Genomic DNA, 288,358 nt, shown 5'->3' with positions numbered 1-288,358 from the left:
AGTTTAAATAACAAAAAGTCTCCTGTTTTAACCTAATGACCTAATTACCGTAAGAATTCTAAAGGGGTTTGCTGCATCTGTGTTCATAGTCTAAGGTTTTATTGATTGTGAGTAAGTTTTATTCTTATTTCTTTTACCTAAGGTTTTACTTTAGGCAAAATACTGTACAACCGATTAAAATATTATGATTATAGTATGCTATATTCAGCAGCATTGTATTTATTTACTCTGTAAGCTATTGGTTAATTAATTCTCCCTAAAATCCAGCTATTATACCAAATGATTTCTTTTCCGCAATCGAAAATAATCAATAAATATTTTGGTCGTTTTTAATATAGTTCACTGTTGAAAATTAAATATTAATTTCAAGATTTGCTTTTTTACGAATCATTCCCTGTATAATATGCAGCTGTTTTCTATATGCATTAGTTTTCTTATTCTACTTAAACATTATTCTAGGTAGGTATTTTTCATTACTCCCTTTTTGGTCCTTATTAACCTGATGAGCAGTGCTCTTATTTTATCAATATTTCTTGTTGAGTGACTGTTCTATTTTAATGATGATATAGACAACGTCTTATTAACTTTCCCATTACAAAATGTGCATGGGTCATGATATATTCTTAAGGAAATTCGAAGAAATGTTTGTTGGGAATTAGCACTCCACTGCAGATGTTTGTATATATGCATAAAAATAAAAACTAAATACTTTAAAATTAAATATGCATCCACTTTAGTTTTGTTTATAATATAAAATAGATATTACTGTTTATATATTACTTCCCTTATTTCTCAAAAGGATCTTCCCCTCTTTTGTTTGTGATTCCATGATCATCAGTGTGTTTTTACCTTGTTTCGATTCAAAGTTATTTATATCTCATATAGTTCATAAAAAACTTTCTTTTTTCTCTATTTATATTCACTCTACACATTACCTTTGGAAAAAAGGTTATTCTGATACTAAAAAGTATCTATAGTAACAAATATATAATACTTGGTCCACCAAGCTACCATTACTTTGATGGTCAATATTCAATGGTCAAGCGACGCTTCACTACCCCAAATTTGACAGAACGCAATTGTTTCTTTATAGTTTTATTGCTAGTGGTGCCTTCTTATGGTACCTTATTCTAATTTCTACTTACCTACAACTCAAAATCTTCTATAAGTGTGGAACATAGAATTTGTATGCCGTATGGCGAACAATGAGAAAGGCGGAAGCAACAACGAACACATGAAGCGAATTCGCCAGGCTCTCTAATCACAAGCACAGTGTATTTAGCATTACTGTGGTCTAAAATATCACATTCATGTCTTAGCTTAAGATGCTATGGTAACGGCTCGGCTCTGCACTTTTGGGATGCCCTAAGTGAAGCAAAATATCAAATCGAGTCAGTTCTTAGTTTCGCTGGATCTGTGTTTAGCAAGAAATTCCATTGAATTATAAATCAATGTTAATTAAATTTTATTGGAGAGTTCTAAACATATTATTAATATAGCTAATATTAATATAATAATTATGATTAATATTATATTAAGATTAAACTTAATTTTTTCATTAGAAGCAATTCTAGTTATATAAATAAAAAATAATTAGTATTCCTCCAACTACAATTAAGAATAGAATATAAGAAAATTAATAATTATAATTGATTATTCCTGTAATGATTTATCTAAAAATTGTTTGTATTACGAGGGCCATTCGTAAAATAAGGTTCCCATAAATTTTAAAAATAAACAGCTTTATTTTTGTTCTTAGTGTTGTACATCATTTTATAACTTAAAACTTACGCTATTTTTCTAAATAATCGTCGTTTCTGTCCAAACACTTTTGCATACGATGCTCCAAGTTTTAAATCCCCATGTTACAGAATCTGCCTCCAATCCTTTCAGGAATCGGGTAACTCTTCCTTGACTTCATCATCATTACTAAAGCGTAAGCCACCCAAGTGTTCCTTTAATTTTGAGAATAAGTGATAATCACTTGGTGCTAGGTCCGGACTGTAGGGGGTGGGGCACAACAGTCCAGCCAAAATCTCTCAGCAGTTGTTCAGTTTGATGTGATACATGAAGTCAAGCGTACCCACCGCTCACACAATTTGTGATAGCCTAATTTTTCTGTTAATATCTTATGACTTATAGTGTGACAAATCTTATGTTAATGGTAGGGCGGACGTAATTTCGGCCGGAAAAAGAGCAGGTACTAAAAGCCGGTAGGTAAATTCGGCCGGAGGTTTTAAGTTGCTTCCTTATCTCATAGGTATTTTCGGCCGCAAATCAAATAAAATAACAGAATGCTTTATATTAAAATATTTCTTTATTTCAATAAAATTATTACATCAACTTATTTCTATAAATTAAGTAAACTATAAATTTTTAAAAAACGTTTTGATGTGATACAGATTTAACGAAATTAATTCTAGAAATATTGTCAGATCGAAGCATATTTACCATGTTTTCGATAAATTTTAGTTTGTTTTTTACTTGTTTGTCTTTAATTTTTGCTGGAATATTTAAATTTTTTATTTTTAAATATGCATCGATCTGACAATCTTTTAATTTTTCTATAAAAATAAATATAGAAGGGTGACTTGAATAAAAACTAGAATTAAAGTGCGAATGGAATGATTCGCAGGCATTTGTGGTTCTTTTAATTGATGGGTTTTCATATGCCCATATATTTGGTGGAAAATGAGATTCTGGCGCTATGTAGTTTTCTAATAAATAGTCTGCGTATTTATCTATAAGTTTATGGTCCGGTTTGTATGACATGAGATCAAATATGAAACAATCTTCAACTTCAGAGGGGTCTAAATAAGTTAGCCCAAAAGTATGAGTAAGCCATTTGCTTTCCTCGCAGTTTTTATCTTTATACATTTGGGTTAACCCTAATGATTGTATTTTCCTATACCACGCCTGGTGCAAGTGGAATCTACAACCATTTAGTTTGGTTTTGGGAAAGACAACTTTTAATGCGTTATGAATTGCGATTTCAAAATCCACAAATACCTCCTTCGGTTCAAAAACAATATTATAAAGTTCAAAAATTTTAGATTTTACCAACAGAAAAAGTCTCATATATGTGTCACTGGTCTTATTGGGCAACAGACAATACAAAAGAGGAACATAATGCCCATTTTCCAGTCCATGGATGGTAAATAACTGATAAAAATATTTTGTACAATAAGAAAATGTGCCATCCATGTAAAAATCTTTCATTTTACATAAACTTATTATATTTGTATGGCAAGAAAAAACAATGATATTATCAGCTGTGCTGTTAATAAACAAAAAATTTTCACCTGTTGTGGTTTTCGGTCCATAACTATCGAGTACAGAATGTACATCGTGAATATCCTTAGGCAGGGCTGGTAAGAGCTTACGGCGGCTGTTGTACAAATTTCTTCTTATTAGACTGACATCTATCGATGACAAATTCTCTGGCAAATGATTTGAAAGAACGCTTTTAATAATTTTTGAAGGTTTCTCCGATATGTCTTCCTCAGCTTTGCGCTTGCATGAAGTCGTCACTATTTTTCTCTCCAACGTAGTTTCATCGGACTCGTGGTTGTGGATTAATTCACTTCTAGTAACTGTGTATTCCGCACCAACAGTGTACAGTTTGGCTAAACATCTTAAATTTTTCTTTATACACCTCCAACGTACTTCACCACTTTTTAATACGTCCTGTTTACAAAACTGAAACTTTTCTACAACTAGTAAGTCACAACCGCGTGAACTCTTAATTACTGAAACAGATGCCATCGTATACAAATAATATATTTTATGCTTTCTATCGACTAGTAGCTTCAAGATAAGTTATAATACTGACTAGCTATAATAATTTTATACCTGTTATTTGTGAATTTTATACATTTAAAGGAATAATCTTAAGTAGGTACAACATAGTTATTAGAATAAAGAGATAAGTAAATTAAAGGTATTTCCGACAGGTACACAGGATTAGGTATTTCCAAATAAATACACAATTAATATTTGACAGAAACTATGAAGCGTAATTACCAATATTTTAATCTCATCGTAAACATCAACCCCTCGGCCGAAATTACCCCTGTCATAAATGGTACCCCTTGATTTATGCAGGTAGGCCAAGGGATTACCGGCCGAAATTACGCCCGCCGTAATGGTAAACCTCCGATCTTCAGGCAATATTTTTTTAACTTTTTTGACAATTTCATATTTATCTTTATCGCGAATTTCTGAATCACTGAATTCTCTACACCATTGGCGAACATATTAAAAAATGTGCACTTTTCCCTATAAACTTCGATTAACTGACGAGGAATGTCAATAGATAAAATTCGTTTTGCGTTTAAAAACTTAAGCACGAATTTCGAATCTGGAGGTAACAGCGATAGGTAGCTCCATCTTCGAAGGCAGCTAGGCCGACACACAAGCGTCTATTCATACCTTGTTACAATTCGTCTTCGATGCTCGCGCATCCATGTAATGTCAAATATTTTATTAGGTTATACTTACCAGATTTGATTTGTTAATATTTTAAAATTACAGGCTACTTAATGATTTCATTCGTTTAAATCAGAGTTAGAACGATAATGATAGAAAATATGCGATTAAAAATATTGCCTAGATTTTACTAGAAAAGTTCAATTGCGATTTCCGCAATTTTTGATATTACATTTTTACGTTGTTTTTTTTTTTATGAACGTTTCCTATGGTTTGTGTTCGATTTTTTTATCGCCGACTTGGGAAATCATGAAAATAAAATCGCAATTGTTCTAACATGAACTCGGCTTATTGTGCCCTCTGTACGGTGCAAATATTTAAAATTTAAATTAAGACTGACTACTACTATATTCTATCCCTTTGGTTAAAATTTTAAACTGAAATTCTAAACTAAATTCTTAACTTTACTATAACAATAAAGTTTATTAGAATTAAACTTTAACAATAAATTTTAATTACAATAATTACAAAACACAAAAACGAATTAAATCATATATCAGAACCTTATCTAGAATAAATCCTATGAACAACAAACCTCTGAGTCTCTGACAGGCATAACCTAATAAAATATTTGACATTACATGGATGCGCGAGCATCGAAGACGAATTGTAATAAGGTATGAATAGACGCTTGTGGCCGACACTGAACTGAGCAATGCAGTAACATGATGCAGTAACATGGTACAAATTATGGTCAAAAAATGATCTAACTTTTTTTTAAATGTTTTGTTTTGGTTATAATTGAATAAAAAATATATTTTCAGTAGCGTAAAACCTTTACTTTTCCTAGGGATTCAGGCGAAATATTTATTTTTGTTTTCATACATATTTATACTAATAATATAAGTACTCTTTTTGTATGCAAATCCGTTGAAATTTAAAAATTTTCTGCAGAGGAAATACTGTGAATAGGTAAATAGTAGTAGATTTGCTTATTCTGATTCACTGTCACTCACTTCCAAGCAGTTTTACTGAAATAAAAACAAAATAGATTACAATAAAGAAAAATCTGTTTTATAATTCAATATGGTATTTTAGATGAGTTATAAATGAAATTTAGTAAAATAAAAAATATACACATTACTAGAACCTACCGATTATTATAAGCAAAATTTACTTATCAAACAATATAATAATATGAAAATAAGACACAAATTAGTTCAAACGCATAACAAAATAAATATCGACTTCAGACGACTTTACACCGGCAAGACAGAAAGCTTGTATAAAAACAAAAGTTCAACAATAATATCAGTTATCAATGGTGACTATTGCAAATTGCAAGTTATGAGATAATAAATATATTTTAAAGTAACTCAATACTGACTGAGTCATCTATTTTATAATAGAAAAATAATTTAGATATGTGTCTTTATACATAAATGTCCACTTCGCAAGGGCTTAAAAAATTTGATGAGTAAAATTTAACCGGCGGCCGTATCCCAGACCCAAAATTACCAGTAAGGCGCGCCTGTGTCTGAGACTTGTGTGAACTTGTGGTGTTTAGTTACTGTTTATTTATACTGTATAGTATTTTTTTGTAAAACTGAAAGTTTTTATTTGCCATTGTATATCTGGTTTTGTAAACTGTATCTGGTAAATATTTTAAACTGAAGATTACCAAAGAAATCTACAACAGGAACTTTTAAATTACGTTTCTAAAAAGGGTCTAAAACTCAAACCTGAGGCAGTATCTATTCTTTATTTGCCTAAATCAAAATCGGCTACCCTTTTAACCAACCAAAAGAAAGCGTACAAAGAGCCGAACACAGAGAGTCCAAAAAGTATGTTGAGCAGCTTCTTACTACTTCTAGGTCAACGACGTAAGTCTAAATCTTTATTTTTATTAATTATTAGTCATGAAACTTTAAATGGTTCTTTCATATCGATTTGTTAAGTAAGAAACTAGCCTCAGCCTGCTATGCAATTTACAATAAGAACTGTTTCGGAGGAAATCAATTTAGCATCTTCCAAAATAACATATTTTTCTTTGTTAAATCATGTTATTATTAAAATATATAATGTTATCATTATTATAAACAATACCAAGATAATTTTATGTGTGAATATTACAAAAGATGTCATTTAAAATGTTGTGCAATATTGTGTAACCTCACTACACTCATATTCGATGACCAGCTAGCTCATTCGATATAAATAAAGTTGACTTTATCATTATTTATTTTGATTTTGTGTTTAGTTCAGTAGGTATATACGTAAAAATTTTGTGTTCATTACCACTTTTTTGTATCTTTTTAAACATCCGAAATATCGAACTCTGGAGTATAAGTTAATTAACCTGTACCTGCGTGTAATAAAAGATAATTAAAACTTGTTTTATAAAGGATATCTATGTTAACAAAATAACTGTACCAAAAATCAATAAACTTAAATTAACTTCAAAATTTTATTTATGAATAAATATTATAATAACATAATTTTATCATCTCTTTACAATTACTATAATTAAATTAGGCAAATTATATAAAAAAAAAACTTAAAATTAAAAGTCTTTCCTATACAACTACATTCAAATGTTGCGGGAATAAGCGTTCTTGACTACGTCATGCGCGAAAGCAAACCGATTTTGGAACATTATGTATCATACCTTGTGTATTCATCGTACCATGATGCAGTAATGTGTAAGTGATGAGGTGAGAGAGAGGGAGAGTTGATGTGTAATGCAGTGTTGCCAGATTTCTCCTAGCACGTCGTATTCGTTCTCAGCAGCATGGGGAACCATTTTCCCCATTAGAGAAGTGGGAAAGATCTGCAGACGCTCTTCTTCTTCAGCCTGTATTCGTCCACTGCTGGACATAGGCCTCTTCAATTTGCTTCCATTGATTTCTACTCTTGGCAATTCTCATCCACTGCTTGCCCACGACTTGTTTGATATCATCTGCCCACCTCTTCTGTGGTCTGCCTACTCCTCGTCTGTTCTCTCTTGATCTCCAGTTTGTTAATCTCTGCGTCCATTTTTCGGGATTATCTCGGGCAACATGTGCGACCCATTGTCACTTGAGCCTTGCTAAACGTTCTGCGACATCAGTAATCTTTGTTCTTTCACGAATGTCGATATTTTGAATCCTGTCTCTCAAACTACTTTTCTTGTTTACTTGTTTTCAAGTAAACATATATTTGTCTCTCCTGAAGCTGTCCACATTTTCCCAAGAATATCTTCTGGTCCAACTGCTTTATCTTTATTTATTTTTAAAATTGCTTGAGCAACTCCTCGTTTGATATTTTGGTGACAATTTCTGTTACTAAGTACACTAGGAAATTTTTAAAGTACTAATAAATATCTATATATGGAATATATAAACAATAAAAGCTTTTAAATAAAGTTATAAATAACGTTAATAACGTGATAAATGTAATTTTTATAAAATGTTTGTATATATAAAACCATATTATTAAAGTAGTATTCATTCATTCATAAATTAAGTGGGATTTTCAGAACGGTAGTAAAATCCTTGATCTTTGAAATACATATGTAAATATATTAATTGCAACCGGTTTATAACACGTCATTAATGTATTCATTAATGTCTTCCATTTCACTGTTTCCATACGCTCACGCTCATCCAAAGCTGTTCTATTTATTCTATTATTATTGACTAATTTATTATTATGTTTGGAATATAAAATATAAAAGTGAATGGAATACTCGTAAATTAAATAAAAGAAATAATTTCTAGTTGGGTAGATATATTTAAGTATTGGCAATGACCTGTAGATAATACAACTATATATTATAAGAGAATTATAAGAAGCTTACAGATTTTATGTGAAAGTTTAATGAGTTCAGGGCTAATAATATCATAAATATTTTCATTAGTGTGAATCAACTACTAACACAGAAGTTGCAGTTAAATCGTTGTTGAGTTGTTATTTCGAAAGTAATTAGTAATAGTAAAGGAAACTAGTAAGGAATATTGGAAGTGAACATGCTTCTAAAAAACAAAATAAAATAAATAGATACATTTTTCCCTGGGCTCGTCTGATCAAAAAGATCTTCGTTATCACTGAACTGAAGCTTATTGTGTTTCTCCTCATTGTTGTTTCCTACACCCAGTCTAGAATTTTTGTACCCTTTAGAAGTTTGTAAAGGTCTTCTGCTAGGTGTGTCCTAAATATACCAGGGTCTCCTCTTGGTTGCCAATACAGTTTTTGTCTTTAACGGTACAGCGCCTCGCAATCACATAATACATTTCTCTCAATGGAGTCTGCAGTTAAACACTCCATTGTAAATGCCTATTTTATTCAAGAATTCTATTCTGAACCTGGTAAATGCCCGGTCAACAATCCTGTTACTGTTCTCAGTTTGTTCCTATCCGTATAAAGCAGGTCCTATGTTCCTTTTCTACATGGTCCACCAATGAAGATTTTTCCATGTGTTTCTTTTGGTATTCTCTCCCAATATTGCTCATGGCTCCCTCTGATCCAGTCCTCTACAGCCCTACGAACTGTAGCCTTTGATATTCCCAGAGTTACAGCCGGTTCGTTTGATTTATTAGATCCTCTTTTTGCAAGTTGTTCTGCTTTTTCGTTGTCTTCGATGCCTTGATGTCCTGGTACAGAGACAAGCTCAATCTTGTTCCGCTCTCCCAGTTCATTCAGTTCTTTGATGAAGTCCCACACCAACCTAGACGTCACTTTTTGACACGCCAGTGCCTTCAGTGCCGCTTGACTGTCAGATAATATATCGATCTGCTCTTTTTCAAGAGCTCTCTCATTATTTCCTTTTGCACCTTGCAGTATCACATAAATCTCCTCTTGACCACTTCTCTGTAGTTTTGTATTCATCTGTATACCAAATCTTACCCTGTTGGTAATGGTACTCCCTGTTTCCCCATACATTCCTGACTGGAATAGACACCGTATATGAATACTTAAAATTGTATTTTTTTGTTATGTGATCTGGTTTCCCATTAAAAGTACCCTTCGCCACAGCCCTTGTGATACTCATATGGCCTGTCTCTTCATTGCAAAGTTTCAGACATTGTTTTATTCTTGTTTCTTGCTTTCTTGCATTATCACATTCAAGGGAGGTAGACCTAGTAGAGCTTGCATAGCTGCTGTTGGAGTAGTAAGCATGTCACCAGTTATCCCCATATATCCAAGTCTTTGCGCCTTGCTGTGTTTGGCTTTTGAAGCTCTTTGAAGTATCTTAGTTTACCACATCGTCGCGTCATAGGTCATTGAGGGTTTGAACACCATGGTGTACACCTAGTGCACCATGTCCAGTTTTAATCCCCATTTCTTCTCATATATACTCCTGACCCTCATAAGTGTTGTAAATGCACTGCTTGTTATTTTTTCTAATTGCGGGTTCCAGGTTAGTTTCCAGTCTAGTATAACCCCGAGATACTTCATCTCTCCCTTTGTGTAAATTACTTGTCTCTGTAGCTTTAGAGAATCTAATCACTCCATTTTCCGTCTGCGTGTGAAGGCGACTATGGTGGATTTGTAGACTTAGCGCCTCTCTTTCCAGTCCATTGTAATTATATCACTAGTTATCGAGTCTCCTTCATACGATCTCTAACTACCTTATTGTACCTTTCTTGCGAGACGATTGATGATTACCAACTCATCCAAATATCCAATTGTTTTATGGCCATTTGCCTTTAAAGTTCCTATTGGTCCGTCCATCACCAGATTCTACAGCAGAGGTGACAGAACTCCCCCTGTGGACATCCCTTGTCGATCTAGACCAACACGATCTCTCCAAGGATAATGGTACTTACCTCTATATTCCTGAGCATAGATTTGATCCAGTTCAAACATATGTCCTCAACTCCTTTGCATTTTAGGATATTGGTTATAGATGTTATCGAAGTGTTGTCGAAAGCCCCCTCTCTATCCAAAAAGGCATCCAGCATCACCTGTTTATTTTCAATTGTGTTTTTTACTTTTTCTACAGGTCTATGAAGCGCTGTCTCGGTTAAATTCTCTGCTATAAATAGACATGTTGTTCTTAATATATTGGAGTGTGTACCAATGTTTCATCCCTAATATACCTGTCGAGTAGTTTCTCTAATGTCTTATGTACGAATGACATTAGATTCATTGGTCTTAGGGACTGCCTTTTTTCGTCCTCTTGTCCGTCGGTTGGGGATGAAAGTTATTCTAATATATCTCGATGCTTTAGGTATGTACCCAAAGGCTACGTTGTATATTCTGCTATACAAAAATTCCGGTCCCTTTTGTAATAACACCTATAACATGTATACCATCCATTCCTGGTGACTTATAGGGCTCGCATGACTTTATTGCTCATGCTACTTTTTCAAAGTTTACAATCTTTTTGACTATCTGCTAGTTAGTTCATAAGGACCTCTGTAGAGCCTTGTTGCCTACTGATTCCCAGTCAATTGGTGATTTAACTATTTGTGATCAAGAGAAGTGCACTCTGAAGAGCTCTTTAATCGTGTTTCTTCCTGTATTGGCATACTTGCCCTTGTCATTTGGGAGTGAGTTAATTGGTTGTGTTTTCTCCTTCGAAAGCACCTTTTGAAGTCTAGCACAAGCATGAGTGCTTTCAATTTCCTCACAGTGCTTCCTTCATGTATCTTTCCTAGCTCGTCTTAAAGCTCTATAGTATTCCGTCCATGTGGTTCTATATTCTCCCACTTTCCGGTTATTTTGGCTCTGTTGAGTAGCTTCCTCTTCCTGTTTCTTAACACAGACAGTTCTTTATTCCACCATGGCGTATCCCTGGTGGAACTCCTGTCCGTTAGAGGGCAGATTTCTTGGAATGCTGAAATGACACCTTTAGTTAAAAATAAAAAATTAATGTGAAAATCGTTTAAAAAAAACATACAGAAGTTAAAACACTTCACCATTGTATTTAGGTATATAAAAACATATAGTTAAAACTTTTACAAGTGTCGTCAAAATTTATACAGTAGCAGCATAACGTTTTCAATCTAATCAGATCATCTTCAGTGCCTTATGTACTGGAAGCTAACAATGAATTTGTGGCTATGACATCCATATATGGGTTTACATCTTTCCAAAATTAAATTATATGTTGACTCTAGGTCGATGACAATGGATAAAATTTAATACTTGTTTCATATTGATACCTTATTTTCATTTGCTCCTTATCAGTTATCACTTATCTTACTGAGAATTACCTTCCTCGCACAGCAGGTCAATTACCATAAGATTTTAATTAATATTAATCGTGTAGGATGTTTATTGATTAATTAATATTCACGGTATCACTTTCACTTTATATAGCTGATAAATTATTCAGTTTTGGCTAGGTGAAAAACCTGTCACCTATTGTTCTTCCTTCGCTTTGCTGAATTGCCATTTTTCACAGAATTCGCACTGTGAAAGCAAAATCGAATATTTAAATATTCATATCACGACAAAAATTCAAAGACGCCAATACGTACCTCATCTACCAGGTACTGAGGATATGTACTTTAAAAGTAGTAGATTTCTATTTTTCTCCTAGCATCAATAAAATGTTTAAATCATCTCATTAAGAGAAATTGATGTTGTGGTGTGAACGATTGCATTAAGATAAAGCATTTATTTCAAATCAATGTGTTGCCTTAAAATAACAATCATATGTTTACCATTAACATGTACAACAAAAATAAGAAAACCATATTAATACAAATACCATTTAATTTTATTAAATTACGACAATCATATACATATAAGAACTATGTAAGTCCTTACATATTTGAAGATATTACCTATATTTAAAAATTTGCCCGTCGGCAAAAAAGTTTTTGATAGATACTCTCTCCACACTTTGAGTACCGCTTCATTGGGCCGAGGCTGACACGGTTTCCCTATGCCAAAACCGAAATCCTACACCGAACAATGCAGGCCAGCATCATGCGCTCTATTCCCATCCCTCTATCTCCAGTGACTTTTTTGTTTTGTATTTTGGTTTTTTGTAGATTTTTTTGAGGGCTGTCTAAAACATATAAAATCAACATTAGTAAATACACTGCCATGCCAAAGGTGAGCGCGTTGTCTTCTTTTGATAGAGCTACGATTATCTAGACTTTATTATATGTTTGCCAATTTTTACTGTTTGGGTCATCTGTGCTTCCATCTATGATACACTAATATCTCTCGCAGGATCCGTTTTAGATGGTTTTCTAACTCGGCGAATTTTGTTCCTCGGGGTTATCTCTTCTCTGTTTGAAGATAACCTCTTGAGTCTTTTCTGGATTTATTGCTATTTTCCATTGGATGCTCCATTCTTCTCTATGGCCTTCTCTATCTCAGGTTCCTATGTTTGGCCGAGATTGTGTCGTCTGCATAAAGGCTGATTAGTGTTCCGGGTGTTCTTGGAATGTCTGCTGCCTATATGCTATACAGGAGGTGTGATAAGACAGTGCCTGTGGTACTTCAGTTTCCGGAATTCCGTGTTCAGATAGAACTGGTCCTATTTAGACCCTGAATCTCCGGTTGCTTAGATACGAGGAGATGAGTTTCGTCATGGCCCCACTGTATCCATAATCTCGAATTTTGTCCTTCATTCCACACTCTGTCGCTTACATCTAGGCAGGCTGCTCTTGTATATTGCTTATCGTTGAATCCAGCTGCTATGTATTTTGTAAGTCTGAGTACCTGTAGTTCGCTGGAATGTTGAGCTCTGAATTCGTATTATGCTTCTGGAATTAACCCTAGCCTGTCTGTCTCTGATTGGAGTCTGGTTTCAATGACTTGCTCTACTATCTTAATGAGTGCTGGAAGTAAGCTAATCGGCCTGTAATTTTGCGGAAATATGTGGTTCTTTCCTGGTTTTGGTATGATTACATTTGCTTCTTTCTATCTGTTTGGGAAGAGCCTGTATCTTAGCATTTGTTATGTTTGTCAGATATACAGAAAGTACGTGGAAAGTGATGAAAGTACCAAGTTCCTTGACGCAACTACTGAAATACTTGATAATTTTGTAGCTGACCATTGGGAAGCTGTAAGTCATTTAACATTAAAATACGATCTCAAAATCGCAAACATTCAATTAGACGCTTCAAAACGTATTATCAGAGAGCTTGAACGAACGATTAGTAATCAGGATTATATTATAAATTTGCTACAAAACCCAGCAAATTTGGAGGTTAAACCACCGAACAACCATTAAACATATGCCAAATACAAACAAACAAAGCGGTGTTGCCGGTCTTTCTCCAAATTCCCTCGCTAAAAATGATGGAAAGAAAATCAAAGATATACAAGAGACACGTGAAAATATAACAATTACAAATCAGCAATACTCAAGCGCATTAACGCAGGCACAACAAAGTTTGAAAATTAATGATATCAACAGTCTTACTCAAAATGTCAACCAACCTCCTCGGTCAGATGTAAAAGTTGGTAGCTTGTGCCGGTTTTTGTTAATAGTTTTTTGTTTAGTGACCGAAGCCGTCTTTTCTGTTTTTTGTATCTTTTTTTTTGTAGGATTTCCTGAAAGAAAAACCGTATTAGTAGCCTACAGAGTGATTGTGACTGTCTGCATTGATGGAGCTACGAACTATCCTCTGTTTTCCTTTTTGTCTGTTTTTTCTCTCGCAGTATGGGACTTGGGTGGTTCTCCAGCTCCGCAAATTTTGTTCTGACTTTTTCTGTCATCACATCGGTCACCCTGACTTGTTGCAGTTCGCAAAATAGAAAACGTTCAGCGACGCGACGTATCTCGGTACGTTGACTTCTACTCTTAGGCTACTGTTGTGAGCCGCTTGAATTTTTCTCTTAGTTATTTTACAGACGTGTCCCCATGCGAGAAATCCGTATGTTAGTATCAGTAATATGATGCTAGTTATTAATCTCATCTTTGTTTTCGTTCTTAGTTTGCTTCTTCTGTCTGAGAGTCCCCTTATTGACGCTTTTGTCATGTTTGCTTTTATATTGTGGCGTCTACGTGTTGTTTGAAGGTTAATCCTTTATTACTCCCAGGTATTTAGTTTCACTTTTCTATTCGATGGGATTATTTTGCACTGTCAATTATTCCTCTGGCTGTTGATGTCGCTTTTTAAAGAGCACCGTTTGTGTGTTTCGGAGTTTCGCCGCGTCGTCAGCATAAAGACTGAGTAGAGTTCTAGGTGATCTTGGAACATCGAAGGTGTACATTGTATATAGTAGTAGTGACAGAACTGCTCCTTGTGGTACTCCAGCCTCCAGGTTTCAAACAGAACATGTGCTATTCGAACTCTGAAGCTCCAATTGCCCAAGTATGAAGACATCAGTCTCGTCATTACCCCGCTGTATCCATATCCTCTTATTTTGTAAATTAGGGCTTTATTCCAGACTCTATCGAAGGCTTTACTTACATCCAGGAAGGCTGCTCCTGTGTATTGTTTGTCGTTAAAGCCGTCTCTCTGTTAGTGTGAGTACCTGTGGCTCGTTAGAGTGTTCTGATCGGAATCCAAACTCTGCTCCTGGAATTATTCCTAGCCTGTCTGTTTCTGCTTCGTGCTAGTTTTGAGCTGACCGTTGAATGGCGGCCGAAGAGGACATCCAAGCACTCTAAAGTAACTCAGATCCTCGCAGCAAGACGGTTCCGCGGAAGGCCAAGACACGGGACCGAACTCGGATCCATGAAACCCAACTCGTAAGAATTAGGCTCACTTCACCTCGCCCAGGCGCGGCACGTCAGCCGTGACCCGCTTCCTCGCCACGCCCGACACGACCCGATCCTCAGAGCCTAAGGATGACTCTTTTCACAATCTTACTGATTGCTGGAGGTAGGCTTATAGACATGTAGTTTTGAGGGAACTTGCTGTCCTTTTCTGGCTTTGGAATCATGATAATATGGGCTTCCTTCCATCGATTTGGGATTTGGAAAGAGCCTATATCTTAGAATCGCATTTACTATGTTAGTTAAAAATATTATGGCTCTCGCCGGTAAGCATTTCAGAGTCCTATTTGTTATTTGATCTGGTCCAGCTTTGCTTTCTTTGGTGAACTGTTTTTAATTAGTTCGTTTATCCGGTGATATTGGATGATCTCGTTTGGATCCTCGGGGGTTTCTTGTTGCTCTTTAACTTCTTATATAAAGTCTATATCTTCGTCTGGGTGATAATTTAGTGTGCACTCTCTCTTGAGGATCATCTTTATCACCTCGGCTTTTTCCTCAATGGAGTAGACAATTCCATTCTCGCCGTGTATTGGGGGGCGGGTTTTCTGTCATTTTTTAATATTTTTTGTATCGTATACTTGGGCTTGCTCCTCCTAATCTTAGACTGTTTCGTAAAATATACGAGGTATTTATATGAATCAAAGATAACTGGAGGGGCTGACCTGGGCGTGAATGCGTTATGTGTGAGCTATTTGCATTTTTTTTTAAGTAATTTACTATTTATACTCCGCTCCTGGTATAAAACTACATATTGGAGGATAAGCAATTCAGAGGAAATGCAAAGAACAACACGAGATACATTTTTAATGAAGATTGTAATTATATGAACTATCTATATCGACAGAAAATAATCTCAGACACGCCAGAAACACTTGAGGAGACAAATACAGAGACAATAGGAATTGTTGAACGTGTAAATGAAATGCGCAATGAATTTTTAATAAATGCATTTGAATCATCTAAAATACCTCCATAATTAAAATGAAAAAATTGCAAACACTATTGAGTCGCATAAGTGACATGGAATTTATTTCTGTAAGAATTATAAGAATGCCCATTTCAAAAGAGTTATGAAGCATATTTTCCAAATATATATTACTCAGTGTTATTTCTGTTACTCCACTGAATAAGCGGTAAAGTCAATTTTGCATAGTTTTTAGGAGACGACTTCAAAAATCGATTTTATATGATAGAATGCTAAAACTTTACAAAAATTAAGATAGAATATAAACGTATTATTGGTCTCATTTTTTAACTACTAAGTGATTAGGATAATGAGATATAAGACTTGACCATTTATTCACCGCCGACTTACCCAGATATTTACCTCAGTATGCTAATGAAAATAAGTCAATCTATGTAATTTATTTTTGAGCGCGTATAGAAGTTATACTTCTATACGCGCGTTCGACGATGGAAATTTGTACGGGAGTGAATCGGCAAAATCATTACATATGTAAGATATAGGTAACAGAGAGACAGAAGATATATTTTCCCTCTCTTTCTCTCTCGAGATTAAAAATGTTCCTTTTGTAAATATATTTAATATTTATTTTTATTATTATTATTTTTCCATTCTGTTCAGATTTGTCTTGAGCCTCGTTAGGCATATAAAATTATGAATTAAAACTTGTAAATATCTCAAGAAAGTTTAAATGTGTACTTATATAGACAACAAACAACAATTAAATTTTGTATCTAGTTGTATCACGAAATATATTTTTATTTTATTAATATTATTATCATGGTAAATTAAACATTATATTGTCATTTTTAAATACTTATAAATATTGCATTTTAATTTGTATTGTATTATTATATTGAATTATGTTGCAGTGTATTGTATTGTATTTTTGTATTAATAACAAAATAAACAATGAATTTTACTGCAGAGTATGTGTAAAAATTTTTTTTGCATTCAACTCCTCTCATACATATATGAAAATAAAAATATACATTTTCATCAAAATATTGATTTAATCCTTCATTTACTATACTCCTATTACAGGTCAAATTTGTTTATATACAGCAAACGATGCACCATATACCTATGTACCTAATTCTGTTTCTCTTTCTTACTGCTCTCTCTTACCTATAGCATTACATATGTAATGATTGTGCAGATTAACTCTTATAAAAATTTGTAATGGCGAACACGTGTATAGAAGTATAACTTCTACCGGCAGTCCCACTGGACTGCCACATCCGTTTTTTTGGTTTAAGGACTTAGACATAAAAAAAAGAATATTTATTTATTTAAAATTTAACAAAAACAGTTTTACAGTTTATAAAAACATTCATTCTGAATTAGGTTGTGTATCTTGGTCAGGGTCTAATTCCTCCAGGTCAGGCTTATTGGCGACATCGTTTTTCCTTTTTAACTCTTGATAAAATTCTTGGAATGAAGGATATATTAAAGGCTATAAAGATTATAAGTATTTTTTCTTTTCTGTTGCTATTGGCACTGATTCCTTGTTAATGTTAGGTTAACTCAATAATACTGGACGTCCTCAACGAGCAAAATTTATTATTTTGAAACGGTTTTCTTGTTTTAATGAGCATTTAAATAAAATTTGGCCACCGTTTTGACCATATTGAAGCCATTGGACAGGTTTTCTGTCGAAGATTTCAATCGAAGAAATTCTCTTTCAACATCATCACAATTTCAAAGGGATTTTTCTGTTTAGCAATTCTGATTAACTGTGCCCAGTCGTTAGAATGATTTATTTTCAAATTGGTTTTTTTTCTTGGCTTTTTCAGATACGGAGTGTTCAGTAATATACTCTCTTTGCGTATGACCACTAACCAAAAATTTGTGATTGATCGTCAAGTTTGCTTTTTGATTAATAAAATTAGGAAACATAATGCAACGACATTATTTTTATTTTGACCACCACACGTATCGGAATAAAATGTTACTTTCGTTTTTTCAGAGGGCAGGTGTGTTAAAAAATGATTAAAGCATAAGGTGATTTCATTGGCTCCCCTGCCAGAAATGGTTTCATGCCACAAGTAGCAAGTTGCTTTGTCTGTTACCATGTCATGCACTATGAGGTTAAAGCTCCGAAGCTGCCTCTTGTAGAATCAAACTGAGGTTGTAAGGTAATGGGTAGGCAGGCACTGTTGTAAGTCAAATGTATTAACTCCTTTCCATTGATTTTTTTTAGCAATTGCCTTAGCAATTCCCAGCAAGTGGAAAAAGCACTCTGCCGAAATAGCTGTAGTGGTAAGATATTATAATAAATTTTGTGGAAGTTTTCAGTGTTTTATTGTTATATAAAATGAATTTCCATGAAGGAAAGGTCGAATCCATCACTTATTGAAATATTATGTGTATACGAGATTAAACCTCAACCTTTTCTTCGAGTCTATTAGTATCTTACACCAATCCATATCTTACTTAATGGCTTCTTAAGTTTCGTTTTAATTATTTGCAGTGTGTCCTAGTCTTCATCATTATCCATCATGTAGTATTTTTGTAAAACTGGTATATCGAGTGTTGTAACTCTCTGGTTTGGTCTTTGAAGTTTTTGTATTGCGTTTTAATGCAAGCAAATTTTAATTAGCTTATGATCGGAACCACATATCCCACCCAGTCGAGCACATGTGTTGGTAACTGATTTTTGACAGCGCTTTCTAGTTAGCGTATAATCTATCTGGTTTTCGCATAGGCCTGATGGTGATATTCATGTTAATATATGACGATGGTAACGTTTGTAGACTGTATTTGTGATAGTAATTTGATTGTCTATGCAAAGTTAAACGAGTCGTTCACAACGAGAACAATACGTATCTGGTCATAATTTTCGGTGTTTCTTATCTAAGCTTTAAAGTCTTTAGAACTTTAAAAGGTAAGGATAAATAATGTCTAAAAAGGTTGCCATTTTATTTAAAATCTAATAACTTTGAGCATTTCTAAGTACTAAATTTAAGAGTGGATTTTGACCAACAACGACAATTTTGCGTATTCACGTTGACATTGATACAATCATTTGTTTCATTGGAAAATAATATATTCAATTCAAATCCATTATCTGGATTACATAATTCTTCTAACTTCTCATAAAACACGTATTTGCCGAAAACACAATGTACATAATTTGGTATTTTTCAGAATTTATGAACAGCACCGTGACAGATTATTTCATTACCAGATAAAATCGTAATGGGGATTTTCGGAATCAATTTAACTCGCACGGCGAATGACACAGGCTTAGCAGTAAAAGTCTCATTAAATGTATGCACCATTTCTGTATTAATTTTGCATTAAATACTTCCACCATAGTTCTTTTAGAATATTTCTAATCTAAGATCATTCTATTTCCATTTGAAGTTTTTCTGACAGTGCCATTGTAATTTCAAGACGTGTTAGAAATACACTCTTCAGAGATCATATTATAAACTTGTAAATGGATATACTACGATATAAATTAATGTATAATGTGATGCTACTAAGAACTTATTAAGAGGGCAATCTTAACACATTATGTCCAAAACTATGTACAATCTCCTTTACTATAAATATTTTTGATTTTTCATTCCTTTTTGCTCATTGTAGTAATTCCGACTTGAAAGGATATTGAGGAAACGAAATATGTATATATATATATATATATATATATATATATATATATATATATATATATATATATATATATATATATATATATATATATATACCTTTTAGGAATAATTACAGAAGTATACAGGGATAACACTACTTACCTAAAAATCGGAAATAGACTATCAGAGCCAATAAAAGTAACTAAAGGACTAAGACACGGATGCAGTATGTCACCCTTATTGTTTAATTTATATATTGAGGCAGCCCTCCAAAATTGGAAAAACCACTGCAAGGAAATGGGAATCCCCCATAGGAAATGACGTACTGTTCGCCCTGAACTTTGCGGAGGACCAAGTCGTCCTAGCTCAAGATTCTTATGATCTAGAATTTATGATAAAGCGTCTATACAGAGAATATGCAAAATGGGGGTTACAAGTCAGCATGAAGAATATTTATTTATCAATTCAGATGCAAGGTTTAAAGTGTTGATAGACGAGGACGTGGAAATCAAACAAGTGGAAAAATTTAAATATTTAGGTGCACTCATTGATAAGAACGGCTTGGGAGAAACCGAAATTAAACACCGAATTAATCAGGGACTTAAAATTGTAGGATGTCTGAACTCCTTATGATGGGATCGCAACATTTCCAAAAGGAACAAAAAAATATTAGGGCAAACCATGGTTGAATCAGTTCTTTGTTATGGATGTGAAGTATGGACAATTAATGCAGACCTGAAGAGAAGATTGTTGGCAATTGAAATGGATTATTTGAGAAGAAGTGCTAGAACATCAAGGCTGGAAAGGAAGACCAACGAATCTATAAGAAATAACATGAATGCTTTAGAAACGGTCATTGACAGAATAGAAAGAAGAGGTTTAAAATGGTTTGGACACCTATTGAGAATGCCTGACGAACGTTGGCCCCAATAACTTAACATAAAGCGTGTTTATTTTTAAAATTAATAATTTTTTAAAAACTCGATTCTCTTGTTAACGACATCAGCTCTTTTACACAAGAATTTTCTAACCTACTTAAAAGATTTTTCTCCTCACACAAAACAAAGAAGGATTGATAAATGAAACAAAAAAGCTTTTTGTTTCATTTATCAATCTTTCTCAGGCAATTATGCCTTTAGGTAAGATTTCGATGAGCCACTCTGTATAATAATAGGATAAAAGTATGCACAGTGCACATTTTTCTTTTATTTATAAAACTTTTAAATTTCTTGGAACAATAAATTAAATATTTTTCTAATTGTAATTATTTAAATGATAACCTATAACTTTGTTTATTCTTTATGTCATCAATAAACCGTATTTATAAACATATGTATATAATAGCGAAACATTTATTCCGTTAACAATATTAATTGCTTATTATACTAGAAAGAAAATGTTTTAATGTTTCTTGCTAAATGCTTAACTGACAATAATAAACAATAAAAATAGTTTTATTTTATTTAAGAATTGATACGGTTTCAATGTTTTCTAGACAAATCAATGACTTCTTAAGTTTAAAACTGACAATAAGTATATGTATCTAGTTGGATATTTGCCCAAATTCAAAAATAGTTCACAAAAAAGATTAAATAGAAATAATAATTGCACATGAATATTAAACGAATAAAAAAAATTTATTCTCCGTTCACAAATTGTTGATAGCACGAAATGTGCCTCAAACTCATAAAACGGTCGTAAATCATAGACGTTCCTATGGTGTTTATTCATTAAATAATAATATAATACAATACAAATATAATACAAGAAACAAATTCGTTAAGGATTTCTGCTTAGTTGATAGACATGTCGTGGAATGCAAATTTTAGATTCCCCATGTCTCTATTAACATCTTTATCAACATCTGTTATACCTTGCATTTTTAGAAGGTTCAGATTAAAGCAGAAATCTGAATTTGTTTCGAAACTATCTTACCGAATCATATAATGTTTTAATACTGTTATATATAATATTAATAATATTTTAATACTAATATATTTAGCAAAAACTTTCACGGCTAATGTTGGTTATTATATTATTTTAATAACAATAAGAATTTAACCATTAACAGTTTTGTAAATAAGAATACCTTATTTCTTTGGATATTTCAATACTAATCTTCGCGTTTCATTTTACTAGAAAACCTGGAATTCATATCCGAAGGTACGATTCGTTGCAAGATAATTAGGATGGAATTCCCCAGATTTTTAATAATATAATGGGTATAAAGATGTCGGTTTTGGCCACGTGCCTCGTCTGTTCAGTTTATATTCGAAACTTAACTTGAAAGGGTGAAGTTATTTCGAACGAAAACAATTTTTTTGTTTAGTACGTTTTTGATCGCATGTAATTTATGGCTCGTCGGTGTTTCCGCGTCTACGGCAGTAATTAGCGTCTCGAATATTTCTTTTGCGAATTATATGCAGTGCGTGAGTGATTTTTTATTCCATATACCTACGAACATATACGTACCTTTCGCTCATGCTCGTTTTGTTGGATTGTTTGTGATGGCTTCATCATCAACATCATCAAGTTTTACACCGGTACTGTTGCGTACAGTCAGTAAGTCTGTCTATTCACCAAGAGAGAAGACTATTGTCCTGAATGTTCACGATGCTCTGGTATCTCAGAATTCCACAAACACTGTTCGCAACATAATCGAAAGTTGTGCCAACATGACTGGAGTAGGAGAGTCAACTATATATTGGTTCCTCTCAGAAAGAAAAAAACATGGTATAGCTAACCCAAAAACAAAAGAACACTTAAAGAGAGGGAAAAAGCCTATTGAAATTATTGAATTTGCCAAAAATGGTATTTGTGTATGTATCCATTTTTTTTTTCAAATCCTGAGAAAACTACAAAGCATTTTTGAAAAATTTAAAGGCAGAATTAAATATTTATTAGAATAAATAAAAAGTTTCTTTTGCATGCAATATTTATTGCAATTTATTTATTATTATTATTTATTTATGCAATTAAAAATTATACTATATTGTCTCTTTTATTTTCACCCCTGTTACATAACATATCAAAATAAACATTGTAGAAGTTTTCAGGGACTTTCTGCCCTCAGTAATAATGTAATCTTTCATTCTGCGTTTAAATTTTTCAAAAATATTTATTAGTTTTCTCCGGATTCGAAAATAATGGATACATTTAAAACACATTGGAAATTTTGCCAGGCAACATTTGGCGCCTTTCCCCTTAATTAAATAAATGTATCTTTAACAAATGGCAAGAAACTTTTTATTTTTGAATAAAATAAATAAGTTTTATTAAAAAATACAATTTACATAAGTACAATTTAAAAAATATATTTATTTAGTTCAAATAAATGTTTCAATCCTATACTCTACGACACTGGTCGGTCATCTCTAACCATTCAAAATACCCTCGTAATAGGATTATAAGGTATTGTATTCCTTCAGATACAAGGTGGGTTAATCGAAAACATCTTAAACCGTCAGTTTCAGGTTGGTTTTTACTATTATATCGTATTACCTATCCTCTCTGTATTTCAGTTCTCTAATTAGGGTTAAACTTGTAGTGAGCTATCGACAAATTGTGAACCGATTATAGGAGACTTTTTGTGCCGTCTTCTAGCGAAAGTTGGCGATCACTTCTTCAAACGCTTCCCTATCTTTTTCAACGTGATATACTGAGGTTACTCCAATCTCTGATATTACTCATCCAAGATTTCCTTTTTCTTCCCACGCCCTGTCTTCCATGTATTTTTCCTTATATAGTTGTGTGTAAGAGTAAGTATTTACCATTTTGAAGTATGTGCCCCATATACGATATTTTTTTTTATTTTAACTGTCTTCAGAATTTTTCTATCGTATTCAATGCATCTTAATACTTCTTCATTTGTGATTTTGATTTTCAGATCATAGGGCTTTATTGTTGAAGACAAGACAAGAAAGAACTAATAATAATCGTAATAGTAAATACCAACTTCCACAGTTAATTCGACAAGGCAAGATTAAGGGCTGGATGTAGATATATATCTTGGTATATCCAATGTCACCTGATCTATTTTGAGCTGTTGTGAATAGAATAAGGTGGGTCAATGTAGTCGCCATCATCAGTAGAAGATAGCACCTTTAGAAGAAGAAAAAAAAAACAATATCAACTGGAAATCAACATCAACAAAACAAAATACAAGATAATGGAAAATACAAAGCAAAAAAAATGGTAGATATCTAGAAAGACACGAACGAAGAATGTTCAATGGAATTCGTCATCTATATTCGTCAAGGGCACTCCTGGGATAAGGAGAACCTGAAATCAGCAATGCTATCTGTTCGGATTATAAACAAAAGTATTAATTCAGCTTCAAAAGAATATGGTATTCCTGAACGTACCTTGCGAAAATATAAAGAGAGGTAGAAATTAAAGCAATTTTAAGTTGTGTACATATTTTATAATATTTTTTTTTTATTGTTTTTAGATTTTTACCTCTAACGCTAGACATTTCAAAACTTTTTTTGAAGACCAACCAAACAGCTTATTTTAATACATTGTAAGCATAGTTAAAAATTCATTTGGCCTAACCAAAGATCAGTTTGCTAGAGATATATATGATTATTTCGAAAATCAAACAGTTCCACACATATTTAACCCGGGAGCTGTGTTGTGGGATGAAAATCACCCACGTCGTTCATTAGCGCTTGTAAAAACAGTGGCAACATCGCCAAATTCGTCTGGCGTCACGACACGAGTACCTTCCCATAATATAACAGACCTTGTATTTCATCATAAATTTCAGTATATAAATAAGATTTGAATGAGTGGTGTCGCGTTCTTTGGACTTGTGGGTGATTTTGACCCCATCATACAGTTGAAGTTGAGTAATATTTAGTTTTTGGTAATTTTCACCCCACAATACCGGTTCATTTTAAACAGCTAAGTACTTATACTACCACAATCTATTTTGATTTTTTTAACAGAAAGATAATTGAATTGGTAGAAATATTTAAAATTAATTATGTGTTATTGATTTCGGACATATAGAAATATGTGTAGTTGGGAGAAAGAACAAAAAGCCCTCTTGAAGCTTTGGTAGGATGAATGAACTGGATCAGAGTTAGCATCAGAAAGTGAATCTAAAAATGAAAGTCAGCAGGTTAGCCTTCATCCCAGTGAGGATGTTTTAGAAAACCAACTTCAATAAGTGGAAAATTGTCAGCCTGGAACTTCTAACCAGGAAAGTCAATCATCGTCGGAAGAATCTTCTCAAGACAACAATACGTTTGAAGATGATAGAGTAAGACAACCTAAGTTTTTTATCGGACGGGATGGGAAAATAAAATGGACAAAGAACTGTCCTAATAAATCGGTTGGAAAACGACAATAAAATTTAATTAATCTACTTCCCAGTGTTCGAAATAATGCAAAATATTGCAAGTTGTCCATTTCTTGCTGGGAATTACTCATTCTTGCTGGGCATTGTTCAATGCACTAATAAAAAAATCAGTTTAGTCACTTAGAATTATAATCACCAACATAAGTCTATCACCAAGCCTACGGATGCAGAAGAAATTCGTGCAGTTTTCAGATTATTATATCCATCGGGCGTTTATAAAGCAAATAGGTTAAATCTGGAACAGGAACTGACATTTTCAGGGTACCAATGTCCCTGCAAAGTGCCTACGATTGGATAATATCGAAAATAGAGAAGAACGAAAAAGATTAGATAAATTGGCAGCTGTACGAGATATTTCTGATCGATTTGTATCCAATTGTCAACAATATTTTATTCCTAGTCGATACTTGATGATCGACGAAAAATTAGAATCTTTTCGGGGACGTTGTTCCTTTCGGAAATATATCCCCAACAAGCAGTCCAAATATGGCATTAAAATATTTGCCTTAGTGGATGCCAAAACATTCTACATTTTAAATTTAGAGGTATATGTTGGCTCACAGCCTGAAGGATCTTTTTAATTCAGTAATCGACCGTTTCATGTAGTAAACAGGCTTGTAAATCCAATACGTGGTACTAACCGCAATATTACATTCGACAACTGGTTTACCAGCATACCGCTAATGGAACATTTGCTTAGTGAACATTGGTTAACATCTGTTGGAACTATTCGTAAAAACAAGAGAGAAATACCGAACATTTTTTTGAATTTTTGATTTAAAAGAGACATTTCTTTGGTGTAATTTGTCCCAAAGAAAAATAAAATAGTGTTAGTAGCTTCTTCACTTCATTATGATACAGAGTTTGACTACAAATCAAATAAACCTGAGATTATAGACTTTTATAATCACGCAAAAGTTGGAGGATATGGTTGACGAAATGTCTGTCAACGAACAAATCCAGATGTGGAGTGTGTCCCCGTGGAAAGGACAGAAAGTGTCAATTGTGTATATTTTTGTTCTAAATATGCAACAAATTATTAATTATGCTATTTAAACAAAAGTTTAAAGTCCCCGTGGAAAGGACAGAAAGTGTCAATTGTGTATATTTTTGTTCTAAATATGCAACAAATTATTAATTATGCTATTTAAACAAAAGTTCTTGATTACTTTTTATAAATTTTGTATTTTTTTATTCTATATCTCCAACAAAAATGTTGATTAATACATTAAATATTAGTATCTTTTTAAATCATTAAATTTTTAAACGGAAATTTTTAAAATGATATAAATTTTACAAAGGATATACAACAATATAACCATGAATTAAAATCTTAAGGTTGCTTGTAAAAATAAAATATTTTCCCAATTTTATAAATAAAAAAAATGGGGTGATAATTACCCCAACACACAGCTACTGTCAGAAAATGTCACCACATAGTCGCCGGGTTAATGCCAATAAAAAAGAGCTGGTAAATATTTTGTAGAATGTTTTATGCACAAACATAATTTGTCACTTAGATGTATTGAGACTACCTCTGTCGCAAGCTTGATGCTATTTAACCGAGAAAATGTAAATAAATTTCTTGGAGCGCTTAGCGAACTAAAGGGGAAGTACTATCTCAAACCCCACCAAATCTATAATTTGGATGAGACAGGTTTTTCGACAGTAGCCAGGAAAACTCCAAAAATAATAATTCCTAAAGGAAAGCGTAGTATGGTAAAACTCTCATCGGCTGAAAGAGGTACCAATGTTACTGCTGTTGCAATGAAAATTAGTCGTTTGTTTCACTCTTTGTAATATTTCCCAGAGTTAGAATGCAATTTACCGGATTTGTTGGTGTTGCATATGATAGTGGCTGGATGACTGGCAACTACTTTATAAGTTATCTGGAGCATATTATTCAGCTTGTGAGATTTAACAAGCAAACCTCTCTTTTTACTTTTAATGGATAACAATACAAGTCATGTCATATTAGAAACAGTCAATCTACGCCATAAAAACCGTATAATTTTACTTGGATTACCTGCTTATAAAAGTCACCGTATGCAGCCATTTGACATGTCGTTATATGGTCCATTAAAAAGCGCATACAGCAGAAACCATGCGAGGACTTTTAAGCAGCAACTCTGGACGAGTTATTACTTTATATGATATTGCTTCACTATTTGGTTAAGCTTATTTAAAAGTAGCTACTGCATCAAATGCTATTAGTGATTTAAAACCACGGAAATAGAACCATTTCTCAGATGTTTCGGATGATGATTTTGAAGCTTCTGCCACCAAAGGTAGAGATATTACTACAAAAAAAGTAGAAATCAATACAGCAAACACAAACATACCACTAGAAAAAGAAGTCCTAAAGAAATTGAATATAAAGCAGCCATTAACCTCAACAGTTATCTCAAAAGATTTAGAGCCACCAAAAACGCCCAACAAAGGAGATGAAAAACGTCTAAGTAATAAAGTAGTATGGGCTTCCCTCATTACAAAAACAGAACGAAAAGATAGATGCCCTACAAAAATACCTCCATCGCTCATTATTTCTAGTACTCCGGTTAAAAAAGCTCTCGAAGAAAAAAAAATTTAAAACTTTAAAAAAGAACAGAAAAACGTGATCAAGGATTACAAAAACAAAAGAATAGAAAATAAATAAGATAGATGGGAAAGTAAAGAAGGCAAAAATGATAATTAAAGTCTATTTCGCAAATCTTCAAATAGAGGTTAACGGTTACCGTCAGTCATGTACAGCCAATGGATGGCCTTACGAACAAGCATAATAATTTATTTGATTATTTTAATAAAATCTAATTTGTATAAAATATACATAATTAATAAATAATAAAATTACTTTGTTCAATTTTAAAAATAGGATTTAAATTTTAAAAATACAGAAAACAGTATGAAGCTTCGCGCTAATCTACTATGCCGCCTACGGTATAGTTTATTTCACGAAAAATGGTTGAGTGCTTAATGATTGCAATAAAACCCGACCGCAAGTACCCCAGCTTAGTCAACATTAGTTGAGCAGGTAAGTATTCAGGTAAAATTGAAGCTACTGTGGAGTGTCGTTATCTTGTTTGCATAATAAATTCCTGGTAATATAAAAACGATTAAAAAATCGTATAAAATTATAAAAACGATTAGAATACATTTTATTTTATAAAGTTGTAAACATTTTAACAGTGAGTTTCACTATCAATGGTTGATCTTTTAATGACCACAATAAATTTGTTGATCGTTAAGTATTTCCTGGAATACTTATACAGGTTCACTCTATTCTGTATAATCTGTAAAAGTATATAAAACCGATGAGAAATTTTTAAATATACATTTTGTTTCATTTAGTTGAAAGTGTTACAAGTGTTACCAGTGTTATACCTATTTATACCTATAAAACAGCATTATGTGGCGTCCGTGGAAAAACATTGATGGTGCTTCTTCCAGTGTTCCAGCAAAGAAAAAACATTTATCTGCTGACGCTAGAGAAATCGTAAAAACAATATATAGTTCTTTACTTACAAGAGGACTTACTGCTAATACTGCTGCCAGTGAAATATCTGATTTAACGAAAATACCTCTAACCACAGTGAAAAGAATTACATCAAATCCCATTAAGTCAAGAAGGAAGCGTAAGGATGCCGGTTCTACCAAATGTATTGACGAAAGTGATAAGGACTTAATAAGACGAAAAATTTACACAATGTACGAAGAGCAACGGATACCTACATTAGATGCTTTAAAACAACGGCTTACTAATGATGATACACAAATAAACTGTAGCCGCATTAGTCTTTAGAGGATTTTGTCTAAAATGGGCTTCAGATATCGTACAATTGACAAAAGGCAAGTGCTTATGGAGTCCCATCGTTTACAAAAGTGGCGTACTGAATATATAACTTCCATAAGAAAGTACCGTACAGAAGATCGACCAATAATTTATCTGGACGAGACATGGTTTGACACTCATGAAACACCATCCAAAGGATGGTCCGATTCTTCCAACAGGTGTCAAACAAAAGCTCCATCAAACAAAGGGAAAAGAATTTTACGTACAGGATCAGAAAATGGTTGGGTCCCAAATGCCTTATAGCTTTCTGCAAAGAACATTAAAGACTCCTGCGTGGACTACCATGAGGATACAACGGCAGAGCTTTTTGAGCAATAGTTTAAGAATTGTCTTATACCTAACCTTCCTCAAAATAGTGTGATAGTAATGGACAATGCAAGTTACCACAGTCGTCAATTACATAAGTCTCCAAGTGCAAATAACACGAAAATTGAAATTCAAAACTACCTGTTAGAAAACGATATATATTTTGAAGAAAGTTATTTAAAAAATGAACTGTTAGAAGTGTTAAAATCATTTTCTATTAAAAAAGTATATGTTTGTGACGCATTGGCCGAGGACATGGGACATACAGTGTTACGGCTTCAGCCCTACTATTGTTTATTTAATCCCATAAAGCATATGTGGCACCAACTAAAGTCAAATGTTAGGTCACAAAATGTTTCTCCGACTTTAAGTGGTAGTGTAGTCGAATTAATAAGGAAATGTGTTGATGATATCTCCCCAGAAAGTTGGAAAAATTCAGTACGCCATGTAATGAACGTAGAAAATTCATATGTTACTTTGAATCACATAATTAAACCAATTGTTATTAATCTTGAAGATGATAGCGACAGAAAAACAGAATTAGGTATTTAGGAATTCTTAAATAATATATTTTGGTTATTTTGGGTATTTTTTTTTTAAATATTAACTTGTATATATTTTTCTATATTTTTTTTTTCAAATCATCTATTTTTTGTACATTATGTATTCGTTTGTATGTATATACTGTAAATAGAACTATTATTACTATACATTTTTAACGATATCCGATTAGGAAGAGCAAAAACTTTTAAAAACGCCAGTTTTTTGCTGACAGTTCTAAGCCTGTAAAAAGTGTGAAGGAAAGTACCTTTCTGAATTCAAATCCATATACTACAATTATTCACGTAGAACAAAAAAACTACTTTCTTCATGTTAAAAATTGTTCAATTATCAAGTATATTCACTTGAACAACCTGAAAATACCATATGAAATAATTTAATAAATTTTTATAATCATGTATTACACAGCTACCAATAAAATATATTAAATAATAAACTTTCTGAAGTGCGACCCTGTGTACTTCGGTAGTTTATTAAGAGACTCTTATATATACAATAGGATCAACTCAGGTAACCATTAAGCACTCAACCATTTTTCGTGAAACAAACTATACCATCTTTTTTTTTGTATATTCTCTCTAAAATCTCATGCTTCAAATAATATATATTGGCACTTAAAGACCATTTAAATAAAAGTGCATTCACAAGGAAAACATTTCTGTCGCCATTTGTGGGTCGTGAGAAAGCAACTAAAAAGACACAAATCGACTACAGATATTCGTCATACAAATACAATACGATATTGGCGTAATTAAAGACGTTGAGCTTTTAAGAACAATGTCGATTTGATTTCCAGGTATCGGTAGTCGTTAATGTTGCGTTTGATGGTAATTATCGTTGAATACGGTATTTAATTACTCTTGCCTCATTTTGTCATATTGCTTAAATAGTTTTAAATGGAATGACTCAAGGTAAATGCCCATACTAGTCTTAACACCTGCTACTGTGGACACCTACATATTCACATAATAAAAAAGGCTTTTACGACATCTTAAACTATTTAGAGCAGTCTCCAGTATTATCTCTCAAATATACGTACAATAAATGAAATATATACATAATTATAAAGGTTTTAATATGCTACTTTGAGGTACCATTTGAATAATACCGTTTACTTTGAAACTTGCCAGTGAACATATTATGTTGACTATGTAATAGTAATTATTTCTTTCTGACAGCTCATCTGCAAATACACTGCAGATATTTTTATCAAAGGCAATGTGGCAACAGTCCTAAATGTTTATCGGTCCCTTTCAGTTTTCAAAAACTTAAATGTTTATTTCGTTTATACTACATGATTGAATATTTCTGTAAAGTGAATCTAAGAAATTTTGAGCATTTGCACACACATAACAAAGTAAATCCCAGCTCCAGGGGACATGAGATTCCCGGAGTAAGGTATGCTCGTGTCCGAAGATCAATGAGGTAACGCCTCGTGGAGACGGTACCTCAGTGGCTCTCAACCACGTCTCATCAATAGCAGACGTAAAGTTGGAGGTAGCTTTAATTATTTTTGATCTTGGATGCTCTGGGAAATGGGGAATCCAAGGGACTTTTCTGCGACAATGCCACTTTAGTGGAGGTGGTGTTATGCATCTTTCTACCTGGGGTAATTGTAATTGCCAACTTAAATGTTCTTCTTCGATGCGAGCCAAAATGTTCGCGAACTGCTCGCGAGCTGTTCGCGAACAGTTCGTTGAAATAGTATATTACTTTATGAGGCGGAGAAGCATGACTTTTCTTGACGCGCCCGATATTACGCGCCGAACGAAGTGAGCCGCGTAATAGAGGGCAAGTCAAGAAAAGTCGCTTCTTTGCCGAATAAAGTATACTATTTTTTCTTCAAACGTAGCAACTTTCAACCATAAATAGTACAATTCATACGCTATTTTTACTCGAAATTAACTGTGACAACTATCAAAGTCGTCTAGATGTTAGAAATTAAAATAATTAAGTCGTCGGTGGGATTTGCGTCTCCCTGGTTACAGTTGTTTGACAGTTGTTTGCAATTATTAAAGACAGCTTATTGTTATTGCAACCGCAAGCGCAAATTTAGTGCGAAAATGGAAAACCTAAACGAAATTGTGTCCGCGGCTAATGATGCAGTAGCACGTTTGGGACCCTCCAAGTCCGATGAGAACGATAATTCTCAAAAAATTTTAAACCCTCATGATTCGCCAACATCGGGAATGATTGCTGAAAGTTGTTCTCGATCATCAGTATCATCAACAATTACCAATGCGTATCAAGAGTCGGGAACATTTTTGCACGGTTTCAATTTTGAAAATGCCTCATTAACTAATTGTACTTTTAATATTACTATAAATAAAAATGATGTTTAATTGTTGTTAATGAATTTGTATTGTTGCTTTGTGACATGTTTCATATTGTTGTCATGACAACATGTTTCCCTCCGCCGTAAAGAAATGGGAAAAAAAACTGCTGCCGGCGGAGACATCAAACTTTGACAGGATCAAGTTAGATAAGTAATGTCATCATTATTTGACGTTTGAAGAAAAATATGTTTACAGCGAACTCATCGCGATCCATGGAAAGCGATGAACCAACTTGTGCGAAGTAACAGATTTGTTTGTGTAGAAATGAATATAATTATTTTATTTATTTTTAATGAACACAATTTGGTGAAATATAATTTATGCCTTCAGAGTTTCTGTTTTATTCAACTCACCCTTTTCTATTTCACCGGTCCCTGTGGAGACCTTTTTCTTTTCGCGCCTAAACGATGCCGATAGGGTTATCATTTTCGGCTTACAATCTTCTGGCGGCATGTCCATTCTTACCTATTTCGCGCCATGCATCATCTTTTAAGTTTTTTGGAAAATGGTCACGGTCTTTAAGATCCCAGAATAAGCGGATTCTTATTCTGATATAAGTCAATAAGTTAAATACATTTATTCTCGGACCACTGTGCAAAAATACGCACTAAATTCAAACTAGGAACAAGTCATACAATCTCGATTCGACGACGGCATGAACAGACAATATCGCTGCGAACACCATTTAAATTTAACTGAGAACATTCTTTGTGTTCGTCCCAAAAACCGACAGGCCATGGTTCCTGCCGAGCAACGAACGAACAGCTCGCAAGCGGTTCGTCCCGTCGTACAAATTATACGAATATAGCGTTCACAAACGGTTCGCGAACAGTTCTGCTCGCATATGTGTACCCACCTTAAGGCGAAAGAAAAGTTTCTGTTTTGTTGACTACGATATCCGAGGAAGTTTACATTATTTTAAAAAATATGTGTCACTGAGACAAGCCTAGTTCAAAAAGTTTTAAATATGTGACCTATTAATTAGCCAAACAATTTAAGCCCAAAGTGTCAGTATACACTGACAGTGTCAGAATATCTATGTCCTCAGTTAAGAAGTGGTAACTACTAATGAATGGTTTAGGATGATAAAAGAAGACATCATCAACATTTGAGTTTGAGCAAATTTGAGGTTAGACTAAAACAGGACCCTGGACAAGATCGACTTTCTGATAAAAGTCCATCAAGGGTTCTAAAAGAAACAGACACTTAACTTGTAACGGGTCAAAAATCTAGTTGCTATATTTTGCCTAATCTTCGTTGATCTTATTAAACTTTCCTAAAAACATCCAGTACATGATTTTAATTTCTTAAAAGTTCCCAAAAAATTATTTTAGGTTGATAATACTTCCTAATAAAACAACCGTTAAATATGTTTAGCTACCTCCGACAAACCTTTCAAAAATTACCGATTGGTTGCTATAATATAATTTTTTCCACTTTGTTCCATCTATTTTCGACTACCCATCTGTAAATATTTCTCTATATAAGGGAATATAGTTTCGATATAATTTCATTTATCCGTTGTACAAGATGAAGTGAAGTTGGACTAGTGTATTTTCGGAGACCCCCGTCAAAGGGTAAGATATTTTTGATACATTTCATATTTCTTTATATTATTAGCTTTGGTTTTCTTCGCCTATTTTTACTGTGTTCTTTTCTCATTTAATTTGGGTTCTAAGTAGCACCAGAGTTAACTCCTAACTAAGTCCTAAGTCAGTTCAAAGATTGTCCAAAATTAATTTCAAACGTGGTCCAACGTCAATCCAACGTTAGCCCAAGGTTAATTACAAACGTAAATCCAACGTTACTCCAACGATAATCTCAAGTTAGCTCAAACGTAGTCCCGAGTTAATCCAAATATAAGTTTCTTGTCGGCTAAGTATGGAGTTCCCTATTTATTTAAGAGTTGACTACGCAGAAAGTTAACGTCCAGTTGATCTGCTTTACAGCTCAAAGTTACTGTCGCAAAGGTTACCAATCACGACAAAGATTGTTGCTCTGGCCGGTCAATCACAGCGCTCGTTATTAACTACGCTGTCATTGGCCTCTCGGCAGAGAAATTCTCAAACAATAAGTGTATAAAAGAGCAGCACATCTTCCGATCATCCGATCGGGATCCAGTTGTCATATACTACTAGCCGCTAGACCTTGTTGACTTGGTGTGCTACCACGCTACTTTGAGTTTTATTATTTATCCGATAACCTGATATCCTCGAAGACGTCGAATACAAGAAGACTTCATCCAATTTAGAAGTTAAATCTACAGAGCACGAGTACCGGCGTGTCGACTACGAACGCTCCCTGGCAGTAGAACACGACTTTTTGAAATAGAAAAGACATTGGTCTTATAACTATTTTATATTGTGTTGAACTGACCCCAGCGTTCTTTGGGACCTGTCACGGTAAAGAGCGAATAAAAGCCCCGACGGGGACTTGTAATTGCTTTTCCGATCAGGGTCGAGCTGCGATAGCGCTTCGTCGGCAACGGGCAGTAGGAAGAGTCGACACGGCCGGCATTCTTGTACCTCCCTCGAGTAGAGGGAACGCGGCTACGCCGAAGTGAGGAGGCCGTCATCTCTGTGGAACTTGAGACATATACCACACATCAGAATTCTAACGCACATATTAAGTCATTGTAAGAATACTGTCTGTAAGAAAGCTCGAACTGTTAAAGAAATCTGATTGCCGGTGTCCCCTCACCTGCCACAGGGGCTCGGCGAAGCTTCTTACATGTAGAGGTCGGAATCCCGATTAACTCCACGAAAACGAGGATGGACTCTCGAAACTTGAGATCCTCTTCGAGAGCGGCGGTCGTAGAGCGTCCAGAGACTCCAGAAAACCAGGAGGACGCTACGACCGTACGACATTACTGTGAGTTCTTTTCCTTATATGCGTTTTCAACCAATTTATGTGAAGTTATTTTAAGTTAAGAAAGTTACACAATAATACGAGAGACTAGATATAGACGTAAATTTTCCTATATTCTTTATTTGTTTTCTTCTTCTTTCCTATTTCTTCATTATTAATGTTAATGGATCTGCAAAACAAATCGACCCATGAGAGACACAAAATGGAGGCTGACAAATCCTGGAAGAAATTAAACACCAAAACTGGGCTTCAGGTTATCCTGGATTAAAACTATATGATTCTTCAAAACTCAGATGCTTATTTTTCACTTAAAATCACGTAGGCTTACTTAGCTCCCAGAAACGCTGTTATCAAATCGCTTGACACGGAATACAGCAATAAACCGGTGATTATCTCACTTTACAAAGACTGCCACATAGCATTTTGAGCTTAAATTACCTTCTTTTCACCAAAACTCAGGAAATTAAGCGAAACTGCCGGTTTTCGAAACTCTACGAGAACGATGTTTCTCAGTTCAGACCCTGAATTGTTCTCCTCTCCTCTACCGCCACGCCAACCGCTCGTTGTCAAATTCGTATCTCCTCGTACTAGTTTTTTTACTCACAGCCAATCGGATCTCTCTTTAACTACGCTTTGTATTCGATAATCTTAGCCCCCTTTCAGACGAGGATACTGTATCCGAGATACGCGTATCCGAGACGCAGATATTACATAGACTCAAATGGAGCTTTTCACACGAGACGAGCGAGAGATACAGTATGCGAGATACCGAATTCAGTATCTCGGACTTTCCTGTCGCCGACGACTGAATGCGTATCCCAGATAGAGAAGAAACATTACGTTAAATGAACGCTTTCAGACACGAATACTTTTGCACCACATTCCATAGACGCGCGATTTTCTGTCGAATAATTAAGAATGAGCAACGAAAGAAAGACGGTGTTTTCTGAATATAGTTAAATAATGGAGCGTACTGTATTTGATAGTGACAAATTTATTTGTTTGGTACAATCAAATCACTGTCTATGGGATACAGCATCGCCAGATTACTGCAATAGAAATAAAAAGCAGCAGTGCTGGGTCGAAAATTCTAAGCGACAATTTTGAGGCCATGACTGCAGTACAGCAAAATGAATATGGTAAGAAATAAACATGTTTTTATTATAAATACATAGTAGAATAGTTTAATATTTTGTTTCATGCGTATACAGTTTAGTTTTAAAAGTTTGCTAATTGGAATTTTGATTATTTAACGAATATCAAACTACATTATTGTGAAAGGAATACGGTCATTTTTTATTTATGGCGAGGTAAACAATTTACAAATTGGAGATAAGTACACATATTTATTTTAAATTTAAGTCATAGACTTTAACTTTAAAAAGTCATAGGAAGCCGTTCTTTTGATGAAATAATTCTACGCATAGTTGTGTCTTTTTTACTCAATTGAATTTCCAAAATTTTGTGAAGTTCTTCAAACGACTTCACAGACATTCGAAAATAATTAAAAAACTTGGGATCTGGGAACCTGGGAACGATGGATCTTGCAATAAATCTTGATACAGCAAACTATACGTTCCCTTGGTTTCTCTTAATTCTACAATAGGATGAACCCACAAATTACGTCGTCTCAGTTTCTTTTTATTTAATATGTACCACAGCATAACACACTCTTCTACATCCATAACCCAAAAATATAACCGCACTGCACTGCTACTATTTTCATACTGACGAGCATGCCCGTGAATCCGATACAGCCGCCATCGAAAATTCTGTATCTCGCATACAGTATCTCGGATACAGTATCCTCGTCTGAAAGGGGGCTGTGCAGGGTCTTCAAATTTTTGTAGCAAATAGCTTTTGTAGTATTAAGCCACCTTTCAGACGAGGATACTGTATCCGAGATACGCGTATCCGAGACGCAGATATTACATAGACTCAAATGGAGCTTTTCACACTAGACGCGCGTGAGATACAGTATGCGAGATACCGAATTCAGTATCTCGAACCTTCCTGTCGCCGACGACTGAATGCGTATGCGAGATACAGAAGAACCATTACGTTAAATGAACGCTTTCAGACACGAATACTTTAGCACCACATTCCATAGACGCGCGATTTTCTGTCGAATAATAATTGTGAATGAGCAACGAAAGAAAGAAGGTGTTTTCTGAATATAGTTAAATAATGGAGCGTGCTGTATTTGATAATACAGCACGATTTGACAAATTTATTTGTTTGGTACAATCAAATCCCTGTCCATGGGATACAGCATCGCCAGATTACTGCAATAGAAATAAAAAGCAGCAGTGCTGGGTCGAAAATTCTAAGCGAAAATTTTGAGGCCATGACTGCAGTACAGCAAAATGAATATGGTAAGAAATATACTCCATTCCACGAATATACGACTGTTTTAAATTCGGTTTAAGGTATCGATTTAACTGGTCCAATGTGCTGAATTGTACAATAGTAAATTCTCCCCATTTTTAAAATACTGTTATGACAGATATAAACCTTAGATTTAAATATGAAGTCATGATATAAATATAGATTCGATAGTTTATAGAACAGTAGTTGTACTTCTGATTTTGAAGTATATAATTACTATCATTAAGTTTAGTATGGTATACAAGTTGGTTTTTAAATTAAATGATTTAAACTAAGTGTAACAATACTTAATTAGTATTAAAAACACCAAAAAACTTACTTATTCTCTAATTTTCTTTCTTTTCGCGCATTTTATATATTGTCTCACGGATTTCAAATTTGCAACGTTCGGGAAGAACTATAGTCTTTGGTTGTAGGCGAGATTTATATTGTGCGACATTTTATCCACTTTTTTTTTTTTGCTTTTTTGTTTACCTAAACCGGTAAAAAACTAAAACCGACTAAAACTTCGGCTAAAACCGACTTTAGTTTTGTTTCACTAATACAAAGTGCATCACACACACGTTTAAGTACGGACTGAACTGGTCGCAAAGGGCCCCCGTTGGTTTTCTCAGCAGTAAAATAAGAAAGTACATTAAATATAAAGTTGTCTACATCTAAAACACGTCTCGGCATTTTTGGCTTTAATAAACAAATACACTACACTAAACTTTTTCTTAACGGACACCTCTATACGGACGGTTTTTAAAACTAAAGTCAGTCGGCGATATATGAAACTGTATGTAAATTTTCGTTACTTTTTAATATCTGTAACGACTCGGTACTTTAACTATCAATAGCCGGTATGTTATACCCGTTACTTTCGGAACTTTTAAGAGTACATCCACTCAAAGCAAACAAATATTTAAAACTAACAAAGTGAAATATTAGATTCTTTTTCTTTCTGCCAATTTCTTTTCATTTATATTAAAAATAGTATATTTCTTTTTATTACAGTTGTAGTACCTAATAAAGTAATAAAATAGTGTTATATCAAAGAAACCCGGCACACGCCTCTTTGGTGTTTACATTTCACCGAAAACCAACCCAAATGTCTGATGAACACATTTGGCTTCATAGACGTCATTGTAAATCATTCTATTTATTTGTAGGAGCGTTTGCATAAAAATTTTTGTTATTTTCATTTCACAATAAATTTTGTGTCTATCTGAACATCTATTAACTGAAATAATTTTAATTTATATGTCATACTAATAGTAGATCCTTTTTATTGGAATAATAATTAGACCAATTTACTTTCTACTTCTACTTCCACAGTAAAATATTCGTTATCGCAATAATCCAAAACAGTCGTATATTCGTGGAATAACCTATAAACATGTTTTTATAATAAATATATAGGTACTTTGTTTCATACGTATACAGTTTAGTTTTAAAAGTTTGCTAATTCGAATTTTGATTATTTAACGAATATCAAACTATTATACATTATTGTGAAAGGAATACGGTCATTTTTTATTTAGGGCGAGGTAAACAATTTACAAATTGGAGATAAGTACACAGATTTATTTTAAATTTAAGTCATAGACTTTAACTTTAACTTAAAGTCATAGAAAGCCGTTCTTTTGATGAAATACTTTTACGCATAGTTGTGTCTTTTTTACTCAATTGAATTTCCAAAATTTTATGAAGTTCTTCAAACGACTTCACAGACGTTCGAAAATAGTTAAAAAACTTTCCATGGATCTTGCAATAAATCTTGATACAGCAAATTATACGTTCCCTTGGTTTCTCTTAATTCTACAATAGGATGAACCCACAAATTACATCATCTTTTGAGATTCTTTTTCTTTTTATTTAATATGTACCACAGCATAACACACCCTTCTACATCCATAATCCAAAAATATAACCGCACTGCACTGCTACTAGTTTCATAATCACGAGCATGCCCGAGCATTATCGAAAATTCTGTATCTCGCATACAGTATCTCGCATACAGTATCCTCGTCTGAAAACCCTCTAAGGAGAAGTCGAACTTGACAATTGCGCAGTTAGTTTTTTCCCCAGATGACTCAGTAAAAAAAATTGGTTAAAAAAGCTTCACGTCGCTGGTCACATATCAGTCAGAGGCGTTTAAGCAAACAACTTCAGATTGCTGTTAAGTATCAGCCAGGAGCGTATCAAATAAATTCTTTGTATATATTTAAATATTCGATAATTAAAGAAAAAAATCCTGCTACAATAGTATATCCCTATCCTCTTCAGCTAGAATGGCTTGGTCGTCAGCGAAGTGTATCGTGTACAATATCTCGTCTTCGATTGGGATACCCATATTGCAATAATTTTTCTCCACACTGAAAGCGCCCCATTTAGTTATATTTGGAAAAGCACAGGTGCTACGCAGCAGCCTTGCTTCAGACCCTTACTAATAGGAATTTTTCTAGTTAATTTGTTTCCAATTTTAATGTTTACCGTCAAATTTTTGTAAAGCTGTTGTACTGCTTTTATTTTTTTTTATTTATACCTTGTTTTTCCATTGCTATCCAGAGCATTAAAAGTGATACATTATCCTATGCCTTTATCAGATCTATAAAGACTACTTGAGTTGAAAGGTTGTGCACTAATCTTTTCTCAATAACCTGCTTTAAAGAAAATATAGAGATAAAACGAGAATCATGATAATTGACAGAGCTAACAACAATCAAAATCATCTGGTCATGATAAACAATATCGCTGTTGTAGATAAATTTGTGTACCTGGGCTCATTAATAACCAACAAAGGAGGCTGTACTGAAGAAATAAAGCGGCGGTCAGCAATCGCAAAAAGCGCTATGGCAAAATTAACAAAAATTTGGAAAAGCCATGAAATAACTACCGATACAAAAATGAGACTAGTAAGAAGTCTAGTTTTTCCAGTTTTTACTTATGCATCGGAATGCTGGACCCTTACTGAGAAAGACAAAAAGAACACAGATGTATTTGAGATGTACTGCTGGAGACGAATGCTGAGAATACCATGGGTGGCCCGAAGAACAAATGAATCCATACTGGACCAGCTAAACATAAAGAAAAGACTAAGAACACAAATATCAGAACAAATAATAAGCTATTTTGGACATGTCCTTCGAAGAAATGGTCTTGAAAAACTTACCATCCAGGGAAAAGTAGAAGGCAAAAGAAATAGAGGTAGATCTCCCACACGATACACGGACCATATTGTTGCTACCATTGGCGCTCCATTGTCAGAATGTGCTAGAATGGCAGAAGATAGAAAAACGTGGAGGAACATTGGGAAATTTAGTTAATAGCTTCATGATATCACGATACCTGCATCAGGTTAACGACTAAGAAGAAGAAGAAAGAAAATATGCTGTCTATACATGATCTGCCTGCATAAAAGCCATTTTGTTCTTCTACATCTGTCATCTCTTTTTCAGTATTATGTTTGATTATTTTTCCATAGTCTTGAGAGTGAATTTGACACTTAGCCTCCTGTACTTTTTTTTGATGTTGTTAAAATGTGCTTTTGTCCACTCCGGTGGTAAGTCATGCCATTTATAGAATAAGGTGAAAACATCCGCTAATAATTCTCGTAATACTTGAGAGATGTCTTTTAGTAATTTTAGTAATTCGTTCGGTATACCTTGTGGTGCGCATGCTTTTCGATTTTTCAGATTTGTATTGTTCATTGTTCAATGTTGTTGTAATGGTGTTCGTGAATTGCGGTCTTTTTTCAATCAGAAGTTGTAAGTAATATTATATCCAAGATCTTTCTTCTATTAAATCTATTCTACTTACTTCTTTTCTGTTTGTTCTCAGGTTTTTTACCATTTTCCATGCTTCTGATCTTGTTGATTCTATATATTTGTTGAGCTCTTCGCATTTACTGTCCCAGGTAACATTTTTTGTTTTAGTTACTGGATTTTTTCTTCTCTGTTTGATCTTGCGTATAATCGTCTATCATCTGGGTCATTTAGTCAGTAGTTGGTTAAAAATATAATTTCCATTATAATTAGTTGTAGTTTAATCGTATATTAACACAATATTTAGAAAAATTATTATTGTCAACGAAGGTAAAATACATTTGCGGTCATTTACATTTATGTCTCTTTTAAAATGAAATTACAACAGAGTTAAGCTATAACAAAATACCCTCAGGGTTTTCATTTCACTGAAATTTCAGAATATAGCGGAAATAATTATCTGGTATAAATTTACATATCACATATTTCAGTATAAATCATAAAAGCACTGAGCTTCCAGTGTTTACATTATTCGTTTTCAAGCGAATTGAGCATCGATATATTTATTACATTGTATAGATAACAAAGTAAACATTGCCGCGAAATGAACAAAAAGTAGGCCGCGTAAAGCAATATTCGCGTTCTCTTGTTTACGTTATCTGTCATATCATAAACGCAAAACGCGTCCTCACCGATTCCTAGAACTCCATAACAATCCATTACTGACACGCAACTTCGCTAATGGCTTCGAAAAAAAAATTATTTTAACGGTTGGAAAGTTCATCGTTATGGAATTAAATACCGAGAAAATGAGGTCTTCACTTACTTTTACTTTTTATGAAGTAATTTGCTGAATATAGTTTGAAATGTAATGATTCATTCCTACTGTACTTTTAGAGAACCTAGAACTTTTAGAACGCATTTATAATTTAGTATACAGATCAAGATTTTTATTTTTAGAATTTTAGAATTTTACCATTTCGTATATGGATCAACGAATATTGCATCTGTACACGATCTTACACTACGAAAACTCTGCTGTTCATCTAAACTTATCCTCTGATTTATTAGCACTTGTAACATTGTAGTTGTAAGTTTTAGAGTAGCATTTCTGTAGTACCTCTGTACTTCTGAAGTTCAAACTACTTACAAACATTTTTATATACTCTGTGCTCTGAGGTTTAAACAGATCTTATATACTAAAAGGCTAAGCCCTTTTCTTGTGCGCAATACTCCTCCTAAACGGTGATAGATAGGAGAATCATTTTTTCGAATAAATAAACAGATTATTTATTTATTCGGTGCAATGGGCCGGACATGTGATACGAATGGGAGAGGATAGGCTACCAAAACGAGCACTGAACGCCAGAATGCAGGGAAAGAGACCAGTTGGAAAGCCAAGAAAGCGCTGGGAAGACACAGTAAGCAGCGACGCACAAGCACTTTTAGGAGTCCGTGTATGGAGAAGAGCAGCCACAGACAGACAAGGGTGGAGGCAAAAAATAAAGGAGGCCAAGGCTCATTTTGGGCTGTAGTGCCGTAGAAGAAGAAGAAACAGATTGTTGAGTAGATTCCCCTTAAGGTTTAAAATTTAAAAAATTCGAACCGGTTTAAAAATGGCGGCCATAAAATGAATTTTTCCTATAGTAAAGTATAGGAATTCAATATTATACACAATGCAACAACGCGTCAATTCTCGAATGCTGGAATGCACCAACAAGTGTTTCCACTTAAGGAATATCGATAATGACCACTCATTATTCGGGATCCTCCTGTCTCCGATTTTAATTTATGGGGTCTGTTTTACACTATCTGATGAGTTGGTATTTTTTTATTTTTATGTTTAGTTAGAAAGTATTCTGTTTCCAACAAGTGCAGCGTGTGTGAGTGTTGTGATTGATATTTAGAGATTTAGACTACGTTTTGAGTTTAATACTTGAAGAATTAAATAATGGGGTAAGCATTACTTTGTTTTTAATTTAGTAGTTAGAAATATATTATTAATTTTGTTCGGAATAAGCCACAATTTTACTTTAAATTAGGTTTATTTTAAATAAATAAATAAAAAATAAACTTCTTATAAAGTAAAATTGTGGCGTATTCTCAAAAAAGTGTAACAGTAGGCGGTAGTGTAGACTAGCGCGGAGCATCATACTGTTTTCTGTTAGTTTTAAATTTAAATAATATTTAAATATAAATTTAGTTAGTTAGTTAGTTAGAGTTCTCAAACCGACTTCTTTTTCTTAAACGTGGCATTTTACAGTCTAAAATATGCAAAAAAAAAGTTACTTCCGGTTTTACTTCCGTTTTTTATTTAAGAGGGGCGGAGTCTAACAATCATATTGTTTCCGTTTCCTAATGTAAATCTTCCTGAAAATCCTAAAAAACTACTGTATCGATTTTCAATTTAAAAAAATTGGCGTCGATACAGTTTATTTTTAGGATTTTTGGAACATTTACACCAGGCGACGGAAACCATGGATCGTTAGACTCCGCCAGTCTTTAATATCAGCAAAACTTACATCAAAACTCGATGTCGAGTTGGTCCGCTAGTAAACAGCTAATTCGTTAGCGTTGGTGCCTATAACTCTTTCTTTTCGTCCTTTGTGATATCGTTCAGAAGTTTCATGTAAATTCAGAAGTTTATTTTTTTTTTTAATTTATTATTTAATTTATTTTTTAAATCTTTTTTTATCGTTTGATTTCGTGGGTAAGCTGTGAATTATCTGTTATTTGGTTATCTTTTTAACAGAATAAACTTTGTTATAGCATACAAGATGTCTTGTTGGATGCAAGATGGCAACATTGTGACTATGTCATATTCCAATTATTACGCAGATGCGCGAAAGTTCTTTTTACAATTTGAATAAAGTACGACTTCTTGTAAATTTTTTTACTCTTTCATAGTTTACTGCATAAATATTTGTATTTATATTTATTTATATATCTCATATGATTTTGTAAACAGTTTTATATTTTTATAACACTTTTTGTAGTAATTTCTTATTTTTTTACAATTTTTTCTCCAGTTTTAAAGGTTTTTTTATTTTTTTTTTTAGTTTCTGAAACGTCAATCACAAAAAAGCCTTTTTTTAGTATTTTGAAAAAATTACAAAAATAGTGTTTTCCGTTTTCTTTGTTTTTACCGGTTGTTTTTGATATTCCACATAAATATGGCATCTTCGTCATTACCCACGTAGCCACTGGTAGATGGTCCTGGTTTCAAATATAAAAACTCGTTCAAATCTATAAAACAAACATAATCATAAAATAGAGAACAACCCAAAATTCCCAGGTTTTTTAAACGGTTTTTTTTAATACGAATATCTGGTCTATTGTTGACTGACCAACTCGGATTCGTCTTTGACATTCAACCGGAATTTCCTCAGAGTATGGGCTCAGCCTTGTGTAAATTATATTAGAGAGTATTTTACATTTTAAAATTGAAAAAAAGAAATTCCCAGTGGTTGGTTGTATAACATACCTAGTTAAAAAAAAACTTACAATAAAGCAAAAACTTCTTTGTGTAAAATGGTATAAAATTTTTAAAATTTTTAATTTTTCAAATTTTTTAAAAATGATCCAAAATGGATTTATAAATTTTCAGAAAGTTTTTGATCCTATCAGACCATCATCAGTGAAAAACTAAAAGTATTACCACTTAAAAATGAAAACAAAAGAGTAAAATTTTGACTGTTAAATTGAAAATGTGGTTATTACTTATGTCTATATAGTAAATGGAACTAGCCATGATGATTTTAGAGTTCATATTACATAATTTGAGTAGCGCCATAGAACTAACCAATCTGACAATATACTGCAAATATATTATCTTAACAGACTCACTTAGTGCCATACAAAGCATTCGACAACTGTTTCCAAACATCCGCCTTTAAAAAAAAATTAAAACTGTACTTTATCAGGCTCATATCAATCATAATGAGATAATTTACATCTGGATTCCATCTCATATAGGAATATAAGGCAACGAAATTGCTGATTACAGTGCTAAAGGCGCGATAGTGAGTGATGTTTCCGAAATTTTAAGCACATCGGTATGAACGGGTATAAAAGATTGTAAAAAAAACAATATTAGGAGTGTAGAAAAATAAATAGAGACATGGAATGTGTTACCTCCGTCGAGGAGCCAAGCCAAGAAATAATAATAATGCGTCTCAGACTCGGCCATACTAGGATAACGCATGATTACTTAAATTACTTAAATTAAAAAGTGCTAATCGCCGCGGTGTGAAACTTCTAGAAGCTCTAGGTGCAGACTGTAATTTCAACAATATTCTAAATTACTTGAAAGACATAATAAGAACCAAAAAATTTAATAAACTTATGTAATCTATTAATTTGTCGCTAATTTGGTCCATGCGATTATCTAAATAAAAATGGATTTATAGGACATTTTAAAAGCTTCTCATTGACAAAAGGATATTTTTGTGATAATTACGCCCAAAAAATGGGTCACACGGTTTTATAGTGTATTTTTATGTATGAGAGAGTAATAAAACAATAAATTATGTATGCAAATCCCTAAACTGTTGATACGGGTGACTCAATGAAAAACAGATATTTGTCAACAAGTTTACAGAAGTATATAGGAAAACAATTTTAAATTGAGTATGACCACCAGGTATAAAGGTTGGAGCAGAATAGAATACAATAGAATACAATAAAACGTTTTATTTTATCTATTTGCAAAATAAAGTTTAATTCTTTGCCTATTTGCAAAATAAAGTTTAATTCTTTAGATAAAATAAAACGTTTTATTTTATCTGAAATGAGTGCATTCCACGAAGTAAGGGTTTCAACAATCAAACATTTAATTCTTTAATTCCAGGAATCTACGACAGTAATTGACTAGATAATTACCTTCTAAACTTATTCCACAGAAAATGTGATAGTGGGTTTTTCCATTTTGTATATAGGAAGGTCCAAGTGGCGTATTCAAAATTCTTAACAGTTCACTAAAAGTAGGTACTTCAGTTGCAAGGTGCAGTTTATTGTGTATACTAGTGTTATGGAAAATTTGGAAGTGCCGTGTAAACGCCGAAAAATTGGTCCTCTAACAGTTAATGAAAAAACATTAATATTTAATTGTTTTAAATCATTTACAGACAAACGTTTATGTGAAAGTGTTGATGAGACCGTTGAGTTAGTTAGCAGTACACTTGGTGTTGGGAAATCTACGATTTACAGAGTTATTAAAGAAGAGAAATGTGGTAGTTTTCAAATGCCACGTAATGCTCCAGGGAAACCAAAATTATAAATAGAATATAATTTTAAAGAAGGACTTCGACGGAAAGTGCATGAATTCTTCTTTAGACAAGAATTTCCAACATTGGATAACTCAGTTCGAGATGATAAGGATTACCCAGGAATGAGTCGAAGTACGTTATGGAAACTTTTAAAAGAAATAGGCTTCCGCTGGAAAAAGAATCCCAGAAAGTCTATTTTATTAGAAAGAAGCGATATTGTCATATGGAGAAGACTTTTCTAAGAACCATAAAGGAAATGAGAAACCAAAAAAGAAAAATATTTTATCTTGATGAAACATGGATCAACGAGGGTCATACACCAAATAAATTTTGGCAGGATGAAACTGTTACAAGTCAAAGGCACGCTTTTGTAAATAACTTATCTACTGGATTAAACCCACCATCAGGAAAGGGACGCAGGCTGATAATAGTACACATTGGCAGTTCAGACGGTTTTGTTGAAGGTGGTTTATTAACTTTTGAATCAACTCGTACCGGTGACTACCATGAAGACATGAACGCTGATGTCTTTCAAGAATGGTTCGAACAAATGATAGATCTTCTTCCTAAGAACTGTGTAATAGTAATGGATAATGCAAGTTATCACTCCAGACTTATAGAAGGACTGCCCACAACCAAGTGGTTAAAAAAAGACTTGCAGAATTGGCTGAGTTCAAAAAATATTACGTATCATCCCGGATCTATAAGAAAGGAACTTTATTCGTTGTGTGCCCTTCATAAAGAAAAATTTTAAAAATACGAAATTGATGAAATTGCCAAAAATCGTGGAATGACAGTACTTAGATCCCCACCATATCATTGTGAATTAAACCCGATTGAACTGGTATGGGCACAGATAAAGAGTGAAGTTTCAAGAAAAAATACCACTTTTAAAATTCATGATGTTAAACAGTTGTTTTTGGAGGCCGTAAATAATGTAAAACCTGAAAACTGGGAAAAGGCAGTAAATCACACTATTAAAGAAGAGAAAAAAATGTGGAAGCTGGACAATATTACTGATAAAATGATCGAGCCAGTTATTATAAATCTTGGTTCTGAAAGTTCATCTTCTGAATCTGATTTGGATTTGTAACAAGTAGCTGTAAGTTTTATATTAATATTTTTATTCATCTCTTTAACATACCTTAGACGGTTTTAAAAACTCTTTTTCTCTTTTGTAATTTTTAAAAATTAAAAAAAATGTGAATTTTTTAAAACCCTTTTTAATGTAGGCCAGTCAGTTCTAATATAGTGTGTGATAAAAGAGGTCACTTCTGTTTACATACACATAACACTTTATAACACTGAAATAATTCATTTATTTTTTACAATTATTCAAAGTAATTTTTCAATTAATCTTGAGCACGCCCATGGAGTGGTCGGAGCTACCAGTTAAAATTATGCTAATTACTCTCTCGTTCATAAAAATAAACTATAACACTTTAGCAATATTACTGTGTATTTAACCCAATCGAACATATGTGACATTAACTTAAGTCAAGAGTTCGAAGAAATAATATTTCGCCGTATTTAAATGCATCTGTCCTGCATTTAATTGGAAGGGAAGTACTCAACATTAGTGCGAATTGTTGGAAAAATGCAGTCTCACTTATGCAAACTAAAGATTCATATTTTAAAAATAAAGTTATTGATGTAACTGTTATTATAAAATTTTAATATGCAGTTGCATTTAAAATTTTGGCAAATTTAATAAATAATAGTCACAGAAAACTAGAATAATTAATTAATTGTAATACTCCTTCAGTTTTTTTATTTTTCCCTTAATTATCTATTCGTTTAAAATCTTCTTCTTCTTCAGATGCAAATCCATAAATGGATGTTAGCGACCACATTTTCCATTAATTCTCTATTTCTTGCAATATGTATCAGATATTGTATGTCGTTAATCCCTGTCCATTGCCTTATGTTTCGAAGCCAGGACATTTTCTTGCGTCCATTCCTCTCTTGCCTTCAATTTTACCCTCGATTATAAGCTGGAGGAACTGGTATTTTTCATTTCGCATGATGTGACCTAGATACTCCGTTTTCCTTTTCTTGATGGTTTCGAAAAGTTGGCGTTCTTGGTTTATTCTTTTAAGGACATCTATATTTGTGATTTTCGCTGTCCATGGTATTTTTAGGATACGGCGATAGAGCCACATTTCGAAAGCTTCTAATCTGTTTATATCCCTCGTTTTGAGTGTCCAGCCCTCTACGCCATATAACAGCACTGACCACACGTAGCACTTAGTAAACCTTAGTCTCAGTTGAAGATCGAACTCTGAACAAGTCAGTACCTTCTTGAATTTTACGAAAGCTTGTCGAGCTTGCTCAATGCGACATTTTACTTCCCTGTCCTATGCCCAGTTTTCAAAAAGCCACAATCCCAGGTATTTAAATTTACTCACTCTTTCAATGGACTTCAAGTATTCAGTGTTATGATGGAGTTTTCAAGTGCATCCAAGTTTCTGGAGATGATCATAAATTTGGTTTTTTTGGTATTAATCTCTAATCCCATTCGCTTACTGTATTCTCCGATTATAGTGACAAGTTATTGAAGATCGACTATGTTGTCTCAAATTAAGACACCATAATCAGCATATCGTATGTTGTTGATCAATACTCCATTCACTTTGATTCCCATCTTTGCATCCTCCAAAGACTCTTGAAATATGGCTTCCGAATAAATGTTAAATAAAAGAGGGGAAAGCACACATCCCTGTCGAACGCTCCTTCTTATATGTATGGGTTTGGATATAGAATTGTCTATTTTTAACTGTGCCGTTTGATGCCAGTACAAGTTTTCAATGCATCTTATGTCTTTTTGGTCTATATCAACTTTCTTGAGGATCTGCATTAACTTGTGGTGTTGGACACGATCAAACGCTTTTTAGTAATCTAAAAAGCATAGGAACACATCCTTCTTCTGATCGTAACAATTTTGGACCAGCACCTGTGTTGCTACTATTGCTTCTCGTGTTCCTAAACCTTGCCTAAACCCGAACTGGGAGTCACTGATGTCCCATTCACATTTTTTGTATAATCTTTGATGTAGTATTTTTAAGAATATCTTTAAAGTGTGACTCATCAGGCTAATGAGTCTGTGATCCTCACATCTTTTTGCATTGCCTTTCTTGGGCAGGGGAATAAAGGTAGAGCGTAACCACTGTTGAGGATAGCAGCCAGTTTCATAAATTAAGTTAAATATTTTGTGTAGTGCTGAAATTCCCCTTTCATCCAGTAATTTGAGTATTTCTGACGGGATTTCATCTGGTCCAGGTGCCTTATTGTTTTTTGAATTTAATATTGCCTTTTCTATCTCCTCTTTGGTGATTGAAGGGCCAGTCAGCTGGTCGTCTGTATAAACTTCACTCATGGGTCTTTCGTCATGGAAGAGCTCCTGGATATAATTTTCCCATATATCAATTTTCTCCTTTTCGCCCAGCACTATCTGGTTATCCAGATAGTGCTGGTTATTTATTTTAAACCAGCACTATCTGGTTTAAAATAAATACTGTCAAATAAACACAACAGACCTTCAGGCGGTTCTTTATACTAAAGTTGGTAAATTCCTTCATGGCTTTGACTATATTAGTGGGTACTTTTAAATCCTCTACATACGTCAGTTACTATAATTGTGAATTAACTTTACTATCATTTGTGCTGATTTTGGAAAACTGCAGGAATCTTTTCTGCCTCTTCGTTTGCATTTGTGCCCAGTCACTTATTTAATATTCATCATTATTAGCCGTTTTGAGTCTACCGCTGAACACAGGCTTCCGGTAAATAATTTCATTTCAATATATCTGGAGCACATTGAGTCCAGTTATGATGCGCTTCATGTTGTCCGACCACCTTGTTGGAGGACGTCCTCGATTACGATAAGCATCGTGTCTAGGTCTTCTTAGGTCATTCTTAATTTTTTTTTGGTCCATTTCCATCTCTGACTCTGACAAGATATCCTATCCAGTTCCATTTCAGCGTTGTAATTCTTTTAATGGCGTCCGTAACACCAGTTTTTCTACTAACTAATTTATATAAATCTATTTCTTATATAAATCTAAGAAATATCATGCAGGGCAAAATTAAGGGCAAAAGAAGTGTGGGAAGAAGAAAAATATCGTGGCTTCGTAATCTACGTGAATGGTTCGGGTGTAGTTCGATTGAACTTTTTAGGCGCGCTGCTAACAAAGTCGCAGTGGCCATGATGATTTCCAATCTCCGTTAGGAGTGGCACGAGAAGAAGAAGAAGGGGTATATCTATTCTTCTTGATGTGCCTATCCGTTCCGAATGTTCGCGATCATCATGGCAATCTTTATCTTATCTGCAGCAGCGCGGAAAAACTGCACAGAGGTTGTATTGAACCAGATTCTGAGGTTCTTTAACCAAAATGGTGTTCTTCTTCCTGGACCTCGTTTTCCAAATATTTTTCCTTGTAGGATGGCTTGAAGGAGAGCATATCTGGATTCATTTCGCATAATATGTCCGAAGAATTGTAACTTTCGAGATTTTATGGTGGTCAGTATCTCTCGGTTCTTATTCATTCTTCTGAGGACCTCATTTGTGATTCGGTCAGTCCACGCGATCTTAAGTATTCTCCGATATAGCCACATCTCAAATGCTTCCAGTTTTCTGCACATATCTTCGTTCAAGGTCCACGATTCAACACCATAAAAAAGGACAGAGAAGACGTAGCATCGCAGCATTCTTACTTTTGTATCAAGAGAGAGGTTGTGACTCTTGAAGAAGAAGGTCCCCATCCGATTGAAGGTGGATCTAGCTTTTCCGATGCGTGCTCTAATCTCCTGGTTGTTGGTCCATTCTTCATTTATTATGGTGCCGAGGTAGTTATAGTGCGTCACTCTTTCTACAGGGGATCGGTTGACGTAAAGTTGACCTTCTGTTATCCTTTTCTTGTTAATTATCATAAGCTTTGTCTTCTTAACGTTTATATTGAGTCCATATTGTTGACTTTAATACGTGATTTTGTTCATAAGAACTTGTAGGTCTTCTAAGTTGTCCACAAATACTATGGTGTCATCTGCATATCTGATGTTGTTTAGCCGGTAACCATTTAGTAGAATACCTTTTTCAGTTTCGTGCAAAGCTTTGATAAATATTCTTTTAGAGTACAGATTGAAGATTAGAGAGGAGACAAAATACAGTCTTGCCTCACTCCACGCATGATTTTCACATAGTCAGTGTGTTCACCTTCAACTCTGAGATTTGCTGTCTGATTCCAGTAAAGATTTCTAATTATTTTCAGATCTTGGTTGTTAATTCCTGCTTCTTTTAGTATTTGCATCATCGTGGCGTGCTGTACTCGATCAAACGCTTTCTCGTAATCGACCAGACATGCGTATACGTCACAGTTGACGTCTCTGCATATCTAGAATAAGACTTGTACTGAGAACAAAGCCTCTCTAGTACCAACAGCATTTGTGAACCCGAACTGGTTGGGGGAAATTTGACTTTCAGCTTGTAGATTCTCTTATGAATTATCTTTAAGAACAATTTTAGGAGATGACTCATGAGGCTTATAGTACGGTAATCTTCGCATTTTTTGGCTCCTGGTTTTTTTGGAAGTGCAATAAACTCAGATTTCAGCCATTCTGTTGGTATTTCTCCAGAGTTGTATATGTTGTTGAATATCTTTACGATTATTGCTATTGATTCGTTGTCCATTAGTTTGAGTAGTTCTGCTTGTATATTATCAGGGCCTGCCGCTTTGCCATTCTTTAACTGTGTTATTGCGGAATAAACGTCCTGCTGTAATATTCTTGGTTCATCATTTACCTCTTCTTCTAGCTCAAAGGTGTTATCTCTTTGGTCTTCAAATAGTTTTTCTAGATGTTCTTTCCACGTTCTTATTTTACTCTGTTTGTCCAAGATGATGTTTCCGTCAGAATCAGTTATATTTTCTTTCTGTCTTCGTCTTAGTCCCCCTGTGAGTGCTTTAACTTTCCTATGTACATTGTGACTATCGTACTTTGACTGCAGAGTCTCAATTTCTTCGAATCTTTCCTTTACTTCTTTTTCTTTCGCTTCTCTGATTTTCGTTCTTATTAATATATTTATGGTTTTATATTTGTCTGGGTCATTTTTGGCTTGTCTTCTCTCGTCCTTTAGTTTCAGGATTTTTCTTCATTAATCTATCTGTCTTTAAGTGTTTATCCTTTACATTTTGCACGATTTCTGTAATATGTTTGATCGTTTGTACTTCTTTCACTTGCTTGTTTAACGTGGCTTAGACTCTCATTCATATATCTATAGGGATATATTTTGTTGTAAGAGTCAATGTTCAAAGACCTTCTTTTCAAGCACATGAAAATATCTGATCTAAAGACTTCCCTCAGTTTTCCGTAAGCTGCCCATGTTAGATCTATTCTTCTGTTTAACTCCTGTTGTTTGATGTCTCCTCCCAATTAAATCTCGTGACTTAGATACTTACAGGTATACACTTGTTTGGACTGGACCCTGACGCAAGCCACTGAAAAACGAATCGAAGCCTTCGAGATGTGGATATACAGAAGGATACTAAAAATATCTTATGTGGACCATGTCACCAACGTTGAGGTCCTACAGCGCATGACAAAAGAAAAAGAAGTGCTTAATTTAATTAAACAACGTAAGCTTGAGTACCTCGGCCACGTGATGCGGAACGAAGAAAAATATTGAATTCTTCAACTCGTTATGCAGGGTAAAGTATTTGGCAGAAGAGGACCGGGACGCCGTCGTATCTCGTGGTTGAAAAATCTCCGACAATGGTTTGGGATGACCTCAGCGGAGCTGTTTCGCAGAGCAGTCAACAAAACCATGATAGCCTTGATGATCGCCAACATCCGGACCGGATAAGGCACTGAAGAAGAAGATACACTTGTTTAATTTGCGTTCCATTCGTTGATTTTTTTTGGCCAGTACAAAGTTGGTCATATATTGAGTTTTGGAAAAGTAAGTGAGCGCTGAAGGTTTTGAAGAAGTTGGCAGGCGTGATCTACCCAGTCTGCAATAAGGACTATGTGTCTACAAACCTGAAGTTGTTTCGAAACTCCCAATTTATGTTGACTTCAATATTTTCGCAAGTATTGCTTCGCATAGCTCTGTAATAAATCGGTGAATAGTTTAGGAGAGAAGGTGTCTCCTTGCCTAATACCTTTCTCCAAGGGAAATTCTGACTTCAGCTGTTGCGTTATTATATATATTCCGAAGAAGATTTGTGTACCTATGATCAATACTGCAGTCTGTAAGAGGTCTTAACATGGGGCTATGCTGGACTGAGTCAAATGTTTTCTCAAAGTCTACAAATATTGATATCTATGGCTTGTTGTATTGTATAACTTTCTCTATCAGGGATTTTATTACTTGTAGGTGGTTATTTGTTTCAAACCCACTCCTAAATCCGGCATGTTCTAGTGGTTGGTAAAAATCTAGTTAAGGTCCCAGTCTGTTTGTAATTAGTCTCATAAAGAGCTTATATAAATGAAATCACAAGCTGATAGGTCTGTAGTTTCCAATTTCTGTTGCATCTTCTTTTTTATGCAATATTATCATAATGACACTATTTAATTTTTTTGGTGTAATTACTTCAAAGAGGCAGGCATTATAAAAATTACAATCAATTATTTCACTTACAATCCCATCTTCTTCAGGTGTTTTTTTGTTCTTCATACCTTTCAACTCTGATTTAATTTCCTCTTCGGTTATACTTGAAAGTTGTTCTGATTCTTGATTTTGTATTGTTGGGATTTCTACAAGCATTTCAGGATAGACAGAGTTTCTTCTGGAATGTGAGCATCTGAACTATATAATGTTCTGTAGAACTCTTCGATAATTTACAGGATCTCTTGTTGTTATTCTGCTATGTCCTTGTTTATTTTTTAACTTATAAATTAACTAATTACCGAATTAAACAATAAATAACGAATTAAAATTATTACAGAATATTACTGCTTTGTATAGTCGTCACTATTAAATATTGTAATGGTTTAATAAATATCGTTAATAATGTGTAATATTTCAATTGAAATAGTTGCAAATTCTGCGTGTTTAGTGGGGTCAAGATGATTTGATTGGTGTAAACTACATATTATAATTCTACATTTGCTTGTTTTGTTGAGTGCAGTAGGTCGGTTAGAGTAATTTTCTCATTCACTTGTTTGCATTTTGTGTGCTACCATTAACGTCAAACGAATTATCATAGATTCCTGGTACTGGTAGTTCATACCTAATCATTAGTGGCACGCAGATGTACAAGTGCTCCCGACAAGAAATTAAAATTGAATATACACACCGCTACTTTGTACACATGTATCCATAAATTTTTATTGTGCAGATAACTTTTACTTGGGGATTTTTGTTTGGCAACTATAATTTTCTAATTTGTAAACTTGTAAAAACCACAAAAGTTTTAAAAAAACTTAATGAAACACAATCAAATATCCATGACGTTCATTAAAAAAATAAAAAGAGGGAACTAAATAAAATAGAACTGAACTGTTAACAATAAAAAATATCTTTTCAGAACTTCCAGTAATATAAATTCGAATCAGTGACAATTGTTAGAAGCAATTAAATATGTATATATGGTGTGCCGGAATTGATGCTTGATATACTATCTACTAAAAAACTTTGACATAAAAAGTAGGTATATCAAAATGAAATTTAAGTATAGGCCAGGAGACGATACCTTAGTAATTGAAGCGTTTATTTGGAAAACAACACTTGTCCAAAAATAAAAATTTTGGCTTCTTCTTCTTGTTCTACTTCTTGGAGATCTTTCGATCTGTTTAATTCTGAAGCTGTCTCTGGTTAATTTCCTGGGAGATAGATTATCAACTATCCCTCCATATTTTAGGTGGTCTTCCGGGAGGTCTTGAACCGGGCGGGTTGTTTTCTAGGGCAATTTTTTGGAGTCTATTCTCATCCATTCGTCTTACAATACCTTGAATTTTGCATTGCTCTCCGACGTTTGTATTTCTCACCCTGTCTCTTCTTACTACTATTGTTCTTAGGGTTTTCGTTTCGGCAACCCTTAGCATCTGTTTCGTTTTGTTGGTATATGTGCGCACTTCTATGTCATATGTCATGATCGGTCGTATTCAAGTCTTGTAGATTCTAATTTTACTATCTGTGCGCATATACGGCTTTGACCAGACTATCCCCCGCAGACATCCCGACAAAGCGGATGCTTTGTTAATCTGACTCCTTAGGTCCTTTACTGGGTCGCGTGTGCTTGTTATATCTATGCCCAGATATCTGAATTGCATCAACTGTTCTGTGGGGTTGTTCTCAACCACTAACTTACATCTGAGCGGATCTTTTGCTATTGTTATACATTTAGTTTTGTTGGTAGAAATGGTCATATTTAGTTGGCGGCTTATTTGAAAGAAATGAAAGAGCCGTCTCTGAAGATCATCTTCTGATTTGACAATAATTGCTGTATCATCTGCATAACACACCATACCAATTCCTTTGTTGCCCATTCCTTATCCGAGATTGGGAGATGTTACTTTGTTTATAATTTTGCCCATAAGTAGGTTAAATAAGAAGGGTCTTAAACTGTCGCCTTGTCTAATTCCTCTGGGTGTTGGAATATTTTCAGTGAATCGGTCTCCTGCTCTAACTTTGGTTACATTGTTGTTATTTAGGTTATGGACTATCTTTGTTATGTTGGTCGGTGTTTTATTTTCTATTAATATATTTAGAATATCTCTCAGGCGAACCCTGTCAAACGCCTTCGTCAGATCAATGAAGCAAATATACGTTGGCATGCCGAACTCTATAGATGTTTCTTTTACTTGTTTTATTATGAATACTGCATCTGTTATAGACCGCCCTCTTGTAAAACTTTGTTATTCTTCTGCATTAGTGATTTGCCTTTAAAATTTGTCCTTAAGAATACTCGTGAAAAGTTTCATTGTTGTATTTAAGAGGAATATTCCTCTGTAGTTTTGTGGGCAAGTTTTTTGTCCTTTTTTAAATATGGGGATTGTAATGCTCTTATGCCATTCCTCTGGTGTTTCTGTGTCGTTTAAGATTTTGTTTAATAGTTGTGACAGTTTACTTGCAAGTTCAGAGCCTCCATATTTTAAGAGTTCATTAGGTATACCATCTGTTCCAGGTGATTTTCTGTTTTTTAGCTTCTTGATCTTTCCTTCTACATCTTCGTCATTGATTGTAGCACTTATATCTGCTTCGTATTCGTTTATATTCAGCGTTTCTTCAGTATCATGTAGCTCCTTAAAATGCTGTTGCCATGTCTCTACAGGTACTCCCTTGGTCTGCACGAACTCGTTAACTGGTTTTTTCCTATTCCGAAGCATTTTCCATACTTTCTTTTGGGCACCATGTAGGTCGTAATCCATGTCGCTGGTGAATTTAGCATAATGTTCTCTTTTGATTGATTTTATTCTTGCGTTTACTTCGTTTCCTACTTGGACATATTCTGCGAGATCTTCTTCCGATTGTGTACTTTTATATCTCAGGTAGCATTTGCGTTTTAATTCAGAGAGTTCTTTTACCTCTGACAAAAGCACGGTTTGGTGTGCTTTATCGCCTTCATGTTAATTTTCCGCTTTCCGGTTGCTTCTTCTGCTGCTTGGTTGATGCATTTCCTGATTTTTTGCCAAGTATCTTCTACTCCCCATTGTATTTGTAACTCGATCTCTTTTAGTCGAGAGTTTTGTACTCTCTGTTGCTAGCGACTTTATATTGTGTTTTTCGATGAGCATACGGAGTTTTTTGTTTCGTTGCGGACGTTCTAGTAGCATCTTGCATATAACAAGGTTGTGATCGGTCCCCAGGTAAGCAGATGTTAGGGCTCTGACACCAAGTACTTGTGACGGTGTTAGTACTCGATTTGTGATTATAAAATCTATCATTGATCGCTGGCCTCGATTGAAAAGTGTATTTATGTTGGTCTTTATAAGGAAAGTATGTGTTGTTGATTTTCATTTCATTTCTAGCGCAAAATTCTATTAGTGATTCAAAATTTTGGCAAATCAAAAAGACTGTCCAGCTTCAATTCATTTCAAATCTTACTTTTACTAAGATATTCATAGGAAGGAATGTGGATATCAAAATATTTGTAGAAGTTGATTTCATATTTTTATTGGTATGTTAAACAAAAATCGGTAGAAACTTATCAAAATATATTGGAAAATGAACATATATAATATCCTCTTAAAAATAACAAAAAATTCTATGATGGCTATTCGCCACGCTAAATAGTTCTAGGACTGGAGTAGGGTCCTTGGTTTCCCCGGATTCTGGTTCTTCTTCTTCTTCTTCTTCGTCTAGCCATTCACGTCCACATCTGAACATAAGCCTCTTCAAGTCTTCCCTTCCATTGTTTTTTATTGTACGCTACTTGTAGCCAATTTTTCCCGGCAGTCCTTTTCAGATCATCTGTCCATCTCATAGGAGGTCTGCCTCTGGGTCTTTTGTGTTGGTATGGTCTCCAGGTTAAAATTGATCTGTGCCATTTGTTTAGATCGCTCCTAGCTACATGTCCAGAGTATTCCCATTTCAACTTTAATGATTTTTGCACCACATCGGTGACTTTGGTTTTCTATCTTATCCATGTGTTTGTTTTCTTGTCCTTAAGTGATATACCTAGCATTGCTCTTTCAATCTCGTGTTGAGTGACTCTAAGTATATTCATATTCTTTTTTGTGATTGTCCATGTTTGTGCCGCATAAGTTAATATCGGAATAATGCATGCATCAAAAACTTTAGATCTAAGATGTAATTGAATTTGTTGATTTCTGAGTATATAGTTCAGTTTACCGAATGCTGCCCAAGCTAACTTTCTTCTTCTTTTTATTTCTTCAGTTTGAATTTCCCTATTTAGTATTATTTTTTGTCCTAAGTATATATATTCTTCAACTTTTTCTATAACTTTATCGTTTATTATTGTCACGGTGTCTTCGGAGTGCATGACTTTTGTTTTGTTTAAATTCATTTTCAATCCTATTTTAGAAGATTCGGTATGTAGTTCTAAAAGCATGGTTTGCATTTCTTGTAGGTCAGTAGCTATCAGGATTATGTCATCTGCAAATCGTAGATTACTGAGATAGCGGCCATTGATGTTTATTCCCTTATATTTCCAATTTAGGTTTTTAAAAACGTCCTCCAAAACTAAGGTGAACAGTTTGGGTGATAAAGTATCTCCCTGTTTGACTCCCCTGTTTAATGGTACAGGGTTCGTGTGTTCATTTTCATTTAGGTAGTATGTAGCTGTAGCTTGGTTCATAGTTTCTTTTATTAAGTTAATATATCTGCTGTCTATTCTACAATTTTGCATTGCGTTTATTACGGCCGTGTGTTCTATGGTATCGAAAGCTTTTTCGTAGTCTACAAATGCTAGGAAAACTGGAAACTTGTATTCGTTACATTTTTCTATTAATATTTTTGTGGTTAACAGGTGATCGGAAGTTGAATAGCCTTTTCTAAAACCTGCCTGTTCATATGGTTGGTATTCGTCTAATTTCCTTGTTAGTCGAGTAGTTATGACTTTGGTGAGTATTTTAAACAGGTGTGACAGTAGGCTGATGGGTCTGTAGTTTTCCAATTTTCGACTATCACTTTTCTTGTGTAATAAGATTACTTTAGAGTTGTTCCAGCTCTTAGGAACTTTGCCCTGATGTAAACAACTGTCCACAAGCTTAGTTACAATTGCAATTAGTTCCTTACCTCCTTCTAATATCATATCTGTGGTAATATTATCTTCTCCTGCAGCTTTATTTCTCTTCATATTTTCCAATGCTGTAGTTACCTCTGAAATTGTTACTTTTGGCATTATTTCTGATCCAACATTTTTTATTAATTTCCGTGCTGGTCTCATCTCATCATCTTGTTGATGTGTTCTGTAAAGTTCTGTGTAAAATTCTTCTATTCGTGTCAGTATGTTTTCTCTAGTTGTGAATTTCATTTTCGTCTTTTCCCATTAATGATATCATCTGACGTCGTCCTAGTGTCGGTCTGAGGCATTTCATACTCTTATTTTTTTCAATAGTTGTTGTTATTAATTTTTCGTTTTCTTTTCTTTTTTGTTGTCTGATTCCTTTTCTAATCTGCCTATTAAGTTCTCTATATTCGTCGGTTCCCCTTTTGTTAGATTTATTTAAGATCTTCCTTCTTTTTATTTGTTGTAATATTTCTTTGTTTAATTCATTGTATGTTGTTTTTGGTTTTTTCAGTTGCAGAAGGCTTTTATTCACTGTTTCGGTAATAAAATCAAATCATCAATATCATTGGATTGGTTCTAGATTAAGATAAAATTCTTTACTAAGAGGATTCTTGAGATGTTTAGTTAACTCCATTAGATCCCGAAACTTTGGTTGATTTATATTATTTTTCGCTTTATTTGGTATCAGAGTTATTTGTTTTGGTGTTGTTTTTCCAGTAATGGTGTGGAACGTCCAGTGGCGCACCCAGAATTCGTCTGAGGGGGTGGTTTTGAAATTTTTTTATGCTACCTCTATTTTCTTCTTCTTATGGTGCCTATCCGTTACGGATGTTAGACACTAACATGGCTATTCTGACTTTGTTGACTGCTGCCCTGAAAAGTCCGGTAGTGGTTAAGTTAAACCATTTTCGCAGGTTATGCAGCCAGGATATTCTTCGTCCTGGACCTCTTTTTCCATGCACTTTACCTTGAAGTATGGTCCGAAGTAGGTCATATCGTTGTTCATTGCGCATTATATGGCCCAGGTATTGTAGTTTGCGACGTTTTATGATTACGACTAGTTCGCGCTCTTTACCCATTCTATGTAGTACTTCTTCGTTGGTCCCTCCATTTTGAGTCCCTAAAATTTGGGTTTTAGTTTAAATTAAAGTACTAAAGATAGCAGTGCCAAAGATTCAGGTATCTATTATCCTGCCTCCCAACTAAAACCACCCTCTCTTACTTATGCGCAGTTGACTGTCGCACGTACCGTACTCCGAAAGTGGGATGGCCACTGTAAGGTTGACGACATTTTTGGAACACTTCCTTCTCTTATCTATATAGTAGTCTTGAGATTATGTGAACCCATATATGGATTAGGAAGGAATATTACTACGGATAACTGGTTCACAAGTATGAAGTTCACTGTTAGAGTCGTTGTACGCGAAAATGCTGACGTTAGTTGGTACAATTCGTAAAACAAAACAGAATTACCCCCTAAGTTTGTCAATCCCCCAAAGTCACGGTTAGTTAACAGTAGTTTATTTGGCTTTTGACAAACGATAAGCAAAATAAAAACGTCCTACTGTTATCCAGTCTTCATTATGATAATAAAATAGATGAAGTAACAGATAAACCCGAAATCATAATGGATTATAACAATACTAAAGAGGGTGTTAATACCGTGGACGAGCTGTGTGCTGCCTATAACACTGCAAGAAATACCAGGAAATGGCCAATGGTACTTTTCTATTTGATGCTAAATATTGCAGGTATTAATGCAAATGTCATTTTTCATTACAACAATCCCGATATGTAACCAGCTGAAGATTTTTTTCACAAAGTTTAGCTGGACAATTAGTTGATAATCACCTTTGTGCTCGCGCTACTCTTTCTTGTTTGTCATCATCAATGAAATTAAGAATTACAGAAATGGTTGAATCTAAAGATCCACTACCGCCTCCATCTGGTAATATTGGCCAACAAAGGGGACGCTGCAGTTACTGCGACACAAAAAAAGGACCGTCCGACCAAGTATTCATGTGTTAAATCGTTGATTGAATATTATTCAATCAACGGTTAAATGTGGAAAATATCTGTGTTTACTACACTGCACATATATTTATAATGAATGTGTATAACATGCAAAATAATTAAAAAAAAATTGTTTGTAATAGTAGTTCATTTTATTTTATCAGAAGTAATTACTATTTTATTGAGAATAAGCCACAATGGAAGGTTAAAATAACTATAATGACGTTTCAATTTCAAAAAACAAAATTTTTTTAATTAATAATGTTTGTTTTTTGAGAATGATTTCCGAAGTGGAAATTGAAACGTCAATAAACTTATTTTAACTTTCAATTGTGGCTTATTCCCAATAAAATACTAAAATAGTAATTACTTTAAAATGCCACAAGAAAATAGATTCAGAACAATATTTGATCAGAAGAATTTTTTATTGCTACTTCAATATGTGGACTCAGTCCGCCGCTTGTACCGATAGTACACTATAACACTATAACTAGTACATCAACATGATCAAAAATACCTCAAAATACGCAAGTACGAAGGACTGTGGCAGCGTTGATAGCATTAACACAAGGTAAAATTTCACAAGGTTAATGCTAGAGGTTCCATCACGGCATTCTTGGTGTCCACAAATAAAAACATTACCGGCACACGGACGAAGTGGAATACTCGAAGTGGAATACTCGAAGGGGGACCTGGACACTTTTAAAGTAGAGCTGGATTTTGATAAAGTTTTAGTTTAAGAATGGTAGGGTCTAGGGTTTATGTAGGTGGTCTGCCCTATGGTACATCGGAGCGGGACCTGGAGCGATTCTTTCGAGGATATGACCGTATGGGAGATGTTTTAATTAAAAATGGATATGGGTTTGTTGAATTTGAGGATTATAGAGATGCTGATGATGCTGTATATGAATTAAACGGTAAAAAACTTTTAAGGGGAGCGAGTTACAGTTGAGAGGGCAAGAGGCACTCCTAGAGGTCGAGACCAGTATTCATCGGGTGGCAGCAGAAGCAGTAGAAATGACGATCGTCGCTCCTCAAATAATGACAGTTATGGACCCCCAACCCGCACTAACTACAGGTTGCTCGTGGAAAACCTTTCCTCCCGAATCAGTTGGCAAGATTTAAAAGATTATATGCGCCAAGCTAGGGAAGTTACCTATGCAGATGCCCATAAAGAACATCGCAATGAAGGAGTGGTGGAGTTTGCTTCGTATTCTGATATGAAAAATGCTATAGAAAAGCTAGATGATACTGAGCTTAATGGTAGGAAACTCCGTCTGGTCGAAGACAAAAAGAACAACAAATCGCGTCACTCAGCATCTTACAGCAGCCGTAGCAAATTCCGAAGTCGTAGCCGTTCAGCAAGACGTTCCAGGTCACATAGTCGCAGTTCCCGCTCCAAGAGTAAATCAAGATCCAGGTCACGGTCGCAAAGTGCTAAAGACGACCGAGAAAAATCCAAGTCTAGGTCTCGTTCGAGGTCCAACTCTCGCAAAAAGTCTGACGGATCCAGGTCTCTCGGAGCAGCGCTCTCGGGGCGCTACTTCCTGCATTTTTCCATACTCTGTGGCTGGGAGTTATTATTAAACTACAATCTGATGTTTTATTTCGACCTATATTTTCGTCATGTAAGAAATATCTTGTCTTTTTCAAGACAAGCCATCAGAAGACTAAGACCTGATGTTTTATTTCGACTTGGTGTACCTTTGTCATGTAAGAAATATCTTGTCTTTATCAAGACAAGCCATCAGAAGATAAATATTTACAAGTCCATACCCAGTAAATGTACTTGGGTAGAGGAGCTCTCGACAGTATATTCGAAGCCCTCTACAGAGCATCCGGTGATTTCAGAAGATGTTTAGACCCTTATTTACCTCCCCGAGGTGACAATGGTAACGAGGTGATGTACTAGCTTATACTTACACTCCTAACACATCAAAAAAAAAATAAAATTGCATCCTCTAAGAAATGCACATGCACAGATGCACACATGCACAGAAACATTTCAATGGACTAAAATATTTAATCTTGTTTTGACGACATACCTAATCCTTTTTTTTAATTATAATGGAACCGTTCATTTTTATAAATAACATACGTCGACAAAACTTGTTAATACTTGTCGGATCAGTTTTGTTAAATACCGACAATGGCCCTGATGTCGATATTCTTCTTTATATTACCTGCAGATGTGACTCATCAGATATTTATCATTCCAAATTAAAAGCGAAGCTTCTTCTGTTTGTTAAACATTTTTATAACGGCCGCGGCCGGTCTAGACGAAACCATGCGGCACAGTTAAAAGTGAAAATGACCTTAGATAAATAATGAATACTTAGTCATATATGGTAGAATCTAATTATAATATTGAATAAATTACGGACGTAGCGTTTAAAATGGAGTGTGTATTCATAGCATTATCACTGTTTTAAGTCAGCAAATAAAAAAGAAACAAAGAACGTTTAATCTTAATATTCTACTATTCGTGAAAGAGAAATGAAAAATAATGATAATATTCCGTTTGAAGAATTTCATGTTTACCATTGCTCTGTTTGATGTGCCTGGATTGGAATAATTTTTAGGTGTTTCCAAAATTTAATAATTAAAGATCTGTGAAATTAACATAATAAAATCTGGTGTTTCGTCTAGATATTAAGCATGGTGTAACCATCAATGTAGTGTATTATATCGATGTAACTGTGACATCAATGAATGTCATTGTGGAAAAGTCACAAAATAATGATAAAATTACCTTTACTCCAAAAGGTTGGTTTGTGGTTTACATTTGAGGTTGTGGACCACAACTGTGGTCCACAACCTCAAATGTAAAAACACTATACTAAATCTAATACCAGTACACGCTTCCCCAACAGACAAACAAGAGAATGAGGTAGAAGAATTTTATGAAGAAAGAATTAACATCGCAAAAAGCCTCAAAAAATACCACCTAAACATTGGCAACTTTAATGCAAAAATCGGTAAAGAGAAAGTAGCTGATACCACTGAAGGATACAAGCTATAGTCGGTTCACAATTTGTTGATAGCTCACTACAAGTTTAACCCTAATTAGAGAACTGAAATACAGAGAGGATAGGTAATACGATATAATAGTAAAAACCAACCTGAAACTGACGGTTTAAGATGTTTTCAACTAACCCACCTTGTATCTGAAGGAATACAATATAGCAGTCATCCTTATAATCCGATTACGAAGGTATTTTGAATGGTTACAGATGACCGACCAGTGTCGTAGAGTAATGATTGAAACATTTATTTGAACTAAATAAATATATTTTTTAAATTATACTTATGTAAATTGTATTTTTGTTTTAATAAAACTTCTTTATTTTATTCAAAAATAAAAAGTTTCTTGCCATTTGTAAAAGATACATTTATTTAATTAAGGGGAAAGGCGCCAAATGTCGCCTGAAAAAATTTTCAATGTGTTTTATAAGTAAATCTATTACTTTCGAATCCGGAGAAAACTAATAAATATTTTTGAAAAATTTAAACGCAGAATGAAAGATTACATTATTACTGAGGGCAGAAAGTCACTGAAAACTTTTACAATGTTTATTTTAATATGTTATGTAACAGGGGTGAAAATAAAAGAGAAAATATAGTATAATTTTTAATTGAAAATATTGCATGCAAAAGAAACTTTTTATTTATTCTAATAAATATTTCATTCTGCCTTTAAATTTTTCAAAAATGCTTTTTAGTTTTCTCAGGATTTGAAATAAAATGGATACGAAACACATTGAACATTTTGACAGGCGACATTTTGCGCCTTTCCCCTTTAATACCTTACGATTACAACTACTATTACTTACCTTATATAATTACGATTAGAAAACTATTCAAATTCAAAATAGATAGGATCAACTTCGGAATCCGAGTCGTCTTGAGGGTTAATAATTAGCGGTTGTGTATCTACGGTCGCATCAATTATGTTATCAAGATCCCACATTTTTTGTTCTTCTTCTATTACATGTCTTACTGCATCTTTCCAGTTTTGTTCTGTAATATGTTGTAAAGGCTCGTATAACAATTCACGTACAGCTTGTATTTTATATGACGTATTTTTTCTAGCCACATAACTTTTCATTTGTGCCCAAATGAGTTCAATTGGATCTATTTCGCAGTGGTAGGGTGGAAGTCTAAGGACTGTGATGTTTCGCCTTTCCGCCATTTTGTCAACTACGTATTTCTTGAGCTTAGATTTGTGTTTCCGGGCAATTTTTAAAAGTTCTGCTTTTACCATTCCATCTTCGTAAGGCAGATACTTATTCCGCAGCCAGTCAAGAATATCCTGTTTCTTCCACGCAGTCGTTGGAAGTCTTTCTACTAGTCGTGAATGATAAGGTGCATTATCTAATACTATAATTGAATTTGGTGGTATGTGTTCAATCATCTGCTCAAAATACTCTTCGAAAACATCAGCTGTCATCTCCTCGTGATAGTCTTTTGTGCTTTTGGACTGAAATTCCAACAAACCATGCTTAACAAATATTTTTTCACTGCCAATGTGAGAAATTATTAATCTACTGTCTTTACCAGAAGGTGGGGAGATACCAGTAGACCAACCTTCCATAAAGGCTTGCCTGGAGCTTAATACATTTTTATCTGACCAAATTTTTTTTAGAGTATGACCTGAGTTTACCCACGTTTCATCCTGGTAGAAGATTGTCCTTCCTTCAGCCCGGAATTTTCGTATGGATCTTAGATAATTTCTTCTCTAACATATTATCTCCTCCCGATCAATCAAAAGTGATTTTCGGTCTGATTTCTCCCACCGGAAATTAAATTCCTTTAAAACTTGCCACAATTTAGTTCGTCCGATATGAGGCAAATCCGGGTCGTCTCTAACTTTTTGTAAAATTTTGTTTAGGTTTGGTATTTCTTTTTTGAAAAAAAATCCATGAATTTTCCTTCGAATACCATTTTTGGCAAATTCATCGATTTCAATAGGCTTTTTCCCTCTCTTTAAGTATTCGTTTGTGTTTGGGTTAGCTATACCGTGTTTTTTTCTTTCTGATAGGAACCTATATATAGTTGACTCTCCTACGCTAGTCATGTTGGCACAACTTTCGACTATGTTGCGAACAGTGTTTGTGGGATTCTGAGAAACCAGAGCATCGTGAACATTCAGGACAATAGTCTTCTCTCTTGGTGAATAGACAGACTTACTGACTGTACGCAACAGTACCGGTGTAAAACTTGATGATGTTGATGATGAAGCCATCACAAACAATCCAACAAAACGAGCACGAGCGAAAGGTACGTATATGTTGGTAGGTATATGGAATAAAAAATCACTCGTAATAACTTCACCCTTTCAAGTTAGGTTTCGAATATAAACTGAACAGACCAGGCTCGTGGCCAAAGCCGGCATCTTTATACCCATTATATTATTAAACATCTGGGGAATTCCATCCTAATTATCTTGCAACGAATAGTACCTTCGGATATGAATTCCAGGTTTTCTAGTAAAGTGATTAAACGTGAAGATTAGTATTGAAATATCCAAAGAGATAAGGTATTCTTATTTACAAAATTGTTAATGGTTAAATTCTTATTTTTATTAATATAATATAATAACCAACATTAGCCGTGAAAGTTTTAATTGTTTTTTGCTAAATATATTAGTATTAAAACATTATTAATATTATATATAACAGTATTAAAACATTATATTAGTATTTAATGAATAAACACCTCAGGAACGCCTATGGTGTTATAAATTTTACGACCGTTTTATGACTTTGAGGCACATTTCGTGCTCTCAACAATTTGTGAACGGAGAATAGGCACACGTAACGACCGTGGCGATAGTCTCATACAATTTTGCCAATAAGAAGAATACGTTGTATCAAACACCTATTTTAACCTTCCGTTACTCGCGCACGGTGTGTCAGACCGGCCCTATAAATAGTTTCCAGTAATTCTGATTGTAGTGTTATTTGGAATTACTGAATTACTACTGAATGTAGTGATACTGAACAAGAATGTGAGGACGATCAAACAGAGGGAAAAGTTAGTTTCAGAAGGGAGCCGTACTGTATAGGTAAAGATAAATTAACAAAGTGGAAAAAACATTGTCCCCCGAAGAATGTAAGAACACGCAGTACCAATATACTTATACGATTGCCAGCTATAAAAGAATTTGTTAAAACTCAATTAACACCTATTGACATCTGGAATTGCATTTTTGACGAAGAAATGCTAAATCTAGTTGTTGACTGTACAAATATAAAAATTGAGAGTGTTACAAATGATTACAACAGACAAAGAGATGTGAAACCTACGTTGATTGATTTCGACATTGTCGAAATCAAAGCCCTAATTGGTCTTCTTTATCTTGCTGGTATTAGAAAAGCAAACCACATGAATTTGGGGGATCTCTGGAGAACAGATGGCACTGGTATTGAAACTTTTCGTCTTGTAATGAGTAAGCCTAGATTTCAATTACTTTTGGAGTGTCTGCGATTTGATAACATTCACACAACAACAACATTGTTAGAAAAATTTAACAGCAACATTAAAAAATGCTATTCTCATTCTGCTTATGTTACCATTGACGAGAAACTAGAAGCTTTTCGAGGAAAAGGCAGTTTCAGGCAGTATATTCCTAGCAAGCCCGAATAAATATGGCATAAAAATGTTAGCTATCTCCGCCAAACAGTTCTATTCCAGCCACTTAATAGCGTACGTCGGAAAACAACCGAATGGCCCTTTTCAAGTTAGTACCAGTGGCGCACCCAGGGGGGGTTTTGGGGGTTAACCCCCCCCCCCCAGGACCCTATTCCGACACTGTTACTTACACATTTTAAGGACTCAAAATGGACGTAACATCATAAAAAAAAATTTGGTGACCAACCAAAACCCCCCCCCAGAGGTCAATTCTGGGTGCGCTGCTGGTTAGTACAGTGACGCAAGACGTAGTAGAAAGTCTTTGTGAACATATTTATGGGAGTAATAGGAATGTTACATTGTTACTGAATGATTGGTTTTGTACCCAAAGAAATTAACTTTAGTGGGTATAATTTGAAAAAAAAACAGTTGCCGTTAGAATTTTTACAAAATAATTATACCTATAATTAATTATACATAAATAGTTTAGCATATTGCAAAAAAAAATTGAAACGTCCTACCCATCTCTACAATGCACCGTGGGGACGATATTGATCCTACCACAAATAAACCTGAGATAATAATTACATATAATGAGATGAAGAGCGGAGTAGATGTGGTGGATAAATTATGCGCACAATATAATTGCGCCCGTGCCACAAGACGATGGTCTATTATGGCCATTTCATATCTAACCATTATGGTTCCTTTTTTTTAGTTTGTTGAATGCAGCAGGAATAAACTCTTTTGTAGTTTTTGCTAGTCTAAATGAAGAATCTAAAACACCACGTAAATAATTTTTACTGCAACTCTCGATGTTGCTAACCAGGGAAAATCAAAAAGTACGGGCAATGTCTATCAACTTACCCAGAACCATCAGAATGAGGCTTAAGGAAGATATGTGACTTGCCAGCGGAACAATTACCAGTCATAACACCCGGGACACCCGGGGTTTTTTTAGCGTTTATAGTAATTCCCATCTCAGCACTATTCATACTTAAGCTTTCGATAAGATGTTGTAGATCTTCTATACTCGTTGCTATGATCACAGTGTCGTCTGCATATCGTAAGTTGTTAATATTAATTTTCCGTTAACGGTAACTCCCGCTTTGATATTATTGAGCGTGTTTTGGAAAATTTCTTCAGAATATAAGTTAAACAAAAGTGGCGATAAAACACATCCCTGTCTAACTCCTCTACAGATCTTCATTTCTTCTGAGTGTTGCCCATCAATTTGAACTATGGCACTTTGGTTCCAATATAATGTTTGCACTATATTTATGATTTTACTGTCAATGCGCTTGTTCATAAGTATTGATATTCGTTTTTCATGTCTTACTTTATCGAAAGGTTTTTTGTAGTCAACAAAGCACAAGTGTAGATCAACGTTTACATCCCGACATCGCTGAATCAATACGTTGATGGGACATAGTCTTTCACGAACTGCGTCTCGCTAATATCCTCCTCTAGCCTTTCGTAGATTCTCTTATGTATTACTTTTAGCAGTACTTTTAAAGTATGACTCATGAGGCTCAGTGTTCGATAATCAGAGCACTCTTTTGCTGCTTGTTTTTTAGGGATGGTTATAAATGCTGACTTCAGCCACTCTTGTGGTATTGAACACCGTGGCACACCGTGTTGAATAAATCTGCCAATACTTAAGTTATCCTCTTCCACTAGTTTTAACAGTTCTACTGGCATTTCTTCTAATCCAGCTGCCTTATTGTCTTTAGAGTTTTTGATAGCATATTTGATTTCATATATCGTGATCTTCTGTTGTAACAGTCGTTACCTTTTTCCTACAATTTATATTAAAATAATTTCAGAGACGTAGTATGGGTTGCCTAACTTTAAGTGTTCATTTGCTCATTAACTGTATATTTTTAATAATTTAAGTTGTCACTCTGATCTAATTTGGTACCATTGCGGACCAGAGAGATGACAGGAGATTAGAGGAAGTGGAAATTGGCTCTTCTTGGTTAATTAACTGTGAATTAAAATTCACTTTTGATCGAGAGTTTGGAGTGGTACACAACGGTGGTAGTTAGCGAAAGAAAATCCAATTAATGCATAGAATTTCCTTCACTTCAAGAAGTTAAATATTCCAAGTATAACTATAACAATTTAATTGACGGTGTTTTCGGAAACTCGGGGAGTTGAAGTAAATTTCTAGCACGGAATCAAGTAGCTATCTGGTAAATAATAATTTTTATATTATAAACATTAGAGTATTTTATCTATATCCTATTATTCAGATTCATTATTTCATATTTTAATATAGTATTTTGTCCAAGGCCATTATATTTTTACTCTATGTGAAGCAAGGTCACGCTACATCCGATTGGATGGGTTTTTTATCTACCATAATTATCTTTTTGCTCCGGTTTCTTATGCTGAAAGAAACTTTCCTCACTTCTTCTTTGATTTCTTTTTATTAATGTAGAGATTAGAAGTAACGGGGAATTGTTTTCAGCCACCTACCATGGAATTATAAATTTCCCTCAGAACATCCGAGGGAGAGTACCACTTCAACTCTATAAGAATCAGGGTCATTGGGACAAGCCAGGGAGTATTGTCTACTCCACCCTCATTTTTTTCTCCAGCCTGCACCTAGAGGTAGGGCAGGACAGTCATCATCGGAACTGAGCCAATTAGCACCAGCTCCGTGCTAATTTCGGACCTCAAGGAGGACTTCGCTGGGACACCGAAGCCATTCGGGAGTATTCTTCCAGACAACTGTTTCACCTAGGAGGACAGTTGGTTTTTACTTCAGACCTATATATATATATATATATATATATATATATATATATATATATATATATATATATATATATATATATATATCTTGTTTCACCAGTTATAGGTTTTTTTTTATAACATATATATATATATATATATATATATATATATATATATATATATATATATATATATTAATTAATATAACTCCCCTTGGTGTAAGGTATCGGTAAGTTTGAGCTCAAATTCTACTCAGAGATTATCTTCCATTGTTTTTTTGTATTAACCATTTATTTCATTATTAACTTTAATTATTTCATTATTAACTTTAATTATTTCATTATTTGTTTACTTAACTAATTTTTATATATTTCATCTTTCGTTATTAACTCTGGCTATTATCCCTTCAGGATAATAGACCGTTTCAATTGTTTAACTTGGCTTGTTCCCATTTATATATATTATTTTGTTTGTATGTGAATTTAGAGGTGTTTAACAATATTGTTGGTCATATTGTAGGTAAGTTTGATATATTTACTTGGCTATACGTTCTTCCAACGTTAGCATTATTTTGTTTAAGGTTGTTTTAACCTAGATGTAGGTTGTACACTCTATATCAGAGTTATTCTGTGTAGTTTTCAACTTTTTATTATAGTTGTTTTCAACATTCTTTTTTTTTTAAATATTATATTGTGAAATTTTCATATACTTTTTGGTAACTTAGAGATTGTCAAAATCTAAGAAGTTATATTTAATAAACTTGAATTTGTTTTTGCATATAATTTTTTATTAATATTTCCTTACCTTTTTACATTTACAGCATTTTTGTTTATTACATCAACTTTAATTAATATTAGCAGTATACGATACCTGGAAGAGTGACCGTTACTCTTTTTAGAGTAGTATCCCTCTTCTGGCGCCCTCAATTTGTTTTCTTTGTTAATTTTCATTATATCTATTTATTTTTCATATCTTCTTTCCTATCCATCATACATATTTTCCTGATTTACTGTCTTTAAAAGGCATGCAAATTGGCCGTATCCATCCTTGAGTTTCTAGTGGTCATTCTCTTGCCTACATTGCTAGCCTAGCCACATTCCGTTCAATATTTTTTTTTCATACTTCTTTACTTAATTGTTATCTATTTTATCCCATATATATATATACATATATATATATATATATATATATATATATATATATATATATATAGACCACTCTTCTTATACCTCTCTCCTCCTACACACCCCAGTATTTTGCTACACTGTCTCTCTAAAGGATTTAATTGTATTTTCTGTATTTCACTTTTTTTGTCTTTTATGTGTCATTGTTATCTAGGGCCTAGATATCATTAGAATGCAACAAACCGGTAGATCTATGTTTCGTGGACCTTAAGAAGGCATTTGACCGGGTCAAATTAAACGACGTTATCTACTATTGTACGCAAGAGAGATACTTCTAGGAACAATCAAAACTATCGAATATATCTAGCAAAACAACACAATAAAAGTAAAAGTAGAAGAAGAACTAACTGACTCTATTGAAGCTGGCAATGGGATAAGACAGGAAGATTCCCTAAGTCCTCTATTGTTCAACCTTATTATGGATGGAATATTAAAAAAAGTAAGAACTAAGAAAGATACCAAATGGGAGAGAGAACTTAAAATAATCTGCCATGCAGGCGACTCAATACTGCTCTCTCAAAATGAAAATGATATACAACGTATGCCGCACCAATTTAATATAACCGCCAGAAAATTTAACATGTTAATTTCCCCAAAAAAGACAAAATGCATGGTTCTAACAGTTAATTTACTAAGATATAAATTGGAGCTGGAAGGTCAGATAATAGAACAAGTGATGGATTTTAAATATCTAGGCATCAGATTAGCTAGCTACGGAAAGCTCGAAGCAGAAGTGGGAGATCAAGTAAATAAAGCAAACATAGCCGCAGGTTGCCTGAATTATATTGACACCCAATGGCACTAATATACCAATACAATACTTGGTTTGTCAATCTCACTCTCAATTAATGTTATAGCTGCTCACTCAATTTGTTATTACTTAGTGTCATTTATTGTGTTTCAGTTGTTTATTCCTTGTTTTATGTTGTTTTAGCTTGTAGTTTTTAATACAAATTTAGACTAACGTACTGGGGCCTGAAGGTGGGGCAAATATTGTGCGAGTTGAAACCAGTAGTCCAAAATTTACCAACTTTATTAAATAACAACTACTTAAGATTACGAGTATTGACTCATTTCTCGTATTCTAAGAAGAGAAGAATTGAAAAATGATTACTTAAGCCAATTCTTAGTTCCTCGTCCCTACTTTAATTGCCACCCTCTAGAAATACAAACTTTACTCGCTTAGTTTTGATGCTAGAAACTTAAAAAAAAAACAAATATAAAGCTTTTAAAAGTTTTGATGAGTTTTTCCCGAAAAGTGCATAATTTTTTAGTTATTTCAAGTTGAAATATTCGATTTGAAATATGACAAATAAGAAAAGAACTATTTTTCATGAGTTACTACTCTGCTTCTATTGAGTACAGACTTTAAAAGTACACCATTTTTTTATAATCTACATTTTTGCAACGATTCGTCACTAAATTACGTATTCGATAAATACTTACTTTTGAGTTATTTGTGAAAAACCTTCTCATTTTCATTCTCAAATAACTCAAAAAGTATTGAAAACATGAAAAAACTCTATGGAATAAAAGTTGCCTAAAATTAGTCAATTTATCAATTTCCGGTCTTATTTTGAACGTAAGTAAGTTTTTTTCATCCCCGAGAAGGGATGGTTTTCACCCCCAAGTAAAAGCGACCCTGGGCTCAAGTCAAAAAGTGAAGTAGCAGGGTAAGAGGAATCTAGATCCAAATTTTCAAATAAAATTTGTTGTGACGAGTAAAATTACACTCCAAAATGGTCAGTTACTGGAGTATTAGATCTCTCTGAAAATAATAATTGGATTTGAAATTATTATTTAAAAATAAACCTCCATAAAAATATGATATTATATCTATATGATAAATGTCTGCTTTATACGCATATTCATGAATTATCTTGATTTCAATTTCTTTTTTGAAATCTTACAAAGCACGTCACTAAGTCACCTAAATTTCCCGCATTCTTACTTTATAAATGCAATCTAATTGTCCTCATCTTTCGCAGAAATCATTAGGAATAAGAGCAGAAGTAGATTCCTTCACGTGAACGCATATTACAAAAAGAAATTGTGCAAATCTATACATTAGTGAAGAAATAAAATCACGTGTATTTGCAGGCCTACCTGCTGGCATTTAATTTCTCACGCTATTTCCCTAAAATACTGCAGATATAAAGGCCTCCTCCTTAGATGAGAGCTAATTTCGGAACTTTGCATTTCGCTAATTCCTTTAATACTAGATCAGACAAACAAAAACATACGCCGTGACCACTTGATGATATTGCCAGAAACTTTCGCCTCAGGTAAAAACAAAACAGTGTTGCCAAATATTTTGACAAGTAAAAGTTAAAAAAATCTTTAATAATTAACTCATTGAGACATTTATTTATTTAAAAAATGCCTTCAATGAATAATAAAATATAATTTAATTTTGCTTATCTATCTAGCTTTCTCTATTTTTAGAATTTAGAATTTAGTAGTAGTAGTAATTACGTAGTCAGTACGTAGGAGGAAAGTTGAGTAGACCTAAAGTATCTAGATCTATAATCGCAGATTGAATTGTACAATGAAGTAAGGCAGGAGATCTCGAGAAGAATCATCTGGGAAACATGGCGTACTCGGCTAATTTAAAGGTACTAAAATACAGATTACGATCCACGGAAATTAAAATTAAGTCGTTCAACTATGTGATAAGACAATACCTTCGATGCTAAAACTCAGTGCGTGATAAAGATATATGAGTCCTACCTTTAAATTTTGAAAAAATATATGTCGAAGGATCTATGAACCGATGAGGAAAGGCATCGTGGAGTTTTAGAGGTAATTTTGAACTTTACGAGATGACAGGAGGGGGGATATGGTATGGTTTGTGAAATCGAAGACTAGCTAGAGGAAGATTTATTTTTTGGCGTCCTGGCAAAAACAATGTATTACTTTGTCACAGTTTCCCTGATAGCAGATTAGCTAAATTAGTTTGTTCCTAACTTAATTTATTTTTGTATTATTAAATACATAGACAACCTCGAGTCAACTGCTAACCATATCGCTTCCGCTTGTTCCGTTATATTGTGTCCATAAGAAAAAAGAAAGGAGGGCTCACTCTCTAGAAGATTACGTCAGCAAGTTTTATCAGATTTATATGATTATTCAAGGTAAGTCGGCTTGGTTAATAATTTAGATTTATTTTTTTGGGACGCAAAATGAGCTTTTTGCTGCTGATGTTATACAAAATACTAAAATAGAAAAATGTATTTGTTAAATGTTGTTTAAATTTCACATAAAATTTAGTTTATTAGGAGCTTTGTCAATTTAGTATTCTATGTGTATTAATACAAAATAGTTTGTTTTAATTAGTTTATTGTAAAGTTAAAAGAACATTATCTATTGTTGTATTGAATTAACATAAATTATATTTGGTAAGTACCTTGTACTCTTATTATATTGTAGTTTCACATTACTATCGGTACATCGGATTCTTGATAACTGGAGCATTGGTTACTAACAAGGTTCGTGCGCCCGGAATGTCCGGAGTCAGATGCGGCGATGGGAACAACTGGAAGACATATGAGAAATTCATTCAATTGAGAGTAAATATGATACAGGGTCAAACGCCAAAGATGGAAAACCTGGGACGAGTCATGAAAGAAGCTATAGAAGACAGTAGAATAGGTCGTCGAGAGCTGAGAAGGATGCCATACTGGTGGAGTGTGGAATCGAAGATCTCATAGATACGTGCATAGCCTTGAGAAGGATAACAAGAGCAAGGGGCAGAGCAGGAATAAACCCTGTTGTGGTCGAGCAAATCCAGCAAATAGAATACCGCACACGAAAGAGAGAACTCTACAAAAAAATTCGTACAGAAATAGAAAACACGAGAGAACTGTGTGACAAGCTGGATAAGGACATCTTTGGTCAGGAATATAGGTTCGCGATGAAAAACTTCCATGCGTACCCCTCATACGAAATGACACTAGACAAAAAAGCTTGAGGTAACACGAGAGCTTTTTCCCCCCGGCAGATGGCTTGGAGTGTTGAGGGACGAGGGAGCTGAGCGAGCCGTACCCTTTACCATGGATGAATTATTTGAGGGATTAGATGAACTCAAGACTCGTAGGTCCCCTGGACTAGACCAGATACCGCCCGAAGCTGAAAAGGGTCTAGGGTGCGAGGAACCTGGATAGCTTTTGAAGCACGTGAATGCATTTTTTCAGCACAGATATTACTTCATGATACAAAAAAAAAATATTTTATATTTAACTTAAGGTAGCATTATTAAATCGGCTAGTTATAAGCAGTGACCAAGTGACTAAGTACAATTACCGGCCAAGGCACGAGGCGAACTCTTCAAAGGTTGTATCAAAAGAGATCTAAGAGATCAACAGGTATTAGTTTGAAAGTGTGTTAAATTACTATTGAGTTGAATCGTACATTCCGAGTACACCCGAAAAACAATAGTGACATTTCATAAAGCTCGGCCTAGCAGAGCAATAATTTCAAATAAGTTGTAATACCAGGGTGTTGTCAAAGTTAGTATAAGTTGACATCAATAAAGTGAATAAGGATTTGAAAAACACCTATATCATTAATGAGGATCTCAACTTTACATTAAACAGGAGGGCAGTAGTAAGTGGCACATCTGTACGCTAACCACTGCAGTGGTAAAGTTAGTTTTAAGAGACATTAGTTGAACTTTCCGAGTTTGAATTTGTATCAGCCCGAGTGTCTGATGAAGCAGGGATGCTGAAATAAGTCACAAAACTCTATTAAAACCGATTCAAGCACGGGAAGTTTAACGAATTTGTCCTCCTAGGCCATATATGAACATAACAACGAGTCTGTTGCGAGTAGCATGCGCCTACAGGACTGCATCTGTGGCCACTATGTGGACTTTTACGGGTTGCGTTCCTCTGCATGTGTTAGCAGTAGAAAGGAGACATCCCTATGAGAGAAAAGAACATTTGACAACAGCCATAAAAAAGAAGAAAGGGACAGGTCAATGGAAAAATAGCAAGAAGCGTGGAACAACACGGAAGATGTTGCCGTGTTTGCATGGAGTAAGATGCTGATGTCAAGCCTAAGAGACTGGATGGACTCTGGTCATAGGCGACTGGATTACTTAGATTACAAAAAAGAAACTGCAATTTGATTATGAACAACCAAAGTTTAATGTTTTTTATATCCTTATAGATACTGCTTAATGCTCATTAAACGAACGTTTTGACTTGTTAGAAAATTACTTTAATGATGATCAAAATTTGTGTTTTAACAATCTGTTTGAGATAAATAACAAACGTTTAAGAAAACACTGACAATTTACAAATAATTTTGGCACACGGTGCTAATGGGTTGATTGAAAATACCTTGAAAATTCGAAGCAATTCCAAATCGCATTTATATTATATAAATTTTAATAATAGTATTATAGGGTGATTAAATCAGAATTAATTTGTACACGAACCAATTTATACAGCAAGAGCAGATATCTTTACTAATAATATAGAAGACAATAAACATATTTTGGAACAGTTATCGAATTACTTTATACAACATATTTATTTTTCTGGGACTTTGGGTAATACTCATCGAGCAAAAAGACAAAAGACTGTCTTTTTGCTCGATGGTAATACTAGAGCTATTTAAAATATTACGCTTTCTGATTTTACTCCAAATATTTCAAAATTTTCGGGAATTATCTCAAAAAGTTTGTCCGGAAGAAAACACACTTCTTATGATTATTGTAAATATGGCAACACCGAGCAGGTAAAACCAATGTAAATCGTGTACACGCAAAACTGCAAACGCTCGCACAGCTCGCAGAGGATTCGCCGGCTGATACAAATCATTCTCGTTTAGTTGTCGTGGAGAGGTTTTGACGAGAGGTTTGTGTAGTTTTACAGTATACGCGACATAACGAAATCGTGTTTATACTTGTGCTAAGTGAAAATTAACATTTGACGTAATTTGAACTCATTAGAAATTAATTCGTTAATTAAAATCGAATGGATTTTAACTACAAAAATTACTTTAATGTATTTTAAAAGCAAGTTTTAGTGGCTGATTCACCGGTTTTTTTGCTAAGACCATGGCGATGTTTAGATTGGGTTTTTCAGTGTTGCTTTGTTTAGTTCCTGGAATTTTTGGAATGAACAATTTTTGTAACAGAAACAATTTTGAAAATGTTCCGCGCAATAGTATGCAGTTTAGTAAAGAAGTAAATTTCAGGGAATTTGCTGTGATTGGAAATCTTAAGGCCCTACATTGCTGTGCGAAAGACTACCATACAATTGAATGGTGAGTTTTTATTCACGTCAGCATTATACTAACCTATTTTGTAAAATTGTGATTATTTAAACAAATAAAAGCATTTTCTTATCGCAATATGATAATAATAAAAAATGTAATAACAAAACTCTTAAATGATAATCACAAATGACATGGGATTCCCTATAAGTACTTAGTTATTGTATTATTTACCTTGTTTGAAGATTTAATCAGGTATTATTTAATGAATTAAGTACATTTATAGAATTTCCAAAATATTCCATTTCAATAATTGTTTATGTTTATGGTTGACTAATTAAATGTTAAACAAAAACACATTTTACGTACAGTTTCCTTTGGATATTCTATAATTTTAAAACACCCTCGATAGAAATTATGATTTGATTTGATTAAACGATAATAGTTGTTATATTTTACTTGATTTTAAATCCACAATGAGAAACTTCACCTCAAATGTAACAATATAAATATTTTGCTTGAGTGCATGTGCAGTGTCTTCGGTAATTATACAATATCTCCATTAATTCTTTAAGTTTATTACACTTTTTCTCCCTTACTATTATCTTTGTGAAGATTTTTTAATGCTAAAGCTATTTTGTCCATTTGGAAATTCGTTGTAGGGGGGTTATTTGCTCTTAAAGCCGCTCGTCAGTTTAAATTCGTCTTCAACCACTAATTCTGGATCTACTATTTATTATATATATACATATCTGGTCTGTCTCCGGATAAAGACCACTTTTTCACTATAAAGAAACAAATAAACCAGAATCGACTCGATAAACTAGATTCGTATTCATATTCCAAAAAAATGGAACTTGAGTTTTTGAGGCATATTTCCCACAATCCGCAATATAAGTTACTATAACTATATATAATTTGAAATGCAAGATAAAATCATCAACTGAAGAAGTTTTGGACGCCATGTGCAATTTACTAGAATGTTGTCACTGCTAATCCTCAACCTCCAAAGGAAAAGCCTCAGTTTTATATATGCAATTTCAATACTTTTAATCCTTGAATTTGCTCTGCATAATAAGTTAACTATGTTCCCAAGTACTTGGACCTGTTTACTCTGTCTATTAATACATATAGTCTGGATATGTAATTTAATCTGTAATGTTTTCTTGTCTCTGCATGTTTTGAGATAACCTTGAATTTTCTCTTCCTTAAGTTCATCTGATGCCATATTTGTGACAGTTTTCGTTCATTCGTTGTAATAAATCTGCCTCGGACTGTAGAGTTTTATTAATGGTGCCACGAATATTCCGCTACAATTCAGAATTCGGACTATTTGGCTACTTTTTCAAATATTTGGTATTGAGCCGAATACTGCGTACTATTAGCTCGAATACCGGATACCAAATGAAAAAAAAAACATTTTCAACAAACATCTTCAATATTAGACTTCTAAATTGTTTAAATTATCGCACCATCTTTTTCTTCGTCGGCCAATACTTCTTCGTCCGTTTGGTGACTCTTCTCGTGCTATTCGTACTATCTTATTCTCTGCCATTCTACTAATGTGTTCGTTCCACTCCTGTTTCCGTTTTGTCACCCATCCATTTATGTCTGCTATGTCTTAGGTGTTTGTTCTTCCAGATTGTGTCATTAAGAGATCCCACCGCTTTTCTTGCTTTTAAGCTTTGTTGTCGTACTATTTCTTCAACATCTCCGTAACTAGTTATGTCTATTCCCAAATATCTAAACCTTGCTTCTTGCTTTATTATTTTTCCATCAATTTCGATTTTACATCATAGTGGGTATTTGGATGATGTCTGAGGGATACATTTATTTTTTTTTCTGCTGATATTATCATATTGTATTTCTTGGCCGTTGTATTGAAGATGTGTGTTAATCTTTGGAGCTCGTCTTCTTTCTCGGCAGCATAACATCCATAAAGATCGGACGTCTGCGCTGGATGGGCCATGTTGAACGAATGTTGGAGACTGAAACTCCAAAACATATTATGAGGCAAACACCAGTAGGAAGAAGGTCAAAGGGAAGACCCAAACCTAGATACATGGAACAAGTGGAACAAGATCTGAAAACACTTAAGATTACCAACTGGAAAAACAAAGCAAGGAACAGAACAGAATGGCGGAAAATCCTAGAACAAGTCAGGACCCAGAAAGTGTTGTCGAGCTACTGATGATGATGATTTTCAAATAAAAATCAATCTCCTTTGCCACAGAACTTTTTTCTGTATTCTCATCATTTTGCACGTTGTCTACAGCGACTTCCTCTAAACAGTCTCAAACATGTGTATTTCCATTTTTTATTTTTATCAGTTTCATAATATTTGTTTTCTTCCGAAGTGGAGAAGAATCATCAACGGTACTGCCTGACTTATCACAACTCATTTTCAGAGCTTCTAAAAGAATTTTCTGTCTGCTCTTTCCATTTAAACTATTCCCAAGAAAATAGTTTTAAAACGAGGGTTAAGAAAAGTGACAACCAGATATTTGTCATTTTTCATAGAATTTTGAACCGTTTTTTAAGCTCATCTTTTAGTGAAGATCTCATTCTCAATAAATTTGGTGTTCTATTTGCAGTCGCTTTTCTCTAGATATTTCAATAATGGAACAACTTGTGAAATCACTTCAAAGATACAGGAAATACCCGTGAGAGTTATTTTAGTAACCTCTTCGAATGGTTTAAGGAGTTTGATGCATTATTCTATTAACTCCCATTGAGAAGATGTTAAATTATTTAAAGATTCGTTATCTGTTATGTACAAAAAGACACCTCGCTTTTGATCTAATAATCGCTCCATTTTGAATAAGTAATAGGTAGAATTCCAGCATGTGCTTACATCTTGTACTAATTGGTAGTTTGGCAAGTTAATTTTATTATTATTATAATTAAGTATAATTAGTTGCAATGAATGAATAAAACACTTTCCAGAATCATAATCTACGTCTCATACACCATTTATCATATTGGTCCCACTCTACTGGACAATTAAATGGATCTTTCTTTGAGGAATATTCCATCTTTCTGCAACAGCGCGCAGCGTCAGCTTCAATTTTAGAGCAAATTTTGTTTTCGGTCATGTAAGTATGACCAGGTATTTTATACTGACGCACTGCCTTTTCCATAAGCCTTTATACAAATGATGCCTTGATAGTCACAGAAAATAATGGCAGAGTAAAGATTATTGTTTAGTGCTTTCTTGATAGACCTCATGTAGTACAGAAAATATAGCATTACTGGTACATTGATTGGATAAAAAGCCGAACTGACTTTGTGATAAAATGTTGTTTTCGAAAAGGACATAAGTCGGGGTTTTATAGGTCTCAATAATTTTGGATAGGACCAGTAAGTAGTAAGAATTAAATTTGTTGCCGAACTATAAATAAACGAAAAAAATTTTGAATAAAATCCTTTATAAAAAGGTATATAAAAAACCCAGTTGGGCTATGTTGAATTGACAAAACGTTTTCGGAATAAGTATTCCATCATCAGTGTCCTAAAATAGTATTTAACCACTTAATTAAAAAGAACATGAAATAATTTAAGTTTTGACTAAGGTTAATGTAAAATGTGGTTAATACTTACTAGTTAATACATGGATGTAGCCACTAAATATGTGGGTAAAAACCCTTTAAAAAAGCCACTAAATATGTGGGTTTTTACCCACATATTTAGTGGCTACATCCATGTATTAACTAGTAAGTATTAACCACATTTTACATTAACCTTAGTCAAAACTTAAATTATTTCATGTTCTTTTTAATTAAGTGGTTAAATACTATTTTAGGACACTGATGATGGAATACTTATTACGAAAACGTTTTGTCAATTCAACATAGCTCAACTGGGTTTTTTATATACCTTTTTATAAAGGATTTTATTCAAAATTTTTTTAATATATGGTATACAGCCAAATACAGGAACTTTGTTTCCTTGTGGATTATAAATAAACGCTCTGAATACAATTAACAATTAACTTCTTAAATGCTTAACTGATTATTAATTAATTATTATAAACAAGTGCAGGCCTATTTGTATCTTCTGATCGGATGGACTGTGGTCGGCGGATTCCAATGGAATTATCTGTTTATGTTTATATAATTTAAGGAAATAGGTTTATAGTTGCAGACATTTGATTTTTCACCACCCTTATGAAGAGGAATAATAATGGCTGTCTTGAAATATACCTTTTTTAAAGGAATCCTTAGTAATTAGTGAGACCAGGATTTCCAACACATTTTTTGAAAGATTTAAGAAAATTTTTATGGATAGTCCATCAGTATTACCTGAAGATTTGCTCTTGATACTATTGATTATTTAGATCAGTTCAGATTTATCAGCTGGTCTTATAAAGAATGAATTCAAGACCTTTTTTGAATTGGGGAGATAGGAAATAGGATCTTGTTGTGGCAAAACAGTTAATGTTATATTTTTACTTACATTAACGAATTAACGAAGTATTCATTTAGATTTTCAGGGTTTGGAAGAGAAAATGTTTGAGCTGTGTTAGTTTTATTTCTAAGATCGTTTATTATGGACCAAGTTTCTTTTGCAATATTTTTAGAGCTTCCCAGTCGATTTTGAAAGTAATTTTTTTAGCTGTTTTGATAAGTTTTAGACAGGTTCCTTTGTACTTGGTAACATATTCAGTAACAAAGACGTTGGTAGTAAATTTAATTGATGTACAGTAGTGAATGCATATTTTGGCTGATATGCGGATACTTTTGGTAGTCCAGGGTTTGTGATGTTTAGACTTAATTGTAATTAAAGGAAATTCCTTACTGAAAATATGGACAAGCCTATCTAAAAAATTACTGAAATTATAGTCCACGTCCACAGAGGGAAAGTGCCATCCAGAAGTCAAGCACAAATTTTGGAATTTACGAAAGTTCTAATCGGAAAAAATCCTACCTAAACGTTGGGTTTTCGGGTGAAAACCAATGAAAACTCAAAAAGGCTTCATTCAACAGAAAGTCATATTTTGTTATAGGAGAGAAATCATTCTTTGTAGAAAGAATTAGGGGGCCACCATGAGCTGAACTTAGACGATTATACCTAGCAATTGTGGTATATTTGTCTACAAAAAAGGCTCGTTGACTTCAAGCCAGTGCTCTGTAACCGCAACTATCGGGGGAAATCCTAATTCCTCTAGAAACAAAAATAATTCATCTGTTTTATATCTTATAGATCGAATATTAATCAAAATAATCTCTAAACAATGCAGTCGAAATACTTAAACAACTTAATACAAGAATCTAAAAAATAGCAATTGGATCGTGACACACAGGATTTAGACAACATACATATCCAAAACAAAATGCATATTGTAAATAAAAGATGCACTATTTGGAAATGATGCAAATCTAATGCGATTTTAATTGTAGTTCGCTATTGGTACATTCAAATGCTCAGAACAAAATTTCAGGGAATCAGGATATCAGTCTAATAAATTGTATGAATAAGAAATAAAGACAATGCGAAGAAAAGCGAATACACACGAAACACCATGAATAATAAAAACCTAATGAATATCTTCTTCTTCTCATTGCGCCGTCTCCTTTCGAAGGTTGGCGATCCAAATGGCAATTGTAGTTTTGGAAACTGCTGCGCGAAAGATCTCTGCGGATGAGCGGTCGAACCATCTCCTCAGGTCTTTCAGCCACGAATTCTGGCGTCTTCCTACTGATCTTTTGCCCTGTACTTTTTTTCCAGTATAACTTCATATCTTTCGCCTCTCAACACATGACCCAAGTATTGCATTTTCCTCTCTTTGATTATTCTTAGTAATTCTTTTTGTTTACACAGGCGACGAAGTACCTCAACATTAGTAACTCTTTGTACCCATGGAATCCTCAACATTCGTCTGTATATATACATCTCAAAGGCATCTATTCTTTTTTCTATTTCAGAGTCCATTGTCCAACTTTTACAGCCATACAGTAAGACAGAAAAAACGTAACATCTGATCATTCGGATTCTAAGCTGTAGACTAAGGTCCGATCTTGTAAAAAATGTTTTCATGCTCATGAATGTTTTCCTTGCTTGTTCGATTCTTGATAGGATTTCTTTTTTTGGATTACACTGATTCTTGTGCGTTGCTTGCTATTGTCGGTAACTCGAAAGACTCTCAACTCCCTCAGGAGTAAGAGCAGGCTGAGTACACGCTCTTTCCATCGCTGTTGTTGACCTAAGGGGATAGGGATCTCGGTCAGTGGCCATAGATGTGCTCTATGGACACTTAGCTAGGAATAAATGCCTTTTAACACATACAGATAATGTTTATTGCGATAAATAAACAACAATCAAAGTACTAATACTAAGAATCTGTAATAAAATATAATTATCTCCAGGTCTGGAAGCTGGAAGATAATTATATAAATTAGTCTTAAACTAAGAATCTGTAAATAAACTGGTTAGTTTAAACAATAAAGATCAGTTTAAGTCCAAAAGTCAGGACTATTATGGGATCGTGCCAGGAACCTGAAAATAGGTGTGGGACGTCAGGTATAGTGACTTTTGGACGAATCAACAATAAAAATATTAAAAGTTTATAAATAAAATAATTATAAACAAATTACGAAAAATTTTTATCGATTAAAAGTCGATGACCTGTAAAAAAAGTGAAAAATTTTACAAGTTAATTTTGGACCTGAATTTCTTCAGAGTCCCAAAACTAGAATAAAAATCTGAAAAGATTACAAGTTATTTTTACCTGAAAAATACTGCAAAGTTCAAATAATAAACGTATGAAAAACTGTTTAAGTTTTATAAAGGATACGATTTCTCGTTCAAACGGCTAAGTCCCGTCAAGAGACTTAGCGAACCTAAAAGAGAAAGTATTTTCTTACATGAACTAAAAGTACCTGAAAGAAATACAACATTAAAATATAAAAATAATAGCAAAATCCGTCTAAGTAAGTAGAGACGGATTAGAATGCAAATAAATCGGAATTTTGACTAAGTCAAAAATCCCAGAAAAATACAAATAAAATGGCGGCGATTTTAGCAAAAACCGACAAAGTTTCACTCTGAAACTTTCTCAAAAATTCCTGAAAGAAAATATAGCTATTAGTAAATAAAACACAAAGGTTCGAGTTTCTGGGAACTAAATCTACCAGAACGTCTCAACTTGCCAAGGAGGCTGGATCTGCGGACATATCCTGACCAGATCTGAATTGTTGGCCATCGTGCACCAGTATTTATGTCATAAATCTGGGTCAACGGTTTTAACCGTCATTAACGGTTTTTAACCGTCATTAACGGTCCTTATGGCTGTGGGCCGTCTGGACCTGCACGATCGCCAATGCTCAACTTCGGAATTTACCATTGGCTGCAAGTCTGTTGCATTTCGACCAATGGTAATTCTGGAGTCGAGCAACAGATTTGGGAATTGCGACTGGCTGAAATTATGTTGTAATTCGTCCAATCACAAATTCCGAAATCTGCAATTGGCGACACTGTTAAGACGGTATCATCAGCATATCTGATGTTGTCTATGCTGGTTCCGTTAATCTTAATTCCGCCTTGGACCTCGTCTAATGCTTCTCTGAATATAGACTCCGAATACAAATTAAACAGTAGCGGTGATAAAACGCAACCCTGTCTCACTCCTCGTCGAATTTGTGTGTCTTCGGATGTTGTGTGCTCTCTTTCAATTGTTGCCGTTTGGTGCCAGTATAGTTCTGAGATAATTCGCAAGTCTTGTTCGTCAACTCCAGTTGTTCTCAGAATTTCGATCATCTTTTGATGGTTAACGCGTTAATGGTTAATGAATATCTGGCAAAATTGAAATCTAAATCGAATTACCAAATCAGTAGAACTACAAAATAGTAAGAATTATCCTAGACCATTGACTAATTTGTAGAAAATGCAAATCGGGAATAATAATTTATAAGAAAGAAGGAATTTTATAGAAACTCCTAAAACATTAACTTACTCCAAAGTAGCCGATAGTAGGTTCAAAGAATATAGACGCATGCGTCTATATTCTTTGGTAGGATATACACAAACCGATTTAGGACTATTTCGCTTTCATGTGTGAAGTGGTTATTACATTGCACTGAAAAATTTATTAGTCGCACACAAGAAAATAAAGCTGCAGCCGTCAGTAGCTATTCTTATTTAACAAACTGACCACAACGAGCCAACACATTTTTCTAAACCTTTCTTATTTACGTGTCGAGCAAAATCCCTCAAATAATAGATCGGAGCTTAACCTGAACAATGCACGCAAATTCCGCATAATTTCTATTTTCACACACTGGCACTCGGTGAAAAAGCCCCTCTTCATAAAAGAGAATAAATCATTGAGCCTGTCAAAAAACATTAACAGCTACCCTGACATGTCATTGAATTTATCTATATTTGTTTCTTTTATTCTCCACACCCGGCAAGCACCGCCTGCCTTCTGAGAAAAACATCACACTTTGGCATGTACTGAGAATGGGGAGGGGTATAGCGATTGGCGAAGGCAAAATATTTGTGGTTAAATGGGTTTTATTTTATATAACGTGATAATTTAATTTTTTGTTTGTGGATATTTTAGGTATTAGGTGAATACAATTCGTTATAAATAAAATTATACTTTTTATTGTAGAAGTTTTGAACTAAGCTATCAAAATTTAGAATCGTAATATACTTTTTCAATTTTTGTTCTTGTAAATGGAACCCTAAGGAAGAATTTTGTCAATACATACAAGTACACATTTTTATGTTGATTATTAATTTTTTAATGTTGTGTATTGTTTTTTTCTCAACATTTTGTGTAGAGCTGATAAAATACATAATTTTTTTATATTTTCTATGTTATACATACCAGTGGCGGCTCGTGGCTTGAGAGACAAGGTCGGCAAGGTATTTTTTGTCTCCTCAGATAGATAGGTATATCGTCTAATAAAGGCTTCAATCATCATAGGAGATTTTTTGTTTTCTTGTTTTTTGTTTTTTTTTTCCTATAAATTTAGAACCTAAACATGTTTATAAATTAACTCAAGTCTACGTTGTTTGGAAGTAGCAAAATGGGTTATAACTTCATCGTAAAATTTATTAGAGTTTTGGAGAGATTTTAAAAGTTTTTTTCTGACATTTGAGACAAGCTTGAAATTCTCTCTTGTTTCATGGTATTTCGACAATACGTTTTGATTCTTTTGAGGCAAGAGAAATCTTGTTCATTTGAGGCAGACGTTGGTGGTAATGAGAGAATTATAATGACAATAATTTATTAATTTCGGTAACAGTTTGTTGTAATGAATTGCAGTATATAAAATTATACATATCTTGTAACTTATCCCATCTTCCGAAAATATTTGGATCAGCATATAAAACTTTTAATTCATTTTCTAATTTTATTTTATTAAAGAATGATGGATAATTTTTAATTAACCTGTCTAATAAATATCTTGGAAATTCTTTGGCGTAACTTTTAAATTTTGAATCGTCAAATAGGTCAAAAATTTGCAAATCTTCAAAATTCGAAAAACGAGTGTCGATTTGCATAATAATAGTATCCAAAATTTCAAAATATACTCCTTTTCGAGATCTGTTTCTGTGTCATGCCTTTGTCTTTTTATGTTAACTGATTTTGAACAACATTGAATATCAAATCGGTTTGGGTAAATACTTTCTTAAAAATATTTAAAAGTATGTTAAAAGAGTAATCATTTAATAAAGTTTTCAAACCGATTGCTTCACGGATCCAGATATCATCACTTTCAAAATCGTCGCATTCAATAATAAAATCAAAAACTTCCAAAAGCTGTTCACGAAAATCTGCTACAGTAAAAACTAACCGAGATTTAAAATTAAATCGCGTCTGACAAACTGTTGGCATTTTTTTTCGAGACAAACGGTTCTAAAACATTAGTCCGTTTAGGCAAGCTTGAGAAAAATGAAGCAATTCCGCTTAAAGTACCAAAAAAGACGACATTCTTTAATTTTTTTACATGTATCCTGCAAAACTAAATTCATTCTATGCGCATGACAGTGAGTAAATAAAGCTTGCGGTGAAATAGTTTTAACTTTTGCCTGGAGACCATTCAATTCACCAGACATCACGGCAGCGCCGTCATAAGTTTGCCCTACCAATTTATTTTTGATATCAAAAAATTTTAATCTGTCCTTTAAAACACCAAAAATATATTCGGCCTTATGGCTTTTACTCACGTCTGTAAAACCTAAAAACCTCTCATAGATATTACAACGTAACGCGTATCGAACAACAATTGATAATTGAGAATGACATGATATGTCGGTAGTTTCATCTACTTCTAGTGAAAAGCAAATGGTTTCCTGAATTTCAGATTCAATAACGTTACTCAAAAAGTAACTAATTCATTCTGGATTGTTTTAGATACACCGCTAAATGTCTTCGAATCAGAAAGTAAATTAGAAAATTCCAAATCGTATTTCTTAAACATTTTTATTAGTTCTCTATAATTACCTTGATTTAGCGAATGCTCCGATTCATCGTGTCCCCTAAAAGATAATTCCTGACAACTTAAAAAAATTACAATATCAATTAAACGACGTAAAACTGCGTGATTATTTTTTACAATTTCGTTATGTTTAATAGCATTTTCACGTTGGGCATTATCTAATGAAACATAGATATTTTGTTTTCCAAATAAATCTAATTTAATCTGGCTGTATGTATGATCTTTCGTAATATCATGCTTATGTAAAACCCTGAATAATTCCTTTAAATTATCGTAACCAGATTCACACCACGGATATTGATGTTTGCCCCTATTTGTCGAATATAAAATGCAAGGCCGACAGAAAAGTTTGTTTTTTATTTGACTCCCGCTAAGCCATGAGTACTTGCTGTACCAATTATCTGAAAATGATCTATTACTTCCCTTACCCGCACTAATATTTATAAGCCGGGACATTTTAGGCAAAGGACGCCCATTATTTTTAATAACAATTTGTTCTTCGTATGGAATAGATGTAAACCCATAATGCAAAATATAATTTACAATATCAGACTTATCAATACTTACAGTTTCTCCCATAGCTTGCATTTTTTAGGTTAATTTACCTGAATTTGTTTACACTTTAATTTAAAAAAAAAACTTCTAATATGTCAAAAAACCCTTTAACCTTTAACTATTTACGGCAGACGTAACCTATCAAAGTATTACTTTAGAAAATAAAAATTAATCACAGAAAGAAAGGTTAGTTCGTGCACTGAATATCACTTCACTTTACTACTTACGTTCTTATATGAAATAACATTTCATCCCGCGCTCGCAATGTAAAGTTCGCGACCAATCACCAATCCAAATGAAGCATCGGCCAATTTAAATTTGCCGTACTTGGTAATTAAGTTCATATGGAAAGAAAGTTCATATGTATGTTTGGTTGCTAATCAACTAATATTCCGTTGATAAAACGTACCTTTTTAAGAATTCACAGGCGGATGGCTGTCTCCGATATCGGATAATTAATTTGAAAAGTGTCTTAAGCAGGGATCACTTAACGCTCAGATTGGACGAATTCTTTTAAAAACCATGAATAAAATTTAGTCTGATCGAGTTGGTCGAATTTTTTTAAAAACCATGAATAAAATTTAGTCTTTATTATCTCACAGATATTTTTTTTATTCACAAAAACAAATGACATCAACCTGCCACAATTAATTATTGAAATACTGATTAAATTAAATATTAAAAAAAACTATAATACCTACAAAGGTGTGGGTCGGCACTGCCGACCCTGACCGGCCGTTACTGATACATACAAACCGTTCCTTTTTTACTACTAAGCACTATGTTTTTATATCACCTATTGATTCGTCTATTAATATTTCTTCTGATATATTTAATTTCTTCTCTTGTATAATTAATATATTCTATACAATTGATGATATTGTGTACCATTAATAATCGGACGTGTACGAACTCATCACTTTATAGCCCCCCATAAAATTATTAGATCCTCCGAGATATAGTAAACTGATCACCGGCATCCTTTCTTCTTCTTCTTCTGGTTCCTATCCGTTTCGGATGTTGGAAATCATATTGGCAATCATGACCTTGCTCGCTGCGGCTCGAAACAGCTCCGTTGAGGTTTTCTTAAACCATGTTCTTAAATTCCGCAGCCATGATATTCTCCTTCTACCGGGTCCTCGCTTACCTTTGACTTTACCTTGCAATATAGACTGCGGCAGGGAGTAACGGTGCTGATTTCTCATAACGTGTCCCAGATATTGCAATTTTATGCGTTTAATCGTAAACACAATCTCTGGTTCCTTCTTCATTTTTTCTAGAACTTCCTTGTTCGTGATCCTTGCTGTCCATGATATTCTCAGCATTCTTCTATAAAGCCACATCTCAAATGCTTCAAGTTTTTTAATAGTGGTGTCTGTAAGCGTCCATGCCTCCGCCCCGTACAACAACACAGAGAAAACATAGCATCTCAAATGTCTCATTTTTGTATCCAGCATCCGGCATCCTTTGGAGATAGGTAAACTCATCACCGCAAATAGGTAAACTAATCACCAGCATTTTTGCTCCAAGGCGCTGGTTTCTAATGCCAATGATTGCCTGTTACCTGTTACACTTCTTGTTTATGTGGTAATTTATTAAATTCAGAAATTATTTTAAGCAAATTATTGCTTTAAAATAGATCTATGTGGCTTATTAGACGTATCTGCCAATCTAAATGGTTTTGCGATCTGAAAATTTAATTGTATCGGAAATAGTCCCCAACTTATCTAATTAGAAATCTATTTATTATGACAGAATTAATCAAAATGCTTAAGTACAGTTTCCTGGTTTTTATAAACGGTCAAACCGTACTTGATAAAACATTATCCTGTGAAAACAGCAAAACAATAAAAAAATTAAATATGCAATGTGTTTCACTTTATCATCGTTCACTATACATGGAAATTGTGTCAAGTAAGAAAAATAGCAAAGTTCTCTAGAATTAAGTGGTCTATCATCGAAAATTATTGTCGACTATACAAGATGTTGAATGTGGCATGATTTAGACTGTTTTTAATAGAACACCATCTTTAATATTATACCGACTCGAACTTATTATTATTACCGTACTTTTCTCAAATGAATAATGCATAAGTAACATACATATTTTATATACATACTTTAGTTTGTATCTAACAGTTTTGTAAATATTACTTAATTTTCTTATTCTTATTGCAATTAAAATTCAGAAAATGTAACAAACAATCTTACTTGATTAATTAAATGGTGTCTGATGTAAAACTGTCATAATAAAAAAAACCAAAAATCTTTTTCGTCAAATCCATAGGTGAAAAGTCAACGTAATGCCTTGCATATTTTTGAGATATTCAATGTTTTAGAATGATCTACCTAAAATCTAAAACTTTTTTGGTCTAACTCTGAAACGATACAACTAAGGCTGTATTGCGGTTGATTAAGAATTATGAATTTTATTAAGAGTTGACAATGTCAAATTGAACAAGTCAGCGTTGTATACGCTGAATTTAATCAGAAATCTAAAAATGTAATATCAGAAAGGGTACTACTTAGAGCAACAAAGTAATATTATGCCTTCTCCACAAGAAACATCTTGTACAGTTGACTTAGAAAACTTAATTAAGTTGATTTTTTCGGCGGGCGTAATTTCGGCCGGTAATCCCTTGGCCTACCTGCATAAATCAAGGGGTACCATTTATGACAGGGGTAATTTCGGCCGAGGGGTTGATGTTTACGATGAGATTAAAATATTGGTAATTACGCTTCATAGTTTCTGTAAAATATTAATTGTGTATTTATTTGGAAATACCTAATCCTGTGTACCTGTCGGAAATACCTTTAATTTACTTATCTCTTTATTCTAATAACTATGTTGTACCTACTTAAGATTATTCCTTTAAATGTATAAAATTCACAAATAACAGGTATAAAATTATTATAGCTAGTCAGTATTATAACTTATCTTGAAGCTACTAGTCGATAGAAAGCATAAAATATATTATTTGTATACGATGGCATCTGTTTCAGTAATTAAGAGTTCACGCGGTTGTGACTTACTAGTTGTAGAAAAGTTTCAGTTTTGTAAACAGGACGTATTAAAAAGTGGTGAAGTACGTTGGAGGTGTATAAAGAAAAATTTAAGATGTTTAGCCAAACTGTACACTGTTGGTGCGGAATACACAGTTACTAGAAGTGAATTAATCCACAACCACGAGTCCGATGAAACTACGTTGGAGAGAAAAATAGTGACGACTTCATGCAAGCGCAAAGCTGAGGAAGACATATCGGAGAAACCTTCAAAAATTATTAAAAGCGTTCTTTCAAATCATTTGCCAGAGAATTTGTCATCGATAGATGTCAGTCTAATAAGAAGAAATTTGTACAACAGCCGCCGTAAGCTCTTACCAGCCCTGCCTAAGGATATTCACGATGTACATTCTGTACTCGATAGTTATGGACCGAAAACCACAACAGGTGAAAATTTTTTGTTTATTAACAGCACAGCTGATAATATCATTGTTTTTTCTTGCCATACAAATATAATAAGTTTATGTAAAATGAAAGATTTTTACATGGATGGCACATTTTCTTATTGTACAAAATATTTTTATCAGTTATTTACCATCCATGGACTGGAAAATGGGCATTATGTTCCTCTTTTGTATTGTCTGTTGCCCAATAAGACCAGTGACACATATATGAGACTTTTTCTGTTGGTAAAATCTAAATTTTTTGAACTTTATAATATTGTTTTTGAACCGAAGGAGGTATTTGTGGATTTTGAAATCGCAATTCATAACGCATTAAAAGTTGTCTTTCCCAAAACCAAACTAAATGGTTGTAGATTCCACTTGCACCAGGCGTGGTATAGGAAAATACAATCATTAGGGTTAACCCAAATGTATAAAGATAAAAACTGCGAGGAAAGCAAATGGCTTACTCATACTTTTGGGCTAACTTATTTAGACCCCTCTGAAGTTGAAGATTGTTTCATATTTGATCTCATGTCATACAAACCGGACCATAAACTTATAGATAAATACGCAGACTATTTATTAGAAAACTACATAGCGCCAGAATCTCATTTTCCACCAAATATATGGGCATATGAAAACCCATCAATTAAAAGAACCACAAATGCCTGCGAATCATTCCATTCGCACTTTAATTCTAGTTTTTATTCAAGTCACCCTTCTATATTTATTTTTATAGAAAAATTAAAAGATTGTCAGATCGATGCATATTTAAAAATAAAAAATTTAAATATTCCAGCAAAAATTAAAGACAAACAAGTAAAAAACAAACTAAAATTTATCGAAAACATGGTAAATATGCTTCGATCTGACAATATTTCTAGAATTAATTTCGTTAAATCTGTATCACATCAAAACGTTTTTTAAAAATTTATAGTTTACTTAATTTATAGAAATAAGTTGATGTAATAATTTTATTGAAATAAAGAAATATTTTAATATAAAGCATTCTGTTATTTTATTTGATTTGCGGCCGAAAATACCTATGAGATAAGGAAGCAACTTAAAACCTCCGGCCGAATTTACCTACCGGCTTTTAGTACCTGCTCTTTTTCCGGCCGAAATTACGACCGCCCGATTTTTTCTGTTTGATCAGAATGATTCGCCACCAGTACGAAACAACTAAAAAAAAAACGGTATAAAATCTACTCCCCAGTTGTATGACATTTTTAGCCTTACATCCTTTCATCGCACAAGTCCACAAATTTTGTTTAAAGAAAAAATAACTAACTACGAAATAAAAATATAATCATAACATTGTAGCTAAGAGAAAGTACATATCGAACTAAATATATAAAAATATTTAGCTAAAAAGGCAAAAAAAAGTGTAGGATTTTTATCGTTTCAAATTTGGTTGTCTTTCTCCAGAAAAATATAGTTTTTGGACTTGTTGCCTTTTCCCCTGTATGCTTTATTCGATACCTGAATGCCTTTTCTATCAACATGATGTCCTGTACGATTTGGCCAATACATTACTGGCATCCGCTTATATTTTTCTGTATAGGTCAGGAATCCCTACTATAAGAAATGCCTGTAAGCCAATGTATTATTGCACTTATCCCGCTACTAGGAGACGCTTACTTAATATCTGCGATATATTGGAACTCTAATACGTATTACCGGTAAAGAGAAATGCTTTGACTAGTTGTAAAAGCCCTGTCCGGTGTTGATTGATGCTTTACTGCATGTAAACTAATTAATTAACAACGAAACTAGTAAACGAAACGTCGATAAAATCACACAGTTCATTCAATGATTACTTTACAGTCAGTTGCTCCTGGTTGAATTTATTATTTCATTACATGCTTCTTTAATTTATAGACATTTGCACATTCCCACCGAAATGCGTGCGGACTACACTGTATATTTTGCGTATTACCAAGTAATGGGCAACAATATTTCGTAGAAAAAAATCTTAAGTCCACTACAGGCACTGTTACAAGTAATTTCTAACGGGAAAGATTATAAATAATCATAAATACCAAAATTTGGCCATAAACTTACAACTGAAATTTAAGAGAAAACAAAAGAACAATAAACATAACCTTCTCTGAAGTTAATCCGTATTAGGGATACGTTACTGAGTAATATCTTACAAATAATTGTTTTCAGTTTTGCCTACCGCAGGTTTATGATTTAAGTGGAACCACTTGATTTATGATTCAAATACATTCAAGTATCTTACCTAGCGGTATTTAGTTTGTATTCTATAGTGTTCAGTTTAGAAAAGGCGACAGTTGTATTTAGGGGATTAGGGTAATTCTACATTTCTACGAAACAATGCATACATAATAATTTTATGCATTAATTTTTTCAAAACAATTCACAAGGATTTCGATGTAAAGTCGGTTCGCTATATTTACGCGGGTTTCGGATTAAAAATTTTATTGTAAGTACCCAGTTTTAATTACCTGCTCTTTGGGGAAATATCAACTGGTCAAATGAAATAAAAAATAACCCATAACTTTTTTTAATGAAATAATAATGGAAAATCTTTTATATAATTGACAGTATAATAAGGAGAATTACTTCATTAATGGAGTCTAATGTGGCTAATATAAACTTAATAATAATTTTATATTACACTTCACACAGAAAATATGGTCTATGTATATGTGTTCCATGGAGAGAATTTCTAATGAAAAATAAAAAAATTTAACTTGCCAACAAAAATGAAAATCAGTCATTATCATCAAAAATATCATAATCGTCATCATCATCATCACTGTCATCACCATTAATTGTTATTATGATTGGACTTATTTCGTTTATTTTATTTTCACGAGTCCACCAATCTTCTATTAGTTTCTCGCACTTGAATATACAGTTGCACCACACTTCTGGAGTTACAATTGAAAGTGCCTTTCGCCAAGTTTCCCGAACTGCGTCGTCGCTATAACCGTTAGGCCCAATATGGTTGTCATAATATTGTTTTGCTATTCCCCATATATATTCGATGGGATTAAACTGGCAATGATACGGTGGCAGACGTAAAACTTGATGACCGTAACTTTCAATAATCTGATCCACAACAAAGGTTTTTGGTTTTGCGTGGATATTTGCCAAGCGTAATAATTCTGATTTTAAAATATGTTGTGTAAATGGTATATGTTCCTTTGTCAACCATTCTTTAATTTTATTAACAGTCCAAGAATTCGTTGGACTTTTGTTTAATACTTCAGAATGGTAAGGTGCATTGTCTAAAATAATTACGCTGGGCTCACTTAAACCTGGGAGAAGTTTTTCATGTAACCATTTTACAAACATTTCTGTGTTCATATTATCGTGATAGTCACTTGATTTTGATTTAGATGAAAATATTAAATCAGCACCTTCTATAAAACCCGATTTCCCTCCTGCATGTAAAATTATGTGTCGCCTAGAAAATATCCATGTTTCGTCTAAATATATAAAATTTGCCCTTTCTTCTTTTAATTTAGAATATTTTCGTAGAAAGTTAATTCTTTTATGCACAACAGAACTTCTTTCACAAAGGGCTTTTCTGTTATCCTCCTTTTGAAATTTGAAACCCAAATTATGTATCACTTGCCATAGACTTGTTCTGCCAATTTCGTCAAATTTTCTATCTTTTAATTCCGAGAGAATTGTATTTAAGGTCACATGTTCCTTGTTGGCTCGAATTCGATAAATGGTATCACGAATTTCAAATTTTTTTCCATCTGGAATATCTTTCGTTTTCAATGATAGGCGAGTTTTTCGGTGATCTTCTTTCGGCCGTTCATTATTGCGATTTTGTAATACTCCTCTTAGTTTGGTTTCACTAATTCCTAGAGCATCACATACTCGTTGTTGAACAGACATTACCGATTTTAAAGGACCGCCATTTTCTTTTTCATCCGTAAAATACTTATGTACACTACAAATTAGACTATCTACATCTAACACACGTCTAGGCATTTTTAAATATTTCCACCAAACATACAATGTCAACACTGGCAAAGAATCAATTCAACTGCAAACAAATGTATACCTACCCTAATGTTATTTTAATGTATTTTAAAATATGACCATTAATGCAGTTTTTACCTAATTTTCTGGGAAGTCATTTACTGCAACTGGTTATCAATGAGTCATTAGCATAATTTTGTTAATCCGAAACCCGCGTAAATATAGCGAACCGACTATAGAATTTTTTGCCTAAACATAATATTACTGTTATTTATAACATGTGTTTTCCTCTCAGTTGTGCATTTTCGTACATTTGTTTTAAATTTGTATTCTTACCATTGTTTTTCATATTTAACATGATTTCCATTGCATCCGATTCTTTTACGTTATTACTACCCATCTTTGTCATTATCTTCTTAATCTTGTTTCTAATATATTCTAATTAAAAATAAAATAGACAGTTACGGTTTGATTTCGTTACAGCATACCACCATTCGCTGATATATATATTTCTGCCTCTTAGTTTCCTCAGAGCGAACTCCTTAGCGAAGGGTGGTACGCTGTAACAAAATTAAACTTTGTCTGTTTTATTTTTATTTTACATTTTACTCTAGTATTGTGGGGTAACATTGACAGAACAATTAATAACATTAATTAATAAAATTATAAAACACAATAAAATACTGGAAGAATGGAGAACCAGCGAACTTATTCTACTATTCAAAAAAGGAGATAAAAACAGCCACAAAACTACAGAGGTATAAACTTGTTAAATACTACGCTAAAACTTACAACTAAAATTTTATAAGTGCTAATAAATCAGAGGATAAGTTTAGCAGATGAACAACAGGGTTTTCGTAGTGGAAGATCGTGTACAGATGCAATATATTATACAGCATTTCTGTGTCTGATTGACCTAAAAAAAGCGTTTGACAGAGTAAGACTCAAAGATGTAATCCATCTTCTGTTAATAGAGAATTTCCCCTAAATATTATAAAAACTATCGAAAACATCTACCAAAACAACAAAATGGAAGTCAGAATAGATGGATAACTTACAGAACCTATAGAAATAGGCAACGGAATAAGACAAGGGGATTCATTGACCCCATGTTCTTCAATTTGATCAGAAGCGTTAACAAATACGCAGACGACGCAATATTGATAGCCCAAGATGAAGATAGTCTGCAAAGACTAGTCCACAGATTTAACATAAGAGCAAAAGAATTTAATATGACAATCTCATCTCAGAAAACTAAAACAGTAGTCAGCAAAGAACCAACCAGATGTACAATAGAAATTGATGGCATCAGTATTGAACAAGTAAGGGAAATAAAATACCTGGTAATTACACTGTTTAGCTTTGAAGATCTGGACAAAGAAGCGAGAGATCAAGTACAAAAAGCAAATAGACTGGCAGGATGCCTTAATAACACTATATGGCGAAACAGACACATTAACACTCAGATGAAATCAAGAATTTATAAAGTCAGTGTAAGACCAATAATGACATACTTATGCCTCAGAAACAAGAACCGACACAGCCACAACGCAAAGGCTACGGGAAACGGCAGAGATGAGAGTACTGAGAAGAATTACAGGAAATACACTGAGAGATCGAAAGAGAAGTGAGGACATTAGAAGAAATTGTAACGTACCATAACCACATTGACAATCTTTCCATAGAGGTATCCGCCAATGAACAACTAGAATTGCTTATAAAGAGGAAGAAGAAGACTCTAGCATGGAGTATTGGGAAATCATTTTCACGAAGGAATTTCTGCCTAGATGAACTGGCATGACATAAATACAAATTATAAATCCCCATACCAGTGCATTTCGGTGTATTCGTCATCTGCTTGTTTTGCAACGTTTAGAAAACATAGATTTAGGCACCTCAATTCGATTTCCGATTTATATTGTCGATATTCTAATTGTACTTATATACCGAATTATATTTGGTTCGTATAATTTTTATCCACGAACACTAGAGCACAGATTGATAACTCACAATGTGTAGACAAAACCTTATTAAAGTCCTGTCCCTACTTAATAGAAGTACCTATATAACTTAATGTTAGAGGAACCAGAGCGGATCTGTTTTGAGGTGAATGTAAGAGATTGTTTAAATAATTAATTATATTAAATAATTATACATAGCTTTTAAATGGGAATATTTGTATTTAGAGCATTAAATTGTACACGTTTGGTAAGTTTTTCTAAAACAAAGTCTACAACATAGGAAGAAATATGTAGTTTTATTTTGTAACAAATAAATTAATTTATTTATAACAAAATTTAACCATCTTTAGTATTGGTTAATGCGTTATTTAAGTTTCTCTATTCGAGAGAAAATACATTATTTTACGTATACCGATTTTGAACTTTGAAATTCAATTTTCTTCAACGTAGTTTTTTTATTATTATAATATATGTTATGAATATCTTGTAGATATGAAAAGAAATGAATTTTTAACGAGAAAGAGCTCTGAAAGAGAAAGGTAATGTGGCAAATATTACCATCCTATTGATTATAACTTTGACCGGTTGTATCTCCGGAATCACTGCTCCTAATTCAACTTTTTTTTTGTTTTAAAAGAAGCGCCTTGTCGTCTTGTCGAGTCTTTTCCAACGCCGCGCCGTTTTCTGAATTTAATCTACTTATAGTTACCAAGATATTCTGTTTGTTTATAAGCCAATAACTTGTTTACAATTTAAAAATATTCCCAAGGCCGCCCAAATTATTCGATTTTAATTCTACAAAGTGCTTTGGATAGGTGGAGAATGCTGTTTAATAGGTAAAAAAATTACAAACTTTTATATGATTTAGTTATTGTTATGCAAGATTTAGCAGAATAAGCAAGGAGAGTAGGAAAAAAAAGGTTATTTTAATAATTTTTAAATATTTTAATGTTTAAGGCCCTAGAATTATTTCGTATTATAGATTTCAAACGTTTGACCGTACATTTTTTTTCCGCACGGCGATCTGAAATATCTTTTATGTACATATTAAATCTATCTTCAGTCTTAAAGGATCTATGCTTCTGTATTTTAGCAGAATATGCTTGTTACTCTGTCCACTTTTTTCATTTTACTGAGATCATATTTGATTGAGCAGTGTCCAGTGACAACACCTATGCCCCCATATCAAGCTAAACTTATAGTAGGTCATCACCCTTTTAAACTTTTAGTTATACTTAGAAATTTTTAAAGCGAAACTACTATACTGCGGTTGTATTACTTTTTCCTCTACAGTAAAATGCTAAGGCGAGCGTCACGGAACTAACGCCACGAAAAGGCGTCACGGGGAGCGTCACGAAATAAAAGTTCTTTACATCGATTCACTACTCTCGATCAATTCGTTTTGAGTCATCATATATTTATTCTAATCAGGTTTAAATTAAAAACTGCAAGTAAAAAATTAAAAGAAGATCTGTCGATAAAAGATTCGATTCGTAACGATTGTCAAAATTTAAATCATTTTAGACATCAAGACATCATAAACGTCATCCACTCATCTGTTTAAATTTTTAAGACACTTCTCTTTTTAAAATAATTTCATATAAGTAAATACAATTATTATGTTTAAACATCTGATTTAGAATGATAATTAAATTTACTAATTTATGATATTTATTTATATTTTATCATTAATTTAATATTTATTCTGAATTTGACAGGTATGTCAGAAGTAAACAACTAATGCTTTGTTAATACGTTAGCAGGTGGCGGTAGGAGCAAACATAATAATTTATTGAACTTATTTAATATAATATAATTACTTTAACATATAAATAATAAATAATAAAATTATTTATTCAATTTTAAACATAGTATAAAGCTTCGCAGTCTACTGTACCGCCTGCTGTACCATATTTTTTTTGGACAAAGTCTAGAGAATATTGCGGTGAAGGTAGCTACAAATGATGCATGGCAGAACAAAATATTGATGTTTGACGATGTTGAAATTTACATTAAAAATGAAACATATGCAGTCAATAGCAATAAGATATAAGTATAAAAATTAAAAGTTCAGAATTATCAAAAAAGAAAAAGTAAATAATAAAATTTTGATATAATAAAGTTAAAAAAACATCTGTTGCAATATGGCAACTGGTGGTTTGAGGATTGACAAATCTATTCAATAATCTATCAAAGGGCATTTGCCAAAAAAGTTTCTAATGATTAAAATTACTATCGAATGAAACAAATATTTATTCGTTTGTTTTTTACATAAATTAAAAATTGCAGAAAATCCATAAAATAATAATAAAAATGTACTGTTTCAAAGCTTTCTTTGTGTTCTGAAGCTATTTTCTTGTGGCATTTTAAATAAGTTTATTTTAAATTCAAATATAGTCCTAAAAGAAACTGATGGTAAAAAGAGAAAAATCAAAGAAGCGGCTCTAATTATGCTAAATGAGACCAATTGTGTCGCGAATTCCTCGGCAGAATGTAGTAGGATCTGGTTACCCATATTGAAAGAGGAAGTTAAAAGGAAAATACCAGTATTGGTAAGTCAGTAACATATAGAGGATACATCATTTATGTTTTTTAAATAACAAACATATAAAATCAGAATTTGGTGTTTATTGAAGGTAAATTAAATGCACGACCAAATACTTACCATGTCGGGATAGTATTATGAGGTTTTTTTTTTCTGGTTTTTCCCTCATAATTTACTATGGAATCACTAACAGGAGAATTTTACTGTCATCATGGCATGTGTTTGTCTTTTTAAAGACGAATTACATGCTATGATCTTTTCTGACGGATATTCTCAAGTTAAAGTTGATTTCATGTAATCGAATGAACTATCTTATAAGTAAAGTCTTCCCAGGAACGCAACTCAACAATATTGGCAATATTATTTTAAAGTCGTCTACTTTAAAATGTATAATGTATGTCTGAATTGTCAATATAGATGAGTCAGATAAAATTAAATTATTAGAAGAATTTTTCACTAAGTAACAAAACAACAAAATTTGTTTAATTTACTAATGTTTGTATTTTGAGAACGATTTCCGAAGTGGAAATTGAAACGTCAATAAACGTACTTTAACCTTTAATTGTGGTTTATTCCCATTTAAATAGTAATTACTTTCTCTGTGTATATTTGAGGCATACAACATATAGATACATTATAAGAACACCGCCAAACGCTAATATTTTGTTCTATGGACTTTTTTGTAGCTACCTTCACAGTAACGTTATCTAGATGATGTCCTTTTTTTTATAAACATTGTAGACTTTTGAAAGTTCGAGTAGTACAGTACTTAATTATCTTCTTAAGTTTCTTCATTCATAATAGCCGATTTTCTTGCTTTGTATACTTTTGACATGTTACAATTTTAATATAGATAAAGAAAAATAAATAACAAAGAATTTTGCTTTAGACCATTTCAACAATGTTATAATCGTTTACCTATTTTTCAAATCTATTTTGTATTCCAAATTCTTTACTTCCGGTACGCTACTGAATTCTTCATTTCTAAAGGTTCTGCGTAGTACCATGCTGGTCACATTCACTTTCCCGTGATTTACTGATTTGCCGAAAAAGCGAATGGTTCACAACGCCCTTTTTAGATTTATAACAAGGGTTGACTCAGGCTAGCGCTGGTACTTGTTGTGACATGCTTTGGAAGTGGTTCAGATAACATGTTTATTTTCGGAGCGTGTGCTAAGGAGACGTAAAAAAATAAACAGTGAATAAGAAAGTAATCCTATTTGTCAGTAGGATTAAGTGGTGATATATTTACATAAAATATTCAAGCAACTACAACTATTACTTTTTATGCGTTGAATATGTTTGTTAATGGATTTTACATATGGAAATTGAATGAGGGATATTTTTATTTATGATGTTTAGAGGATTTTGATTAGTCACACTATTGGGATGTTCCTATATAAATTTTTAAACAAATAAGATGCTAAATATAATGCAAAAAGTATTTGTTTGGGTAATTTTGCAATATCCATTTTCCTGTGGAACAACTCACTTGTTGAAGACTCACATTGAAGAAATAACTAAATACAACACTAAGCAGTACAATTTTCTAAATATTTACCGAGTTATTAATAAACTCATGACAAAAGTTAAGACAACTCTTTCCTGTTTGCCAACAGATTTCCTCTTCAATTGCCATCTCCGCTATGAAGGTTAGCTCTTTTAGTCGTGGGGATTTTAACATTCAAAGCTGCTACTCGGAATATTTAAATAGAACTGCAAGCAAACCATGCTCCTAGAGGAAATAAATATATCAGTTAAATTTCATATCAATTTACCTAAAATAATTTCTGAATTTAATAAATTACCACGTACCCAAGAAGTGTAACGGATAAGAGGCAATCTTCAGCATTAGAAACCAGCGTTTTAAGACTAAAAGGCTGGTGATTAGTTTACCTATCTGAAGTGATCTCAAAGGGTCTAATAATTTTATGGGGGGCTATAAAGTCATAGCCGTACACGTTCGTCGCGAGAGTGGTACACTATCGTATGCCTTTTGGAATACTAAAGTTAGGTGAACGGGTCTGCTCTTTTCAGATTGTTTTTCAATAAGCTGTCTTAAAACAAATAAATTGTCAATGCATGAACGCCCAGTTCTATTTTCTGGTGGTCTTTTGTTGTTATTTAGACCACCATTTAGTGCTCCATACATAATCATAGGTTTTACTATAGTCATATATAACCAGTACATCTGTTGGGGTTGTAAGGCGTTTATCTACTTCTTCTTCTTTAAGTTCCATCTTCTATCGAAGGTTGGAAATCATCATGGCTATGCGGACTCTGTTGACTGCCGCTATAAAAAGTTCTGCACCACTGCATTCAATCCAGTCTCTTAAGTTCTTAAGCCAGGATATTCTTCGTCTTCCCACATTTCGCTTTCCTCGGATTTTGCCTTGCGTATAATTTGTAAGTTGTAATAATGCGTATTTTTGCCCTCTCATCACATGTCCTAAGTACTCAAGTTTTCGTCTTTTGATAGTTAATATTATTTCCGCCTCATTTCCTATCCTTCTAGTTACTTCCACGTTTGACATTCTTTGAATCCATGATATTCGTAGGATTCTTCTGTAACACCAAAATTCAAAGGCGGCCAACTTATTCAGATGGACTTGTTTTAGTGTCCACGCTTCCAAGCCATAAAGAAGAGTAGAGAACACGTAACATCGAAGCATTCTCAGGCGTAGTTCTAACCTTATATCCCGACAACAAAGAAACTTTTTTAGTTTAATGAATGATGCACGTGCTATTTCAATTCGTGTCCTAATTTCTTTGGTTTGCTCTACATCTGATGTTATCCATGTTCCTAAGTATTTATAGTTATTAACACTCTCAATTGCAGTATCTTCAATAGTCAATTGGATATTTGCATATGCAGATTTAGTCATGATCATGCATTTAGTTTTCTTTAAATTTATCTTCAGTCCGTACTCATGACAGCGTTCATTAAGTCGTTGCATTACGTTCTGTAAATCGTTGTTGTTATCCGTCATTAATTCTGTATCGCCTTTAAAACGTAAGTTATTCAAAACTTCTCCATTGATAGATATACCTTCTATTGAGTCTGAGAGCGCTTTTTGAAATACCGCTTCACTGTAGACATTGAAAAGTAGTGGGGACAGCACGCAACCCTGGCAGACTCCTCTCTGTATTTTGATATTTTGGGTGTACTGGTTGTCAACTCTTACCTTGGTAGTTTGATTCCAATATAAATTAGATATCATTTTCTATATATTTAATATATTGTTATGGAATACTATGCGTTTATTTCTTCTCCGGACTAACTCTTTGTTTTGGAATTAAACAGAATATATTGACATGTATAAATTTATTATATTAGAGGATGAAAATTACACTCTGCTTGTTATTTCTTAAAACTATGAATATATAAGTTCTGTTATCTACAATTATTTAACGATGTTTCTGGATGGATTTGAGTACAAGAGATTGGACTCAAATATTAATATTAAAATAGCAAATACGGATAGCTTATCGAACAAAGAAATAAGAGAAATAAATTATTATTATTCCATAGATACGAAGTATTAGGTGAATAAACTAGCGAAACTTATTTATTCTAAATAGGAAAATATTTATGAAGAGTATTGATTCTGATTTCTAACAGCAAATAATTATTAGTGATTATACATGAGAACTTTTCATAATTGTAAATAACATATACCAGGTGACTAAAAACTATATAGAAATACATAGATACTTTAATTATCTTACATGTGAGTAGGTAGGTACATTACACCTCCTTTTGTAAGAATGAAAATAATTGTAAAATGAATTTTCATTTAAATGGTATAAAACATTTGTATACATTATTATTTTATTTTAACACATTTAAATAGTTTCTTTTAGTCTCGATAGTCTTTCACTTCGTCTTATCGGTGTAGTCTCTGTGAAACTAGTCTCTTCACACTTTTTGGATTCACTATAATTATTGTCTTTATTATGTTTACAATCTATACTTAAATCTGTCTCATGTACATGTTTTCGTTTACTTTGACATATATTTAGTGTTAAACAATTTGTAATTTGTTGACAACTATGTGACGGATTTCTACGAAATCGTCGGTAAAAATATTTAATTATCCTGTATAAAATATAAAGTAACATACATTTTATCAAAAATAAGATTGCATAAGTGAAATAAGAACTATTTTTTATTGTGTCTGAAAAATTAATATTTGTTTCTGAGGTCATTTTCTCTAAATTATCTAGTTTATGGCTTGCTAAATTTAATGCATCTCGATCGAGATTATTTAATTGTAAGGGAACAAGGTGTAATTTGGATTCATTATTTATCTTAATATCATCACAACAGACTTCTGGAAGGGATAAATCTGGAATGATAGACTGAAAATTACTTTCTTTTGGATTTGAGACAGATATCAAAATAGTTGATCCGGTGTAAGTTTTGCAATTATTCGAAGTAGAAAAAATACCTGTGTTTGAAAGAACAATAGATATTGGCGTACTAGTCTGACAGCTTAAAGTTAAATCTGTTGGTTTGGGTAAAACATATATCCAAGAATTTGGTTTGTTTAATTTATGCCAAATTTCATATTCTGTTTGAATTATACGAGTATCGCAACTAGATGGTATGTTTGTTATTGAAGTTAACAATTCAGTTTCACAAATTGGATTAGTGTGTGTAAATCGGAAAGTATCAGGATTTTTGCAAATAAGTTTTTCTTCATCTAATGAATAACAGTCTTCTAATGTATCAATAGTAACATAAATGTTTCTATTTTCTGAAAGAACAAGATATTTGACAGATGGAAGAATAAAGGTAAGTCTCTTTAATGTTGGATGAATTATAGGAAGAGATATTAGTTTAAAAAGAGAATAAGGAGTATTACTAACCAAAGGTATACTAACCGTAATTAAAATCTTGTTATCAAAATATATATATTTAAGTAAAATGATATCGAAATATTTATGAGCATAATCGATAGTCAATGGAAATGGATAAGTCGATGTACTAGGTAAATGCGTTACCGTTTTAGATAATTCTTGAATTAGTTGCTCAGGTGTTATAACAGAAGGATGAAGGTTATTATTTCTTGCAAATAGAATAACGTTTATTAAAGTAGAATATTCTTGTTGTAATTCTGTTATAAAGAAAGTTAGTAAGGTAAAATGTTCTTCAATTTTTTGTTTTAAATCTAAATTAAAATATTTATTATTCATTTTATCTGTGTAATTGGTAATTGATTCAAAATTTTTATCAAAAATCACTTTGTTTCGGTCTAGATTTGTAATAGAGTTATTAAAATTTGCAATCGTGGCTTTTACTACATGAATTTGTTGTTTTAGTAAATCAAGAAGATGATTTTCGTTACTTTCAGCTTTGTTAATAGCATTATTGAAATTTTCAGCATCATCACTGTCTAAGGTACCGAATAAGGTCCTGAAAACAGATCCAATTGCATTAAATAGAGCGCGTTTTGGTCTAAAATGTTCATGCAGAATTATGTTTTTTAAAGTTTGTTCATCTTGAAAGAGTCTAGGTATGATTTGTCCTAAGAGTTTTAGTGAAGTATCGCATAATCGTAATTCAATAAGAACTGGTTTGTTTTGACACAGTCTTAATGTTTTTTGATAGGTGAGATCTACAAAATTTAATTTGTCTGTAAAAGGTTGTAAAGGAATATGACTTAATATGTTCCAATGAGTTTCAATAAATTGAACATTTTTTATGTGTTCGTAATAGATTCCAGGTGATTTGTTGATAGGAGTATTGGTATATTTCTTGTGAATTTGTTCACTATTTGTCAGCCATATTATTGCATACCTGAAACAAAAGCATGTTTCAATCTATTCATGTGAACTTTTATTGGTTTTTTATTTACTAAAATTGTGCAATTGACAGGAGAATTTATCTCTAGAATTTTATAAGGTCCATTATAATTTTGTGTAAGTTTTTTGGTTTGACCCTTCTTTGTTTGCTCATTTTGGAGATATACTAATTGTCCTTCTAAGAAAACGGTGTCATTAATCTTTTGGTCATAATATTTTTTACTGACTACTTTAGATTCTAATAGATTCGTTTTTGCTAACTCATGAGATTTTCTAAGCTTAAGTGTTAAATTATCTAAATAATCTTCATATGTATATTTGAGTTCTACTGGTCGTATTATACTGCTAGGTAGATTAGGTGTATATCCAAATATTAGTTCATATGGTGTGAATTTGGTTGAAGTATGATTAGTTGTATTATATGAAAACATAGCAAAATCTAGCCATTCGTCCCAATCGGATTGATCAGCTTTAATATAATGTTTAAGGTAGTCTGCTAAAGTAGCGTGACTCCTTTCTAATGCAGCATTTGATTCTGGATGATAAGCAGTACAATTTATATGTCTGATTTTAAAAAGCTTGGCGATTTGAGAAAATAATTTGGAAGTAAAATCTCGGCCTTGATCAGTAACTATTATATCGGGTTTTCCAAACTTGCAAATAAATCCACGAACCAGATTTTCAGCGATAGTCTTGGTTTCATGATTCGGAATTGCATAAGCTTGAGAAAATTTTGTTAAGTCATCTTGTAATGTTAATATGAACTTATTACCTGACTCGGTTAAAGGTAAAGGACCTACTATATCTAAAAATATTTTTTCTAATGGATTTGAGCTTGTTGTTGTTATCTCCATGGGCTTTACGAATTTTTTTCTAACGAGTTTATTTTTCTGACAAGATTCACAGGTTTTTATAAAGTTTTTAATATCATTTTTCATATTATTCCATTTGAAATGTTTTTTTATACGATTGTATGTCCGATGAAAACCAGAGTGTCCAGCCGTAGGACTAGTGTGATTCTCTTGTAATATTGTAGTTATTTCCTCAGGTTCAGGATTTGTTAGTATATCATGATAAATGATAATAGATATATCAGTTTTTCTAAAAATAAATCTAATCATAGATCTAATTTTTCCCCAACTTAATTTATCGTAGCTAAAAGTTATTCTGGGTAGGCAAATTTTTAATATTTTATCGTTTAATAACCAGTCTCTTAATTTTATTAGGGAATTAAATATATCTTCATAAGAGGTATTGTCCCAATAATTATTTTTTATAAATATGTAATAAAAGTTTTTATTTTGATCAGAAATATATATAATGTCATTTAGTCTTGGATTTTTGGCTTTCAATTTTTCTATATGACTGAATTGTTTATTTATTTGTTTCTGAACGATCTCATTAAAATTTAAATCTACGGAAACAAACAATGCTAAATTTTGTGAAAATGATGTAATCTTTTCATTTGTTTCTTTTATATTATCATTTGTTATTAATATAGTTTCGGATTTAGATAAGAACTGTGAATAAGTGTCATTATTTTCTTTACTCATTTTGTTTATTTGTAAGGTGATTGTTGCCGGGTTTTTGTTTTCTTCGCAAATATTTGTTTCAGATATGGTTAAAGGAGGACGACTTAAACAATCAGCATTTTGATTTAATTTACCTGGTTTATAAATAATTTCATAGCTATATTCTTCTAATGCTAATCTCCACCTAACGAGTCTTGATCCGGGATCTTTTACATTAAATAGCCATGTGAGTGGTTTATGATCCGTATAAATGAAAAATTTATTTCCGTACAAATATGGTCTAAAGTGTTTAACACTCCATACAATTGCAAGTAATTCTTTTTCTGTTGTGCTATAGTTTGATTCCGCTTTGTTCAAGGTACGACTAGCATAAGCAATAGGTAAATCATCTGGTACTTTACCTTGAGAAAGTATGGACCCTATTGCATAATTACTAGCATCCGTTGTTAAGACAAAGGGTTTGGTAAAATCTGGATACTGAAGTATTGGTTCTGAACAAAGTATTGATTTCAGGTTCTCAAATGACTGTTGTTGAATGCTTGTCCAATTAAATTCAACATTTTTCCTCAGCAGTTTTGTTAAAGGTTGTGTTAAAGCACTGAAATTTTTTATAAAGCGTCTATAATAACCAGTGAGACCCAAAAAGCTCTTAATATCTTTTTGTGTTCTGGGTATAGGAAAATCTGTAACAGCACATACCTTTTTTTCGTCCGGTTTGACACCAAATTCAGTTATTAAATGTCCTAAATACATTACTTCGCGACGAAAAAATTCGCACTTATCTGGTTGTATTTTTAAGTTGAATGTAGACAATTTTTCGAATACTTCTTTTAATCTTTTATTATGATTTTCTAATGTATCGGCATGAATGACTATATCGTCGAGATAGACAAAACATCTGTAATTTTGTATTCCTGAGAGGACAGTATTCATTAGCCTTTGAAAAATACTGGGAGCATTTTTTAATCCAAATGGCATTCGTGAATATTGATAATGTCCAGACGGAGTTGAGAAAGCAGTCTTTGGAGAATCCTCAGGATCCATTTTGATCTGGTGAAATCCTGATGTTAAATCTATTGTTGAAAAATATTTTGAATGACCCAATTGGTCTAATATATCGACTATATTCGGAAGTGGAAATGAATCTCCTATAGTAATATCATTTAGTCGTCGATAGTCTATAACAATTCGCCATTTCTTCTTTGCTGAAGCATCGGCCTTTTTTGGCACAACCCAAAGGGGCGAATTCCATGGCGAAGTTGATTCTTCGATAATACCTTGATCTAGCATACCTTTTATTTGAGTTTCGACTTCATGTTTGTGTACTTCAGGATACCTGTATGATTTAGTGCTAATAGGTACATTAGAATTTAAAGGAATTTTGCAAGTTATGGCATTTGTACTGGTAAGTTGATCTCCTTCCAGATAAAAGATATGATTGTACTCCTTGCAAATAGAAATTAAAGATGATTTTTCTTCACTATTTAAATGATCTGTTCTCAAGGCATTTTTTAATTTAGCAATTCTGTTAGAATTCGTATTATCTTTATAAGAAGACATTTTTCGTATATTTGCATTGTTTTGTAAATTTGGAATTTTTTCTATTGCTACTTGAATATCGTTTAATTCAACATCCGTTTCAGTAGTGTTTACGATTGAGGTTAAAAAGAAATCATTTTTTACTTTAACAACACTAGGACATAAAAATACACCTTTAAAGATTTCGCGTTCGGGACATAATCCTTCGCTTAATTCATTATTTATTACTTTAATTTGAACAATTGTTTCAGTTCTTGCGGATAGAATAGTTTTATTACTTCTTGAGTTAGAATTAGAGTTTTGATTTAGTATAAGATCGTCTGAACAGGATTTTTCTTCTGAACAGGATTTTGATTTATGATTTCGTGAAGAGTTACAAGTTTTATTTGTGCATATCTCAGTGGATTTTACACATTTTGGACTTGAATTTTCTTTGGATTTAGAGTTAGATTTAGATTGAATTGGATTGGATAGTAGTTCTTCACTACTTAAGGTTATTTGGATATCATTGGTTTCTAAATAAGAATGATCCTCTATGGATTTAGCATCATAAGGAAATATTTCATCGATATTAGAACTTGTCTCGATATTTTGATCTCTCAGAAATTCGTCATTGTCATTGTTTAATGGAGATTTTATATATTCGATTGAAATAGAACAATTTTTAAAGTTTAATTTATTTTCTTTATAATCAATTTGGCATTTATTTATTTCAAAAAAATCGCTACCTAATATACCGTCGAAATGAAGAGGAAAATCGTCTTCTACGACATAGAAAACATGAGTTTGGACAAAATCTTTTATCTTGAAATTTACGTTACAACTACATATAGTTTTATTTGGATTTAAGACATTTTTATCAATGCCTCGTAGAGTAATAGACTTAGAATAAATTTTTGGAATGTTTAGTATTTTTGAATATTTAATTAAAGAAATATCTGCGCCTGTATCGATTAGAAACTTGCAAGAGGATGGATTAGAATTATTTACTAAGGGTAAATCTACATAGGAAGTGACTGAGAAGTTGATGGTTGTGATACGGCCTGAACTGAACGAACTCCTCGAGAATCGACCGTTGGTTGTCGAGGATTCTGGAAGTTTAAAGAATTTGTTGGATTTTTGTTTTTATTGTTAAATTCGCGTTTTCTACATTCTTCTATAACGTGACCTGGTTTTTTGCAGTATCTGCAAAAACGTTGGGAAGTGTTGGTATTTTCTTTTCTTAAGTTTGGAGGAAAATCAGAATTGGAATTTGAATTTGAAGGTTTATAATTTTGATTTTGAGAATTTGACCTTTGAAGATTTGAATTAGGATATTTTGGGTTTTGAAAACTAGAATTTTGAAGATGTCTAACATTTCTATCTGAATTGTTTTTATATCGACAGTTATTTGAGGAATGGTTATTTCGTTTGCAAATATTACAGAATGGTCTGAAAATTTCTTGTCTTGATAACTGTTCTTGTTCTTCGGCAATTGCTATAGCAACAGCTCTTTCTAAGGAATCTGGATTTCGGGCTTTGATTAAAATAGAGAGGTCTTTGTTTAATCCTCTAATAAAGACATTTAGTGCTTGAGTTTTTAAGAGTTTAGTACATGCATTTCTTGCATCTGGAGATAAGTCTGGATCAAGTGTATTTATTAATTTTATATAGCAATTTTCAACTTTATTTGCAAATGACATTACATTTTCACTGGGCATCTGACGTAAGGAATGTAATTCCAATTGCCACTGACCTTCAGTTCGGCGTTCAGAATAAGCATCTAATAAGAAGTCTTTTAAATCTTTCCATTCGTCAAATGTTCTGTTTCTAGTTATGGCCCTAGCTTTATCGGTTAATTTAGTTTCTATAATGGCTAATAAGATGGGTTTGGATTGCGGATTTACTAAATTGTATGCTTTATCACAATTGTCTATGAATTCGTATAATTTTGATTTTGTACCATCAAATCGAATGAGAAGTTTTTCAGCTATTTCAATTGATACTGACATTTTATTTGAATTAGAAGTAGAAGAATTTGAAAGAGAATTTGAGTCGGGAGAAGGTATTTGTTCGTCAAATAAGTTACTTATATCAGGATATAAAGTAGACATACGTTTACAAGATTTTTAAAATATGAGACAGAATTTAAGATAGAATGTACTTACAAGTAGAATATTGTTGTTGGTCGCATAGTCTATTATTCCACGGGTTCACCTCTACTTCCGATGGAACTACAATTGGGTTATGACTGGAACTGGATTTCGAACTGGATGTACTGGACCCCAATGTAATTAGTTGTAGTGGCGATTTTTCCACACTGACAGTTTTTTTTTGAATGATTCCTCGAAGGAAACAAGTCAATTCAAAAATTCCTCAGCTCTCCTTCTATCAGCAATCAGAGGAACTCTGCTACTAATATCCCACGTTCTGACACCAAATTTTGTTATGGAATACTATGCGTTTATTTCTTCTCCGGACTAACTCTTTGTTTTGGAATTAAACAGAATATATTGACATGTATAAATTTATTATATTAGAGGATGAAAATTACACTCTGCTTGTTATTTCTTAAAACTATGAATATATAAGTTCTGTTATCTACAATTATTTAACGATGTTTCTGGATGGATTTGAGTACAAGAGATTGGACTCAAATATTAATATTAAAATAGCAAATACGGATAGCTTATCGAACAAAGAAATAAGAGAAATAAATTATTATTATTCCATAGATACGAAGTATTAGGTGAATAAACTAGCGAAACTTATTTATTCTAAATAGGAAAATATTTATGAAGAGTATTGATTCTGATTTCTAACAGCAAATAATTATTAGTGATTATACATGAGAACTTTTCATAATTGTAAATAACATATACCAGGTGACTAAAAACTATATAGAAATACATAGATACTTTAATTATCTTACATGTGAGTAGGTAGGTACATTACAATATCTACAAGCTTTTTTTGTTGAATCTTATCAAATGCCTTTTCAAAGTCTACAAAACATAAGTACATGTCCTGATTCATGTCCATACATCTCTGAGCCAGTACATTCAAGCCGAACAAAGCATCTCTTGTACTCATACCATTTCTAAAGCCAAATTGTGTGTCACTAATTTCATATTCAACAGTTTTAACAATCCTGCTGTGAATTGTTATCTACTAATACTCCTAAATATTTGACCTCATTCGCCTCTTTGACAGTTTCTTCGTACAGGGTAGACATCCAGATGCTATCAAAGACCTCAATTTTCAAAATGTTGCTGAAAGAAAAAGAAGTGTGTGTGAAAGAATTAGTTTCCTGTTGGATATTGCATCTGTCACAGAGAGAATTTGTAGATATAAACGAATCTCTAGACCGCTGCAACTCAGAAACAAAAAACGTGTACATCAGATTTACTCATAAAAATCAGAGAGTAAAAACCAGTCATCTGTTCTCGAAGTATCTCAAGTCATCACCGAGCTTCGAAAAACCAACCCCAGACGACGAGCCATTCTCCGCCAAAACAATCCCAAGTTTGCACATAGTCCGCAAGACAATCGAATTTTTGGACCCAACAAAACGTCAGGATCTTTTTTAAGTCTTGAACTAATTCTCAACTATTTTTTTTTATTAAAAAATAAATAAAATCTTTAAAAGTTATCTACAGTGTAATTTCAGTTCCATATACTACAAAATAAAAAAACAACACTCCGTTGTGGTAATCTTTACACCACTTTCAAATTTTAATGATATTATTAAACGGTTAAATACTCAATTGTCAGAATCAATTTACCTCATTTAGTTTTTTTCTCCCGGTAGGTATACTGTAATGATTATGTGAATAATCAAAAAAAGATCCACCTCCCATGTTTTCGCGGAAGGTACATTTCTAGGAACGCTGCATATAATCCAATTCTTCAAATAAAATAAAAAGTCTGCAATCTGACTTCCAAGGCTCTGGGTGAACCAAATTGGTAACAACCATAGGCGTACCATAAAATACCACGTAATATACGAGATTTAAAATTTATATATCTCTTTCAGGATAGTATACAACATATAATTAAGTAAACCACAATAATATTAACATAAACAGTCACATCCATTTGACTTGGGTTTTGTAACATACAAAACCAATAATTTTTTATGTATTATACCAAATTTGTAAATGATATTGAATAGTTCCAGAAGCATCTAAAAATTATGATTTTGAGTTAAAATATTTTTGTTCGCAAGCCATCTGGACTCATAGCTTTTCCAATATAGGCTCATTTGGCTCATATATCGACTGCCTCACTGTTACTGGTGGTTTGAAAATTATTAATATCACAGTTTTTATAACACAACTGATAATCCACAACGTAATGTTATAAACAAGTGTCGAATAATTTAAAATTTATTTGAAAATATTTTTGGCTCAAATGTTCCAGTATTTTAAGAAACCAATAGTAGGGGTTCCTTCATAATTTATTCAAGTATCTTCTTCTTTACCGGCCATCTCCGCGTCGGAGGTTTAACAATCATCATGGCTATTCTGATCCTAGATGCTGCCGCTCTGAATAGTTCGATTGATGTGCTTCTCTCAAGTTGCGCAACCATGAGATTCTTCTCCTTCTCTTTCTCCTTTCTCCTTTCTCTTGCCCTGGATTTTCCCTTGTATAATAATTAATTGAAGTATGTTATAGCTTTCATTACGCATAAAATGCCCCAGGTATCCAATATTTCCATTCCTTTCTTAACTCTTCTCATGACTTCGTTGTTTGTTACATGCTCGGTCCATGATATCTTCAGGATTCTTCTATACACCCACAGTTCAAATGCTTCCAACTTTTTAGTAGTCGACGCGTTAAGTGTCCATGCTTTTATTTCGTAAAGCAGAGTCAAGAAAATATAACGTCTTGCCAGCATAATTCTCAAGTCTAATTTCAGTTCTCTTGCACAAAGTATCTTTCTCATTTTATTGAAGTTTGTTCGTGCTTTCTCTATCCGAACTTTAATTTCTTTGGAGTAATCGTTTGTGTGATTAATTATTGTGCCAAGATAATTGTAGTTTTCAACTGGTTCTAAAGTTTTACCGTTAATTGTCAGGCTTTCATCATTATTTTGGGTTTTTGATATTCTCATAAATTTAGTTTTCTTGATGTTTAATGTCTGCTTGTCTGCTATTATGATAGTATCGTCCGCATATCTAATGTTGTTAATTGGTATTCCATTGACCTTTATTCCTGCTGTTTCTCCCTCAAGAGCTCTTTTCATAATTTCTTCAGGTATTCAAGTATACAATCAAGAAAACAAATATACTAACAATAGAAAGAAAAAATAGAAAACATACATTTGGGAAATGTACCGATAGAAAGGGTTGATAAATACAAATATCTGACTAGAATATTGGAAAGCTCTCTAGAATATAGGACTCTAGAAAGCTGGACATTGAAGCAAGAACACATAAATAAGTGCAGTCCTTTGAAATGTGGTGTTACAGGGGGATGTTTAGAATATCATGGACACAGTAGAAAACTAACACGGAAGTATTGCGAGAAATGGGAAAAGAATGCGAAATAATAAACACAATAAAAATAAGAAAGTTACAATATCTGGGACACGTAATGAGGGGACAGCGATATGAACTGCTAAGAATGATAATACAGTGAAAGATAAGAGGAGGAAGGAGTATAGGAAGAAGGATAGTGTCATGGTTGAAGAATTTAAGGGACTGGTTTAAATGCAGCTCTATAGAACTCTTCAGAGCAGCAGTAGATAGAGTAAAGATAGTGATGATGATATCCAACCTCCGATCGGGAGACGGCACTTGAAGAAGAAGAAGATCCAAGTATAACATATTAGTATTAGGAAGTATCTCAATAGGAAGTAGGAATTAGGAAGTAAATATCAAGTTTCTTAGAAAGGTTTAAAATTTCCAATCAACATAAAATTTAAGCAAGCTCGTGTTCTCCACCGATTCTGACTAAAAGCCTTAAGGCTTGCTCATTTGCATTTTTTGTTGTATTGTATTCAAAGTTTGTAGGGTAGTCATACTAAGACAAAACGGTATCGATTTTTATAATTTTTCTGTCTTGAATAGACCTGTATAAAGACCTGTTGTAATCTTCTGCCATAAAAGATGTAGCATTGTGAATTTCCTACGGAAAACATCAATTAACCAAGAATCTGTACGTCATCGAAAAAATGTTTCAAACGAGAAATGTTGCTGAGATAATTTTAAATACGAATGTTCATTATCAATTTTTTTGTAGAATGAATCGTTCTCTCAGAAACAACGCTTGAAGCTTTCGGAAATTTTGAATGTGCGAAATCAATTTTAAATAAAATTTATATCAACTCGAATATCTTTTGATCAGTGTTCTATTGACAAAAATCAAAATGTGGTTTAAAGGTGAAGAGTGTAGCTTTCGTATGCAATTTATGTATTTTGCCATAAATGAAGTCAATTTTTATAAAGCTTTTAAATAAATAAACTTCATACTTAAATAAATAGATTTAAAAAAAAATAAAAAAAATTGGGAGCTTTTTGTCGTTTTTTAGGATTTACGATGAGATCATTAACATTTATCACTTCCATTGACCGGTCGCTGTGGAATTTCCATTGTTAGAACCTAATCTTTAAAACCCATTACATGAAATTTCAATTTTGGGTTTTGGCAACAAATATAAGGCATTTGAAATATGCCTAAAAACGCTGAATTTAAACTTTCACATTACAAACGAACTCACGTCACGGGAAATGCTTCCACGAAGACGGTATTAGCTGGAATTTTGTAGCTGAAGTTGTTTCGTTTCGAAAAATTTACTTGTGTAGTCAAAAAAAAGGAGTTTTAAACGTTTTAGGCGTATATATTCTTGGTAAATCGATCTTTTCGGTTTCCTCTAATGCGAGGGGCGTTTTAGGGGGAAGCCGACGGTAGGAGTCAAATAGAAATTCAGCTTGTTCGTATGATTCTTAGAGGTTTGGTGGCATTTTCGTCTCTGACGACTAAAGTATTAATCAAATTGTCTGTTCATATATGATGTAAAACAGGAAACTGAAATCATAATTTTACTCCTTGCGTGAATGATTGCCTTCTTTTTACTGAGAAGAAAATTTAGTTTTGGGTCAAAAATTGCACAAAATTTCTTTTTTGCTGATTTTTCAAGCAAATATATTTCAGTTTTTAGATCATAGGGACTTATTTTTTACCTTGTCATCTCAGTCTTAATGCGCATACCTTGTACACTGAAAAGAGTAAGATTTGTTGCCAACAGAGATTTGTACGAGTATAACCGTCAACATTTTTGTTGAGAAACAGTGGAGCATTTATTAGAGTTCCCCTTCTCCCAGCTTTTAACCATTGCATGAAACAGTATAGAAATTATAAACAGTACGTTGAAAGATTGTTTTTAAATACTTAGCTCAGAAATATTTTTACTTATATCTATTACGATGTGGTTTTTAATACCCAAATTGGAACCTATAAATATTAATATTCACATAAGACGGTGAATCCCTTGATTTACATTTAACTCCGCTTATGATCAAGTGGGCAAAAACTGGGAAAATATAAAATTATATGTCTACCCAAACCGTCAAGACTGATTATATAGGTAGCTGTGATTTTTTAATGACTCACTTGTCAACAATTATCTGCTATAATATGAAAGTCATTTTTGTAAAAAGTTGTTGGATGGGTTCATAAAAGCTAAAGACATAGTTTTTTATATCTTATAATATGGTATTCATACCATAAAAGCTTCGCAGTTTTGATTACACGGGTAAATAATCCATGGGTATGTTATTATGGTTGTTATAGGTAGGTATAATCACGCCCCAAATTTAAACTGCTGCTAAATCTTTAAGAAAATTGATACAGTGTTACATTTTTTTTCTATGCCTTCGGATATGCAAAGAAGATTTAGTCAAACTGCAGACAGATCCATTCATACATACATTCTCTCACTAGACGATTTAGAATCTATACCTATTACAGAACTAAAATTCGAATATATGTATGTTTTTATGTTTCATTTTATAATGAAATCAAATTTGGAGGAGTACTTCGGTAACACCTACATTTACAAAAGGAAATAAGTTAGATCCCAATAATTACAGACCAGTAAGTCTTACACCTGTTATTTGTATAGTTATGGAATCAATTATCACAGTGTGTCTTTCAGAATTTTTGCTTGGAGAACAAATTATTCCCCTACAACATGAATTTGTGAAAAGTCGATTAACCATGACTAATTTACTGTGGTGGGTGAATGAATGGACAGCGGCATTGGATAAAAAAATTGATGTATAAACTTCTTGAGTGGATTAATGATTTCTAACAAATCGGGAGTTTTGCGTTAGCACAAGGTTCTGTTTTGCTAGTGATCTTGAATCTCACATCAAATCTAGGAAAGCTTTCTACGCAGACGATACAAAAATATTTGCTGACCCACTCTTGAATGGGCAAGACTTACAAAGTGACTTGGATTCGTTCTTCAAATGATGTTCGGATTGGATGTTACCTCTGAATAGAGATAAGTGCGTAGTTTTACATTTGGGAAAAAATAACCCGCGTTTGTCTTACTCGATAGACGGGCATTTACTAGATGGAAAGTCGGAAAAGTTTTGAAACGAATTAAAATGGCGATTATAGTTTATTTTTATGAACGAGAGAGTAATTAGCATAATTTTAACTGGTAGCTTGGTTAATTAATTGAAAAATTACTTTGAATAATTGTAAAAAATAAATGAATTATTTCAGTGTTATAAAGTGTTATGTGTATGTAAACAAAAGTGACCTCTTTTATCACACACTATATTAGAACTGACTGGCCTACATTAAAAAGGGTTTTAAAAAATTCACATTTTTTTTAATTTTTAAAAATAACAAAAGAGAAAAAGAGTTTTTAAAACCGTCTAAGGTATGTTAAATAGATGAATAAAAATATTAATATCAAACTTACAGCTACTTGTTACAAATCCAAATCAGATTCAGAAGATGAACTTTCAGAACCAAGATTTATAATAACTGGCTCGATCATTTTATCAGTAATATTGTCCAGCTTCCACATTTTTTCCTCTTCTTTAATAGTGTGATTTACTGCCTTTTCCCAGTTTTGAGGTTTTACATTATTTACGGCCTCCAAAAACAACTGTTTAACATCATGAATTTTAAAAGTGGTATTTTTTCTTGAAACTTCACTCTTTATCTGTGCCCATACCAGTTCAATCGGGTTTAATTCACAATGATATGGTGGGGATCTAAGTACTGTCATTCCACGATTTTTGGCAATTTCATCAATTTCGTATTTTTTAAATTTTTCCTTATGAAGGGCACACAACGAATAAAGTTCCTTTCTTATAGATCCGGGATGGTACGTAATATTTTTTGAACTCAGCCAATTCTGCAAGTCTTTTTTTAACCACTTGGTTGTGGGCAGTCCTTCTATAAGTCTGGAGTGATAACTTGCATTATCCATTACTATTACACAGTTCTTAGGAAGAAGATCTATCATTTGTTCGAACCATTCTTGAAAGATATCAGTGTTCATGTCTTCATGGTAGTCACCGGTACGAGTTGATTCAAAAGTTAATAAACCACCTACAACAAAACCGTCTGAACTGCCAATGTGTACTATTATCAGCCTGCGTCCCTTTCCTGATGGTGGGTTTAAACCAGTAGATAAGTTATTTACAAAAGCGTGCCTTTGACTTGTAACAGTTTCATCCTGCCAAAATTTATTTGGTGTATGACCCTCGTTGATCCATGTTTCATCAAGATAAAATATTTTTCTTTTTTGGTTTCTATTTCCTTTATGGTTCTTAGAAAATGTCTTCTCCATATGACAATATCGCTTCTTTCTAATAAAATAGACTTTCTGGGATTCTTTTTCCAGCGGAAGCCTATTTCTTTTAAAAGTTTCCATAACGTACTTCGACTCATTTCTGGGTAATCCTTATCATCTCGAACTGAGACAAGAACTTTATCCAATGTTGGAAATTCTTGTCTAAAGAAGAATTCATGCACTTTCCGTCGAAGTCCTTCTTTAAAATGATATTCTATTTGAAATTTTGGTTTCCCTGGAGCATTACGTGGCATTTGAAAACTACCACATTTCTCTTCTTTAATAACTCTGTAAATCGTAGATTTCCCAACACCAAGTGTACTGCTAACTAACTCAACGGTCTCATCAACACTTTCACATAAACGTTTGTCTGTAAATGATTTAAAACAATTAAATATTAATGTTTTCTCATTAACTGTTAGAGGACCAATTTTTCGGCGTTTACACGGCACTTCCAAATTTTCCATAACACTAGTATACACAATAAACTGCACCTTGCAACTGAAGTACCTACTTTTAGTGAACTATTAAGAATTTTGAATACGCCACTTGGACCTTCCTACAAAATGGAAAAACCCACTATCACATTTTCTGTGGAATAAGTTTAGAAGGTAATTATCTAGTCAATTACTGTCGTAGATTCCTGGAATTAAAGAATTAAATGTTTGATTGTTGAAACCCTTACTTCGTGGAATGCACTCATTTCAGATAAAATAAAACGTTTTATTTTATCTAAAGAATTAAACTTTATTTTGCAAATAGGTAGGTACTTATTACACTTTTATTGGTTATATATAACCAATAAAATAAACATCTTACATTTCTTGCAAATTCGTTAGTACCTGTTAACCTCCATCACTCCGACACTGGCAACCTTATTTAGGGATTAGTAACGGTCACAACTATTGTATTCTATTCTGTTCCCACCTTTATACCTGGTGGTCATACTCAATTTAAAATTGTTTTCCTATATACTTCTGTAAACTTGTTGACAAATATCTGTTTTTCATTGAGTCACCCGTATCAACAGTTTAGGGATTTGCATACATAATTTATTGTTTTATTACTCTCTCATACATAAAAATACACTATAACAATCTTGAACATTAACGCGTGAGCGGAGCGACCGCGTTAAAATATCTCAATTGTTAATCGCCCTTATTAATACACTTGTTGGTTAAATAACTATTAAAATGTCTTTAATTAGAGAATATAGTTTATCAGTTCAACTGTCTATGTTTTCCTCTCATTTTTTATGGATGTAGACTAGCTTTGTTTTAAAATTTATTTCAAAAGATCTAAAATTGTCAAATTTAGTCTGAAGGAGATCCAAGATTTCTTATAAAATTAAAAAAATTAATTTTAGTAAATTCAAATATCGCAGTGCTGTTAGGGTTAGCGGTAACTTTTAATGTTCCTGGAGCAAATACTTCTGTTTTAAATTGTCAAATTCTGGTTTATATTTAATTAAAAAGGTTGGTACAGCTTTTATGGACCTAAATAAACAGATATTTGTTCTAAAAGTACTGCGAGTGCTAAGTGATTTACAACTTATAATTGTGGTGTAATTTGCCGGTCGGTTTTTCGTTAACCAATTATTTGTTATAAAAATGTAAATATTTAAAAATAAATAAAAGATATTTATGGGCTTAACTTCTGAGACTAAAGGTAGATTAAAAAATAATGACTCAAAATCTTAGATACTATCTAAGTATTTGCATACTGTGTTATCTTTCGAATCTACCAACACCCTGTACTCTTAATTCAAGTTTTTACATTATAATTTTATATTTATACTGCGGCATTTTATTTTATGATCTCTTGAGGCTAACAGCCCTTAGCTAAGAATTAAACATTTTACACACTTCCAAATACTTCTTTTTCTTGAGCTCTTTATGTTAATTATATTCTCGCTGAGTCCACTCATGGCCTTTGGCTGTTATAAAAATATATTGATGTTTTTGCCAGCAGCAGGAATTGAAAAACTCTAGTTCTTGAGCTAACAGGCCCAGTTTTTCTTAAATAAATATCAAAAAATGAAACTAGGAAAAATCGAACAAAGCAATATTGATAAAATATCTGCCCAGGTTGATATTCTGACGGTAAAACAAAGGAAATATCCTAAATATATTTAAAACTAAATTTCAGTCACGAAGATTGAGGTATACAGAAGTTATATAACGATCCTATAGTAGACGCCACAGAATGCAGTGTTGGTCTTACGGCGCGCAGCGATGCCGCTCATGTCGACCTAATGGTAGGTGTGTGGTAGTTTGGCGATACACTGAGAAATCAGGACCGTACGCGTTTCGTTTCAAAATTCTTTACTCATTAATTTAACTGAGTTAAATAAGAGAATAAACTACACAAGAATATCATAACTGAAATGTACTGTACGTACAATACTAAAAAAAAACAAATGAGCATTAAGTCTGAAGTATTTCTCGTTAATTAATACTAATCGTAATTCTATATCTAAATCGTCCTCATCCTCTTCCTACAAATTGTCCACCGCAAACATTTTTCTTCTACTTTCTTGACGTTTTTCGCATAATTATGCCACTGCTCTTTAGATACGCTCTGGTAAGTTTCTTTTATCAATTGTTCTACCGTTTTTTCTGCAAAATCGACGTTATGTGAAGCCACATACGTCTTCACCTGACTCCACACCATCCCAATAGCGTTCAGCTCGCATTGGTAAGTTGGTAATACTTTCACTTTTGTTCTTGTACTCGTCTCTAAACGCGGCTGCAGTATCCAGTAATTCACTTTTTGGGTAATCTTCCCCGAAGAAAATGTTCTTTTCGATTAGCCAATTCTTCATTTCCTTTTGTTCCACAATTTTTCCGGGAAATCAAATTTGCAGGGGTTGTATGACGCGTTATCCAAAACGACGTTTTCTTTGTGTTTTGTGAAGTTTGGAATTAACGTCTTCTCAAACCATTCTTCATATAAATCCCCGTCCATTTCGTCGTGGTAATCAGCGGTTCCCTTCTGGGATAAGAAAGTTAATTCGGCTCATGCCACAAAACTAGAATCGCTTCCAGCATGAAGAAGAACAAAGCGAGGATCTCTTTGGGTTGGAGCTTTCAGTGCAATAGAGATCCCTTTTATAAAACGTCTCGAGGATTCTTGATCGTTGTGGTCCTCTTTTTTGTCTGAAGCACCGACGTTAGTCCAAGACTCATCGGTATAAACAAGGTTTACATTATCCTTCTTCCCCAATGTTTTTATTTGTCTGAGGTACTTGTGTCTCCAGGATATGATATCTTTTCTTTTCGTCATTATCGAATCTCAACCTCTTTTACCATAACCAAAACCCATGTCATTTAGTAGCTTACGAAATGTGGTTTTTGAAAAAGCTGGTAGGTCCTCATCATCCTTCACTCTGTTCATTATGCTGTCGACGATTGGTGGTATTTTTTCCAAAAAAAATCATGGACAATTTTCCTTATTCGAGATTTCACTCCCTCATCGTAAGTAATCTCACGTGAATTGGACTTGAAACTGTTTTCCTTCCTTTTTTTGTACCGGTTTCAGTTAGCCTTGTTGGGCCTCTTCGTCCTCTTTTTTCAACACTATAGTACAATTTTCGTTGGACTACGGGCTCCTGGTAGTCAAACTTTGTTTATTTGTATATTGAATGTCCATATAAAATACTTTAGTACTGTTGGACCTAACAAATACGGTAATTTATTTATCGCTCCGAGTTTTCATAAACAATATTGTTTTAAATAATTTCTCAAATCTTAATGAAGCAAGTTATAGGCTACGATTATTTGGAATAACCTATTCTGTACTTGCCAATTTCGTCCGTGTCAAATATTCGCTATCCCTTAATTAAAACTTCTTCTTCTTCTTCTTCTTCTTCGGCTTTTCCCATTATGAGTTCGCCGTTTTCGTCCTCCACAGCACTCTATTCTCCCAGTCACCTTCTCTGAGGTCTCTATCTATCATAGCATTTCCGACGTATGTTTTCCATCTTGTAGCAGGTCTTCCTCTCCTTCTTCTTCCCGCCGGGTCCCAGTTTAATATTCTTTTCGGCCACCTATGCTCTGGCATTCTTTGTACATGCCCGTATCACTGCAGGGCTCTGTTTTCCAACTTTTTTGTAATTGAGCATTTTACTTCCATTCTGTTCCATATTTCCTCCGTTCTTATTCTATCCGCTCTTGTGATTTGTAGACATCTTCTCATAAAGTCCAGTTCAACTGTTCTTATTTTATTTCGTATTGTTGTTGTCATTGGCCATACTTCCGCTCCATATAGGGTAATATTCATCACTATGCTTTGAAAGATCCTCTTTTTCTTTTCTTTGGTTAGAGTGTTGTTCCATATCACTCCATGAAGTGCACTTGTGGCTTGTTTTCGCCGTGCTATTTTCATTTCTATATACTTCATACAAGTACCATCTCGGCTAATCATTGACCCTAAATACTTAAAAGCCTTACAACTCTTAATAGTCTCTTCTTCTAAACTTAAGTTCAAATCTGCAACCTCGGGTCCAATACATAAGTATTCGGTCTTGCACATATTTATCTTGAGTCCCCAAAGTTCATATTCTTCCTTTAATTTCCTTATCATATATTCCATATCCTCCCTGTCTTGTGCAAAAATGACTTGATCATCTGCGAAAAGTAGTGAATGTAATATATTCTCTTGTAGTGGTATGCCCATTGTTCCGCATTTTCTATACCATCTTTTCAAAGCCTGATCTATATATATATATGTTGAAAAGTGTAGGTGAGAGACCACATCCCTGTTTGAGGCCTTTTGTTGCGGTGATTGTTTTTGTTATTTCATTACCTAACTTTATTTGCACTTGTGTTTCTTTATACAGTCTTTGTGTTATATTCACCCATTTCTCTCTAACACGCATTCTTCTCATTACATCCCATAGTTGTTTCCTGGGCACGCTATCGTATGCTTTCTCTAAGTCGATAAAGGTCATATGTGTTTCAATGTTTTTTTCTTTGTTCTTTTCAATCACCTGTCTCATAATGAATATATATTATCTAAAGATGATCTGGCTTTTCGGAATCCGGCTTGTTCTTCGCTATAATGGTCCATGTGTTGTTCTAGTTTTTCTTTTATAACTGATGAAAAGATGCCTTCAATAGCAAGAATCTTTTCATCAGTAATTAAAACTAAGAAATTTATTATTACTACCTTTATTATTAATTTAATATTATTAATATGAAAAATAGGAACATTGTAATACCAAAACCGATTGAACACCGTAAATATCGACTCGATAAATGAAGTGATTTATTCAGTATGTCTACGAACATCAAATAGCTACAGTGCAGCTCGAAAATAGCCAAACAAAAGCTGTATTAAACGTGGTGTCAGACAAGGTTTTGTACTGTACTCTGAAATAGTATTCCAAAGCGAACTCGAAGACGCAGAAGATGACAGAAGTAGAATATTGATAAATAATTTAAGATATGCCGATGTCACAGTTATTATTGCAGACAGCTCGTAGGGCTTGCAGCGTTTACCTAAAAAAATATCATCTGAATGATATCTATTGGGCATCTTAAAAACAAAGATATTGGTGGGAAATCTGAATCCAAATCAATCAGTACGCGTAAATGTATACGAAAAAGAAATAACATAAGTTTGCAAGTTCAAGTTCTTATTAATTGGATCGTTGAAAATCTTAATATTGACTTGAAATCAGAGCTCGAAGATAGCTATGACAAACTTTTTAAAAAGGCTTCGAGTCATAAGGGAGAGATTGTTCAATATCCAAATAAGATATAATTTTATAAAGCGCTATGTGTATTCCATACTTTTTTGTATGTCGTCTTTTTTTTGAGCAGGGAAGATGCATGCTCCCACCATTTCATGTTAAATCAAATAACATCGACCTAGTGCCATTAAATTCAACAGTCAAAATTTTACCTTGTTTGTGTCATTTTAAGTGGAAATATACTTTCAGGTTTTTCACTGATGATGGTCCGACTGAATCGAAAGCGTTTTGAATATTTGTAATCCTTTTGGATAAATTTTATTTAAATTTTTATTAATAAAATATATCATTATACACCAAAAGTCTCTACTTCTATGTAGGTATTTTTAAAATATACTATACAGCCAACCACTGAGATTTTTCACTTTTACATTGTACTTAATATTAATTTGTCGGATAAAATAATCGCTAGGAGAGTTCTATTATATTTATTGTCGTTGTAGATTTAATTTCATTTCTAAAAGTAATCTCCCATCATATATTTTTAATACGAAATGTCGATTTGGCATCCACACCTTTATTTATGGAAACATTTCTTCTTTGTTTTCACGTATTTAGTAATTAAACCTCAAAAGCTAATTTTTATTTTTCATGATCATACATAATATTGTAGACATACAAACATTTTCGAAATATTATCACGTCAAACCAAACAGTGACCAGCCAACATAATATAATAACGAAAAATACCCGACAAAATTATTCTCTTCGTCGGCATTTTGTGAATGAAACCCGAAGGTTAAAAGATACGTATCACATTTTTGTTGTTTTTTTAATAGCTTACCCTCAGATTCTCACAAGAATGGGCCATGGTGGTGGGCCGCGATGAGTCTTGCAGATAACACAAAAGAAATATGGTAGGAGGTCAAAAAAACTTGTAGAAACAAGAGTTGTCATGAAAACTTGATTAATTTTTGTTACCTTTCCCGGCTAGATGACTTGTTTAAAGGCTTGTGGCTATTTTTATGAGTTTGGGCCTCTACTATTGCTTTGTGTGAAAAATAAAAGGTTCTGGCGAACAAAAATATGGGACTGAAAACTAGACAATTATTAGCTATACATATATACATATACATATATACATATACATATATATATATATATATATATATATATATATATATATATATATATATATATATATATATATATATATATAACTTGAGATTATGGTATAATTAATATAATCGAGTATAATTAATTTTATTTTACGGAAAAAAAATCAATGTACCAATAATATCCATAATCAACAATAATAATATATAATAATATATAATGAATACATAAAATCAATTATACTTGACAAATTTTTACCAGTTATAATGAACATTTCACTTACGAGGAAGAGGTAGATATATGCTAACTCCATATGCAATTATCTTGCAACGGATAGTAAGCAATGTTATTTCAATGTAGTAGTGTCTGGGGGTTCGGGAGACTGAGACCTAGGAATCCCTGAAGTAGACATCAGAGAGGATGTCGAAAGCTCGGTGCAGTAATAATCAACGCTGTTCAACCTGGAAGCCTGTTTAGTTTAATATTAATTCTTGGAATAGTATTAAACTTAGATATACTGTACTGTAGTAATGCATTGGTTAGTAATCAGTGTAGTAGTGTCTGGGTGCTCAAGAGACTTAGACCTCGGAAGCCCTGAAGAAAACATCAAAGAGGATATCGAAAGCTCGACGCAAACGCGGTTCACTGTTGATTTTAATATTAATTCTTGTAGTAGCATTAATATTAGCTCTAGGTTATATATATTTATATATATATATATATATATATATATATATATATATATATATATATATATCATAAATGGAGAAAAATTAAAATTTTGTTTACTTTCTAGACGGTAACCTAACCTAACCTGACCAGTATGGCAAATTTTTATCTCTTGTGAGGCAGCATTTTTCTTTACTGACCTTGTTTGCAGTATACTTTTCCTTTAAGTATCATTTTTTGTACATATATCTATGCATTTTCATGAATAATTCAGATTAAAATAAAAATATAAAACTCGTTTATTCATTTATTTGTAACTTTTATCATTGTACATGATTCTTATCTTTATTACTTCATAATTGATATTACTTAAAATTACATTTTCGGGAATTTATGAGGAAACGTGTATTTACATAGGTTATTTATCACGAACTTAAATTGAATTCCCTTATCTTTCAATCAAGGTTTGCACGTTTTATATTGGTGATGAATGCTGACTAAGTGTATTAACAGCTGTCTTTTTAAATTTAAATAATATTAGTCTTCTTAACAATTTAGTATTTTGTATTTTTCTATAATTAACGATGTTTTTTGTCGCTATTTTTTATTTTCTTGTATCAAAAGTAGTATCCATTCATCCATTTTCAAGTTAAAATGAAATAAATATAAATAAATGAAGAGTTTTTCAATACAAAAAATATTAAGGAATAAATGATGTCCACACGCTATACAAAATAGAACAAGTATCAGTCCAGACCAAATCGTTAAACAAAAAAATTTACACTCAGAACTCGCAGTGGTATAAATATTTGAGTATTTATCAATTTCAGAACAGTAATTTCTCTATTGGACAATAATATTTATTTCCAGGAAATCCAGAGAACATTTATATTTCCAATTTTTTTTCGATTCTGCTAACGAACTCCCACGGACGGAAGTTCAAAGCAATCAGCGACGACGACGCTTCAATAAAGATAAAGATTACTTACAGAGTTATAGATATCTGATTTCGCTACTATCCGACAGTCGATTTTCTGCTGGTGCCTGAGTTATTATTACACTACGCTGCAACCTAGGAATAAAGTCGCCGATAAAACTTACCGATTTCACGTTAATAATCATTAAAAAACTCTTACCTTTTGCTATGTGAGCATATATTTACGCCACGTCTAAATAAAAACATTTATCGTATGTATAGGATAGGAGATTATTAACCCTTGCAAGACTAAGCGTTTATTATACACGGTTCACAATTTGTCGATAGCTCACTACAAGTTTAACCCTAATTAGAGAGCTGAAATACAGAGAGGATAGGTAATACGATATAATAGTAAAAACCAACTTGAAACTGACGGTTTAAGATGTTTTCGACTAACCCACCTTGTATCTGAAGGAATACAATACCTTATAATCCTATTACGAGGGTATTTTGAACGGTTACAGATGTGTTACACCAGTGTCGTAGAGTATATGATTGAAACATTTTTTTGAACTAAATAAATATATTTTTTAAATTGTACTTATGTAAATTGTATTTTTTAATAAAACTTCTTTATTTTATTCAAAAATAAAAAGTTTCTTGCCATTTGTAAAAGATACATTTATTTAATTAAGGGGAAAGGCGCCAAATGTCGCCTGGCATAATTTCCAATGTGTTTTAAATGTATCCATTATTTTCGAATCCGTAGAAAACTAATAAATATTTTTGAAAAATTTAAACGCAGAATGAAAGATTACATTATTACTGAGGGCAGAAAGTCCCTGAAAACTTCTACAATGTTTATTTTAATATGTTATATAACAGGGGTGAAAATAAAAGAGAAAATATAGTATAATTTTTAATTGAAAATATTGCATGCAAAAGAAACTTTTTATTTATTCTAATAAATATTTCATTTTGGCTTTAAAATTTTCAAAAATGCTGTTTAGTTTTCTCAGGATTTGAAAAAAAATGGATACATTTAAAACACATTGAACATTTTGACAGGCGACATTTTGCTCCTTTCCCCTTTAATACCTTACGATTACAACTATTATTACTTACCTTATATAATTACGATTAGAAAACTATTCAAATTCAAAATAAATAGGATCAACTTCGGAATCCGAGTCATCTTGAGGGTTAATAATTAGCGGTTGTGTCTCTACGGTCGCATCAATTATGTTATCAAGATCCCACATTTTTTGTTCTTCTATTACATGCCTTACTGCATCTTTCCAGTTTTGTTCTGTAATATGTTGTAAAGACTCGTATAACAATTCACGTACAGCTTGTATTTTATATAACGTATTTTTTCTAGCCACATAACTTTTCATTTGTGCCCAAATGAGTTCAATTGGATTTATTTCGCAATGGTAGGGTGGAAGTCTAAGGACTGTAATGTTTCGCCTTTCCGCCATTTTGTCAACTACGTATTCCTTGAACTTAGATTTGTGTTGCCGGGCAATTTTTAGAAATTCTGCTTTTACCATTCCATCTTTGTAAGGCAGATACTTATTCCGCAGCCAGTCAAGAATATACTGTTTCTTCCACGCAGTCGTTGGAAGTCTTTCTACTAGTCGTGAATGATAAGGTGCATTAGCTGATACTATAATTGAATTTGGTGGTATGTGTTCAATCATCTGCTCAAAATACTCTTCGAAAACATCAGCTGTCCTCTCCTCGTGATAGTCTTTTGTGCTTTTGGACTGAAATTCCAACAAACCATGCTTAACAAATCCTTTTTCACTGCCAATGTGAGAAATTATTAATCTACTGCCTTTACCAGAAGGTGGGGAGATACCAGTAGACCAACCTTCCATAAAGGCTTGCCTGAAGCTTAATATATTTTTATCTGACCAAATTTTTTTTTAGAGTATGACCTGAGTCCACGTTTCATCCTGGTAGAAGATGGGCCTTCCTTCAGCCCGGAATTTTCGTATGAATCTTAGATAATTTCTTCTCCATATTATCTCCTCCCGGTCAATCAAAAGTGATTTTCGGTCTGATTTCTCCCACCGTAAATTTAATTCTTTTAAAACTTGCCACAATTTAGTTCGTCCAATATGAGGCAAATCCGGGTCGTCTCTAACTTCTTGTAAAATTTTGTTTAGGTTTGGTATTTCTTTTTTGAAAAAAAAACCATGAATTTTCCTTCGAATACCATTTTTGGCAAATTCATCAATTTCAATAGGCTTTTTCCCTCTCTTTAAGTGTTCGTTTGTGTTTGGGTTAGCCATAACGTGTTTTTTTCTTTCTGATAGGAACCTATATATAGTTGACTCTCCTACGCCAGTCATGTTGGCACAACTTTCGACTATGTTGCGAACAGTGTTTGTGGGATTCTGAGAAACCAGAGCATCGTGAACATTCAGGACAATAGTCTTCTCTCTCGGTGAATAGACAGACTTACTGACTGTACGCAACAGTACCGGTGTAAAACTTGATGATGTTGATGTTGAAGCCATCACAAACAATCCAACAAAAGAGCACGAGCGAAAGGTACGTATATGTTCGTAGGTATATGGAATAAAAAATCACTCACGCACTGCATATAATTCACCAAAGAAATATTCGAGACGCTAATTACTGCCGTAGACGCGGACACAACGACGAGCCGTAAATTACATGCGATCAAAAACGTACTAAACAAAAAAATTGTTTTCGTTCGTAATAACTTCACCCTTTTAAGTTAAGTTTCGAATATAAACTGAACAAACGAGGCACGTGGCCAAAGCATACCCATTATATTATTAAAAATCTGGGGAATTCCATCCTAATTATCTTGCAACGAATGAATTCCAGGTTTTCTAGTAAAGTGATTAAACGCGAAGATTAGTATTGAAATATCCAAAGAGATAAGGTATTCTTATTTACAAAATTGTTAATGGTTAAATTCTTATTTTTATTAATATAATATGATTACATAACATTAGCCGTGAAAGTTTTAATTGTTTTTTTGCTAAATATATTAGTATTAAAATATTATTAATATTATATATAACAGTATTAAAAAATATTATATTATTATTTAATGAATAAACACCTCAGGAACGCCTATGGTTTACCACCGTGTTACCACCGTAACAATTTATGAACGGAGAATAGAAAGAGTGAGGACCAAGTTTAATCAAAAACGTGCTTTTTATTAAAACTAATTTAAAAATAACACTTTTACAAATAAAAAAGTATTTCTAGACGGAACAGTTTGAAACAGTAGATGGAACAGTTAAAAAGATAAGAATTTATAATTTAACCGGAGCCTTCGACTTCAGTGGAATTGACATCATCGCAGGATACACAAACATTTGACTTCTTGCTGTGCTTACCGCGTACATACTTCTAGCATTTTGAACAAACTATGGTTGTTTTTGGTAACTTATTGGATTTTTCTCTTTTAGATTTTGCTAATTTGCAACATGAATAGCATCGTCCCTTTCCATGTTGAGATGGTGTTAAAGGTACAACTTGTAAAAGTTTGCGTTAGAATATATTATTTTCCATGGCATGCAGTACAAAATGATGAAATCCAGTTAAATTTGCAGCTGATCTTTTATTAAGTGGTGTCGTTAAGGCAGGTCTTAATTCTTGCAGAAACAAAGTATTTTCGACATTCGAAGTATATTTTCTCATCATCTGGTGCAAAGTATCAATATCTCCTTCAGTCTCATTACAAAAAAGATTGATATATGATTGATATCTGTTGTATTCGCCGCTTACAACATCATCAGAATGCTGATGCTGGGTTGATAGAAAGAGAAGTACCTTTGTAGGCTTCTGAAGTGTTAAATAAGAAAGAAGAGTAACTAGTAGGTTTCCAGACTTTGTATCTGAAAATGCAAACATATTTTAATTTATTTTCCTAAGTACTTCCGCTATATGCCTGCGATTTTGTTGGAGAGTGCCAACTAAAGTCAAACCAAAGCCTTTGTGAAGATCTACAAGTTCCACAGAAATGTAATATCTGTCCATAGTTTCGAATCGGAGACTGCAATCTTCTTACTATTCCCTGTGAACCCCTAGATGCTGGCGTGTTGCCTTCATATTTTCCTGCATAAACCTTCATACACAAAACTTAGCAAGTATTCGTATTTGAACACCATATTTACCAGGCTTTTCTTTCATGAAAACTTTGAACTGACATCTGCCTCGAAATAAAGATAACATTTCGTCTATTACGACGTTCATACCTGGTGTAAAATATCTCAAAAATGTATCGTTCAGCAAATCAAACCTTTACGTAAGGATTCAAACTTGTCTGCTCACCTCTGGTGGTTTTATCGTCAGATCTTAAAATTTTTGTCACTTCTCGGAATCTGTTAAGACTAATCGGAGCAATATACGATGATCTGCCGAATTTTTTAGATCACAAATCGTGATAATCTAATTTGGTGTCTTCATTAGCTCCCATCAAAATGAAAATACCAAGTAAAACCAAAATCTCGGTATCATCTGTTTTTGGCACGTTTGTACGCTCAGCTTCTTCATAGGTATGCCGCAGAAGATTTTGCAGTATTTCTGGAGTAAAGAATTTTTGTAACGACTGCAATATATTTTCTACTTTGCCTTCGTGTCGAAGTCCTGGGTTTCACGGTAACGCTTCATGGGCTACATGTTTCCCTTCCGCTTTCCCTTAAAAACCATTCCTTAACTGTATGAATGGGGTTAACTTGGTATGTAAATTAATGGTAAAATAAAATACACTTACCATAAAATTTTAAACTTTAATATAAAATTAGTTGTGCGAAAACAACTGTTTGTGAATATAAATAAATTCTAAATGCAGGACAAAAAACAGCAGAAAATCCAACAAACTGACAGCCACAAGTAACCAAAATGTATTTAAAATCTGAAACCGTCTCCAAGCGTCTTTTATTCTCTCTAATATTTTCCAACAGCCACTTTCTTTTTAAAATATTAGTGTTTCACATTAAAGATGATATAAAGTGAATTAGTTATGATTCTAATTCTTAAAAATATAATTACATACATTAAAGTACTACTTAGTATTGCTTACCACTCTGTATATACGTTGTCTACGTACTAGCTATCAAATAAAACTGCGTCAATGAACTAGTTCATTGTTGGTTTCTTCAGCAATGGTTGCGCTGCTTGCAAAAAATCTACGTCGGTAACTAACTAATGCACCTAATGCAAGAGAAAAAGAACGAGATAAACATGTGAATCGTCTCTCGAAAAGTGGAGAGACAACTTTTTCCGTAACACCAACCGTTACCGACTGACAACTTACATGGATATGATATTACATAATTATTTCGCAGAACATGAAACAGAACGGCGAGTTCTTTATCAAATATCTTACATTTTTAAATGAAAACGCGTATTTTGTTGTCATAATAGTTTTACTATACTATAGTCAGATACTTCAAAGGTGCGTTTTTATTTTTGGTCATTATTCAACAGGTTTATACATTTTAATGATACACAGTGATTAAATTTTATTTTCCAGACACACTTAATAACTTATACACAAGTAATAAACATATTTTTATTGATGATTAATTTATTCATGTTTCCAGAATTGATTACATAATGTAAATCAGTTACAACAAACCTCTCAAAATAGGTCAGGTGATATTAGAACTGTAAAAAATCACTGTAATCAATTTTGAAATTCGTGATAGCACAGTTTTTCAAAGGCTAGCATTCAAAGGACAATGACATCGGGCAATACCTTAGTTAGATATATGTTTGGTCTACCTTTCCTAGATCCAGTAGACATAGGTCAGTTTTTTGCTTTAGACTTTAGTGAGATAGTACCAGCACAACAACCAGTCGTACAATAACTTGCTGACTACTTGGTGGACAACTATATTTCTAAAGAGGCAGATTTCCCTTCTAAGATGTGGGCGGAAAACAGTTCATCACTTCAGCGTACAACCAATGTCTGTGAAAGTTTCCATTCTAAATAATTTAATTCGTTATTTTCACATCACAAAGATAAAAGTCGAAAACTTACAGGATGAGTCCACAAGAAGAATAACCAAAGAAAACAGAAACACATATATCATAAAAAGTGATGGAGTCGAAAAAAGCTGGGCAGAAATTAAGTCTAATATCTTAGCCTCGGCCAAGGAAGTTCTTGGTGAAAGAAATATAAATTGTTTCCAAGGCGAAGAACTCTATGGTTTTGTACAGAAGTGAAGGATAAATGTAAAGAAGAGAAAAAAACTTACCTGAAATACATATCAACCAAAACACAAGAGGAATACCATAATTACAAGACAATTAGAAAAGAAACACATGCAATAGTAAGAAAAATAAAAAATGATCACTGGGAACGCTTTTCGAAAGAAATGGAACATGATTTTTACGGTCTGCAAAAGGAAATATGGCGCTTCATAAGAGGTCAAAGAACGGAGGTAAAGGAACTAATATAACCAAAACACATGGAAAAGGATACGTGAATTGACTACCTAAAAATGCTCTATACAGAGGAACAACAAACGACGCTAGAACCGGAAACACCAGAAATTACCACAAATGAAGAACTTAATATCAAGGTACAGGAAGTTCGGAAAATACTTGAAAACCTGAAGAACAGAAAAGCAGTAGGTGAAAACGGGATACCAAACGAATTACTGAAATATTGTGGAGCAGCAATGACAGAACAATTAACAACATTAATAAATAAAATTATAAAACACAGTTTTCGTAGTGGAAGATCGTGTACAGATGCAATATTCGTTATAAAGCAAATTACTGAGAAATCACTAGAGTATAATAGACCAGCATTTCTGTGTCTGATTGACCTTAAGGAAGCGTTTGACAGAGAGTAAGACTCATAGATGTAATCCATCTTATAAAGAAGTTCCCCTAAATATTATAAAAACTATCGAAAACATTTACCAAAACAACAAAATGGAATTTAAAAAACATAAATGATGTATCCTCTATATAACAAAATGTAAGTCAGAATAGATGGACAACTTACAGAGCCTATAGAAATAGGCAGCGGAATAAGACAAGGAGAATCATTGAGCCCCATGCTCTTCAATTTTATCATGGATGAAATCATCAAAAGCTTTAACAAAGGAAGAGGATACAGAATGGTAAACAAAGAAATAAAAAATGCCAAGACGAAAATAGTCTGCAAAGACTGGTCCACAGCTTTTACATAAGAGCAAAAGAATTTGGACACAAAATAGAAAAAAAAAATGGAATAACCACGTAAGCAGAATGGAGAAGACCCGTGTCGTCAAAATAGCAAGAGATATGTCACCAATCGGCAGAAGAAGAGGGCGCAAAAGATGGAGTGACAACGTTCCATAGACGTATTAATTAGCCCATGAACAAGCAGAATTGCTTATAAAGAGGAAGAAAAAGAAAAAGAAGGCTTACAATCCGTACACTAATATACTTATTTCAATTTTTAGAAGTTTTAAAAGAAATTCAAATTGACACTTATATAAAAATACGAAGTTCTGAGAAACCAAAAAAAGTGTACCGAAAAGTACTTTAGAGCGTCTGTCTCTATTTTGATAATGATTTTTCATGCAGTTTGTAATTTAAACCTGCTCAGAATAAATTATGATGACTAGAAACGAACTGATGGAGAGTAGTTAATCGATGTGAAGAGGGTGAAGACAGCTATTTCGTGACGCTACCCGTGGCTCTAGTTCCGTGACGCTCACCTCAGTATTTTACTATAGAGAAAAAGTAATACAACGCCAGTATAGAAGCTTCGCTTCAGAAAGAATATATTTTAAAATATTATAGATATTATGGACTTAGATCATGGTATACCTAGAAGAGAAAGACCGACCGAATGTATGAGAAAAATTGGGAAATGATCAATCATCGAAGACAACAAAAAGAAACAGCTCATATCGTATCGTATATAAATCGCATGAGCAGAGTATTTATTTACTCATAAATAAAAAAGACCAAAAATACCCGAGAAGGAAAAGAATTGATACACAAAGGTGAGAGAAAGGACATGAAATGACCTTTTGAGGTGGAGATTATAGATCGGAAAATGACGAAGAACATTATAAGCTCGGTATATCTAATACTAAGATCGTGCTATTTGCTTATTGTATTACAAAGATAACAAGCATGGAATGAGTTGCAGCCAGTATCACTAACTGCATTAACCAATATAAATCTCGCTGATATATTTTGCGGTCGACAGTTTCTTAGAAGTATACATTGTTGTTGTTTACTGTTTCCTATGCGGTTATTATGAAGTTGATACTTATATTTGTCAACAAAATGTTTACAATACAGATGTAAACGCACGTACTAGAAAAACCTTTCAACCATAATGTCATTGAATGTAATACCTATATTACCATTGTGTACTAACTGTCCAAACTATCTAGGTATATCTTTTTAGATATAATAAACTTTTAACATAATAACCTTTTGCTGAATAATGAAATTTTAGATTTGTAATTTACAAATTATGTGTTACAGTTATAATTGGTTGTCATATTCCGGTTTAGAATATTTTATTTCCAATAACATTTTAACCGGATCATCAACACTTTTAAAAATAAATAAATTATTAATTTAAAATTTACATATACATATTTTTATTTGATAGAACCAGCAAGGCGTATGAGGAGCATGTAGTCGTTTTCCAATGATAATATAAATAGTCGTATTTTTATTCTTCTACAAAATCCCTTGCACTTCATCTATTGACTATTCAATTTAACGTTGCCATTTTCACACAGTGTTGCCGTTTTTTCGGAGAAGAATAGAACAGAACTTTGTATTTTTCGAGCTTTGTGTTTGTATATTAAATTTTAGGAACGCTATAATTTATTTTTAGTAAAAAAATGTTAACACTACGATGCACGACCTATTTTAAATTTCAAGAGGACACGACGAGGTCTGGGACCAAATATGGCGTTTTTTTGCTTTGAATATTAAATTTGTTAAAAAAATATTTTAATATTTTAATACGTATTTAGAACCAGTAGGACCTTCATAACTCGTAGTTGATGTGCTGCTCAGAGCTCCTGTAATTCCAAATTACGCAAGTCTTTGCACCTTGTTTAATTTAAGGATGACATTTTTGTTGGTTTTTTTGGCACCATGTTATAAATTCAGTAAAATCTGTTATCTGTTTTTAAACCCTACATATATCCTTAGTGCTTTTTCTATCATTCGTTCATTTATTTTTAAATAAAATTCGCTGTTCATGAAGTATATGCATGTTTTATACAGGGTGTTTCAAAACAAGGTAACCCCGTGTCTAGGGTAGGTAAAAAACTGAAAAATAATTGGGGTTTGCTTAGTAAAAAATTTTTGTAACGCCATCCGTTTTCAAGATACAGGGCGTTGAAGAAGAAAAAATTAAACATCATTCAATTTTACACGAAAAAGGTACTCTTGGTAAAACTCGATACTGTGTACCGTTTTCGGAATATTTTGATTTGAAAATTATGAAGTAATAATTGATGCTGGTAGTAATGATAAAGTTATAATAGGTATACCTCTATTTTTTCCAAGTGTGCCATGGAAATCTGACATTTATTGATTGTTATGACGATAAATCAACAATAATTAGAGTTTTGAAACCTTGTTATTTGTAAAATCAAATCAAAATGTACTCAAATGTTGAATACACTGACATGTTATTAACCTTAGGCGAATGTTTAGGATGTTCTAGTGCAGCTGTGACACGTTATGCCGAAAAGTTTCCTAGAAGAAACTTACCAAGTAAAAAAATATTTAGAGCCGTTGAACGACGTTGTCGAGAAACTGGGAATGTGAGACCAAATAAAATAAATTCTGGTAAACCAAGAACAACAAGAACAATTAATAAAGAAAATAATATCTTAAATTTACTTTATCAAGATCCAACAGTTAGCGTAAGGAATATAGCAAGACAAACAAATACTTCTTCTTCAAGTACTTGGCGGATACTGAAAGAACAGCAATTACATCCTTATCATTACAGACAAGTCCAAGAGCTCTTGCCAGATGATCTACCGGTCAGAGTAGATTTTTGTGAAACATTGCAACAAAGGACAGCCCACAATCCAAATTTTTTAAAATGCATTCTTTTTACGGACGAGGCCACCTTTACGCGACAAGGTATGTTTAACTCCCATAATGCTCACTATGGTGTGATGAGAATCCACGAGTCAAAAGGGTATCACATTACCAACACTCATTTAAAGTTAATGTTTGGGCAGCAACTTTAGGTAACAAATTAATAGGTTAACATATTCTACCTGGAAATTTAAATGGTGATATGTATCTTGATTTTTTAAACAATTCCTTATTCGAGATATTAGTTGTCGTAATTGGTTGAGTAATCATTTTCCGAATCGATGGATTGGTAGAGGTGCAGAAGCTCCGATTCATTGGCCTCCTCGGTCATGCGATTTTAACCCTTTGGACTACGTAGTTCCCCAGTAGCCAGTCCCCTTCCCGAGGAAGGGGACTGGCTAAACAGGAAAAATTGGAGAAAACGGTTGAGTGAAGGAATACAGTGAAAACTGTGGAAATCCTTGTATATATATAGTTTGTTCGTATATTAAGGAAAAAGTCTATGCTACAGAGGTAAATTCACGCCAAGAATTGGAAGAAAGAATTCAACGTCAATTTAATGACATCATAGCTGACCGTTTAGAAGGTTAATGGAATCTTTAGAAAAAAGAATAGACTTGTGTATTCGCGAAAACGGAGTGCATTTTGAACACTTACTGTAATTGAATTTTATTTTATGTTCTTAGTCATTAATTTAATTTTCTTCTTGTGAGTTTTGTTTAATTACTAACTATTTTATACCAGCATCAATTATTACTTCATAATTTTCAAATCAAAATATTCCGAAAACGGTACACAGTATCGAGTTTTACCAAGAGTACCTTTTTCGTGTAAAATTGAATGATGTTTAAGTTTACTTGAAATTTTGATTAATAATTATACTCTTAAAAAATTTATATTGACTAATACTTAGTACGATCCGTGTAACTAGCCCCCTTTATGAGAATCAGATACAAAAACCAATTCATGGAATGTATCAGCTTCCAAAACATATTCGTATAAAATTTTATTACAATGTTGCCAGTAGTTTCGGCAAAATCGTAAAAAATGCGTAAATTTTTTTCTTCTTCAACGCCCTGTATCTTGAAAACGGATGGCGTTACAAAAATTTTTTTCTAAGCAAACCCCAATTATTTTTCAGTTTTTAACCTACCCTAGAGACGGGGTTACCTTTTTTTGAAACACCCTGTATATCAAATTAAAGCTATTTTTTTTTCTTAATAAGATGCTATAAGATTGTTTGAGAATAAATGATTGCAAATTAGGGTTCCCAACTTGTAAAAACTCGAGGTATCAAAGATAAAGTGTCTTGCAGAGAATATATTTTACAAGACACTTCAATACAACTACTGCTTGCATGAGAAATGATTTTTTGACAGAATAAAACCGTGAGTATCAGCAAGTCCAGATTTCTTCTTCACAAATTTCTGTATAATTATCTTGGGGTGAAACGTGACCTAAATTCGGGTCATGAGCTGGCCAAATAAACATACTCCCACGACATATTAAATGGTTACATTATCTCGTTTCACTATCACCTTTACCTTGTTGATAGTAATGTTTATTTAGTAGGTAGTGTTTCATATTTGCTTTTATGTCAATTAATTATTTATATTACCGATAGCAATTTTCTATGAAATACAAAGTCAGCCTACCGAATTTCATTGAACTCATTCCACCCGGCACAACTTTTATACCATTTTTTCCTAGAAAACATTGTGAGGAGATGTAATTTCGTAATAATATGCTCGTATAGCTCATTAAATTAATAATTAGGATTGAAAAAAGTTCATGGAATTTATCGATTTTACATCAATTGTCGTGCAGGTCAAGAACAATTTGGAGAGTATCGATATGTAGTTATACCTGTAGAGATGTGATGTTATGGTAATACAATCTTCATTATAAACAGATAACAATTCTTAATTAATTCTTAATTACAAAACCCATTAAAAAATATTTATTAATTAAAGTTTTAAGTGAACTTAATTTTGAATCAATGTGATCTTAAGCTTTATTTGAGGCGAGATTGTGTACTAGATATGGGAGTCGCAGATAATCATTTCCCGTCCTGCAAACTTTATAGAGAATCCGTCATGATCCTTACTTTCTCACGCTTTTACACGAATTCACTGCATTGCCGATCACCAATCCTGTTATTTATGCGGTAACATACAATTGTATATTTCCAATTTCTTTTTATTGGCAATTGTTGTATATGCTTGAACGCAGGCCGTGGTATTCATGTGTGAAACAGCTTAGTGGCACTATGCCCGGAAAAAAGTAAGAACCGGAATCAAGAGCCATATTTTAATACCATATTGGTTAAGAAAATTATATTTGAAGACATTTCACACGAAAACAATGAAAAAAAGAAATATATGGTCTATCTAATTAGCTTACTCCATTTCGTTGATCGGATTTATTTACACTGAATGCCAAAGGTAGTATTTTAATCGACCGCCAAAAACACACACTTTTTTACAAAGTACAAAACAGACAGAATATTTTCTCCAATGTTTTCTTATACTGTAAGCACAAGTAATCAGAATTAAAAAAGCATTACAAATCTTTATCAAATTGGCTTTATACATATTACACTCATTTACACTCTGATTAAAAAATTTAACCTGAAAATTGTTCTCTCTTCCTATTTATCAATTTTCGTTCTCCATTATGTGACTTTTCATGATAGCTCTGAACTTTTATATAAAGCGTCATTTTTTCACAGTAGTTTTTATGTTATTTCAAGTTTTAAACCAGTAGACAAACCTCCAGTAAACGAAATTCCGGAAAAAGGCGGCCGAAAAGAAAATGGCAGCAATGCAGAACAACTGTTAATAAAACCAGGTTAAATAAAATAACTCAAAATATAAGCACAGAAATTAAGGAAATTAAACACGAATCAATAAACAAATTCTTAAGGGAGCTTACCTATGAAAAAGTTAGTGATTACTCATTATGAAGAGCCACGAGGAGACACAAGAGGCCAATTAGACAAAATCCACCGATTAGAAAATCTGATGATGCATGGGCTAAAAGTATTCAACAAAAAGCGGACATATTTGGTGATCATTCGGAAAATACTTTTCAACCGCATGATATTCAATCTCAGGTTGACTACTTTCCAACATAGATAAAGATATTAGAGAAACAATACAATTAGTAACACCTAAAGAAATTAAAATTGAAATACTAACAACATTAATCCAAAAAAAGTACCGGGATATGGCCTCATAACAGGAGAAATCTTGAAAAAGTTGCCCAGAAAAGCAATAGTTTAGCTATCAAATATATTTAATGCGTCGATTAAACTTAATATACTTCCCAAGATGCTGGAAGGTAGCGGAAATAACTATGATAGCAAAACCTCACATCATATATGCCAATATCGTTGCTGTCAGTGATTTCAAAATTGTTTGAAAATCTCATATTAAACAGATTAAAACATATAATAGAACAAAAATGTATTACCTACATTAATTTGGGTTTAGAAATAATCACGCAACACTAGACCTGGTCTACAGAATCACTGACGAAATAGAAAGAGCTCTAGAGAAAAAAAACTATGTTCGGCAGTTTTTCTGGATGTTGTCCAGGTTTTTGATAAAGTTTGGCGTGATGGACTAGAATACAAAGTGGATAAGAACAATAAGTGCTGGAGTACCCAATGCAGTGTTTTAGGTCCTTTACTTTATCTGCTGCACACCTGCGATATACAAGTATTAAACACAACAACAACTGCTACCTTGGCTGATGATATTAATATGTTAGCAGTTGAGGATGATGGAATTGAAGCAAAAGTAAAACTGCAAGAGGTATTCAATAAGGTGAATGCATGGACCCAGACATGGCGTATAAATACATATGCCAATACAGCAAAATATCTGGGCATAAATCTAGATTCAGGGTAAAATGGAAAGAACACATAAAAAAATGGAATTAAACATTAAATATAGAAGACTGTACTGTCTCTTTGGAAGGAAATCGGAGCTTGGACGATATTTTCTTTGTCCGTCTGCTCCACCCGGCAATCAAAATTTTACTGTCAGAAATGTTCGCGCCAATCACTCGCTAACGCCGACGCCAACCTCCACCCAAACCACGTCACCATCGACGGTATAAATGAACCGTCCTCTGTTCCCTCGTTTCCTGTGGCCTGTGGCAGTAATGCAGTTGTTAGTGATCAGTGTAGTAGTGTCTGGGGGCTCGGCAGACTGAGACCTCGGAAGCCCTGAAGAAGACATCGAAGAGGATGTCGAAAGCTCGGCGCAATGATAATCGACATAGTTCAACCCGGAAGTCTGTTGAGTTTAATATTAATTCTTGTACTAGTATTAATCTTAGCTATATGTTTAATTGTACTAAACGCGGAAATATTTCGGAAAATCGCGGAAATTATGATTTATTTTGTAATCAAATCTTTTATCAATATTCTAATAGTTACTCTACAACTTATCGGGTTATTTTATCAAGCTGATTATTTACTCAACGAAATTTGGGTTAAAAGTAAACGAAAATTTCAAGATGCTTTAAATAAAATGTACTGTTCCATTTCCTATTTTAAAATGTTTCTCCGATATTTACATCAATATCGTGTTGTTCTAAATAGTAGTCGAGAAAAAATAAGTTGATATTTAATTTTAATAAAAACAAGTATAAAAATTTATATTTATTGCTTTCCAAAATACTCCCAAATCTCACAAAATGTCAAAAATGGTTTATACCAATTTTTGTTCGCATTGTATATCTAGATCCACGTTAAAAACCTTTCGCTAAACTATTAACAGCATCATTTTCTGCCCATAAAACTTCTTTATACTCTTCGTCGGCTTACGGCGATGGAATACCAGACTGACCGCTTGAAGAATTGATAGCTCTCCACGATATTTTATGTTTGCATTACTCACATATCGCACTCTTTAGATAATTACGTGCAGAACTGTGAGAAGAGAACAGACAGCTAAACGGAATGAAAAATTGACCACTTCTTCTGCCAAGAGTTTCCTGGAATATGGTTTGAGTGGTATGCCGAAAAAACTGAGTTTTGTAATTCAAAATAATTATTGCGCAATTATATGATTCTTAATGACGGGAATACAGTTTCATAATGATATTTTAAGTGAAACAGTTTTTTAAATGTTTCAAAGAAAATTTAATTTAAACATTTTATTCCACAAAGAACAAAAAGTAGAACAAAGAGTAGATTTTCAAGAATAAGACGGATGGCTGATTTTCGTTAATAAATGACATGAAATAAAGCCGCCCTTTGGTACATTTCTCTGACAGAAGTCATTGTACAGTAATTCGTATATTGGTTATTCGTCTAACTACTTACTTGTTATACTTCGGAAAAATTTACCGCTTATGACATTTTTGAAATGGCAACACTGTACGAACAACTTAATATGTATATATTTAATCTTTCTCAATGAAATTCTTTCGTGGCCAGATAATAACCACTTCTAATTAGAATTAGTCAGAATTCCTAAACACACCGCACGTATAACTTGAGGGAAATGATAACAGGTCCTGTCATAAATCTTTCAGATTGGATCCAGAGAAGAATAACTGGTGCTATCTATAAAATTGGTATCTGAAGCACAAAGTACAACTATTAAATATATAGCAAATAGTAGCACATATCAGTGTGATATCTTTCATAAACATAGGAAGACACATGAGGAAGGACATCTAACACGACCACAAAAGTACAGAAACGAAAACTTCTTCTTTTTATGTAAACATGACTCTGCCTGCTTTTCAATGTGCCTCCAGTAAGTTGTTGTTCTGTCGTTTTCGTGGTCTTCCTACTGTTCGTCTTCCTATTGGGAACCGTCTCTTGCCGTCTTTACTACTCTATTTGTTGTCATTCGGCTTATATGATCGTTCCATTCTACTCTTTTATTTCTTACCCAGTTCTTGATGTTCTCCACCTTGCATCTACGTCGTATATCTGCACTTCTAACTCTGTCCCATAGTGTCTTACTATCAATTTTTCTAAGTGTTTTCATCTCTGTTGTTTCTAACATCATTTGTGTCGTCTCTGTGTCAGGTCGTGTTTCTGCCGCGTATGTCATTATTGGTCTGATGGCTGTTTTGTAAATTCTGCCTTTCATTTCATTCCCGATATTTTTATTTCTCCATATTGTTTCATTTAGGCAACCTGCGGCTCTATTTGCTCTATACACTTGATCTTCCACTTTAGTTTCAAACTTTCCGTAACTAGATAATATGATGCCTAGATATTTAAACTCCATCATTTGTTCTATTATCTGACCTTCCAGCTCCAATTTACATCTTAGTAAATTTGTTGTTGTAACCATGCATTTTGTCTTTTTTGGGAAAATTAACATGTTTTGGCGGTTATATTAAATTGGTGCAGCATACGTTGTAAATCGTCTTCACTTTGAGAGAGTAGTAATGCGTCGTCTGCTTAGCAGATTATTTTAAGTTGTTTTTCTGCCATTTGGTATCCTTTTTTAGTTCTTATTTTTTTATTATTTCATCCATAATCAGGTTGAATAATAGAGGACTCAGAGAATCTCCCTGTCTTATCCCATTGCCAGCTTCAATAAGGTCGGTTAGTTCTTCTTCTACTTTTACTTTTATTGTGTTGTTTTGGTAGATATTTTCGATCGTTTTGATTATTCCTAGAGGTATCTCTCTTTCAGACAATAAGTGGATAACATCCTTTAGTTTGACCCGGTCAAATGCCTTCTTAAGATCCACGAAACATAGATATGCCGGATTGTTGTATTTTAATGATTTCTCTTGCACTTGCCTCATCATAAATATAGTGTCAATGCATGATCTTCCCGACCTAAAACCTTGTTTTTTTTCTGCTAGTGTTATAATTTCATTGAGTTTATTTGTTATCACTTTGGTTGTTTATTTTAGTGTTGTATTTAATAAATTAATTCCTCTGTAATTTTCTGTGTCCGATTTGTTTCCCTTTTTTAGAGAGGTATTAGGATGCTTGATCTCTATTCTTGAGAAATTCTGTTTTGTTCTATTATTTTTTGGATTTATTTTAATAGTTGTTTGGTCGGATCTGGTCCTTTGTACTTTGTTCGGTGTTTTATCCTTTCCTGGTGATTTTCTAATTTCTAATGTCCTTAATGCTTCCTTTACCTCTTCCTCCTCAATATTTATTTCTTCGTTTGTCATCACCTCTGGTGTTGGTGGTTCATTATCGTCACCTTTAACAAATAGGAATCGAAAGTGGTCTACCCTTGTTTTCTTCTGAATGTGTTTCGTTTTTATTAGTTCGTTTATTTCTTTTCTTTGTCATCTGATCATTCTCCATATTTCTTTTTGTGTTCCTTAGAAGTCGTTAGTGTTGCCCAAATGCAAGAACAAGACGAGACTTAGGCAGTCTTGGTCTTGGTCTTGCGCCAATACACCTGGTCTTGGTCTTGGTCTTGCACTCCTGGTCTTGGTCTTGGTCTTGGTCTTGCAGCAAGAGTCTTGCAAGTCTTGCAGTTACCCATTAGCCTATTGCTATTTATTAAACGTTACTTTAGATCTTAGAACAACGTAACGGAGTAAGTACATTTTAAGCTTGAATTAACATAGCCATAATAAAGACCAACCACATTAATAAATGTCTAAACAACTGCCATCGGGTGGGGTTTGAAGCCACGATCTAAGCTTACCGTGCCTATGCTCTAACTAACTCAGCTATCTACCATGCCTCACAGAAGTCAATCTGTTTCTTAATAAACGTTTGCATTTACTAAGCTTAAATGTGCTAAAACATGGTTAAAACACAAAAAAAAACAAATTAATGACATAAGCATGCCTGTATTTTAAAGAACATTATCTGCCTAGAAAGAGATTGATGGACATGATGGGCAAAAAATCCACATACATGTATCAAGGGCACAGATTTTTTAGGTGATAAGATAACAAACTATAATCCACTTATTAAAGCAAAATAAATGTTTTTAGAAATCTTATCTCTACTTTTATATAAAAAACTAACTTGAAAAAATAAAGAATAGGTAAAAAAGCAATGACAATCAAAAGAAGTTCTTTTAAATTAAGGAGATACCTGCTTAATAAATACATTAATTTACCAAAATAAAGTAGTAGGTATATGATATTATGTAGTTGGTAATAAGGTAATAAGTATATTTTTTTACATGTCCACTTTTACCAGCGGTTATTAAAAAGCTTGTGATATCTCTACCGAATTTTCGTTTTTCAGGAAGAAATATTTGTAATTCCTTTTTGTGAAAAGATATTAGATGCTTCCTTAAACCTGACGTGTTTCTGTTGTTTATTTTCATTTCAACCTTTCTATGTAGGCACAATTTACACAAACCAATTAGCGCTGCATGAATTATTTCGAAAAACTCATAAAATTTGCTTTTAGGTCTTTTAGATCTATAACTCCAACGCTCACTATTCCGACTAGTATTATTTGAATTTTTGTCCCTCATGTCAAATTGTAAATTTGTCACTCCGGGAACAAAAAGGATTAGATGAAAAATAATTATTACAATAAACTCAAAGGAAAGCTCAATTGGGAATGAAGTTAAGTAATGACGAAAAAGTAACTACGATACTACTAGTTACTTTATGTTCATTACTATCCAATACCTTAAGTATCTAATAACAAACCGAGAATTATATATCGTTACTTCGTTATTCTAAATACTTCGGTATTTTGTTACGGTAGGCGGCATTATATGTTATTAATTTGTCTCGTTACTTTCGCGCTCTTTCAGCAAATTTTGTTTAACCGAATGATCTCATCGTACACTCAGCAGAAACAATTAGTTATTATCTAATCGGCCTATAGTCTTAGGCCGATAAGATTTGTTTATGTAGATTCCTTCTAGACTAAATTATAATGGGAATACGATATTACTGTCGGCGTCGCATTGCAAGAAGATTATTTTTATGATTAGAGGGCGGCTATACTCAAAATATGGACAATTAATTTCAGAGCGAAGAAGTCGTGTGCTGGAAAAGAATGTTTCTGTAATCTCGACCTCTGAGCACGTGTCAAATGTGTTTTTTTAATGAATATTTTGATTCGGTATGTATGTTAATGGTATTGTTTGTAATACGCATTAGTTCAGTTTTTTAAATTTTTATTTCATTTTTTTGCGTCTCATTGAGTCTTTAAGCCTATACCCGAACTACTATACTTGCTAAAACCACATTCAGTCCTAACTGCAAGACGCAAGAGTCTCGCAGGCTTAGTCTTGTTCTTGCTTAAATCTTGCATGGTCAGTCTTGGTCTTGGTCTTGCTAAAATTAGGCGGTCTTGGTCTTGGTCTTGGTCTTGCAAAAACGCAAGAACAAGACCAAGACTGCAAGACCAAGACCGATTTTGGGCAACACTAGAAGTCGTATTCCATCTGTTTTGAGAAGCTCTGCCAGTGTTCCCTTTTTATTTGTCTAACTAAAGTATTAGTTTCATTTCTGATTCGTTTATAGTAATTATATGCCTGTTGTGTTCTATATATTGTAAAAATGCTTTCTTCTTTTCTTCACATTTTGTCTTCACTTCCTCTCTAAACCATGGTGTTTTTTTTTATATGTTTCTCTAAGTGATTTTCGTATTACCGTTACACATTAACCGTCCCACAATTCTCTAGTATAATTTATATGCAATCTATGTGGGCGTTGTTCTTCCTCACACCTTCCAAAACATTACAGGACCTTTACTACTACATCTCAAACAAGCCGCCTAGTATAGTTGCTACTATAGGCTTCATTCTTAATTTGAGTACAGTAAAGATTTCAGTCTCCAAGTTCTAGATGATAATGAGTCTTCATACCCGCAGGTGGTTTGTTTACTCGAGGATTTGTCATGGAATGGTTAAAACTAAAAAGTGGGCGTACACATTGAAGAAGATGAAAGATGCCGCGTGAGAATTTTTCAAAAATGTACTAAACAAAATTATCCCATATTCTTGCTGACGTATGAATGTCGGAGTAATTAGTTCCTTTGAGCTTCCGAAAAATCTTATTAATGAATTAATTTTGGTAATCAGAATATAATTTTTAATCTCTAAATCTGAATTTTTTTCTTCAGATTCTGCAATTGTTTGATTTTCGATGTTGTCACTGTTGAATGCATTTTTTATAATACTTATATAACATTTATAATACTTTGTAGTTTTTCTATGTCTTGGATTTTTTTATTCCTTTATTTTTAGAGATTAGATATTTAGACTGTCGTGAATTATTCAGAACCAGACATTCATTTGAATACCCAATTTGTTATGCCTTTAATACTAAATGTTTTATACATGGAAATAAACAGCTCTCACTTTGTAATGAAAACTACATTTTTGTTTTGAATTGACGTTTCGGTTTCCTATTTAGAAATCGTTTTTAAAAAATTCTGAAATGAAAATTGTGGCAAATTTATTTAACCTATGAATTGTATTGTTAATTGGCGGTTAAAAAATTTTGACAGTCAGACTTACTTGGTGTTGATCTTGAAGATAACAGCCATGTTTATAGTTTTAGAACGGAATGTCTTGTGAGGAGTTTTTATACCCTCAGTTGATAATAAATTCTGATTTTTCTGCGCTCATTGTTCGTGATGTTTTATGTTAAAGTTGATTATAGAGGATGTGTTAGTTTATGTTTACTTCTTCCTTCAGTATCGGTATTCAGATCGGGGTGGCTGGTAGTACTCTTTTACAGTTCCCAGTAAAGAACAGACTACTTCAGGGCTTGGCAACTCTTCCCATACACTAGCCACTGTTTCTCTTCTAAGCTCCCCGCAAGAAGAAAACAGGTCACAATCCTCTATTCCATCCAATCCACATATATCCGTTCTGTCCTACACCTTCCGACCGGAAGGTCGTTAAATATTCCTGCCTGAGGGCAGCAGCGACCTACAGTACCAAGATAAGGCACATAGAAAATGATCCTGGATCGGTTTGTCAATAAATTTTTACAAGCGAAGCTGAAATTATATTATTTTTGAGCTTTTCCCAGCTTTTCTCGATGTTATCGTTTTCTAATATTCCATTCCCAGCGGTCTTCTCTGATATTCTTTTTCTGTCTTTTTCTCCTTCGACTTTGATTTTTGTTTGTGTTGATGCTGCTCTCTTGGGTGTGAAGTAAACGAAAACTTATGGTGTGAATTGGGATGCTAGGACAACAATATTGTTGCGGCAAACTGACAATGTTTGGCAATAGATAATGGCGACGAAGACATGAAGTCGAGGCTTTACTTTAGGGTTTTCACAACAATGATGATGATGAGTGCCATGAATCATCCCTATTTAAAAATTCAATAAAAGCCAATTGGCAACTAATTACATTAAGTAGTGTCCCATTTTAAACTTAACATATTCGGCTGATACATTGAGTTTCTTAGACTGAAAGTGTTAGACTGAATAATTGTTGTACAATTTGGTATAATAAAGTCACATTTGAAAAAATGTGTCATAATAAAGTTACATTTAAAAAAAAAACACTTTTATTTCATTTGGGAGACTATTATAACATATTATATTCATAATTAACATATTTTTTTTTGTTTCAGGTAAGATGCGAATACTATACTGCAGTGTCGGTAAGAGCGTATATGCAATTTATCTCCATCTATAATTTGAAATCTACGAAATCTACATACATTTTTTTTTCTGGAAGCTGTCTGTTAACCTGTCATACTGCAGCCAATTGGCTTATTGTGCATGTTTCATTCCTTTATGATACCCATTCTAGGATTTTGGACTAGCTGATAGAGGAGGTCTAGTGAATGGGTCCCATATGAGTCACTTAAACGCCTTCAAAAAGTGTTTGCTTCCTGCGATTTAATATATCACAGTCATGCAAGATTTGGTGACTGTTTCAGGTTATCTGACACAGAGTCTGTAGCGCCGCTCACCATGAAACAGGCCCATTGTATGCAGGTGTCCCTTGACTGTCGCATGTCCAATAAGGTACCCTGTAATGACTCTGTAATGAGCTGATTCCTGCGTGTTTTCCGCACTACTTCATAATTTCCGTCTAATGTATATTTTGCCATGTGTTTGACAGTCTATATTTTCCCTGAAAGTGTTGCCAGGGTATTCGGATCTAGGCTTTTTTCCGGTGGCGGCCGAAGCTTTTTTGTACTTCCACAACCGGCTCTAGATCGACGTATTTCTAGCTGATGCTCTTCTAGCAACTCCATCTGCTCTTTCATTGCCGTATATTCCCTGGTGACCTGGACGTCATATCAGTGTGACAATGTTACGCCAGTTCCGCTTCCTCTCGGTATTCCCACACTAGCCTAGAGTTCACATTAGGACTTATGAGGGCCCCCATGGCTGCTTTGCTATCTGTGCATATATTGATATGCACACTGTACGGTTGTAAAAATCTTCTAAAATATAGATGTATATTCACCTCGTGGAACAGAAATGTTTAAATTTTAACCACTATCGAATATTCCTGCGCCTGACCTTTCTGTACTTTTAGACCCATCTGTGTACCAGGTATAACCCTGAAGTCTTGGTCGAGTGTTCCTCTGTCCCACTCTGTTCAGTTGGAAAGATACTTAAGGCCTATATCTGGGTACCATATCGTCAGAATTCATCATCCATTCTTCTTATTGAGGTGCCTATCCGTGACGAATGTTGGCGATCATCATGGCAATCCTTATCTTATCTGCAGCAGCGCGGAAAAGCTGCACATATGTTGTGCTGAATCAGCTTCTGAGGGTCTTTAACCAGGATGTTCTTCTTCTTCGTGGACCTCGATATCCAAATATTTTTCCTTGCAGGATGGCTTGTATGAGGGCATATCTGGATTCATTTCGCATAATGTGTCCGAAATATTATAACTTTCAAGATTTGATGATGGTCAGTACTTCTTGGCTCTTCTTCATTCTTCTGAGGACCTCATTTGTGAGTCGGTCAATCCACGGGATCTTAAGTATTCTCCGATATAGCCACATCTTAAATGCTTCCAATCCTCTACACAAATCTTCGTTCAAGGTCTAAGCTTCAACACCATAAAAAAGGACCGAGAAGACGTAGTATAGCATTCTTACTTTTATACCAAGAGAAAGGTTGTGGCTCTTAAAGAAGACTCCCATCTGGTTGAAGGTGGATCTAGCTTTTTCGATTGCTCTTATTTCCTGGTTGTTGGTTCATTCTTCATTTATTATGGTGCCAAGATAGTTGTAGAGCGTTACTCTTTCTACTGGGTCTTTGTTGACGAAGAGTTGACCTTTTGTTGTCTTTTTCTTGCTAATTATTATGAGTTTGGTTTTCTTGCGTCATCCATTCGGTATCCCTAATTATATTTGATATTACTATGTCCTGATCTAACCGGTATGTTACTCAGGTTTTGTCGCAGTCTAATATCCCATCATTGCCTCCATTCTTATAATTATATGTAAAGGAGGGAGATCCAGTAAAGCCTCCATAACTGCTGTTGGTCTGCCCCTCATAGACGACACGAGAGAGATGGCAACATCGCTAAGGCAGGGGGTTGAAACTCTTTGGTGGTTCGTGTGGGTGTGGTTTTCCCGATGAATGTGTGGAAGAAAAAATGGGAATAGGGTGATAGCAGGGCATCAGGAGAAATGTTTTGCCTTAACCAGCCCTTCCATCTTGATGTCTGGAGTGACAGAGGAGAGGTTTTTAGTTGGTCTGCCCCTCATAGCCCTTGTGATTTCGTGACAAAAAGTCTTTGTACCTTGCTTAGTAAATACGCGGGTTTAGAAAATCTTTATTTTATATTTAAAATACATTTGAACATGATTGATGGTACAGATTTTATTGCACGTGAGATAAAACCCAATATAACATACCAAAACAGCGACGGAGATTTTCTAAAATAAAATATTCAGCATTGTTCTGAAAATGTTTTAAATTTTTAAACATATCAATTTCTTTCAGTTCTTGGCTTAATTTTTGTAATCATTTCAATCAACAAGTACGTAATCTTTACAGATACAAAATATTTACAATTTCCAAAAAGAAGAGGGTTAATTTATAAGCCCTCAACTTTCTTAGAAAGGATTAAAATGTCCAAGCGCAGAACATGTTTTGCCAGTTATAAATCATTTTAGTTAAGATTAACGGTTGTGTTTGTAAAATCCTGTGATTATAACATGCAGAATTGTTAGTTTTGTAATAAAAAGCGATATTAATAAGTAAACTTGTGTAGTAAAAATGTCACAAACGTCTAATTTTACTCCTGTGAAATTAAGTGTCAATTAACCGTGAGAATGAAAACTTTAGTGTTAAATGTACATGATGCTCTTTTACATAAACATTTGACAATTACTGTTCGGCGTATAGTTTTTAAGTGTTCAGATATGACCGGAGTTGGAGAAGCAACTATTTATAGACTTTTAAAGCAAAAAAATAGTGGAAGGATTACAGAAGCACCTAAAACGTCAAGAGAGAGAAAACCAATTCATATAGACGATACTGTGAAACAATCGATTCGAAGAAAAGCTCATTTATTTTATTTACAAAAAAAAAGATTCCTATTTTGGATAAACTTTTAGTAGACCTTTATGAAGAGGAATCTTTGTCAAACATTAAAAGAGATAAATTGTGGAAAACTTTACGTGAATTAGGATCCGTTTATGAGAATAACAATAGAAAATCTGAGAGAAGGCAAAAATATTTTTTATTTAGATGAAACATGTAGAAATGAAGGGCATTTTGTAAAAAAAATTTGGCAAGATAAACTGGTTACAAATGCTCGTCAGGCATTTATAGGAGGTTTGTCTATGGGCTTAAAATTTGCAAATGGTAAAGGTCGCCGTTTAATTATCACTCAAATTAGAGGAGATAAAGGATTTTTTGATGGAGTCTTGCTAGATTTTATTTCAAATTCTACTAACGACTACCATAAAGAAATGACTGCTGATGTTTTTGAAGAATATTTCAGTCAAATGATAGATTTGTTACTCACCAATTCTGTAATAGTCATGGACAATGCCAGTTACCATTCAAAATTAAAGGAACCGTTACCTAACACTAAATGAAGGAAATAAGAACTCTTGGATTGGCTAATAACCAAAGAAATAGTAGAGGCAGCAGAAGGTTTGCAATGCAAACTAAGATTCCCTGCAGCTGCCTAAGATGCTGCCTAAGATGCAGCTCTTCAAACAATATTCAGCAAAATTGAAGAAGTATAGTGTAGATGAAATAGCAAAAGAACATGGAGAAAAGTGTTGCGATTACCATTTTATCACTGAGAACTTAACCCCATAGAACTAATCTGGGCTCAAATGAAGGGATATGTCGCGATAAATAATACATTTAAACTTCAAAATATGCTATATACCAGAGGAAAAAACATTCTGCAAACTGGAAATGTTAATAATTGCTATAAATTTTGTGCTATTCCTCCTCCTAAGTGCCTTCTCTGTTGAGGTTGGCGATCAATATGGCAAATTATTATATTATATGTGCTATTAATCATTTTCAAATGTACTATAATTATCAGAATCTCATATCAATTAAAATTATATGACTTACAATATATATAAATTGATCTATTATGGTAGCATTACAAATTCACTGAAAATGATTTAGTATGTACATATTTGAATTTCAATTGGCTTAATTTTATGAACTAAATGATGCAATAAATCCATTTGGGCTAACTGAAAATACATCGAAATATACAAATTGTTGATGCGATTCTCGGAAATTTGCCGCGTTTGGTAATGCCGAATGTAAATTACTAGGCATTTGGATAATTCGAAACTATACTTTATATCATGAATTTTGCGGCTGATTTGGATTATCGCTAGATACTCGACAGCTAATGGTCCAGAGTACTGTACATCGTAAAAAGTACGAAAGTAAATTGCTCTAGCAATAAAAATATGAAACAATTTATTTCTAAATTAAAGTAAAAAAATCATTTTATAATTTTTTTACAGTATTAATGAGAAGTTATTTACAGTAAACGCCGAATTCTAATATAATTCGAATTAAAAAGCATAGCTGAAGACTACAAAACCTAGAAAACTAGAAAAACCACTTTTACAAGAGGTGGCGGTCAATTAGGCTAGCATAAAATAGAGAAGAATACCAAGCATAGGAACTACGAAAATCAATAAAAATAGGAAAAATCAAGTTCTGAGAAAAAAATGAATTCGTTAGGAGCTCAGTCAACAAAGGCGTGGAAAACAGTGGGAAACCTGAAAAGAACCACACACGCAAGGCAGTCGCTAATTTAATTTCTTTAACAGAATGGAAAAAACATGAACTCTTGCTAGTTAAAAGCTGAACCGAGTACACAACTGAAGATCCATTCACTCTCCAGAATGAACAATGGCCGATATCCAAATCCTGACAATATTCTTGTCGAAGTACTAAAGGTAGGATACCGTCTTGTGACTTCAAATGATGTTCGTCTTCCCCGTGTTCTTCTTGTTATATAAATTTTGTGTGCTTTATTTCTTTCCTCTATTACTTGTCTGCACTCGTCATCGAACCATCCTCCTCTTCTCGCCTTTTTCTGGTTTCCTAGGATGGACGCTGCCGCTGTCAGTTCTGCTGTTTTGATATTATTCCATTTATCCTCTATGGAGTGCAGTTCTAGCGTCCTTAACTCATTTGCGACTTCTTCTTCGAACTTTCTTTATATTCCTGAATCTTCAGTTTTTCTAGGTCCAGTTTGTTTGTTCCTTGTTGTCTTCCGTTTCTTTCTTTGTTAACTCTGCATCTAAATTTGGTTTGGAGTAAAAGATGGTCTGATCCACAGCATGCTCCTCGTCGTGTTCTCACATCTGGCTGCCCTTTTGTCTATCAGCACATGGTTGATTTGATTGGTTGTGATTCCATCTGGTGAAATCCATGTCATTTTGTGTGTCTTTATGTGGGAAGCACGTGGAACTTATAACCATGTTTTTACTGGTGACAAAATGTATCAAAAACTTCCCATTCTCGCTTGTTTCATTGTGCAGTGAGTGTTTTCCTGTTGTGCCATAGAACTGCGACTGCTTGCCTATTTTAGCATTTATATCACCCATTATAATTTTGATGTCATTTTTGTGCGTATTATCATATACTATCTCCAGCTGTTGGTAGAAGCTTTTCTTTGTATGTTGTTCTTGTTCTTTTGCTGGGCAGTGAATGTTTGTCATTGTTAGGTTAAAGAAAATGGACAAATAGAAAAAATGGAAGAAAATTTCAAAAACAACAAAATAGAGGGGCTTACGAATACCTAAAAAAGATAAAAAGTGGGTATAAACCTCAAACAAGTCTATGTTAAGATGAAAGTGGGCAAATAATCAGTGACCAGCAGAAAGTCACAGAAACCTGGAAGCATTATTTTTAGACCCAAGTAGACATGGAAAATGAAATGGGTACGAACTACGTAGAAGAGAATGAAGTAGAGAATGGAGTAGAAGCTCCAACCATAGAGGAAGTTCTCGAAGCTATTAAGGCCCAGAAAAACAATAATGCCCCGGGAGTTGACGAAATACCAGCAGAATTGTATAAGGTAGGTGGCGACCACCTAGCAAGTCACATCCACGCGCTCATCAAATGACATATGGCAAGAAGAGAAAGTACCCGACGACTGGAAGAAAAGTATAGTATGCCCGATTTATAAGAAAGGAGACAAACTCCAGTGCAAAACTCCCGTGGAATTTCTCTACTATGTACATCATTATAATCTTGAGTAAATCATGGGATCATGCCATTGATGTTCACAACGTGTTTGTAGACTTCAAACAGGCATAAGACTCAGTCAAAAGGAACAAACTCTAGGATATATTGGCTGAATTGGCAATACCACCCAAGCTAATTAGACTCATTAAAGCCACAATCGATGAAACTCAAGCATGTGTACGAATACAAAACCAGCGGACATACTTTTTCAAAATTTCGCAGGGACTAAAGCAGGGAGATGGGCCGGCCCCAACTTTGTTTAACCTGGCACTAAAGTATGCGGTTAGGCAAATACAATCTGGACAAGGAATCCTACTGACTAACCGAACGGTTCAACTGGCCGCTTATGCCGATGATATTAATATTATGAGTAGAACATCAACAGGAGCGCAGGAAACATACGCAGAGTTAAAAACACAAACAAAAAGGATAGGTCCGGAAATTTACACAGAAAAAACAAAAATATTGATACAGACCAAAAGAAATATAGTCCCACAAAACATTATACATGAAGATGACATTGAAACAGTTGGAAAGTTTACATACCTGGGAGTAGAAATATGCCGACGTATCAGAAGATGGAGAAATACGGAAGAGAATAACGCAGGCAAACAGAGCTTATTTTGTCCTCTCCCATATATTTCGATCTAAAAATGTCCACCGAAATACAAAGATGAGAATCTATAAAACCTTAATTAGACCAATAGCATGCTATGGCAGTGAATCATGGGTCCGAAAGAAACATCCAAAAGCAAACTCGACACATTCGATAGGAAAGTACTGAGGAGAATACTAGGACCTGTGAGGGAAAACTTAATCTTCAGAAGTCGATACAACAACGAGCATTATCAACTTTATAAGGAAGCACCACTGTCAGACTTCATTAGAATACAAAGATTCCAATGTGCCGGACATGTGATAAGAATGGGAGAGGATATGCTACCAAAAAGAGCACTGAATGCTAGAATGCAGGAAAAGAGACCGGTTGGAAAGCCAAGAAAGCGCTGGGCAGACACAGTAAACAGCGACGCACAAGCCCTTTTAGGAGTCTGTGTATTTAGAAGATCAGCCACAGACAAGCAAGGGTGGATGCAAAAAATAAAGGAAATCAAGGCTCAATTTGGGCTGTAGTGCCGTCGAAGAAGAAGAAGGATGCCCGTGTCTATGAAACAGAGTAACAGAGCTATTACAAATCTGCTGCCAACATCATACAGATTCCATCGGAGTGGAAAACGGCGCACTTAATATTTATTTTTAATTAAAGCAAAAGAAAAAACCAACAAGTAAAAAAGGAGGAAAATACAAACATCAAAATTATGGAAAGAACCGAACAAAACAATTTTAAATTTAACATGAAGAAAAAGAATAAAAATTATATGATTCGGCTCGTGTTTGCTTTTACACTTTTTAAATAAAAAAAATATCAACAGAAAATACAAGAATGTACATGAATTCATCAGAGAACAAGCCAAGTTCACTGAAGACTTTATTACTTCTAAACCTACTAAATTGAGTTTTTACCGACAAACTATATTCTCGGTACTGGTAAATTATCTATTGACCGCATAGCCAAGAACCATAAACCCAGTTTTGAAATCACTGCCACCACCATAAAAGTGTGTTGTAAAACTTTAGGTTGGCTGTTAAATATGATTTCACAGCTGCCATTAAAAGAGCAACGCACTCATATATAGAGAAACAGTATTTAAGAGGACCATTCAAATGTAACAATAGAAAAATCGTTTACCTGGACGAATGTTCTGAAAACTGAAATTGAATGGTCGTTCAGGTAAATTATGGCATAAGTCCAGTGGTGGCTCAAGTTCTTTAATGTCTTTATCGAAAGAATTTTAACACTTTAAATAGAATAATTTTCGTTTTCTTGTTTTCTGAATTTGAATATCAAAGTGTAAAGTCGGTTCGTTATATTTACGCGGGTTTCGGATTAAAAATTTTATTGTAAGTACCCAGTTTTAATTACCTGCTCTTTGGGGAAATATCAACTGGTCAAATGAAATGAAAAATAATCCATAACTTTTTTTAATTAAATAATAATGGAAAATCTTTTATATAATTGACAGTATAATAAGGAGAATTACTTCATTAATGGAGTCTAATGTGGTTAATATAAACCTAATAATAATTTTATATTACACTTCACACAGAAAATATGGTCTATGTATATTTGTTCCATGGAGAGAATTTCTAATGAAAAATAAAAAAATTTAACTTGCCAACAAAAATGAAAATCAGTCATTATCATTAAAAATATCATAATCGTCATCATCATCACTGTCATCACCATTAATTGTTATTATGATTGGATTTATTTCGTTTATTTTATTTTCACGAGTCCACCAATCTTCTATTAGTTTCTCGCACTTGAATATACAGTTACACCACACTTCTCGAGTTACAATGGAAAGTGCCTTTCGCCAAGTTTCCCGAACTGCGTCGTCGCTATAACCCTTAGGCCCAATATGGTTGTCATAATATTATTTTGCTATTCCCCATATATATTCGATGGGATTAAACTGGCAATGATACGGTGTCAGACGTAAAACTTGATGACCGTAACTTTCAATAATCTGATCCACAACAAAGGTTTTTGGTTTTGCGTGGATATTTGCCAAGCGTAATAATTCTGATTTTAAAATATGTTGTGTAAATGGTATATATGTTCCTTTGTCAACCATTCTTTAATTTTATTAACAGTCCAAGAATTTGTTGGACTTTTGTTTAATACTTCAGAATGGTAAGGTGCATTGTCTAAAATAATTACGCTGGGCTCACTTAAACCTGGGAGAAGTTTTTCATGTAACCATTTTACAAACATTTCTGTGTTCATATTATCGTGATAGTCACTTGATTTTGATTTAGATGAAAATATTAAATCAGCACCTTCTATAAAACCCGATTTCCCTCCTGCATGTAAAATTATGTGTCGCTTCCCTTCTCCATCAGTATGTTTGATAGACTTTACGTTATCATCTTGCCATATTCTCTTGGTTGCACCCCTAGAAAATATCCATGTTTCGTCTAAATATATAAAATTTGCCCTTTCTTCTTTTAATTTAGAATATTTTCTTAGAAAGTTAATTCTTTTATGCACAACAGAACTTCTTTCACAAAGGGCTTTTCTGTTATCCTCCTTTTGAAATTTGAAACCCAAATTATGTATCACTTGCCATAGACTTGTTCTGCTAATTTCGTCAAATTTTCTATCTTTTAATTCCGAGAGAATTGTATTTAAGGTCACATGTTCCTTGTTGGCTCGCATTCGATAAATGGTATCACGAATTTCAAATTTTTTTCCATCTGGAATATCTTTCGTTTTCAATGATAGGCGAGTTTTTCGGTGATCTTCTTTCGGCCGTTCATTATTGCGATTTTGTAATACTCCTCTTAGTTTGGTTTCACTAATTCCTAGAGCATCACATACGCGTTGTTGAAGAGACATTACCGATTTTAAAGGACCGCCATTTTCTTTTTCATCCGTAAAATACTTATGTACACTACAAATTAGACTATTTACATCTAACACACGTCTAGGCATTTTTAAATATTTCCACCAAACATACAATGTCAACACTGGCAAAGAATCAATTCAACTGCAATATTGTAACAAATTTATACCTACCCTAATGTTATTTTAATGTATTTTAAAATATGACCATTAATGCAGTTTTTACCTAATTTTCTGGGAAGTCGTTTACTGCAACTGGTTATCAATGAGTCATTAGCATAATTTTGTTAATCCGAAACCTGCGTAAATATAGCGAACCGACTATAGTATAATTTTTAAAGGGTCTTAGGGATAAAGTATTTTAAATTAAATCTGAGGGGTCCCTAAAAGTGGAACCAGATCAACTTGAAAAAATATACTGAATTTATTACGTAATGAAATATTACATAAAAATTTACGTGATTTATTTTATAATATTGTTTTATCTATTCTATGGGATGTATAGTTCCACTAATTATTTTTGTTTGTGAACCCGTTGAAAATTACATAAAGCTGATCTAAATGCACTGAATTTGTAAGAAAACAAAAGGAATTATCAAAAAATGTGAATTTATTTCCCGATATGACTAGTTTTGTCTGATAAAATTATCTTACGATGTTGATTATAGTATTATTGATTATTTTATATTGATAACAATGATAATACAGAAATCTGTCGCCAGTTTCACAACCTTGGTTTATGGATATTCTCGATATTTTCATTCCCCGAATTATTAATAAACGTGTAAAAACAAAAAAACACAAGTGATAAGGACTAGGAGTCAAATTTAAATAGTGACCTAGATACTTTCATGGTCTACGTCCATGTAGAGATTCAGATCAAGTATCTTGTCATCAAAGCGTAAACATTCTACGGGAAATTCAAATATTTCATGGCTCATGGTTTCTTTATATATCGCACCTGAAACTTTAACATACAATTCTCTGGTCACTAACTGGTTATCTTTTTGGACATCCGCAAAAAAAATTGTCATAGAATATGTAGTTTGAAAATATTAACTATTATATTAATTCCCATATCGGATTTGTGTTTTGAAAACGATTTTCGAAGTGGAAATGGAGAAAAGTCAAATAAAGGCATTTTAAATTAAAGTTTAATTTTCTAACCTTTAATCCTTGTTTAGTTAAATTTTGACAATTATGTAATTGAAAATCATTCCAAAGTTTTTTTGTTTTTCTTGGCCTATAAAATAAAACGTATCTTTTGCGGTTTTGTAAATTATTTCATCAAAAAGTTGACATTATAACAAAAAAAAAAATTAGACACTGTGTGTTAAAATCGTTCCACTGGGCTCAGAGATATAGCTCTTTGTGTAGAATAAAAAGGACTCAATCTCAATTTTTGGGCGTTCAAAAAAAATAGTTAAAGGCGCGGGCTAAGAAATTCGATAAGTAGACATTGTTGCATACATATAGAACTACGTCATGTAAATTTTTGGGCAATTTGAGATTGTCAGGAAAAAGTGCTATCAGTTTACAAATGATACAAAATACAATTTTCGAAAAACTAGCTATTTTTAAACAGCTGTATCTTATATATATATACCAAGGTATATATGGTATGAACCAAGGCAAAATATGCCTTGGTTCGTTTATTAGAGCCAAATGAAGTTGCCACCCACAATTTAGGACTTTTTTAATTATGATTATTTTGGAGTTATTTTGTAATACGACGAGGTGGCTTTGACATTTTGTTTACCTATGATTGATCATGGTTCTTATTGTCGAAGATTGTGCGAAAGCCGTTGCTCTGGTTGAATATGGGCAAAATTATGAAAATGTGGCTATACTTCGTTCAATTTCAAGATAAGCTCGAGGTGAACAGTTTTAGACACCTGATCCGTGGGTGTGTCATGTCGTTGCAGCCTGTCATTGGTTGGAAATTAAGTACTAACCAATGACAAGCTGCGACGACACTACACACCCACCGATCCCGTCTCTGAAACTATTTACTTCGAGCTTATCTTGAAATTGAACAAGGTATATAGTACTACACACTCATCGCTCTACCATCCAAAGGGTAGTAGAACGTTTTATACGAACTGGAACAAACAAGCGTGAAACCGGAAGTGGCAGTAAGCGCAAAACTACCGCTTTAGATGATCGTTTCATACGAGTCAACGCTTTACGGGATCGTCATTTAACAGCGGTGTAAACAAGAAATCAGCTTCAAGAGGTTCGAGGCAATAGTGTAAGTGTATTTACAGTTCGTCGAAGATTACATGAATTTGGTTTGCAAAGTTGCAGACCAGCAACTGGGCCCAAATTACTTCCACGGTACAGAGTGGCTAGACTACAATTTTCCAGGGAACATTTACATTGGAATTTAGGACAATGGAGTAATGTTCATTTTACGGATGAGTCGAAATACTGTCGTCACTCATCAGATGGGAGAGAACGAGTATGGCGTCGAACTGGAGAGAGATTTGCTGAGTGCGCTTTCAGTCCCCGCGTTAGCCATGGAGGGGGTTCGGTGATGGTATGGGCAGGAATATCCCGAGAGGCGCACACTGAATTGGTATTTATTCAGGGTTCGTTGACTGCACACCGGTATATTGAGGAAATTTTAGCGAATCACGTAGTACCCTTTTCTCAATATATCGGCGATAATTTTCTATTAATGCAAGATAATGCGCGACCCCACTCTGCAATGTGTGTCAGGCAATATTTAGAGGAAGTTGGTATTAATAAAATGAACTGGCCAACGTGTTCGCCAGATCCGAACAAAATAGAACACGTTTGGTACATTCTTGGTAGAAATATTAGAGGTCGCGAAGTCGCACCAGCCTCAACTAACGAACTTCGCTTGGCTCTAGAAGAGGAATGGCAAAACATCCAGCAAGATGATATTCGCAATTTCATAGACAGCATGAGCCGACGTGTACAGGCAATTATAGAGGCTACGGGAGGCAATACAAAGTATTAAGTTATTTTTTAGTAGTTTTTTTTTGTTATTTGCCTACTTAGGTTAAGTTACATTTAATTTTTTTTTTATGTTTTGTTATTGTTATCATTGTTCATTAAAACCAAGATCATGTCGTTGCTTTAATCATTATTTAAATAGGTATAGTGCTTCTGGGATGTCGATAATATACTCCTTCAATATCAGTCAGGAAAAGTCATAAATTATGGGTGGCAAAGTCATTTCGCTCCTAAAAATGAACCAATCCATATTTTCACTTGAAACAAAAAACGTAATACTTAGAAGACATAGTTACAATCGAAAAACAAGGTTTTACGAAAATCAGCTACCGGAATTATTCCACAGGATGTTTCAAAGTTAGGATAAAAAAATCACCTTTCGATTAATCCCGTATAATAAGTCAATACAAAATTTTATTAAAAAACTCACTATACTAAATTAAAATTTATAAATTTTTACAGAGTGTGCTAAAAAATCATTAAAATTGGGCTAAAAATAAAAGAACTGAAATACTTTGAATTTGACCAAAATTTTCTCTGTTGCGATTTTTTTGCATCTGAGTGCAAAACATCTTTCGCGGTTTTGTAAATTGGATTATCAAAAAGTTTTACAAAAGAAATTGTAACAAAAACAAATGAGACGTTGTTTTAATATCGGTCCACTGGGCTCAGAGATAGCTCTTCAAATATAGGGTGAAAATGGTTATTTTTAACGCTTTCGGAGGGCACATCTCAGGCCCAGAGACACCCAGAGGGCTAAAAAATAGCTATAGGCTACATTTTTAAGACTGATATACTAAAATTTGGAACCGCGGAACGCTCCCCCTACGAAAGAAGAGGGGTTCCTTCTGTCGTAGGGGGGTTTTAAACTTCATCTAAATAATATTTTAGTAAGTTTTGACATAATTTATTTACAAATGTGCCATTAGATAAGACGTTGAAAATAATCAAAACAAAATTAGAGAATGATGATACATTGAAAACTAGAAAAGGAGTAAATGTATCAGCTATAATAGAGTTATTGACATTATGTACTGATAATACATATTTTCAATTCAATAATGAATTCTATAAACAAAATTTTGGTCTAGCAATCGGCACTGCTTTATCTCCATTATTCTTTTTCTTCCTATGGCGTCCCCATTAACGGAGGTTGTCGACCATATTTTTAAAAGCTTCTCTGTCTTTTGCAACGTGGAATAATTCGTCTACAGTCATGTTTGTCCAGTCTCGAATATTTCGCAGCCATGACTTACTCTTTCTACCTATTCCCTTTTTGCCATCGACTCTACCCTGCACGATGACCTGCAGAAGACTATATTTATTATTTCTTAGTATGTGTCCAAGGTATGCAGTCTTGCGTACTTTTATCGTTCTCAACAATTTTTTGTCTCGACCCATCCTTCTCAGCACTTCCTCATTGGTGACCCTGGCAGTCCATGGAATTCTCAACATTCTCCGGTATATCCAAAGTTCAAAGGCTTCAATCTTTTTAACTATTTGCGCTTTTAGTGTCCATGTTTCTACCCCGTACAATAGTTGCGACCAGACGTAACATTCAACAAACCTCAGTCTCAGCGCAGTATTCAGATTTTTGTCACAGAACAATTGTTTGAATTTTAAGAACGCTGCCCTTGCCATTTCTATTCGTACCCGGATCTCTTGGTCTGGATCTAATTCTGTGTTGATGTAAGCTCCCAGATATTTATATTTTGTCACTCTCTCTATTTGCTGTCCACCAAGAGTTAGTTGTTCATTATTTATTGGACTCCTTGATACTATCATAAATTTGGTCTTATCTGTGTTGACGTCAAGTCCCATTTGAATGCACTCACTATTTATTGCATCTAGTAAAGTTTGTAGTTCTTCTATACTCTCAGCCATAATTACTGTGTCATCTGCAAATCTCATGGTGTTTATGATTATTACCGAATATATTTATGGAAGATTTCAAAACAAAATTTAAAACCCACAGTATGGTTCAAATATGTAGATGAATATGTTTCATCTACAGTGAGGAATCTAGTCAACATTATTCGATATATATATATATAAAGATTGTTCTAAATAAAATTTGAATTAAACTTGTGTCAGACAGCATTTGTTTCAGACACTTATTGGTAATTGAAGCGATTGAAAAACAAGTTTAAATCTTTCATGTGTAATGTATTATTTTCCTAGGAAACTCAAAAAATCTTGATTTCGGGCCAATGTTTTTTAAATGCGTTCATTTTTTTCGAATCCTGATAAAACATAAATATTTTTGAAAAATTTAAACGCAGAATGAAAGATTACATTATTACCGAGTGCCGAAAGTCCCTTAGAATAAACAAAAAGTTTCCTTTAAACGAGATATTTGAAATTAACAATCACACTTAATTTTCTCCTCTTTTTCACCCCTGTTATTTACTAAAATAAACATTATAGAAGTTTTCAGGGACTTTCGGCCCTCGGTAATAAAAATACTTATTAGTTTTCTCAGGATTCGAAAAAAATGAATTTTAAAAAGCATTGGCCCGAAAATTTGCGCCTACGCTCTTAAGTAAAGCTAGCTTTATTTTAATAGTCTATTTGGCCAAATAATTTTGGAATAGTATTTACATTCTCACGATTAGTAAATCACTAAATTTAGTAAACTAAACAGAAACAATTGCCGGATGATAGAACTGATAAGCCACCCAGTCGGATAAGTTATTCAACGAAATTCGTTATCTGAAAACGATTTCAAGTTTATGATTCCACGTATTTACGTACCTTGTGATATTGTATGTAAACCGAACAATTCAAGGAAATACTGATAAATCATTGACTTTGTTAATCAGTTTTGAGTGGTTCCCTTAAAATATCGAAACAAGCTATAAATTAAGTAGTACATAATTATTTACAAACTAATAATTGTATTATCTGATTGCTATTTGATATGTTTTAGTTTATATACTTTTAGTATCTTTATCTTATAGTGTATTTTTATGTATGAGAGAGTAATAAAACAATAAATTATGTATGCAAATCCCTAAACTGTTGATACGGGTGACTCAATGAAAAACAGATATTTGTCAACAAGTTTACAGAAGTATATAGGAAAACAATTTTAAATTGAGTATGAGCACCAGGTATAAAGGTTGGAGCAGAATAGAATACAATAGTTGTGAGCGTTACTAATCCCTAAATAAGGTTGCCAGTGTCGGAGTGATAGAGGTTAACAGGTACTAATGAATTTGCAAGAAATGTAAGATGTTTATTTTATTGGTTATATATAACCAATAAAAGTTTAATAAGTACCTACCTATTTGCAAAATAAAGTTTAATTCTTTAGATAAAATAAAACGTTTTATTTTATCTATTTGCAAAATAAAGTTTAATTCTTTGCCTATTTGCAAAATAAAGTTTAATTCTTTAGATAAAATAAAACGTTTTATTTTATCTGAAATGAGTGCATTCCACGAAGTAAGGGTTTCAACAATCAAACATTTAATTCTTTAATTCCAGGAATCTACGACAGTAATTGACTAGATAATTACCTTCTAAACTTATTCCACAGAAAATGTGATAGTGGGTTTTTCCATTTTGTATATAGGAAGGTCCAAGTGGCGTATTCAAAATTCTTAACAGTTCACTAAAAGTAGGTACTTCAGTTGCAAGGTGCAGTTTATTGTGTATACTAGTGTTATGGAAAATTTTGAAGTGCCGTGTAAACGCCGAAAAATTGGTCCTCTAACAATTAATGAAAAAACATTAATATTTAATTGTTTTAAATCATTTACAGACAAACGTTTATGTGAAAGTGTTGATGAGACCGTTGAGTTAGTTAGCAGTACACTTGGTGTTGGGAAATCTACGATTTACAGAGTTATTAAAGAAGAGAAATGTGGTAGTTTTCAAGTGCCACGTAATGCTCCAGGGAAACCAAAATTTCAAATAGAATATCATTTTAAAGAAGGACTTCGACGGAAAGTGCATGAATTCTTCTTTAGACAAGAATTTCCAACATTGGATAAAGTTCTTGTCTCAGTTCGAGATGATAAGGATTACCCAGAAATGAGTCGAAGTACGTTATGGAAACTTTTAAAAGAAATAGGTTTCCGCTGGAAAAAGAATCCCAGAAAGTCTATTTTATTAGAAAGAAGCGATATTGTCATATGGAGAAGACATTTTCTAAGAACCATAAAGGAAATGAGAAACCAAAAAAGAAAAATATTTTATCTTGATGAAACATGGATCAACAAGGGGCATACACCAAATAAATTTTGGCAGGATGAAACTGTTACAAGTCAAAGGCACGCTTTTGTAAATAACTTATCTACTGGTTTAAACCCACCATCAGGAAAGGGACGCAGGCTGATAATAGTACACATTGGCAGTTCAGACGGTTTTGTTGAAGGTGGTTTATTAACTTTTGAATCAACTCGTACCGGTGACTACCATGAAGACATGAACGCTGATGTCTTTCAAGAATGGTTCGAACAAATGATAGATCTTCTTCCTAAGAACTGTGTAATAGTAATGGATAATGCAAGTTATCACTCCAGACTTATAGAAGGACTGCCCACAACCAAGTGGTTAAAAAAAGACTTGCAGAATTGGCTGAGTTCAAAAAATATTACGTACCATCCCGGATCTACAAGAAAGGAACTTTATTCGTTGTGTGCCCTTCATAAAGAAAAATTAAAAAAATACGAAATTGATGAAATTGCCAAAAATCGTGGAATGACAGTACTTAGATCCCCACCATATCATTGTGAATTAAACCCGATTGAACTGGTATGGGCACAGATAAAGAGTGAAGTTTCAAGAAAAAATACCACTTTTAAAATTCATGATGTTAAACAGTTGTTTTTGGAGGCCGTAAATAATGTAAAACCTGAAAACTGGGAAAAGGCAGTAAATCACACTATTAAAGAAGAGGAAAAAATGTGGAAGCTGGACAATATTACTGATAAAATGATCGAGCCAGTTATTATAAATCTTGGTTCTGAAAGTTCATCTTCTGAATCTGATTTGGATTTGTAACAAGTAGCTGTAAGTTTTATATTAATATTTTTATTCATCTATTTAACATACCTTAGACGGTTTTAAAAACTCTTTTTCTCTTTTGTAATTTTTAAAAATTAAAAAAAATGTGAATTTTTTAAAACCCTTTTTAATGTAGGCCAGTCAGTTCTAATATAGTGTGTGATAAAAGAGGTCACTTTTGTTTACATACACATAACACTTTATAACACTGAAATAATTCATTTATTTTTTACAATTATTCAAAGTAATTTTTCAATTAATCTTGAGCACGCCCATGGAGTGGTCGGAGCTACCAGTTAAAATTATGCTAATTACTCTCTCGTTCATAAAAATAAACTATAACAGGCAATACTGTTTTTGGTCAACCCATTGTATGCGCTATAAATATTCTCCAGTCAATTTCAATCATTTGATCTCTTTTTTTAATGGATTTGGGACATTTTTAGATGTGTGATGTGATGTGTGTTACTTTAATTTAGACCGAACACTCCTCTTGCGGTGATAATGATGGCAAGCATATGATTCTCAACCTGTCTTATGTGCGATTATTTTGCTTAGGTATAACCATATATTACACATAGACGTTGATTAACGATTCTCCTTTTGCGTTGCCTCTGCAATTATTTTAATTGCATCGAAATGTTACATAATTGTAAATGCTCATCTTTATTATAAAATTAATTTTCCACTCCTCTTCTTTATCTGATGAAAAAATTTTAATCCAAAAATATCTATGACTAAACTTTTCTACAATGATGCTCTTTTAAAAGAATTCCAGGTAATTTTATAATGTGCATAATTATCCTATCTATTTATATAAATCAACAATATACAGGTATATAAATTTTTCGTTATTATCTTAATAAATAATGTACATTGGGAAATGTGGAGATTACTTTTTATCCATATTTATTACACGATAATAGCCGGCGGGGTTTTTCGTTAAGAATTTTATTTTAAGTCTATTAAATAATCTTGTGGACTAGTTTGAATACTTTCGTCCTAACATATATTTTTTTAATTCAATGTTCTTCGTTGAATCACGTCTCATCTAGATAATACATGACTCTACCATGGAATATATCATAAAACTGGCTCTCCAGCTTATTACTTCATCGTTGTCGATTATAGGCTATTGATTATGTTAAAAAAAATAGGACTAAAAGGAACTACAACGTTAAAAAAGTTTCATTGTTTCATATGGTCAATGGACACCCAAATATGAAAAAACCGCGGAGTGCTACCATTTAAAAAGATGCGTTTTTAGGAAAGGAATGAATTTATCTCTATGAACTAGGGCGCATTTGTGTGAATTCTATGCAGTTTTCGTACATAAATATCTACATGTTGTTCGAAATTAAATTTTCTATCGAAAGGTCACCATTTGAAGTTAAAAATAATTTTTGACAAAAATATATTCAAAGAAGTAAAAAAAAACAGAAACACGCGATTTTTCTTTTTTACCCCATAACTTTTCCACGATGGTATAAGTGTAAACATTGCTTTACAGAAAAAACTCTTTCCTCTTCAAAATGGCGTTTGGTGCAAGTATTTAGAATATACAGTATCCCAGATACGATTTTTCAAAGTTCGCCACTCACATCATTTTTTGACCATTTTCCTTATTTTTTCGCAAACATTGTTCTATAACTTTTTTCTACTCAGTTTTAAGTATATGCAGTGGTACATTTAATTGAAAGAAAAATTAATTACCTTAAAAATGGTCTATAGTAACTTATTTCTTGTATATTTGGGTATGAAGAAATAGGTTAGTAACTCATATTAATATTAAATAAATAAATACATAAATAACACACATGTTCATAAATATATTTTTAGAATAAAGGTAAATAATTTCTTTAATACATCACTGATAGTTACATCACTGAGTTACAAACAATAACGTCCTTTCTGTTTTCTCTTTCTGTTTACAATGAATCACAACACAAAGTAGCTTCTAGACTAGCCCCTCAAGAAACATCCCCCCTTTTCAGCTCAATGAAACCTACAGACGATGCTTTAGCAAAACGTAGCATTTAAAACACGCCATCTTAACCATAGACCTTGTACCGTAATGTAAGTACTGCTTATATTATTTTTATACTAATGTCACCCTTACATTCAATAAAAAACCATGCCTCCCCTCAATTTGAACTAACATAAATAATATTGACATCTTTTGTACCATACCTGATGTAAGGTGATGTAATGTAATTTTTTAGCTTTATAAAAATTGTACTTTACCGGTGACCTTATGATGACCAGAAAACTGTAATGGTTGAAACCGGTCGTCACTTCCTAAATAAATTGATTAAGTCTTTCGTTTATTTCTTAAACAATATATAATGGACCTTTAAAATATGGGTCGATCGTAGAATGATGCTACAAATATCGCATCGCACCTCATAGGACAGCACACCGCACAAATATCTTAATATTAACAGAACTCGACATTACCACTAGGCTTACCACAATCATCAACTACAATATATTTAGGTATTCTCGGCACATAGCCAAACGAAGGAAAGGTATGGACAGATTAGTGGTTAAAGGAAAAGTAGATGGTAAAAAACTAACTCAGGAAGGTCACCACTTCGATGATCAGATCTCTCTCTCTCTCTCTCTCTCTTTCTCTCTCTCTCTCTCTTTACGATTCTCATGAGTTCAATAAAATTTATTGCTTTATAGAAACTGACTTCATTTGCGACAAGATACAAAATTGCACTCTTCGCCTTTAAAACGCATTTTGATTTTTGTCGATAGGACACTCTGATCAAAATCGCCGGTCCATTCAAGCGTTGTTTCTGAAAGAATAGTTCATTCTACAGAAAAAGTTCTAATAAACATTTTTGTTCAAAATTATCTCGGCTACATTTCTTGTTTGAAACATTTTTTTCTTGGTAAATCTGTAAATCTGATAAATTGTGGACATCTTCGTCTACCTGGGCTCGCTCCTGACAAAAGTCAACAATGTCAGCAAAGAAATTAAAAGAAGAATAGTGCTTGCCAATAAGTGCTATTATGGCTTGAGGAAACAGATGGCCCCAAAACTACACAGAAAAATTAAAGTTACCATATATAAAACACTAATAAGGCCAGTGTTAACATACGGGTCAGAAACGTGGTCACTTACACAGTACGACCAAGAACTGCTTAAACGTTTCGAGAGAAAAATTCTAAGAAAAATATATGGAGGAATCCAACAGGGTTTGTGGCGTAGGCGCTACAACTTTGAGTTATATAGATATTTTGGGGAACCTGACGTTGTAAAATGTATTAAATTAACACGCCTTCGATGGATAGGACATGTAATTAGGCGAGATGAAGATGCCACGATCAGAACAATTTTCGACCGACGAGGACCAGTGGGAATATCTAATAATAGTGGGATGATCTAAAATCCATCGGAATTAAAGCATGGAGAAGAGTTACCGGAGACAGGGGCGAATGGAAGATTGTTCTGAAGAAGGATTTGGCTCATAACGAGCTGTAATGCCACTGATGATGATGATGCGGAGTGGCAAACTTTTTTCATCTTTTTGGGGTCCCAAAATTTATATTATTAGCACAATTCAGCTTTTTAGTAGAATTTTTAGAGGTTCCGTGAAATTTTCGTCCCTGGAGACTGGAGTATTAGGAGGTTTTACTATATGACTTCTAAAAATATAAATTTTTTCCTTGTAAGATAATGGGTTTATACATTTTTTTCTTATTCAGGGCCTAATAAAAAAGCAGTTTAGAAAACTCGGTTTTACTCTGAAGTGATAGTGCAGCCTATTTACTTATGTACTCTGTGTTCACTACATAAGTTTGGAATCGAAAGTTTTGCACGCACAGTAAGTGTTCACATTTCGCGTGTTCAGTGTTGCTTTACAAAGCATTTATGGGGGACATCAAAGTAGTAATCGTCGCCTAAAAGTGTGTCCAAAATCGCCATTGCCCTTCAAAAACCATGTCCCAGTTTGTTCTCCGCCGTTATTGTCCTCTGTACCTACACAATAGCGATGGCTTGTAGTGGACTAGTATCCCGAAACTGTACAGTGAGCTTTAGACTAATCAACTGCGGTTATTTGTAATATATTGCTTTTTAAAAGCTAAAATTGGTTTTAAAAGTTTTATGTACACCCAAAAGTTACTAAAAATCTTACCAGATTCTTTTTTATGTCGATTATCCTTTTTTATCTTGATATTTACTTTACTAGTCACTAAAGATCATAGTGGTTTTTGGCTGTCGTTTTAAAAGTAGTAGGTCCGTTTAGGAAATCATATATTTTTGTTCGTCTTTTATTAAATTTTACTTAAAATATTTAAGTTAAATGTTACAATTTTTAATAGACTTTTAATTAATTAAGGAGGCTCAAGAATTTTGTTTATCCGGTAGTATAACTTTTCAAGAGTATCCAGTTAAAATTTCAGTGTGCTCAGAGCAAAATTGATGGAGTTATTGGTGTTTAGGAGTGAGTGAGTTGGGTGAGTGAGGTGAGTGAGTAGGTGAGTAAGTGAGTTAGCTGACTGAACACTCACATAGAAGTTTTGTTTGTTTGTGTTTATTTGACCGCGGACACTAAATCCATTCGTCAATACATAGAAGTTTTGAATAAGTACAGTGTCAAGTTTTCATAATTATGCACTCGCGGTAGAATGCAACAATCAGAAAAAGCAGGAGGGAAAAAGATGCTCTAAAGTATATTCATTTAGCAAATTCCCATCTGTAAATATGAGCACGTGTTGATATTCGCCGTCTCATTCGTCAAGAGGCTATTAAATATAATTTATTACCTTAAGCCAGACAGATTCTCATGTCACAGATCCAAACTTGCCAGCATTTTAAATTCAAATTGTATCGTGTTGATTTTTAAGTTAATATATTGTGTTATATTTATGTTATAGTTATTATAGTTATTGTTAAGTTATTTACTGGTCGTGTTATTTTTTAGAGTTTAGTTTAATTGTGATATAATGATTAAATTTCAAGAAATTCTTACACTAACAGTTTCAAAAGTAAATATTTTTAAAAATCATATGATACACATCAGTACGACCCTGTTTGGCTTTCACGTGCTTATATTGACAATTGGGAATTTGTAAAATGAATACGGTTTAGATATTTTAGCAGGAAGCGTTGCTATATGTGTCTGGAATAGAAGATACTGTAAAGCTTTTTTTTAAGAGTTTTTCTCGGAATTTTTCGAAAATCAAAAAATTCGTCTTTTTTGGTTCTAAAAAAACGAAAAAAACGTAATTTTTTTAATTGTTAATATTTTTGTACCAAAATTTTAAATAAATATCTTTGAAATGTTGTATTATAATATACTAATGTTATAAATACATTTATATTAACCAATTTAAAAAAAAAAATCTTAAAAATATGTTTAAAATATTGAAAATAAACCCTAACCCCTTAAGTTACGTCATTGTCGTAACATTGACAACTGAGAATACACTTTAAAGTGAAAACAAAGGTGAAAGTACAACAATAAATTGGCAAAATTAGTAGTATAACCTCAATTAAAAAGGACAAGTGAGTTTTCATTCATTCCCTAAATTTAAGTATATATATATTTATTTTTCTTGTGTAAAACCGGTCGCTTTTCCACCAAGCAGCCCTACAACTTAATTCAAGATAGAACCATACATTTTATCAGTACAATCCGTTACAATCTTGACAACTGACGGCAGCATTTAACAATACTTTTATAAACCATGCCTGTTGTCATGTCCAGATAATTGTCGTCTGAGAGAACTTTATTTTCTTGGGAAACGATGTGAAAAATACGATTTTCCCTTTAGTATCTCTACCTGTAATCAATCAACATGTTCACATCACGCAATTTATTATCACCGTATGTCATCAAACTAAAAAACAATTATTACTATGAGTGTCACGCAGTTTTAATTACTTACCCACCGGAGTGGAGACACCCGTGCGGAAATACTGAGGTGCCATTTATGTTCAATTTCCGGTCTTCGGACACCGGTGGTAGCAACTCTCGAATTATTTATTGCATTTCTCAGTAAGAACCAATATACATACATGTCATTGGAGGGTCTCTGAACTTGCTTAATCATAAAAATATCTTAGTTTCGCATTAGCATTCCACGTGAAGTCTGTTTTTGTTAATGTACTTGATGGAATGAATTAAATTTGTCCAAACACTGCAGGTGTTATAAGAGTATTGGAACTTATTTAAGCAGCTATTAAAATTTAAAAAAATACAACCTCATAGAAAGTATGTAAGAAGTTGCAAGATTTAATAAAATTTAAAAAAAAGTATTGAAAATATAAAAAAATCTAAGAATTTACGTTCACAGCAAGATCACTAAGTGTCAGGATAAATGAGCATGAAACACACATCAAAAATCCTCATTATATTTTAAACATTCAGTAATTTTTTACAAATATAGTAAGGTAAATGTGGGTATAGTTGACAGTGTACCAGTAGTTGACATCGTTAGTTTTGTTTTCATTAGTGGTATTAAATTCTAATAATTTTAATAGTGCGGGAGGTTGTTATTTAACGTGTTCGACCTTTTGAAAATCTTCTAAGGGTTAATCTTAAAATTATTTGTGGTGTGTCAACTACTAAAGCAAATTTTGGCCATTACACCAATACTTGACACTAGTGTCAACTACTGGAGAAGACACACAGATCTAGGCAAAGTAGATATCTGTTCCTTTTAGTTAGTAATTAGCATTTGTGTATTTTTAATATTATTCTGCCATTGTCCGAACCAGTAGTTGACACAGCATGACAATATGTCAACTATAACATCACGGTTTTTTTTTGTAGGTAAAAATGCCTCCCGTGAAAGGGAAAATGTTAGCTTATCCTGAAGAAGCTATGACAGCTTTAATAGAGGGTTTAATAGAGCAAAAAAACATCAGGTTCCCAGAGTAACTCTTCTGTACAAGGTGAAAGGAAAAACTCCCATTTCTAGAAGAACGGGGACAAATACTATTCTGACATCCGATGAAGAAAACTTGCGTGTACAATGGATATTACACTCAGCGGAAGCAAAATTTCCAGTAACAAAACACATGCTGTATGTGTGTGCCCTGGTCGTGCATGGTATGAAAGTTTTTTGAGAAGACATCCTTGTTTAAAAGAACGAGTAGTACAAAATTTTACAGCTTCGAGAGCCTTAGTAACTAAGCACGACCTACTAAATTGGTTTGATGAAATAACAACTTATCTGTCAAACAAAGATTAACTTCAGATACTACAAAATCCTTCATGCGTTTTCAATGTAGATGAGACTGCATTATTTCTGAACCCAAAAGGCGAAAAGGTACTGGTTCGTAAAAGTGAAAAAAGTATTTACCAACAGGTTAATGCTGATGAAAAAGAATGCATGACTGCCAACGCTGATGGCAATTTTGCTCCTGATGTGATATAAATATAAAAAGATCCCCACAGAGATTGTCTATAAAGTGCCAAAAGGTTGATCGATGGGCAAATCTGATAGTGGCTGGATGAATGGAGAGCTATTCTTCGAATACATAGCAAATATCTTTTATCCTTAATTACAAAAACAAAACATACAGACACCTATTCACACCATGTCATACTAGTCATTTAACACTGCATACCAGTGAATTTGCAAGAAATTGGAATTGACAACAAAGGTCTTAGAATTATCAGAAACATTTATTACAATCAAACGGCCAAAATCAAAATAGAAGACCAGTTAACTGATAAAATTGCAATAGAACGTGGAGTACGTCAGGGCTGTATTTTGTCTCCATTGTTGTTCAACATTTATTCTGAATGGGTATTTAAGGAAGCTTTAGACGGTTGTGCGAAAGGAATACTAATAAACGGTGAATGGTTGAATAACATTAGATATGTAGATGACACTATAGTTTTTGCCGATAATCTGAATGACTTACAGATATTAACAAATCGCATAACAGAAGTCAGCAACGGATACGGACTAGCTCTTAACATAAAGAAAACCAAATTTATGACAATTAGTAAAAAACCAATACTAAACGCTCAACTTACAATCAACCAACAGAATATCGAAAGAGTCGAGCAATATACATATCTAGGCACCAATTTAAATAGCCAATGGGACCACTCAACAGAAATTAAACAGCGAATAATAAAAGCAAAAGCAGCATTCGTTAGAATGAGAACCATTTTCAACAGTCGAGACATATCATTAAAAACAAAATGCCGTCTATTGAACTGCTACATATTCACAGTTCTGCTCTACGGAATGGAAGCATGGACACTGACTGTTGCATCTATGAATCGGCTCGAAGCTTTCGAAATGTGGTGTTATAGGCGCATCTTACGTATATCCTGGGTTGACAGAGTTACTAATGTGGAGGTCCTGCGTAGAATGGGGAAAGAATGTGAAATTCTCATGACCGTCAAAACTAAAAAGTTGGAATATCTAGGACATGTAATGAGAAATCAAGAACGTTACGGCCTTCTCCAGCTGATTCTCCAAGGGAAAGTAAATGGTAAGAGAGGACCGGGAAGAACACGCATTTCCTGGCTTCAAAATTTACGAAAGTGGTATAACACGACTACCACTGAACTGTTCCGCGCTGCAATAAATAAAGTAAAGATAGCCGTGATGATCGCCAACATCCGGAACGGATAGGCACTTTAAGAAGAAGAAGAAGACCAGTGAATTTTGCAGTAAAAATAGAATAATACTCATAGCATTGCACCGCAATTCAACTCATATTCTCCAGTCACTTGGCGTAGGATTTTTTAAGCCTACGAAAACAAGGTGGAAAGCAATAGTTCACCAGTGGCGTGTAGATAATACTCAAACACCTAATTTAAGAAAAGCTGATTTTCCACCTCTCGTATATAAAACTCTTGAAAATTTTGAGAAACAAATTATGAAAAATGCCTTCAGAAAATGTGGTTCGGGATAAGAATGCTATAGACTACTCAAAAGTAAAAGACAATTTTCACGAAAATCAAAATGACTTAGAAGATCCTTCAATACAGTAAATAACAAAAACATTAAATGATGAAGATGGTCTTGCTTTCCTAGAAAAAGGAAATAGGTGAGGAAAAATTGATGGTATTTAAAAATTGTCATGAAGATTGGAATGGTCAAGAACAAGACAAATCTATATTCCTTACGTGGAAAAATGTAACCAGTAGACTCCATCTGATTTCAACAATGCAAAATATAGATGAAAAACATATACTCGAAAATTCTACAGATATAGAGTTAAACTCTGAGCATGTATCATTGAAAAACGATCAATTAACAGCATTAATGATTTTGTGCTTCTAAAACATTAAATGATGAAGATGGTCTTGCTTTCCTAGAAAAAGGAAATAGGTGAGGAAACATTGATGGTATTTAAAAATTGTCATGAAGATTGGAATGGTCAAGAACAAGACAAATCTATATTCCTTACGTGGAAAAATGTAACCAGTAGCCTCCATCTGATTTCAACAATGCAAAATATAGATGAAAAACATATACTCGAAAATTCTACAGATATAGAGTTAAACTCTGAGCATGTATCATTGAAAAACGACCAATTAATAAGAAACTTAGGTAAGAAAACGAATAAATATTTTGTTGGCCAGATAATCAATATTTCTGATGACGAGGAAGATTCAGATAATGCCGATTATGAGATCTTCCTCAAACATGAAGAGGATGGAAAATTTAAGTGGCCTACAGTAGAAGACAAATCACATACATATTTCGACAAATGATATAATATTTAAGTTACCGCAATCAAGTTAAATAGAAGAGAACGAATATATTTTAACTTTGACTTTAGCGAATATAACATGTAGACTTAGTGTCCTTTGTGTTATTATTCTTCATATTTTATAGTAGTTTAGGAAATCTAATAAATCATGATAATTTACTCTTCTTTAAAAAACTATTTGAAATTTAATAGCCATTTTTATTTATATATCTAATATGTACATGTCTAAATAAATAACGTTAAAATACTTAACAATAGGTATATAATTTCTAAATATAATTTCTATTATATGATGTCAACTACTACAACTTTATATGTCATTTATGTCATTGTCAACTATTGAACCCCAAGCACTTATTTTCTAAACACCTAATAAAAAAATCAATAATTATTGATATCTGTTAGTTCTAGAAGAAAGTATTTTATCTGATTAATAGCTTGGTAAAAAATTAACAAGCAGATTGGAATGTTCTTTAAATTATATGTATTTCAAGTTGTGTAATTTATTAAAGTGTCAATTTCTCCCACATTTACCTTATATTTTCTATTTTTAGACAGTTATGTTTTATTAAAATAACTTAAAATGTTTTTATTTTCCGAAGATAATCAAATCTGTTGTCAGTTTTATTGCTGTAATAACAAGCAAACAATGGAAATCATTTAGTTTACAGACTATGCGAACATTTCGAGTTAACTTCTCAACCGTACGTACATACTCAGTTCCTGGTATTACAAACCGCTAATTGCTCACTAGCTTCATAGTAAAGATCAATAAATGACGACAGTTTTAATGAAATCCAATTGTACAGTTTTTTCTGATGTTTGCAAATAGTCTAAAATAAACGCTTATTGCGGAATTGTAGAATAGTAAAATGGAAAAGTACGGTATACCGTTGAATCTATTATAGCTTCAGTATTTTTATAGCAAAAATTGTAGGAACAATGTGAGGAAACTAACACAATAGACAAGTGGGTCCATTTCTAACAATCGGACACCCATGAGTTGAAACGGGAAGAACAATACTTATGCATTTGCATTAAGATTGATTTATGTAATATGCCGGGTAGCATAAAAAACTTTTCTTCCGTTAACGTGATTTTACACACATCACTTAGCTATTGTTGTAGGTATATACCATCGCAGAGTCGTTGCATAAGTTTTTTTTTAGTGACTAATGGTTATACAATTTGTACATACAGCCCCTTTCCATATCAGTTGGACCAACATTAGATTAATAAGAAAATTAAATTTTAGAGAACAAAAATAAAAGCGCAGTGTAAATTTTAGATGTTTTAAAGAATCAAACAACATTGTTGAATTTCCTAATTATAGAAAATATTTTATAACGTAATGAAAACTATTGATTAAACAGAATAATAATAAATTTTAAAAAACGCATAGAATATGTAATACTAACAAAAAAAAATGTAAAAGTTTACCACTGAGTTACAACCCATTTATTTTTAATGACATCCTCAGTTCTTCGAGGCATAGTTATTACCAAGTTCTGACCAAATTCTAATGTAAACGAATCAGATATTTATTGCAATTTTTCCTTCAATTCGTTGACGGAGCTGGCAGGATGTTTTCTCAAAGCTTTTTTCATTTCGCGCCACAAAGTCTCTATCGGGAACAAATCGGGACTGTTAGAAACCCATTCCAGAAGTGGTTATGCCATGGGCTTCAATCCATTTAAAACTCATTTTGAGGTATGACAACCTGCGCCTCCCTGTTGGAAGACGAAATCTTTAGCTGATGTTAAACGGTGTTCCATAATCGGTAAAAGAGATTCTTCTAAAATATTCAAATATTTGTACGTGTTTACAATCCCATCGATAAAATGTAACTTTCCCACACGACATGCTGCCCCAGATCATGACAGATGCAGATTTTTCTGACTTTTCTCTTCTCTTCATGCGAATGACGTGAATCCCATTGCGACTGAGTCCAGTCTTATGCTCTTTTGACCAGTTTAGTCTATTTTTTTTGTTGTAATGTTAAAAGTGGCTTTTCCTTAGCCTAAAATAAAATGAAATTTATTAAAAACAATTTTTTAACTAACTATAAAACTTACGATGACGATGACGTCCTTAAGAGAGCCGGCGTGGAAAGAGAACTCTTTAAATTAATTAAAAAACGCAAGATTGGTTACCTTGGGCACATATTGAGAGGAGCAAAATATGAAATACCACAGTTAATCCTACAAGGGAAAATCGAAGGTAGGAGAGGAGCCGGCCGCAAACAATTATCCTGGTTAAGAAATATTAAAGAATGGACAGGAATACACAATACAGGCGAGCTGTGTCACGCCGCCAAGAACAGAATTCTAGTAATAAGATAGTCGCCTACGCACTTTGGTGTATGGCATGTTAAGAAGAAGATAAATCTTACTTTGTAAGTACCAAATCTTAATTTGTGGGCCTCTCGGTGACATGTTGATCTAGAAACGTGTCTTCCAATAACGTCACTCCATAAACCGCTTAACTCCATATAATTTGCTCGTCGATTTTTCACTATAATGCGTCTCAATGCCATTCGATCAATGGCGATCGAACGCCAGGGTTTAGTGAAATTTTTTTTATTGTTAAAAATAAATAAAAAACCATAAGGGTAATGTTTTTAATAAATATTAATAAAAATGCCATATTAATTAATATGGGAACTTATAAAAACACCTAGGGTATAATTTATTATGTTAATCTTAAAACTTAAACTGCAAAACTGATATGGGAATGGGCTCGTATAGTTTATAAATATCGCAATAATATATTCAGCACGTGTTCATAAGTAGTGGTAACTAACAACTAGGGGTAACTGGTAACTAGGCTTCGAGACATTAGATATATAGTCCGTCTAGAACAGCGGTCGGGGAACCGGGGTAAATTACCCCAAATGGGGTAAAAATGAAATTTTTGGGGGTAAAAATGAAACTTTGGTGAGTAAAAAGTATATATTTTTTAATTTGTTATTTTATAAACCTATATATATGCAGGCCACGCCATCTCACTTCCCACCACTAGCGTGTTCTCGAGTTATATCTTTGCGCAGTAAAGCACAGCCCCGGCTACCTGCACAAGATAAGCCACAATTTAAAAATTTAATTCAAATATTTTACAACTATTATTTTCTGTTTCCCTTAAGATGGCAGCAAATAGAAAAAGAACGTACCAAGACGAATTCCTTAATTACGGTCAGACTTCAGATTCTTTTAAAAAAAGTAAATTTGAAGAAACATTTAGATAATTTGCATTCACACCTGTCGACCAAACCGCGAGAATACTTTGCAAATTTAGAAATATCTGTTAAAAGACAAAGATTGAATAAAACTTGTTTGGTACATTTGATCAGCGTTCAGCATCAAGGGCTATCTTTGAAGTAGCCTGGTTGATTGCTAGAAATAAGAAACCATACACTATTGCTGAAGATTTGGTTAAATCAGCTGCTGTAAAAATGGCAGAGATTATGTGAGGTCAAAAAGAAGCGAAGAAACTGAATTCAGTGCGCTTGTCTGCGAGAATTGTGAAAGAATGAATTTCTATATTAGCAGAAAATGTGAAGTAACAGGTTATTTTCGCATTAAAACAGGCTAAATATTTTGCTATTCAGCTTGATGAGACAACTGATTTTAGTAACAATTCACAGCTAATGGTATATGTTAGCTACAAAGGTGCAGATAATTTTGAAGAGAAATTGCTGTTTTTTCTCCTCTCGAGTTGAGATCTCGTGGAATTGATGTCTACAATAAAGTAAATGAATACTTTAATGCGCAAAGTTTAAAATGGGAAGACTGTATTTCTATGTCTTTGGATGGAGCTCTAGCTATGCTGGGTCATATTAATGGTTTTTCGGCTTTCGTAAAAAAAAATAACCCAAATATTGAAGTCACTGTATAATCCATCGCCAGGTCCTTATGGTCAAACATTTAGAACCTACACTGGAAGCCGTCATGCATGTCATCAAGATTGTAAATTTTATCAAGGGACATACACTAAACACGAGGCTATTTCGTGAATTATGTCAGGACTGAGAGCTGAATATACGGACCTACTGTATTATACAGAACTAAGGTGGCCTTCTCGCGGAAATATACTAAATCGAGTAGGTATGGACTCTCAAAACTGAAGTCGAAATTTTTATGGTTGATCAAAAAATATTCTCGCAAATAAGTTTAAAAACTCTTCCTGGGTTCCATATCTCGCATATGAAGCGAATATTTTTGAGAGTATAAATATATTAAACAAAGAATTGCAAGGAAAGAATATTAATATCATTTCAGCGAGAAAAAAAGTGTCTGCGTTTGGAATTAAAGCTGCAATATTGGAGACATAAAGTAGAACAGAACAGGATAGCTTATTTTTCAAGGTTAGCTTTGTTTTTGGAAGATTACGAAAATATTACTTTTGCTGACATCAAGGATACAATTGTAAGACATTTTATCAAACTCAGAAAGCGGTTTTCAGATTACTTTCCAGAACTTAATACACGTACTGTTAGTTGGATTGTAGATCCTTTTAAATGTGAAATTGCTGTGATATCAGAAGAACCTTCAGGTTTGGCAGAAGCAATTTTTGAACTGCGATCTAATACTGAAGCACGTATTCAATTCGAAAGTAAACCAAATCTGTCGTTTTTTTGGATGTCTAAAGGTGCAAAGGCTTTCAAAATTGCACTGAAGAGGCTGTTAAAAAATTCTTGCATTTGGAACAACATATTTGTGCGAACAAGGCTTTTCCACTCTAATGAACATAAAAACGAAGAACAGAAATCGATTAAATGCCGAAGACTGTATTCAAACCGCTCTTACATCAAAAAGTCAAAATTTTGAAGCAATAATTGTATCGAAGATGAAACATCATTTCTCCAGAACGTGAAGGAAGAATGTTTTCATGTATTTTTTTTTCTAATTTTTTCAATTCTAATTTTTGTTTGTACCACCATTATTACCACCACCATTATTATTATTATTATTATCCAGATTTAGCCATACGGCTCACACTCCCTCTAAGGGGAAAATTCACTCATCCCAGATACCTACGGTATCAAAAGGATTGAGCTCTGGTGGGACTCTTTCCATGTTATCGAGTCCTAGGTGACTTGGTACATCGGTGTATCTCCCAAAAATTTTCGAACGCATCTGGACGTCGAAAGTAGCACAGCTTTCTGCATGATCTTATATAGATGTTCATTTAGACCCAGCTTTCTTATGTTTTCTAGAAGGTTCTTCGGGATGACTCCAGTGGTAGAAAGAATAATAGGTATCGTCTGGGTACTTTCCATTCTCCATTGTCTCCTTATTTGTATTTCCAGATCTCTGTACTTGGCGATCTTTTCGTTGTACTTAATATTACTTTTATTATTATTATTATTTATTTATTATTATTATTATTATTATTATTATTATTATTATTATTATTATTATTATTATTATTATTATTATTATTAGAGTCTAACAATACAAGAAAAATATCATATGAATTACAAAATAACAAGAAATTATCATTTACTTATATTTTCTGTGGGGGCGAATTTTTTTTCCTCGACTGTATATTACATATATTACTATGATTACCGTTATGTATTACTAGGTATTACATTGATAAATTGAATAAGTGATGTTTAAATTTAATTTTTAGTTTTTTTTTTCAAAATTATCATGGTGGCTATAATATGAAAGATGCTAAAAAGAGGCGATTTCGTTTTTTTTTGCTCTTCGCCATGGGGTAATATCAACTTACACAAAAATATTTTGGGGTAATGATTAAAAAAGGTCCCCGACCGCTGGTCTAGAAAGTATACGGAATTTTATATTTTTCCTAATTTTAATATACTTTCTTTTTGTAACATTTTAAGACAAAAGTAATACATCAAGTAGGTTGTGCCGATAATAAGTTATGGACAAAATCGCATGACAACACCATCTGTCAAATATTGTTGTTTGTAAACAGACTTAAGATTTGTGAAATAATGTCGCAAGTAGAAAAAAGAAAAGTGGTGGAATATTTGTATAGAAAGGATGTCCGAAACGTTAAAAAATTAGTGCAATTGACTGAACTCGGAAAAAGTGCAGTGTATGAGACAATAAAGAGAATAAAAAATGACATAGATATGAGACATAGACCAGTTTCGGGTAGACCGCGTAAGATTCGCGGAAATAATTTAAATGCTTTAGTGGCTTTAGGACGACAAAATCCGCACCTAGGGTTTCGAAAATTATCGAACAGATTTGGAAATCAACGAAGAATAAAAGTGTGCCCAGAGACTGTCCACATGTCACTGAAAAAGCAAGGCTACATATCAAGGAATCCAAAAAAAATTCCTACAATGACACCTCTGCAAAGGCAACGAAGAATAGATTTTTGTCAACGTTTTCGAGAACATAATTTTAATATTGCCTTTATATCTGATGAAAGTTGTTTCCAGCTTGGTGCAAATCATCTAAAAGTCCTATCAAGAGAAAATTTTACCGTTCAAATTCCCCACTAATAATGGCTTGGAGAGCAATATCTCAGCGTTGTGCTACACCTGTCTGTATAGAATGGTACTTTTGATAGTGCGAAATATTGTGACATCCTAAATGGTTTTTCTTCTTGAAATAGCTCATGTTTTATATCCAGAGGGGTGGCGTTTTCAGCAAGATAATGTAAGATGTCATACTTCTGCTTATAGTCAAGCTTGGATGTAAGAACACGAATTGGCAACAATTCCGTGGCCAGCAGCATCTCCAGATCTTAGCCCCATTGAAAACATATGGGGACTGATGAAGATTGAAGTGGAACGAGCAGCGCCACGAGATAAAGAAGATTTGATTCGGTCAGTTTTACAGGCCTGGAACACCATTACCGAAAATTATGGCCTTGACCTAGTTTCGGGTGTACCTGGACGTTTAGTTAAGTGTTTAGATTTAAATGGAGATTGTATAAGTAAATGAGATGAATTATTTTGTTGAAATTTTATATTTCAAGTGATAGAAATAAATACCGTAAAATTATAATTCTGCTTTCTTTTTTCCGGATACTTTCTAGACGGACTATACTTCTAAAAGTTTTGTAACCCTCAGTGTCATTTTTTTTCGTAAAAAAGAACAAAATGAAATATGATAATCTATTATAGTCCATTTCCATCATATTGATAGCACATTATGTATGCAAATCCCTAAACTGTTGATACGGGTGACTCAATGAAAAATAGATATTTGTCAACAAGTTTACAGAAGTATATAGGAAAATAATTTTAAATTGAGTATGACCACCAGGTATAAAGGTTGAAGCAGAATAGAATACAATAGTTTTGAGGGTTACTAATCCCTAAATAAAGTTGCCAGTGTCGGAGTGATGAAGATTAACAGGTACTAATGAATTTGCAAGAAATGTAAGATGTTTATTTTATTGGTTATATATAAAATAATTTGTGGCCGTAACAAGGGCCGATTTGTAAAAAAATGAATATTATTTTAATCAAATTCCATTTCAGATTCACTGCTTTCTTCAGAATCTAAAGAATCTTCAACTCCAATGTTAATTATTACCGGTTCCAGCATTGCATCAGTCATATTATCCAAATTCCACATTTTATTTTCTTCCTTGTGAGCATGACTAATAGCATTTTTCCAATTTTCTGGAGTTACTTTTGATAAGGAATGTTCTAATAATTGTTGTAAGTCTTCTAATTTAAAAGTTTTGTTGTTGCGTCCGACTTCACCCTTTACTTGAGACCATATATTTTCTATCGGATTCAGATCACAGTGGTATGGGGGTAAACGTAAAATAATTACATCACGGTTTGATGCCATTTCATAAATTATATATTTTTTATAAGCTGCTTTATGTTGCCTTACAATAGGTAATAATTCCTTTTTTGTCGAATTCTCCTTGTACTCAATTGCGTGTTTATCCAACCATTCGATTATCTCTCCTTTTTTCCATGCCGTTGTTGGCAATTTTTCTGCTAGTCTTGAATGGTAACTAGCATTATCCATGACTATGACAGAATTTTTGGAATTAAATCCAACATTTGCTCAAAATATTCTTCAAAAACGTCAGCAGTCATTTCCTCGTGGTAATCTTTGGTTGATTTTGAGGCAAAACTTAATAATCCACCATTGACAAAATCGTATTCGTTTCCAATATGGGTTATTATGAGTCTGCGTCCTTTTCCAATGGGAATATTGTTTATTCCAGTAGATAAACCTTCGATGAATGCCTGACGAGAACTTTTCACATTTGTATCAACCCATAGATATGGTACAGTATGACTTTCATTTAGCCATTGTTTTCCCTTCTTCTCGGTACTTTTTAATAGTTCTTAGATAATCTCGTCTCCAACATACAATGTAATCTTTTTCAATTAAAACGGATTTTCTTCTATTCTTTTGCCAACGAAATCCCATCTCTCTCAATAGTTTTCATAATTTCTTGTTGCTTATGATTGGTAACTCTTCGTTTTCTCTAATTAATGTTTGGATTTTGTCCAATATTGGAAATTCTTTGTTAAAAAAAAATGAGTGGACACTGCGTCTTATCATGTTTTTATGTATTTCTTCAATTTCCAAGGGTTTACTCCCTCCACTCTTCTTGGGAGATGAAACAGTTCCTCCTTTTCTTTCTTTTAGGCATCTATAAATTGTTGCTTCTCCAACCCCTGTCATATTTGAACACATGTTAACGATTTCACGAACATTACTTAAAGGGCGTTGATGTACAAGTGCATCGTGTACATTTAATATTATATTTTTCTGTCTTAGACTGAAGGCACCTTTAAAACTACACTTAACCGGGATAAAACCTGTTGTTGACCTCATTTTTAAATGCAAATAACAAAATATCGACACCAAAAACGTAGGTAGGTAAGACATGAACAATGTACATCTACAAACTAAATGGAAGATGCAAACAATTTCTAATTTATATTATTGGCATAAGCTGCAATGTGGCATAAAAACTACTTAAACTATCATTAGTGAAGCCTTATCAGTAATTCCAGGTAATCGTTCAAAGAAGGTATTCTTTTTGTGTCAGGCGATAACTTGTATAGAAAACAATAATCACCTTTAAATTACTGTTTACATTAATTTATTTCGTGAAACATTGAATTCTCTCGTTAATCACCCGTGTATAATTAACGATAATCGTGTGGCATATATACCGACGTTTTTTACGCACAAAAAAGGTATAGTGAGGTTAGTGGACACATATTTTACAGAAGATTTTTTAAAAGATATGAATTGTTGACGGCATCTTAAAATATTAATTTTTTTTATTTATTTCAAAACAAGTATAGGGTGACGCCTATGGTTTTTTGGCCTGTTGAGGATTTGCATACATAATGTGCTATCAATATGATGGAAAAGGTCTATAGGTTACTTTTCAATCCCCCTGCATGATCGTTCTTTTTGTCTAACTAGACGTTTTACCGAATAGACAATCACTGAATTCAAAATTGGACTTAAAATGATTGTTTAAAAATAAATTAAAAGGTACTTCAATGTATTTTCAATAAGGTACATCAATGGAAAATGTGGCAAAAACGGCCTTTTGATGTTTTGAAATAAAAATAGTATTCATTACTCTATCCTTATAGATATCCTTATTTGGAGTAAAAGATATTTGACTTAGACATACCAACTTCTCTAAATCAGTGATTAGTTTTTATTATACGCATTTAAGGGTTTTGAATGACACAAAGACAAAGCCAACTACTGAAAACCGATTCACGTATCGCGGACACTATTAACGACAAGTCTGTTGATTATAATAGATCGTCTTCCCAGTTGCCCTGCATGGTAAAACCGCTGTATTTCTTTCTTTTTTGCTGGAAGCGCATTTTTTCTCGTCGCCACAGTTTGTATTACAACTGTACAAACGGCGTGTTAAACCGCAGGTGTCTTGTTTTACAGCACTTTACAAGTAACAAAGAAGAGTTCAGTGATTTCTTCACTTTATTTTATTGGGCGGTAATTTCGTTCGTTCATTTCCATTCATACGGGGATTGAACAATCCGCTTAACAAATTTTCCATTCTGTCATCAACATTTTATTTAGGTGATAAGCTGAAATGATTTATTTGACTTTGAAATTATTAGTAAATAATTTTACAACATGCATTTATAATTAATTAGATCAAGAAGCACACGTAAACTTTTTAAATTGTACGGGAAATGTTCCTCTTTTTATCTATATGCCCGATTCCTCATTTCTATTATAGTACAAAACTGATAACTGATATTTCTGCCAATTTTTTTTACATGATTTTACCAGAAAATCGCCAATAGACGAAATATCACAAACGTATTTTCAACTAAAATTGTGATTAATTCCCATCAAGAAAGTAAATAGATAAAAGATGTTTTAGGTTACAGTGTGCGACTGTGTCATAAAACTGTCTTATCAATAATTTTCAAACGTAGTGTAACAAATGACTGGAAAACTAAACAACGCAATTAATGAAATGAAGAGGCTCAAAATTGATATTCTGGGGTTGAGTGAAATAAGATGGCCAGGTAATGGTAAGTGCGAGAAGGAGGATGCAACAATATGTTTTTCAGGCAGCAGAGAAGAACATATCAACCATAGGCATGGAGTAGCGGTTCTAGTAAATAATAAAATCAAAAAACATATAAAAAATTTTATTCCATATTCAGAACGCTGCATGTTGATCCAGATAAGTGCGCATCCTCTAGACATAAATATAATTCAGGTTTATGCTCCCACATCTGAGAGTACTGATGAAGAAGTTGAAGAGTTTTACGAACAATTAGACGAAATCATAAAAAATCTAAAGAAACAAGACAGTGAAGTGAAGACAGTGAAGTAGTTGGCAAGTATGGGTTGGGAACAAGAAATGAGCGAGGTGATCGACTAATACAGTTTTGCCAGGAGAAAAACTTAATTATCACAAATACTTGGTTTATATTGTTTTTTATTGTTTATATTGTCAACTGTCAGCAGAAAGATAAAAGAATCCAAAGAGAAATGGTTACAAGAAAAATGTCAAGAGATAGAAGAGCTAGAACGAAGACACGATAGTTTTAATATGCATAAAAAAATCAAGGAGTTTACTTATACTTACAAGAAAAACAGTTTGGTAGGTTAATAGACGAGAACAACAAACTTATTGTAGATAAAGAAGACAGTTGCAGACTTGGGCAAATTACATAAAAGATTTGTTTACGGATTATCTTCATATTTCTACGAACACTCTTGATATGAATGGACCAAAAATATTGAAAAGTGAGGTGATAAAAGCTATAGATCAAACGAAAGATGGGAAAGCAACAGGATGCGATGAAATACCAGTCGAATTTTTAAAAGTTTTTAACGAGAACAACCTGAATGTAGTATTGGAACTGTTTAATAAGATATACGATACTGGTCAAATTCCATTGGACTGGTTGAAATCTACATTTGTGCCTCTTCCCAAGAAATCGAATTCTAAGACGTGTAGTGAATATCGCCTTATAAGTTTAATGAGTCACACCCTTAAAGTATTCTTGCGTATTATCCATTCCAGAATACGAGCAAAATTAGAACACAGCATAAGTAAAACACAGTTCAGTTTAAGATGCGGTTTTGAAACGGTTTTGAAACTCGCGAGCCGCTCTTTGCAATACAAGTCTTGATTCAAAAATGTCTGGATCAACAGAAAGATGTTTACGCCTGTTTTATCGACTATGAAAAAGCATTCGATACTATCAAACCTGACAAACTAATAGAACTATTACATCTTACAGGACTTGACACTAAGGACATCCAGATTATAAAAAATCTATATTGGAATCAAACAGCCCACATGAAGAATGGACTGCTTTTCAACCTGTACACGGAACAAATATTTCTAGAGGCACTGGAAGAGTACAACGAGGGCATCAAGATTAATGGCGTACCAATAAGTAATTTTCAATATGCAGATGATACTGTTATACTGGCCGATAACATCGAAGATTTACAGATGATGCTAAATAGAGTAAATACAACTGGCAACCAATTTGGACTGAAGATCAATAGAAAGAAAACTAAATTTATGGTGATCAGTAAAAAGAACATTCAACATATCGACCTGAATATTGAAGCCGAACGTATTGAAAGAGTACACCGATTTAAATATCTGGGATATACAGTAAATGATAAGTGGGACCCAGACGTAGAGATTAAGATCCGAATTGAAATAGCAAGATCCAAATTCATCAAAATGAGAAAGCTCTTAAGCAACCGCCACCTAAGCGTTAACCTCCGATGGCGCGCCACGAAATGCTACGTACTCTCTACGCTACTTTGCGGAGTTGAAGGGTGGACGTTAACAGCAGCAACTATAAAGAAGTTAGCAGCTCTAGAAATGTGGCTGTATCGACGCATACTGAAAATACCTTGAACAGACAGAGTGACCAACACAGAGATATTAAGACGAATGGGTAAAGAGGTGGAATTGTTAACAACTGTTAAAAGGAGGAAAGCATCATACCTGGGCCATGTGTTCCGTAATGATAAGTACAGTCTGCTACAGCTTATCGTGGAAGGCAAGATTGAAGGTAGAAGAGGTCTGGGCAAAAAGAAGAAATCCTGGCTGAAAAACTTGAGAGAATGGTTTCAAATACCAGAAGCTGCGAACATAATACATGCGGCACAAAACAGAGAAACCTATCGTTTGATGGTCGCCAACCTTCGGTAGAAGACGGCACATAAAGAAGAAGTGTAACAAATAATTCATTGATATTAATGACATTAATTGACAAATTACGTATTAGTCCAGGATATGGCGGTAAAAATAATAAAAAACCTATGAAATTTTTTTATATGCATCGATTTATTTGAAAATTTGAAAGTAGTTAAAAAATAGCTATGACAATATGTGCTTTTCCTTTAGGGGTGGTTACCACCCTAACTCAGAGGTGGAAACGTTTATCAAAAAAGTCATGGTAGTCGCTCTAATAGTGAATTTTAAGACAAAAATGCTCTTTAAAGTTTTTTCGAAAATCCAATATTTGTGTGACTGAAAGTTCACAAATTACACGTGGAATATTGTTCTGAAGCTATTTTCTTGTGGCATTTTAAAGTAATTACTATTTAAATGGGAATAATCCACAATTAAAGGTTAAAGTACGTTTATTGACGTTTGAATTTCCGCTTCGGAAATCGTTTTCAAAATACAAATATTAGTAAAACTAATGTTTTTTTCCGAAGTGGAAATTGAAACGTCAATAAACGTACTTTAACCTTTAATTATTGTGGATTATTCCCATTTAAATAGTAATTACATGTGGAAAATGCATGTTTTTAAACTGTTTTTTCGCGAATAACTCCAAAAATTTAGATTTGATCTGGAAAACTGTTTGAATATAAAATGAAGCTTATAAAGAGATTCGTTTTTTATTATTTCCGTAAAGTTACTTTTAACAAAGTTATGGCTGTTCGAAAGTAGACTTTTATTCAAGGAATACAAAAATCCAAACATGATGTTTAATAACCGGAAAACGGTAAGTTTTTCATGGAAAACTTATACAAACTTTTTTAAAGATCTTAAAAAACCTTTTAAATGACCACTGGTAAAAGTGATTTGCATAAAAATTAAGACGTTATAACTAAAAGAAAGTCCACTTATATTTTTTGTGACGCAGAAAGTAACAAACTCATGAAAAAATCCTCATTTTAATCAACCCAATATTTTTCTCGATTTTACATATCATAACAAATCCCCGCCATTTGATCTGCCGAAAACTCTTTGTTAAATTTTAAAAATGACAAAAGTTTTCTAGGATCAAATTATTTCACTATGTTATTAAAATCTATTCATGATATTGATAGATGTCGTGAATGTTAAAATACCCCGTATATTGCCTGTCTTTATACGGGATTGGATATATTTTCGTTTTAAATTTTTCCAAGTATTTTCCCTTAAAAGAAAGTTCATAATTTTTAGCCACTCGGTTTACTTCATTAACAAGATCTCCATGGTTTCCTAAAATCTTCTCTATTTTCTTTCCCATGTTTTCTCCACAATTTATTTTTCTTTCATCCTCCTTTTGTTCACATGTGTTCACTGTCCATAATACTTCTTCACAAAATTCTGGATTCTCGTCCATCAGTGCCATTTTTTCTTCTGTTTTCTTTTTATCCTCTAATTCCCTTTGGTATTCCGAGCACCATGTTTCTATTCCTTTCATTTCTCTGATGATACCTTCTTTTTCTTCCTGCTTCCATTCTGTTTTATCGTCGGTTGCCAACAATTCTTCTGTACCTTCTATTTCCTGTTTTTCTCTGGTCTCCATCTTTTTTTCCTGCTTTCTTTTCGAACTCTTCTTCTTTTTCTTCCTTCTCTTTTTCTCTTCTGTTAGATCTTGTTCTTGTACTTTCGGTTTATCCTCTACAGTCATATCGATTTCTTTGCGTTTTTCCTGTGCATTGATCCTTCCAGAATTTGTTTTCCGATCTGTTTGCTTTTCTTCTCCTGTGTTGTCTGGTTCTGCTCTGATTTCCAGTTTATTTTCCGAAAAATTTATGGTGATATCTTTTTTCCTCAATTCATCAATTCCCGCTATCATATCATGATTTAAATCTTCAATCACCACACATTTCATACTATGGAATTTGTTTCCCACTCTTATCTGTACTCCCAAACCTTCGTTTACTGTCGTCAAATTTTTATTGTTTGCACCCACTAAATCAACCCTAGGAATCTTATACACAAATCTGTCCAAATTTAATTCTTTTACTAGTTTTTTATTGATTAGCGATATCTCCGAGCCAGAATCAATCACAATTTTAATCGCTTTATGTTTTATAAATGCATCTAAAAATATTAGATTAGAATTAGAAATTTGTCTTTCGTTTCCTATTGCTACATGATTCATCTCCCTTCTATTTTGTTGTTGTAAGCTCTGGTTATTTCTATCGTCCCTTTGTTCGTTAGTATTCCTATTCGGAGGATTTTGTGCATCTCTATTCCTGTTGTGATTTTCATTTGTTCTATTTTGTGTATCATTCCGGTTATCGTAATTTTGTTGTCTATTGTAATTATTGTAATTTCTCGGCCTATATTCGTTTGTTGATCTGGGATGTCGGTTTCTCTGGTCATAATTTGATGAATACCTTCTTTCCGGTCCATTATATTGGTCATGTTGTCTTCTATTTCTCATTTCTTTTCTTTTCGCTTCTTTTAATTGAAGGAATTGGCACAAACTATCAATATCTTGATAGTTTCTCAAAATCACGTGATCTTCCAACGTTTCCTCAAAATGTCTGCTGATCATTTCTATAAGCTGTTCGGTAGAATATTTGTATTCTAGATATTTTGAATTGTTATATATCTGCAAAGCATATCTTTCTTCAGATATTCCCATTTTTTCGTGATATTTTCCATTCTGTAGCTCTTGGTTGATTTCTCTCTGTTTATTTTTCCCCCAGAAATAGTTGAGAAATTTATTTTCAAAATCTGTCCAATTTTCAAACTCATCTTCCTTGCTTTCATACCATAACGCTGCTCCTTCTTTCAAATGGTTTCTAATTGTTTCTTTGCAATCGTCAAAATATCTAATATGTTGTAATTTGGTTTTCAAATTTTTAACAAACGGTACTGGGTGTGTTTTCCGAATATCCCCGCCAAATTGTATTTTCGCCTCGCTTGTTCCATGGATGATAACTTCTTTTCTCTCTCCCCCTCTTAGTTCAATTTCTGCCATTTGTTTTTCATTTTGCTTTAATCTTCTTTCTACTTCCTTCCTGTCTTCTTGTAGCGCCATTTCAAATTTTTCTTCTAACTGTTCTAATTCCTTTTTCTGGACAGTCTTACTATCTTTCATTTTAGTTTCTATTTCTTCTCTCTGCATCTCTAGTTTCCTCTCTGTTTCTTCTCTGACTTTTTCTAAACAGACTTTTACATCTTTTTCATATTTGTCCAAACGCTTTTCCATTTTCCTATCATTTTCTTCTAATTTTTGTTCATAGTTTTCCAAACGCTGCTCTATATTTCTGTTATTTAGTTCTATTGCTTGCCTTGTTTCCCGTTGGTTTTCTTCCATTGTTTGTTTTGTTTCTGCCATTGTTTGTTTTGTTTCATCCATTTTTTGTGACTGGAGTTGCATTAGTTGTAATATTTTATCTATTCCTGATAGTTCTTTTCTCTCCTCAACTATTGTCACATTTCCTTCATTATCCGATACTTCTTCCAAAATTGTTTCATCTTCTCTGTTATCCTCCTTCCTTTCCTGCCTTTTACTTTGTCTCCTTGTGACAGACATGTTGTTACTTTTTGTTATTGTTTTTGTCCCCGCCAAATGTGAAATTTTACAACACTCTATATGTTTCAGAACACGACAATATTTCTCCCCAAATGTATTAAATTTTCACGACAAATATCAAATATGCAATCAGTAAAATTCAAATAATTCAAAATAAATATCAAATGTACGATTGGTAAAGAAAATAAAATCAAATAATTCAATAGCAGTAAATATCCACTAACTACGATCAATCAATAAATCAAATTTATATTCCCTGGAAAAATTGTCAAAATACTTTCAAATTCAAATTCCCTCAATGTTATATGTTTTTATCTCTGGATCACCTGTACTTATTCCAGATCTCTTTCCCTTCCTTCAAATGTAAAGCTGCGATATTTTCAAGCCCCACGTTTTGGAAGCCAGTTATTGTGATATTTAAAGTCTTGGTGCGCCAAGCAATAATTAGCTAATTAATTTTTTGATTAATTAAAATTATTTAAATGATATGATTATGACTCTATCACAATTTTTAATTCTTTTATCTCAGGGTTAAATTCGTGCTTCAATATCTATGCTATTACATGTGAAAGGTAAGGTCCAAAGAATACCGGAATAATAAAAAACACATATGATCTAACACTATATATTGAAATAAAAATAATGAAATAATTCACACTCAAAAGTTTTCAATAAACAAATCTCATATAATGATTCTCAAAATTTTGTTCTACGTACGTGAACAATCAAAATTAATGGTACAAACAATATTAATTGAAATCTCAAAATCCCAAACTATTCTAACTCTCCTAATCAAAATATTTATATCCTTTCTAAATTACGTGTAAAAATTGTGTTACCAATAAAAGAAAAAAACTGCAGAAATCAAAAATATCTCTCTCTGATGATGAGTGGTCCAAATCCTTGTTCCTTGTAGACTATATTATCTCCTCTCAACCGCTCCCTATGTAATCAGTAATCTTACAACAGATTGTAGCAAGTATATCGTCCTTAATGATCTCCTCCAAAAGCACAAATCATTCAAATTATGATAGCCTTTCTCCTCTCGATAAACTGAATCTCTCGTTGGCCCGAGTGAAAAATGACTCTTGGAATATCTTCTCTTTACGATAAACTGAATCTCTCGTTGGCCTGAACAGTGACTCTTGGAATATAAGTAGAAAAATATGACTTACAATATTTTGCTGCTTCAGCTTCTGTCAGATACACTAACTCCACAAAAACTCACTAACATTCAACACTACTGCTTGCTACTTCTCGGGAACCGCCAGAGAACAATCACTGTTCGTCTTACAGACTTGGAAAACCAACTGATTATCTTTTCTCTCTCCTAAATCTAGCTAAACTTTCATTCCTACATACCTATCCCACCTTTTTCAATCTCCGCCAATCAAAACTCGTCACAATTCCCCATTTTTTCATTTCGATAACAAACAAATTTTTACCTATAATTATAAAATTTCCTAAAACTTATTTACAAATAATATTTTTCTATAATTCTTAAAAACTAACAAAAACCTCTTTCTAAAATCTCTTCTATTGTCTCTACTCACTGCATTAATGTATTTGGAAAACCCGGTTCAATTGTCTTTGTATTTCACTTAAAATTATGCGGGTCACTCAAGTATAACAAAGAAATAATTTATGCATAGCTTACATTTTGTTTAGTACAGGTAATCCAAGAATTTAATAACTTACCTTCTTCGAAATGTTTGTTGGTTATTATCCTACTTATCTGAATTATTTTAATGTTTTTGAACTTTGAAATATTTTAATCAACCCAATATTTTTCTCGATTTTACATATCATAACAATATATATATATGAGTTTGTAGATTTTAAAATAAACTAAAGTGGTGTTTTTAATTTTTTTTTGAAGCCCTTCCTTTTAAAAAGGGTTGCGGTGAAAGGTGAACTGGCTTGAGGATTGTGCTAAACGCAAGCCAATACAACTTTTAAACAACATATCTCACTTAATTTTTAGTCTATAGAGATAAAAAAATTAAAATCTGCAAAAAAGCTGTATATTTTTAGTATTGTAGCATTTTTCTGTAGCTTTTATAGTTTTGGGAGTTATTTTGAAAAAAAGAGATTTTTTGAGAAATTCCGAAAATAGTGTCTGCAATTTAAACTCAAATTTTTTCAAAACTAAAGCTTGTAAACCAGTTAAGCTTTCAGAATGTAATGTTTATATATTAATGAAATAAATTGTTAATGAACAGCGATTAGTTGCAACCATGGTGGTTTTGGGAGGGGGGTGAGTTTGTTACTTTCTGCACACCTTATTTCACAAAAAATATAGGCGGCATTTATTTTAGTTAGATATAACTTAATCTAATTTTCATGCAAATTACTTTTACTAGTGGTTATTTTAAAGGCTTTTTAAGATATTTAAAAAGGTTACTATATAAGTTTTCCAGGAAAAATGTACTGTTTTCCGGATATTCAACATCATATATTTGGATTTTTGTTTTCGATGAATAAAATTCGTCTACTTTCGAGCAGTCATAACTTTGTTAATATTAAGTTTACGGTAATAATAAAAAACGAATCTGTCTTTCAAACAGTTTTCAAAAATAATGCTATTATATTTTTTGAAAAATTGTTTTTAGTTTTTTATGCCACGTACTGTATAGTTGCTTACTAAAGGCTAGACCTACTTTCACAAACCAAACAAAAATCATGGGCACGTCTTGTTTTAAGACCAAATAAAGCACTGCCCGGTTGTCATGAGAATGACAAGTTCATTAACTCGTTTATTGACTCAAAAATAACGAGACTTTATTTACCATGTTCAACTCTCGTTAACCTGAACTATTATTTGTAGTTGGTACTTTAAAATACGAGGTCTTTTGTCTTGTCCATCCAATGCCGACGGATTTCTTTGCTTTACGATGTGCTAACTTTAAACAATTTAAAGATAATAAGCGGATGGCGATGAAAGCTTTACGTTAACTTTTTCCGAGTATTTGCCGATCATTTTTCTCATATTAGTTGCATACTTATTAAGGCATAAATGCATACTTTTTAAGGCAAATTAGTAGACAATGGTTTAAAATAAAAATCTATTGTTTGTGTTCTCGTGAACAGGTCAAAACGTACACTTTACATACAGGATCCGGCAGACAAACGGCCAATTAGAAATATTTCGAGAAGTAAAGGTAACTGAATCATGAAAATTGGAATGAAGGGGTTTTGAATAGTCACCTATTTAATGAAAATATTTTTATCCATTTGCTACTTCCGGTTACACCGTATCCCTGGTACAAACGTATCCCTGGCTGAATTCACTGAGAGGTCCTTCCATTCTTTGGAAACACTATATCCGACATTCACCCAAGTTTCATCCAAATAGACGAAGGTGTTGCCTTGGGAACGAAATTTTTTTATCTCGCTCAAGTAGGTACTGATGCCTCCATTTCAGAATATCGGGCTGTTCCATCATGGTCGACTTTAATCCTCGTTTGCAAAAAACAAAGTTCATTTGATGGAGTATTCTCTACATTGTTGTGCGTGACATGTTTGCTAAATATTTGTCTTTTTATAAATAGTGCAAAAACTTTGTTCAATGTCAGTAGTAAATTTTTAAAGAAAAAACTATGCATGATGGCGCGGAGCCGCGTATGAATTACTGCGTTGTTAGTAAACTTTCTGCTTTTCATTCTACTTTTGGTACGTTTTTTTACGGACCTTAGTCCTCATTCCGCAGCTTCTTTGCGTATTTTCGTATTCTAGAAATAGTACTAGAATATATTCCCATTATAGCACCAATTAATCTGTCGTTAATATAATTAAAATAATATAAAATAAACTTATCTTTTGTAAATAATATTGATTTAATTAAAATCATTTTCCCTACTTTTCAACTCTCTTTTCATGTACACTTCTGGCCAGTTGCGTTCATTTTTATGGAAACGAAAATACAAATACAACTCTGAATCGTGCTTATGCTCGTCGTGGCATCGGCGCGTTTCTATCGCCCATAAGAAATGCGAATATTATGAAAAACTTAATTGTCACAGACATACATAGTTTTTGAACATTATTAAATTAAAAAAACATACAGAAGTTAAAACATTTCACCATTGTATTTAGGTATATAAAATAAACATGTAGTTAAAACTTTCATCAAGTGTCAGATGACAAAGTGTCATCAAAATTTATACAGTAGCAGCATAACGTTTTCGATCTAATCAGATCATCTTCAGTGCCATGACAATGGATAAATTAATACTTGAAGAACTACATGTCTCTCTGCTCGGTTTTTAACACGTGGTTCTTGTCAGTTAAGACGACACAGACCAACTCAACACAACATTATTAAACTAAAGCTAAACAGAAACCATAAAGTTAGTTTATTAGTTAATTAACAATATTGCAGAAATGTTGTGCATATTATTATTCATGTGCAGAATAACAAGTTTGATAATTAACTCGATATTCGTACGTTCGAAAAGTAGAATTAAGTTAGTAACAGCCATTAAAATTAATGAGAGTTGGAGACAATTGAGTTGAAGTTGAGTCTGTATGCACAGCTGAGTTTAAAAATTACCGAATTAATGAAATTCTGCTACTTACTTCAAATAATTTTCATTCAGATTAGAAAAATATTCACGTCTTTATATTCAACTAATAATTGGTACAAAACAGGATTTCGAACTCTAACTAAATATCATCATTTTGTTGTCAAAATGTTATTCCTATTTTTTCCTATATTAGTTGATTGATCTTATTTATAGTAAATAAAACTGTGAAGGATTAGTATCCGTATAATAAACTGTTAGAATGTGTTACTGTTACTGAGTGTTTTGTTTCTAACTATCTTAAACGTGATGTCAAATAAATAATTTATTTGCGGACTAGCTCAAACGACTGAAAATAAATATATATGCCATTATTAGGTGAAAGGGAATTAAAAAATATAAACGGAAAATGTCAAAATATATAGGGTGTCCCATATAAAAGAAACAAGTTGGTATTACTTTCCTTAGGAAAACCTAAAAAAATTTTACTTCACTTAATCCTTCCATAATATATCTATCAAAAGTTCCAATAAAGCTTTTGAAAACTTTTCTTAAAAAAGAAAATCTGTAACCTTGTCGTTTTCGACATTTTGCACTAATCGCCCTGTATCTCACTAATGTGGAGAGCTATTGATGGTTTGATTGGGAAATCATTACTATAACGAAAAAAGAAGTCATGACATGTTAACTACTTTTTTTCTATATCCGCTAGTTTTTGGTATATTCTACAAAACATGCCAATTTGGGGGTCCCTGTACATAGGTTTCATCAACATATACAATTGATGCTCTTGTGCGCTCCTTACAATACGTCACAATACGCCAGCTTCTGAACCCTAACTTTCTAGCACTCTGCCACGAAAATTACCACACGCATATCACCCTGACGTTTACCACAACCCCCTGGCTCTATAATAACAAAATGGAGCACCATCCCTTGAAGAGGCAAAAACCTAAACAAGGTAAAAACATGGTCCATCTATGAACAATAGAAACCAAGACAGATTTTTTTTTCTTTAAATCATAATTCCATTGTGTATTATCATTAAAAGCTAAAAATTTAACAAATTATAAGTGAAGATCTAGATTTTATGATCCAATTTATAGATGGCATATACAGAGAAGGTGTAAAATGGTGTGGGAGAAGTTTCCGATCTCCGTTTTTTTATAATGGAACTTCAAGTTGAAGTGCGCTGAAAAATTTGCATTGTCTTGCCTCCTGTAGCACGCAGAACATTCATTTTTTAACTGGAGTAACTCGAGAAAATAATAAGAACTGGTGTATGTTCATTTCTTGGAAAAATAAGAGAGTCTCGGTAAAATAAATTAATTTTTTCCATAAAAAAGTTATTGAATTTTACTAATTATTTAAATTTTATTAATTACTGTTTACTAATTATATGAACATATACTAATAATTATAAATTAATACTCCAAATTTGTTTATTTAAATTAAAACATGAAACGACTTATTTTTTAAGAAGTTTTTACACTCTCTGAATAAATGGTTTTAAAATAAATTATTAATTAAAAATATAAATTAAAAATAAATAAAAAAGAAGAAGAATTAATAATAATAAGTATATATTTATATAAATAATATACAATATTCAATAAAATTTAAATTTTCTTACGAAATAATAGTAAAATAGAAAATTCAGTCTTTTATAGAAAAATTTAACTAATTGATTTTTCCGGGATTTTACGACTTTTTCGGGGGTGATAATAGTATAACTCTTATTATTTTATTGAGCTACCGATATAATTTCAAATAAAAAAAAATAACGAAACTTGGAAAAACGGTATTTTACGAGTAGGTACTATAACTTTAACGAGTTATACTTTTTTACTTCTTCTCGTTATGTGCTATCTTTAAAATGTGTCATAAAATTTAGATCTTCGTTTTTAATCTGTTCAATTTTCAGCTCTTTATGTTAATAAACAATAGAAATATAATGACGGTTGTATTAATAATAATGTTGATAAAATGTTGAAATTTTTTTAATATATTTTAAAATTAAAGCCTCAAAGAATCGATTGCGATCTTCTAACTACCTCTTCAGGTCAGAGTCACTGTTTGGACAAGTACAGTTGTTTAAATAATCGCTCTCATGGATAAAAAAAATTTAATAACTTACAAACTATTTCATCTACTAGCTGAGATATAATAGCACACTTCAATAACTCATTAATTGTCATAATTTCAAGTAGTTATACATGTCATTATGAAAAAAATAAAGTTATTATAAATTGCGGCAAAAATAAGGGTTTTTCGCAGTTATCTCGGTCAATTGGTGATGTACAAAACAAAGCAAAATCAGCTATATGTCTTCAAAGATTTGTCATCAAAAAGCTGTATAAGATTTTTTCAGCTTTTTTTTTCTCCACTGGCCTGGCACTAGCTAAGTGTACAGCCTGTTTCTTATGAGAGACTAAAAACTACTTGAACTAAAAATAAAAAAAAACTTTGACCAAAAAATAAAAGCAGTCTAAACGTTTAAAGTAGCTTGGCAAACCACGAAAATGTAAAGCAAGTACAAGTCGGGGAAAAAACAACCATACAGTCGGTACGTAAGTCGACTAGTCCGTAAAGGCGGACCCAAACGACTCGTGTACTTGGCAAGTACTCAATTATTTGCCTACTTTGCAAGTATACGAGCTTTGCAATTGTGATGGCAAGTAGGGCGCTCACACGACGTGTACAATTGACAAGTACACGAGCGTGAACAGACATGGCAAGTATACGCAAGTGATAGTCACTATGGATAGAGATCGTCCAGAAAATCTCGTTGTTGCTTCCGCAGCTTTTGTTGTGATGAGCTCTGTGTATTTAATTAAATTAAAAAAAGAGAAGAAGATGGTGGATGGTATAATTCAATAAAAGTCGAAACAGCATTGTAGATACAGCTAAAACAGCATTGTAGATACAGAAACTGAATATATATAAATATTTTTTGTAGATACAGCGCCACCCATATGTTGTAGGATATCAAACGAGAACCTTTAGGCCATATGGCCATTAGCGAATCTTTTTTTTCTTAAGTTCATTTATAGTGCACTGGACAGACATGTTATCTTGTATTCTTTTCCAGGCATCATTAACTTCATTACAATTTTTATGTTCTTTATGTTTGGTCATCCAAATGACCGATTCATTTTTATAAAAATCAAGAAACTGCAACTGCTTCATTTCAATTAAAAAAAAAAAGACACGCACACAAATAAAATTTCTGTACGCTCCTGAGATCTTTGAAAACTAAATGAAAAGTCGCAGTAACTGCCAATTATTTATACACTTCGTTTGAGCGCCTCTGCAAGCATAGACAACTATAATATGTACTTCGAAAGTGTACGAATAATCGTGATCCCTTTGGGTCATTTTTACCGACAGCAGATGGAAAACCAACGAGTGACAAATAATTGTACAAGTAATCCACTCACACGACATAGCAAATATACGCCAGTGACGATTATTCGCAAAGTACACGAGTCCGGCTTGAGACTAGATACATAATAACAAAAATCAAAATTATTCACACAAAGCGTTCGCACTATTATCATCTACGGTTCCGCAACCTGGATTTTTAGACAAATCGACAAAAAAACATGTGGATCCTCAAGACTTCACTTATGTAGGAAATCTTAAAGTTATCTTAAAATTGTTAATGGAGTACAGAGATGACTATTTGAAGGTACGATGTGATGACTATTTGAGACAGTAGTCAAAACTTTGAGGGCGCATATACAGATTGAACGAATTTAAAACGGAACATACGAAATCAATGTATTTCGGCTCAACTCCGCTCTAGGTGGTTGGCCAACAAAAGGTTGTCAAATAATTATATTATAAAAATCCAATACTTCAGCGGGCTGCTGGATTCTGAATTCATTCAAGAACAAGTCAAAACTCCACCCAAATAGGTTGCCTAGAATCACTGAAAAAACTAGACTACACAAGCAGTTATTATGCTGTCAAACCACTTATCGCTTCCTTATAGCCCAAGAGATAGAGCCGAAATTTTGAACTGATCAGTAATATGACATTTCTCTATTGGAATATATTCATTGTAACTGGGTTAAGACTTTGCCTTACAGGCGGACGCCCCTCGTGGTACAGGGGGTGGCTATACAGGGATGAAGTTGTAATTTTTTTCGGAAAAATTAACGATCGATAATATGGCTGAAAATTTGCCCAGAGTAAGATCTTGGCATAACTAGACGAAATCCCAAAGGGCGGACGCGAGAGTGGATACATAAGGGGTGGCGGACAGGGGTGAAATTGCAATTTTTTGGGGAAAAATTAACGAGAAGAGTTTGTCCGCCATTTTCATGGCTCATTATTTAGCCCCTAAAAACTCTAAATCCAAAAGGGCGGACAGCTGGGTTGGTACAGAGAGACATAAAACGGGGTCAAATGTACCACTTGCCTGCGCATTTTAGGTCTCGGTAACAATTTTCAAACTGATTTTATTATGACATTTTTATACCGATTGATTTGAAAATTTGTATGCTCACTTCTGTTACTATTCTGAGAAGCGTCAAGTAGAGTTTTCCTCAAAATTTTCCAAAAAAATTTCCGTAAATAAAAATTTTCGTAATTTTTGGAGGTAAAATTTAATTTGTAGAATACTTTCGATTTTCTGTAAGTTATACCATGATTTTTTTCCAAAAATTTTCAAACGATTTTTCCGATAAGAAAAAAAAATTTAGGAAAACTTTTCTAAAACATTTGATAAAACTCTATGTAAAACTCGTCTGAATCTTTTATAGAATATTTTGTAGTTTTAAAATGATATTTTGATAATGTTTTTTTTTTCAAACTAAAGTCATATTTACTTTACAAATCACATTTTTTTCTTAAATATAAATATTTTACGAATTAATTTTTAATTGAATAAATGTTTGATATTTGGTATTTTATTAAATTAAAGTAATTTTATAATGTTAACTATTAAATATTTTTGGTATAACAAATAGTAATTTTACTTATTTTTTATTACAATAAAAAGGTTTTTAAATAATTTATATTGCATAAATAATGGTTGTTCAGATATAAGAAAAATTTGATATATTATTACATTAATAATCAAATACAAAATATACTATTTCTATTTATCAATAGGTAAAATTCAATTTGTAGAATTCCTTTAACATTTTACAAATAATTATTAATAAAAATCAATTTAATAGTGGAATTATCAATTTTTTAAGTTTTGAAATTTACTTTGTAGATATTTTCAATATTTTTTTAACTTTCAAATTGATTGAATTTTTGTTTCATTAGTTAATTATAATTTTACAAATTCGGTTTGGACATTAATTGTGCATCATTATTATTTTAAAATATTAAAATAATAATGATGCGCGTTCCATTTAGATCAGTAATTCTAGACGCATGCGCTAGATGTAATCATGTAAATAAAGTATCAAGATGCTTTTATCCAACTTGGTGAAACTGACTTCGATTGTAATGAAGTTTTTGACACTTTCATATGTCACTTATAAGGAACAGGGCTGACGAGAACAATTCCAAAAAGAAAAGTAAACGATGTCAGATTTCCACTATTTAACCGGCAGTCTCTAAGTTGCATGATGTGAACGAGCCTTTAAAAAAAAAAACTAAAAAATTTCGATACTTCAAGCTTACCACCATGTCATGATAAATTACACCAACATCTACTGCGAGCTCATTATATTTCAAATATTTGGACAAATGCTCATAAAAAACTACCAACAGAATTGATTGTTGAATAACATGGTTGGGAGTTTGAAGATGAAACATATAAATTCAAATAGTTTAGTGGACCTTAGATGCCAGAATCAGTTCGAGAAGTAGTGATTGAAAATGAAGCAGATAATGAATGTGATATTATTGAAAGTGAAAGTGACGAAGATGATGAATGTGATGACATCAATGAGAGTGAGAAAAATGACGAAATTTTAAAAGTTTTTCTAATTTTTTTTTCTTATCGGAAAAATAATTTGAAAATTTTTGGAAAAAAATCATGGTATAACTGACAGAAAATCGAAAGGATTCTACAAATTAGATTTTACCTCAAAAAATTACGAAAATTTTCATTTACGGAAATTTTTTTGGAAAATTTTGAGGAAAACTCTACTTGAAGCTTTTCAGAATAGTAACAGAAGTGAGCATACAAATTTTCAAATCAATCGGTATAAAAATATCATAATAAAATCAGTTTGAAAATTGTTACCGAGACCTAAAATGCGCAGGCAAGTGGTACATTTGACCCCGTTTTAGGGCTCTCTGTACCAACCCAGCTGTCCGCTCTTTTGGATTTAGAGTTTTTAGGGGCTAAATAATGAGCAATGAAAATGGCGGACATATTACTTATCGTTAATTTTTCCCCAAAAAATTGCAACTTCACCCCTGTCCGCCACCCCTTATGTATCCACTCTCGCGTCCGCCCTTTGGGATTTCGTCTAGTTATACCAAGATCTTACTCTGGGCAAATTTTCAGCCATATTATCGATCGTTAATTTTTCCGAAAAAAATTACAACTTCATCCCTGTATAGCCACCCCCTGTACCACGAGGGGCGTCCGCCTGTAAGGCAAAGTTTTAACCCAGTTACAATGAATATATTCCAATAGAGAAATGTCATATTACTGATCAGTTCAAAATTTCGGCTCTATCTCTCCGATTATTAGACAAGCTCCTCTTTCCTTTAAAGGAGACAGATAGTTGAACGATATTTTATACAATGTCTATTACCGGGTATGGATTTATTTTTGTCCAAGTTTTATATGGTCCACTATTCCAAATGCAGTTCAAACAGACATATATTAAATTATATGTTCCGTTTTAAATTCGTTCAATCTGTATATCCAGGAATGGAGTACGGTTAAATGCTGTAAAAGATGATGATTTTACATGTTTACATTTCACAATTACCGATGTAACCAGGTGAATTTCATGTAAAATACATTTTGACTTAAGCACTTCAGGAATGTGCATCTATTTGTGTCGAAAAACCTTCGAACATGTCGTATATTTGAAAATCAAGTCACAAAATTTTAGAATCAAACAATACTAAAGTCGATCTGCACAGTTTTATTACTATTAAATCCGATACACATTGTAATATTGCAAAGGTGTAAATATTTCTATTGTAGAAAACATAATAAACAGTCAGCTAAAACCGCTATGCTTTATTTAACCTTATTTCCTATTTGTGTTGAAAACCGGGGTAAATAAGTGTTTTCGCCGAAATTATCATGTTTATTTTTGCACCGCATTGAACTTGATCTATTTTAGAGATTCGCGGAAACCACGGTGCGCTATTTCACTTGACATATTAGCGATAAATATTATCAAATATAAAGTGGTAATATATTGCTGCATTTGCATGCATAATGCACCGTTTTCTAACCTAAATATACAGGTAGCAAAATTAGATTGTAATACAATTTTAATATAAGTTTGCGTGCTCTAATTAGATTATAATTATATTCTAGACGTGAATCTGCTTAATAGTTTAAACAGTGTTTGACATTTTTTGCCATGAAAAGGGTATGCAGTGTTTTCATCTTTTACTACACGTAATTCCGTGAGTTGGGTATGTGCGTTGTTCATGCGCTTTGCATAAATCTAAACTCACAAATTTTCATGGTGTTTCTTTGATGTCAATTTCATCGTCTATATTTTTATATGGTGCTTTATCTTTTGCTACAGTTAATGATGCTGTCAATATCTAGTTTTCTGCCACTGTTTAGAAATATGCTTTATTGTCACTGAAAATTATTGAACAATTTTATGGACAAAGCTAAAAAAAATCAGTCAAAAAGTACAAAAAGTATAAAAAGTATAAAACAAAAACAAATATAATAAAAAAAACAGAACAATACAATTTTAAATTAGTAAAATTATTGTATCACTTAATCACTTACATAATTTGTACAGACAACAACAATGAGACAAATTGTAGCCACTGCTTGAGACACCCAAATCTAATTATAAACAATATTAATTTTGTTTCTTTGTTATACATTAAGAAACTCGTCAACTGAATAATATGGTCTTTCAGAGAGATAGATTTTTGTCATCTTACGAAACTTAATGAAAGATGTTGCGGATTTAATTTCTCTTGGAAGGTGATTATAAAGTTTTTTTGCACTATATAGAATAGAATTCTTTACTAGCTGAGTGGACGGGATCGGTAAATAAACGTTACAATCCGAATTTCTAATGGAGTAGCCATGATCAGGTCTATCGGGAAAAATGTTTAGATACTTGCGAATCAAACAAACCGTTTAAAATAAATAAAGAGGGAAGCGTCAAAATTCCGTGATTTTTGAAGTAGGTCTCTTGCAATGAGTTGTTTGTTTGAGACCAAATAGATAACGAATTGCTCTTTTTTGCAACTTAAAAATAGTATCAAATTGGGTCGCTGTACCAGAACCCCATATCGAAGATGGGACTCAAACAATGAGAAATATGCCATTTTGACAGAAGATAAATTTAGTTCCTTCGAAACAGATCTTATTGCAAAGCAAGCTGAGGCTAGTTTCTTCCTTAAGGAGTCAGTACGCAAGGACCATTTAAGATCGCTGTCGATACTGATTTGGCTCTCATTCAAAAGCAAGGGTTGAATGACTTCTTTGTAAGATAATGCTACTGTCTTCTCCACGTTAAAGCTAAGTAAGTTGGAGTCTGACCAAGCCTTGATTATAAGCAAATCAGCTGTTATAATTTAATGAAGCGTTGAAATATTAAAGCTGCTCCAAGTAATACTGGTATCATCAGCAAATAGAAAAATTTTCCCTTTAATTTTCAAGTAAGTGATGTCATTAATGAAAAGTAAAAAAAGAATGGGACCTAATACTGAACCTTGCGGTACTCCACACTCAATGTCTTTACAACTATAGTCGGTGTCTTTTATTCTAACCAATTGTTTCCTACCTACCAAGTAAGTTTTGAACCAATTCAAAGACACACCCCGAATTCCATAGAAAGTTAATTTTTTTAATAGAATGTCGTGATTTACGCAGTCAAAGGCTTTGGAATAGTTGCAGAAAACGGTGGCAGAAGAGAGGTTACTATTTAGTGATAGATATACCTCATGTAACACAGAAAACATGGCATCACTGTTACATTTATTAGACAAAAAGCCGAACTGATTTTGCGATAAAATATTATGTTTAAGGAGAAAGGGCATAAGGCGAGCTTTTATAAGCCTTTCAATAATTTTTGATAGTGCTGGTAACAAGGCAATAGGTCTATAGTTGCAGGCATCAGATTTGTCTCCACCTTTATGAAGAGGAATAACGATGGCAGTCTTTAGGCAGTTAGGGAATGTACCTTTTTCAAGGGAATCATTTACTAGCGAAACCATGACCTCCAATACATTATGCGGAAGATTTGACAAAATTTTAATAGATAATCCATCTGTACTACAGGACGATTTGCTTTTTATACTACGAATTGTTCGAATGAATTCAGTCTTATCAAGTGGTCCTAAAAAGAAGGTATCAGCAATGTTTTTTGAATTAGGGAGATAGGAACCTGGATCTTGTTGTGGCGAAATAGTTGAGGTTATATTTTTACTCACATTAACAAAGTAATCATTTAGATTTTCGGGGTTAGGAAAAGAAAAGGTTTGATTCGCTGCACTGGTTTTATTTCGAAAATCGTTTATTATTGACCAAGTTTCTTTTGAAATATTTTTGGAGCTTGTTAGGCGATTATGAAAGTAGGATTTTTTGGCTACTTTGAGTAGTTTTAGATAGCATTTTCTGTACGTATTGATATAATCAGAGATGGGGATACTGTCATTAAATTTTTTAATATATAGCAGAGAACGCTTATTCTTCGCAGATATGCGAATGCCTTTGGTAATCCAAGGTTTGTAATGTTTTGGCCTGATGTTTACTAGAGGAAATGCTTTATTAAAAATAGATACAACTTTATTTAGAAAATCACTAACATTACAGTCAATGTCCCCGGAAGAAAAACTCCAGTCAGAAATCAAGCATGAATTATAGAATTTACGAAAGTTTTGAGTGGAAAAAATCCTACCTATTCGTCGGGTTTTTGAGTGTGGTGTTTTTAAACTGCTAAACCGCTTCATGATCAGAAAGCCCCCATTAATAACTGTAGAATGGACGTCAGCCAGCGGGTGGAAAATCAGAAACCACATAATCAATTGTCGAGGATGATGTTTTTGAGATTCTTGTTGGAGAATTAACGGGCATTGTGAGACCATATGATTCAAAAATAACACTTTGACTGCGGACTTTTTAAGGATAATGTATACCTGGTGCGAAAGATTATTTTTGTAAAAATGCTTATGAATTTTTTGTTATATAGGAGGACAGTGTTCATATTTAAAATGATATATACAGGGTGCTAACTAATTTTTGACTTGGGACTTACATATGGCCATGCGCACCCTTGTAAGATTTTCTTGCTTAGTGCTGACTGGCGCTCATGAGAGTCTTACTACTGATTTGGTTTCTACTTTTGTCAACAAATAAATAAAAGTCAATTAAAACAAGGATATCTATATATTGCACAAAAAACATTACAGTTTTCTAGTCAAAATAGTGTAAAAATATCTTTTATAATTCAAAAATCTAAAAATTCAGAACGTTATTTTTTGAACATTCTTCTTCAAGTGCCATCTTCGTTCCGAAGGTTGGCGATCATTAGGGCTATACGTATTTTCGAAACTGCTGACCGAAACAATTCGTTGCTGCTACAGCTATACCAATACCATTCCCGTAGATTCTTTAGCCAGGAGTTTCGTCTTCTTCCTATGGACCTTTTTCCTGCTATTTTCCCTTGCATAATTATTCGAAGCAGTTCATATCTTTCGCCTCTTGTAATGTGTCCCAAGTATTGCAGTTTTCGTTTTTTGATCGTAAATATGACTTCCTTTTCTTTATTCATTCTTCTCAAGATTTCGACATTTGTGACTCTCTCGGTCCATGATATTCTCAGGATTCTGCGTTACATTCACAGTTCAAATGCCTCTAATTTTTTGGTATCAATCTTTTTCAACGTCCATGACTCCATTCCATAGAACAGCACAGAAAGTACGTAACATCTCATCAGGCGAAGTTTCATTTCAAGGCACAAATCTCTTCCGCAGAACACTCTCTTCATTTTAGTGAATATGGATCTGGCTTTTTCTATTCTTATTTTGATTTCTGCTGAGCTATCGTTGTCTTCATTTATAAAAGTGCCTAAATATTTGTATTTGTTAACTCGATCGATAATTTCATTGTGTAAATATAAATTTTGGACATTTTGTGTTGATTTCGATATTACCATAAATTTAGTGTTCTTTATGTTCAAAGATAGTCCATATTCTTCTCTGCAGTCTGCTATCTTATTCACCAATGTCTGTAGCTCTTCAAGTGTTTCTGCGATCAGAACGGTATCGTCGGCAAATCTCAGATTGTTTAATCTAACACCATTTATTTTAATACCTACGGATTGCTCAGAGAATGTTCTACCTTCTGCCCAAAGCTTTTTCTTTGTGTTTTGCCTGCATGACTTACTGCAGAAATTTTAGTAATAATATATGGTGCTTTATTGTTTGTAATAATTTAATTTTGTTGATTCGGTAAAAGCGAGATAAGAATCGATAATCGAATATCATAGAGTGGCATTTTATAACCTGAGTACTCATTGTTTAACAAATGTGAATTTAATAGCATTAGTTGAAGGAAATGTATTCCTAATTTTTTACAACACCTCAACGTCTTTCTGTCACAGGGGTAATAGGAACTCAGTTGATCTTGTCGGTCAACTCCTCCCATATGCCCATATACAAAACGTCCTTCCATTTTCCTACTTATATGTTATTCCGATAGACCGCAACTGTTTCATTTTTCTTTAAAGGCCTGACTTTTGCAAATTTATCTCCTTGTTCTAAGGTATAGTTATCTGTCAGATGAAAATTTGATATAATAAATTCAAATTTATCTCTCGTAAGAGCTTCTGTCACAAGTTGATTGTAAGCATCTCTGTCACGTTGCCAAAACATTCTCCTGCTAGGAATGTTTACATACTCACTCAATATGAGAGTTCCCAGAAAAGCTTTGACTTCATATTCTCGAACTTCTTGTTGGCGACTCTTCTGTGAAGCATATCGATTAGTTTCTGACGGTTCAGGTGTATGAGTTCTTAATAAAAAAAAGGGGGAAACCATTTAAGGAGACTCTTAGAATCGTGTTGTTCTGGAAGTTCGTTTACAATGATACATTGGTCTTCCATCTGAATGTCCTTTACCCAGTGGTAGATTTTTTTCCCCAGACCCTTTAACTGTTCTTTTTTCTCCCTGCTCTGTTAATGAAATATTATCTTGAGAATCGGTTACTAATGCGTCACCGTCATTATTTTGCATACTTATTTCAGCAGAAGCTTGTAATTGCGACCCAGGTAAATTATCCATCAACATTATATCTTCATCACCAGAGTCTTCGTCTGTTAGGACATCACATGCATGTATTGGAGGCATCAAAGTAATACTATCTACATTTGCTACTAAATTTTCATCATCTTCTAACATACTAAGCGCATCCTCCAATGAAAAGCCCCTAAAAATAAATAATAAAATGTCGTACAATATTTTGTACACTTAAATCAAATGGCCTAACTCTAGTTATAAAATAATATTTTATCCAATTTATAAATCTAAATTGTAATATAAATGTATTTTCTACAAGTAAACACAAAAAGAATATTTTTCTTGTATACATTATAACAAATATTTACTTACTTAGTAAATCGTATTCCGAATTCGGCCATGTTATAAAAACCGTAAACTTTATCACAATATTATCGCCAAATATTTCAAAGCCAACAATTCACAACTACACTCTATTGTTGATTACTACATACTGAAAGTATTTAGACGGTTATCAAGAAATATGATCATTATAGATAATCAAGTTAAAAGATATTTGTGGTGTATAATTTATTGTACGTCAGGCATATCTGGGTTAACTTTATTATTCCTGTGTGCAACACTAGTGCTATGAAAGTCAACGTTTCTTCGAATGTAACAGGTTTCCATCGTGTAACTCTGGACTTCTCACTAATTCCTTTCGAACAAAAAAGCTCTTCAGGATAACGATTAGTTTCCTTAATAAATAAATTTACTAGTTCATCATCAACAATAAATCTAAAAAAATCGATAGGTTCCTTATTGCCTGGAATTGTTTGTAGAAGTTGCTTTTTTTTTAGTCAACTGGAACTTTTTCATTTCCATCGGTACATCGGACCATTGCAAAATACCATCAATAATATCCTTTGTAACATCCGACTCTTGAATGGATATATCATCAATTGCACCTAACATTTTTTGTAACAAAGTACCATACAAATCAATTAACTATATTACCTTCCTCATCATCTGTATGCTCTTCCGAATTCGATTCACTCCAACCGCAGTCCCGACCACTTATATCAAAATCTAATTATCATCATCATCGGAATTCTGCAATATGTTTAAAAGTTCTTCTTCTGTTAAAGGTATTTTACATTTTTTTGGTTTTGATCGACCTGCCACATCATTATCCATATTTATTAAAAAAAAAAAAGAAAAATTTAAGACGGCTAATAGTTTTAGGTAGGTTATGTTCTAAACAGCACGCTCACAGATTCACAAACACGTACCTCTAAAGGTGGGTACACATATGCGAGCAGAACTGTTCGTGAACCGTTTGTGAACGCTATATTCGTATAATTTGTACGACGGGACGAACCGCTTGCGAGCTGTTCGTTCGTTGCTCGTCAGGAACCACGGCCTGTCGGTTTTTGGGACGAACACAAAGAATGTTCGCAGGATTCGGACGGTGTTCGCAGCGATATTGTCTGTTCGTGCCGTCGTCGAATCGAGATTGTATGACTTGTTCCTAGTTTGAATTTAGTGCGTATTTTTCGGAATGAATCCAAGTTTTCCATGATTGCACAGTGGTCCGAGAATAAATGTATTTAACTTATTGACTTATATCAGAATAAGAATCCGCTTATTCTGGGATCTGAAAGACCATGATCATTTTCGAAAAAACTTAAAAGATGATGCATGGCGCGAAATAGGTGAAAATGGACATGCCACCAGAAGATTGTAAGCCGAAAATGATAACCCTATCGGCATCGTTTAGGCGCGAAAGGAAAAAGGTCTCCACAGCGATCGGTGAAATAGGAAAGGGTGAGTTGAATAAAACAGAAATTCTGAAAGCATAAATTATATTTCACCAAATTGTGTTCATTAAAAATGGATAAAATAATTATATTCATTTCTACACAAACAAATCTGTTTCGCACAAGTTGGTTCGTTGCTTTCCATGGATCGCGATGAGTTCGCTGTAAACATATTTTCAACGAACTGTGCGCGAACAGCTCGCGAGAAGTTCGCGAATAGTTCGGCTCGCATATGTGTACCCATCTTAATGCTGTTGAAATACTAACGTGTTTATTTTGAACGAGCTTATGGCTGGCTCACCAGCGAGCCATGCGCATCTGACAAAGGAACGATGCGGCAAACATGAGCCATGCGCACTCAAAGTGTTAAACAAGTTTTTTCTTTTGATGAAAAGTGTTTTCTTTTCTTTTTTTGGCTATTTGAATCTGTTGGATATATGAAATGGATATATGTTGGATTTATTGATGGAACATGACATACACACATTCATAAAATACACATGCACTCCTGCAATATGCTCAATTAATAAATCACCAAAAACCAGACAGTCACATTACATACTGCTCACCATACGGTGAAATATGTATTACGACTACTGCGATCCCCAATCTCGAGGAGTATCAAACACCATAGGATTCATGGTGTAATGGTAAATGACATGAGTGATAGTACCACTCGTAAGAATAAAATGGACACTGAGACATAAGAAAAAAGGGATGGCCCAGAAGACGACTCATAAACAAGGGACTATTCTGAAGCTATAAATAGAGGTAAGTGGAGAGGCCACCCTTTATCTGTCCCAGATAAGTCTCAATGACACTAATTGGGTTCCAATCTGAAGAAGAAACAACGAAGGTGATTATTTCAATGTTTGATGTCATTTTTATTGAGCCATCTGATCTTGATATTAATGTATAAATGTTTTCAGAACTACAGAAAAATTTTATGTTTATATACACTGCGCTCCAAAATTAACGCATAATTTTAAAAACCCTGGTAAATCAAATAATTTTAATGTTTAGATTTTTGTGCTAATATATTATTGTTACCCCCAGTATATTGTAAAATTTATCGAAAGAACAGTAAAAAACGCTGATGTTTTTACCGTTTTTGCAAAAAAAAATAAAAACATGCTAATTGTGCTTCATTTTATTTCGAATTTAGTTGGGTTGGATTACGTTGTGCTGAACGTTTAAAGGGGTTTTTCAAGTTTATTAAGTGTTTTTTCTTTAAAATGAACCACCAGCAGCAAGAAAATCGAAAATTGTCAGAAAGTGACTGTTTTAAAATTGTTACTCATTGCGAAGAAGTCACTCAGGTAGAACTCGCTGAACGTTTTAACGTCACTCAGTCAATCATTTCAAGAGTGTTAACACGTTTTTCTGTTACTGGAAGTATCTCGAGAAGACCCGGTCAAGGCCGTTAAAGGGTCACAACTCCTAATCAAGACCGGTTTTTGACATTTCGTACACTGAGACAAAGTGTACTTCTCTTTAGATAGAAAGTTTATTACCAGTACTTCTCTACAAAATGAATTTTTGGAACGTTATAACTTTAGAATCAGCCAAAAAACGATTAGAAGAAGACTTGCCGAAAACGACCTACACCCTGGAAGGGCCCATTAGTGACCAGAGACCATAGAAGGCAAAGATTGCATTTTGCTCGTGAACATGTTGATTTGAAAAATGACGTTTGGAGAAGAATATTGTTCATTGATGAATCCAGGTACTGTCTTTTTTCTGATGACAGGAGAAACCGAATGTATAGAAGGCCTGGGGAACGCTACGCACAGTGTAACAGCGTAGGGACTGTACAGTATGGCGGCGGCTCAGTAATGGTGTGGGGTGGGATTAATTTAGAGGCTCGTACGGAATTGTTTAGAATAGATCGCGGTCGGCTTACATCGCAGATGTATATAACAGACATTTTAGAAGAGCATGTCGTGCCATACACCATTAATTGGGGATAATTTCATGGTTATGCAAGATAATGCCAGGTCACACACAGACACACACACACGACAAGAATTGTGCAGCAGTATCGTCAGGAGGTTGGAATTCCTGCCATGGATTGGCCTGCGAGAAGTCCTGACCTCAACCCAATAGAACATGTTTGGGACATCATAGACAGACGACTACGACAACTACCTAATGCACCAAACACATTAGATAAACTGTTTTTGCGGTTGGTTGAAATTTGGGATCAAATTGATCAAGAAGAAATCAGAACGATTATTCTCAGTATGATAGATCGTTGTCAAGCAGTAATAAATGCCAGAGGAGGCAATACTCGATACTAGTACACGGTACTAGGATTTTCTTCAACTTTAAAAATTTCAATTTCGTCATTAATTTATAATGTTAGTTTGTTTAGATCAGTTGTTTGTTTACATGTTTAGATTTATGATGTTATATTGTTAATTTCAATACATTTTTTGTAAAAAAAGAAAAGTTTTTAATTTAATATGTTCTAAAACAACCATAAAGTAGAAAAGAACAAACAAAAATTTTTTCATTACAACTCAAAATAAGAATTTTCAAATTATGCGTAAATTTTGGAGTGCAGTGTATTTTTATAACTAAAAAAATTTTGGGAATCTTATTTCTCGGGATAGGTTTTATACAAATTAGAATATTTTAAATACTTTGTGTAGTTACGTATATTATTTCTTTTTTACAGGTATAAAGACAATAAAGTCTATCCATGGCCTCTGGAATTATCCACCATGTTACTGTTTCCTGCTAGCGCTAATCAAACTATCTACGTCCAGTCCGTGAAACCTACCGATGCAGGAAATTATACTTGTGTACTGAGGAATGATACTGTTCTGCATTCGCATACGATACAATTAAGACTTTTTGGTAAGTTCTAATCAAACTTTCTATCAAATCAAATCTGAATTTTATGTTAGATATTAAAGATTAGTCTGTAACGATGGAAATTCCATAGTGACCGGTAATAAAAGTGATACATTTTATTGATCTTATAAGAATCATAAAAAATGGCAAAAATCGCACATTTCTGCGCGAAAATAGGAATCGGTATAACCGGATTGTTTTAATTATATACCGACACAAAATAATCCGCTAATGCTACTCGTACAAGCTCAGGTAATCGATACATTTTGATGGTTACTGTGTTAAATGATTATTTTTGACAACGGATTATAAGTTCAACATGATAATTCGGAAATTGAATTTCCCATTTTTCAATATTTCTCGGATATGTTTTTGTAGTACCTACCAGGTAGGTATAAATAATTCTATATTCTTGATAAGAACTTTAAATGGAGATAACAGAAATGGGTTGTTACTGGGAGATTCTGATTATACAGTAAAGCCATTTTTTAAGTCCTCTAAACAATCCATGAAGAAAATTTCTACAAAGAACTCCATATCACAACCAGATATGTAACAGAACTTTTAATGTATGGATGATTATGTTTAGGTAGAAGTGACTGTTAAGTTGAAAAGCTTTAACCGCTCTAATCTACACCAACATTCTATAACCTAGCGAGAGATCAAACTGAAGACAATTTTGAAGATGAATAATTGCTAAATAAAGACATTATTGAACTTTCTAAAGTTGAAGATGTTTACGCTAACCTTATACAGTGTGTAAAAGCCAAATGGAATCAATTCATTATTTAAGTTACTGTACATATTTATAAAAAATCCCGAAACACGTCAAATTTAAATTATAACTTGACATTCTTTAACGTGAAAATGCAACCCCTACCTCCAACCCCCTTAGAATGACAGGTACAACCCCCAATTTTTAAAATAGGAAGTATAGGCTTGTGATATATCGTTTGAAAGGTCTTTTCATTCTCCATCCAAAATTTCATCTCATCCAAAATGTAATGCAAAACGTAATAAAATGTAGAACACGAAAAAGAACTATGAATGTTAATGAAGTAGATGTTCAAAATATTCACCGCGAACGTATTGGCAACATCCTAATCTCAAATAAAACTGTCTTCTAACATTATTTAACATAACAGGCGTGATCGACCTAATCGCAAGCGTTATTCGTTCTTTTAAGTCATTTAAATCAGATGGTTTAGTTTTGTACACATGGCTCTTCACATATCCCCATAAAAAGAAATCTAATAATGTAAGATCAGGTGATCGCGCTGGCGATTCAATCGATCCTCGCCTCCCTATCCACCGATTGGGAAATATTGTATCGAGGTACTGCCGGACATTAAGTTGGTAATGTGGTGGTGCTCCATCCTGCTGAAACCATATCGTATTCGCTGGAACTTGAGGGTTTCCTGGATCAGGATATAAATTTGCCAACGTTGGAATGACATCATTTTGAAGTAGTGCCAAATAATTGTTGCCATTCAAGTTGCCCTCAATGAAAAAGGGACCAATGATATTGTTTCCTACAATCCCTGTCCAAACATTAACCTTTTGAGGGTATTGAGTGTGTTCTTCTCTCATCCAGTGAGGATTTTCCGTGGCCCAGTAGCGGCAATTTTGCCGATTAGCATGACCGTTAAGTGAAAAAGTACACTGATCAGAAAACATAACGTCTTCTAATTGGATAATATTGTTATCCAACATGTCCATCATTTGCTCACAAAAAAAAGTTCTCCTATCAAAATCGTCTTCCATGAGCTCCTGAGTAGGTATCATCTTATAGGGATGCAATTTATTTTCTTTTAATATGTTTACTATCGATGTATGGCTAGCATTGAATGTAGTGGATGACTGTCTACTCGATGTATGTGGATTTTCCTGAAACTCAAGCAACACATCTAATTTGAGTTAGTCACTCAGTGCATTGGCAGCTGCTTTTTTTATCTGCCTTACATGACCAAACTCGCGAAACTGCTTCTCTATTTTAGTTATTGTTCCTTGGGATATAGGCGGTAAATTAGGAAATTTCTCATGAAATAGGCGAGTTACTTCCTATTGTGTTCGGGTGTTATCTCCGTAACCAATCATTTGTAAAACTGTTATTTTATGCATTTCCGTTATTCTAACCATTTTTCAGAATTGAATTGAACGAACTTTTTACTTAAATTAAAATACTGACAACTTAAATAAAACAATTTACTAATGCGTGTTAAAATAACGTTGCCACGGAAATTCTTTAAAGTTTTTTAATGGTTACCATCTAAAAACCACATTGCTATGGTTTTTGTTCACTTTCTCATTATCAAGACATAAACGGGAAATAAGTTTTGAGTATATTTTAGCGAATTTCGGTAACCACATGATTTTAATTTATTTTATCTTAATTAATCTTAATAAACTTGAAAGCGACAACATTTTTGAATGGAGAATGAAAAGACCTTTCAAACGATATATCACAAACCTATACTTCCTATTTTAAAAATTGGGGGTTGTACCTGTCATTCTAAGGGGGTTGAAGGTAGGGGTTGCGTTCTCACGTTAAAGAATGTCAAGTTATAATTTAAATTTGACGTGTTTCGGGATTTTTTATAAATATGTACAGTAACCTAAATAATGAATTTATTCCATTTGGCTTTTACACACTGTATAATATTTTAGTGTTATGGAGAAACCTCAGAACCCCTAAGAATTATTAATATACATGTATTATTTTTTATTCGTTATTAATTTTTTTACAAAATTTTATTATTCCTGTCACCACAAATTGTATAATCAAAAGAGATTAAAACATAAGTGTGATTTCTTTGACAATTACTTAAATATTGGTGTGTTCCGAAATAATTGTATTCTTATCTTACAGATAAGTAACCGCAATATAATTTGATGTGAAAAGACGGGTACATTTTATTTTAATTTTAGGAATAAATGTCTATCCTTCATATAACTAACTATCTGTTAGATTGATCAATATTAATCTAGAGGTGAGAAGACCGGCCCTTTCGTACAAGAACTTTATTATTTTAAAAATTTAATTTTTAACTCTTTTGAAAGTTTGTTTATCCTAAAATATTGGCTGCGAATTTGTTGATCGGTAAAAATATATTACAAATCTCGAGCTTACCCAATAAATGAATTGCCAAACTAGAATTCCGCTGATTTTTGTTAGTTGATCGATTTCATAACACGACTTTACGCAAAAGTTCAGCGATTCTCCAAAAATGACCTATTTGTTATGAAAGTTCTAATTCAGACTAAAATATCATTTTGTTAAAAATTTGTTTATTTGTCGTTTGAATTACCACTTCGGAAATCGTTCTCAAAATACAAAACATTTCCATCAAGTAACGGTCGAATCCTCGAAATCGGTTTCCGGTCGAAAAAAACTGGAGAAAAAAAGCACGAAACAGATCGGAATGGAGAAGAATCCTAGAACAGGCCAAGACCCAAAAAGGGTTGTCGAGCCAGTGATGATGATGATGATGAACGGTCGAATCCATCACCATTTTTTTTTAATTATTTTTAATAAAAATACTAAATTGCGTTAATATTAAAAACAAAACTTTATTATTTTGCAGATTTGCATTTTTTCTCAAAACCTGTGACATTTATTGTGCAATTATCACGTTATATTATACACATTAATATTTATTATTCCATTGTCGTTACACTAACAGATGTAAATCCTAACTTAACTACCATAAGATATGAAAAGAACTTTTTTGAATTTATAATACGTTGTTACATAATGGTCGCCAGTTGTTTAACGCTATGCAGAAAAAAAGCTACACCTTGTTCGATTACAGAAATGGAATTGTCAGCTTTTACCGGAAACTCGTGGGCGCCGATAGGGTAGCTCTTACTAAGAGTAGTACAGTCACAGTTTAATAAGGTTAATAAGGTGTTACTTAATAAATCGGATGATGTTTTATTGTTTTATGAATAAATTCGTTTTAATTCTCGACGTAAAGAAGATCTAAATATTAAGATATTTTTGATATAATAATGATAATATTTTTAACAAAAACTGGCAGCACAAGCCAGACGTAAAACATGTTTTGTTAGCTAGCGTAGTAGTGTTGACGTATATTGGCCTCATTGTTTCAATTTACTTGTTTTGTTTTTAGTTTATTTCCTTTTTACTTTTTATCCATTCAGACATATTTTAAAATACAAAATCTGCAAAGTCAAAATGAATGAATACAGGACGTAGATGATGCAACTCTATGCCCGCTTACAAATAAAACATTTTTATGTAATAAAATAATTACTTAATTGAAGATTAATACCAAAGCAGAATATCAAAATAAAAACTGGAAATAAGACAACCAAAAGGTTTCACGCAACTAAGACTTTTATACAGGAATCTTATATCTCACCCACCTTGTTTAAAATATATATTTAATAAGGATTGATACATTGGGAACAGAAGTACTTATAATTTGAATGCCAGATACCAGAGATAGTTGTATTATTAGAAAGAACAGAAAGAGCCATCGCCATTTGGATTGAGAAACTAATTCAAAGAAGAATTCCTGTAAGTGGTTATTTAATCCAGGAAAAAGCTCTTCCATTTTATGAGTTAATGAAACAGTCAGAACCACCAACTTCCATTTCCCAAGCTGGTAAAAAATTTTCAGTTAGCAAAGGATGGATAAATCGGGTTTATCAAAAGAAATGCATTTCATAATACATAAAACGATCACAGGAGAGAGTGCTACAGCGATAAAGCAACAGCAAAAATATGTCCACAGAAGCTAGCGAAAATTATTGAAGATGGGCACTATTGTGCCGATCAAACGGGACTGTATTGGAAAAAAATGCCTAACGGTACTTACATCGCAAATGATGAAAAAACTGCAAGTGGATATAAAGCAAGTAAAGATCGAGTAACATTATTACATACTTTGTAGCAATACATCAGGAGACATATAAATAGTCACAAAAACGAATAGAAATATGGACCAGTTTTTTTTAAGATTTTGTATGAATTTCTTTCAGATATTTGAAGTCATTTATCATGCAGCCTATTTCTTTTAATTTCTGGAATAACAAATAACAATAAAGGGAGTTCGGTTCTGCATCGATAACTATAATATTGCATTCAATATGAGCTCCGAATATTTTTAACATTAACAAAGTTTAATGTAAGTTATAAATTGTGAATCTTAGTGATATATTGAAATAAACTGTAAGTGTACAAACTCTTAACATCTTCTTCTTCTTAGAGTGCCATATCCCTACGGAACGTCGGCGACTACCATGCTTATAATATTTTTATACTGATCTCGGTCTTGCGCTACGTGTAGCAATTGGTCCGCTGTCAAACCTGTCCACTGCCGCAAATTCCTCAACCAAGAGAGTTTCTTCCGTCCTATCCATTTCTTTCCTTCGATTTTACCGTTGAGAATTAGCCGAAGGAACTCATATCTTGGTCCTCTGATTATATGTCCAAGATATTCTAGTTTACGCCTCTTAATAATATTTAATAGAGTTCGTTGATGTCCCATTCTTCGAAGAACTTCTTCGTTTCTGGTTCTGCTAGTCCATGGAATTTTTAGTATCCTTCGATACAACCACATCTCAAACGCCTCGATTTTATTCATGATATCGGCGTTTAAAGTCCAAGTTTCACATCCATACAAAAGTACAGACCACACGTAACATCTTGTAAACTTTTCACGGATTTCCAAATTTAATGAGTTATTGGATAATAGAGGCTTGAATTTTTGAAATGAGTTTCTTGCCTGTTCAATTCTACATCGAATTTCGAAGGATGGATCTAGATTTTGGGTAATCCAATATCCAAGGTATTTGAATCTCTGAACTCTCTGCAGCGGTTGTTGGTTTAATATCATTTGGGTTGCGCCGATATCCACTTTACTGGTCACCATGTATTTAGTTTTATCGATATTTATCGACAGTCCCCAATTTGTGCATTCCATGTCAACTCTATTGATTAGCTCCTGCAGATCGTCTATGTTTTCAGCTAGAATCACAGTATCGTCGGCGTACCGTATATTGTTAATTATTTCTCCTCCTATGATAATTCCTTTTTGATCTTTTAAAGCTTCCCTAAATAGATTCTCAGAATACACGTTAAAGAGGGTGGCAGATAGTATACAGCCTTCTCTTACGCCTCGTTCAATACTGATTGGCTTTGATTCTCTGTTGTTGGTATTAATAATGGCTGTTTGGTTCCAGTAAAGTTTGGCAATAAGTTCGATGTCTTTCTCATCTAGTTGGATGCTCTGCAAGGCGGTAATTAGTATGGTATGTTGAACGCGATCAAATGCCTTTTCAAGATCAATGTTTATCAATCTTTACATAATATCCAGTTAAATTAGCATTAAAGTCAGCAAATTGCAATTATTTGTTATTGTTGTCAATAAACAAATCCAGTTTTACCAGCAAATAACCGCTTTTAGTAAAGACCGATATAACTGTTTTAGCAGGTGTACAGGGTCGGACTTACTTTTCACAAACGTTTATCGAAATGAATTCAAACATGGAATCACACAACAGTTCTACAATACAAGACCATCAAAATCAAATAAACACATTACAGTCATACTCTTCGGCAGCGTCGAGAGTGCAATTTCCTTTAAAGTCCCAAGCAATTATCTTTAGTGCCTTAGATAACACCAAACTTCGAGACTACCTTCTCCCACGTGGAAATATAATTCAACCGAAAAATATAATCTTCTCTTCTAGATTATCTAATAATCGCATATGTATGTATTTATCCAATAAACAAATAGTGGACGATTTTATGAATAATCATGGTCAAATAGGTGAAATTGTCAGAGCAATAAAGTTAGTTACACCAGCGGAACGACTTGTGCTCTCCGGCGTATGTCCTTCAATACCGCACGACTTGCTAATCAATGAGTTACAAAAAATCGGCATAGTTCCTGTCTCCCCCATGACCTTCCTCAAAATAAGTGCTTCTATGCCTGAGTACAATCACATCCTTAGTTTTCGAAGACAAATCTATATCAGTCCTCACAATCTAACACTACCAGAGTCATTTACTCTTGTTTTTGACAACACGACATATAGAATATTCATTTCTCAAGACAGTTTAGTTTGCTTTAGATGCAAGAAGCCAGGACACATCGCTTCACAGTGCTCCGAACCACTAGCTCAACTAAACCCCAACCAAAACAATGAAGCATCGGTATCCAGCGTAACAAATATATCTTTGCAAGCATCCAATGACACAAACCCTTCTCAATGTGAAAAAATGTATATTTCTAATATCCCGGAGATACCGAACAAAGTAGATTCATCAAATAAGGACAGTCACATAATTAATCAACCAAAAAGAAACTTTGATGAAATTATTTCACCTGAAGCAGATCCATCTTCAAAAGAATGTAACATTTTTCCACCACCTAAAGTCCAAGCAAAATCTAAAAAAGCTAAAATTAGTTCAGCAAGCACTTCTGAATACTCATTTTCTCTCTTACTTGATCCTGCTGAAAACTTCATAGAAAATCACCCTCTACCTTTCCCTCTAAACGTTGATCAACTTAACATGCTCCTAATGAATATCACGGGGTCAACAGATCATATAACCACAATTCAAGAATATACCACAGACCTACCAGCTTTGTCCCATATGCTTAGTCAAGTTTATCCCCATTTAAAGGAAGGATCCATAAAACGTAAATTCACGTCCATAAGAAAAAAAATCCGTAATTATCTTAACAGTGAGGCATCGGAAGCGGAAAGTGACACATCTCAGTTAAGCCAACATTAAATTCAAGTCTTTACTTCAGTGGAATATTGATGGTTTTTTCCATCGCCTTCCTATGCTCCATCATCTAATTGGTGAACAATCTCCTGATGTAATATGCCTACAGGAAACTAATCTGAATCCCCCATAAAAATATAACTCCAACCAATATGACTGTGTTCGCAAAATGAAAGCTCAAGAAAATTTCAGAAGAGTCCATTTCCTATGGATACCATCTCATATAGGCATAGAAGGGAATGAAGAAGCAGATACTAGTGCGCGTAACGCTATCACCAGTGACGCATCAGAAACAGAGTGTCGGAGTATCGCAGGCGATCTAAAAGTTTATTTCAAAAATAAGGTGTTAAGTGCGTGGAATCGGGAGTGGACTGACTCTAGTTCGAAACTCAGAACCATCAAAAGTGATATTTTTTCATGGAAGTCCACAGCCAGAAGTAGAAGATGCCAAATTATTATTACACGTCTACGTTTTGGACACCGTAGGTATACTCATGCCTATCTCTTCTCAAATAGTGAACCTCCAAAATGCGAAACATGCAATACAGTAGACAGTATAAAGCACTTCTTGATAGACTGTCCTAAATATGTAAATCAAAGACAGTCTTACAATTTGCCAAATAACCTGAAAGCACTCCTCAACAAAAGTTTAGTTCCGAACAATTTATTAGGTTACTTAAAATGTATAAATATGTTACACAAAATTAAATGTTAAATTTAATATTATTACAAATGTTACAGGAATGTCGCTAATGACCTTTGGGTGGATGCGACTTTGTTTCTTTAAATAAAAAAAAAATAACAATGAAAGACATAGTTTAAGATAAAAAAAAACAAATAAAATAAAAGTCAAATATTTGATTCACGAAATATAAAAAAAATATTTCAGACACTTAAACTTCTAAAATCATTATTTATCGTCATTGATAACAATTTCTGATATACGTCAAACTGTTGTTCCATATTTAAATAATATTTTTGGTATAATGGTAGTAGGCATAGTACCAGCACGCCATTGAAGTTTTCAATACTTGACTAATGCGAATGACCACGTGCAAGTAGCAGATATGCAAGTACACCGAAATCCCACTCATATATTTCATAGTAAATAATGGCCTTAATACACGAGTAGGCTTTAGAATGATTAGCATTTCCGCAGAGATTCATTGTCACTGCATGCCCCAGATTTACCACAAAAATATCTTGCTTCTTTGGAAATGATTTTATGCACATCCGAGAACTTTATGGTTATAATTAACTTTTTATCATATTCCTTGGCACTGTTTCACGATTTTGAGAAACGGTCGTTTCCAACAGAAATTCTTAATTCGCGGAAGTCTAATTTGTTTTAGACGACATAGTCTTTGTTTGGATATGTACGTGGCTGTAACAGGAACGTTTTGATGCTTATTTCAAGAATTTCCCGGTATACATACAAAGGAAATGGATGTAGGAAATATTTGTGTTTCCCAGGATAATTTCCTTTTAGGAGAAAAATATTTAAAAACAATGTTAGAAAACCTAAAAATGATTAAACTTCTCCTTACCTTCTACAATTAGTAGGTAAAATAAGTTAACAATTTTCGATGATTGGGATGTTTGATAACCAACAAATTGAAAACAGAAACATTTTATTCTAATCAAAATATGTACCATATTCTTTTATAAAGTGTGCGTGATTAGAAAAGTCTTGCAAATGTAATAAAATCTTAATTGAATTTAATAAGATCAGCAAGAAAATAGAATGTATTAAAAAGGTAAAAACAGCGTATTTTAATCAGCATTCTCTTTGTATTTATGCCTTTAGGGTCGACTTTCTGCGTTAAATTTTTACGTAATTTTCTACCTTGGTTCGTACCAATATTGATCTACTACCAGATCTTATTTGGTCTTCCTATAAGAAAGGACACATAGGAAGAATGGAAGAACACTCTTGGACAAAGCGAAAGATTTAATGGCGACCAAGAGCATACACACAGCAAGTCAAGAATATGGTTTAGAACTCAATACAACCAAAACTAAATGCATGCTCATCAGCAGAACACAACAACCTCCGATGCAATTGACATTAAACAACCGAAAAATAGAACAAGTGGAGACATACACATACCTTGGAACCACAGTCAACACAAAATGGGACCAGTCAACAGAAATAAGATCACGAATTGAAAAAGCGCGAAACGCGTTCAACAATATGAAAAAGTGGTTCACAAGCAAAATCTCAATGGAACTAAAATTAAGACTGGTCAAGTGTTATGTCTTCCCGGTCTTGTTCTATGGAGCAGAGGCATGGACCACAACGGAAGCCACCCTGAAGAAACTAGAATCCTTTGAGCTGTGGATATATCGCCGTATTCTTCGGATATCCTGGACAGACCACATTACTAACGTGGAAGTAATGCAGACAATAGGCAAAAGCAAAGAAATAATCTTCACCGTAAAGAAACGGAAGCTTGAGTACTTCGGACATGTCATGAGGCATACTAAGTACCGGCTGCTACAGTTAATAGTCCAAGGAAGAATCGACAGTAGGAGGGGACCGGGAAGAAGACGACACTCATGGATGCATAACCTGCGACAATGGTTCGGACTAACATCGACCGAACTGTTCAGAGGTGCCGTAAACAAAGTCAAAATAGCCTTGTTAATAGCCAACGTCCGAAACGGATAGGGCAAAGGAAGAAGAAGAAGAAGAGCAAACAAGAGAAGTAGAGGCAGACCTCAAACCAGATGGACTGATGACATCAAGCGAATGCTTGGTCACGAATGAATGGAATAGCTGTGAACACTTAATACTCAGCGTCCCTTCATATTAATTTCGCTTTGAAGTGCCTTACCAATCTCAACTTCTGCCCCATCATATTGGCATTAAATGGTGTCATCTTTGTACTTCCAGTAATAAATTCATTCTTAATTTTATCATTGTTTCCCACTCTACTTATCTACATAAGCATTCTTATTTCTGTAATACGCATTATTTGTTTTTCTTTCCTTTTAACTGCTCAACATTCAATGCCGTACATTATAGCTGATCTTTTGGCAATCTTATAGATTTCGCGTTTCGTTTTATCCATCTTGCTTTAGCTCTACTGCGTGCATCTACATCATGATTTCTATGTACTACCGATCATAAATTCCTAAAACTATTATTTTACATAATCGTTTTAGCATCCAGAGTTTTCATTTTATTTGTAGTAGTAACTTCATATTCAAACAAAGTTTCTAAATATTTTGTTCTTCTAAATATTCTTATTCTCTTAAGTTTTAAACATTTTTCTTTAAAAGGCTCTGTTTGTTCTCTAATTCCTTGTCAGCATTTCCCACTAATATCACGTCACCACTATACTATAAATACCAACGACTCTCACCACAAAATTTGCTTATCTCTTCAACACTAATTAGAATAAATAAGAACTAAATTGAGTCCTGATGCAATTCTCATCATCATCATCTAGCTTCTTGCGTCTACTTCTGGAAATAACCCTCCTCCATGCAAGTTACATCCGACTACGCTCTATTTTCCTGGACAGACGACATACGGAATATTCTGGAGGTATATGTTTCAGAATTGTGACAAGTGATCTTGGATCCGTCGGAAGTATGGTATTTCGTTACAGCATTCCTCTCTTAGATCTGACCGTCCCGATCAGCAACTTTACATGAAATCTAGGATAGCGGATTCTACAAGATTCTCCAGCTCTGCATAAACCCTTCAGGAAGAAATAACAGTCTACTGTCTTTGAAGGAGACGATCTCTTCGGGTTAATACAACACACAGTAATTCGTTCGCCAGTTTTTCAAAAGATCACTTCAAGCATGCTTCTGAAAATATTCCAATTCACATTTTCTAGTGCATGGCCTATCTTTGGTAATGCCAAATTCTTGATGTCATAATTGCACATGATATTAGTTACAGCACGCCGTATGTCCTCGTAACTTGCCCCGTCTGTATAAAACTTCCTAGTCACCACATACAGCAAAGGTCGAGCACCAACTTCTAATCGCAGTACTCTTCCAACTTTAGGCTGCTGATTTTTTAACTCATCCAAGCGACCGAACTTCTTGTCGAACCGCCGAGATTCCTTTAGTCACCTCCAAGGTGTTCAACACAGTGGGCTATAGAAACGTTTTCCGGAACAGTATATAGATCCTGCTGAACTTCTGTGGTCACGTCGAATCTAGAAATCTCTTTCTACGTAATTTGACATAAATTTATTAAAACTTGGTCGTCGGTCACCTTTGATCCCATGTTGAAGGGTTCGTGCTTGTTCTGTTTCATTTGAGCCAGCCTAAGGTGCAAGACGATTTATGTGAACAACTTTTGGTTTACGTTTTGACAACTTCTTAATTCTTGACCTTCCCCATTGTCTTTGCAGTTTAGGAGACAAACCTCGACGACCTTGTGGATTATAACTACTTCAAAGTTTTCATTCTTGCATCAAGAATCATATTGATCTTTCATTCTGTTCATTCTTAACTTTAGGCGGTCGATGTATTCTTTGCTTGCAGCATGTTCTTCAGGGGCATGTAGCCAAATTCCAGGTCGCAGGGCAAACGAACTTCACGACCCAACATCAGCCAGATTGGTGTCTGGCCTGTAGTTTTATTTACGGCCAAGCGGTAGGCCATTATGAATAAATAAATATGCTGGTCCCAATCTCTTTAATGTTTGGATACAACTTTGGACAGGTGTTTACCCATCGTTCGGCTCATCCTCTCGACCATTCCATCTGATTTAGTATGCGGGTCTGTTCTGGTCTGCAGTTCTGGTCTTATTGACACCAATCGATTAACAAACGTCTTGGAACAGTGTTGACTTGAAGTTTCGCCCTTGCTCGGAATGGATCTCTAAGGGAACACCAAATCGACTGAAGAATTTTTTAACAAGTAACAAGTTAACAATCTCTGCAACGGTAGCAACTTCTGTATTTGGTATCGCATAGGCCTCAGTCCATTTTGTAAAATAATCCATGGTTACTAGGATATATTTATTTCTATCGTCCGTTTCTCGAAACGGACCTGCAATGTCAGTTGCTACTCTTTCCATAGGGCTACCAACATTATACTGCTTTATGGGTGTCCTCTCTTTACCAACTGGACGGTTACTGGTTGCACGCAGTTCACATTTCCGGCATCATCTTCTTACATCATCTTTACAGTCACCCAATAGAACCGTTCTCAAACCTTTTTCAGAGTCTTCTTAATACCAAAGTGTCCACCTGATGCACCATCATGCAACTGATACAATACTTATGACACTTTACTTTTAGGTAGAATCAACTGAAGCTTAGATACTTCTTTAATTATTTGAAAGTCCCGTTAAATTTACTTCAATTTTCTTTAAAAATGCTTCTGCTGACTGAAAATGGAATGTCTCTGGGTCATCTCCATTCTTGTTGAGTCGTTCTCTCAGTCATTCTTGAAGGATTTTGTTGGACTCGCTGTAGTCTTCATCCCGTTCTTCTAGTTGTTCACGTAAGTGTTTTACTGATAGTTCTGCAAACCATAGGTTCTGCTATAACCGGAAGCACGCATTCATTGTATAGAAGTTGATAAGAACGGTCTAAAACACACCAAAATAATGAAGCTAATTCTTTCTCAACTCATTACGGATACTGTAATTTATCTTTCCTGTTTATATCTGGATTTATCTTATCGTATCGTTCAGTGACTGTAATGTGTAGTAAACTTTATTTGCCTATTTCCTTCTACTAGAAGTGATCAATTTATTTTACGCTATAACTGTTTCTGAACTTTCAATCATTGATTTTTTCTCCTTTTGAAATTCTTACAAAACACAATATCCTGATTACGCCGTGTATATATGTTTTTGTAATATTACGATGTTCTATAATCTTTTGAAGATTCTGACACTTAAAGAAGCGTCTCTTCCTAAAGACCTTTTGAATACCAGATTAGTTTCTTGCTAGAATTTCTCACTTCATATAAAATCATTCACCACGTCATTTATAGACTCTACCGACTGGGGCTGAAAACAATCAGAAGCTTGGCATTCTTTAAGTGCCTATGTACGAGGATATGGCTTTCTCAGTCTATGTACGAGGATATCCACCATATTTCATTGAAATATTAGGTTAGACTACATAGTATATTTAGGCATATTATATCTTAGATCTAATTTGATATGATTTGTAGCATATGTAACCGATCTGCTTTATCTAAAATATTACTTCTGTTATCAGTTGGTTTTGCTTCTAATATATCATTTATTAGGCCATTAATTAGAAGCAATTTTTTTGTTTATTTATTGCATATATTCTTTAAATATATTAAATTGTATATTCGTGAAAATACGCTAAAACACAGTATTGCCTATTGTCTAGACTATTATTCTCAATTTTTATCATACACTCATTATATCACTTTGTTACAGATAGAGCACCGGATGATCCACAAATCACATACCTTTCTGAAGATACTGTGTTATCTGTAGGAGAAAATCTAAGACTGTTCTGTGAAGCTTTCGTTGGTAAGTTTATTTAAATATCAAAATAATACATGGGTTTCCGGGCTTATGGCTTAGGCAGTAGGTCTGTAATTATTTCTTCTTTCGCGTGACAGAAAAACCCGTGAGTTGTTAAATACATGAAATTCTGAGTCAACTGAGGTTGACTAAAAATATGTGTGTAAAGAAAACAAATATACCGATAATATCGGTATATTTGTTTTCTTCATATAGTCATATAGAATCGATTACCCACAAGTTTTTAATAACAGGTCACAAACAAAACGCTGGTGACAACATCCACTCATTAATAGAGCGACAAAAGAAAAGAGTGCTGAAGAGCGGCCCAATTTATGTTCCTACTGAATGGGCAACTGTAGTGAAATGTAGCAAAAAAAGTGGTTCACCCTACATAGTTCGAGAAATGGAAACAAAGGACTTCATTGATTTTAAACATGTTTCCTTTCTGTTGGGAAACAATTATAAAATTGATCAAAATAAAGAAAATGTGAAGTGGACAGATATAAAAATTCTGCAATGTAGAAAAGATAGTCCGCACATAATTTTCTTTAAGTACAACTATGATGACGAACTATGGAATTCTTTTAATCTAAAAAAATCATCGCGGACTACACATAATATACGAGAAGTGCTACTTAAACCTGCCTACAAAGAACTGCCAAAAATTCAAATGGCCAAAAAGAAAGATTTGGTATACTTATGCCATTCGAGTATGGTACCAGAAGCTTACCATAGTTTTTATGAAAATATTTTGGCCCAAGATGATCAAGAAGAGGACAACAACTAACAGAAAATATGTCTACACTTTTTACAATTTTCTCCATGCAAAAGTTTTGTAACTTTAAAATTCTAATACTAAATGTGTAGTGATTAACAATTTTCTCCGTGCAAAAGTGTTGTAACTTTGAAATTCCTAATTTTTTTAGCATTAATATTATTTTATTTAAATTTTTATTTTTCGTTAATGTAATATAGGCTAAAAAGCATGCAAAATAATAATTAAATGTTAATTTTTCTTCAAACTTGTGTCTTATTTCACCGATATTAGCACGAAAATAAACAAAATCGTCTTTATCTCGAAACTTACTTATTCTGACTTACTGCAGTCTTGCACTGAGGGTGCGATATGTCTGAAAAGGAGGGTTTTTGAACAATATGTGCTCCCAATATTGACTTTAAGACCAATAATGACATATGCCTCAGAAACAAGACCCGACACAGCCACAACACAAAGGCTACTGGAAACGGCAGAGATGAGCGTACTGAGAAGAATTACAGGAAATACACTGAGAGATCGAAAGAAAAGTGAAGACATTAGAAGAAAATGTAACGTGCAGTGTATAAATGAATGGACACAAAATAGAAAAAAAGAATGGTATAACAACATAAGCAGAATTGGGGAGACCCGTGTCGACTTCTGATGCAGAAACACTTACTAATGAAAGTATGCAAAAGTAATGAAAGTTGGGATTGCAGATGCTGTGAAATGGATAGCACATATGAAGTGTACCGTACCGGACATGTCGCGAGAATAAATGACACTATGATAATTAATTTGATATTCTACTAAGCATCTATATTTAATGCAAATAATAGTATATTACTTTATGAGGTGGAGAAGCAGAAGGACTTTTCTTGACGCGCCCGATATTACGCGCCGAACGAAGTGAGGCGCGTAATAGGGGGCAAGTCAAGAAAAGTCGCTTCTTTGCCAAATAAAGTATACTATTTTTTCTTCAAAGGTAGCAATTTTCAACCGTAAATAGTACAATTCATACGCTATTTTTACTCGAAATTAACTGTGACAACTATCAAAGTCGTCTAGATGTTAGAAATTAAAATAATTAAGTCGTCGGTGGGATTTGCGTCTCCCTGGTTACAGTTGTTTCACAGTTGTTTGCAATTATTAAAGACAGCTTATCGTTGTTGCAACCTCAAGCGCAAATTTAGTGCGAAAATGGAAAACCTAAACGAAATTGAGTCCGCGGCTAATGCTGCAGTAGCACGTTTGGGGCCCTCCAAGTCCGATAAGAACGATAATGCTCAAAAAATTTTAAACCCTCATGATTCGCCAACATCGGGAATGATTGCTGAAAATTGTTCTCGACCATCAGTATCATCAACAATTACCAATGCGTATCAAGAGTCGGGAACATTTTTGCACGGTTTCAATTTTGAAAATGCCTCATTAACTAATTGTACTTTTAATATTACTATAAATAAAAATGATGTTTAATTGTTGTTAATGACATTTGTATTGTTGCTTTGTGACATGTTTCATATTGTTGCCATGACAACATTTTTCCCACCGCCGTAAAGAAATGGGAAAAAAAACTGCTGCCGGCGGAGACATCAAACTTTGACAGGATCAAGTTAGATAAGTAATATCATCATTATTTGACGTTTGAAGAAAAAATAAGATGGTTCGCTTATGTGATGAGTATTATATTCCGGCCGAACTTTCGTTGTGACAGTGTCGTCCTACTATTGTTTCCATATTTTTTTCTTTTTTTATTTAATTCTTTCCTGAGCTCACTATTTCATCGTTGAAATACAGTGAAGACAATCATCACAATAGTTATGACATGCGGATGGATATAAAATTTCGTTATGTTATTAAACTTTTCTACATAGATAACATTTGAATTATACATTTTTTCTTTTACTGCAGGTCTGGTAGACCTTCCAGATGCACATAGTGAAGTATATTGGAACAAATTGTACCCAAACAGCACTACATATGATGAGTTGCCATCGCACATTAGACATGCACAAACGGAACAGTAAGTTGAGATGAATATTATATATTTTCTATATACAATATGACATTAATTAGTGTTACATCATTCATTATTTTTGGATGTCCTATTGAAATTTCCCAAATTTAGTTTAACAATATTCAATAGTGGCTTAGTACCAGGATTATAAACCAGAGGAACCAGATAGTTCTCCAAGGAGAAGCTATGGATTACAGAAACTCGGTGTCCTACTTGGGAGTTCATTTTAGTAGGTCTCTCAACTGGGACATTGACATCAAAAACACCCTAGACAGAGTAAGAAGCTAGTCTCTTGGGAGTGCTGTTTGAAAAACTCTGATTAAATTTGGGTAATGGTGGTTGCCTAACGACGGTAAGAGACCTGGTGTGTAAATCTCTGAGAGTTTAAAAAATTTTTTAATTAGTAAAATGAATAAGCCTATTAAAAATTTTATGAGATAATATGATAACAGAATGTGATATTCTAACTATTATTATATTGTAGTTTTGATAGTGTTAATATAATATTACCATATTGTGAAGTATGTTAAAATGAATATAAATGGAGTTGAGAAAGAATGAATGAGAGTATTAATATAGGAAAGAGGAAAATGTAAAATGTTGGTTGAGTAATGTACATCAGTAAGAATAAATTGGATAGGTACTATGTTATTGTGAACTGCATGGACAAAGTTAGATAATTAAGTATGTAAATGGAAAACCAGACAAAATGATATGTGTGTGAATATGTATTAGAGAAAGACTGAAATAATAGAGACTATATGTTGAGTTAACTGTGAGGGGATTAGATTGACTTGTGTAGTATAGGTGGTAATGGGGTCCACAGACTGAAAGTCCATACCACATGATGTCATAGATTCAATCTCAAACATTAATTCCACTAATTTAATAACTCACTTGTTGTTTTTTCAATAATAGAGATTTGCAGATTCAAGACAAAAAATATTTATCATTTAAACAAATTTAATTTTAACTAAAGGTTCATTAATAAGATATTAGGCATTATTATAACAATATAAAATTTTATAATTTTTAAAAATTACATTAGTCGCGGAACACACCCATACCTCGTCATGTTTAGCTGTCTTCTTAAATTATATTCCTATCACCTCAGCCAGTTGGTCTGTGTCGTTTTAACTGACAAGAACCACGTGGTAAAAACCAAGCAGGGAGACATGTAGCTCCTCAAGTATTAAATTTTATCCAATGTCATCGACCTAGAGTCACCATATAATTTAATTTTGGAAAGATCTTCTTTTTTCTTCCTACTTTATAAATAGGCTTAATGCCTGTTTTACTTCGGTTTTTAGCCTCAATTGACGTTGTCTGACCATCTTTTCCTCGGTCGTCCCAATGATCTTCTTCCATTTGGCGATTTGTCTCTTGCTATTCGTCATATATATGGATGTCATAGCCACAAATTCATTGTTAGCTTCAATTACATAAGGTTCTGAAGATGATCTGATTAGATCGAAAACCTTATGCTACTGTATAAATTTTGACGACACTTGTAAAAGTTTTAACTACTTATATGTTTTTATATACCTAAATACAATGGTGAAGTGTTTTAACTTCTGTATGTTTTTTTATAGTTTATTTTTATGAACGAGAGAGTAATTAGCATAATTTTAACTGGTAGCTCCGACCACTCCGTGGGGGTGCTCAAGATTAATTGAAAAATTACTTTGAATAATTGTAAAAAATAAATGAATTATTTCAGTGTTATAAAGTGTTATGTGTATGTAAACAAAAGTGACCTCTTTTATCACACACTATATTAGAACTGACTGGCCTACATTAAAAAGGGTTTTAAAAAATTCACATTTTTTTTAATTTTTAAAAATTACAAAAGAGAAAAAGAGTTTTTAAAACCGTCTAAGGTATGTTAAATAGATGAATAAAAATATTAATATAAAACTTACAGCTACTTGTTACAAATCCAAATCAGATTCAGAAGATGAACTTTTAGAACTAAGATTTATAATAACTGGCTCGATCATTTTATCAGTAATATTGTCCAGCTTCCACATTTTTTCCTCTTCTTTAATAGTGTGATTTACTGCCTTTTCCCAGTTTTCAGGTTTTACATTATTTACGGCCTCCAAAAACAACTGTTTAACATCATGAATTTTAAAAGTGGTATTTTTTCTTGAAACTTCACTCTTTATCTGTGCCCATACCAGTTCAATCGGGTTTAATTCACAATGATATGGTGGGGATCTAAGTACTGTCATTCCACGATTTTTGGCAATTTCATCAATTTCGTATTTTTTAAATTTTTCTTTATGAAGGGCACACAACGAATAAAGTTCCTTTCTTATAGATCCGGGATGGTACGTAATATTTTTTGAACTCAGCCAATTCTGCAAGTCTTTTTTTAACCACTTGGTTGTGGGCAGTCCTTCTATAAGTCTGGAGTGATAACTTGCATTATCCATTACTATTACATAGTTCTTAGAAGAAGATCTATCATTTGTTCGAACCATTCTTGAAAGACATCAGCGTTCATGTCTTCATGGTAGTCACCGGTACGAGTTGATTCAAAAGTTAATAAACCACCTTCAACAAAACCGTCTGAACTGCCAATGTGTACTATTATCAGCCTGCGTCCCTTTCCTGATGGTGGGTTTAAACCAGTAGATAAGTTATTTACAAAAGCGTGCCTTTGACTTGTAACAGTTTCATCCTGCCAAAATTTATTTGGTGTATTACCCTCGTTGATCCATGTTTCATCAAGATAAAATATTTTTCTTTTTTGGTTTCTCATTTCCTTTATGATTCTTAGAAAATGTCTTCTCCATATGACAATATCGCTTCTTTCTAATAAAATAGACTTTCTGGGATTCTTTTTCCAGCGGAAGCCTATTTCTTTTAAAAGTTTCCATAACGTACTTCGACTCATTTCTGGGTAATTCTTATGATCTCGAACTGAGACAAGAACTTTATCCAATGTTGGAAATTCTTGTCTAAAGAAGAATTCATGCACTTTCCGTCGAAGTCCTTCTTTAAAATGATATTCTATTTGAAATTTTGGTTTCCCTGGAGCATTACGTGGCATTTGAAAACTACCACATTTCTCTTCTTTAATAACTCTGTAAATCGTAGATTTCCCAACACCAAGTGTACTGCTAACTAACTCAACGGTCTCATCAACACTTTCACATAAACGTTTGTCTGTAAATGATTTAAAACAATTAAATATTAATGTTTTTTTCATTAACTGTTAGAGGACCAATTTTTCGGTGTTTACACGGCACTTCCAAATTTTCCATAACACTAGTATACACAATAAACTGCACCTTGCAACTGAAGTACCTACTTTTAGTGAACTGTTAAGAATTTTGAATACGCCACTTGGACCTTCCTATATACAAAATGGAAAAACCCACTATCACATTTTCTGTGGAATAAGTTTAGAAGGTAAATATCTTGTCAATTACTGTCGTAGATTCCTGGAATTAAAGAATTAAATGTTTGATTGTTGAAACCCTTACTTCGTGGAATGCACTCATTTCAGATAAAATAAAACGTTTTATTTTATCTAAAGAATTAAACTTTATTTTGCAAATAGGCAAAGAATTAAACTTTATTTTGCAAATAGATAAAATAAAACGTTTTATTTTATCTAAAGAATTAAACTTTATTTTGCAAATAGGTAGGTACTTATTAAACTTTTATTGGTTATATATAACCAATAAAATAAACATCTTACATTTCTTGCAAATTCATTAGTACCTGTTAACCTCCATCACTCCGACACTGGCAACCTTATTTAGGGATTAGTAACCCTCACAACTATTGTATTCTATTCTGCTCCAACCTTTATACCTGGTGGTCATACTCAATTTAAAATTGTTTTCCTATATACTTCTGTAAACTTGTTGACAAATATCTGTTTTTCATTGAGTCACCCGTATCAACAGTTTAGGGATTTGCATACATAATTTATTGTTTTATTACTCTCTCATACATAAAAATACACTATAAACGATGATATACAGCCAACTACTGGGATTTTCCCATTAATTTTTATTGTTGGAATACATTCACTTTGAATATTTATAAGCTGCAGTAATTGTTATTAAAATTGCATGTTTTTGACTTTTTTACTTCGAGTCCGGGAATAATTTAAAAAAAAGCCTATTTACAAAAAAGATAATTGGCGGAATTGGCTCCAGACAGAAAAATATAATATTTACGGGTTATATATTTTCGATTTAATAAATTTCATCGAAATGGATTTCCGGACTGGAAATCGAAACGTTGCAAACATGTAATTTTAAATTTAACTAGGTTTTAAATTAAACTCATGCAACATTTATTATTTCCGAGAGAATAAATTCAGTGTAAAATATACTACAAGAAGACTAAAGTTTCGCTTTAGTGAGCTTCGCATTGAGAGAATCATTTCCTTTCGAATTAAACTCAGTTTTGAATTCAACTCAGTGCAATATTTATTATTTCCGAGAGAATAAATGAGTAAAGTACGTAAAGTAAATTGTATCGATATTAAATTTGTAACAAGAAATATGTAAAATAACAGAAAAAGATGAAAATAATTACTGTTTTAATGGGTTTTAATAATAATAAACAATTGAAGTTTAAAATAAGTTTATTGAAGTTTCAATTTCCACTTCGGAAATCGTTCTAAAAAAAAACAAACTTGAATAAATTAAACAAATTTTATTTTTTTTTTTGTTACTTGGTGAACAATTCTTCTAATAATTTAATTTTATCTGACTTATTTATATTGACAATTCAGACATATATTATACATTTTAAAGTAGACTATTTTAAAATGATATTGCCAATATATCTGAGTTGCTGATACAGCTGATCGTACTACAGCTGATCGTTCAATGGAAAATAGACAGCAGAAGGGGTCCAGGGAGGAGAAGACACTCGTGGCTCCAAAACTTGCGGCAATGGTTCGGATTGTCATCTGCTGAACTATTCAGATCTGCTGTAAACAAAGTCAGAATAGCCATAGCCATGTTGATTGCCAACGTTCGGAACGGACAAGGCACATGAAGAAGAAGATCTGAGTTGCGTTCCTGGGACGACTTAATTGTAAGATAGTTTATTCGATTACATGAAATCAACTTTAACTTGAGAGTATCCGTTTGAAAAAATCATAGCATGTGATTCGTCTTTAGGGAACTCGATTCGGGTCTTTATTCGAACCAGGAAAAAACCTCATAATACTGAATTATATTTATAAGTCTAATTTATTAACTTTATTTATTATAAAATTGTTCTAATACTTAGTTTATTAAAGTCTTTATTTAATTTATATAATGTCTTACAATAATTTATTTACGCTATTTACACGATTCTAATTTATGTACTATATTTTCGCGTTACAATTCGAACTCGATACAACTATTCAGACTAACTTGTTTTCAAATAAAAATGTCCTCTATATATATAAAATAGCCGTTATTATGGAGTCTCCTCGAATTAGGACGGCGACCTATGCTGACCCTTCTCGAATAGGATGTAACGCCGGACAGGTTTTTAGCGGATCGGAGAACCTACTAGAAAATACTTGTTAGAATAATGAAATGTTTACAGGTTAAATATGAGTCATATTTATCGTAACAATACTATCCCAACGTGGTAAGTATTTGGTCTTACATTTAGTTTACTCTCAACAAACACCAAACTCTGATTTTATATGTATGTTATTTAAAAAACATAAATGATGTATCCTCGATATGTTACTGACTTACTAACAGTGGTATTTTTCTTTTATTAACTTCCTCTTTTAATATGGGTAACCAGATCCTACTGCATTCTGCCGAGGAACTTGCGACACAATTGGTCTCATTTATCATAATCAGAGCCGCTTCTTTGATTTTTCTCTTTTTACCGTCCGTTTCTTTTAGTACTATATTTGAATCATTCCATTGAACCCTATGTTCATTATCCCATGCGTGTTTACATATTTCAGATCTATCAAATTCTCTATTTTTAATATACGATTGATGTTCACTTATTCTAATATTTAATGGCCTTGATGTTTTACCTAAATAAAACTGATCGCATTCACAAGGTATTTCATAAATACAATTCTTTGTTCTTTCTTGTTCATTGTTAGGTTTAGTTTTAGATAAAATATATCTCAATGTGTTTGTTGTTTCGGATGTTGTTAAAATGTTGAATTTATTTCCTATCCTTTTAAGTTTTTCTGATAATCCTTTTATGTATGGTACTGTTATTTTCCTCGTATTATTCCTTGTGTATGCTGTAAAATTTCGTTATAAGTTGTTCTGTTCTATTCGGTCGATTGTTGAAAATTCTTTATTTATAAACGATAAAGGATAATCATTGTTTAATAAAATAGATGTTAACAAATGTTTCTCCTCTTAGAACGAATTTTCGATAGAACAAGTAATTTTGGTTTTTTCGTATTAAGGATTTAATAATTCACTTTTTAATATTGATGTGATTTGATTTGTAATTTAGGTATCTGTTGGTGTTTTGTTGGTTTTCTGTACACCCGAGTCTCATATCCAGTATCATTCTTAGAGATTGAAACATCCAGGAAAGGAATTGTGTTATTATATTCCTTTTTCATGGTAAATGTTATTGTCTCTTCTTTATCATTTATATCATTTAGTTACACTTTTTTTCTATGCCAATCAATTGTAATGATGTTGTTCAGTTCTCTAGTGAACCTTGTGTCAAGAAAAGGAACAGATTGTTTTCTTGACACAATGTTCACTAGCGAACTGGATAACATCATTACAATTGATTGGTATATAAAAAAAGTAACTCTGGGAGCTGCCTCAACTACCATTCTTACCACAAGTCAAGCATGAAAGTTAATCTAGTGAAACAAATGACCACAAGAGTTTGTAAACTGGTTGACTTTGTTTTTAGAAAGAAGAATCTCAACATCCTTTTCAACCTCCACAAAAATCATCTTTAACACATCCTCTGTTATACTGAACACACAAAAGAACACTCCCCAAAATACAGGGGCTATGAATGTTAGCTCTGATTCCCATTCACTGACTAACAGTATTCCTAAAATTTCTTTTGTATCACTCCCATTTATTAAGAATATCACTCCCAAATTGACCAGAATTTTTGTTCAATACTTACCAAATGTAAAAAATTGCTTATAAAAGCACTCTAGTTGTGGGGTCTTTGTACGTCATTGAAAGACAAAGTACCAAACTCAGATAAAAGTGATGTTGTATACAAACTTAGTTGTTTAGGCTGTGAAGGTTCTTATAAAGGTCACACCCTCCAAAAAGTTTCCAGCCGTTTAACTCTTCACAAGACTGACATTAGGTTACACCCTGATAGATGTTCCCTAGCCACACATGCTAACACAACAGGACACTCTTTCGTTTTTCCGAATGTAAAAATCCTATCCACGGAGAGTAATTATTCAAAAACATTTATTTTTCAAGAGGAAGAAACCATTAATAAAAAGACAGATACCAACAATTTAAGCAACTTATACTCATTAATTATTTAATTTATTATGTTTTGTATTTTGAGAACGATTTCAGAAGTGGAAATCGAAACGTCAAATAAACTTATTTTAAAGTAAAATTGTGGTTAAAGTTATAGTCCGCTGCCTCAAAACATGAATTTATTGAAACTGCTAAGCCTAAAATGAATGTTACCTCCCAAAGAACAATAATTTACAAAGTAACCTCTTCATAAGTGAATAAAACCACCTGGTACTTGTTCAGTGTCTGTGTGCGTAAGTTCGGACGAAGAAAAACTCCCATAATTACCTGTAATTGGTAAGAATTCCGGTACGAAACGGTTGAAATGGCAATCGGCGGTGACAAAAAAACACGATTAAGGAAATAAAACATGGTGTAGACCGGTTGTAAAAGTCAATCGTGAGAACTGCACTCGGGCACACTTACTATTCTATTCAGGGGTGGAGTTGAATATTACCCTTGTCAATTATTTAAAATTATAAACTCTACTTTATTCTTGTTAATATTTGAATGGGAAATCACACCAAAATGGTAAATTATTAAAAATAATGTTGACATTTATTATTGAACACTATTTCATCCCTTCTTTTTATCTTCATTCCTTCTTTTAACTAAAAAATGTAGAAAACTAAAACACAATGAATGAAGTAGAAAAACAGATGATGGAAAGAAATAATATAAAGGAAAATATGTAAAAGTATACTGAGATACGACGAATAATGAAAGAAAAAATAAAAGCAGCTAAGGAAATGTATTTGGTGAAACAATATAAAGAGATAGAAGTGCTAGAAGCAAATTGAATAAAGGAAATATGCATAAAAAATAAAGAGAAGTGACCGGAATGGGTAAAAAAGTCAACAAGGACATATAAAGGACAATAACGAAATATTATTAGTAGATTTACCCAAGAAATTAAGAAGATGGAGTAGAACTTTAGAGAACTGTTCCAAAACGAAAGAGGTGAAATGCAGGAAATATAAGCGTTAAAGTATTTAGAGAGACAAAAGATCACGATAGATAAAATCGAATTTGCTATCAAAAACTAAAGATAATAGAGTAGTAGTATTAGACGAAATACTAATAGAACTGTTAAAACTATTGGAAAAGGAAAACTTAAAATGTTGGCGACTCTTTCAACGTGGTATACGTACGATACGATACCTAATAATATCTCAATAGTAGGCTTTTACAAATATCCCTAACAAGCAAGAAGCAAAAGAATGCTCTGATTGTCGAACACTGAGCCTGATGTGACTGCTTAAAGCAAAAGAGGAAACAAGTAGAGGAAATTAGTGAGACGATGTTCAGACTCGAGAAAAACTATTTTCCATAAATATATTGATTGTCGTGATGTAAACGTTAACTTACACTTATGATTTGTTGACTACGAAAAAGCTTTCGATACAGTACGAAATAAAAAATTAATATCAATACTTATGGATAGGAACATTGACAATATAATATTATAAAGATTATCCAAACGTTATATTGTAACCAGAGTGTCACAGTGAAAATTGATGGATAACAGTCAGCACAAAAGAATATCTGTGGCAGTTAGACAGGAATGTGTTTTATTGCTTCTTTATATCTTCTTCTTTGGGTGCCGTGTCCGTATTCAGACGTTGGTCGTCATCATGTTTACAATTTCCTGAAACCTTTCTCTGTCGGCTGCTGCGCGAAATAATTCTTCTACTGTGGAACCACACCATTGTCTAATATTACGCAGCCATGAAAGTTTCTTTCGACCAATCCATCTCTTTCCTTCCACTTTTCCTTGTATTATAAGGCGAAGTAGATGGTATTTAGGTCCTGTAATTATATGGCCGAAGTATTCTGTTTTTCTCCTCTTTATGGTGTTTATGAGCAGACGTTCTGAATTGATCATTTGAAGAACATCTTCATTGGAAGTGTGCGAAACCCACGATATCTTTAGGATTCGTCTATAGCACCACAATTCGAATGCTTCTAACTTGTTTAGCATTGTGGTTTTTAACGTCCATGTCTCACAACCATACATTAGGATGGACTTGCTTACTTGGATGCTTCTTTATATACGATACGATATATACGATACAGAAATAAAGAGACGAATAGAGATTGCCAGATAAGCATTTATACGAATGAAGCCACTCCTAACGTGCAGAAATATCAATTTGGAAATAAAAGTACGCAGCATTCGATGCTATATATTTTCAATATTATCTATGGAGCTGTGACACATACATTAAAAAAATATAACTAAAAAGAATCAAGGCTTTCTCGAACAAAAATATCATGGACTGATATAATTACAAATAAAGATGTGCAGAGGAGGATAAGAAAGAAATAGAGGATAAGAATCACCACTATACCATCACGAAAACTGGAATATCTGGGCCACATGATGAGGGGACCAAAATATAAAGTATAGAGACTCAAATACAGGGCATGATTCAAGGAAGATCTGTAGACCCAAGGCAATATCCTTTCAACTAAGAATACTGATAATAAGCAAGAAAAAGTTAACAGAAGGTGAACTCTACGTCAACCAAACTCCAGTAGAAAGTGTGACGTACTACAACTACCTGGGCACCATAATCAATGAAGAATTCCTCCTACAATCCTCCTACACTCAGGAGATAAGAGTGCGCATCTGAAACGCTAGATCGGATGAGAGCTTTCTTCAAAAGCCACAACCTTTCTTTTGGTATAAAAGTAAGAATACTGCGATGCTGCGTCTTCTCTGTACTTTATGTTGTTGAATCGTGCATCTTGAAATGTGCTGGAGATTGATACAAAAAAATAAAGAATATCCGAGAGGTACTGACCACCAAATCTCGAAAATTTAGTACTTCGGACACATTATGCGAAATGGATTCAGATATGCCCTCCTACAAGCCATCCTGCAGGGAAAAATATTTGGAAAGTTATGTAGAGGAAGAAAAAGAACATCCTGGGGAAAGAATCTCAGAATCTGGTTCAATGCAACACTATAGGCTACAGCTTTATCGCGCTGTTGCAGATAATATAAAGATTGCCATGACGATCGCTACGAATCATTCGTCACGGATATGCACACCCAGAAGGGAAGTTGACAAAAAACAAATGTCTCATTTTCTACAGCGACTTTTTCGTAGAGTCAACACATTGTTCGTCTTTACTTTTTTACGTATTTAAAGAGAAGAAGGAAAATATGCATACAGACACCTGTGACTCACCCAGGTAGTGTTGGGTTCCTAATACCCTAACGAAGCTGGGCCAGGACAAGATGCCCGAGGGAGTTAGACCTTTGACATTTCGTCCCGTCACCACTCTGAGACGGTCGGCGTCCAACTAAAAACCTCTCCTCTCTCACTCCATAGATCAGGATGGTAGGGCTGGTTAAGGCAAAACATCTCTCCTGATGCCCTGCTATCACCCGATTCCCATTCTTTCTCCCACACATTCATCGGGAAAACCACACCCACACGAACCACCAAAGACTTTCAATCCCCTGCTTTAGCAAGGCTGCCATCTCTCTCGCGTCGTCTGTGTCTTATTCTCTCCTATTTCAGCCTGCGGCAGTCCGAACCCCACCAAGGTGCTACTCGCTCGTTTTAAGATTCTGTTGCGAGTTCCCCCTTCTCTCGTTCTTTTGAAGAGAGCAGCTCCCTGATAAATTTGTGGATCCCTGTCCACCACCACTCATCCCTCATCATTTTCTCCACCATTTCTCTCACGGTAGCTGCTGAAGCAGCCATGACCTGTGAGCATTTGCGTCAGATAATAATCCAGCTGCCTATGCAAACAGTCCACCCACCTTCGAAGGTTCGGGATTGTTGACTTCGTCCACTCCGCCACATCACGTATTGCCTCCCACTCTTGCTGCCTATTAAACCTATTAAACTAATCTCTCGGCCAGTCTCATCTCAGTCATCTCTCAGAAAAACTTTACGAAGGGGTAAGAAATTACGAGAACAAGACTTTCGTACATGTCCATATTTGGAAACTAAAAATAAACTTTTGTTCTTCTTCTAGTTCCATGACCGTTATCGATCGTGTTGGCTATCATATTCGCTATCGTATCTTTATTGACAGCAGCTCTAAATCCTCATGTAGTCGATTTTCTGTACCAATGCCTTAGATTTTTCAGCCATGTTGTTCTTCTTCTACCAGGACCACGTTTACGTTGGATCTTTCCCTGAATGATCAGATGTAAAAGTTAATATTTTTCAGGGTGTCTCATAATGTGACCGAAGTATTCCAGCTTGCGTCTCTTTATCATATTGACCAGTTGTGTTATTTGGTTCAGGCGTCTAAGGACCTCCTCATTTCTAGCTCTGTAGACCCAGCTTATTCGTAGTAGTCGTCTATATAACTATATCTCAAAGGCTTTCAAGGCATTGCCTCACTTATTATCCATGCTTCCACTGAAATATATAGCAGTATGTCATTCGAAAGCAAAGGTCAATGCTAAGATGGTGACTGCAAAGTACGTTTCTCATCTTTACAAAAGTGGCTTGGGCCTGTTCTATACGGCTTTTAATAAATAAAATGGTTTTATGATGGTAATTCTGGACAACAGTGTAGTTTTATTTTCTATGTTTTTTGAGGAAAGACGAATTCCTTTGTTTACCGAACTCAACGTCCTCAAAAAGTTAACGTCTGGACTGGCATTTTAGGAGACCACATAATAGCTCGATTTTTTATTGAGGGCAACTTAAAGAGTAGAGTATACCTCGATTTGTTACAGAATTATGTTCTTCCCGCTATTCTCAAACTTCCTAATGTAAATCTGGAGAATGTTTGGTTTCTTCTAGACGGCTGTTCAGTTCACAACGCTAGAATAATTGGGGATTACTTAAACAATACTTTCCCAACAGGTGGTATTAAGTGGCCTGCGCGATCTCCAGATCTTACCCCATGTACTTTTCTGCAATTAGTAAGCACTAAGGTATCTTCAGCATAATAATACCTTCTGTTATCTCCATTAGGATTGACAGGTATATAGATTTTGATTTATATCTCTGCATGTCTAGATCAGAACTTGTATGTATCGTAGTCGAAGTTTATCGGAGTGGTCTATTATTTTTATAAATTACTGTACAAAACTGAGATATTAGTTAACGATATTTTTAATTTTACTATTTTGAATAGTCCTATATAATGACCGTTGTAACCTTCTGTCATTAAATCTGTGCTACCACACATTTCCAAGTCGAGAATAATTGATAGTAGCATCTTAACAGAAAGAACAAAGATCGTACAAGATATTAATAAAATAAATTTTGTATCCGACACCACTGAAGGTTATAAGAAGTTATCGAGAAAGAAAACGAAGGAAAACTATTTCTGATATATTCTTTTGTAAAATCCACTTGAAAAACTAATAAATCTATATTGGTTTTTTTATTTTCCAGAATTTTACAAAATTCGCACTGTCAGACAAATATGTCAATAGCATAATGTTTTATTACTACCATTTTATCTTTTTATCATTTTGCAGTATTCGAATTCAAGCAATATGATTCCATGAAAACTCAATAAATATACTCATATTATAAATCACGTTTCTCTACCATACATAGAATAGTATTTACATACCTGTAGTTTCCATTTTTCATCCACTTCTTATTGCGAAAATATTTATTAGGTATTAGAAAAACCACTCTGAAAAGTCAAGCATCATATTTTAAATAATAGTTTTTAGAGAAAATTCTATATAATTGAATAAAAAATATTTATTTGAAACTTTGATAATACAAATTGATACAGATAATTACAGAAGAAGTAATAGAAACCTTTAAAACTATATTAAAGGACCAGAAAAATAATCCCTGGCATTATCATCGGTAGTACTTAACATTAACTTACCATTAATGGTTGTTTTTTCAACATTAAGAAACCATTGGAATAACATTCAATTACCTACCGATTTAACGTGGGATAACTTCTCCGAGATGCTGAAAATGGTGTTTGATACTAATTATTTGGTCTTTAATGACAAATGCTACCTTCAAATTTTTGGAAACCCGATGGGGTCATCTATATCTCCAATACTAGTCAATTTTGTACTTGACGATTTAATTTCTAATAGACATCAACTGTTAGATTTTCATATGCCTTTTGTCAAGAGTTATGTGTTTAGCCTTACCTCAGAACAAAGTTCAAACTACCTTAGACATTTTCAATTCCTATAATCCTCACCTACAGTTCACATGTGAACTTGAATTAAATAAAATAGTGTTCCTTTCTTGGACATGCGTGTCCACAGGGATAGTGATCAGGTATTAAGAACCTCCTGGTATAGAAAAGATATGGCCAGTAATCGCTTTTTGAATTACTACTCATGCGATCTCACGAGATTTAAACATAACCTACTCCAATGTCTTAGTTTTAGAGTTCACAGACTGACACATCTTCTTTACAGAATGGATTCCCTTTTTATTTTAAATAATATTTTGTTACAAAACTTATATCCTCTTTGTCTCAATAATAAGTATTTGTTTACTGTTTCATATCAGAGACATACACCAACCTTGGCTGATGTTAGAGAATCAGATGCTTTATTCTTCTTCTTCTACGGCACTACAGCCCAAAATGAGCTTTGGCCTCCTTTATTTTTTGCCTCCACCCTTGTCTGTCTGTGGCTGCTCTTCTCCATACACGGACTCCTAAAAGTGCTTGTGCGTCGCTGCTTACTGTGTCTTCCCAGCGCTTTCTTGGCTTTCCAACTGGTCTCTTTCCCTGCATTCTGGCGTTCAGTGCTCGTTTTGGTAGCCTATCCTCTCCCATTCGTATCACATGTCCAGATGCTTTATTACTTCATTTTATTTTTCCACCAGGTGCTATCTCTCACGATTCTCCCATTACATCTCTTTGTCAAGATTAGAATAAAGAATGTCCATAGGAAAGTTATTCTTCAACACTATGACTCCCTTATCTAAACAATATAAAACTAATGTAGTTTATAGAGTCCCTTGTCAGGATTGTGAATTGTCTTACATTGGAGAAACTGATCGTCCCTTAAGAGGACGCCTTATTTCTCACCGAAGTGATATCAGTTGCTCAAAAGTCTTCCTGTTCAAAAAAACCCCTGTTTTCCCTCTGGTTCCTGGGAATTTGCTTTGTGAGTTAGTTGCCCCCTTTGTCCGCTCCACTTCCCATTATTTCATAATTGATAGGGTGAATAACACTTGAGATCAGTCTGTCTTTAGCGGCCAGATTGGTTTTCTTTATCTCAACTGTCATTTGTCTTGGGACAGTGACCTTATATTGCCTAGTTTTCTGTTTGAAATTTTATTTTCTTATTAGAATGCTTTTGAAATTGAGAATAGTCTCATTTCCTCATGCCAGAACATATAAAACCTTTTTGTTGTTTGGATGAGTACAGTACCTAAATTGATGAATTGTTTTTCACTTCATATAGGTGTGTCAAAGTCTTTAACTTGTAAATTTTCTAGTGATTTTACGTAATCACTAATATCATAATTTTTTTTCTTTTAGTTAAATTGAAAACTAACACATTAGTTTTCAATTTAACTTTAAAATAGATACGTGCTTCGTGTGTCGGTATCATTACTTGTGTTTAAATCTTCAAATAATTGCCAGGCAGCTTATTTCCAAATTTTATTTAGCATTTAAGGCTATTTTTATACTACAACTATACTTGTTTAAATCTGTATATACATGGACTAAGTAAGTTATTGTAATCCTGCCAATACGATTACACTATATGAATTTTTGATTTTATGACCAATTCTTTGTAACACTGGTAGCTGTAATATCTATGGCTGTAATTACCATCGATATTGTATTACTGCTCATGTAAGTCGCATTTTACATTACTATCTCTTCTAAAAGTGTGTTACTTTTGCAGATTTGGACTGATAGGACTGTAGGCATACACACAATTCTTCTTAGGACAGGCGGCTTCTAACCGCACCAGATTTACCAATAACCAATCTGTGATGCTCTTAGATGTTCTACTGAACCTCCCTCGTGTTTTAGGGCTTGCAATTGTTCCCCATGAACGAGGGATTACCAGTAAATGCGAGTCATAAACTTGCATTGATTACGTCCCTGCCCTTTGTATACACCGCCCGTTGCTATTACCGATTGATTATCGCTGTCTTATATATTATTATCTTAGCCCTTATATGTTTTTACTTCCTAATAGCTTCTTTATAGCAAAGATACAACGATCACCATCTACAATTTTTGCTTGAATTTCTTCTTTCATATTTGATTCCTTGGTGAATGTCGCTCCTATGTATTGAAAGCTTTCTACTTCTTTGAATTAATATATGTTTCCTTCTGTGATTATTGTCAGGTGTCCTTGCATGTATTCTCGTTCTGTCCGTTCCATATATTTGGTCTTTTCTTCGTTTATGTATATCCCTTTATTTCTCTCTGTCGCTTCTAGTCTTTTTAGTACTTCTTTTAATTCTTGTTTACTTCTGGCTATCAGTACTATATCATCAACAAATGCTAGGTATTGGTGCTTTCATTAGTATACAAGTCCTGTCCTGTTAATTCCGGCTTCTTTGACAATTTCAAGAAAGATACTGAACAACAGTGATGACAGTAGGTCCCCTTGTCGCACGCGCTCACTTACTTTAACTTATCTGTTTCTTTTCCATTTATTTTAACCCTATTCTCTGTTTTCCTAAGTATCACTTTTATTATTCGTAAGTCTGAAGAGACAGCTTCTTAAATGAAATGCTGTATAAATGGAGACATACCAAAACAGCATTTAATGAGAGAATACAACAATTAGACTCACATATGCATATAAAAAAATAGTAGAAAATACCCAGAATATTGGAGAATACTACCAAAAAATATTTATATTGGATGCGAAAAATCAAATAGAGATTTAAAGGAATAAAGAAAAAAATCAGAAAGTATGTAAACGTGGAGGTAAATATTTGACTTTGACCATGGGACTTTCGAGATTCGCTAAGCTAACATATTATTTACTAAATATTTGAAAAACACTTTAAATGTGCGGATTAATTTTAAAATGCTTATTAAAATAAGTTAAATATATACTTATCGATCTTCAGTCTGTGGATATATTGTTATAGTATTTATAAAGTCAGTTGAAACATTTCACTCCGACGAGATTTATAAGGGCAGTTCAATATTACATTTACCGGTAATCAAGTTGAAGTATAAATAACACGCGTCAATGTTTCAAACGTATTTGAACAATCCCCGTACTTCATAGGAAAGAGATAGAAGAAAGAGAGAATGAAAGATACATCCCATCAAATAAATATTGGACAATGATATGTTATTCAAAATCACCAATATTTAACGGACTACTTGGAAGTTCGGTTCCAGCCGGCGGCGACGGTGTGCAGATAAGAAACGCTGTTGATTCATGCCAGTGCTGTACACTACTAAAATGTTTATTATTTTACGAAGCATGATAACTGTTTTAAATCAGTATACTGTCAATATGGCCTATTGCCATTATATATAAATTATTTTTGTTGCTATATATGACATGTTACAAACTTTTTTATACACTTATGTACTTTACAACAGTTTTAAGTAAATTAAAATTGTCCTTATTCTGTTCTTCATTAATCTATATTTGAATATAAAAATAAATGATGCGCCCATGTCTGGTAATATGATATTATTCTTTTAATGTTTGTCCGCAACCAGTTTTTTGGGTGTTTCAACTGACTTTATAAATACTATACGAAATATTATTATTTTGTAATTCATCAGTGGATTAAAATCCTATAAAGTTTGTACTCACCTTAGGTGAGAATTCTTCACGAGTGCGTTACTGTATTGTTGATCCTCTACTTTTTATTGGGTGTCGCCATCGTCTTTGTCTCATTTTGTAGGTTGTTTTCCTTTGTAAACATTTATTTGTTCCTTGGTGGCTCTTTGGATGGTAATTATAATGAGTGCAGCTACTTATACACGGTGGATTTGAGAAGGATGTGAAAGTGACTTGCGGTGACATTTTATGTTTATTTGCGGTATGAATTTAGTACCGGTTGTGCGGTATTTAACAAGTAAAAGTATTATTTATATAATTTTAATGCATTCGGTTCCAAGAACATTGTAGTAAAAATGAAAATAGTTGACATAGTTGATAAATATGTAGATTCAAATGTAGACACAACATAAATCGATCTTACAGTCCTGTCATACATCTGCTATTAGCCCAGTCTGGTTAAAAAAAAAGTGGAAAAATGTTTCGCAGATATCTGAAGCTTTTAAGACATAGGTGGGAGATACTAGATAATGAATAGATGAAAAGATACTCCTAGTTTTACCTTGCGTTTTTTTTAAGCAATAATTTATGGTCAGAATTTGATTTTTTGTCTATAAATTTTTTCCCTTATATTTTAAGCAAACAATATTTATGTCATTTTTTTATGTCAAGAATATCTTTATTTTCCCGTTTTTTTAATTAAAATTGATAAATAATTTACAGAGATATTTGCAAAAAAGCAGTTTTTTTGCACTAATTTATAAATTTTATTAATTTTTTTATTAACAAAATAAAATGGTATTAATACATTTAAACATCAAGGAATTACCATCTTTTAGATTTGTGCGAAATTTCCCCCCGATCACTCAAATATTTTATAAGTTATTTAATTTGTTTATCCCTGAGGCTAATTATTTAAACTATTGAGCTTGCCCTATGCATGATGCTAGACACATTCAGCAAATTTCATAGGATTCTTTAAGACTTAGGCTATCTCAGAAGTTAAATGAATATTGAGTTTTCATCGAAATTATTTACAAAATAAACGTTTGAAAAAGGGGTATGTTTTGTACTTATAAACAATTGTAATAACTTCTATATTTTTCAAGCTACAGACTTGTACGTACAACCATTGGATAGCTGGTAAAAAAGCTCACATTAAAAAATAAAAAACCTTCTATGACCAATATAAACGAAGTTAGTGACTATTTTTAAAAAAATCATATCTCCATTGTTTATAAACATTAAGAAGTAAAATTTGCACAAATTTTGAATGAAAATCTAAACTTTATATTGAAACTTATAGCTATAAAATTTATCTAATTTTTCAAAACGACGGTACTTTCGAAAGATCGACATAGGAAAGTGGAGAGGATATCTGTTTCAGCTCCGTTTTTTTTTCGGCATCGGAACTTCAGATTGCAACACGTAGGAAAAATTTACATTATCTCGGCTTCCTTTGCAGCTGCAAGCCTCTTTTTTTTATTCCGGTGTAGCTCGTCGAAATATGAATAACTACATAATTTTCACTGGCTGGAAAATATGGGAAAACTCGGAAAAATTGAGTCCATTTGAAATTCACCATAAATACTTACTTTTTTTAATTTGCTCGAATAGTCTGTCGCAGTATTAATAATGATGACATAATTTTCACCCCCCATAAATCTCGGAAAATCCCGGAAAATCAACATATGTTTTTTCATTTTATATCAATGATGTAATAATACTTATATATTTTATAAATTAAATTTCAGGTAATTTTTTACACATTATAATATTATATTCGTTATATTAATTATAATTGTTTGTATTTTTATAATTAACAATATTGATTTTTATTCTATTTTTCTTACAAATATGATATACAATATTAATCTAATCGCCTTACTGCTTTGATAAAATAAGTCGATTTTTTCATCACTTGCCTTATAAATTTTACAATGTTTATTGAACTTTACTTTTTTTATTTTCTTTACATACATTGGTTTAAAAGTTAAAATTTGGTTCATTTATTCGACTTCACTGTCAGGTCTGAACCTTTTTGTTGCAGGTTGTTTGTCTTCACTTATTAAGTCAGTCTTTCCATACATTAACATATTAATGGGCGATCTTAATGCCAAGGTGGGTCAAGGTAAGGTAGGAGAACAAGTAGGAAAATATGGGCTTGGAAACAGAAATGACAAAGGAGATCGATTGATTCAATTTTGCCAAAGTGACTTCGTAATAACAAATACCTTTTTCAAATTACCTCCTCGACGAATATATACATGGACATCTCCACAACATACCAAAGAAAAAATAGTGAGAAATCAAATAGACTACATTATGATAGCAAGGAGGTATCATAATGCTGTTAAATGTACTAAGACATACCCAGGAGCTGATATAGGCTCAGATCATAACCCGGTAGTTACTGTGATAGAGGCGAGACCAAAAAAGATTAGAAGACCACACAGAAAGGCACTAGATTTAAATAAACTTAGAAACAAAAATATACGACAAGAAACAGGAGAAGAAATAAATGAAAACCTCCGTTCAGTGCAGCAACAAATTAACGATACAAACAACGTTAACCAAAAATTAAAGTACATAAATACAGCTATACAAACAGCAGGAAAGAAACATCTTACAAAAACAACAACAAAGAATAAGAGGTGGATGACACAAGATATGACTAGACTTGATGGAACAAAGAAGAAAGATGAAGAATTACCCAGACAAATACAAAGAAATAAATAAACACATAAAAAAGAGAATAAAAGAAGCCAAAGAGGAGTGGATTAAAGAACAATGTAAAGAAATGGAAACCTATGAGAAAAAGTACGATGCGTTCAATATGCACAATAAAGTAAAAAAAATAACAGGAAGCATAAATAAATGCCAAATAGGTAAACTTAAAGACAAAGATGGAAATCTTATTGTATATCTAGAGAATAAAATACGAAGATGGACAGAATACCTGAATGAATTATTTGAAGACGATAGAAACAACTTAACTCAGATAATCAATGCAACTGGGCCAGACATATTAAAAGAAGAAGTAGAACACGCAATAAGAAACGCTAAAAATGGAAAAGCAAATGGATCTGATGAAATTCCTACAGAACTGTTGAAGCTTTTAAATGATAAATCCGTAACCATAATGTTAAATTTTGCAGCGAGGAGCTAAAACAGTTTCCCCTCCACTTTCCTATGTCGATCTTTCGAAAGTAACTTCGTTTCGAAAGGTTTTAAGTTTCGAAAAATTTGATGAATTTTATAGCTATAAAATTCAATATAAAGGTTAGATTTTCATTCAAAATTTTTGCAAATTCTACTTCTTAATGTTTATAAACAATGGATATATATAATTAACAAAAAAATTGTCGCTAACTTCCTTCCTATTGTTCATAGAAGGTTTATTTTTTTGTGAAATGTGAGTTTTTTTACCAGCTATCTAATGGTTGTACGTACAAGTCTGTAGCTTGAAAAATATAGAAGTTATTACAATTGTTTATAAGTAAAAAACATACCCCTTTTTCAAACGTTTATTTTGTAAATAATTTCGATGAAAACTCAATATTCATTTAACTTCTGAGATAGTATAAGTCTTAAAGAATCCTATAAAATTTGTTAAATGTGTCTAGCATCATTCATAGGGCAAGACCAATGGTTTAAATAATTAGTCCCAGGGATAAACAAATTGAATAACTTTTAAACTGTTCGACCGATCAGGGGGAAATTTCGCACAAATTTAAAGGACTGTAACTCCTTAATGTTGAAATATATTAATAACATTTTATTTTGTTAATAAAAAAATTAATTAAATTTATACATTAGTGCAAAAAAACTGCTTTTTTGCAAATATCCCCGTAAATTATTTATCAATTTTAATTAAAAAAACGGGAAAATAAAGATATTCTTGATATAAAAAAATGGTATAAATATTGTTTATTTAAATTATAAGGGAAAAAACTTATGGATAAAAAATCAAATTGTGACCATAAATTATTGTTTAAAAAAAACACAAAGTAAAAATAGGAGTATCTTTTTATCTATTCGTCATCTAGTAACCCCCACCTATGTCTTAAAAGCTTCAGATATCTGCGAAACATTTTGCCGTGAAATCGATGATTTTTATATAACCAGACTGGGCTATATGACCATAGTTGTGTCTCCTATTGTAAAGGCAAGTTTAGTGAAATCACCCTTGCGCAATCGTCCAAGAGCTTTTATTTTTGGTACTTTTGCATCACAGTTCCGTCTAATAAAGAAATAGAGTTTTCCTCAAATTTAAATTTCAGCCCTGACGTAGAGATAGCGCTACTAATAACAAATTACAGTGCATTGAATGACGTTACTTTTGCAATTTTCAAAACAATGCAAATATCTGAATATTTTGTGTTAAGAAAGAGTTGCTTAAAAAATATCTCTGAAGCAAAGAGGAACAACATAATAAGTCTCGTTTCTGGCAAATCTTCCAAGCAGATCTTCCAGACTATCTGCAAAAATGAAAGTGTCGTCAGCGTTTCTTTTGTTCATTCCTTCTCCATTTATAAGTATTCCCATGTCAATCAATTTCACTAATTTGCACATTACTTAACAAAAAAAAAATTACTTCCCGGTTATTAAATATACTGAGTGGCAAAAAAAGGTAAACACCTACATATATTTTTGCTTGATTTTTCAACTTACTGCAGAAGCTGGTTCAATGATGTTTGAGATTCCACGGTTTTTTATACATTCAATCACACGCGTGGTCAATATCCTGTTGGGGGTATCTCATTCCAGTCTACTGCAAATTCTTGAATAAGATCGGTTTAAGTCTGAGGATGGTGTTGCAAATTCAAGAGTCTGCGACCTATCATGTCTCAGACACGTTCAATTAGAGACAGATCAGGCAATCGTGGTGGCCGAGGTAAATGGTTCATATAATGTTTATCCATAAAGGTCTAACGATTTTCTGGCAACATGCGGTCTGGCATTGTCTTGCTGAAAAATCGGGTTTTGGTAGTAGTAAGATAAGGCTCCACTACTTCCTGAATATAGCATCAGGCTGTAACATTGCCTGTGATGAAAATTAATGGTGTTTTGGTGGGTCATAGGCAGTAGCACTACATACTATAACTCTCACGGTGTGGTCAACGTACCGCTCTTTATCAAATTGTTGGTCATATCTTTCTCCACTTCGCCTTCTCACTCTTGTCCGTCCATAGTGCATCCTCAGGCAGAAGCAGTATTCTAGTTCGCAGGACTCAGCGTTCTCGTTCAACAGTCATTCACACTTCAGTATACTGCGTAAAGTTCTGTTGGTCCTAAGAAATTTCTCTTATATATAGACCGGCTTCACGCAATCCGACAATTCGACCCCTCTTTAAGTCAATTAGCTGGTATACCAGGCGAATTCTACGATCTCTAGGCAATTTGAGCAATCAAAAAAGGCTTCTTAATCAGCTACATGAAAATTAAAATTTAACTGACACCGTAAATTCATGAAAGCTGAATGCTTCTTTATTACCAAACAATTCACGCAGCAACCATAAAACTTAACAGACACACCTGAATATTTTATCCATGGTAAGATAAGTCGTTATGTAAAAAATAGTGAATTCTATAATTCTAATAAACATACTTTAGGTGTTAACGTTTTTTTATCACTCAGTATAATGCCTACATTTTTCCTGCGCTCTTGTTATATTTTAAGTACTGGTCCGCTTTATGATTATTTATATCATTTCACTTTAAAATATTATGTTTTAAACATTTTAAAAGAGAACAATATACTAATAAATTCATATTAAACGTTTACATTAGAAATTCATATGAGCAATACGTTTATTTATATAATCTCTAGGAATATAAAATTTAGATAGAATCTGTAAACCACAACTTGTGTTCAGGTTCAGCTGCGCATAAATTTTTAAGTTTAAATCTTTCTCAAGTCACAGGTGGATGTCAAGTTTCACTTTCAAGGATGTTATTCTTCGTTTACCGGATGACTCATTATTAATTGGAACCGTCAGTTTTTTTCATCTACACTGAGAAAACACGCAAAAACTTGTTTAACTATTTTAAATTGTTTTGAAACTATTTTCTTCTAGCATTTCTGTATTAATTACTTTATTGAATAATTTAATTTAATATAGTAAATCACAATAATAATTAAAACTGTTAATCCAGTAACTCGGGCAAGTAAATAGGACTTTACCTCCCAATTCTGTCGGATTGTATAGATTTAGCTGAAAATTTGAATTTACCCTCCTTTACAAAAGTTTTATACGGACGAAGTGTGCTTTTTGTTTTTAGAACTGCCCCTAAATGGAAAAATGGAAAAACACGTATTTAAGCGTTTTATGCATTAAAATCTGATTGAATTAAGTAAAATAAACATATTCAATGATAATGTGCACTTTAATACAAATTTTCAACCCTTAGAAACCAACCCTTATGACGTAAATAACGTTAAAAAAATAATTTTTTACGATGTAAAATGCTTAACTTATGAATTAAAATCAATAAAAATGCATTCATCGCTTGTAAAATGATGTTTCATTGGTTTCAAGTTTTAACCCCTAAAAAGCACCCCCTTATGACCAAAAATACTTAAAAAGCCTATTTAAAATATTTTAATTTTCCATTTAGATAACTAAAAAGTCATTCCTCGCTTATGAAACAATATTTCTTTAGTTTAAACTCCTCACCCCCTAAAAATCACCCCTAACTACAAAGTTAAAAGTAGTTTTGTACACATTAAAAATCTAAACTTATATAAATATTATTTAAATCGATAAAAATTTGTTCCTTACTTATAAAACATTATTTCTTTGGTTGCAACTTTTTTAACACTTAAAAACTACCCCTATGCTCATAATAGTATGAAGCACTCAATATTATTTCTCAATCTTATTCTTGAATCGATATTTCGATATCGAGTTCAATTGCAATTTATTTACAAAGGCTATAGCCTCTGAGAACGTCCACGCCTCAATACCGTACAACAAATGAGAAAAAACACATCGTACTAGGTGTTTCTTAAGTCTTGAACTCCTTATATTTTATATTTTATTTCCTGTGAATGATCCATTCCTCACTCAATGTACAGGTCGACTGTTATATTTGTACAAATTAAATTTTAGTCAGATGTATCAGATTCTAATAAAATGAGATAGGACATCGTCAGATTCCTTTCTCCTTCGTAAGGATGTAGTGGCGTCATGTAATTTGTTTGACTATTTCTGTCCAATTATATCTCTCCAGATAAGAGAATGAGTAACCAGTCATGTTCTTAACTTGGTCAGACCGTCGTAGTGGAGATCTTCCTCTGGATATTTTACCCGCTACCTTCAACTATTATTCGCTCCATGCCTTCTCTTCTTCTAGTTATATGTCGAAAATATCTCAGTATATTTTGGTTGATAGTTGTGATGAGTCTAGTTTTTATGTTAAGTTCCGCTAGAATTGAGTTATTTATGCGATGGGCTGTCCATGGTTTACGCCACATTCTACGGTAGACCCACATTTCAAATGCCATTATACGCTTTGAATCGGCTTTTTTTATTGTCCAAGTTTCTGAAACATAGGTGGTGATAGGAAATATCAATGCTCGAGCAAGGCGTAATTTTGTGTTTTTTGTGATGTCAGTGTTCTTCCAAATTTTTGTGAGTTTGGCTGTTGCTGATCTGGCCATTGTGATGCGTCGACGGATCTCGTCTTTGCATCCTCCACTGTTAGTAATAACGGAACCTAAGTAATTAAATTGCCTGGCCACTTCGTAACCGGCCAAGTTTCTTATCTCTGCTTGGTTGTTTCTGATTGCATCGATGATCATCACTTTGGATTTCTGCATATTTATTTCTAAACCATATTCTGTACTCACCGTGCCTAGCCTATTCATAATTTGTTCCAGTTCTTTTGGTGATGACACCAATATGATAGTATCATCAGCATAACGTAAGTTTTTGATTTTTCTTCCTCCTATCGTTACTCTACCTTGCCATTCCTCAAAAACTTGACTCATAATATGTTCACTATATATATATATATATATATATATATATTGAATATAATAGGGGATATTATGCATCCCTGTCGAACTTTAGATTTTAATTTGAAGTTTTTCGAAACCTCATTATTAACTCTTACATTAGCAGTATATTTGCATATAGTTTTTGTAATAAATAGATTAGATGTTCTGGCGTACCCATTTCTCTAAGGCCTTGGAATAGTCAACAAAGCATAAATATGTTTCTATGTTAAACTCTCGAGATTTGTCGAAAATTTGACGAATATTAATACGTTCTCTTGTTCCTCTACCTGGGACGAATCCGCATTATTCTTGGGGAAGTTGTGGTAAGAGAATTATTGTCATCGTCAATATTTCTTTTGAATTTGAAATTAGCACGTATATTGAAAACAAAATTACCTGCATTTAAATCCATCAGAGGGAAAATTTCAAACGTGATTATGTGAATATGATTATGTATACATAATAAATAATAAAATATACTAATTACCTGCATGTCGGTATTACAATAAACATATTCCAAAATGTTTAGCCGTAGATAAACAGTTCTTCGAAATGGCTGTGTTAATAGTGTATTTTTAAATAATAATTCAACTAATTAATATTTATAAATATAAATTAAAGAAATATATATTATTTTAGGGAATAATAATTTTATTTATTAGATACTAAATTTTAAATATAGAAAATCAAAAAATCTCTTCTAAGTTTGCATTTGGTTATCCTACATGCCCGTTTATTTGTGATTTTCTTTTGTTTTTTATAATTTTATACACTAAACAGCACACAAATAAAAATAAGAAATGAAACGTTCAATTTTTATAAAGGTTCCATTCCTCACTGCTTACCAGACCACTCACTGTCATCACTATGATCACTATCTTGCAAATTAATAATGTATTTATCCAATTTAGTGTCATTTCCTTTTCCATAAAAAAATCTTTACTTTTAAATGTTTCAGAGAACGTCACAAGATTTTTCCACTGTTTTTAACGTAAGTCATTCAAATGGATTAAATAGGGTTTAGATCCGGATGATAGGGGGTAGTCGCAACGCTGCATGACCTTTAGGGCCGGCACATATTGAACCCAGCCGAGGCCCAGGCCGGCGAAATTCGTGGACAGTTTTGTGAAGCACGGTTAGAAGCGAGGTATCGCAAATTGAACCCACTCTACGACCAGCTCATGCACACGCTGGTCACACGTGGAAAGGTTTGTCGTCAGCGTACAGTTTTCGTGGGTCGTGGCGTGCGTGTTCCACTCCCACTACTCCTTGTTGTTTACTTTTACTTGTTTTTGTTTCCGAGATGGACTTAGAGAAGCTGATTGAACTCGTTCTGGATCATCCCGTGGTATATGATACCAGCCACGAGGACTATATGAGGACGATTCAGAGTCCGATCATGCTGATCCGATCAGAACGTTGGCGATCATGCTGGCTATGATGAATTTGTTGGTTGCTATACGGAATAGCTGTGTTGAGGTCTTTCTATACCATGCTTAAGCCAGGATATTCTTCTTCATCCTGGGGTCCCTTTTCCTTCAATTTCGCCTTGTAAAATGCATTGGAGTAGCTCATATCTGTCTTGATTTCTCATTACATGTCCCAAATAATGCAGCTTACGTTAACGATGTTGACCAAATCCGCGGTTGTGTTCATGACGCGGACGGGTTCAATATGCGCTGCGCTAGAAAACTAAACGCATAGGTCGCACGTGGCCTCGGCGTGAGTTGGGCCTCGGCTGGGTTCAATATCCGCCAGGCCTTATATTCAAGTATTTCATCAATCGCAAAATTTTGAAACCTTGGTTTCAATAAGATGAATGGTCATAATAATTTATCCAGGGACTGTAGGTATGTATAAATGTTCCTCAATAACTTGATCTCTATCGCATCCAGATTGAACAGTCTTTAGCTACTGCTGCTGACCAAAAGATATAACTGTAGGTTCACTTATATAATGAAGGAAAATTTGTTACCTAGGATTTTGAATACTAACAATCTTCAACTAACTGGTATCCAGCAAAACAACGTACTATTAAGGATATCTTGGCAAGCACAGCTGCCACGAAAAAAAAAACAACTGATAGATCGCTATTCTCACTATTGAGCTACTATCAACACTCTTGAAACATACTACAGCGGCAATAGTAAATATTCTCGTGAATAAACCACAGATGGGTAGAATAATAAGTTTACCACAACCTCACGAGGTGTGGTAAATTACCACAACTCGTGAATTATTCGTAATCACTTATATCTTTTAACGAATAACCCAAATAATTTGGTACGGCACATTACTTCTTTATTTTCCAATAATCTGCATGGATAACCAAAATAAAAGCCGAAAGACTCTTAACAATGACCTCTCTATATATTTATGTATGGCCAATTGGCTAGTGGTTTGCAAGGCTCGAACGCCGACGAATCGCTAGCCAAAATGGACTCCTCTAAAAGAATGGAGAGCCATCAGTACACGGAACCAAATACGTGACACCTTAGACAGGCCTAATAGCTATGCAAATATTTATACAGAGCTGTAGTTCTGTATAGTATCTAAAATTCTAGTAAAGGGATTATTCATTTTGACCGCTCGGAGGAACTCTTTATGACCGACTTCGAATTATTCTGGCTTTTTAAAGATTTACTTAACCTTCCGTTCATCGGGTGTGGTCTGTGAGTCTACGACAAAATAAAAATTTGGGATAATTCTCTCATTTTATTTTTGTAAATTTCTACCTTTCAGTACCTTCCTAGAAACTAAATACCATTCGTTTTTTTTTATACAAAACTGTTTTTGAAATTTCTAAATAGCTGCTGCATGGCCTTTTGTCCTGACAGACCCCACCCGATCAAATGTGTAACAATATTTGCACTGCTTCTTAGTTGTATTTTTCTTGCAATCTTGTTTCACCTGGCCAGAAATAACGCAAATTAAAAATAGGCAGGTATATTCTTCAGTTTTTGCATTTAGCAACGATATGACTGCCGTATCATATATACCGAAGAAAGGAAAAAATGTGATTGCTGTTTCCACTGTGCACAGAGATGATCGGATTGATGAAGATACTGGTGATCAGAAAAAACAGAAATAATTACTGTTTATAATTCCACAAAGAGTGGAGTAGATGTTGTAGACAGAATGATCACATCATATAATGTTTCCAGAACTACGAAACGTTGGTCAATGGTAGTAGTTTATAATCTCCTTAATCTCGCAGCAATTAATGCATTTGTAATTTACAAAGGCAACAACCCAGATGGAGAATTTTCCAAAACGCGAAGATTATTCCAAAAAAACCTAGGTATGGAATTGGTACAGGAGAGTATACGACGGAGAGCAGTTGACACGCATTTGACAAAAGCTGTGCGTGCTTTGGCCTTGAGACTCTCAGGCATTGAGGTCGACGTTGTACCAGAGCCCCAGCCAGAGAGGAAATTGTAAATATTACAAAAGACGCAAAACTCGCTTTTTTTTGCAAAATTTGCAAATCCTGGCTATGTATGGACCACATAATGGCATGCTGCAAAAATTGCTTAGAAAATTTGACCACTGTAGTTTGTGTCAACAATTTAATTTTTTAAAGTTCATTCGTTTACCAAATTCCCATCAGTAAACATGAACACGTATTGATATTCGCCGTCTCATTCGTCAAGAGGCTATTAAATATAATTTATTACCTTAAGCGAGACAGATTCTCATGCTACAGATCCCAACTTACCAGCATTTTAAATTCAAATTGTATCGTGTTGATTTTTAAGTTAATATATTGTGTTATATTTATGTTATAGTTATTGTTAAGTTATTTACTGGTCGTGTTATTTTTTAGAGTTTAGTTTAATTGTGATATAATGATTAAATTTCAAGAAATTCTTACACTAACAGTTTCAAAAGTAAATATTTTTAAAAATCATATGATACATAGGTCGTACATCAGTACGACCTTGTTTGGCTTACACGTGGTTCTATTGACGATTGGGAATTTGTAAAATGAATACGGTTTAGTTTATATATGTTTTTGTAGTACTTTGTTTGTTTCTAATTAAAGTTTTAAATGTTTTTTTTTGTTTTTTTTTTTATTATTTAGTCGCTATTCACAAATTTGAAAAAATATGCGTTGAAATTGTAAACATTTTTAAAATTTACCTAATACAACTTAAAAATTTTTTTGGAATTGTTTCTGTAATAAACATTATATAGGAAATGATTTGTTTAAAACACCTTGATGCGAAATTAGCAATAAAATGTATGCTGTTGCTCGGTAGGCGGAAGGCGGTATTTCATTTTGGTCCTCACAGACCACACCCGACCGATGAACGGAGGGTTAAAAGAAGAATGTCTTATAGTAATATTCATCTAGAGGCCTCCCTGTCATGCCATTTTAACAACGAAATACGAGGAGCGGTAATTAAAGCACTACACTATTTTTAACTTCCATCATTACCAGACGTAACGATACAGCCCTTCTGAATACAACTAAGTATAGGTTTCCAACAATTTTAAAACGGACCTATTCGTCTCATGCCTCGCAATGATCTTTAAGCCATGAAACATACTAAGTACCGGATTGCCACCCAACCAACAGCATCGCCATTCACGAACCATAATTTATACTCGCATTCGTCATGTTTTAGTGTTTTTTAATACAGTAAAACGGCTATAGACGACGTACCACATCCATTCGTTGCATTGTCTTTAATTTGCTGCCGTTGAAAAATTGTACAAAGCCACAGAGCGGAAATAATGGTGTGTGCCATGTAGACGCACGCACATGCAAACCCAAGAACACATTTTGTTGTCATTATTGCTTTCATTCTTCTTTTCTGGTATATTTATTTTTACACTTCTAGTAAACGAACTTGTATTGTGTAATAGACTTTTTCGTTCAATGTATACATATTGTTAATTCCAAAAGATATTGGGAATCACAACTTACTTCATGTTTTATTACGTAGGTTGCAAGAAAATTCTCAATATATTTTCATAAAATATAATGTTAATCTTCTTTAAAAACATATTCCCTCAAACGATTTTTCATCGCGTTTTTTCTGTCTAGAAACTCGTTTTTACATTGAATGTACGCTTGGAACTCTCCACTCATAGATGCAAATTAGGCTAATAAAAATTCAGATAAAACACACGAAATCGCCTTACCAGTATATTATAATTTCTGACTTAAATAAAAAAGGTAAGGTTAAAAGTTTTACAAAAAAAATCCTGAAAGCTTAAAAGATTGCAAATTAGGAAAGTAAATATAATATAATCTACATATATTTACTAAATATGGAATGTAAAGTTTGTTTCACGAAAAATGGTTGAGTGCTTAATGGTTACCTGAGTTGATCCTATTGTGTATACAAGAGTCTCTCAATAAACTACCGAAGTACACACGGTTGCACTTCAGAAAGTTTGTTATTTAATATATTTCATTGGTAAGCTGTGTAATACACGATTATGAAAATTTATTAAATTATTTCATATGGTATTTTCAGGTTGTTCAAGTAAATATACTTGATAATTGAACAATTTTTAAGATGAAGAAAGTAGTTTTTTTGTTCTACGTGAATAATTGTAGTATATGGATCTAAATTCAGAAAGGTACTTTCCTTCACACTTTTTACAGGCTTAGGACTGTCAGCAAAAAACTGGCGTGTTTAAAAGTGTTTGCTCTTCCTAATCGGATATCGTTAAAAATGTACAGTAATAATAGTTCTATTTACAGTATATACATACAAACGAATATATAATGTACAAAAATAGATGAATTGAAAAAAAAATATTGAAAAATATATACAAGTTAATATTTACAAAAAAAATACCCAAAATAACCAAAATATATTTATGAATTCCTAAATACCTAATTCTGTTTCGCTGTCGCTATCCTCTTCAAGATTAATAACAATTGGTTTAATTATGTGATTCAAAGTAACATATGAATTTTCTACGTTCATTACATGCGTACTGAATTTTTCCAACTTTCTGGGGAGATATCATCAACACATTTCCTTATTAATTCGAGTACACTACCACTTAAAGTCGGAGAAACATTTTGTGACCTAACATTTGACTTTTCTTGGTGCCACATATGCTCTATGGGATTAAAGAAACAATAATAGGGCGGAAGCCGTAACACTGTATGTCCCATGTCCTCGGCCAATGCGTCACAAACATATACTTTTTTAATAGAAAATGATTTTAACACTTCTAACAGTTCATTTTTTAAATAACTTTCTTCAAAATATATATCGTTTTCTAACAGGTAGTTTTGAATTTCAATTTTCGTGTTATTTGCACTTGGAGACTTATGTAATTGACGACTGTGGTAACTTGCATTGTCCATTACTATCACACTATTTTGAGGAAGGTTAGTTATAAGACAATTCTTAAACCATTGCTCAAAAAGCTCTGCCGTTGTATCCTCATGGTAGTCCACGCAGGAGTCTTTAATGTTCTTTGCAGAAAGCCATAAGGCATTTGGGACCCAACCATTTTCTGATCCTGAATATAAAATTGTTATTCTTTTCCCTTTGTTTGATGGAGCTTTTGTTTGACATCTGTTGGAAGAATCGGACCATCCTTTGGATGGTGTTTCATGAGTGCCAAACCATGTCTCGTCCAGATAAATTATTGGTCGATCTTCTGTACGGTACTTTCTTATGGAAGTTATATATTTAGTACGCCACTTTTGTAAACGATGGGACTCCATAAGCACTTGCCTTTTGTCAATTGTACGATATCTGAAGCCCATTTTAGACAAAATCCTCCAAAGACTAATGCGGCTACAGTTTATTTGTGTATCATCATTAGTAAGCCGTTGTTTTAAAGCATCTAATGTAGGTATCCGTTGCTCTGCGTACATTGTGTAAATTTTTCGTCTTATTAAGTCCTTGATCACTTTCGTCAATACATTTGGTAGAACCGGCATCCTTACGCTTCCTTCTTGACTTAATGGGATTTGATGTAATTCACTGGCAGCAGTATTAGCAGTAAGTCCTCTTGTAAGTAAAGAACTATATATTGTTTTTACGATTTCTCTAGCGTCAGCAGATAAATGCTTTTTCTTTGCTGGAACACTGGAAGAAGCACCATCAATGTTTTCCACGGACGCCACATAATGCTGTTTTATAGGTATAAATAGGTATAACACTGGTAACACTTGTAACACTTTCAACTAAATGAAACAAAATGTATATTTAAAAATTTCTCATCGGTTTTATATACTTTTACAAATTATACAGAATAGAGGGAACCTGTATAATTATTCCAGGAAATACTTAACGATCAACAAATTTATTGTGGTCATTAAAAGATCAACCATTGATAGTGAAACTCACTGTTAAAATGTTTACAACTTTATGAAATAAAATGTATTCTAATCGTTTTTATAATTTTATACGATTTTTTAATCGTTTTTATATTACCAGGAATTTATTATACAAACAAGATAACGACACTCCACAGTAGCTTCAATTTTACCTGAATACTTACCTGCTCAACTAATGTTGACTAAGCTGGGGTACTTGCGGTCGGGTTTTATTGCAATCATTAAGCACTCAACCATTTTTCGTGAAATAAACTATACATAAAATTTTCCTAAATGGAAGTTTCCATCCTGTTCTGGATGGAAAACTTGAAATCGCCGCTGAACTAAAATATTACATCACATAAATTAGTTGAAAACATGCTTTTTGATCGACCCTCACAAATTGTGAAATTTACATAGTAATAACAATCGTAAAATTCTTACACTGCACCATCGTACAGTATTAAAGTGTTAGGGTGTTAGTTCGTTGTGCATCGAAGAAATAAGATTTGTGAGTACATATTTTATTATTAATAAAGTAATCCGTGATCACAGTATCATAAAAACACAATACAGAAATCAGCCATTTATCGACACCAGTTTTTATTACAAAGGTAATTACCAAAACCTGAAGCGGAACAGGTCCGTATTTAGGATAATCAAAAGGTAATTAACCCTAGAATACGGGACTATCGTAAATTTTACTACTCCATATAAAAAAGCCTATATTTTTTACTTTAAATTTTTTATTCATTGTATACACTGCTCCAAAAAATTAACGCTCCACTTTAAAACTTACCATATAACAGGAAAATATTAACTGAAATGAAAAGCATTTTATTTCGTATTACTTTACTTTGTAAAACAAACATATTTAGTGATGTTGTCGTTAAACATCTTTAATATTCATAAACTTAACACAATCTTAAAACAATTAACAAAAAAATCTCTAATTCTAAAAATAGAAATTGTTAATTTTTTTGCTTAATAAGACGTATTTCCACCCCTGATACGAATGACAGCTTGGCATCGACGATTCATACTTAAAATAAACGGTCTTAAAGTATTCTGATCAGTTCATTCCAAATTTGGACAAGACGTTGTTCCAGTTCCTGCAGAGTGTTTGGTTGATAAGGAAAATTCCGTAGACGTCTACCAAGTAAGTCCCAAGCATTCTCTATAGGATTGAGATCGGCACTATTCGCTGGCCATTCCATAACGTCGATTCCAACTTCCTCTAGATAATTTTGCACCATATTTGCAACGTGCGGTCGTGCATTATCGTGCATTAGAACAAAATTTTCGCCAATATAAGGAGCAAATGGCACAACGTGGTCTTGAAGAACGTCAACGATATATCGGTGAGCGTTGATGGTACCGTTCTTCAACACCACCAAGTCTGTACGACCCGTTAAAGAAACGCCACCCCACACCATAACCGGCCCTCCACCGAATAACGTCGTTCCTCGCATGTTACACTGTGAATACCGTTCGTTCTGACGTCGGTACACGCGAATGCGCCTATCACAATTGTAAAGACAGAATCTGCTCTCATCTGTAAACAGAACTCTATTTCAATCAGCCTTCAACCAATGGATATGATATCATGCAAATTCTAAACGCGCTCTGCGATGAGCTACGGTCAAGGCTGGCCCTCTGGCAGGTATACGATTTACCAAATTACCTTCCTTGAGACGTTGGCGAACAGTTTCACAGCCGATTCGAACATTATGAACATCTTTAAGTTGGGATTGTAAGCTTCTGGTAGTTACAAATCGTTGTCTTAGGGTGCGAAGTTGTAAAAAACGGTCTTGAACGGACGTTGTTACACGATGTCGGCTTTGTCCTGGACGCCTAGAGTGACTACCGGTCTCTCTGTACCATTCCATCATTCTTGAGACCGATGTATGGTGTACGCCGAACCATTCCCCTAAATGTCTGTAACTCCAACCTTTTTCGTGCAAAACCACTATTTGAGCACACTCTTCGTTAGTCGAATTTCTCGATTCGCGTTGCATTTTGATTAAAACAATAGCAAAATATTACCACCAAACAGCAATAGTTCACACAACGACTGAAAAATGACACTAACCTCTTATCGACATTAACAAATTTACAGCACCTTTGTTTTGTGTTCCTTAGAAACCGGTTGAAACAAAAAAACAATACAAGTAACCTGATAAAAACATTCCAAATACATGGTATATTCCATACAAAAATGAATACAATTAAATTTAAAACACCAATGAATCGCTTTTTTTGTTTTTGTAAAGGGTGCGTTAATTTCTTGGAATAGTAGAAAACAATTAAGATTCTTAGTATATCTTACAAAAGCATAAAATTATGAAACAAACATATTTGAGTATTTTTAGGAACATACGGTACAAATATCTCCTCAGTGTTCTCCGCAAATTGGCTTTTTGCACTCCTGGCAATAGTTGGTGGTCATGCGCCTTTTTTGCTTGGACAGTAGAAACAAGTCTTCCTCTTCTTTTTCTGGGCCTTATTTTCATCATCTCCTTCAGTTATGTTGAGGATTTCAACTATGTCTTGGCGAATATTTCGACGTAAACTTGCAGTGTTGTATCTGTTTAGCATCCATAGTTTTGCAAGACAAAGGCTTAACTTACTTATATATTGATATCTGGAGATAGGTTTTTCGTTTTTTTTTTTAATTAAAAGTATAAATAACGTAAGAGTTTATGCTGGCCATATTTATTATTCCATAGAATACGCATAATGGCCATCTGCGTGTTTTTCTGCTGGAGCTCATATTAGAACACATTTGGTCGAAGGTGTCTACACCTGCTTTGGTTTCATTATAGTTATGAACTATGGATGACTTGCCGGTTTCTTCTGCGATTTCTGCTCCCTCATGCATTGTTGAAAGTAACAAAACTACTTTGTTTCTCTTTGGCATGTAAGATACTAACGTCTTTTTTTTTATCGAAACAAAACATTGGCGTATTACAGTTTCGGTCTTTTGCGTTCAAGAACTCCTTAGGAATCTCCTTTTTATTCTTACAAATGGTTCCTGTCATTGTTAATTTGTATGGATCTTATAACAATTGGTCAGCAAGAGAAACCGATGTGAACCAGTTGGCCATAGTTACGTTACGATGCGTACCGTGAATTAATTTAGTCAACTCTTTTACATAAAATTCAGCTAGAGGCAAACCGTTGGTTTTTTTCCAAGTAAGGACTTGCATCTACCATACATTTGGTTGAGAAATCGCATACCATAACAATTTTTATTGTGACGTATGAGGATGGAGAATACGATGTTCTACACGTATCGATAAAAATGTTCCAAGTTTGTTGAATGTGTGTAAAGGGATCATTTATCTTTCTCCCTTCTCTTGTTTCCTTCTTATCAAATCTAAGGCAGTTTAGCAGGAATAAAAAGCGATCACAATTCATACAAGATCTGTAAAACTTGTCTGAAAGGGTGGCATCAAACATATGCCTTCCTGATAAATGATTGTCTTTCTTTGCCGCAGAAAGGATTAAAATACCAAATAAAGCTTTCAATTCGTCTTTTGTCGTTATGCTAACATTCTGATGGCCACTGTATTTTCGAGCTTGATCGGCAATCTCTGCATTTGTATGTTGCAGAATTATATCAAATATATTGTCAGAAAATAAATGCAAAAAATAATCATCCAACGTAGAACAGTTTTTTGCAGTCCGTTTAGGATCCGATATAAAATTATTATGTTCCTAGCAACTGTTCTTTTAGATCTTAGAGTCAACTCTGTTGACCATTTGTGACAATTTTTACCCTTGAGGCTTTTGTTTTTAAAGTTTATTAAATATTTTGAACGTTTACGTACTTGTGATAAAGGAAGATTATTTTCATCTGAACTAGCTTCTACCTTTTCTTCAGGCTGAACTGGACTGTTATATTCCTCTTGGATAAGGCGAGCAGGAGAAACAGACAAATTATTTTCCACATCAACCTCGCTATCGGAGCCAGAGGATTCAGCTTTCAAATTGTCCTCTTCCCAGTCACTACCACTATCTTCAAACGGGTCTGGATCACTGTGTTCCCCATTCATAATACGTGCCTCTTCCTCCTCCAGTTCTTTTGCGGACAAAAACTTTTTATTTGACATCCTAATAAGAAAAACTCAAATAGTATATCATGTAATAAGAATGAAAAAACAATTTACCTTAATTTTTTGTTACTAAAATACTCAAAATCAAAATACAAACAATAAGAACCAGCTGATTTATTATTTGACGTAAACACGGGACTTTCGTAAAAATTACGAACCAAGCGATAAAATATGGTCTTAGAATTTTAAATTATTTGAAGGAAGGTACTCAATTGGAGAAATCGTTAAAATAAACGAGAGTGGGCGAAAGTGCCCGATATATTATGAGCGTCGTCAAATTTACGAATGACCCTAGGGTTAAAAATGAAATTTGATGTTACTGAGAATAACAATGAATTATCTCAATCTACTTCACAGCCACCTTTATCTTACTCGGCTGCAGCCGGTAAACAACAAGAACCAATCTATCAATCCGAACTACAAGCAAAAGTTTACAATTCTCTCAATAATGTCAAATTAGAAGAATACTTGTTAGCGATAGGTACTCTAGTTAGTCCAAATCATATTCTTTTTTCATCAAGAATCACCAGCAATCGTATCTGTATTTATTTCTCAAGCAAACAAATCGCAGTTGAATTTTTTCAAACCATGGAGGTTTCATCATTGTAAACAATATACAAATTCAAGTCTGTAGACTAATTACTTGAAGTGAAAGACTCTTAATACCCAATGTATCTTTCGACATATTTACATATCCCCACCCACAATTACAATTCCCGATTCCATTGTTATAACGTATGATGACACTAACAATCGAATTTCTTTAACGCTAGACAATGTTTCCATTGCAAACAACATGGCCACATTTCCAGTAGTTGCTCAGTAACTGTAACTAACTCAGCTACAGCTGTCCCAACTACTACATTTTCAAACAGAAATGAGTCTATTATAGTATTTTCAGCGACTGCTATGACATCTTCAGCAACGAGTACCTCTACAAATATATCAAATACCTCAACGTCATCTTCAAAAACATCATCTACAACCCACTTAATAAGGCACGATACATCGACTACAGTTAATACAATATCAGTACGATCTAAAACAAATATATCCACTTCACCAACCACATCATCCCACACAAGTATTACTAAACAGTCTTTATCTTCCAGTCTACACAATAATTCTAGCTCTTAATGAAAATAAAGACTATCCGGCACCACAAGAATTTAGCATATCCAACGAGGAAAATACATCAAAATCATCCTCCAAACGAACTATATCTGAAGCCCCCCATTGGGACATCAGCTAGTGAAAATTTATTTTTAAAGCCAACCCAGAAACAAAAAAAAAATAAAAACAAAAACATCGCAAATGTCTTTAGAAACCCTAGTGCAACCAATTAAAGAATTATTTGATTCCGAACAACAAATATTAATCTTCGAAGAAACAGTTTATTTGGCATCATTCAAGGAACTAAAGATGTTATCAGTGTTACAAATAAATATACCTCAGACACTCAAACATTTATACAACTCTTATCCAAAATCCATTCATGTACATTCGAGCGTCCACTAAAATTGAAATGTACTAAGTTAAAAAAGAAACTGAGGAAACAACTCAGAAAACTCAGATACGAGGATGAAGAACTCGACACGGATACGTCGAGTGAGTTATTCCAGGAGCTTAACATTTAATTAAAAAACAAAATAGACTTCAAGGGAACGAAGAAGCTGGCCGAAGTGAAGTGAGAAATGTAGTGCTAAATGACTTAAAATCATTTGTTAAAGTAAAGGTTGAAAATTTGTGGCAAAACCAGTGGGACAGTTCAACTTCGCGAAGTGAAAACATATGTAAAACCCGTAGAAATATCAAATTCCCAACAGGGCTCATTAAGTCGTTCGTACTCGACTTCGTCTAAGACATACCCGACTTACCCACGGGTATATAATCGGCCACACTAATCCTACTTTATGTGAGAATTATAATGTTCCACTCAGTGTTAAGCATATCCTTGTAGATTGTCACAAGATACCAGTTGCAAAGATAGACCAATCACATCATCGGATTAACAAGTGAAATCTTAGTAGAAAAATTTAAAATAGAGACATTAATATACTTAACAAAATTTAATATTTATAAGTCAATTACCTCATGTATATGTTTATATGTCGCTAATAACCTCAGAGGTTGATGCGACAATGTTTGTAAATAAAAAAAAAACATAAATTAGTTGAAATTTAGGTACTTATGGATTGTTTCGTAGCAATCAAGATTTAATGTTCTTGTTAAAAACAGTTCAAAATCTTTTTAAAATTCCTTGACACGTGTTCATTTGTACCTTTCGATTCAGTAGCGCACCTAGAATTTGCCTCGGGGGGGGGGGTTTGGTTGGTGACCGAAATTTTTTTTATGATGTTACCTCCATTTTGAGTCATTAAAATGTGTGAGCAACAGTGTCGGAATAGGGTCCTGGGGGGGGGGTTAACCCCCAAAACCCCCCCTGGGTGCGCCACTGTTTCGATTACAAATTCTTAAATATTATAAAGGAAAATTATCAGCTAAACAATTTACTACACAAAATTTATTAAAGCTGAATCCGAGCTTAGTGCATCTACCTGCTGGATCCCATATCCAGCTGGTATTGGTCCGGTAAATCTTCGCGTTTGTCCTCTCTTGGATTTGGTTTGCTTGATGTTATTCAAACACTAAATTATATATAAAGCTTTACTAACGTGTACCATGATATTAATATTATCATAAAACTATCTTAACTACTATAATTCAATTCGAAGAAGAGAGAAAATAATATACTTTATTATAAACTTTATTACCTTTTCTAATTATCATTTGTTTTTAAAACCATTCATTTTGATTTTCAGAGAAGATGGCCAAACCCTGGGGGCTTATATGATAATAGATTCGATACAACCCGAAGATTTCGGAGAATATGAATGCGTAATCACCAAACCTGGAATCACCATTAAAAGATACATAAAAGTTATTGAACGAGGTAATTTTTTCTAATAGAACGTAATTTTTTAGTATGAATTTATATGAAAAGGTTTTCGCGGTTAGTAAAATCAAACATTTCAGTCTATATGTTATTGGAAAAATTAATATTTTCGATATATATATAATAATTCATATATTCGAATTTGGTTATGTCGAGCTTTCGACCTCTCTCAGAGAGTTGAAAGTCTTCGACGGGAACTTATTTCGGAAGTAAGTTTTCAGCAAGAATCATTCAGAATTCTGGAACCTAAGTCTTCAAATCACTTCACTACTACACTCACTGACTGATCAATAATCGAAAAACAGTTACAATCGTTGTCACATCTGTTCAATCTCAGACGAAACGCCATTAAAGAACAATTTCAGCTCATGGAATAATGTCTTCAGCTTTCAATTTAGCCTTTTGTCATTTAAAATTATGTTATTTTTCTTTTTTTTTTCTTATACATTATGTAAATGATGTTTTCTTCTTTTTCAGAGATAGAAGTGGAGTATTTAGACCCCAGTCCCCTACCAATTGCAAAATTGGCCATTTTAATGACCGCCATTTTGTGTATTTTCGTAGCTGTAGTGGTATTTTATCTCAAATTTGGGCTAAAGGTTCAAGTACGCCTCAAGGACACCTTGAGTCCTTTGGAGGATTCGGATGGAAAGGAAAAGGATGTTTTGGTAGTTTATACGTCAGCGGACAGTGAATTGGCATTGGGGGTTCTGCTACCAACGTTGGAAGAAAAATACAAATACACTTGTGATTCTAAGGAACTGTGTCCTGAAATTAGTTTGTGTAAGTCGATCAAATAATTTATTTAAAGATAATTAATTTGAAACATCAGTTATTTTATATCTTATGAACAGTTTTATCAGTATGAGTATTTTGTTGTTTTTATCTTATATTCCTGGATACACGACTTAGCTGGAGAGAACTGAACTCCTAGTCAGGATAAAAATCGATTTCTAAGGGGATAACGTGGGACTAGACTCCATAGGAAGAAGACGAAACTCCTGGCTAAAGAATCTACGGGAATGGTATAGCTGTAGCAGCAACGAATTGTTTCGGTCAGCAGTTTCGAAAATACGTATAGCCCTGATGATCGCCAACCTTCGGAACGAAGATGGCACTTGAAGAAGAAGAAGAAGACTTGGAATATACGTAGGATTATGTCAGAAATTGGATTGACCGTGGACCAATAGGATTGGCTTTGGACCATAGTTAAGATTACGGCCATATAACATTGGAGTAACGGTGAACACTAATTAAATGAGGAAATAGCAGTGTAAAAATATGCGGAATAATAACAAGATAAGGGATTACGAAAAGGTATCAAAAAATAGCTATATCAAGCTATATCAAGGGTCTGGAGACACAACACTTCTCGAACGTCAACTACATATTGGTTTACAACAAATATTCCTTTTTAGGAAGAAATAATCAAAAAGGGGATAGCATTCTTTGCGTGTGGTTATAAAGCAGACGGAAACGTTAGGGTATTTCATAATGGGACGTGGGGAAACTGAAACTAACCCAAATAAAGGTTATTCCGTACAGATGATTGATCATAAACACAGAATAATTAGGTACCTTTTTCCTAGGACATTTAAGGGATCATCTTCGATATTAGCTAACAACAAGCTCCGACAACAGCGAAATGGGTAGATTTAACAGCGTTTAGAAAAATAAACGCACAAAGGGCAATAGAGTTGACCGGATTTCTGACACGTTACAATTTTAACTTAGAAGCAGTTGTACTTAACTTGATAGACTTGCTTTAGGTTTTCATATTCATATCAATATGTTTGATGTATAAGTTGTATATGTATAAGTTTTGCCTATACTACTGCTCTGTCATTACTCGCGGTATTTTTAGAACCATTGTTGTAAAATGTAACCATTTTAATAATATTTTATATGTTTGAAATAGAAGTTTCACTGTCTCATTTTCTAGTAAATAATGTGCTAAAGTACTTTCGCAGTTCACTTTGAACAAAAAAGTTACAATACAAACATTTTGATACTCAAGGGAATTTGGGGAATTTCTTTCTAGACGTAGTGATTTACTGTTGGTCCTAAATTACTCATACTTGAAATCCAGAAATTACAAAAATGGCTAAATTGGCCAAAATTTGCACTGTTCAGAAGTTTGTCTTTTAAACAGCCTGATTACTTCATTATCACATACCTTATGTATATATCCATAGTATTTAAGTATCTTATGATTTTTAAAGTAAATTTCTTAATGTATACTTTTAGGGTACAAAGACTTGTCGGAAGGAGAAAAATACAGAAGGGTAATTGTTGTGATATCGCCTGCTATGCTGGAAGGTTCTTGGGATCCTAGTAGACTTTTATTAGCACTGAAACAATTAAAAGGTTTTGGTCCCAATGTAATTTTCATTTCTTTGAAGGAGCTTCCGAAAAACGAGCCTGAAATTAAGAATGCCGAAGGGGAAACATTGAGCGCCGTCATAAGGTGAGTGGTAGATTTATGTAATTCTAGGTTTCTCATTTTTTTTTCTGAGCTGTCTAACACAACTGCTCCTCTAACATCTACACTTAATCATTCGGAATCAACATTAAACTGTATATATCCCCTATATATGTGTACATTTCACGATACAATTTGTAGATCGTGCGATCAAAATTGGGTTTCATTCTAGTTCTGTTGATGCTTTACTTAACTTTTCTTACAAAAGTAATCTTATTATAATAATAGTAATTGTAGAGGGTTTTCTTTTTGGACCGTTGTGTGTTGCTTTGTTGGAGTTTCGCGATAACTTCAAGTAAACAAACGGTTATACACCAATCTGTAACCGTTCTTCAATCTTCTAAAGCATTTGTTGCCACATGGTCAGATTTTGGCACAAAAGTTGCGACCATTTCCTTTGACACAATTCGAGAACGAATCACTTTTGTTGGTATTTCCTCATCGTGATCTTGAAACACCCACACAGCAGATTGGCATTTATTTTCGGATTCGTAGGAGTAAATCCAAAATTCATCGCCACTAACAATACTATAAACGTTTTTTGAGCTTTCTTTGTTGAACCGTTCCGAGTATTTTTTGACACCAATTGACCCGCTTTTTGCTCTTCTGTGAGCAAATCGGGTATCCAACGGGAAACCAACTTTGTAACACCCAGTTCTTCATGTAGGATCTTTTGGATCGAGGTCTTTGAAGTGTCAAAAGATGCCTCTATCTCCCGGTATGTTACACGGCGGTCATCCTTAATTAGTTGATGAACCGCATCAATGTTTTGGTGTCTTACTGTTTTAGATGGACCTAGCCTGGATTCGTCGCTGAAAGAGATAATCCTCTCCGAAAATTGTAAAAAATTATTGCTCGAAAATGTTCTAGGCTAAGATCCATTGTTCGACCGACTTGCTAATTTTAAAAATTTACTGTAAGTACGCAATGAAACTCTCGATTTATGTCAACAAAAGATTGAGGTTACATTTGTGTCGAAAGGTTGCGCCCTATAAGCGGCTATATGCAAAACTAAAAAGACAACCCTATAATAATAGTAATTCAATAATAAAAAAAGATTTTCGTGAAAATATCCACAACGGATTAATTTCTGCAAAAATAGTTACTCCTGTATATAAATAGACAAGAGATATAATTTCAATTGTGGACATCGTTAACAAACACATAATTCCATCTAGCAATATTGGGAATTTACCATATTTCTAATTTTAAATTCTAAAAATATATCTGACGGTACAAATTAATTGTTTTTTTATATTATTAATTAATTGTGGCATTTCCTAATTGTTCCAGTGTATTGGGAAATAAAACCACATTAAACACCAGAAATAATTTTAATTATCAATTATACTGTGTATCTACGAATTAATTATTTGTATAATTGCTGTAAAAGTTCTTGTTTTTTCTCATAGATTCCTAACCATAATTTTTTTGGTTAAATTTTGGTTTTCCCATAATTTTGTTTAGGGTACTTCTAAATCTTTGTGTTTGCTTTGTATCATATGTAAAAATAGATAATCTTCTTTTCCTCCATTTATTTATAAAGATTAATTATCCTTCTAGATATAATGTAGATTTATCCTATAGATCATAATTTTTTGGTCTTTTATTGCTTTCTGGCATCTCTCACCCAACCGATAATATACAAAGAATAGCATACGCTAATGATATCGTGATAATTGGAAGAATCCGAAATGAAGCACTTGCAGCATTTACACGTATCAAAAACGACGCAAAAAACATTGTGATTAACACTCAAACAACTAAGACTATATATTAGGAATGCAACAAAATAACTTAAGAGGTGCAACATGAACATGTAGAAACGATGGAAGAATTCTGCTACTTATGGTAACTGGTGGACTGCACAAACAACACATCCAAGCAAATAAGGAAAAGAATAACAGAGTGTATGAAGAAAGCGAGACAACTTCGAACTACAGACTTTTTGGAGATGTAGATATCATGAAAACCATCAAAATAAACCAGTGGGCCACATTATGCATAGATGAAAGTGGTTCTGGTAAAATAACTATGCTAACTAAGAACAGGGATACCTAAACTCAGCTATCTGGGCGATGCGCAGGAAGATTTAAGGGAGATTGGAATGAGGGAATGTAGAAGACAGAACAAATCAAGTATTTTAACAATAAATGACTGAAAATGAGAACTTAATGAAACCATTTTAGTTATATGATATCTCCTTACCGTACTCTCCCGATCTTATTTAAAAAGCCGATTCAATGCAATTAGATTAACGGATGTTATTACTGTGGCATACTGTAGGTAAACAATGTTTAACATGTCTGTGAGCTGAAAGATTTTATTATGTATGCCATCTACATCTATGTTTCTGGCTTTCGGATAGGTTTTCGCGTCAGCTTGACCTCTTTTGAGTCGAGACCTTACGTCAACAGATACTTATATATTGTTCTCGCTGCGCCGCTCATGCTCGCACCATCTTTTTCTTGGTCTGTCAATACTTCTTCGTCCATTTGAAAACTTATCTCGTGCTATTCGTACTATCCTATCATCTGCCATTCTACTAATGTATTCGTTCCACTCCTGTTTCCGTTTTGTCACCCATCCATTTATGTCTTCTTCTGTCTCGGCGATTAATGCGGCGTCGTCTGTGTAGGCCTCTCGGAGGTTCCTAGGTTCCTCTTCATTATTGGAGATATTTAATGGGATCCAATTTGGGGTTGCGGGTTTGTCGCCATGGATGGGCACTCCTCACAGATCCCTGCATGAATTTGCGATCACAATCTTAAGCAAGACTCTGAAATATAGGGAGAAAAGTACCGTCTAATATTCTCTCTACTTTATTAACTATCTTTAAAGAGACTTAACCACAATTTCACTTGAAAATACGTTTTTATTTTGATGTTTCGGTTTTCACTTCGGAAATACAAATATATTTTGAGAACGATTTCCAAAGTGGAAATCGAAATGTCAAAATAAACGTAGTTTCAATTGGAACTGTGATTAATTTCCATTAAAGATAGTAAGTAATATTAAAATGCTACAAGATTCGACCGTTACCAACACCAGCTTTCAGAACAAATAACAACCTAGGCAAATATATTAAAAACAACAAGAGCCAACATAAAAACCACTTACACAGTGGTGTGTACAAACTTAAATGTGGCGACTGCCCAAAAACTTACATTGGTCAAACTGGTAGAAATTTTAATAAACGAATAGCAGAACATAACAGGGCTTTTAATAATAGAAAAACAGATTCTACATACGCACTTCACCTTCTAGATCATAATCATTCTTTTAACGACGAATTTAAAATTTTCCCCATTCAAAATAAAGGCCTCAAGCTATTTTTGTTAGAATCTATGGAAATCAACAAATTAAAAAACACAGATATAATTCTGAATGACCAGCTTGAGACAAACAGTTCTCCCCTCCTCAACCTATTTCATTAAAGACTATAAAGTGTAAACCCATGCCAAAAACAGATCACTTGAGAAAGGCAATCAGCCGAAACCGCTGTAGTGATAAGAATTTAAAATAAATTTTGTGGAAGTTTTGAAAACAAAGTTTTCAGTGTTTTATTGTTACAATATTATCTCTACCTATTATGGGATATTATGAGATTTCGGCATATTAGGCTTTGTATAGGTAGTGGATTCTTTAATTTATTTTGTGACAATTGAATTAGACTGATTTGAACTTTATATTTTATTTCTTTTTTTTTGCAGATCATTGGGGGTAATTGTGTGGGACAGGCGCGACGAAGAAAAAGTATGGTACTTACTACGTCTCAAACTCCCTCCCAAAAGAACGGTTTCCGAAAAGAGAACTAGAGGACCGGATACAAGACTGCGTAATAATTCTCAAGAATCTATAGGAGAGTATGTTGTGTGAACTGGTAGCTTTTATTGTGAAAATATCGATAGGTTGTAGCCAACAGTTTTGTACGTTTCTATGAAGTTTCCTCAGAATTTCTGATTTGTTTAGAAATTTAAATAATAAAAAAGCTGATAGTTCCGATTTTTGTTTGATAGCTTGTTTGATATCAAATTTTTGCTTTTCTTTGAAAATAACACCACAATTAAAAAGAAATAAATCTTTTTTTATGGTTATAAAAAAAGATTTGGTTTTTCTTACTATAAGTACAAATACTTTCCTTAATACAAGTTTGAAGTTTGTTTCGAATTTGAGAGAAATTTGAGAATAAATATATATATATATATATACATATATATATATATATATATATATATATATATATATATAAATATATATATATATATATATATATATATATATATAAATATATATATATATATATATAATATATATATATATATATATATATATATATATATATATATATATATATATATATCGTATATATAATAATATAACATAACATATAACGTAACATAATTATATATATATATATATATATATATATATATATATATATATATATATATATATATATATATATATATGTGCAAACTTTATAAATAATTTTAGCGGAAATAAACGATTTTGTAAACGTTGTTTTGAAGATGAGATACATATCAGGCCTGATTTGACTTGATTATTATTTGGACGCCGCTAAGGGTAAGGAAACATAGACTGTTAATTATGCCTACATTTCCTGGAATTGAAACTGCAGGATGATAAATCGCAGGACTATCTTTTGACTCTATTCTTTCCGACCAGGGAACTAACGATTTGCCTATGACATTCGTGTCGCGAAAAAGGCTTTTTTTGCTAATTTCTTTGGTCTATTCTTTGCTATTTTAAATCAGAAGATTGGGTTTACTTATACTCAAATAATATTATGTATATAACAATAAATTATACTGTTTTAATACAGATATAAATGTAATATAGATAAGGCCAGTATCACAATCTATAGAAAATGTAATATAATCCATATTTCATAATAGACAAGAAGAGAATTTTAAGATCACGTTCAGAAACTCGAGTGTTGCGAAGAGTCATATGAACCATATAATAAATTTTATAGTATATGTTTATAAATATCATTAAATGAAAGGTGCTCTTGAATCCTTACAAGAATTTCTATACCAAGACGAGAATTTTTCTATAATATGAGCATATTATTAAGTTAATATTTAAATAAAATTAATCTACTAATATTTTTAAAATGTTATATAATAATTTTGTAATTTATGATGCATACCAAATTCAATTAGTCAAAAGAACTTATGAATCGTAAAGACAAGGTTTTAGATAATATCCTATTGAATGCGCCATTTCCTACTATTTTGATAATCATAACAAACAGAGATGAAGTTGCGTTGTAATTAATACCAATAAATTGTGTGTGGAATTTGTGTACTAAATAAATTATAGAAATAGTAGATGTAATACTTTCAGTGTCACGGAGAGACTTCTAAAACACTATTGATATTGAGCAAAACTGTAAATTACCCACGACAAAACATATTTTGTTACGAAACAACAATACAGATCTTAGAATTATGAAAACGTACAGAACTGTTCATATACAAATATTAGACAATTAGAATGTGTATCTGTATATATTTATTCCTATTTAATATTTTCTTTTTACCTTATATTTCTTTTATTTAAAGTTATGCTGCTAAGGTTACTTACACGGTACGTGTTGAATATATTCATGTTTTTTGAGACATTTAAGAGTTTAAATTGTGGCGTAAAATGTTCTTGAAACTGGATCTTGTCGGTGTACTGTAAGATTAGTAATCTAGGTAAATATGTCCAATTTTATAAAATGTGTTTATGTAATAGCAAATTATACAATTATAGATTTTAATTGTGCTATTAAAAAGATTACAGGTCATATTTATGCATACGAGGTCTGTTCAAAAAATATGTTTTTGAGGTTTTATTATATGTCAACTTACGCGTGCATAATTCGAGGTAATCTGCATTCTACATTTGTGTAACAATACGCTCCCATGGATGTTTTAAGTCACTGAAGCAATTCCGAAATTCAGCTTTTTTTAATGGCCTTCAACGTCATCGTCGCATTCGTTTGTAAACTGTCGAAGTTGTGCAACCCTGTGTTGTGCCAAAAACTGTTGAACAAGACTTAACAAATGTCTCGACATTATCGTGATGAAGAACGACGCTTGCTTATAAATGAAGACGTTTTGTTCGCACGACTCCACGCAATCTCTTTAGAACTTACCTTAAAATTCTTTCTTGATTGTCTGATCTCTTAAAGCATATTCATCACCACACCTTAGTAGAAAAAAAATAAACGTGTAGGCTCACATGGAAGCTTCTATTGCAAATGCTCTACTTCTGTTTTGGGGTTATAACCGTAAACCCACGACGTAGTTTGATCAATAACGACCAAATTGTCCATAATGACTTGTAAACGAGTCTTTTTCTGCGCTGCTATGAGGAATTTTGTAATAAATTTATCACACAGAAGAGACATTCTCAAATTATCGTTTACAATTCTCGAAATACCTGTTTTCGTAGTTTTAAGATCGCTTTTCAGTTCGCGCACAGTCAGACGACGATTTTTTTTTAATCACAAGTCTCTTACGTTCAATATTTTTCGGTATTGTGCTGGAAGGTTGACTGAAACACTGCCAACAGACGTGCAGCTATTTTTAAACCACCGATTAAGCCATTTAATATGTGTTCTTTTAGATTAGATTAGATTTAGAGAAGAGGCCTTTTAGCCTATTCCACTGCGACCTTTTCAGATCTATTGTGGTCCTCTAGTCCTAGATAACATTCTCTAACCTGACCCTTTTTATAAAGTCTAGTAGCTTTGAGACTGTACCTTCCATGTAGCTATTTGCCGGTGGATTTTCTTCTCCTAATGCAAAGAAGCGCACATTTGCCAGACTGTCACACTGACATAAACTGTACTCTGCTGTTTCTTCTTCGAGGTGACAGAATCTGCACAGGTCATCATATGATAATCCCATCAGCTTCAAGTGCCTATTCAGCTTACAGTGCCCTGTTAGAAAGACCTACTATGGCTTTGACTTATTTCCTGTCTTTGCTTAATCTGTGTTCTGCTCATCAATTCATCTAAACATGAGTTATGCGACATTTGAATAAGTTTCCACAACTTTTTCCAATGGTAAAAAAAGCCACAAATGCAAAAATACAACATACACAAACTTAGAGTGCTGCGAACTATATAGATATTTAATCAAATAAAAGGCAGATATCCAGCACAGTTTTTTATTAAATCTTGCCCAAGCACTTTCGATCTCAGAGCATCTTCAGGGGTACCTGAAATAAGCCAAGAAACGTTTTTTCAAGTTAAGGAAGATTAATTAACTTCGAAAAAAGTCGAAGTTGATGGTTGATAAAAAAATATAACGTTTTAGACTTACTTAATACATTTACACAACACTTACACGTAATACATAATACATACAACACTAAACAAACGACATACAAAAATTTTTCCAAAAATTTAAGAAGCTACATTGCGGGTGACAGCAGGAGAGAGAATGACTCCTGGTCTTAACGGAAATGTTAAAGTGACATCTCTGCTCACCCAAGTGACAACTTGGATGAGCATTCACAATCATGGTGATGTGATCTGCACATTTCAAAATTCTATGGTAAACTAAACATTGACCAAAAGTCCAACCGACCACTAATATAGGAAATCAACTGATGAAATATAAAATTATATAAATGTGTTATATATATTATATATAAATAAATTATATATATATATATATATATATATATATATATAAATAAATTATATATATGTATATATATATATATATATATATATATATAAATAAATAAATTAATAAAAAACTGTGCCTTTTATTTGATTAAAGTTCATTTATTCGAGCATTCAACCATATATCACTTTATATAGATATTTCCTGTTTGGAACTGCAGTATACGGCAAGTTATTCATTACGTAGGTATCACACAGAGACCGTTTGTATATTTTGACCCAAAGTTATGAAAGAAAGTCTAGATACTTTTGGGACAGACCTCGTATGTTATAACAATAAATTTAAAAAGACGGTTTAACACTGGTATTTCGACTTACTGGTAGATGAGGTCAAGTGCTTGATATCGTGGATGTCAACAGTACCTTACAACTTTCTCCTTATTTTCATAAATGCATATTAAAATTTGGAAACTAACAAAAATAACTAACGATTGGATAAAAAGAAAAATAAAACAATGTGAATCCTGAAGTTTTTCGTGGTCCATCTATCTTCCACTTAAAAATTATGTTGTGTGTACATCTACATACACCTACATCTATGTTTGTACATTTCCGATAGACGTGGCGTCTGTAGTTGAATCTCTTTTGGGACCGTTTCCTTGCTGCGCTGCTCATGCTCGGCTTCTAAAATTCATATTGTTTTGTTCTTTCCTGGTTCATTTTTGCTCCACTGAATAGATAGTCACTCCATCTAGAGACACGCATGCCGAAAGAAGGCTAATAAAGCCTTGGTGTCGGCTGATTCTCGGAACCGAGTCTTTCTTAGTTTCCGAAAAGCAGTGACCGTGACTGAGCATAAGGGGTCTCGAAGAAGGTCTCGAAGAAGTCCATCTGGAAATGAGTTCAAACAAAGTTACAAAACATATACAGAAAAACTGATGACGCATTCGGATTCGACATTGAAAGTTATATGGGGGAAAATTGGGACCCAAAAGTTTTTAAAATACTAAAAAAAAACATCGGACAAGTATGTGATAATGTATAAGGAGAAAATACAATTATTGTAATATTTTCCCTATTTACTAAGAGAAACTATACATATTGTCTACTTGTATATTGCTTCACATAGCTTATTTTCGATCATAATCTTTTGTAAAAATTTACACTGGCTCCCTCTATGGACCTTAATTTGCTACCTATAGAAAAACAATATAAATGAACATAGTCTTACAAATGTTACATGTTCTATAAGTCTATTAATATACCAGATGGATCCCTTCACAAAAACAGATACATAAATATTCAAAACTGTTTTAATTACTTGTATATTTTATGTAAATTGGCAGTAATGTTTATTTATTATGGTGGGCGGGTAATTATTTTACCAGGAAAGAAACTGGTTTTTACTGCTTCCCGAATATGTCGAAAGTTATTATTTGTATTTCTGTATTTTATCAACACAGCTGGCAATAAAAAGCCCATGTTTTTTAATTAGTACATGGAAAAACAATTTCTTAGAAATATTACTGTTTGGAACATCAATATTTGCAACAATCTTGTCTCTCTTTCTTTTGCATACATCGATCATTTCGCATCAATTACATTGTGTTTATAATGATAATATTTATATGTATAATGGAGTCTCCTAATGACATTAGATATTGATGTAAACATTATTTCTGTTAAGCATGTGATTGCGTTATAAGAATAAACAATTGATCGAATACAGACAATTTGCAAGGGGTAATTATTCACTGCTTTTTCGTATAGTTTTAAGGAAGGTCGTATAATAAGCTGAAAACATAATTAAACCCAGAGCTTTTTAGAGAATCATCATACATGGGATAAATATTAGAAGTGAAATATTATATTTATATGGGATTAAGCGACAATTGATTGTAACATTAACATTGCATTTAATATTTGTTTTTAAAAAGAAATAATTTGAAATTAAGGTACTAGTACAGATTAGAAAGCTAAAAAAATTTCTCAGCTCCTTTATTAGTTACAAGCATGAAATATTAGAATCGAACATGATTTTTAAGTATTATTTTGTCTTTGAAATAAACAAAAAATTTTTTTTTAGTTCCCATGAATTAAAAGGAGGGCGCTAGATGGTTTTCTAGAGTGCGCCTCAGGTAACGCCTTAAAAAAAGTTGTCCAGGCACAAATGGGATTACTTAAAGAAAGGGCCCTTACGAGACAATTAACCTCTTTTTTTAGAAAAAAAGAAATTTTATGAAAAAATTGGTAAAAAAATCGATTTTTTCAACTTTTTCTCCAAATGTCCGCAATTTTATTTTTTTACTTTAATTTTGAATTAAAAGTGGTCGATTTTCTTACAAGGACGCTTTTTTAAGTAATCCCGTTGGAATTTTTTGTTTAAGATGTACCAATCTTGAGAATGTGACTTTTTTTTGAGATGTTAATTTAGGAGCCCTCTAGAAAACGGGCTATTCATGGAACTAAAAACAAAAAATTTGTTGTTTATCTCAAAGATAACATAATATATATAATAACGGATTTATTACGTCTGTCGCCGCTTCTCCGCCCCCAATTTCCATCTTTTTCTGTCATATGCAGTTGCCTCTTCTAAGTCTCTTGCCGCCATTGCTTCATCAATATCGTTGCGCCAACTTCTCCGTGGTCGTCCTCTCTTTCTTCTTTCAGGAGGGATCCATTCCAGTACTCTCCTAGGCCATCTGTACTCTGGCATTCTTTTAACATGTCCGAACCAGATTAATTGTTTTCTTTCTATGTCATCATTGATATTTCTCTCCATTTTCATTTCGTTTCTTATTTGTTCGTTTCTAACTCTCTCCAGTTTCGATCTACCGCAGCTTCGTCTCAGATAATCCATTTCTGTCGTCATAAGTTTGTTTCTATTAGCTTTGGTGACGTCCCATACTTCCGAACCGTAAAGTGTAATACTTTGGACTATACTACCGTAAATGTGTTTTTTGGTTTCTCGTCGAATTGTTTTTTGCCAGAGAAGAGAGTTTAAGGCACGGGTCGCTGCTCTGCCCTTGTTTATTCTTTCCCTGATTTCATCTGCGCTATTTCCCTTCTTGTTGAAAATGACCCCCAAATATTTGCAGGATTGCACGCCTTTGATTTTGTCGTCTTCCAAGACTAGGTCACATATTTCATCTGTTCCCACTGAGAGATATTCACATTTTGTCATATTCATGTTTAGACCTGCCACCTCATATTCTTCTTGTAGTTTTCTTACCATATAGCTAAGATCGTAGCTGTCTTCGGCAATTACTACCTGGTCATCCGCAAAGAAAAGTGTATATAGCTTGTTTTCTTCCACCGTTATTCCCATGTTTCTACATTTTTTTACCCATTTCACTAAGGATCTGTCCAAATAGATTTTAAATAAGGTGGGTGACAGACAGCAGCCTTGTTTTAGTCCTTTTGTTGTTTGAAAAGGATAGGTGATTTCTTGTCCCATTTTAATTCTTGCAAAGTTTTGTTCGTAATATTTTTGAGTGGCGTTAATAAGAATTGGGTTTATTTTCAAGTTACCCATTTCTATCCATAGTTGGGAGATCGGTACACTGTCATATGCTTTTTCCAAATCTATTAAAGCTATGTGAGTTTCTCTATAAAGATAACATAATACATATTAAAAAAAAATCATATGCATTTTTTAGGCTTCTAATCTGTAATAGTATCTTAAAATAAGTAGGTTATATGTACACCTACTGTTGTATATTATTTGACGCTTTTTGACCAAATTTTACAAGCGGCTCACACGGCCTCGAACTTGTAGGCAGATAGCCATTTATCGAGTTGAAAATTCTGAGGTGGATGTTGTAGGTACATTAATATATTGGAAGGCTAAATATATGATTTCCACTTCAGAAATTGTAATCAAATTTCCGAAGTGGAAACCGAAACGTCAAGATAAACGTATTTTTAACCCAAACCGTGATTAATTCCGATGAAAGATAATCAATAACATAAAAATGTCATAAGAAAATAACTTCAGAACAACGTTTTAAAGATGCAACCATGTTCAAAACTATAAGTATCTGTACTGGGCTTTATTTAACAAATAATGTATTATTTTAGTGTTTAACCGTGTTAAACCGTGACCGTTTCTTCTAACACTGAAATTTTTTTTCGCCACAGCCTTTTTGATAATCCACAGTGTGGCACAAAGTAACGGCCTTGGACGATCGCATTATTGTATTATGGATATTTTTGTAAAATATTTATTATTGAATTATTTTGATATGATCTTTCCATCTCGTAGGGTGTTCCTTTTAAAAATATGTGTTTATGTTTCTGGAGCACCCTATATAATGGAAAGTTATCTCAAAAATTATTGCTGTTAACTAAGAAGAACCTATATCAAAATCAAAATATGAAAATGATATCTTCATCTTGAATCCAGCAATTTCGAAGGCCAGAAAACGTGTGCCACTCTGTACTTAAATGTGAAAAGTATTCCGAATTTATTAAAATAAATGTATGTATATTGTTAGTGGTATTTATTATAATTTTGTATTATAACGAAAATTCGTGTCTACTCATTAAGTATTTATGGACTGAGATTTGTATTAATAAAGTCATTATAATATTTTGATAATGCAAATTATTGAACTTCTACTAAAATGGTATAAGTACTATATTTTTGTAAAATATTTCGTTTAAATGCAGTAAATGTGTCAAAATAATTAAATAAACGTTATTATCAAGAAAGTTAATTGAGTATTTATTTTATCGTATAATTGAACCAAAATAATTGTAACGAAGGAAACAGATAAAGCTGTAAAAAACGTCGTCCTATCTTCAGACAGTATACTAATGTTACAAATACAAACAAAAACAATAAATTTTAAAGCATATGCACCCCCACAAGACCACGAAGAAGAAGAAATTGAAAAATTTTATCATGATTTAGAAAGAGTATTAGCATCTACAAAGAAACACGAGCTCAGTATTGTCATGGGAGATTTTAATGCCAAGATTGGGAATACGAAATAAAAGAAGAGATATGTTGGCATCTTTTTGTGTAAAAAAGCAACTACAGTATACTCCCTCTATAACGAACACGATTATTACGAGGTTTCGCTTATAACAAGGTACATGAGATGTCCCGTGAAATTTGTATTCAATTATATTTATTCCCTCTATAGCGAGGCAAATTTAGTTATATCGAGAGAAAATAAGATCAAAAAACGGGTTTTTTTACGTTTTTGATCACTTTTACGTTAATGACACTTGTGAATCAATTTATGATTCACAAGTGTCATTGTAGCGGGTTGAGCATTCGCACCTAATAATAAGAAGGTCCTAATAGACAACATGTGGAAAGTGCTTTAAACGTTGTAAGAAACTATCGCATATTGCAGAAGCAATAGTTTTTGTTATCCTTGAAAATACGCTTTAACCAGATTTACAGAATACAGATTTTTTGTTTTAACGTATATCATTGACAATAGAAGTAAACAACTCTTTTTGTTTTAATGTATTTCATTGACAATAAAAGTAAACAACTTTTTTTCAAAAACGCCATTCAAACAATATTTAGCATCTTATATTGCTCCGAATGGCTTCACTATAAGAAGTTAATGTTTTAGAAAACTACATATTCATATGTATGCACAGTATTATTGTTGTTTGATATAACGAGATCGGCTTATAACGAGGTAATTAGTCTGCCATTTCAATTCTCGTTATAGAGGGAGTCTACTGTAGTAATAACAAACACAATTTTCAAACTTCCAAAGCGTCGTCTTTACACCTGGAGATCACCAGCAGATACACCTGAACGTGTGGTTCGTAACCAAATAGTATTAGCAGTTAAAACATATCCAAGTGCAGATGTACCAATAGATCACAATATTCTGGTAGGAAAAATAAGACTAAGATTGAAAAGAGGACTAATAAGCAAAAAGTGACTATTGATAAAAAAAAGATATCAAATTATACCATAAAAGAAGAAATAACCAGTGTATTAGAACATAAAATGAAGTTGAAATCAAGCAAAGATGAAAGTACTGAGGAAAACTGGACGGGAATTAAACATATATTAAAGACCGTTCAAGAAACAAAATTAATTGCAGTATAAACAACAAGAAAACAAGGGTTGATGACAGAAGAAATACTGAGACTCATGGATCTTGGAAGAGAAATCAGAAATAAAGATAAAAACGAATACAAGGGAATCAATATGAAAAGAAAGACGATACATTTCATCTGCACAAGAAATTAAAAGAGATCGACGGAATGAAACGGAAACAACTATTCCAAAGATTAAAAGACAAAAACGGACATAGATATCAATGAATAGTTAAACGAATGGAAAAACTACATTTCTGAATTATTTGAAGGTGAAAGAGTAAAACACTATACACTAATTGCCATAACAAGTCCATCTATAACAAAAAGTAAGGCTAATAGGCAATAAAATCGACAAAAAATGGAAAAGCACTTGGCCCCGACAAAGTAAGTGCTGAAAAACTAAAGTTTTTGTGAGAAAATCGAATTAAAGCATAAGAGAATTTATGACACTGGGATATTACCAACCAAATAAGTCGAAATTTGTAACAATACTAAAGAAACATCGTGCAAAGACATGCAGTGACTATCGGACAAAAAGTCTGATGAGTCACGTTTTGAAGATCTTCCTGCGAGTAAACATAGCAGAATATACACGATATTAAAAGAGAGAATTACCAACACTCAACTCGGATTTAGAAGTGGCGTGGGTACGAGAGAAGCCTTGTTTAGTATCCAAGTTTTGATTCTGAGATATGAATCAAAATATATAATCAGAAATATTGAAAACAGCTGGATTGGACGAAAAAGATTTACGAATAACTACAAATCTATACTGGCATCAAGTGGCAGGAATTAAAGTTTAACAAGAACTGTCTTATTCTCCCTCTTTATAAGCAATTCTGATTGTTTATTGACATTAATACCTCGTATGGAAGGTTATCGCTCCATCTTTTGAGCGGTCGTCTGATACTTTTTCTGCCGATTGGTGACTAATATTTTGCTATGTTGACGACACGGGTTTCCTCCATTCTTCTTATGTGGTTATTCCATTCTTTTTTTTTCTATTTAATGTCCATTCGTCTATACACTGTCTATACATTTTTTTTCTAATGTCTTCACTTCTCTTTCGATCTCTCAG

The 288,358-nt window shown here is 33.3% G+C and overlaps 2 protein-coding genes across 2 annotated transcripts; both read left to right on the top strand.

The window, feature by feature from the left end:
* Window positions 1–61,725: 61,725 nt before the first annotated feature.
* LOC140446309 (uncharacterized) lies at window positions 61,726–67,700 on the top strand. The gene is given in 3 exon segments (XM_072538848.1): window positions 61,726–61,983; window positions 61,985–62,565; window positions 67,046–67,700. Coding segments are annotated over 3 exon segments (1,425 nt in total). The 5' UTR covers window positions 61,726–61,794.
* Window positions 67,701–77,421: 9,721 nt separating this feature from the next.
* LOC140445054 (X-linked interleukin-1 receptor accessory protein-like 2) lies at window positions 77,422–277,757 on the top strand. The gene is made up of 8 exons (XM_072536845.1): window positions 77,422–77,884; window positions 214,314–214,495; window positions 228,652–228,747; window positions 231,416–231,527; window positions 270,936–271,066; window positions 271,547–271,852; window positions 273,317–273,536; window positions 277,265–277,757. Exons 1-8 carry the CDS (start codon window positions 77,676–77,678, stop codon window positions 277,428–277,430), a joined length of 1,422 nt encoding a protein of 473 aa, XP_072392946.1. The 5' UTR covers window positions 77,422–77,675; the 3' UTR covers window positions 277,431–277,757.
* The last annotated feature ends 10,601 nt before the right edge of the window (window positions 277,758–288,358 follow it).

This window comes from Diabrotica undecimpunctata, chromosome 7 (assembly GCF_040954645.1).
Source record: "Diabrotica undecimpunctata isolate CICGRU chromosome 7, icDiaUnde3, whole genome shotgun sequence".
In the NCBI taxonomy this organism is placed as follows: domain Eukaryota; kingdom Metazoa; phylum Arthropoda; class Insecta; order Coleoptera; family Chrysomelidae; genus Diabrotica; species Diabrotica undecimpunctata.
Note: the sequence above shows the minus strand (reverse complement) of the source record. Positions and strands in the feature narration are given on the sequence as shown.

What these genes read in the sequence shown, in the direction of transcription:
- LOC140445054 (XM_072536845.1), top strand. Translation starts at nt 77,676, where the DNA reads ATGGCGATGTTTAGATTGGGTTTTTCAGTGTTGCTTTGTTTAGTTCCT. An exon ending in GACTACCATACAATTGAATG is followed by an intron (nt 77,885 to 214,313) that starts GTGAGTTTTTAT and finishes TCTTTTTTACAG; the next exon opens with GTATAAAGACAATAAAGTCT. An exon ending in GATACAATTAAGACTTTTTG is followed by an intron (nt 214,496 to 228,651) that starts GTAAGTTCTAAT and finishes ACTTTGTTACAG; the next exon opens with ATAGAGCACCGGATGATCCA.